Source organism: Papio anubis, chromosome 2 (assembly GCF_008728515.1).
Source record: "Papio anubis isolate 15944 chromosome 2, Panubis1.0, whole genome shotgun sequence".
NCBI classification, from domain to species: domain Eukaryota; kingdom Metazoa; phylum Chordata; class Mammalia; order Primates; family Cercopithecidae; genus Papio; species Papio anubis.
This window is the reverse complement of record NC_044977.1, coordinates 16,370,987-16,659,344: the sequence shown is the minus strand read 5'-3', so window position 1 is coordinate 16,659,344 and position 288,358 is coordinate 16,370,987.

Below are 288,358 nucleotides of genomic sequence, written 5' to 3'. Positions count from 1 at the left end.
AGGCTTTGCCATGCTCCTCCAAAAGGCTTTAGCATTTGGGTGACTGACAGACCTAGGTGGAGGAGGGCAGTCTAGCCTATTATACGGGACCAGTTGGCTCTGAGAGCCCCCTGTCTTCCAGACACTCCTGGGCCCCAGCCTTGCTGTACCCACTTGCAATGTCACCTCCAATGCCCAATCAGAGTAATTCTTAGGGGACCTCTTCATAGCTTCTTTGCTGGCCAACCATGCCTGACTGTTAGAGGTCCAGCAGACTGGCCCTACCAATGTGCGCCAGCCCACCTGCAGCCTCCTCCATCGCAGTATCCTACCTGTCTCCCTGCCGTTCTACCAGCATGCTGTTGCCCATGGCACCAGCCACGCTTTGCTGGAGCACACATGGGGGGTGGGCCGTGCTTCCCCTTCCCTGTCAGGTTGTGTGTGCGTGCACCCCCATGCAGCCCACCATTCCACCACTGCCAGCATGAGTGTACCCTGCCACCCTACCCTTGCTGACACATGTTTGCCATGTCATGCTGATACTGCTGGTATGAGTGTGAGCATGGTCAATGGCAATCCTGCCCCTGCCAGCATGCTGACCTTGCTGTGCCACTGCCATTGGTACAGCCATAAATAGGAACACTGCTTGCAGAAGCCCATTCAGAAATGCTGCAGCGTGCTCCTGTGGGTGTGTTACCCTGCCTAACATGCGTGCACTTTGTAGTGCTACGACTGCTGTTGACATGCACAAGTGAGCACTGATCCTGCTGCCACCACTCCAAATAAGTGCTTCAGTTGGCACCCCCCATCAGACAGTCATGGACAGTGGACTGGAAACACCTTGGCCCTCCAGTGCAGCAAGTTCCTGACCTCAAGGAATTAGGGAATAAAGCTTGGGGCCCAGTACCAGCCCCCCAGAGACAGAGCATGCAGCCCAAGAGGGCTTAGCTGAGCACTGGCTCCATAAAATCCTAAGAAAAATGAAGCCAGTCAATCAAAACAACAATCAAACCCCCAAGGGCATGAAAGAAAATAAAAGCAAAACAACTCACCCAAAGGACAGCAATTTCAAAGAAGAAAAGAACATCAGCCCACACAGATGAGAAAGAACCAGTGCAAGACCTCTGGCAACACAAAAAACCAGAGTGTCCTCTTACATCCAAACTACTGCACTACTTCCCCAGTAATGCTTCATAACCAGCCTAAAATGGCTGAAATGACAGTATAGTTCAGAATATGAGTAGGAACAAACATTGTCTAGACTCAGGAAAGAGTCAAAACGTAATCAAAAGATCTAAAGAATACAATAAAATGATACAGGAGCTAAAAGACAAAATGGTCATTTTAAGAAAGAATCAAACTGATCTGATAAAGCTGACAAATTCACTAGAAGAATTTCATAATACAATTTTAAGTATTAACAGCAGAATAGCAAAGCTGAGGAAGGAATCTCAGTTTGAAAACCAATTCTCTGAGTTAGCTCAGTCAGGCAAATATAGAGAACAAAACAAACAAAATCTGAGAAATATAGAATTATGGAATGAAATATGACTCATTGGCATCCCTGAAAGAGAGGGAAAACAAGCAAGCAACTTGGAAAACATTTGAGGATATTGTCCATGAAAATTTCTCAAGTGTCACTAGAAAGGCCGATATTCAAACTCAGAAAATGTGATGAACCCCTCCAAGATTCTATACCAACGACTATCCCCAACACAGTCATTGAATTCTCCAAGTGTGAAAGGAGATAAAAATATTAAAGGCAGTTAGAGAGAGAGAAGGTGTTGGTTACCAACAAAAGGAACCCCATCAGGCTAATGATGAATCTTTGGCAGAAACAATATAAGCCAGAAGAGATTGGAGGGCCTATATTCAGCATTCTTAAAGAAAAGAAATTCCAAATAAAACTTCATATTCAGCCAAACTAAGCTTACAAGAAAAGGAGAGTAAAATCCCTTTTAGACACACAAATGCTAACGGAATTTGTTACCACCAGACCTGCCTTACAAGAAGTCTTTAAGGAAGTGCTAAATATGGAAATGAAAGACTGATACTGGCCACCACAAAAACACACTTAAATATATAGATCACTTACACTATAAAGCAAGTGATACACCATCAAGTCTGCATAATAACTAGCTAAAAACACAATGACAGACTCAAATCTGTACATAATATAAAGCAAAAAGATAAATAATCCCAATTAAGTGATTCCAATTAAAAGACACAGAGTGGAAGTTGGATAAAGGAGCCAGATCCAGTGCTATGCTGTCTTCAATAGACCCATCTCACATGCAGTGTCATCCATAGACTCAAAGTAAAGGGATGGAGAAATATCTACCATTTAAATACTTAAATGTAAAACCTAAAACCATTTTAAAAATCCTGGAAGAAAATCTAGGAAATTCCATTCTGAACATAGGCCCTGGCAAAGATTTTGTGACAATGATGCCAAAAGTAATATCAACAAAATAAAAAATTGACAAATGAGATCTAATTAAACTAAAGAGCTGCTGCACAGCAAAAGAAACTATTAACAGACTAAACAAACAATCTACAGAATGGGAGAAAATATTTGCAATTTAAACATCCAACAAAGATCTAACTTCCAGAATCTATACAGACCTTAAACAAATGAACAAGGAAAAAACAAACAAGCTCATTACAAAACGGGAAAGGACATGAACAGACACTTTTCAAAAGAAAACATGCATATGGCCAACAAACATATTTTAAAAAGCTCAACATCAGCAAACATTAGAGAAATACAAATCAGAATGACAATGAGATACATCTCACACCAGTCAGAGTGTCTATAATTAATAGTCAAAAAATGACAGAGGCTGGTTAGATTGTGGAGAAAAAGACATACCTATATGCTGCAAGTAGGAATATACATTAGTTCAGCTTCTGTGGAAAGCAGTGTGGCAATTTCTCAAAGAACTTAAAACTACCATTCAACCCAGAAATCCTAGTATTGGGTATATACCCAAAGGAATATAAATTGGTCTGTCATAAAGACACATACACAAGTATGTTCATCACAGTACTATTTACAACAGCAAAGATGTGGAATCACCTTAAATGCCCATCAATAATACACTGGATAAATAAATGCAGTACATATACACCATGGGATATTACACAGCCATGAAAAATAATAAGATCATGTCATTTTCTATAACATGGGTGGAGCTCGAGTCCATTAAATAAGTGAAGTAATGCAGGAACAGAAAACCAAATACCAGATGCCCTCACTTGTAAGTGGGAGCTAAACACTGGATACACATGGACACAAAGAAGGGAACAACAGACATCAGGGTCTAGTGGACAGTGGAGGGTAGGAGAAGTGTGTGGCTACTATGCTTATCACCTGGAGGACAAAATAATCTGTACACCAGACCCCTGTGACATACAATTTACCTACGTAAGAAACCTGCACTTGTACCCCTGAGCCTAAAATTAAAAAATTTTCAAAAATACCTTTTACATCTCAGAAACTGGCTTGTCAATATAAACTTAAATCACAATGAAATGGAGCATTCATTAACCCAGAAATGTTCTTCTTATAAAAAAAATTCCAGACCATTTTAAAGTCAAGTAATAAATGTAATAAATATTTTATGGGGCACAAAAACGAATGTTTTCCAAAATGTGGATTATAAAAGTGAAGAAAAATATGGATTCTGATTAGACCAGTGAGTCTTCACAAGCCTTGTGACGTTTTAAGATTTTCACCAGTTTTTTAGTGAGGAGGAAATGAAAAAAAAAATTAAAACCTTGCCAATATCTTTAGATATTAGGGTAGGGAATCAAGGGAATATTTCTATGAATATAGTTTATCAAAGTGTAAAAAAATTAGTCAATGAATAACTAGTCTAATATTTGTATCCAAATGAGACACAGAGAAAGTTTAAAAATATATAAAGTCTTTTTAGTCAGTCCTGATCTGTGTTTGCTTCAATGATCCAACAAATATTGGACTAAAATATTTGTATTATACAGCAGAAACCATGAATGAGATCTCTTATTCTACCCACTAAAATAAATTTAGTATAATTCCCACAAAACATTTGAGAAAATAACTCCTTTCTTATGGAAATTCTAAGTGGAGTTACCAGTGAAATGCTTATTTACTTAGTAAAAACGTTCAGAATACTTTATATAGATGCCAACCTATGTATTCATGAACACACGGGATGACTCTTATTTTACCATTAGTGAATCATTCAGTATCACATTTCAGACCCACAGTTTCTTGAGGAACAGTTTCTTCCATCTTTAGAATATTTCTAACATGTGATATTTGAAACTTGGTGATTCACATTGCACAGGGCTGAGCTGACTCATAACCGTGGATGCTTTCAGTTGTATCAATGTGAAGTTGCACCATAGAACTCAGGAGTATGTACTCTAAAAACTTCACTTATACGTCAGGCGAGGTGGCTCGCACCTGTAATCCCAGCACTTTGGGAGGCCCAGGTGGTTGGATCACGAGGTCAGGAGATCCAGACTATGCTGGTTAACACAGTGGAACCCGGTCTCGACTAAAAATACAAAAAATTAGCCGGGCGTGGTGGTGGCGGCGCTTGTAGTCCCAGCTACTCCGGAGGCTGAGGCAGGAGAATGACGTCAACCCGGGAGGCGGAGCTTGCAGTGAGTGGAGATTGCGCCACTGCACTCCAGTCTGGGCAACTGAGTGAGACTCCATCTCAAAAAAAACCAAACCAAACCAAACCAAACCAAACAAAGCACTTCACTTATGGTAACAATAGCCATATACTTTCTGTATAGAACTTCCAAATAAATAAAGTCTATAAATATTTTTAGATTGAATGACAAGCAAATTGTGAATACTTCTAAATTACATATAATAATTGTATTTCATTTCAAAAAATAAATAATAAATGACTTGTTTTACATTTTTATAAAATGTTATATTTTACATGGAAGGAGAAATACCTGACGTCTAATAACCTAATATAAAAGTTGAAGTGTGGGAGGTTTACAAATATTATATATTACATGAAATATGCTGTAATGAAAACATGAATGTATTGCCTTATGGAGAGAAAAAATAAGCTAGGAATAGTAAAAAAAGCCCACTATTTGGCCTGTTTATAAATAGGAGTTCACTACATGGCCAAACTGGCATTTCAGTTGAGCGGGGTAAAGTATGTTTAACAATAAATGGGGCCATAATTACTGACGAGTTACAGGGAAAGAAATCACTTCTACAATAAACTATGAATAAAATTAAAATTTTACAAAAACACTTTCAATTTTTGAATTTAATTTAATGATTTTGTATAAAATAAACGTCTTGACATTATAGCAGTGATAATTTAATTCATATTATTTAGAAAGAAAAATTTGATGAAAATTAAAATTATTTGTAAATATATACTATGAAGTTATTCAGAAAATATGTAAAATACTTTCAGAAAATATAAAAAATAAAGGGATAATACCTATGCTCTACAACAAATCCACAAAAATTAATTAGAAAAAGACAATAAGTAGTAGAAACATGGGAAAATATATCAATAAGCATTTCAGTAAAATCAACAATATTCAAGGAATTGCACATTAAAGAAAAAAATGAAATGTTATTTTTCACTTAATAGATTATCAAAAATTATAAATAAATTAAGAAATTTGGTGCAAAAATTAAACAAAATTAAATGACAATGTTGAATAGAATAACAAAAATTAATAGATTTTTACATTATTAGCACAATATATATTAACTTACAAATCCTTACATTTTTGATCCAAAAAGCACACTTATGAGCTCTTTCATATATTCATAAACAATAAAACTTAATAATGTATACAAAAAAATGAGTCTTGCAGTTTTATTGATCAAGGCAAAATCTGGAACACAGTGAATGTTTACCCATTGACGGATGCTTGAATAAATTCTGATTCTTTCACTTAGTAAAATATTATACAGCCACTAATGACTGGATAGTGCCAAAATGCAAAAATGACCTTATTTTTGTAAAGTAAAAAGTGACAAAAATGCATAGCGGCATATCCATATTACTACAATATTATAAGTAGAGTTGCTTCAGATTTAAATATTTAAACACACAACCATGCACATGCTCATGCTCACAGACATTAAAAATATATAGACCGGGTACAGTGTAATCCCAGCACTTGGGAGGCCAAGGAGGGTGGATCACCTGAGGTCAGGAGTTTGAGACCAGCCTGGCCAACATGGTGAAACCCCATCTCTACTGAAAATACAAAAAATTAGCCCAGTGTGGTGGCCAGCGCCTGTAATCCCAGCTACTTGGGAGGCTGAACCAGGAAAATTACTTGAACCTGGGCGGCGGGGGTTGCAGTGAGCTGAGATCATACCAGTGCACTCCAGCCTGGACAACAAGAGTGAAACTCTGTCACACACACACATACACACAATTTATATATTATATATATAATATATAAATGCATATATATAATATATATACGTATATATGTAATACATAAATATATATGAATTTTTTGTCACTGAAATGTTAGTTGTAGATTTCTTAGTACAGTAGTATTACAGACTTGTTAACTTTCTTTCTTAAACTTTTCGTATTCCATGAGCTAACTTAATATAAACAGGTGTAGGTTATTGTGGGATCTGGCCAGCAGCCCACAATGCAACGAGGCTCTTTCTTTTTTCCCAGGTGGATTGGCAGGTCGAGAAATAATAGACACACACAAGATAGTGAAAGCTGGGTCCAGGGGGTCACCGCCTTCTGGTCCCACGGAGCCACCAATGCACTGGATATGCCAGCATTTATTATTAAGTTTAGTGAGGGTGGGGGTAGGTTAGTGAGGGATTCAGGGTCATTTGATTATGAGGTGAGATGGTCACATGGGGATGAAGTGATTCTTTAACATAACATCTGTAGGCAGAAGCACAGTATATAGAGAAAAGAATTTACAGTATAGTGTGTGCATCAGTAATTTCTAACAGACCCTTAAAACAGGAACACAGTCTTTCCATAACCTGTGATTAGCAAGATACTAATCAGCAGGAACAGTTGCAGCAAAAGCTGGTTACAAACAATCCATACAAACAGGACGTGAAGCTAGACAACTGGTTAGACCAGAAATTCTCTGAAGGGAGTATGCCTTAACCCTAACGAGGCCTAGAAGAGCCATGGCAAGATGAGGATATTTACAGCCCTATCTTATCCATATGGGCAGGCGCCCCTCATGCGTCTGTTTATAGGCTCTCCACAGGGTTGCATTCCATTCCCAGAGCTATGAACATCTGCTTTTCTGGGATAGGAATCTTGGTGATGTGAAACCTCCCTGACTGCACGTCCATTCATAGGCTCTCTGCAGGGGGAAGCACATCACGTGCTATTGGCTCATTCTGGCGGTCCAACCCGGCATTGTCTTTACACAATCCTGCATGCAATTTTGTATTTGCAATAATCAGGAGCATTTCATCTTTTATTCCATAGCAATAGTTTCAGGAGGTGTCCCTACAGTAGGTAAAAAAAATTAGGAAAAAAAAAAAAAAAGGTTATTCATTCCAAAGGTAAAGAAAATGTAACAAGTAAATTTGATCACTGTGGAGCTGAGGTGACTATGTGAACTTTCCTTGGTCACACAGACAAATGAGCCATTGAAGAGGAATAAGAGAAATCCCTACAAAAAGAATGAGTAAAATTAAAGGGGACACATAAAAATTAATTCTTAATGCTGAGGGAATCATTTTATATTGTTACTTATAAGAGCTGCCTCTAGTGTTAAAGATTAAATTTTAAATTATACAGTTTAATTTAAAAGGAAGGAGGAGAATTTTAGCTAAAATAAAGTAGCCCTATATAAAAACTTAGCTAAGTTATTTTTTATAATTTCTTCCTCACCTGTGTTCTAACAGTTAGGCTATGATATATCAGTCAAGCCAGGCCATCAATCAACTGGTAAGCTCTAGTCATACCCAAGATTATTGCAAACATAACTTAACAGTAGATGTCATTTATTATATAAAGGAACATTTTTCTTTCCAGTTTAAACAGAGAATAAAGTTCTCATCACACACTGAGTCTATCTAAGGCAACATATAAAATAAAACAAACAGGAAAAGTTGACATAAAAAAGTTCAAATAGATGTGAATAAGAATCAAGAGTTACTCTGAAGGATTTATGCTCCAAATTTCAGCTTTTTCCATTTTTATTAGGGAACAGTAAAAATTATCCTATAAAAAAATGGCTTATATTTTTCTAAGATATTTATAATATCTGTAAGGAATAAATTTTATTATTATTTTTGTACTACAATAAATGGAAGATAATGTTATTGGAAGGAACATTTGAACATTATCATTTTTTCATTTATTAGTAATAATTTTATCAATATGCATGACCTTTTCACAACTGGAGGCTAATAAAAGATAATGCCCCCTAGCAAAAACATATTTGAAATCATCTTATTTGCAAACATACTGAAATAAGATATATAAAAATACTTTTTGTTTACTTCTAATTTACATTATACATCTAAAAGAAAATCTCACATCTAGCGGGGAGAAGCATGGCTAACAGGTTTAAAATTTCTCAACTATTTATCTCAAAAACTTACATGAGTCAATTAGCTCCTTTGGCACTGTTTCATCTTTAAAAAATTCGATGCATCATCACTAGCCATTAGAGAAATGCAAATCAAAACCACAGTGAGATACCATCTCACGCCAGTCAGGATGGCAATTATTAAAAAGTCAGGAAACAATAGATGCTGGTGAGACTGTGGAGGAAGGGGAATACTTTAATATTGTTAATGGGAGTGTAAATTAGGGATACTAAACGCTAGCAGTCCCATTTTCCTTATATGTGAGGTTATTATAAAAGAATAGAAGGGATAATATATGTATTTCTTAGAATAGGATCCAATAAATGAGACTTTCTTCCTCCTTCCATTTAATTAATTTTATAATAGTCAGTTTTTAAATCATCTTAAACTGGGGAAATATAATATCTATGAAATTAAAATATATTTATTAATCATTCTTTTCATTCTATTTGATTAGAAGAAATATTCTTGTTACCTATATATTATCGCTTATGTTTTTCTTTACATCTCACAATTATTTCCCACAGCTATTTTGAATATATTTTCAAAGAAGCAGTTGGAAATTGTTGCTGTTTAAATGTGTCCCACAAAGTTTATGTGTTAGAAACTTAATCCCCACTGCAACAGTGTTGAGAGGTGAGATTTGAGAGGTGACTGGGTCATGAGAGCTCTGCCCTCATGAATGGATTACTGCTGACATGGTGGAAGTGGGTGAGTTATCCTGAGTGGGTTCCTCATGAAAGCCCTGCTCCCTCTCTGTGTCACACATTCTCTCTTGCCCTTTCACCTTCCCTCATGGGATGATGCAGGGAGAAACCTCTTGCCAGATATAGGCTCCTAGATCTTGGACTTCCCAGCATCCAGAACTGTGAGAAATAAATCTCTGTTTTTAAATAACTTCACCTGTCCTAGGCATTCTATTATGAAAGCATAAAATGGTCTAAGATAGAAACATAGTCCCCTTTCATTTAATTTTTTTTTCTCTTCATAGTAATAGGACATTTCTAAATATCATATGATGCCAAATTTATCTTTATTCTCAGCAACCTATGAATTTTGGAAGAAAGAAGCTTGTCTTTTGTTCAGTAAACAGAGTTAAAACTTGTGATGGCCGGGCGCGGTGGCTCACGCCTGTAATCCTAGCACTTTGGGAAGACGAGGCGGGCGGATCACAAGGTCAAGAGATCGAGACCATTCTGGCCAATATGGTGAAACCCCGTCTCTATGAAAAGTACAAAAATTAGCTGGGCGTGGTGGAGGGCGCCTGTAGTCCCAGCTACTCAGGAGGTTGAGGCAGGACAGTCGCTTGAACTCAGGAGGCGGAGGTCGCAGTGAGCTGAGATTGTGCCACTGCACTCCAGCCTAGGGACAGAGCGAGGCTCTGTCTCGAAAAAAAAAAAAGAAAGAAAGAAAAAGAAAAAAAAAAACTTGTGGTGACTCTGATACACTGTTGTATAGAATCCAGCTAAAAATTGAAGTAGCCTTTTAATTGGTCTCTGAACCCTCTCAAAATATGAGTCAGAGGGATCAGTAGTAAAAAAGTAGTGAAATTTTTTATTTTGTTGAAGATATGATATAACAATTTCTGATGCATTTGACAAGAATATATATCTATATAGTTTGTTAATTTTTATTACGCACATATATAATCAATATGCATTTTGGTGTACTTTTTTTAGTATTTGCATTTTTTCAGTCTCAGAATTCTGAGGGGAAATCATATAATGCTTCTTTCCAACACTTAAAAAATCTGTTAATCCTTAAATATTGCCTGAAGAACCTTGAAAGATTCATAAACTTTCAAAGTACTTTGCTGGATAGGAAATTAACAAATGTTTAATTCAATTTACTCATAAAAATCACCAAACTAACTGGAACAAACTGATTTAAAATTATTGAATATTTCATTATTTGGATATGTATCATATAATTTTTTTGTTGCTTTGCACATGAGTATTCTTAGCAGAGAAAAAAAGAACTCAAATACTTTTAGTGTCTTTTAGGTCAAAATATACATATTGTATTTTATGATTACATACTTTTATTATTACAAAGCTTATGCATCTATCACCTTATGAATTTTAATAACTTCATTAAAAGGGTTTAGTTGGAAAAATAATCTTGATATTCAAATTTGAATTGAAAAGTAGTCTGAAATATCAGTTAATACTAGCTACAATGTGTTTAGTTAAGGGTTAATAGAAAGGTATAATGTCTTATCTAACCCGATAATTTCTTTTGCTTGGGCAGTTACTTTAAAATATTTGCTTACAAATATATAATTTTAAATGCAATAAATATGTTAATTGACTGAATATCATAAATTTTGAATTTTAATTAGGAGCAAATCATGGCCCACTTTGCTTAATTAAAGAAAAACAACTGGTGGTCCTATAATAAATGCATATTTATTGAGCATTTACTATAAATAAAACAAGATGCTAAATAGAAATGAGACCAATGTTCAAACTACATTCTCTGACTTTTGTAGGCAATAGGAGTTCTAAAAGTGCAAGACCATAAAAGACCAAGTATATAATAACATTCAGCAAAAATCACTTAAAATTTACAACTTTGAACTTTGAGGATCAATATATTTTTACAAACAGACCTGGGACATTTATATGAGCAAAGTTTTAATCATTTTAAATCAATCTTTTAGAAGAAAAATATTTGTGTAAATTTATTGTTATAAAGTTTCTTTAAGAAGAATTTTTAATAATTGAATTTGAATTTGACAGCTACAGGTAATTTAAAGTTTGTAATTAAAATGAAATTGAGGTTTAGAAGTAAGTATTTCCAAATGTCAAGTTCTGGAATCAATCCAAGGGGGCATATAAATCTGATGAGGTACTTCATTGTAAAATGGTGATCTAGACTTTACATACAGATTTTCTATGAAATAATGACTTCCTAAATCACTTTTTAATTGGTATTATACATAGTTTTGTAACTGATTTGTGCAAAGTTGCATATGTTTTCATTTTCTTCTTATTATTTCAGTATTTACCTCTAGCCCAACAGAAGTTTGGCTTTTTGATTTTTGTTTCAAAACCTTGGAAAGGGAGGTTAGTCAACAAATACTTATTGAATTGAATTGAATTGACTTCTTTTTCTTGAACATACAGAAATAGTTTTGAATAACCATGAAAAAAGAAATAATAGACAAAATGTACAAAATATTTATCAAATAGAGTCACTGTGCTAAACACATAATAAATATTATCTTATTTAATTTCAACAATAATTTTTTTGAGGTATTATACATCAAGTTAAGATATGTTAGCCCAAATTCACAGAAAACTTAAAGTAACAGTAGCTTAATGCAGACAGGTGCTTATTTCTCTCAAAAATAATTCAAGAATTTATGTGATCATTCCGTTCCATAAAATCCTCACAGGTTGAGGCGCTTTCAAATTGTCTGCTTCACAGTGAGGAACTGAGTTCCTGATGAGTAGTGTGGTTGCAGTTGAGAAGGAAGGGTGTGAAGAAAAGGATGAGGAAGAAAAAAACAGTAGCTTTCCAGACACAGACTCGTGACAGCTTGCATTTGTCAGCATTAGTCATAACTAAGGGAAGGGAAAATAGAAAATATTGTCTTCATTTTGAAAGATTTTACATCCAGAAAATCCTTTCTGAGAAAGGAGTATCTGGATATTGATGGAAAACTAGCATGTCTATAAATATATTTCAAGAGAATGTAGTCAAGAGTTGAAAAATTGTGATTTCTCAAAGTTTAAACAATTAATAAATGGTGGGGCACATACTGACACAGTTTGTCTGCAGACAGTTTTTCATTACTTTTTTTAAATTTAGAATTTCTGATAACTTCACATTGGATTTTACACAATATGTCTATATGTTTTCCGGGATCATACTAAGAAAAATACATTAATTGTCAAAAAATAAGTGAGGCCCGGTGTGGTGGCTCCTGCCTGTAGTCCCAGAACTTTGGGAGACCAAGGCGGGAGAACTGCTTGAGCTCAGGAGTTTGAGACCAGCCTGGACAACATGGAAAAACCCTGTCTCTACAAAAAATATAAAAATTAGCCAGGTATGGTGGTGCACACTTTTAATCCCAGCTATTGGGGGGCTAGGCCAGGAGGATCCCTTGAACCTGGAAGGTGGAGGCTGCAGTGAAGCAACGTGGCGCCACTGCACTCCAGCCTGAGTGACAGAGCGAGGCCCTGTCTCAAAGCACAATTAATTAATTAATTAATTAATTAAGGAAATACAGAAAAACCTCCTAAAATATAAGAAATACCTTAATCTTGCCAGTCAGAAATGACAGTTGCTATTGACTTTTGGTGCATTAACTTAATCCATTTATTTGTTTCTTTGTGTACTCTGTCTATCAGGAGTACAGAGGAATTAAAATTCTTACACAATCAAGTCACACTTTTAAATTGTATATTCATTAGTTAATGAATTTATAGCACATATTATTATGTGTGCAGACCTCTCAACATGCTCTATTTATTGTATTTCTTAAATAGATAATAAATGTGAAATATAAAATTAGAGAATACTAACTATAGATGAAGTGGAGAGAACAAGTAGTTGGACTGGTGGTGTTGAGTTATAAAGACTAAATTTATTCTGAAAATCCAAGCATTTAATTACTTTATAGTTAGTAAAAATGATTTGACTTATGTATTTCAATTCAGAATATTTTGCTAAATCTCAAGCAAATCTGAGTCCATGTGTTACTCACCAGTCTGAAGAAATGTATTTTGCAGCTTCTTGACGGTAACTGCTTACATAAATTCAAGGTGATAGTGACAAGATCAGCTTGTTCCAATAGCACCTCTGTGAAAGAAGTCTGTGAATAGTAGATAAGAAAATAGATTTATTATATAAAAGTTCTTCAAGCATAAGATTTCAATAAATTGCTTTAATTCATTATCGTGAAAATGACATGATATTTATTGTTTCCACCTTAAAATTGGATAATTGAATTACAGTCCTTAGGAACTGAGAATATGTATGCAATGTTACCAATACTTAGGCTCTCCAGAATTTCTCTTTTTCCTGAGCACATGGAATATTGAAATTCTAAGCTTTCTTGCAGCATGATTTGAATGTGTGACTATTTCAAGCCAGTAGACTGTGGAAAAAATTAGTAGGTGTCATTTGTAGGAGCAATTATAGAATACCAGGTGAGGCTTAACCATATTCTCTTCCTGAGCTGCAGCAAATGGCAATAATATTGTTGAGCCCCAGCAAATCTAAATTTATGAGTAACTACTTGGAGCATTGTTCCTTACCATTGCCCAACTCTTTTGCATTAAACATTTAGTGTAGATGAGGAAAACAAACAAACAAACAAACAAAAAAAAACCTTTCCTGATTTAAGACGTTGAAGTTTTGGATTACTACACATTTCTGGCAACAAAACTAGCATATTATAATAAACATAACTTGGAATAACTAGAGCTCTATATTTTCTTTTTTCTTTTCATTTAATTTCTGAAATCACAGAAAAAATGTTCACCATATAATATTAATGTAAATATTATATCCAATTTATTTCAGTGTGAAGCAGAAAAATTCCTTGAAAATGTAATTAAATTTTGAATTACAAATAACTGTGTGTTGCTTATATATTTTCTTTTACATGTAGCTGCAAATTTATTTGATGTATTATTTTGGCATAATGTTTATCATAGAACCAGGGAGACAGAGAAAAAACGTTCACTTATTGACTTACCATAATAGGTTATAAATTCAGTCATAGGATCTTCAACATTCACATCTAAAATAAAAACTCTTTTAGCAATAACAATGTCATCCCATTTCTCATTCAATGAAAAATCCTGTTTCTTGCTAACCAATTTGCATAGACATTTACAAAAGCAGAAACGAAACAAAAACCCAAATTTCTCACATTATGCTATCGACTAAATATTTGTTTCCACCTCAAATTTATTTTTGAAATATAAAGCTCAATGTGATGGTATTTGGAGGTAAAGCTTCTGGGAAGTGGTCAAGTCTTGACAGGGGAGACTTCTTGAAGGGGATTAGATTCCCTTACAAGGAACTGAAGGGACTGAAGTTCTCCCTTCTGCTATATGAGGACACAGGGAGAAAATAACAGTCTATGAGCCAGGAAGCAGGCCCTCACTAGACATGGAATTGGTTGGTACCTCAATCTCGGACTTCTCAACCTCCAGAAATGCAAGACATTGTTTTTAAATCACCAGGTCTATGGTATTCTATTATAGCAACCTGAGTAGACTAAGACATGTTGCATAGATTATAAGGAAAACTATTACCAATTTTTCAATTCAGAACCAAACATTTGATTTTCCAGTACTGAATTTAAACATATTTTATGAAACCATATTTTTGTATGAGTTGGTGCTTTGAAGATTACATGCATAATTTAAAGGGAATAGCAGAGAGGAACTCTCTTATTATTTCAAGCAGTACAGTAATCATTCCTAAGATGTTTAAGATATTTTTGTCAAGAAGCCTAATATTTTGTTTCAGGTAAGCTGGTTTGATTTACTTTGTGGACGTGAGGGAAGGGGAAGTATATTGTCCCATTCAATTTGATTTTCATTTCATAGACTACAAGTGTAACTAAAGAGTGGCAATTTTAAAACTAAAGCTGTGGTACTCTCCAGTATAAAACCCTTCATCCTTTCTCAAATACAATTCTTACAGAGAAATAAGCCCTAATGTCCTTAGACATGCACTAAACAAAATAAATTTTGTGCTTCTCTATGCATCTAGAATGATACAACTTATGTACTATCCTTTAAAAATTGAGAAAATAGTCAAATCATTTTCTTACTCAGTGGAAGTGAGAAAGTCTGCAAGAATCAGTCCGTGTTATCCATAGGATAAGTACAAGCTTCTTAAAGTGGCATATAAAAGCCTCACTGACCTGGCCTTGGACACCTTGCTTGCCTAGATTTGTCAGCAGCCCTTGACTCTAGCCTACAGTTTTCTAGCTTACAGCTTTCTCCACATGCACTGATGTGTCACTTTTACTACATGCAACGTTTTTGTCAGCTCCATTTAACAGCTTAATACATATTCATTTCTTCCAAGAAAATTTCATTGATCTCTTTCCCCAACAGGAGGCTAGCTTATAGCCTGTCTGTCATTTCTGAGTTAAGTCTCTTGCGGCAAATGCAAGCCTACACAATTATTTTAATTATTATTGTTTTGTGTCTTTCAAGTATGGGGGCATTTATTTAAACCAAAGTCTTTGTACCTGTGTTCCTTTCCCATTTATCTACCACAGGAGAGCATCTTAATAATTGGGAAGCTACATCATGCCAGAGATCAGTATCATGCCAGCAGTTGTCACCATCCTATTTATACCAACAGTAAGATCCTGTTGACATCTGACACAGGTTTTAAAGCTCATTCTGAAGGAGTGTTCTCTCATGCCACTTCTGGTAACTCTCTTAACTTGCAATTCATTCACTCCTCCAGCCTGCCAGACTTCCCAAGGGGAGAGAATGGTGTGACAAAAACTGATATGCAGCTTGTTCATTTGAGAGGCAATCCCAGGAAGCGTGAGTGAGTGGGGAAAGTGAGGCACTGAAGTAAGGAAAAGGGTGCACCAATGAGCATTTCACCACTGTGGGAAACAGGGACTCGATCATATGGGAACACTCTGAGAAACTGCATGGAACACACATCACAATTATCCCACCAGAAAACAGAAAGCTAGGGACATTTTCTATAAATACCAGCCCCTAGTAGTTGAGGGCTTCTTCTCATGTGGGTACGTTAATTTCCTTAGTTTCCACCTTGAGTCTATAGTGGTAGGTGGAACAAACTTGCAAAGTGATGAAAAACGTGCAGGCAAGGGGTTTCCAGTGAAGATAACAGCCTACTGGTTACTTTGGATCATAAATGCAGGTGAATTCAGGTGGGCTGAGCTGATACAGATCATGACATTAACAGTGTCTGCTATACTGCCCCAAGATACTTTGTATAATGTCACATATTTATGACTATTGATATATTTTCCATGCTAGACTGGAAAATTTGAGAGAAAATTACATATGATCGTCCTTGGCATATGGTGTTCAATATGATAACTGTCCACAAGTCCTAATGATTAAATTTCCTAATTGTTCTATAATACTACATATTTCATTATTCTTTTCTACCTGAATACTATAATACCTTCAAACCTGATTTCCTATCACCTGTCTTGTTTTCCTCAATCCAACTTCTTCATTGTTGTAATGGTGTTCATTTTTAAAAGCTCAAATATATCAGGATTCTATTGCTTAAAGTCCTTAAAATGACATGCAAGCTCCTCATATTCTATATTAATAGCTACTGTTTATTAAGTCTATAAATGTAAGACCAATTCAAAGAACATAGTATAATCTTATAAAATTACCAATTATAAAAAAATAATTACAAGATTATATGAAAATATCTGTCTTTGGGAGAAGGACAAATTTTAAGGAGTATTGCTCTTTGAAATGTTTGTATGTTAACATAGACCACAGCAGCCTTTAGCAAAACTTGACTTTCTGTAGCATAAGTAACATATTTCTCTGGATCTAGTCCCTGCCTATTACTTTAGGACCTTACCAATGTAACACTTTACAACATTTCCTCCAATACTTCTGAGTATTCATTATGAGTAACCCATGTTAATCTATGAAACTGATCTGCCAACCCCCATGAAACATAACAGCCCCTGTAGATGCCACTGATCAAGGTGTCCACCAAATATGAAAACAAGTGGAGAAATACTGTATTTCTTGTTTTGTCTTATTTTATTGAAAAATTAGTATTTTTATATGGATAATTTTTTCAGCATTTTCATCTGAAAATATAATGTGTTAAGCTTTTATTGAAAGGCCTCTCTCTCTAGAAAACACGTCAGTCCTTGAGAAGTTGAACAGGAAACAGATGTGAGAGGCCGACCTCTGCTCCACTCAGAAACTCCTTCGTTTTAATGCTGAGGGTGTTGTAACTCCTTCATGCCTTTCCAATGTTTATCAAGAGGCTTTTGGCTGGTGGGTCCACCAGTTTGTAAAACACGGTCGTATCTACATCTCAGGGGACAATGTGGCTGAATTTCAATTGTATTCTCAACTGGAAATTATGTTCTTTATAGTTTATATTGCACTATAAAATTATTTATCAAAAGTGCAGTATCTTATATAATCTCAAAAATTTCATGTTACTCTCCAATCCCTATTTGAATGTAAATAAAATATACACTAAATTGTGATAGTTAAAAATGAAAAGAGATTTTACAAGAATAAGCTGATTTAGTTCTCAAACATTTAAAAGTCTGTTCTGAACGGATACTTTTCTTATAATACATAACTTGGTATGTGAAATATACATTACTCTATGCCAGAAAGGTCATGGTTTTTTTTAGGTAGGAGAAACTAGAGGCACATGACTGACTGTAGATCAATTCAGAAGCATGTGTTCATTTTCAGAGGATATATAGTCATGGTTGAACAATGGTTTAATCTCTTCAATGGAAGCTGCCCACAGAAATCTACAAAGCCATATTTGCCACATTTCTGCCAGGAGTGGCATAGAATTTAGAGAGCTGGGATTGTATCTTTTAGAAGTCAAGCTCTCTAGCTCAGTTAATAGATTTTTACATTTGAAATTGCCTTATCCTATTGTGGAACAAAAGAGACATCCTTCAAAGGGAAAACCTATAATGGTTCCTTTTCAGAGAGGTCATGAAGAGGATTTTTGTTTTAGAATATATAACCCTTAATATCCCTTGCTGCCCTAAGTTTCTCTGAATTAATGTTATTTTCTGTCCGTTACTTATGTCTCTGACATGATTTATTTTCAATTTATGTGCATATTTGCTATATAACTTGCTCTGGGTTACCTTCAATAAAGGAAATGTGGTAGGCAAATGATGAAAGTAACATTACAGTAAGATTTTTAACACTGAACACTGAACCCACCAAGAGAAGAGAATATTACTGTAGCCAGCCAGAAGATGTAACCATGTAACAGAAAATTTATAAGGTGAGTCATTCATAACCAGGTAGCTAAAGCATTACTAGACTGGATTTTGGCATTTGAGTACAAAGATAGTATAATTTAGCTTGTATGCATGCTTTTATGGGATTTTATGATTTATCCCAGCAACATGAATATGAGGCACTGGAAAGCTGGTAATCTCAGGGAGATGCTGCTAGTCAGATAGAGTAAAAGAACTTCAGAAATCATCTGCATTCTGTATTACATCTGTGAAATCCACATTTCCACTAAAGTTAGTCAGGACATTTCACTAATAATAGAAAATGTCCTCAGAGCTGGAGCACAAGGATATATTGGATATTGAGTAATGAGTCTTGGTTCAGGCACTTTTAAAAATGCATTACTTTACACTACTGATGTTACTTTGTCATCTGCAAAGTGGGATTATGAATACTAGCTTACTAAAGTCATTATGAGGAATTAACTAATTAAATGTAAAAATGGCTGGTATATTTGAGGAAACTCAGTGTTAGGTGACTCTCAAACTGTTACTTAATCATGAAAAAAGTATATTATTGCTTTATAAATAAGGAATTTTGAATCATTCTTGACATGCATGCTTTAAAATAAGCAATAGGGCATTTTTACTCCTTAAAAGGAAATATTTTTTATTTACATGAAGGTTACTCAGCAACACCTTTATTGCATCTTGTAATCCTGCAATATCATTAGCATTACTACATCTTCACCTCAATCTTTACTATAATACTCTCCTGGGGCTTGCATGCCATCTGATGCAATTTCATTATTTCTTCAAAGTACATCCCACATTTACCGATCTCTTAATACATCTATAAACCTGGTTACAGTGTATCCTTACCCATTGTCTATGTGCAGCTAAAAAATAAGAAAATGAAGAGATGGGCTTTGATTCAAGGAATAGAATGAGTCTGAATTATTATAGTTTTAGAGTGGGGTAAGGGGGAGAATTAGAACATGTGTTATGCATACATTACATGATTTAAAGTAAGCAAAATAACCAAAAGCAGCATTCTTATGTTTGATAGTACTTATTGGACATATCAAAATGTCCTAATAATTATAAATATATATGTAGCAGTTGAGTTGAAAGCTATTGACACAGAGGCTAGTAGGCATAGGCTAGTTGGAATTAATAAGTTATTATTGCCACTACTGAAATGAGTGAATATTAATTATTATTGGGTTTCTTGACCTATGGTAACTTTCCCCAAGTAAATTTATGCATACTGATTTTATATTCAGGCAAACACCACCATTCCTTTAAAATGGTAATTCCATGTTGAAGAGGGAATATTTTGCAAACAAATGATAATTCTCCATGTATACAGAATGCACACACATGGATGTTCCTAAAATATGAATGGTGCCTGGTTCATGAATAAATTTCAAAATTAGAATATTTACCTTTGGTAGGTTATCTGGTTGTTTATTTCACACTGATTAATAAGTTAGTGAGACAAAAGCAGGCGTCTCAAGACTTTTCAGTTCAAAATCAAAGAGACAGGAAGTTAAATCTAGACTGGATCTTATTAGTTGTACCCTTTGAGCAATTTACTTGTTCTCTGAGTCTCAATGTCTTTCATCTCAAAATATATAGAAATATGGACTTTCCTAACAAACAAGTTTTCTAAATACTAATTTAGAGGATAACTAAAAGGGCCTGAGAAATAATAGGTAAGTACTAGTCATAGATTTCCTCAATAGACAGAAACCAGTTCATTTATTAATGATAATATTTTTATAACTGTATTAAGAATGATCACTTTGTTTTAAAAACTGATCTGTAACTTTATAATACTGACACAACAGTATTAGCTAAATTATTAGATAACTTTATTATATGCAGTAATTTTGCATACATTATTTCATTTGATATGTAAACAAAGGTTATGAGATTAATTAGTAATGTAAAAATAATTACATAATTTCACAAGTCAAAAAAACTGACACTCATAATAACTTGACTAGAATGACAAACATATTGAGTGACAGAGTTAGGACAAAAACCTGGGTATTATTTCCCCATTTTATTGATTCCATCAAAATATGCCATCAGTTGGAATAATATTTGAGTTTTGGGAAAATAATTCTTAGCAATGTTTCTCTCACTACATAAAGACAGTAAAACAGCAAAATGTCTAAGCATTGTCAAGAAGTTTCCACTAGTGATCAATTACAAAGAATCGATGACAGTATAACTAAAGATAATCCTTCTCTTACTACTATTTTATATTAGTGAAGAAATATGTTCATGTATTTTTCCAGTTTCATACTCAGAAATTAATTTGTTATATAGACAACTTAAGAATTTTGGGCTATTTTCTAATACATGACAGTATTTATGCATAAATTGGTATTTACTTTACAAGTCAACTTTTTATATTCATTGAGTGAGTTGATAATTGTGAATTAGAGCTCACAATCTGAAATAGGTGAAGTAATTTGAAATGAATTGTCTAATTTGAAGGACAGAGAAATCAACATGAAGGTGGACTTTGTATGTTTGTATGATAGAAGAATGAACATATATATATATATATATAACAAACCAGACCCTGTTTCCCTTGTACTCTGTTGTATTTCTGTACTCTACGTTCTGTAATAAAGTGAAAGAAACAGTAGGTGCTCCACATACTTTGAAATAAAAGTCAATTTTAAAGACAAAAACCTGATTATTAAAATTTTTCTGAACTTCCTTATCCTCGGGAGAGGTTATTATAAAATCTAAATGACATACTATTTTATACCTTGTAAGTCTTCATACACATGATATTTTACATTTTTAAAGACTTATTATTGGAAATCCAAATTAAATATCTATTAAAAGTTCAATCATTATACAACCTGACAGTGACCAAGGGAATTCTCAGTAGCTTAAAAAGCATGAGGAATATCAGCATAATAATATATGTGAAGCAAGAGCTCATAGGTGGACAAAAATAAGAGAAAGTTAATGTTATCCATGTATGTTAGTATATACACATATGCGATACATATATTCATATTTATGCATTGTAATTTGTGCCAGATAATTACTTTGATTCTGCTTCATTTGAGGTTACCTTAATAACTAAAATAAATTAAAAGTTATTAAAACAGATTTACCTGGATGAATCTCAAAGTATATTCATTGCTTTAGGTCAATTTTAGAGTTTCTAAAATATACCGGTGCTAGTCAGGGGAGCACCTTAGCATAAACAAACCAATATGAGTGGGAATTCTTCCCCAGCACAAGGCATCGTTCCACAGACAGGAAAAATGAATATTTGAGTACTTATCATGTGCCTGGCACTGTGCTAAATGATTTGATTCCTGTGTTTGGTTTTTTTTCCATTTACCTCTCACCTAGCTCCTAAAGTGTAAATATAGTGCCTTTTTTTTTTTTTTTTTTTTTTTTGCCCGTTACATATAGCTTGCAAATAGTTTGACTTAAAATTGCTCAGCTTTCTTTGTTTGCCTTATCTCTGCCTGCCGTCTATACTTTCCTTTATAGAGTGAGGACTGTGGGGAGCAATGTAGTACTGCTTGATGACTGAATAAACTGGCTTATGCCAGTGTTTGAATTCAGTAAGTTTGGGTGGAAGCCCCCTTGTGGACCAGGAATGGAATTTAAAAACCCATTGAAACAAAAGACTAGGAAACACCTTCAAGTCTGGGATACCGCAATTAGTATGCAAGCCCCACAAGAAAAATAAAACAAAATCAGGGAAATAAAAACAATAAAAGAAAGACTGGTTGACGATAGGTGAAACTGGGTTGGATTAGAAGTAGAACAAAAACAAATTAAAATAGATGAGAATAGTGCGTAGAACTTGGAAAAGGTATCTGAAGTATCTTACTTCGGGAAGTAGCTATTTCAACTATCCTTGAAGAATAGTTGTGGATGACATTAGACCAAAATTAAAAATTCATGGTTTTACCTCTACAATAACCATTAAAACAATGGCTTATGCCTTCGTTCTCAGCAAACTAACACAGGAACAGAAAACAACAACCGCCTGCTCTCACTCATAAGTGGGAGTTGAACAATGAGAACACATGGACGCAGGGAGGGGAGCATCACACACACCGCAGCCTGTTGGCGGGTGGCGGGTGGCGGGGGCAAGGGGAGGGAACGCGTTAACAAACACCTAATGCATGCGGTCTTAAAACCTGTAAGACTGGTCGATAGGTGCAGCAAACCACCATGGTACATGTATACCTATGTAACAAACCTGCATTTTCTGCGTACCCCAGAACTTGAAGTAAAATAAAAACAAAAATAAGAAAATGGCTTATGAGGCCGGGCGCGGTGGCTCAAGCCTGTAATCCCAGCACTTTGGGAGGCCGAGACGGGCGGATCACGAGGTCAGGAGATCGAGACCATCCTGGCTAACATGGTGAAACCCCGTCTCTACTAAAAAATACAAAAAACTAGCCGGGCGAGGCGGCGGGCGCCTGTAGTCCCAGCTACTCGGGAGGCTGAGGCAGGAGAATGCCGTGAACCCGGGAGGCGGAGCTTGCAATGAGCTGAGATCCGGCCACTGCACTCCAGCCTGGGCGACAGAGCGAGACTCCGTCTCAAAAAAAAAAAAAAAAAAAAAAAAAAAAAAGAAAATGGCTTATGAATTTATAAGTTCCGTGCCGTTTATTCTCTGTCATATTCATGATAGATCCATTTTCTATCTTTCTTTGTCTTGTTTTTTCACTCAAAAGAGCTGACCTTACATGGACATTCTTGCCCTCTACGTTCTTGTTGGTTTTGTTAAATGGAGGAAACTAACAACAGATCTGAGGTGAAGAGAATATAATATGAGTATGTACCCCTGTTCCCATTGTTCCCGCCAGTTGTTACATCCTGCTAAGGCTACACGTTGGACAGCCCTATTTAGTGACTGCAGGATCCAGCAGCTCTAATTCCTCTCTTGCTACATGCAATCCATTGTTCTTCTCTGGTTCCCTGAAACTGGTAAACAATAAAATAAATCCCTTAATTACAGTATTTTCAAAATTAGAAACCTGATTTTCTTCTAAGATACTGATTGATAAAAATTTCTAACTGGATATAGAAATAGAGTAGTGAAAATAATTAAAATAAAACAAGATAAGAAAGAGTAAAGATAACAAAAAACCTGGTCAAACAGCGAACAAATACAAATATACAAGTAATTAGACAATGTTTATAGACTAAATCATACAGTTAAAAAAAAAAACTAAGATTAACAGACAGAAAAAAAAAACTAACAAGTGAGCAATCTTAAAAAACAAGATTCATACACATTACTGAATGCAGGTTGCTGGAAAGATGCTCAATTAAATATTTGAACATATAAATTAACTGATATAGTAATTAGGAATAGTTACTGCAAATACATCTAGAATCATTATTATAGAAAAAGAAGAAAATCTGGTTTGGAGAAGGCAAAAGTTATTTCCAAATTAAAAATATTCTTTTTCTGAGTAGATTGTAGGATGTTTATTATGTAAGAATCAGGCTATTTCTCTTTGAATAATTTACACTCTCTATACATATTTTTTATCATCTTTAAAATAAAGAAGTTGAAGTAAGATTATCATTATCATCTCTAATATTCCATGGCAGTTTATAGCAGCAAATTCACCATAGATATTGACTTTTATGAAGAACTTCTAAGTCACAGCCCATAAGCAAGAAAGTGCTGAAAAAGGAGCAGTGATCCTGTGCCTCAGCTCTCTATCTAGAATGTAACTGGAGTGTTGTACCCAAATTTATGGTCACAATAGTTCTGCATTACTTCTACTTGTCTGCTAATAAAATAAGACTGTAACTCTTAAATACTTGAATAAGGTTCTTCAACTTCAAATTATTAGAATTTTGTGGTCTTGTTAAGATATGGTAATAGCAAAGGCAAAGCTGGTGGAGAAAGATAAAGTAGATAGGAGGTATTCAATCCTTTTTGGAGTTTACAGAAATCTTTATTGCACTAAGTAAGCCTCATAAACATACACTGTCACTCTCACAAACACACTGCATTCCATTATTACCAGTAGTAATATCACCAGGATGTCATTTGAAAAGTAGATGTCCAGGTTCTTTCTTCCACTTTCTTAAGGGGCATGTCTGAGCATTAGGAATTGCCAAAAATGCTTCTGAACCTTTACTATACCTTTGAATCATCTAAATTCTTGGGACCTGAAATTAAATAAGGATATACTAGGTGTAAGATGTGTTTAATCCATACTTTTATGAAGAATTGCCAGTGATAAAATTACATGAGGTATATTATTTCAAATAGCTTTTCATTAGTTGCATTAATTGACAGCTCGTAGGTAACATACTTAGAGGAGTACCTCACTGTAGAAAGGGCCTAAGTGATATTTGTCATTGAATTGATGAATCACTTAGATCTATTCTCTTTTGGAATGTGCAAGACAATGTTATTTTGAGTTTTTAATGTGAAATTAATTCTCTCTAAACACACACAAACACACACACACACACTTTATATGCTTCGTATGTGTAAGTATAAAGGAACATTAAATTTTGTTTCATCAAAATTTAATGTTGTCATGGAAACTAAATGCAAGTAAAGTAAACTAAAAGGTTACGTACCAGTCTTACTTAATGATTAAGACTACTAAAACTTTACTAATTTTAAGAGATTCCAAATAAAATTTGATTCATTAATAGAGGGCCAATTAAATTGTTTCTATAGTGATGGAGGTGTATTTATTGCTCACTCTACATTGTAGTGCAATATCTGTACTTAATATATACTCAGTGGGTTATATATTTCTTGCTGGCAAAAATAAATATGAATAGCTACATTAGATATAATCCCTTTCCTCAGAAAATTTTAAATGTTACATAAATTGATATATTGATTTTATTATACTGCTTACGGATCGTTGGACTCTCAACCTCGTGATGAAAAATGTGACACAGCCTCTCTTTTGTTAAGACAATGGATATCCTTATTTTGCTAGGTGAAAATGTTTTAATAATGTTTTCCCTTTCCTCTTGGCCTTAGATTTCTAAGCTGTTTAAGATCAAAAAATATCACAGGGATCAACTGGTTATTTACCAAAATGTATAATATGTTATCTCTTGAAAATAACACCAAAGACATTAGTGTAATCTCAGTTAAGAACCTGCAAATCATATTTAATATGTAATTAAAAATCTAAATCTTGAAAAAAGAAAGCACCTCTAAAAATTAATAATAAGTTACCAGTATGTTCACCACCATACCTTTAAATATTTCTGCCATTAAGAAACAGATTTTAATTTTGACTATACAGATTTCTCATTTATTACTCTACTACAATATTTATGATATAGAATTTAATAAATCTTGTAATTTCCTTCATCCTAGTTTGATAAGTGCATGATTAAATCTCAAATCCTCTTAATAGTTATTTATATTATTTGGGACATCTTTCTATAGGAAACTTAGGCAGACTGTCAGAGAGAAGTGACCAAGGATGTCATTCACAATGACCATGATTGCCTCTCACTAACAATTTAATATGGCTACTTCAAATTTCCTCTCACTAACAATTTAATATGGCTGCTTCAAATTTTTCACTATAGAAGAGATAAGGTCAATTACATAAATGAATAAATCAGAAATCAGATTGAATTTACCATCCAAAATTTCCTTCACCTTTCAAACAGAAATTTAAGTCAAATTGACATAATGTTATTGGGTTCTCAATACAATCTAAATAATAAATAAAACACATATAGTATTCCACAATTAATGAGATTTACTTTTTAAAACATATTAAACATTCACTTCATTCCAAACACCACACCACTCTACATGAGTTTATATATTTCAAAACTAAATCATTATTTCAAAACTAAACCAAAAGTTTTTCTATACTTTTAAAAATTGCATTTGATGCCTTCCATTATAATTCTTAAGTGTCTGTGTCATGGTAGAGCTCACTTGACCACAGGTACAGATGACTAGAGAGTGGTTTAAAAAGTTACATGTTTTCACCAAGGACTTTCAGTACTAAATGCTGGAGTTGGATCTATCAGACATTGCTAGGAAATGTAGCAACAAAATAACCTAAAATTTTTGGTGACTTAGACATCAAATTGCTATTTCTCTGTCTGCTGTGACTTTGCTTTAGGTTGCATCCAGGTTTAGGTCTGCACAGTATGTCTTCACATTTTGTTACCCCAATGTACAGAACTTTGTAGGACATATCCTTCTCATAGGCACAGGGCATAGGAAAAGAAAAGGCCATGAAAACTTGCAGTGCATCTAAAATGTGTGTTTGGATGTGGTGTATATTCCTTTCATTCACATTCTGTTGGCCAAAGCAAGATAATCATTTAAAATGAAAGAGAATTAATAATTGAAGGTATGGGGCAGAATTGCATAATCTGCCTGTAGAGAAGGAGTGAATAATTAAGGACAGTAATACAATCTACCATTCAAAATTTCATAAATACATTTTCTGGCCATACACCTTTTTTTTGCATATAATCGCTGCTCTGTCCAATATGATGTATATGATATGAGGTATGTCTAATCTGCTCTATACTCTGTGAGGTATATAAAATGATAGGGTTTGGAAATCCTTCGGGAGGTTTAGTTCTGCTTTACAAATAAGTATTCATAAAGGAATTTTCCTATAAAAATTAAAACATAGGACCCAAGCAAGTCATAAAATAAAGTGTATATTTCCTAGGAATTCAGAGAAAGAAAAAAGTATTTTTTTCCTGCAGGTTGGAGAAGATGCTACATTGAGAAAGTAGAAATTGAATCTTTAAGAAATGGTAAATTTTTATTGGAAGAGAAGAAATAAGATATTTAGGTGCAAAAAGAGCATAGACATACCTGAAATGAACTTGATAGATATGGATAGCACTATGGAGATTTATTCAACCCACAGAGAAGGTTTGTGTTGTGTAATTAGAAAATGTAATCATATAGGTAAGACAGAATCAGTTATTGCAGAACTTCAAAGAGAAGGAAATGATATGAATTGATTCATAGGCAATAGCAATCTTCCCTCCCAAAAGCATAACCAAAATAATGACATTATTGATAATAACACATCATTAGATTTACCCTTTAATGATTGTTATTTTTTCATCACAGTTTTAGGGAAATTTGTCTCCAAATTTATGTAAAATATTTTTAAAACACTAAAAATTAAAACAAAAAATTTTTTTTTAAATTTATTTATTATTATTATACTTTAAGTTGTAGGGTACATGTGCATAGCATGCAGGTTTGTTACATATGTATACTTGTGCCATGTTGGTCTGCTGCACCCATCAACTCGTCATTTACATCAGGTATAACTCCCAATGCAATCCCTTCCCCCTCCCCCCTCCCCATGATAGGCCCCGGTGTGTGATGTTCCCCTTCCTGAGTCCAAGTGATCTCATTGTTCAGTTCCCATCTATGAGTGAGAACATGCGGTGTTTGGTTTTCTGTTCTTGTGATAGTTTGCTAAGAATGATGGTTTCCAGCTGCATCCATGTCCCTACAAAGGACGCAAACTCATCCTTTTTTATGGCTGCATAGTATTCCATGGTGTATATGTGCCACATTTTCTTAATCCAATCTGTCACTGATGGACATTTGGGTTGATTCCAAGTCTTTGCTATTGTGAATAGTGCCGCAATAAACATACATGTGCATGTGTCTTTATAGCAGCATAATTTATAATCCTTTGGGTATATCCCCAGTAATGGGATGGCTGGGTCATATGGTACATCTAGTTCTAGATCCTTGAGGAATCGCCATACTGTTTTCCATAATGGTTGAACTAGTTTACAATCCCACCAACAGTGTAAAATTGTTCCTATTTCTCCACATCCTCTCCAGCACCTGTTGTTTCCTGACTTTTTAATGATCGCCATTCTAACTGGTGTGAGATGGTATCTCATTGTGGTTTTGATTTGCATTTCTCTGATGGCCAGTGATGATGAGCATCTTTTCATGTGTGTGTTGGCTGTATGAATGTCTTCTTTTGAGAAATGTCTGTTCATATCCTTTGCCCACTTTTTGATGGAGTTGTTTGTTTTTTTCTTGTAAATTTGTTTGAGTTCTTTGTAGGTTCTGGATATTAGCCCTTTGTCAGATGAGTAGATTGCAAAAATTTTCTCCCATTCTGTAGGTTGCCTGTTCACTCTGATGGTAGTTTCTTTTGCTGTGCAGAAGCTCTTTAGTTTAATGAGATCCCATTTGTCAATTTTGGCTTTTGCTGCCATTGCTTTTGGTGTTTTAGACATGAAGTCTTTGCCCATGCCTATGTCCTGAATGGTACTACCTAGGTTTTCCTCTAGGATTTTTATGGTATTAGGTCTAACGTTTAAGTCTCTAATCCATCTTGAATTAATTTTCGTATAAGGAGGAAGGAAAGGATCCAGTTTCAGCTTTCTATTATGGCTAGCCAATTTTCCCAGCACCATTTATTAAATAGGGAATCCTTTCCCCATTTCTTGTTTTTCTCAGGTTTGTCAAAGATCAGATGGCTGTAGATGTGTGGTATTATTTCTGAGGACTCTGTTCTGTTCCATTGGTCTATATCTCTGTTTTGGTACCAGTACCATGCTGTTTTGGTTACTGTAGCCTTGTAGTATAGTTTGAAGTCAGGTAGCGTGATGCCTGCAGCTTTGTTCTTTTGACTTAGGATTGTCTTGGAGATGCGGGCTCTTTTTTGGTTCCATATGAACTTTAAAGCAGTTTTTTCCAATTCTGTGAAGAAAGTCATTTGGTAGCTTGATGGGGATGGCATTGAATCTATAAATAACCTTGGGCAGTATGGCCATTTTCACGATATTGATTCTTCCTATCCATGAGCATGGTATGTTCTTCCATTTGTTTGTGTCTTCTTTTATTTCACTGAGCAGTGGTTTGTAGTTCTCCTTGAAGAGGGCCTTTACATCCCTTGTAAGTTGGATTCCTAGGTATTTTATTCTCTTTGAAGCAATTTCATTAGGTGTATCACTAGACTGTTTATTTAAAGCCTCTCTACTTTTTTTTTTTTTTTTTTTTTTGAGACAAAGTCTCACTCTGTCACCCAGCTGGAGTGCAGTGCTGCTATCATGGGTCACTGTAGCTTCAACCTCCTCGGCTCAAGTGATACTCTCAGCTCAGTGTCCTAATTAGCAGGGTCTGTAGCCATATACCATCATGCCAGGCTATTTTATTTTTACTTTTTTAGAGATGGAGTCTTGCTATGTTTCTCAGACTAGTCTAGAACTCCTAACCTCAAGCAATCCTCCTGCATCAGCCTCCCCAAATGTTGTGATTACAGGCATGAAGCACCACATCCAGACTTCGCTTTTTTCACACAGGCATTTATTGCAAACATCTTCTGTCTTAGTAGTGCTTTTGTCTATGTCATCGGGTTTTTTTGTTTGTTTGTTTTTGTTTTTTTTTAGATGGAGCTTTGATCTTGTTGCCCAGGCTAGAGTGCAATGGTGTGATGTTGGCTCACTGCAACCTCTGCCTCCCAATCTCAAGTGATTCTCCTGCCTCAGCCTCCCGAGTATCTGGGATTACAGGCATGCACCACCATGCCCCGATAATTTTTTGTATTTTTAATAGCGATGGGGTTTCTTCATGTTGATCAAGCTGGTCTCAAACTCCTGACCTCAAGTGATCTGGCCTCCTCAGCCTCCCAAAGTGCTGGGGTTACAGGTGTGAGCCACCAGACGCAGCCATATCTCATAGATTTTGGTATGCTGTTTTTCATTTTCCTTTATTTCAAAGTTTTTTTAAATTTCCTTCTTAATTTCCTCATTGACTCATTGGTCATTCAGGAGTATGTTCTTTAATTTCCACGTTTGTGCAATTTTCAGTGTCTTGTTTTTGATTTCTAATTTTATTCAATCATGGTCAGAGAAGATAGTTGCTATGATTTCTGGTATTTTGGATTTGTTGAGACTTGCTTTGTTGTGTAAGATACGGTCTATTCTGTAGGATATTCCATGTGCTAACAAAAAGAATATACATTCTGCCGCAATTGAGTGAAATGTTCTGTAAATGTCTAGTGTGTAGTTCAACTCTGATATTTCTTTGTTGATTTTCAGTCTGGATGATCTGTGCATTACTGAGTGTAGAGTGTTTAAATCCTCTACTATTTCTGTCTTGCAGTCTGTCTCTCCCTTTAGATCTATTAATACTTGTTTTATATACTTGGGAGCTACAGTGTTGGGTGCATAGATATTTATAATTGTTTTTTCTCCTCTGCTTATTTTCAAATAGCCAATCATCAAGTACACTGATTATTTCTTCTACTTGATTCATTCTGCTGTTAGAGCTTCTAGTGTATTCTTCAGTTCACCAAATGTCTTTCTCAGTTTCAAGATTTCTGTTTTTTTATTATTATTATTTCAATGTCTTTGCCAAATTTCTGAGTTGCTTTTGTGTGTTATGGAGATCACTGAGTTCCTTAAAACTGTTATTATGAATTATTGATCAGAAAGATTATGTATTGCCATCTTGTTAAGGTCAGTCATTGGTTCCTTGTTTTGTCCATTTTGGAGGTCATGGTTTTCTGTTTGCTGTTGTTTCTAGTGGATGTACATCATAGTCTTTGCATTGACAGATTAGTTATTTATTTAAGTCCTCTCTGTCTGCTTTGTTTTAGTTTGTATTGGATATATTTGCTTAGAGATGTTTTGAAATTTACCAGTTGATTTTATTTCTCAACCCTGTAGAACATTTTAGTTTCACCTTAATATTTGTCCTTTGGTACTTTAAGGGTTGTGTTTCATTTTCATCTATTTTTAATTTCTGATAAAAATTTTAGTGTCTTTTCAATTGTTGGTTTTCTGTATGTAATATATCTCTTTATTCTGGCTGCTGTTGGATTTTTTTTTTTCATCACTGGTGTTCAGAAATTTGATTATGGTGTGCTCTAGTGTATTTTCTCTTTTTTCATCAGTTATTCTGGGACTTTTGCCAATAAGTCTTTACTTTTCTAATCAAATAATTGTATACCTTTGTCAAAAATAAAATGATTGTAAACCTGAGTTCAATTCTGGGTTCTTTTTTGGTTGATCCTATGCCAGTAACTGTTTTGGTTATGATAGCTTTGTATTATGCCTTGATGTCAGGTATTGTAAGACCTAAAAATATGTTCTTTTTCAAAATCCCATTACTAGTCTATTCTGTTTGTAGTCTACATACATTTTAGAACACAATTTTAAATTTCCAACAAAAAGTCCTGCAGGGATTATATTTTAGATTGCTTTTAATATACAGACATATTTGCAAAGATTGACAGTTTAATGATATTGAATGTATGAATAGGCATATTTCTCCATATTTTAGGACTTATTTAATTTCCCCTGGTAATACTTTTTAAATTTAGTATAGAGACATTGCATATCTTTAAGAAAATTTGTTCCTGATTATTTTGGTTTTGATGCTATTGTGAATAGATTGTTAAATCTATTCACAATTCAGTTTTCTATTGCTAGTACATAGAAATGCAATAGATGTATGTATTTTAACTTGGTATACTTTTTTTCTAAATTATGTATAGTTTTATATATTTGCATGATCATAATACATATAAATGTTCATCAAAATTATGTAGAGGAATATTCATAGATGCAGAATTCTGTAATAGACAAAATTAAAATCATCCAAATATTTATCTACCATAAAATAGATACATAAATTCTGCAGATTAGTACAATGTGATACAGCAACAAATATGAATGAACTACTACACACAACAACCTGGATAAGCTTCCTCTTAGATCATTTATGCTGATTTCTTAAGTTTTTATTTACTGTGTATTTTTTTTGCATATGTAAACAAAAGTGTACTTACTAAATCAGTAATAAACTTTTGGGTAATCTTTATTTTTGAAATAAATCACACTTTCTGATAAAATATTTAACAATAGGAAAAATGTATAATAAAGGATTGAGTTGGACACATAAAGAATTGTGGATTAAATAAATATTGACTCAGGGTTTTCCATTCCCTTTTATATCATTTCTCTGCCAGTTAATTCAGAGCTTACTGTTTGTGTGGAATATCTATGTATCTGCCTAAGGTGACTATGTATATGAATTTCTAAAAAATCAAGGGAATGTATTAAAATATAGTACCATTTAAATATAGATTTAGAAGTCTTTTTTTTTTTTGAGACAGGGTCTCACTCTGTCCCCACGCAGGAGTGCAGTGGCATGTACATGGCTCACTGCAGCCTCAACCTCCCAGACTCAAGTGATCCTCCTGTCTTATCCCCTCAGATGGCTGGAACTACAGGTGCACACCACCATGCCCGATAATTTTCCTATTTTTTGTAGAGATGAGGTTGCACTGTGTTGCACAGGCTTATCTGGAACTTCTGAACTCAAGCGATCTGTCCACTTTGGCCTCCCAAAGTGTAGGGATCACAGGAGTGAGCTATGTGATTGGCCCAAAAGTAATTCTTTATTTAACTAGAAAAAGATAAATTGAAAATACTTCAATTGCAATAAATACATATTCAGACACATAAAATAGGGAATAGTCAAATATTACAGAAAAGTATGAAGTGTTTTATTATTTCTTTACATTGCCTATAAATTAATCAGAAGGCAGTTCACAATTAAATTTGTTTCTCAATATAATTTTTACTTATATTATTTTTATTCTCAAAAACATTCCATATAATATTGAAAAAAATTATTTCTGTTTCAAAATAGACCTAATTATTAGCCTCCCCAGAACACCTACATATAGTTCTTCATATCTCATTTTTAAGTTTTACTTTTTTTTTTTTTTTGCTTTTTTTACTCTTCTTTCTTTTGACACACGTTCTCTCAGGTACTTGGCTCTGAGTGTAGCATGCAGGGGTGAAACAGTATTCAATAACCTCAAAACCGTGAAGAACCCTTCAAGTTCATGATGTTATCTAAGACTTAGCTTAGAGAGCTACTGTCAGTGTCCAAATAAGAAAGCAACTCTCTACTAAAAATATTGTTTATAATTAAGAATCAGAGACATCATGAGATGGTTAAGACGTGGCACATGCTCAGAATATAAGGCAATATTTTTTCTCCAGCAGAGGGTAATAAACAGACTACATGGGAGTGATAGCATCACGAATGGTCCCTGATCGTATGGCATCTGCCAAGCAGTTTCTAAAGCAAATTTGGGAACCTTATATAAGCTGTGGACATTAAACCATTGGCCGTCCTTATGGTGTGACATTAGGATACCTGACTCATACATATGAACATTGTATTTATTCTTACCATATTAAAGTCAGCTTTCTTGAACACATACCTTCTAATAGAAGAGAGTTATTCAGTCCAGAAAGCTATTACATATGTAGAAAGCTTCTACACATATGTAGAAGGCAAAACAGGCCACAGAGATGTCATATTAAAGTTAAGGAGGATCAAAGCAAAGAAATAAAGAAAGTATTAGAGGGTTGCGTGGATTCAAATTGTAGATAAGAAAATACAGGGTGACATTCTCAAAAATAAAAACTTGAGCATTCCAGGGATTTAAATTCAGTGGCACTTTGCAGAATGGTAAATTATGCATTATAGAAGAAAGTCATACTGACAAACTCTCATATATACAGTTTTAAAATATGCCACTCTTATTCCAGAGGCCTTATGAGCCACTCCTCGGCATCACTCCTAATTGCTCATGGTACATACTAGCCATACCTGAAGTATGCCCTTTCATACCAGGTCCGGCTCTTCCCTACTCAAGAGGGGAGGGAAGCTGGAACCAAACCCTGCGCAGGCAAGCATTCCATAGGACATCTGCCTCATTTAACAGTTTAAAATAATCTACAAAATGGGAGGATCCTTTTTTTTTTTCTAAATAGGAGGATTTGGCCATTTGACCCCAAAAGTTTCAGGAGAATCTCAAGAGACATTACCCAGATATCCCTATTGCGAGGTTCCCATTCCTTCCTTTTCAAGGTTCTGATATTGGACACTTGCTAAAAATGAGATTTTATTATTTTCTAAATTTCTGCCACACTTAGGATTGGGTCCTGAGCCTGGTCCACACATTGGCGGCACTTAGGCTATAGTATATGAAGATTGCTTCCTTTACAGGTCGTCTGCTGTCTTTTAATTGGCATTTAATTACTTAAAATAGTAATATTTTCTTTTCGAAGCATCAATAGTATGCAACAATAGGCACCTGATTTACAGTCCTTATAATTATTATTTGCCAGTTACCGCTCTAATGTCAGAGATAAGCCAATCTGTCTCCTACTCTCCAAGTTCACCACCTGTAAAAATCTTAGTAATTACATTCCACAGATGTTAAGAAGCATGGATAGCCCACTATTTAGATATGGGATTCTCATTTCTCATTCACTGGTAAGTGATCAAATGCAAATATCCTTAGAATCTGCTTCTTAAGGCTGTTTCTGGGACCATCTGCCTTAGATTAGGTTTCCTAGAAGCAGAGACTGAGACAAGAATTTGGGCACACAAGATCTATTGAGGATTTGCTGTGAGGAGAAAGTTTCCATTAAAAAACCAATGAAACAATAAACTGACCAACCATACAAACAAAAGAAAAATCCAGTGGAGGAGCAACACAAAGACGTGGTGTCAACTGGAGTCTAAATTGCATGAATTGCAACACAAAGTTGATCCTATCTTGAGGCAAAGGGACCAGAATTTTCTGTTCCCTTCTTAGTCAGTCATCAGCTGTAGGCTACCCCTGGGTAGAGAAAACCTCTCTGAGGAGGCCACTTCTGTTTCCCCAAAGGCAATTCTCCAAAGAAGGAGGAATCTCTCAGCCATTAGCAGTCAACATTCATTACGGCTGGGGATTGGGTGTACTGACCCAGAAAAGGGGATTTGCAACCCTGCTTTTTTTACAAATGACAAAGTGAACAATAAAATTTTGAAATTAACATGTAATTTCATAACTTTCAACTTACCAAGGTAGTTGATATTTCATTTTATCAAAGAAAGATAAAAATATCTATACAGAATATGTTCTATTTTCTCTTAATAACTGACTAGTGAAGTAGAGATGTTTTAAAATGGTATTACATAATAATCTTTTATTTTTATAATCCAAGATCATTTATTACATCCTTTGTAATTAGTAATAAGATAATGTTTACTTAATACTATTAAGTGGTTAAATCATTGGTGATACCGCCACTTGAAATCTTCTATCTTGGGTACAAAACCAAATATTCTACAGAATAAAAAAAATTAATATGAATGCAAGGAAAGAATATTTTTATTATAGTGTCCTATTTATATTCTTTGTTAACAATATTATTTGAACATGGTATTCCCTTATGTCTGAGTTTTATGCTAATATAAGCTATCTATAATATACTATAGATATATATAATTGTGGTTCAATATGCATTCTTAAGAAAATCTTCTGGAATAGCTAATGAAGAAGTGGTTCAGGGGTTGAGCTTTTATATACTCATCAATCAGGCTCAGCTGTCTATAAACAGGAGGCCCTACTAACAGCTTCTGTCAGTATCCTGATGGATTTTGCTGGATTTCATTTGTAACGAGAAGACAGACGAAATGCTCTATTGTTGGTGAAGGTCCTTTTTCTCCACTAGATTAATCAAGTAGGCTACTTACCAAAATCACACTACTCATTATTTCATCTGCACACTGCTCATTTGTGTTTTCGGAAGAGGATGAGAAATTTCTAACAATAAAAGGAAGCCCAGGAGACGGTGATACAAATTTATATTTTATAGCACTGTATAGTCTTGCAACCATTGACACATTTTCCCCTCTCATTTAATCTTTGCAACTACACTATGAAGTTGGCAAGGCATACCATGTATGGATTTCTTTTTTGTTTCCGTGTTCCATGTTTTTATGGAAAACAGACATTCAAACATATCTAAGGTAAGGTAGAAAGGAAGTGCTTCATCCAAAACCAGACTCTAGCCCGTTTCCAGATAGTCCTAAGGTCTTCTAACATTTATAATATTACAGTGATTTTTTTTTAACGGATAACAAAGTATTTTAAAAATATATCTGTAAAAAATTCCTTACATTAGTTTCTCTTTATGAATGAAATATGCCAGTCACATAATGCTAGAAGTTTAATAACACAAAGCTAAGAGGGCCCCACTTGATACTTCCCTGTATTTGAATAATGACAGTTTTACTAATTACTGCCTTTTCAGTTGTTAGCAGCAGGACTTAGATATGGCTGAGGATTTTAGCAATGGAGTAATACTTAGTAAAGTGGTCTGAATTCAGGAAGCAAGCGAAAGAGTATGGCAGCACAATTCAAAATACCTTCCCGGCAAGAAACAGTTTAACTCGTTCACTCTGTACAATTGACTGTGGGGTGCTGTTATGTCAGCTGCTTAACTCAAAGATCACCCAGTGCTTCTCCCGCCCCTCTAAGGAGGAGGCAGCAGGTGCAAAGATCAAGTTCCTTTCCTGATGTGGAAACATGGCATTCAGCAGAGTAGGCAGGGGCTCAAATCAAACAATGGTTGTCAAGAGCATCACCCTACAGAAAATCTGCCAGCTTCCTGTACTCCTCAGACCTCTTCACCTCCAGCTTACACCATCTTCCTGTTCAATTTGATCTTTAGGCATAATCCCAACAGTAGGGAATAAACAGCAAAGATTCGAGACAGTAAAGAGAATGAGACAGCTAGATATTTTTACCGCCCATTTAGCCAGGCCCTAGCAGTGTTATATTTGGGAAGTGCACCACAAGGCAAAAAGGGGAAATCTGAAGGGTTAATCTTCAGCTTCGTTATGTGGCAGCTGGTTTAAATCTGAGGCATTGTGCTCATGCCAGTCTCAGGCCTAGGTAATTTATAATAACCTAAAGTTCCAATATAAAAAGCACATAGCTGCAGGGAGACTTGTCAGCTTCCCTTGCACAGCCTGTCATTTCCTTGGAAACATAATAATTAAGATGTCTGGTATAACTGCTTCTGCCAGAAATATTTTTAGATTTCAGCCCATTTCAAGAAATTCTAAATTCAAGGAGAGAATTATTAAATACTGCATGACAAACTATGGCAAGTACTCTTACAGGTTTGTTCTGTCAAAAGGAACAGATACTTCATCTAAATCTCTTGACAGTAAGTAGAGAAATACCTAGACTTGAATTAAAAATACAAGGATTGGCATCGGTTTGATTAGAGCAAAAGCAGATGAGATGAGAAAGAAATATGCACACTTAATCGAAAGCATTTTTCCGTATAAAATACTGACACAATTTTCAAGGTAGAGTGACATCATCCCACATCCTCATATTAATGCAGTTGCCTTTTTTGATTATCCATATTATTTATAAACAAACTACTTCTCTTAGCATGGGGGCACTACAGAGGATCTTATTCAACATCCATTTGCTCGCCGCTATCAGAGGAGGAAACCCATCACCCTAGTATGGTAAATTAATTTCCTGGAGGTATGATAAAAGCATGTCTGCTGTGTTAAAATCATTTACCTCGCAATACCTTTAACTTAAAAAAATACAATTTGAGAGTTAAAAGAAGTATTTATGTCCATAGGTTAAAATAGTTCAAAAGTGGAGCTGTTAAGTACTCCTTAATAATGAATGTCATTGTACTTTAACCTTTTCTTGGCTTTCTGAATAAAAACTCATTATGGCCTAAGGTGACACCATCAATGCAATTAAAATCAAAGAGTCAATATGTATACTATGATAACAAGGACAATGTTACATTTTTCTGATGAATTTTAGGTGAAAGCATAATTAAAGGGGCACTCAGACTCAACATTTGCTTCCAATCTAGTATGTTCCAGATAACATGCTGGGTTACCACTCCCCACATATATTCTCTCATTTACTCTTCACAAATATGCACAGAAGGATGCATTCTGTTCCCATTTTAAAAGGAAGAAATTAAATCTCAGCATCACATAGTTATTAAATGGCAGAATCTGTGAATGTTCTCAACCACACTTAATGATTGTTTTCTTTTTGAATTACCTTTTTTTGTTATTATTATTTTGAGATGGAGTTTCGCTCTTGTTGCCCAGGCTGGAGTGCACTGGCGCAATCTCAGCTCACCGCAACCTCTGCCTCCCGGGTTCAAGCGATCCTCCTGCCTCAGAACCCCGAGTAGCTGGGATTGCAAGCATGCACCACCACATCCAGCTAATTTCGTATTTTTAGTAGAGATGGGGTTTCTCCATATTTGTCAGGCTGGTCTCAAACTCCCAACCTCAGGTGATCTGCCCACCTTGGCTTCCCAAAGTGCTGTGATTACAGGCCTGAGACACTGCACCTGCCCGAATTACCTTTCTTTTTTTTTAGAAAGAAAAGTTTTGTTTGTTTTCATGGAGGACACATTTGTTTTCACAGTATGCTGAATTCTTTGTTTTGTCAACAATAAATATTAAAAGTTAAAACTCTATAAACATTTACCTTAACTCATTGCACAAAGTGGTACTCTGTGAATGTGAAGTATTCTTTTTGAGGGACTACTTAAGTTATAATAATACTAGGTAAAATAGATCTTTATTCCACATATAACCTGGAGATTTATATAAACTTTGCTAACACCAAGGAAGTATAAATTTAATAATATCACTCTCATTACCTTATCTTGCTCTGTATTTCTACACTGCTTTCCTTATCTCTCTATGTCTAGCTGTATCTCTATCTCTATTTGTGTGTGTGTGTGTATATATATATATATATATATATATATATATATACACACATACACACACACATCTATTTATCCATCCTTCTACTTATTATCCATGCACTTATTTTGCTATTCTTACCCCTCCTCTAATGAAAACATGAGCACCTTGAATTCACCTGTTTGATTCACTGCTATTTCCCTTTGCCTAATTCATAGTAAGCTCAATAAATATTGATTGGATGAAGAGCTGATGCACTTATTTTCTGTCTTACGGGAATGTCTGATGTACAGGTATAGTGGGTTGAGTGTTCTCCCCAAAGCTATATCCACCTGGAAATTCAGAGTGGAATCTTATTTGGAAATACAGACTTTGCAGATGTAATTAGTTAAGGATCTGGAGATGAAATCATCCTGGATTTCAGGTGGGCATGGAATCCAACAACTGTTGTCTTTGTAAGAGTGAAAAAACAGATACAAGAAGAAGAAGGCATGTGAAGATGGAAGCAGAGACTGGAGCTATGCTGCCACAAACCAAGGAATGCCTGGGCCAACAGTAGCTGGAAGAGGCAAGGAAGAATTCTTTCTTGGAACCCTCAGAGGGAGCACTGACCTGTAGACACCTTGATTTCAGACTTCTGGCCTCCAGGGAGAATATATTTCTGTTGTCATAAGTCAACTATTTTGTGGTACTTTGTTATGGCCAGTCCTAGGAAACTAATACAACATGGAAGTTCTTTTTGTATTTCAACACTATGGACAACTTTGGCTAAAAGAATAATTTGCAAAAGTCCACGATTCCCAGAGAACTAAGCAAGGAGTGTGGGATACAGAGGTGAGTAAGATTAAGTGATACTCAAGGAATGTACAGTTTCCTATGAGAAATAGAAGAAGCACATAGGCAATTGCAAATCACAGTGACAAGAAAAGTTTGCTAAATGAGAGAGGGACAATGAAGCTAAGAGATGAGAGAAAATATTTTTTCAGTTTTGAGAGTCTGAGAAAAACGTTGACTGTATTTAAATATGTATTTTGGGTTCTCTGATCCTGAATAAGTACAGCTACCATGAACACATACACATGGATGTTGGTGTGTATAGTGTGTATGTGTGGGTGTGGGGGTGTATGTCACAAAATTATTTGCATTTGTCAGTTGTCATTGTATGTGTATTTGTGTGTGCGTATACATGCACATACACATGCATACACATATGGTCATGTATGTATAATACATAGATGAATATGAAGATAGAATATTAGAATGCCTGGCCTATAGGATATAGGTTTAAAGTAAGTAGTTGTTTCTTTGTCCTGGTTCACCTCTTCGTTGTTGTTGTTGTTTTTTTTTTTTGAGACAGATTTTCTTTCTGTGCCCCAGGCTGGAGTATAGTGGCACCATCTCAGCTCACTGCAACCTCCGCCTCCCAGATTCAAGCTATTCTCCTGCCTCAGCCTCCCGAGTAGCTGGGACTACAGGCATGCACCACCACATCCAGCTAACTTTTTGCATTTTTAGTAGACACGGCGGCTCACCGTGTTAGCCAGGCTGGTCTCGAACTCCTGTCCTCAAGTTAAATGCCTGCCTCGGCCTCCCAAAGTGCTGGGATTACAGGTGTGAGCCACCACGGCAGGCCCCTGGCTTACATTTAATTGTTCTAATTTTGAATTAAACTGATATTTATTTGAATTATTTACTTCCAGGTCTCAGACTGGATTAAGCGCTTTCTGGTATGTGTATTTCAAAAAGTGTTTTATTCCTCTGTCTCTAACTTACAATGATCAGTCCTAAAATTATGGTACCAGTACACACCATTCTCTGTTCTTCTATTCACTGTTTTTCTTTTCTAAGTTCTGCTGAATAAATCTGTGCAGGACCCCAAACACTTGTCAAATTGTACCATTCTGCAGTTGACAGCAGGTTCTTCTGCCTTGATTGGAACTAAAGGTTGCTTTCTCAACTTTTATGCCCACCCCTCTCCCCGAAAGAGGTTATCATATACTGGCTTTATTGCTGCTTTGCGGACTCCTCTATTTTCTGAAGTACCTGTCCTTTCTGCTGTTTTACCTCTTCTACCAATTGCAAAACACTTTCTGTCTTTGGACCTTTATTTGGGATCCTATGGCCTATGTGACTTCTTTTGCCAAATGTATACTGCCTCTGTTCCCAGTGGCACACCACATTGCATGTTAAATAGAATCCTTCAGGGATTATTCTCAAGGAAATCTTTTCATTGTTTCATCAAAGATTATTTTAAAAGCACATTTAACGAGAGGTACTAAATGAGGATGAAGAGATAAAATAATTAATCAGAGTGAGAACGCTTGCCCTTGCATTCTTGACTATGTATTTCTGATGAAGATCCTTGGTTCTTCAGGTCTAACTTACAACATTTTTTTCCATCTAGACAAGGAGTAGGCACCTCTTAAAACATACATCAGAAACCAGGCTCGGTAGCTCACGCCTGTAATCCCAGCACTTTGGGAGGCCGAGGAGGGCAGATCACGAGGTCAAGTGATTGAGACCATGCTGGCCAACGTGGTGAAACTATCTCTACTAAAAACACAAAAATTAGCCGGGCATGGTGGCACGCACCTGTAGTCCCAGCTACTCAGGAGGCTGAGGCAGGAGAATCGCTTGAACCCGGGAGGCAGAGATTGCAGTGAGCTGAGATTACACCACTGCATTCCAGACTGGCCACAGAGCGAGACTCTGTATCAAAAACAAAACAAAACAAACAAACAAACCAAAACCCCACAAACAAAAGCGTGTATCAGATTAACAGTATAACCATGTGGGATGATAGTCTATAGTATTTCCAAACAGGTAAAAAATAATCTTATTTTAAAAATCTACTGCTTACACTAGCACTCAATGTTGATATTTTCTGGTATTTTTTTCCTACAGCAAACTAAAGGCTACCACAATATTAATTCTTTACATTCAAATTTGTTTTTGAAGCTGGTGGTGCTGGGAAGAACATACCTTTTAATAGAAGCTATCGAGTCAATGAGGCCATGAAATAAAATATTTGATATATGTTTGTATATTTTTGTTTTGTTTATAACTTTAAATCAGAACTATAATATATGCTCTGGATTAATTATAACTTGGTAGATTATTTCTATGGGGGATCATGCCTAGCTTTCAAAGAGTCACTTCTAATTCCTTGAGAGCCATTGGTCCGGTACAATATCCACACTTTTCTACATCCATCTGCATTGTTGCCAGTCTCACATCACAATTCCCATTTGGATCACATTTTACTTCCCCCCTACAGGCTTAAATCATGCCCATTTTTTAAGAATTGACTTAACTTTCATTCCCTTTTCAACAGTTTTTAAATTGTAAAGTATGGATAAATTCTATATAGTTTTAAAAACTAAAGTAATTGACAAAACCATGATTCTTGATACTTTTTTTTTTTCTTTATATCCATATCTTTATTTAAACAAGTTTCTATAATAGCTAGGAGAATACAGCATTAATGACACACATTTACTAAGCACAACATTGGACAACTACAAATTTAGAGCATAAATGTAATTCTGATATTGTTTTGGTTTTTATCTTAGCACTAGGTGGTATCTAGTGAAAACCCATGTTTCAAAGGCTTTTTTGATATGAGATGAATTATTAACTTATTTTTTAAAATTGCACGTGAGATATGCTAGAACGGGTTCTAGAGTCTAGAGTTAGTTGATAATGCCTTTCATGTCTCAGTATTTCTGCTTCCTTTTTAATGGGTAAATGTTTCACCTAAGAACTCTCAAAAAATTGTATCAAAATTTTCTATGCAGATCAAAGTAGAATTCCTTTTCCAGACCCAACAAGGAAAATATTTGAAAACCGCAATGTTCAATTTCATTTTAGTTAAAAGGCATGTCAATTTCGTAGTAAATTAATGAACTTAATAATTAAAATACAATATGTTAAATGGCATGAACTCATTTCTGTGCAACACTGTTAGAGCAATTTAAATTTCCCAAAGACACAAAAAAGTCAATTTTACTGCAGGATCCCACAAAAATACATAACTAGGAACCATAAATTACAACATATATATCCACATTTAAAGAAAAAATTCACCATTTGTTGGGAAAAATAATGGCTCAAATGATTTAGGGAGCCTGAAATGTGGGCTAAAATTTTGTAACACAGTAACAATAAGATTTGAAACTGCTGACGCTGAAAAATGCATAAAAATATACTGACCTGCCAAGCACTGAATTATATATACCAGTTTCAACTAAAAAACAACATTTTTTCTTTCAAATATTTCAAGCATTACAATACTGAGGAAATGTTAGTCATATGAATCCAATAACATCCATTAAGTTAAGCTAATGAACATTTTAGATAGACCAAATTACAAATAAAAAAAGTATAAAAAGCATTTTGGAAGATATTTTACATAGTATTTTTCAGTTCCTGATCTACTGAGAAATCTACTGTAATTCAGGTTGGTTTATTTAATTTAGGGTGATACAACAGAACAGAACTTATAGAACGCTTTCCTGTTTTTACTCAACCTTTTATAGTACAGGGTTCTTAAAAAATTTTGAAAAGAATGTCCACAAAAAGTTTGAGTTATACCCTTTACCTTTAGTAACAAAAGGTTAGTAGAAAGCAAGACATTTAAGTATTACCAAGAATCTAACTTATCTCCATAATTTCTTTCACATATTCATTTGCTTACTTGTGACACAGGGTCCCACTGACTCAGAAGCATTCTCTCAGCTGGCCTCTCACTGGCTCTGAGACTGTCGCTGCCCCACCTGCCACCATCCTGAGAAGTCCTCACACAGTGCGCTCGCTCTCTCTCTCTCTCTCACACACACACACACACATCACTAATTCATAGAGTTCCTTAGCAGGCATAGTCAAGGATCCTCCGGGTAATGTCAGCTGCTTATGATAAAACAGAGCCAAAACTAGTGCATCCTGTTGAAAGTAATGCAGAAACAGTACCTGGGTCCAGATATGCTTTCCTGCAGCGCTTTTCTCTGTTACCTCGTTTCATCCTCACAGCAGCATGGACAGTGGATGGGGTTGCTTCTACAATCATTTGCCGATAATAGCTTGGGAATAGAGATAGGGGCAGTGACTTGCCTGATGTCGCACAGCCCTCTGGCTGTCCCGCTTTCCCATACGGAGCAGTGGTGGTGTGGGCACCTGTGAGGCAGGAGACTTTAAAAAGTCGTGAGGTCACGTGCTGCCCCTCCTGGTACATGTGGAATGCCCCTGGCCAGCAAGGGGTGGTTTTTTGTCCGAGGTGGCAGCTGGCATGTGGGAACGGACCAAGTGCCGAGTACCAAGTTACTTGTTTTAAGGGGACCAAGTGCTCAGCGCCCGGCGGTTTTCTTTTTTGTCGTAGTTACTTGCTATAACTAGGCTTGACTTTTGTCGTGAATCAGTGCTCTCTGGGAGGGTGCAATATTCTGTTTGGGCATTAATTGGTGGCAGACTATCTCAACCAAAAAGACAGGAAGCAGCAAAAGTCTCTCTGAAATTAAGAGGAAAGTTACTCTCCACACACCCATCAGAGTCCCTGTTGGAGCCACCAGGTGAGCTGTGCAGCCTGGACAGGCCTGCAGCTATAGGCCACCTTCCCAATTTAGGTCCTCAGCACAGGGGAGCCCAAGCCACCGAGTACCTTCTGAGAGCTGTCACTGGGCAGGCCATATACATGTCAGTGTGTGTGTGGGCGCTGCAGTGTGTGCATGCCACAGGTGTTGACGGGTGCTAGGAGGGGTGCTGTGTGCATGCACGTTGAAGAGGCTCTGTATTGCTGTCGCCTCTGCTCATGGATGAGTGCATTGTAATTTGTTCTCAGGCTGTGCTGTGAGGGCCGCCTTAACCCTTGCTCCCTTCCCTTCTAGAGCTGCCTTAAGTTCTCCAGAACTTTTCTTCTGTAAAGGATATCTTGCCTGGAAGGGATATCTTGCCCTGTTTCTCAAGGTTTTGTGAGAGTTTGGATTGGGTGTGGCCCTGCATGACCCTTCTTCTCCTGTACTTCCTCTTTCCTTTCCAAATGGGAACTGGAACTGTGGGGCAGCGACAGTCTCAGAGCCAGTGAGATACTTTTATGATAATAATGAAGGTATTTTAATGAACGAGTTATATAGTTTAAATCTCCCTGTTGTAATGATAACTATTTACTAAGATAGAACTAAACAAATCTTCAATAAATAGTACTATGATATATACTATCCATGTAAAGATGTAGCAATAGAGTCATATATAGAATAGTAGAGTGTATAATTAAGATGATCATTGCTGAAAAGAGTTATTTTAAATTTTCATTTCATGTGTTTTGTAATGTGTAGCCAATTTGCAATCAAATGTGTTATTAGAGGGGAAAATATCACCAGTTCTTTTTGTAATCTGGAAGCACTGACGCTCCTCTCTGTTCATTCTTTTGCAGATCATCAAAGTTAGATGTCTTTTTCCTTTTTGCTCTCATGACGCTTTGCTTACTCATTTTAGCTTAGACTATACACTGGACTGCAAGTGTTAGTTTACATCTCTGCCATTCCCCAGGCTATGCACATTATAAAGGCAAAATCTGCTGTACTTACCTTTTAGTCCTTAGCAACCTGAACAGAGTGCAACTAGACAACCCTTGCATTTTATAAACAAGGATGTTTGAGTTTGAAGAGGTAAAGTGATTTGCCTCAGAAAATAAAGCTGCCACTTGACCATAAGCTAGGTCTTTCTTCTTTTCTAAAGTGTACATTGATAACAAAGACATTGACAGAAAACCATGAATGATTTTGCATTTATTAAATTCTACTTTTTGTCTAAACATAGCCAACATCACGCAATAATGTTTAAAACAATTTGCATCTGCCACTGTAACACCCATGTTGCACATTTTCCCCAGTAAATCACTTTTGCGACAACAACTATTCTCTGATTGACTTTATCTTGCCATCATGTGAGAAGGGCTACTGATTAATTTTAATTATAAAATGTATTAAATTTAACTATGAAGCTAAATTTCCCTCCTTAAATTCCAGGTATAAAAAAAGGAGTGAATGTTGAACAAAGCTGTATTCTAGTTCTGAATGGGTGGACTATCATTTGATAGTTTTCCTTGCTATGTCTATGAGAGGTAATTGAATTCTGTTACCTATCTGAGATGTTTAAATGTGACTGGTACATGATTATTTAATGCAGAAGTTTTAGTTTAGATCTCTCAGAATTTAGTTTGTCTTACAACCCAACTATTGCCCATTCAGAACACTAAAGATGGCATTATGTGCCATGAAGGGGAAGTCATTTTATTTCCCATTTTGACAGTGTTATACGTACAGCCTCATTCTTTTCGCCTCTTACATCCTCTGGAAGTGGAAGCTGAACCATATGCCGTAGGGGCGTCTCTTGCACTGCTCTTTCCCTTCCACTTTCACAATCAGAGTAGATACGTTGATTCACTCCCTTCAGATAGACATCAGACATCATCATTAAAAACTCATTCCTGAAATAGCTTTCAAAACTTCATTTGTTTTTCATGATTTTCCCATGGAGCTTTTCAACAAAAAGGGAAAATTCCCATTTTAAAAGATTAGAATAATTGTCACAAGCTTCAACTCTGTGACAACGTTCAATAAAGGCCACGATTACACTATTACAATAAGGTTTCTGAGAAGCATAAAGGGAAAATATAATTGGCAGTAAAATCTCTGGTCATAAATATATTCATAAAACCCTATTCTTTAATTCTTTCAATTGAGAACCTAGCATATTTCTGTTTCAACTGTGCCAATAACAGAAGAAATCTGAATTAGTTTAGATCTGTCTTTGCATTAGCAGCACCTAATTGGCAAGAAGAGCTTTGTAGCTTTCCCAAAAACTATCAAATGACAATAACAAAAATAAAATAAATATATATTTCAGAAAATCCAAAGCTATAATTATGTCTAGCAGGAAAGTTACAATAAAATTGCAATAGAACCAAATCTCCCATCTAATAATTATATTCATTAGACAGTGTCATATTTTGACAGTGGCTTACAAATGCTGCAAAATAAAATATGAATATACTTTAATAATTAATATTCTAAAGAATAACAAAATAAGCTCTGAAATAAGTTAATTAATATAATTTCATTAGAAGGAAAACAAATATAAATGAATTCTTCCTCACTTACCTTATATGCCTATGAAATTGTTGAGTTGGGTTTATGGAATGCTAAACAGTTGTGTCAATATGACTCTAGCTACAAAGTTTAAAGGCCCTTGATATAGTTAAAATGCATATTGTGAGATCAGCTCTGCCTCCTCGAACTCAAGCATAGTCTTTTGGAAAAGTGAAGTCTTGAAATAAGTACTTATTGCACTAACATAGAGTATGTTCTTCACTATATTGTCTACAGTTGAGTTGATTAGTACTTTAAAATTCTATTTCTTTATCAATTATAATTAGCTGTCTATCTTTACTATAGATTTCAGACAAATTGTTATCTTGATGTGTATTCTTGTATAAACAATAAATAGAATTGAGTGTTAATTACAATTATGCCTTTTTTTACTTGCTTTACTTTGAATTACCAACATTAAGTCTGGGTATGAGTTTTCTCTTTGACATCCATATTTCTCACACGATGCTATTATCTGAGCTATAAGATGTGAACAATTCATTTTAGAGAAAAACACATTTAAGAAAGCAAATTAGATGGTGAACTGGCAAGTGTTTCTTCAGTCCTTTTGTCATCGGGGAATAGAGTAACCATCAAGAGTCTGAAACACTTTTCTTGAAGCATCAAATTTAGTATTGATCATAACATAGGCATTCTTCTAAAACTGATTGCACTTATTTATAGAAATAATTTTCTAATGTAAACATTTTCTTGATGCTCAAGGGTTATAATTATAGATGCTATTGTATTCTTTTATATAAAATAACTTTAAAACTGCTAAAGTCCATAAAATTATTTACTCCTATATTTAAAGGCCCTAAATTTTTATAACTTGCAAATTCTATGTCAGTTTTTTAGAATTCATAGCATCTTTGTAAATGACAGAATGCCAAACTGTCTTCCTTCTTATAGCTATGATTAGTATTCACTAGTTGTTAACACAACACAAGCTTTGCTTCATACAAATATGCGTTTGCGTGCAGAGTGTACCATAGAACTTGGCGAGATTAGTAACTAATAAAATCTCAATTTCATCATCTGTAAAATGGCAACAATATAATGTAACCTAAAGTGTTGTGCTGAAATTTAATTAAAATAGAACATGAAGAGTTCATAGAGTAATGATCAATAAATGCCATCTATTGCCAGTATTGTTTATTAATTACATATTAATTACTAGTCCATATGATTTTAAAAACAGTGCTTTTTAGATTTGGCATTTTAGCTGAGATATGAGTTGAGCCAGGCACACAAAAGCTGGACAAAATTTTTGAGCGAAGTTGCAACTTAAATAAAGAAAACTTCTAAGTCACAGAGATGAAGCCAATATTGCTTTAGTAAAACTGAAATAAAAGTTGGAGATGTAATGTAAGGGCCAATTCATAAAGGCCCTATAGAACATGAGAGGAAACCTGATTCTTCCTTGTGTAGCCAGAAGGCATTGCATGAATTTAAATCCTGGAATAGTCATGATTTGATTTAGGTTTTTAAAAATATTACTCTTATTGCTTTTTGTATAGGGAACTCCACATGAATAAGAGTCAAAATACAAAGGCAACAAGATGTGTAGTATAGGTAAAAAATAGTGATGATGCAGATTAGGATAAGTTTTCATGGAGATTAAGAGAAATATGATAGAAATGAATTATGAAGATAAGTTCAACAGTTCTGATAGATAAGATGTGTGAGTGGGATCATTTTTGGTCCTCAAAGTTATTTTTGTTAAGTAGTTTTAGGTAAGAAACTTATAATTTCTAGATTGTAAAGGTATAGTTTTGCACAAGCTTGCTTGTTTCACTAATACAAGTTATGTGGACATTTTCTGAGATTTCCATCTGTGATACAAACTTTTGGCTGAGGACTAAATTTTGGAAGATTGAGATTACCCAAAGTTTATATTACTGTTATATGAGTGTTGATATAAAATATTTATTGCTTGTTTAACTTACATTATTATGTACCTATGTCTAATCATATTGGTATACATGAAAACATGATGTAAGGTTGTAAAAGATTTCTTGATCCTTCTACAAATCCCAATATTAAGGTGGGTAGGCTGTGTGGCATTTAGTAGTTCTTCAGTTAGATTTTTAAAAAGAACACAGTGAAAACTAAAATGACTTAATATTTTTGATGTCAATAAATAAGTCTTATTAAGTATTAGATAAAAATGTGCATGTGGTTCATTTAACACACACATGCACACACACGCACGCACACATACATGCACGCACACACACGCACACAAACACACATGCAAACACATGCGCTCACACGCACACACACACGCGGACCTGTGCTTTATTTCCTCTAATTTCTTCATTTCACCCTAATATCATACCATAAAGATGACTCTATATCTTTCCTTAAAATGAATCTTTTTTTGTATTTAACTTTGTCCTGGGGTTCCATTTTAAAAATTCTGCAACACTTTATGCTGTATGGATAAACTATATTTTTCTGCCTTATGTTTTGGGTATTTAATTTGTTTCCAACATTTTATTAGCTAAAACTACAGTGTTATTGTCATTCTTACCAATAAATATTTGTATTAGTCTGTGACATTTTGAAGTAGATTAAAATTTTATAATTTCAGACATGAAGATGGAATATTAATTACATAGCCTACAGAAGAATAGGTAAGTAGAAAAATAGATAGATGGAAAAATGGGGAAATGGATCGATAAATAGGCAAACACCTTGTTTTTATTAATATCACATTTGACTTTTATTTATAATTAATCATATATTTAATTGATATTTTATGCTTCTCCATATGTTCTTTAAACAAATTTTATCTGAAGAAGTAAATTTTCTTCAATTGTATATTGTCCATTATTTCGCAGCATCTCCATTCCAAGCTATTTAGTTAATATTAACAAAATTATAGAAAATTATAAAATACACTTCTGTTAGATTCATTATATTTTTCCTTATGTCAAAGAAAATAAGCAGTTATAGTTGATTACTTCCAAGAATATATTTAATTAGGCTTACATTTTATTGCTTTGATTTAGTAAAATTTGATTTCTGATTCTCTATGGAAAGCATAGGTCTGTTCATATTTTCATGGCTGGGTGCTTACCATATGACAGTGTTCTTGTATGTAAGTATATATATTTACATAGCACTACTTTATAAAATTCCTATTAGTTTGTTATGGATTGAATTGTACTCCTCTTTCAGTTTCACAGGTTGAGGTCCTAATTCCCAGTACCTCAGAGTGTGACCTTATTTTAACATAGGGTCATTGCAGTTGTAATTATTCAAGGTGAGGTCATACTGGAATACAGGGAGCCCTATATTTGATCAGTGTCCTTATATAAAAGGGGAAATTTGGAGACAGACATGCGCACAGAAAGAACACCACATGAAGCCTGGAACTATGTTGACACAAGATGAAGATCTAGAAGACAGACCAGGAACACATTCTTCTCCAGTGCCTTCAGAGAAAGCATGGCCTTCTTGACACCTTGATTTTGACCTTCCAGTCTCCAGAACTATGCCAATAAATTTATCACAACAATAAATTAATGTTGTTCTAAGCCATCCACTTTGCTATGACAGCCCTAGCAAACTAATACAGAGCTATATATTATGATCATCTTGAAGAAGTGGTGGCAAACGGGTTACATAATCTAAGGTCACATAGTAGTAAATATTAAAGCTGAGGTTAAACCTAACAATCTGACTTCAGAGACTCAACTCTTAACAATGATGTGAAACTGCCTCATTAAGGTGGCTCTCAACTGTAATGAATTAACTTCTGCTTCTCTGTTTATTATCTAGTGCACATAAAACAGATTCTTATAACAATTAAAATATTTATGAAAATATTTGTAAATTTGAATTTGTAAACTTTGTATACAAAGTGATAAATTTAGCTTCAAACAAACTAGGAAATATTTATTATTTCAAATTAATAATCTTTGTAGTTATGACTTTAACATAAGTTATGGAAGTTATGGAAGAGTATATGATAAGTAAATTTTGTTTAGAAAATTATTCAGGTTACACTATTTACTCATTAACTGAAAGTCAGATACTTTTAATAACTTGAGTAGTTGGTCACTTTTCAATTAATGTATTTTTAAAGATATTTAACAAACTCAAATTTAAAAGAAAGTTATTGTTTAGCTTTTTATCTCCTAATACAGTACAATTGCCAAACTGTTCTTTAATATAACATATAGAGATGTGATGTGTCAAGTAACTGTATTTGTAATTTACTTTTAGCCCTACACTTTGATGACTGTTAAAAGTTTAAGTACAGAACACATCTTTCCATCTGTAGTAGTTGTAAGAGTAAGGATCTAAACTAAATTTAAAAGTTTAAGGGGACAGGACAGTGGTCTTTTACAAAATTTGCTTGTTTTCTGAGCTGTTTTAATCTGTAATATCTTATACTGTAGTTCTGTGCTGATACGGTTTGGCTCTATGGCCCCACCCAAATCTCATCTTGAATCGTACTCCCACAATTCCCTCATGTTGTGAGAAGAACCTGGTGGGAGACAATTGAATAATGAGGGCAGTTTATCCCATACTGTTACGGGGTAGTGAATAAGTCTCATGGGATCTGATGGTTTTATAAGGAGAAACCTCTTTGGCTTGGCTCTCTTTGCCTGATGCCATCCACATAAGATGTGACTTGTTCCTTGCCTTCCACCATGATTGTGAGGCTTCCCCAGCCACATGGAACTATGAGTCCAATAAACCCTTTTTTCCTGTATAAATTACCCAGTCTCAGGTATGTCTTTATCAACAGCATGAAAACAGACTAATACAGTAAATTAGTGCCAGTAGAGTGGGGTACTGATGAAAAGATACCTGAAAATGTGGAAGCAACTTTGGAACTGGGTAACAGGCAGAGGTTGGAACAGTTTGGAGAGCTCAGAAGAAGACAGAAAAATATAGGAAAATTGGGAACTCCCTAAAGACTTGTTGAATGACTTTGCCCAAAATGCTGATAATGATAAGGACAATGAAATTCAGACTGAGGTGGTCTCAGATGGATAATGGGGCTTGTTGGGAAGTGGAGCAAAGGTGACTCTTGTTATGTTTTAGCAGGGAGACTAGAGGCATTTTGCCTGTGGCCTAGAGATTTGTGGAACTTTGGACTTGAGAGAGATGATTTGGGGTATCTGGTAGAAGAAATTTCTAAGCTGCAATGCATTCAAGAGATGACTTGGGTGCTGTTAAAAGCATTCAGTTTTATAAGGGAAGCAGAGCATAAAAGTTCAGTAAATTTGCAACATCATCAATGTGAAGAAAATTCCATTTTCTGAGCAAGCCAGCTGGAAAAATTTGCGTAAGTAATGAGGAGTTGAATGTTAATCCCTAAGACAATGGGGAAAACGTCTCCAGGGCATGTCAGAGATCTTTACAGCAACTCCTCCCATCACAGGCCCAGAGGGCTAGGAAAAAAAAGGTTTTCTCGGCCAGGCTCAGGGTCCCCATGCTGTATGCAGCCTAGGGACTTGGTCATGTGCCTCCCAGCCACTCCAGCCATGGCTGAAAGGGGCCAATATACAGCTTGGGCCATGGTGCAGCTTGCACCTTCACAGGGTGCAAGCCACAAGCCTTGGCAGCTTGCATGTGGTGTTGAGCCTGCATGTCCATGAAAGTAAAGAATTGAGGTTTGGGAACCTCTGCCTAGATTTCAGAAATTGTATGGAAATGCCTAGATCCCCAAGCAGAAGTTTGCTGCAGGGGTGGGGCCCTCATAGAGAACCTCTGATAGGGCAGTACAGAAGGGAAATGTGGGGTTGAGCTCCACCCCCCATAGAGTCCCTACCAGGACACTGCCTAGTGGAACTGTGATAGGAGAGCCCCTAATATCCTCCAGACCCCAGAATGGTGAATCCTCCAACAGCTTGCACCTTTTGCCTGGAAAAGCCAAAGACACTCAATACCAGCCCATGAAAGCTGCAAGGAGGGAGGCTATACCCTGCAAAGCCACAGCAATAGAGCTGCCCAAGGCCATGGAGACCCACCTCTTGCATCAGTGTGACCTGATTTGAGACATGGAGTCAAAGGAGATCATTCTGGAACTTTAAGATTTGACTGCCCTGCTTGATTTTTGATTTGCTTGGGGCCTGTAGCTTCTTTATTTTGGCCAATGTCTCCCATTTAGAATGACTATTTTTACCCAATGCCTGTACCCCTATTGTATCTAGCAAGTAACTAACTTGTTTTTGGTTTTACAGGCTCACCAGTGGAAAGGACTTGCCTTGTTTCAGTTGAGACTTTAGACTGTGGACTTTTGAGTTAAGGTTTAAGTTACTTAAGACTTTGGAGGACTGTTGGGAAGACATGGTTGGTTTTGAAATGTTAGGACATAAGATTTGGGAGGGGCTGGGGCAAAATCATATGTTTTGGCACTGTGTCCCCACCCAAATCTCATCATGAATTGGACTCCCATAATTCCCACATGTTGTGGGAGAGACGCAGTGGGAGATAATTGAATCATGGGGGTGGTTTCTCCCATACTGTTCTTGTGGTAGAGAATAAGTCTCATGAGATCTGATGGTTTTATAAGGAGAAACTCCTTTCGCTTGGCTCTCTTTGCCTGCTGTCATCCACATAAAATGTGACTTGCTCCTCCTTGCCTTCCACCATGATTGTGAGGCTTCCCCAGACACGGGGAACTGTAAGTCTGATAAATCCTTTTCCTGTATAAATTACCCAGTCTTGGCTATGTCTTTATTAGGAGCATGAACATGGAATAATACAGTGCTATAAATTTTAAAGATTATATTACATTAAATGTTGAGTCCATCTTATAATTACTCAACTTTAAAAGTACTTTTTATTTATTAAGTTCAAGAATGATTTTCATTAACATCCGGTTAAAGAAAATACGTTTTTGTTTTAGTGCAACAACAAGCATTCATAAAGAAAATAATTCCTAAGGTTAAAAAAGTTATCTAATCCCATTATCTCATACTATAGAGTAGGAATCAGTCTTGAAAAGATGAAATTTGCTGGCTGAATCCCCAGAATGAGTTAGCAACACAGCTTAGTATAATGGCACACTGGTTTTTTAACTCTCAGATTTATGCACTTTTCACTACTGCCTCTCTTGACTTCACTACGTTAGAAAATTGTATTTAAAAAATTGTCTTATTCTACACCTTGTCAACTTGTACCATGTACTAACTCCTTATCATCTGAAGAAGAGCTAGTGTTTGGCATTGCTATTTACAAAATTTACTCATTTCTTAAACACTGTTATTGCATCTGCCCCACAATTTTTTAGTTTTAAGTTTCCTAAGAATGTATTTTCCTTAAATGACTTATTTTCTAATAAGTATGAAAAATCACTTTTCTTCTATTACCATTTCTCTATCTGTTGCCCTTGAGATATGCTCCTTAATTAGTAAAATGGTTGCCACCCTAATTAACTGAATTCATATTTTGATCTGTTGCTCACTACCTTTTTCTTGAGTAAAACAAGCCCTCAGGATATGAAAGCCTCTCATAATAGTTCTTGAATGTGAAGGTTATAGTCCACAAAATCCCTGAACATTTTATTTGTCATTCAGCCTTTTCCTAACCTCTAGCTAAGAAAGTATGTACAACTTGCCACAAATGTGCGGTGCTTATCTCTCTTAACCTTTCTGACCCATGCTAACTCACCATTGCCCAAACTAGATTACAGTCACAGTGTGCACAGTTTCTATGTTGAAGTCAAAAACATATGTTGTAATTTGAACAACTCTGTACTGAATTCTAAAGGAATAAAGGACAGAGGAGAGGTATTGGGGCATTCCCCTTTTCCACATACTTTTTTTGTTTTTTTTCCATATAATTTAAGCACTATTGAAAAAGCATCTTCAGCTAGGATGAAAAATTTTTTTTCAGGTTAGCTGGATTTTGATGGTTGGCCATAAGTACAGTGAAGGGACTGCCTCAATTTTAATTATACTTTCCACTATCTGAATGTCTTGCTTATCATTTTGTTTGAGAAATGTAATCATGTGACTATAAAGCATATGTTACGTGAATATGGTTAGTGGCATTGAAAAAGCAAATTGAGTTTAAATTGATAATTATATTTTTCTATAAATACCTAGTTATCTCCTTAATTGCTACTCACATGCTTGGCTGAGTGGTTGCCTTATTATTATTTTTTTCTTTTTTTGGAACATAGCTGTAAACACCTAAGAGAAAGGAGACAGTATATCTAAGTAAATGTTCCTTAAACAGCATGGTTTTTCTGTAGAATAATACATTTTCCTAAGTAACAGCTGATGTCACAGAGACTACCTTAGCAACTGATAGAAATTGTATTATTTAATGTATTCATACATCAATGTACAATTTGGGGAAAATAATCATTGCAGGTCACATTACCCCTAAAACAGAATGCTCATCAGGGAAGGGCAGTAGTTTGACATCTTTGCGCACTGTGTTCTGATGAATAGTTAGCAACACAAGTAATTTCAGCAACCTCAGGGCATTTTTCCTCTTGGATTTCAGAAGACCAGTGTTTTCATTGAGGTACTGAACACTTTCTAAGCATTCAGAAAACTCTTAACATTTTATTATCTGATTTGCCCATTATGAAGCTATTCTTTCATTCTTTAATATAATTGATGATCACTCTCTTAAAAAATGAAGGAAAACTGTTTCTACCATTTAAGGCATTAGATAGTCATGTAATTAAAATAAGGCCCCCACTCCCACCCCAACCAGAGTTCACCTGAGTTTGTCAGTGAGTGCATCAGGATCTACCAAAAAAAATCTCTAAAATGTTTGCTTCTACATCCTCTCCTCAACTGTCTAGGATTCATAAGACTGAGGAGATGTAACACTGAGACTTTTAACATTTATCCTATTCACCTTATATACGTACATATTATCCAAGACATAGTCATGCAATATATTAAAAATAACTCAGAAAATACAGATATTAGAAAAATCTCCCTAAATCCAATCACAAAAATGAGGCACTCATATTTTTGTGTGAAGTTTTAGTTTTTTCCCCCCAGACTTTATATATTAAGTTGGTGCAAAAGTAATTGTGGTTTTGGCCATTCCTTTTAAATGGCCAAAATCGCAATTAGATTTGTACCAACCTAATAGATAAACTACTGGCATTACAACACACTCTGTTTTATAATCTTCATTTGCTATGAGATGTTTTTATTATTCTTTCTCTGTCAAGAAGCACATAACTACATTTTCATTTTCTAGGCTGCATGTATTTTAATAGTCTTCATATTCCATAATTTTGATATACAGAATTATCTGCTTAAATTGACCTTCTAAACTGTAGTTTCCCACTTTATGTAACTACTAAACTACAAAGCTATTTACAAGTGCCTTCTGATATTGTTTGGATATTTTTCCTCACCCAAATCTCATGTGGAATTATCATCGATGCTGAATATGGGTATGCCTGGGTTGGATACCTCATGGCTTTGTGATATCTTTGTGATAATGAGTTGCAAAAGATTCGGTCATTAAAAGTGTGTGACATCCCCCCAACCCCCACTATTGCTCTCTTGATCCTGCTTTTGCCATATAATGTGCCTGCTCCTGCTTCACCTTCTGTCATGAGTTAAAGCTTCCTGAGGCCTCCCCGAGAAGCAAATGCTGGCATTATACTTCCTGTATAGCCTGCAGAACTATGAGGCAATTAAACATCTTTTCTTATGAATCACCCAGTCTCAGGTATTTCTTTATAGCAATGCAAGAACAGCCTAACATAGCTTTTTACCTATGTATATTTGGACAGTGACAATGGAAGAAAGAATCAACATGTATCCATACAAAACTGCAGGTTACTTACAAAATCTGTCATATACTTCACAGATTATTAGTGTAGTACAAATTTGAAAAACACAATTCCTTGATTTAGATATTTATTTTCATGTTGTCTTAGACAAAAGTTATATTGACTGACACCTGTATACTATAAACAAAAAAGCATATGTAATTTGCCCATTTTTAAATTCTGCATTTCAATCTGTATTCATTCTGATTTCATACAGACATGTATAAAATATATGCAACATTCTACTTTCCTTAAATAGTTTACCAGATATTCAACATGATTTACATAACATTTCATTTTTAGCATATACCATATTATTTTTTATAATGGGATATTCTTCTAGATTTTCTTTTATTTTCATTAATTGTTGTCACATGTTGATATGATTGCCAATTTTTAAACATGTTTACTGGTTTATTATAAGGAATATTGCAAAGGATACAGATGAATAGATATACAGGTGGAGGTGTAAGAGAAGGGGCTTAGACCTTCCATGTTCTTCCTGGGCACACCACCCACCAGGAACCTCCATCCGTGTAGCTATCTGGAAACTCTCTGAATTCTGTCCTCTTGGGTTTTTTATTGAGGCTTCATTACATACATAATTGATTAAAGCATTGACCATTGGTAGTTAGCTTGACTTTCAGCCTCTCTCCCCTCCCTGAAGATTGGGGAGTGGGACTGAAAGTCTCCACCCTCTAATCCTGCCTTGGTCTTTCAGCTGACCAACCTGAAATATCAGTCCATGATATTATATGAAAGTGTCCCGTGGTGAGGCCACTCTAGTTTGCAGGTTTTCTCTCAATCTTGTCAGGTTTCGGAAGCAGGAGTGGTCTTGGTAAATATACAGTTTCATACTTTCAGGCATCTGGGATAATTAAGCTAAGAGATGTTATCATTTCTTGCTCTGAGACTCTTTTGCATTGTTGATGTAATACTGAATTTCTTTCAATTAATAATCCATTTATTCATTTCTTTATTCTCAGATACTATTTGTCTTTCCATTCATAAATATCCAAACTTTTTTCATTTTTGGAAGGGACATTAGAATCACCACTGTGTTGGTCTAGATTGCAGGCAGAAATACTAGTCTGGCAATTACCAGCTCCTCATTTCAATCCCATTCAGATAAGGTAAAGTTAACAGGTCCAGGAGTTGTGAGCTATTTTAACCACCAGGAAATACAGCTGCATTTACTCTTAAACTCAATTTTGCTAGATGGGATGACGGCACAACCCACTTCCATCATGCCCTTCAAAATTCCGACATAAGGTTTAAAAACGTAGTTACAGTTTTTTGTTTATAAATCATTCCTACTTTTTGCACTTACAGTTGTAACCTGTTCCTAGGACCACTATACCAGGTAGGGGGGGGAAAATACAAAAAGAATTCTGAAGGTGATCTGAGGAAGAAAGAAAAAGTTGTAAAGGTTATACCATTGTACTCTTCTCATGGCAAGAATTGCATAGTCATACCAGCATCTGCCCCACCCCTCTGCCTCAGATCAACCAGAAAACCAGAAAAATCTAGCAGTGATACGCTGGTGCCACTCATGCTGACTGTGAGACACACTCATGATGGCATGTAAGCTAGCCCTTCCTGCTTTTATGTCCCCATGTTTTAGGCAAGCAATGTTTTAATTGCCCGTTCTACTTCTCTATCAAACTCTCACTCTGAGGATGATACCCTTCCTCCCATTGCTGGGGAATATGGGCTGTACAGCGTGTTCTTTGGTCTGAAGAAGCAACAGTCAGTTGTTGAAATCCGTACAATAGTTTCTGTTCTGTTCTGTTTTTTTTTTTTTTTTTCCTGGCACTCTGAGCATTTGCATCTTCCACTGGGTAAGCAAAGGCCCAATCCATAACCAGTGTCTGTTCCTGTCAAGACGCAATTGTAGCCCTCCAGGGCTACCAGCATCAGTCTCCCTTTCCAACTGTATTCAGGGCCTTCCCACCAATGAATCTGCTTCATAGCAATTGGCAGTCTCTGTCTCTCTTGTTGACAAACAGAACAGTCCATACTGGCATTGTGTGCCTAAGAGGGCGCGAAAGAAACATGTCTAGATGGAGCCCATCTCTACATTGCTGCAGTACTCCCATATCCTCATTTCATGGACCCATGTGGCCACTTCGAGGGATGGAGCCCATCTCTACATTGCTGCAGTACTCCCATATCCTCATTTCATGGACCCATGTGGCCACTTCGAGGGATGGAGCCCATCTCTACATTGCTGCAGTACTCTTATATCCTCATTCTCATTGGACCCATGTGGCCACTTCTCTCAGGGATGGAGCCCATCTCTACATTGCTGCAGTACTCCCATATCCTCATTTCATGCAATCACTCTGGTATGGAACCTTATCTCTACATTGCTGCAGTACTCCCATATCCTCATTTCATGGACCCATGTGGCTACTCTCTGAGGGATGAACCCATCTCTACATTGTTGCAGTACTCCTATATCCTCATTTCATGGACTCCATGTGGCTACTTCGAGTGATGGAGCCCCATCTCTACATTGCTGCAGTAATTCCCATATCCTCATTTCATGGACCCATGTGGCCACTTCGAGGGATGGAGCCCATCTCTACATTGCTGCAGTACTCCCATATCCTCATTTCATGGACCCATGTGGCCACTTCGAGGGAACAGAGGACATCTGTTTGTTGATTCCAGTCACTTTCTGAATCTGGAAGGGAGTTCTTCTGTTGGGCACTGATTTGTTATACTTTGGAGCACTCTTCAAATTTTCATAGGACCATGCTCCATAGGAAGCATCATTTTAACAGGCCAGATTTCCATTGTCCTTTTGCCTGAGTCTATGGCCGTGCCATTGCTCACTGCCCATGAGTCAGGAAAAACCCAAACACAGGGACTTTCCACTGTTGTTCAGTTCTTTCATTCCTGTAAGAAAAACTGCATGCAATTCAGCCCAGTGAGTTGATCTGTTTTTACATTCTTTGATCAAAAAAACTTGGAGTCACCTAGGTGTTAGCAAACACTTGGTGTACCACTGACCTAATGATTTAGATATGTAGTCCATGTTATCTATAGAATGATTCTTTCACCAAATATTTATTGAGTACTTTTCTAGTTTGTGAACCTACATCAGTGAACAAAAACAGTGAGTCCAATTCATTACTGTCTTTTAAAGAGCATGAAGAATATGCTCTTTTGGAAGCCATGGTGCTTTAATATATATAAATAGTCATGGTACATAAACATATTGAGTAGAAGCTGATCAGAAATATTATAGATGTGATTTCCAATAAATTGATTTGTCTGACTACTTCAATTTTAAGTGCAGCTTTAAAAAATGGATAGTTGGTTCATTATAGATGCATATTTTTAGATGAATAAATACCTCTGGGATCAAATGTGTTTAAATAGGGGTTTTACCTTTTGATTGCACTCTGGAAAGTATTCACTGAATTTAGAAATGTGCAGTAATCAACACAGAATTATGTTGTGGTGCTCCCTACCTTTAGAGAGTTAATATCAACAAAATTTTGTCAGCTAATATAAAAAAGGGACTATGTCTCAGATAGTGTAAAGAATCTGGTCATAGTAAAATTCCCAGAAAATAAAGCTTAATAGTGGATTCCATGGTCTTCTTCTGAGTTTCCAGTATATTCTCTCTCAAAGTCCCAATTAAATACCTGATTTATTGGGTATTTATCTATTTATTCGGTAAAATCAAATTCATTTATTTATTCAATAAAATAAAATACAGGAAAAAAGAGCAAAACTAAACAATTGTATAGTTAAATAATCGAAAACTAAGAGTTATGACCAACTTATTTCTAAAAAGTGAGATTTTCACCTAGGTTAAAAGAACTGGAGGCTTACCAGGAAACATCATTGGTGGTTTGTAGACGCACCACTGTATTCATCCGAAAAGCATGGTTTGCTTCTTAGGAACTAAGAAGATGTAAGCCTTCCCAGCAGATTACTGTCTGCTGGTTTTTGAGATGCTTTATTTTTACCGACCCTAAAAACTGGGCAACTAGAAATACATTTTACTCTTCATCTTTATCAATTTATATATTTCCAGAAACTTTCTGAGACTGCGTCTGTCACATTCAATTTATCAGAATGCTGGGCAGGAACCGGTGGCCACAGTTTTCATCTGCATGTTACAGCCCCACCACATAACATTTATGGGCAAGAGCAAAATCAGAAGGAGCCATAGGGGAATATATTTTCAAATTAAAGTATCTAAAAGGCGGTACATTGTAAAGTAAGAGGACCCAAGTCTAGGAACATTGCACCGTGTAAAGGTACCACAGACATCCGGCTTTATGTTAAGAGAGACATCCATCCACCTCAGACTGTAGATTAGAAAGCAGGATGCTCCAAACACCTATATGAGCAGTGGAAGCAGCAGAGAAATACTCCCATAGTTTCTTTCTTGGCAAACACTACATCTCTTTGGGCATCTATTTCATTAAAGGTAAATAAGCAGAAAAAAATATTTTAAATCTAAATTATGGAATATATTCTGAAAAATAAGACAAGAGAAATATTATCTTACAGACTAGTAGTAGGAAGAGCTACCTCAAATTGATCAACTTAAGGAAAAATATTTGGAAAGATTAGATTTATGCTCTTAATAATGTACAAGACAATATCACCTCTGTGAAATGAAAGTGAGAGACTATAAAGCCACATCTGAAAGAATGATTGCAAACCCAAGATTCATAACATCCTATTGAGATACAAGCACTCAAATGGAGGTAGGGAAACTAAAAGGTAATTGAAAATGTAATAGCAAAATTATGATCCATTCACTTTGCAGGCTGGACGAAAAGCACACTCAGGAAAATTACAATGAGTATTCTCAGGACATTTTTGAGAAGTTCTTTTAGAATCACAAGTGTAAGGCCAGTAATAGAAACTTTGTAAGAATAAGATGGTTGATATTAGGGATAAAGAAACAAAGATACAAACTTATATTATTAATTTGTTAACATATAAGAAAGGAAAAATAATCAAATTTATAATACAAAACAAAGAACTTCCAGATTGGAGAAATTACCCGGATTGGTATCCTCAAAGTGTTTACTAAATCTAGAAAAAATTCATACAAGAGAATCATGCATTATATTTTGAGTTACAGTGACAATGGAAAAAAGAATCAACATGTATCCATAAAAAACCGCAGGTTACTTACAAAAACAACCCCCCCCCTCCCAAATACATGCAAAATTGCTTTCCAATTTAATCTCAAAAAGACTAAATGTCAGGAAAGTGTCAATCAATATTTAGAGGTTTAAACAAATTTTATGTTTTTTTGTTGTTGTTGTTAACTATGTACAACATTGGGTGCACAAAATGAGCACAACTGCATACTCAGTCATCACAGAAGAAAAAGACCAAGTTTGCCAATATGAAATTGGAGCCAAGAACATTGTGTCCTGGCCTATGAAATTGACCTCTTCACTCACTGTGGCAAATACATTCCTGTTTTCTAGATGGATGCCTAAGAATTTGTAAGCCTATTAATATTAAAATTTCAGATTATTTTACTACCTGATTCTATTCTCCCCAAACAAATTCTTGTTTGCCAAATGTCTGCTAATGTAAGAAACCTAAAAAGAGAATTTTTTTTTTTAGCAGGAAAAATTGCACCCTGATATCCTTTGAAGTTATAACTTCACAGCTCTTGAATATGCCATATGACTAAACACCAATGTAGAATATTTTTGAGTGAATTAATCCCTAGAGAATGAAACATATTCTTTGTGTGTGTGAAAAGTCTGCCTCTAAAAGACTTGGGGCAAAACTTTGAACTGTTAAATACTTGCTAATGGATTTCAAGCTTCTGAGAATCTGGCTATCTGGGTTTTACCTTTCTTACTTAAAATTCTCCTTTAGGTATTAGGTTACAAGCATCAGTTTATTTAATTTCCTAGTAACTGCAGAAGAAAATTCTATTTTTTTCTTTATGTCTTGTGTGAGATAGTTGAGCCTCCGAAAAGATAAGAAAATGGACACTATTCATAGTTTATTGTCTTGAAAACCATTATAGTATGTTATATAGCATATTATATAGACATTTGTGCAATATACAGACAATAGAAATTAATTTTCATTAAAATGTCACCACCACCTTTAAAAATTCTGCTTTGGTAAGTTAAAATTCAATGTACTCATTTTAATTCCTGGCATTTTCTTACAAAGAAAATAACATGAACATGTTATAAATGTTTAAAAAATGTTATATCTTGAAGCAAATAATAAGGAGTTTCTTGAAATCTGATGTACAGCAAACTGTCCATCAATCCTACATCATTGCAGCAACACTTGTATTGCCCCAACTTCTCTCTGAGACATATATTCAATGGATAAAACTGGAAATAATACAAGTTAGAGCTTTCTTACTAGCATCATCAGTGAAGTATCTATCATGTGTTTAGAAGCATACGCTCAGATTTTTTAAACGAGAGAGTGTATTTCATTTTAGGCATACTAAAACAATGAAAATGATAAGATGAAAAGGCTTTTCTGAAAATGGTATTGAGAAAATGCTAATTCCTTGATTAGAGTAAAAATCTGGGAACGATATACTGTGGCTCTTGTATCTGCTTTCTGAGTAATAACACCTTTTTCAGAAATATAATCCATGTTTGCAGCTGAATGCCTTTTTTCTATTTTTCTTCTGTAGATACTTGATGCGTTTGTGCAAGCCTAACAAATCTAACTATAGCATTAGTGGAGGCTAGTTGTCTTTCGACGAGGTATGCATATTAAAATTCATTGAGTCACATGGTGAAGGATGTGGCTACTTGAATTGTTATATTTTATTCGAGTAGAGAAAAATGGAACTTAAATGAAATGCAAAGCAGGAATGAATGTTTTCTGAAATTGAAGCTTTGAATACACCCAGGAAGTGAAACTTGCCATCATATCACCTTATATGTCTGAAATAAAGGATGTGTTGAACTGGGACCACTGAAGTCAGGAAAAATTGTTCTGTCACATATGATAGTTTTCTGGTATAAGTCATATTTCTTTTAGGTGGGGAAAAGATAGAATTGCTTACTTGTGTTCGTATGTAAAGACTCCTCAGCAAAAACCATAATGGAAAATAAAATTATCCCTTTTCATCTGGAGACAAACTGCATGTATCAATTATTTATCACTGCATAACAAATTATCTCGAAATTAGTGATTTGAGATAACTGTAAATATTGGCTGGGCTGTTTTGAACTAAGTCTCATGAGACATTGCTAACAGACATCACAGGGCCACAGTCTTCTGAAGGGCTTACTGGAGCCAGAAGATCCACTTCAAAGTTAACTCATATGCCTGGCTGGTAGTTGGTATTGATTATTGGTGTGAAGTTCTAGTTTCTTTCCAAATGGGCATCTGTACAGAGATGCTTCAATGTCCATATGGCATGTTGGATGGTTTCTCCCAGAGGAGTAATATGAGAGAAAAGGGAAGAAGGTTCAATGTCTTTTTTGGCATAACCTCTGAAGTCACACATGATCATGTCCACAACATCTCACTGGTCCACAAATCAACTTTATTCATTGTAGAAGGAAAGTACACACACATGCAAATACAAGTAGATGACTGATTAGCTCAGTCCACCTTTTGACCTTCAATGATTCATGTCTTCAAACCTACTCCTTTATAAAAAATCCACATCTTCTCTCCAAATTCTCATTCATTTCCAATGTCAGCTCAAATACAGGATATTTTCTACAAAATCAGGTTCAGATGGGGTAAGCCATCTCGAGTGTGGCGCTTAGAATGCAAGCCTTCTCAATATAAGGACCTGTAAACAAAAGACACAAGCTCTTGCTTTCTGTCATCCCCACAGGCCCAGCAAACAATCATGGAACAGGCATAGAATAACTGGCACAGACCTTCATTTTCATAATAGGGAAAAATGGCAGAGACACAGTAGTCACTATTCCATAACATTTCTGAAATCTAGAGCGGCACATGTTGCAAGTTCCTTGATTAGGGCTCAAAGTCTGAGAATAATGTACTGTGGCTCTTGGATCTGTCCTCTGAGTAATTTCTCCTTTTTAATGATATGTTTCCCATATTTGCAGCTCGGTAGTGGCTTTCTCAACCTGCTTACTGCCTATGGAATTGTTAGTGTACATCAGATCTTTTTCATCTTGTGCTGTCATTGTCCCTTTTAGTTCAAGTTGGCAGTATAGTACAGTTCTCTTAAAACACTTCTCAGGGCTCCTAGGACTGTTATGGGGTGGGCTTCACTAGATGAAAGACACACCTGCAAATGCCTTGAGCTAAATCCTTCCCTATGTGTGTTTCTTGGGCTTAGGCTGCTTACACTGCTTCGTATTCTTAGAAGTTATTGGCATATCAGATCTCTGAGGCACTGCCCTAGATATTCATGAGATTTTAATAAATGATTTTATGGTCACACCCTGATTTTACTACTAGACTTGTGGTAGGCAGAATATTAACCTACAAAGATATCCTTGTCCTAATCCCTGAAACCTGTGAATATGCTACCATATATAGTAAAAGGAAGTTTTGCAAATATAAGTAACTGAAAGGTCCTATAAAGGGGAAATTATCCTGGATTACCTGGGTCGGCCAAATGTAAATACAAGGATCTTTACAAGAAAGCCAGTAGAGTCAGAGACAGGGAAGGGGATGTAATGACAGCATCAGAGGTCAGAGTATTGCGGCCATGACCCACGGAAGGCGGACAACCTCCAGATGCAGAAAAAGGCAAGAAACAGATTTTCCATTACGGCCTCCAGAAATACATGGCTGTATTGACACCTTGGTTTCACCCCTTTAAGTCCCATTTTGGACTTCTGACATCCAGAATTTTAAGGTAATAAATTTGCGTAGCTTAACACCTACATGTTCATAGTAATTTGTTACAGCAGCAATAGGAAACTAATAAAACTCCATTTTCCCTAATATACCTGCAATTTATCTTTGACCAAAAGATATTACTTAATATTAAACATATTTTACCACCTGAAGAGCCTGAGAATTTTCAAACCCTGGAGGTCATTACTTTTTTATATTCAGTTATTCCTTTTTAAAAATCAGTCTCTTGATTTTACTGTAAGCATCAAGAAGAAACCACATGGCACCTTTTACACCATGCCTGGAAATATCCTTATCTAGACTACACAGCATATTTTTTTTTCTCCTTTCCAAATTGTAACAGACACACTTTCTGCTACTACACAAGTTCTGCTTTCTCATTTCCAATGACTACAAAATCACCATTACCATGTCCACAATATCCTGTTGGTCTCACAGAGTAGCCCTATGCAGTGTGAGAGAGGATTCTACACTGATGTGAATATTAATAGGTGAAGGTTACTGATGGTTATTTTGGAAATAACCTGTGGCTTTGAGACCACCAGTTAGATTAAAAGTGGTGTTTCAAAAACTTGAGAAAACATAGTCAGAATGATACTTTCTGAACAATATTCTATGCTAATTGTTACCATAAGAGGTAATATCTTAGTCCCTTTGGGATGCTGTAACAGAATACCATAGATTGTATGGCTTATAAACAATGGAAATTTATTTCTTACAGTTCTGGAGGCTGAAAAGTTTAAGATCAAGAGGCCAGAAGATTCGGTATCTGGCGAGGGCTAACTTCCTGATTCATATAGACAGCCATCTTCTCAATGAGTCATCACATAACAGAACGGCCAATGGAGCTCTCTAATGTCCTTTACGTGGGCACAATCCCATTCACAAGGACTTCACCTTTGTGACCTAATCACATCTCAAAGGCCCCACTTTCAAATACCATTACATTGGATATTAAGTTTCAACATATAAATTTTGGGGAGACTTAAACATTCAGTCTATAGCAGATGGTGTGCGTGTGTGTGTGTGTGTGTGTGTGTGTGAGATATATGTACATACACACACATTATCTGCTATAGACTGAATTTTTCATATATATATACGGTCTGGACTTATATATATATATAAGTCCATATATACTTATATATAAATATATTATATATTATAAAATATATAAATATTTTATTTTAATTATTTATATATTTACTATTTATATTTATTATATAAAATATATTTTAATATTTTATAAAATATAATAAAATATATCATGGTATATTTTAATAAACTATAAAGTATGTGAATATTTTTATAATGTATTTTATTAACAATAAAGATATTTGACATATTTTATAAAGCATGTACTTAACCAAGAACCACTCTCTTTCAATTATCACTGAAGTCTTGAGAATGTATCATTCAGAGGCCATATATAACATGTTCTATTATTTTATGTCAGGTCACATCTAGAGATTTGAGGCAAACACCTAGAGATTTTGCCATTCATTATGAGTAGATCACCGAGACTTACGTAAATGCTTTTTCTGACTGAGGACAGGGTAAATTTTATAAGAAATAGTTTCAAAAGGAATGAGAGTAAGTATGCGCTATAGCTTTATATTTTGTAGAACCACTGAAATAATAAAGAATTCAAGTTAATTATTTGGACAATTCAGTTTCAAAACCCAACTATTAGGATTTGAAAATAAGAATTCTATTGATAACTATAGATCTAATTCATATAATGGCCATGTTGATGTTGTTACAGTTTATCAAATATTTTATTTGATAATTTTTATTTTATAATAATTTTATTTATTTTATTTACATATATTCTTTTTTGCTATCAGAATTTTATTTAGTTATTTAAATCACATTTGCTTTCTTTAATACTATATTAAATTACATCTAAAATGCATTTTAAAGGTAGAGCTAAATCATATTTTGATTTACATAGTAATCACATATTTATAGTTCTCAGCACAACATAATGTTGCTAATCTATAAAGCATCTACATGTAATTTTAATTTTTTCAATTATTTGCATGTGTCTTGGTGCAAGTGTATTTTGTTTAACAGTTTGAAAAAATCTTGGAATTACATTCTTGGTAAATACATGTCATTAAATAAAAGTTTCCATGTAAAATACAATTTTTATTAAAATGATATATTTGATTTAGTATAAATGAAGCTTTCTTTAAAAATGTGTGTACCTACTCTTATTATCTCTCTAAGAAAATTTCTACTTGTCTTTTCTCTTGCTATGTTTCTCATATAATTCATCTCAGCACTGATAAAGAGTGGAACCTATAAATCGAATTTTCCCCTCAAATCGCTCTTTTGGACAGACACAGAAAGGAGCATGATGATGTTTTGTTGATAATTCATACGTATATATGTACTCAGCAAACATCTACCTGATCTAATTTCTGTATTTCCAAAAACCCAACCTGTTACATCCAGTCTCTCCCGCAAGACTAACATTCCTTCCCAATTTTCTGCTCTAATAATCACTGTTTAAATCCAATTGTTTTGTGTCTGGATATGTGACGTGAGACATAAATACAACATTTAGTTGGTTAACATTTTCAGCCACCAGCAGCAACGCGTGTACATTCCTGAATTAGTTGGTCATGAGGAGTCAAGGTCTGAATAAATTTAACACAAGCCAGGTAGAATTATCTGGACTGTATCAGTTATGAAACATTGACAGAGACTTGCTGATTTACATGGACGCTAGAGCACAGAGAACATACACTTCAAGGGGTCAAGACGAGGACACTGAGAATTCCAAGTTGGATCTAGGGATGCTGGAAGGGAGGTGAGAGAGCACTGAAAACAAACCTGGCCTATTTCAAAATTTTGCCTACAGCTGTAACACATCTCTATGAATATCTCCATCACTGATTTGGGCCTGTCACACCTGTCATTTTGACACGACATCATTGGAATCTACATCTTTGTTACAGTGTGAAACTTGTTTGCTACAAACTGTCCATTCCGATGCTTTAAAAAAAAAATCCTTGTATTTTCTTCCTCATCTCTGATTTTGGTCTCTAATCTCTCCTCTGTATCTCCTCCACTTCACTGCATTAACATTTAACTTTATAATTGACTTCTTTTCTTTTTCCAACTTAGCAACTCTCATTTCTCCCTTGTGATTCCTCACTTACAATTAAATACCTCTTGGCAGCTGTAATTTCTCCAACTTAAAAAAAGAAAAAAAATAATAAAGGTAAATGCAAATCTTTAAGAAAAATACAAATACCAATAATTAACTGGAAGTACCACTTGATTGTTGATGCCATGTATAAAATAATTTAATGTATGACTGAAATAACTAGACAGATTTAAATCATTTGTGTGTGAATATGTTTAAGTATTTTCTAGCGAACTCAAATATGCTAATTCAAATATAAAAATTGGATCAGATTAAACCAACCATATGATGATAACCCAAATCTAAGTATCACTGTATTACATCATATTGTTCTAGTTCTGATCATTTTAGAATTCAGAAAAGTAAAATGAACCAAACTCATTGGTTCCTCAAAACTCTATTTTCTCTGTTCTGTTTTTTTTAATTTAAAGAAATGTCAAGTAAAACTTTTTTTTCTTTTTTTAACAGTAAGAGTTAATGTTAGGCAGAACTCATAATGTATGGAAAGAACATTTCATAAGTGTCACTGAAAAATTGCTCATAACAAAAATCTATGCATCATCCGTGAATTTTTTCCCCCTCATCTCCACATTCAAAACACAAGCAAGTCTTTTGGCATTACTTCTAAAATATACTTTAAACCTATCAATTTATATCCATTTTTAGTGCCACCATTGTAGTCCAAATGATCATCATTTCTTTTCTAAAGTACAGTAGTAGTCATCCCACTTTTTCTTTGCTGTTCTCACGCCTGCTGTTACCTCCAACTGCCTAATCTATCCAGGCAGTCTTAACATTTTTCTTGCATTCTGGTTCAAACCATGGGCTGTTTCCCAGAGTAATTGCTTTTAAAATAAAATATTTGGATTTACAGGAAAAAAGGACTATATTCAAAGATGTCCTAATTTATTATTATACAATGATTTATATTTTAGTAAATCAAGTTATGTCACTATTCTGTTCAGTGGAACCTTATTAAACTAAAAGAAAAACTAAACTATTTATCATTATCAACTAGATTTAACTACCTGCCTCTCCAATATCTATCATTCTGTCCCTTGCTTACCAGTCTCTGGCTAAATATATTTCCTTTCCTTCAATATCCAAACCCTTTCCTTCCTCATGGTTATTAAATTCGATGTTCCTTATTTTTGTTTCACATGTCACCTCACCTTAAATCTTCTGACAATACGATTTATTATTGTACATTCAATTTCTGCAAAATAAAAGTGCATAAAGTGCTGGTTCTAATCCTCTTCTTGATTAAATTAGAAATGACAAATATAAAACGGTCATTGCATTCAAAGGCTATTTGTTGAAAGCTTTGTTCCAAAAAACCTTTCAATTTTTTTAAAAAATGATATTTGCATTGTGTGAACATTTTGACTTTTTCCAATACAATATATAATACACTGAATTTGGACATTATGAATATACAATATGTTTTCTTGATAAGTGTTACTGACAGATTTAAATAAGAGAAGATAGAGTTTTAAAATTAATCATTTGAAATTGTTTTGTCTGTTTTCTCATAAGATATTAAAAAACACACTAACAGACATCTTTCTGCTCTATATACATAGCAATATATATATTTTCTCTCTATATGCTATATATATAAGAATCACAAAACTCAAATATTAAAATATATTACTTTTACTTTTTGACCTAATGAAGTCTATACAAAAATAAAGTTATCCTTTAGCATATGCTGTGATTTAAATTAGTAATTCATGAATATATCACTGCTTAATCTGCTAAGCTCAGCAGTACACAGTAATTATCAGTGACAGAAAGAGGACTTAAGACCACTAACTGCTGCAAATTATTGAAGGGTAGTCCAAGAAAAATTAAGCTGGGTGTGAGTTATTTATGAAGAGTAACTGAAACAAAGTGTCATAGCATTCATTAAATTAATGAGAGAAAGCCCCTAAAATCACATTTTAAGGGCTTTTCCTTGGAATTAGAATTAAAAAAAAAAATGCCTTTTGTTTTCATGTGGTTAATTGTAACTTAGTCTGGCATTTAAAACAGTTGGCATAATATAATTAGGTAAAGAAAGGGGGTATGAGATTTTTGTTAGATATATGTTTTTTAAAAGTACAAATATCATTATAACATAGTTTAAATTTCAGATGAAATTTGAGATATTTTTATCCAAAATAGTAAATTTGTGTCAATGCTGGATAAATCTCTTTGTGGTTTTTCTGCATTTGATCTTGGAGACTAAGTACAAATTAAAGAACAAATGTTATCAAATTTACTTGCAAATAATGATATAAGTAAGAAGATCACACATGAGACACAATATATAAGTTAAAAAGTATATCCACAGATACTTGCTAATTTATCCCTTTCCAAAGAGTATATTTATGATAGTAAAACTAATAGATGTGTCTTTGTCACATATTTTTATACATACCTGAGGGGAAAAGAACATTTTTTTTTCTTGTAACTTCAAACTGCACGACTCTATTTTGGAAGAAAAATAAATAAATGCCTGCATTCCTCAGTTATTTTGTTATTTCGCCAACATAGTATAAGGAAAATCAATAAGTAATAACATAAACAACAACATGATTAGCAGAGACATTGGGAAAAGAAAACTTTCTAAATGAGATACATAATTAAGATCAGGTAAGAATGATACTAATATATGTAGCTCAACCTATTGTTGTCTTCATCAGTTCACCAGTAGTCATTTAGAAAGATATGTAGGGGCTGGGTATGGTGGCTCACACCTCTAATCCCAGTATGTTGAGGCAAGGAGTTTGAGACCAGCCTGGGCAACAGAATGACACCCAGTCTCTATAAAAGTATAAAAAAATAAAATTACGCCAGGCACGGTGTCTCACGCCTGTAATCCCAGCACTTTGGGAGGCCGAGACGGGCGGATCAGGAGGTCAGGAGATCGAGACCATCCTGGCTAACACGGTGAAACCCCGTCTCTACTAAAAATACAAAAAAAAAAAAAAAACCTGGGCATGGTGGTGAGTGCCTGTAGTCCCTAGCTACTTGGGAGGCTTGGGTAACAGGATTGCTTGAACCAAGGAATTTGAGGCTATAGTGTGCCAGGATTGTGCCACGGCATTCCAATCTAGGCAACAGAGTGAAACATCATCAAGAAGAAGGAAGGAAAGAAGGAAGGAAGAAGGAAACATACTTGCAATTCCTCAGTAAACACTGTAGGGGAATATTTAATAAATAATAAACTCTATTGTACATATGTTCTAAATTGAGGATGAAGTAGGGTGAAAGCTAGTTTTAATCTTAAAACATCACAATCATAACATGGTTGTTTCTTGTGTTAAGAAAACAGAGTTGATGATTGTAACTCAAAGATTTTTGAGACCAGTGACACACATCAGGTCTATACCTGTGCACTACTAAGCAGATTTTGAAATTCCTCCCCCAACAATAAAATTCCTCCTTCAAACAATGTTTCACATGAGGACATTGTTGGAAATATCTCTCTATATGCTCTGTTATCAGCATTTTATTCTGTTATTACATCCCTAAGATTCTAAAATATTTTGTCTCACACAATTTGTTATCCTTGAGAAAGGAAGAGGAAAAACATAACAGCACTTCTTAATTGATTAACAACATCAATTGTGAAAATATCACTATCATTTTATTTGAGCAAAAGCCCCTCTAAGATTAACTTGACCACTTTATAATTTCTATTTCTTTCTGTTTTTCTTCTGATATTTGAATATACTGTGAGAGCATAGACATATTTTTTTTTTGTTTTTTCCTCAAGAAAATAAGCATAAAACTGTTTTGTTTTTTTTTTTAACTATAATTGTTATTTGTTTCCCCTGAAAAATGCACCAGGTACACTCCTGACAATATCGCTCCTGTGTGAGGGAGTAGTAAGCCGTGATCTCGCTAAATTTTCAGTACTATGTTCTTTTATTATGACAGTGAAACCTTTGTCCCAGAACGTGTCAATCAGGAGATACTGATACAAATAATTCTTGCAGGGGGACACAGAGAACAGACAGGAGTACAGCTGGGCACCAGCCTGACTGGGCTTAGCAGGGAGCCAGGAAAAGCTCTCCAACATGGAAAGGGGTGAGTGAGTGAGAGCCCTCTAGGGGATTCTTACTCTCCCCAGGGACCTATGCAAGACTGGCAATGGGAGAATCCCCCTTCCCCCTGCACCTCCTCACCTAGCCTCAAGGCTGAGGCCAAGAGCCATGTGGACATTTTGCAGGGGCAAATTTTAAGTCCAACGGTATCTCTAAAAGCCTCTGGCCCTAAAGCAAGCCATCATTGGTGCCATAGCCCCAGTAGAGGCCATGGCCACAGTGCCTGAAAGCAGCAAGATTGTTCTACCCCCTACTCACCAGACAAAACTCAGGGCCAGTTTCCAGCCCAGTGATTTCACTTTTGTGTGAACTCAGCCAGTGACTGCAGCCTCCTAGTGTCCCAGGAAGCACCTAGATGTTAGGTCAGGCAACCCCACCAACCCCTGCCACTAGTAGCCAGGCAGGCAACACCTGCTAAAGCCTCTGCCAAGGGGTCCTACTTCAGTGTGAATGCAGTAGGTGGGAAAAGCCTCCTGTTGCACCAGGAATCAGATAGATGACAGGGTGGGTGACTTGACCCACCCCTGCCTCTTTAGACAGGTGAACCATGCCTAGTGGAACTTCCAGTCCAATGGGTCCTATTTCTATCTGAATATGCTGAGGGCTGCAGCCTCCTATTTCCCTAGAAACACCCAGATGGCAGGGTGGAAAGCTCCAACCACCCCACCTCTTTTAGCTAGACGGGCCACACCCACTAGAGCTTCTAGTCCAGTGAACCTGTTTCTACCTGAGCTCTGCATGCAGGCACAACCTTGTGTTCCTTTGGAAAGAATTTGAACAACAGAATAGGGCAGACATGGCAGATATGGCTGTCTTCCGACTGTGACCCCTGCCTGAAGGAGCCCTGTGAACCAGAACACCCAACAAAAGAAGGCACTGGTACAAAAGCAGACTTCTAGACCAATGGAACAGAATAGAGAGCTTGGAAGTAATGCCACACACCTACAATCATCTGCTATTTGACAAAGTAGACAAAAACAAGCAATAGAGAAAGGACTCCCAATTCCATAATTGGCGCTGAGATAACTGGCTAGGCATATGCAAAAGATTAAAGCTGGACCCCTTCTTCATGCCATATACAAAGATCAACTCAAGATGGATTAAGACTTAAATGTAAATCCTAAAATTATAAAACAACTGGAAGATAACAACATGTATCATTCTGAACAAAGGCTCCAGCAAAAATCTCATGATGATGACGCTGAAAGCAATTGAAACAGAAAGAAACATTGACAAATGGAACCTAATTAAACTAAAGAGCTCTGCACAGTGAAAGCAACTATCAACAGAGTAAATACACGACCTGCAGCATAGGAGATAATATTTGCAAACCATATATCCAACAAAGGTCTAATATTCAGAATCTATTAGGAACTTAAATTAATAGATAAAAACAAGCCCATTACACAGTGACAAAGGACATGAACAGACACTTTTCTTTTATTTTCTTTTTTTTAAGACAGGGTCTCGCTCTGTAGCCCAGGCTATAGTGCAGTGGCACTGTTTCAGCTTACCGTAACTTCCACCTCCCAGGATCAAGCGATTCTCCTGCCTCACCCTCAGCCTCCTGAGTGACTGGGATTACCAGCACATGCCACCATGTCCAACTAATTTTTTTGTATTTTTAGTAGAGATGGTGTTCACTTTGTTAGCCAGGATGGTCTTGATCTCCTTACCTCGTGATCCGCCCGCCTCAGCCTCCCAAAATGCTGGGATTACAGGCGTGAGCCACCACACCCAGCTGATACTTTTCAAAGAAAGACATACATGTGGTCAACAAGGAAAACATGCTCAACATCACTAATCATTAGAGAAATGCAAATCCAAACTTGAATTTCTCAAGTAAGATACCATCTCATGCCACTAAGAATGCAAATCAAAACTTGCATTTCTCCATGAGATACCTTCTCATTCCACTAAGAATGGCTATTATTAAAAAGTTGAAATATAACAGATGCTGGTGAGGTTGCAGAGTAAAAAAGATGTCTTACACACTGCTGGTGGAAATTAGTTCAGCCATTTTGAAAAGTTGTGTGGCAATTTCTCAAATAAGTTAAAACAGAACTACCATTTGACTGGGCATTCCCATTATTGAGTATACAACCAAAGGAATCTAAATTGTTCCACCATAAGGACTCATGCATGTGTATGTTTATCACAGCACTATTCACAATAGCAAAGATACGGAATAAACCTAACTGCCCATCAATGGTAGACTGAATAAAGAAAATGTGGTACATATATGCCATGGAATACTACACAGCTATAAAAAGAATGAGATCTTGTCCTTTGCAACAACATGGATGAAGCAGGAGGATATTTTCCTAAGTGAACTAACATAGAAACAGAAAACCAAATACCATGTGTTTTCACTTGTAAGTGGGAGCTAACTATTGAGTATGTATGGACACCAAAAAGGGAACAACAAACACCAGGCCCTGCTTGAGGGTGGAGGTTGGGAGGAAAGAGAGGATCAAAAAACTACCAGGTGGTATGCATATTTTCTGGGTTACAAAATAATTTGATCCCACACCCCAATAGTCAATTTAGCTATATAACAAACATGGCCATGTATGCTTGAACCCCAAAGAAAAGTTAAGAACAGCATCAAACAAAACAAATGCCCCAAGAACTAGTGGCTATCACTCACTTGTGCTTCATGATCTAGTTTTTTTCTTGCCGTGTTATATCTGTCATTATTTCTCTTGCCTGTCTGAAGCCACTGGGGCATAATATTTATTTTCTGCTGTTTATATTGAGTTAACAATGACAGCAGGACCACAAATATCCACTTAAGTATCAATGCAGCTGTTTTGATGTTGAGAATGCTGAAACAGAATAGTAAATTGTCTTTCACAGGTGGCAAATACGTCAACACCAATAGTGTTGATACATCAACACTCAATGTGCCAAATATTTGTTTTCCCTCCCATTTTATTTTATTGGATATTTAATTTTATTCATATATATTTTTACATTGTGCCCATCAGAACTTACCTGGAGGACAACCTTGAGAACAGTAAACGCATTCCACCATTTAAAATCATCCTTCTCTCCAACGCTGACACAATGAACATGAATCAAATTTGTAAGATTCTACCTATTTTTTCCTTCTGGCTAGTTACTTCTCAGGAGGCTCCTTACATCTTCTTGTCTGAGCAAGCTTGATTTTTAGGATGAGCACAATGCTGTTTTCAACTTGTATTTCTGCTGTTCTGAGCTATACCAGTCAATTCCCTTGACCATGACATGAAAAGGGATGTAAAAAACAGTTTGAAACAAGAAACCATAGGGCATATCCTGTTGAATATTGCAGTATTGACACAAAAATAGTGTCACTACTCTGTTTTCCTTTTATAACCAGAATCACTATTCCGAGATTACTCTGCTTTAAACTTACACTACTATTTATTTTCTACAAAGTAATATTGACTTATTTTTGCACTTTTGCTCCACTGAAAGAGAAGAGGAGAGGAAGGAAAAATGTCATCGCAGTTACAATGTTTCATAAATGAGTCTATTAGCACATGTGTGTGTATATATATGTATGTGTGTGTGTATTTAAAGCCATACCAGGTATTCTTGAATGGAAAATCAGGAAATGGAATAGGCAAGTAGATAATATCATAGTAAAAATATTCTCCTTTCATTTTGCGATATTATCTTAACAATGTTAAGCAAGTTATGTTCATCACTATTCTCTTGCTGAATGTATTTGCCCCAGAAAATAAATGAATATTATCATTGCAACAGCAAATTTAAAATACGAAAAACAAAGTGAATGTGCTGCTGTCATTTACACTTGTACATTTATTCTATGTTGTTGGCCTGGATTTGCTCTGTAAATTATCAACTATGTTCAGTTCCTCTCATGCTAAGCATTGGTTTTTGGCTTTTTCAATGTAAACTAAAGTTTTTTCCATTACTTTTGGTTCTGCAGAGAAATTACAAAGTCCAAATAAACTAAGTTCTACAATCCTATGTTTGTTCTTTCCTTAAGAAATAACATTTATCTCAGACTGATAGATTTTCATTTTTTTAATAACTGCATAACAATTGATTCTCCATCCCATTTTAATAGCATTAAATTATTTACTTTGGACTCACCATGATTAAATTTCATGGTAATTTTTTACCATATCCACTTTCTTTTCGATACTCAAATTTGCATTATTTCTGACTAATAGGCAAACCCCTAATTGTTTATAAAGTACAATATAACATATTGCCTATTTGCAATAATAATTTTCATATTTAAAAATTTTAAAAATATTTATGTTCAATAATACCCTAGCTTAACGGTCATCTTCCTGTTTAGGACTCTAATGACCATGTGGGGAGCTAGAAAAGACCAAGGACATAGCTTAGACTTCCACACTTGCCAGGCTGTAATAAGGAAGCCCAATCCCCCTACTGTAGAGGTTTTGCTTGAAGGTGGAGTAGAGAGATGGGACTTTCATCCCCACTAAGCTGTAATAAGCCCCCAAGGTACTAGCAACAACCATGTGGGGAGCCTGGATTTCTACCTACATCTGGTAACAATGAGGTATAGTTCCCTCTCCCTCTGTGGTCATATCTGAGAGTCTATTGGAGGTCTCCTCACCACTACTCAGTAGTAAGGAGGCTACTTCTCTCTCCCACCCGTGGAGGCCATGGAAAAATTCTAATTTCTTCCACAATAGAAGAAATATCTTTTCTATGCTAATTATCAGATATCAAACAGGCATGACATTTTTAACACTTATTTTCAACATCTGTGAGTAAAACTCAGTAGTTATATTTTAAATAAATGTTTAAAAATCAACAACAAAAAATTAACCCCACAGGAATAATAAATTCATTCAGAAATACAGAAGTACTTGGGCCATTGTAATAGGGAATTGACAGAAGGAAAAAAAGAAAGAAAGGATGGGAGGAAAGAAGAAAAGAGAAGGAGAGGAATAAAAGGGAAGGGAAAGAAAGAAAAGAAGAAAGGAAGGAAGGAAAAGACAGATTTGCAGAACAATTTAGATATGCTTATTCAAATTGTGAGAAAAAGACTAAATGATGAAAATGATGAGACAGGACAAAATGATAATAAGTACTTGTGAAAGCGAGAGTCAAAATTAATTTTGCTTTCTATTGACATAATGAACTAATAGCAATAAATGCAGATATTGTAGAAATTATTAACCATATTGCAAAAGAAAAGTTACTAAAATAAACCTAATCTAAATATAACCTAAATACAAAGTAGGCAGATATCTTAATAAGTAAAAAAAAAAAAAAAGCTCTTCTATCTATAAGAACATTGTCATACATAAAAATGTTTGCTCTATATTTATCCTCATAAAACGTAAAATAGGTGACTTGTATGTATTATTATTTCATTTTATTTTCATGGAGCAGAGAGAGATGATTTAGGGTGTCTGGTGGAGGAATTTCCAAGCAGCAAAGCATTCAAAAGATGAAAGATTGCAAAAGTTTGAAAAATTTGCAGCCTGACCATGTGATAGAAAAGAAAAATGCATTTTCTGGGGAAAAATTCTAGCCTGCTGCAGAGATTTGCATAAGTAAGCGAGGAGCTGAATGTTAATCACAAAGACAATGAAGAAATGTCTCCAGGGCATGTAGAAATCTTTGCGGCAGACTCTCATTCCCAGATGCCTAGGAGGAACAATTAGTTTCCTGGGCCAGGCCATGAGCCCCTACTGCTCTAGACAGCCTTAGGACTTGGTGTCCTGCAACTAGCAGGGGTTTTAAGGGCCAAGGTACAGCTCAGGTTGTGGCATCAGAGGGTGCAAGCCCCAAGTCTTGGTGGATTACATGTGGTGTTGGGCCTGCAGTTACACAGAAGACAGGTATTTAGGTTTGGAAACCTCTACCTGACTTCAGAGAATGGATGGAAGTACCTAGATGTTCAGGCAGAAGTCTGCTTCAGGGGTGGGGCCCACATGAAGAACCTCTGCTAGGGTAGCTCAAAGGGGAAATATGAGGTTAGAACTCTCACACAAAGTCTCCACTGGGGCCCTGCATAGTGGGACTGTGAGAAGAGGGCCATCGTCCTCCAGACCCCAGAATGGTAGATCTACTGACAGCTTGTACCATGCACCTGGAAAAGCTGCAAACCCTCAATGCCAGCTGTGAAAGGAGCTGGGATGGGGGCTGTATTCTGCAAAGCCACAGAGGCAGAGGTGCCCAAGGCTGTGGGAACCCACCTCTTACATCAGCATCATCTGGATGTGAGATACGGAGTAAAAGGAGATCATTCTGGAGCATTAATATTTAATGACTGCCCTGCTGGGTTTTGGTCTTGCACAGTACTGGTAGCCCCTTTGTTTTGGGCAATCTCTTCCCCCATTTGGCATGAGAGCATTTATGCAATGCCTGTACCCTCACTGTATCTTGAAAGTAACAAACCTGTTTTTGATTTTACAGGCTCATAGTTGGAAGGGACTTGCCTTGTCTCAGATGAAACTTTGGACTGTAGACTTTTGAGTTAATTCTGAAATAAGTTAAGACTTTGCGGGAGTGTTGGAAATATATGATTGGCTTTGAAATGTGAAAAGACATGAGATTTGAGAGGGACCAGGGCAAAATTATATGGTTATGCTCTGTGTCCCCACCTAAATCTTATCTTGAATTGTAATCTGCAGGTGTTGAGAGAGTAGATCTGATGGGAGGTGATTAGGACATGGAGCTGGTTTCCCCCATGTTGTTCTCATGACAGTGAGTGAGTACTCATGAGATCTGATGGGTTTATGAGTGTTTGACATTTCCTCCTTTGCAAGCTGTCTGTCCTGCTGCCTTGTAAAGAAAGTGCCTGCCTTCCCTTCCACCATGATTGTGAGCATCCTAAGGCCTTCCCAGCCATGCAGAACTGTGAGTATATTAAATCTCTTTCCTTTATAAATTACCCAGCCTATTTTATTTATTTATGACAGTGTGAAGACAGTCTAATACAGTGACTTTTTGTATGTAAAAATGTGTTTATATTGCCACCATACACATTAGTCATCATTTGGTTGGGTAGAAATCATATATTGAATACTTCAGTTATTGTGAACTTTTTATCAAGAGTCAATTATTTAGAAAATCACATGAGATAGTAATTCACTTAGTTTGGGTCTGTGTTTTTAATAGATGTTGTTTTTTTAAAAAGTTTTAGATTCATGGCAAAATTCATGGAAAATACAGAGAGTTGTTGTACCTCCTGACCCTACAGGTGCATGTGTGGACACAATTTTCCATCTCACTTGAGTAAAAATATCATGAAGCACAATTACTGAAATGTATGATAAGTATGTTTAGTTTTGTAAGAAACTGCCAAACTGTCTCCCAAGGCGGCTATTCCAATTTGTATTTCCCACCAGCAAAGAACGATAGTTGCTCCACACTCTGGCTGGCATTTGATGTTGTGAATGTTTTGAATTTTAGCCATTCAAATAGGGGTTGTCTTGTTTTCCCATTGAGAGTCTCTTTTATAAAGCAGAAGTTCATAATCTTATTGAAACCCAACATATTAAGCATTTATTTCATAGATTGTGCCTTTTGTGTTTTATCTAACATATCATCAACAAACCCAAGATTAACTCCAGTTTTGTTTTAAATAATTGAAAAGCAAATTGATAATATTGTGTATCAACAGTGAATCTTCTAATTGGCTTTCAATAACCAGTCAAAAGTAGACTCATAGTATGGATATTTTCCACAAAGTGAGTTGTTAGATAATGATTTTTGTACTAGATGTAAACCTAAAACAAAGTTTGGTTAAATGCAACTTAATCATTTGGATACTGGGAGAAAAGTGGTAACCAGATAGGTAAGTGGTTACCAGTTATATTTTAACACTGTGTATTTGAATGTACACCCCTCACTTCTACTCTTTTTTCCTCCCTTACACATAGTTTCTTCCGTATTTTGAACTGAACTTCTTTCCTTGGTTAATCTACATCTTGATTTTCTTTGGGAGAAAAAAATGTAATTGTTGTCTTTTTCTTTGAACTGTTTTGAACTTCTTGAGGACATATAGGCTGCAGTACCACACTTACAGTCACATTTTTGTCATTTTAAAATAGCTTTCATGTATGTGGTAATTTTCTCATCTCCTAGTTGTAATTTCTTTGGGTAGTAAGAGGCTCTCATTTACTAGTTTTCACCTTTCAATGCAGCCATAACTGAGTTAAGATATGAGTTCTGAGGATGGTACAGTTAGCAGATATTGGGTACTATGCAGGAGGGAAATTATGGAGAAAGTATATATCTTTTCAAGATCCCTCCCTCCAAATAGGTTAAAGAGATAAAGGTTGAGCAAAACTGTGAATGAAACAAAACAATATAATGGGAAGAATTGTTTTGTTTTGTTTTATTTTTTTATTTTTTTTTAATTTTTTTATTTATTTTTATTTATTATTATTATACTTTAAGTTGTAGGGTACATGTATAGCGTGCAGGTTTTTGTTACATATGTATACTTGTGCCATGTTGGTGTGTGCACCCATCAACTCGTCATTTACATCAGGTATAACTCCCAATGCAATCCCTCCCCCTCCCCTCCCTCTCCCCATGATAGGCCCCAGTGTGTGATGTTCCTTCCAGTCAAGTGATCTCATTGTTCAGTTCCACCCATGGTGAGAACATCACGGTGTTTGGTTTTCAGTTCTTGTGATAGTTTGCTAGAATGATGGTTCCAGCTGCATCCATGTCCTACAAAGGACACAAACTCATCCTTTTTATGGCTGCATAGTATTCCATGGTGTATATGTGCCACATTTTCTTAATCCAGTCTGTCACTGATGGACATTTGGAGTTGATTCCAAGTCTTTGCTATTGTGAATAGTGCTGCAGTAAGCTTATGCATGTGCATGTGTGCTGTAGCATAATTTAATCCTTTGGGTATATCCAGTAATGGGATGGCTGGGTCATATGGGTACATCTAGTTCGTCGACGAGGAATCACCATGGTACCGCAATGGGTTGAACTAGTTTACAATCCACCAACAAGAGTGTAAAGCGTTCCTATTTCTCCATACTCCCTCTCAGCACCATATTTGTTTCCTGACTTTTTGTGGCTGCCATTCTAACTGGTGTGAGATGGTATCTCATTATTAGTTTTGATTTGCATTTCTCTGATGGCCAGTGATGAGCATTTTTTCATGTGTCTGTTGGCTGTATGAATGTCTTCTTTTGAAATGTCTGTTCATATCCTTTGCCCACTTTTTTGATGGGGTTGTTTGTTTTTTTTTTTCTTATGGGAATTTGTTTGAGTTCTTTGTAGGTTCTGGATATTAGCCCTTTGTCAGATGGAGTAGTTGCAAAATTTTCTCTCCCATTCTGTAGGTTGCCTGTTCACTCTGATGGTAGTTTCTTTTGCTGTGCAGAAGCTCTTTAGTTTAATGAGATCCCATTTGTCAATTTTGGCTTTTTGCCATTGCTTTTTGGTGTTTAGACATGAAGTCACTGCCCATGCCTATGTCTAGATGGTACTACCTAGGTTTCCTCTAGGATTTTTATGGTATTAGGTCTAACATTTAAGTCTCTAATCCATCTTGAATTATTTCCATTATAAGGAGGAAGGAAAGGATCCAGTTTCAGCTTTCTACTTATGGCTGTAATTTCCCAGCACCATTTGTAAATAGGAATCTTTCCCCGTCTTGTTTTCTCTCCAGGTTTGTCAAAGATCAGATGGCTGTAGATGTGTGGTATTATTTCTGAGGACTCTGTTCTGTTCCATTGGTCTATATCTCTGTTTGGTACCAGTACCATGCTGTTTTGCACAGTTGCACTGTAGCCTTGTAGTATAGTTTGAGTCAGGTAGCGTGATGCCTCCAGCTTTGTTCTTTTGACTTAGGATTGTCTTGGAGATCTGCCGGGCTCTTTTTGGTTCCATATGAACTTTAAAGCACGTTTTCCAATTCTGTGAAAGTCATTGGTAGCTTGATAGGGGATGGCATTGAATCTATAAATTACCTTGGGCAGTGGCCATTTTCACGATATTGATTCTTCCTATCCATGAGCATGAGTATGTTCTTCCATTTGTTTGTGTCCTCTTTATTTCACTGAGCAGTGGTTTGTAGTTCTCATGAAGAGGTCCTTTACATCCCTTGTAAGTTGGATTCCTAGGTATTTTATTCTCTTTGAAGCAATTGTGATGGAAGTTCATTCCTGATTTGGCTCTCTGTTTGTCTGTTACTGGTGTATAAGAATGCTTGTGATTTTTGCACATTAATTTTGTATCCTGAGACTTTGCTGAGATTTGCTTATCAACTTAAGGAGATTTAGGCTGAAGAGACAATGGGGTTTCTAAATATACAATCATGTCATCTGCAAACAGGGACAATTTGACTTCTTCTTTTCTAACTGAATACCATGATGATTTCTTTCTCTTGCCTGATTGCCCTAGCCAGAGCGAACACTATGTTGAATAGAATTGGTGAGAGGGCATCCCTGTCTTATGCCAGTTTTCAAGGGAATTTTTCCAGTTTTGCCCATTCCAGTATGATATTGGCTGTGGGTTTGTCATAAATGGCTCTTATTATTTTGAGATACGTTCCATCAATACCAAATTTATTGGCGTTTTTGGCATGAAGAGGCTGTTGAATTTTGTCAAAGCCTTTTCTGCATCTATTGAGATAATCATGTGGTTCTTTTCTTTGGTTCTGTTTATATGCTGGATTATGTTGATTGATTTTAGAATGTTGAACCAGCCTTGCATCAGGGATGAAGCCCACTTGATCATGGTGGATAAGCTTTTGATGTGTTGTAGATCCGGTTTGCCAGTATTTTTATTGAGGATTTTACTTTCGATGTTCATCAGGGATATTAGTCTAAAATTCTCTTTTTTGTTGTGTCTCTGCCAGGCTTTTGGTATCAGGATGATGTTGGCCTCATAAAATGAGTTAGGGTACTCACTTTTTCTATTGATTGGAATAGTTTCAGAAGGAATGGTACCAACTCCTCCCTTGTACCTCTAGAAATTCAGCTGTGAATCCATCTGGTCCTGGACTTTTTTGGTTGGTAGGCTATTAATTGTGCCTCAATTTCAGAGCCTACTATTGGTCTATTCAGGGGATTCAACTTCTTCCTGGTTTAGTCTTGGAAATTAGCAAGTGTCAGGAAATTATCCATTTCTTCTAGATTTTTCAGTTTATTTAGTAGAGGTGTTTATAATTTTTCTGATGGTAGTTTGTATTTCTGTGGGGTTGGTGGTGATATCCCTTTATCATTTTTAATTGCATGGATTTGATTCTTCTCTCTTCTTTATTAGTCTTGCTAGTGGTCTGTCAATTTTGTTGATCTTTTCAAAAACCAACTCCTGGATTCATTGATTTTTTTGGAGGTTTTGTGTCTCTCTCCTTGATTCTGCTCTGATCTTAGTTATTTCTTGCCTTCTGCTGGCTTCCAGATAATGTTTTGCTCTTGCTTCTCTAGTTCTTTTAATTGCGATGTTAGAGTGTCAATTTTAGATCTTTCCTGCTTTCTCTTGTGGGCGTTAGTGCTGCCGAATTTCCTGTAGACACTGCTTTAAATGTGTCCCAGGGTGGTATGTTGTATCTTTGTTCTCATTGGTTTCAAAGAACATCTTTATTTCTGCCTTCATTTCGTTATGTACCCAGTAGTCATTCAGGAGCAGGTTGTTCAGTTCCATGTAGTAAATGGTTTTTGATTAGAGTTTCTTGATCCTGAGTTCTAGTTTGATTGCACTGTGTGGTCTGAGACAGTTTATTTATAATTTCTGTTCTTTTGCATTTTGCTGAGGAGTGCTTTACTTCCAATTCATTGAATTCAATTTTGCTGGAGTAATGCGATGTAGTGCTGAGAAGAATGTATTCTGTTGATTTGGGGTGGAGAGTTCTATAGATGTCTATTAGGTCTGCTTGCTGCAGAGATTAGTTCAATTCCTGGATATCCTTGTTAACTTTCTGTCTTGTTGATCTGTCTAATGTTGACAGTGGAGTGTTGAAGTCTCCCATTATTGTTAGCCAGGTCTAGAATCTCTTTGTAAGTCTCTAAGGACTTGCTTTATGAATCTAGGTGCTCTAGTATTTGGGTGCATATATATTTAGGATAGTTAAGCTTCTTTCCTGTTGAATTGATCCCTTTACCATTATGTAATGGCAGCCTGCTTTGTCTCTTTTGATCTTTGATGGTTTTAAAGTCTGTTTTATCAGAGACTATTGTTACCGCGCCCACTTTTTGATGCTCCATTTGCTTGGTAAATCTTCCTCCATCCTTTATTTTTGAGCCTATGTATGTCTCTATGCGTCTTGAGATGGGTCTCCTGAATACAGCAGACTGATGGTCTTGACTCTTTATCAGTTTGCCAGTCTGTGTCTTTGTTGGAGCATTTAGTCCATTTTACATTTAAGGTTAAGATTGTTATGTGTAAAGACTTGATCCTGCTGTGAGTAATAACTGGTTATTTTGCTTTCGTTAATTGATGCAATTTCTTCCCTAGCCTCGATGGTCTTTACATTTTGGCATGTTTTGCAATGGCTGGTGCGGTTGTTCCTTTTCCATGTTGAGTGCTTCCTTCAGGGTCTACATGAAAGGCAGGCCTAGTGGTGACAAAATCTCTAAGCATTTGCTTATCTGTAAAAGGATTTTATTTCTCCTTCATATGAAACTTAGTTTGGCTGGATGTAAATTTGAGTTTGAAAATTCTTTTTCTTTAAGAATGTTGAATATTGGCCCCCACTCTCTTCTGGCTTGTAGAGTTTCAGAGATCTGCTGTGAGTCTGATGGGCTTCCTTTGTAGGTAACCCAACTCTCTCAGCTGCTTGATTTTTCCTTCATTTCAACTTTGGTGAATCTGGCAATTATGTGTCTTGGGTTGCTCTTCTCAGAGGTATCTTTGTGGCACGTTCTCTGTATTTCCTGGTTGAATGTTGGCCTGCCCTACTAGGTTGGGAAGTTCTCCTGGATGATATCCTGAAGGTGTTTTCAACTTGGTTCCATTTCCCCTCACTTTCAGGCACCCCAATCCAGGCTGTGGGTGGTGCTTTTCACATAATCCCATACTTCTTGCAGGCTTTGTTCATTTCTTTTTCTTCTTTTTCTTTTGGTTTCCTCTTCACCGCTTCATTTCATTCATTTGATCCTCAATCGCTGATATACTTTCTTCCAGTTGATGTCGGTTACTGAAGCTTGTGCATTTGTCCGCATTATTTCTCGTGTGTGGTTTTCATCTCTTTCATTTCGTTTGGGACCTTCTCTGCATTAATTACTCTAGCCATCAGATTCTTCCACTTTTTTCAGATTTTTAGTTTCTTTCTTCCAGATTACGTGAATTCCTCCTTTGGCTCTGAAATTTGAGGACTGAAGCCTTCTTCTCATCTAAATGAGTCATTTTCTCCGTCCAGCTTTGATCCGTTGCTGGCGATAGGCTGCGCTCCTTTGCGGGGAGATACTCTTATTTTGAATTTCCAGCTTTTCTGCCCTGCTTTTCCCCATCTTTGTGGTTTATCTGCCTCTGGTCTTTGATGATGGTGATGTGCGATGGGGGTTTTGGTGTAAGAGTGTCCTTCCTGTTTATAAGTTTCCTTCTAGCAGTCAGGACCCCTCAGCTGTGATCTGCTGGAGATTGCTTGAGTCCTCAGACCCTGTTTGCCTGGAGTGTCAGCAGCAGAGGCTGCAGAAGATAGATGTGTGTGCTGGTGTGACTGTACCTGTCTGATTCTTGGCACTGGAAGCTTCCTCTCAGAAGTGTACTCCACCCTGTGGTGGGGTGTCAGACTGCCCCTAGTGGGGGATGTCTCCCAGTTAGGCTACTCAGCGGTCAGGGACCCCACTTGAGCAGGGAGTCTGTCCCTTCTCAGATCTCAACCTCCGTGTTGAGAGTCCACTGCTCTCTCTTCAAAGCTGTCAGACAAGAGTCGTTTCTAGTCTGCAGAGGCCTATATGCGTTTATTATTTACTGTGCCCCTGTCACCAGAGGTGGAATCTACAGAGACAGGCAGGTTTCCTTGAGCTGCTGTGAGGCTCCACCCAGTTTGAGCTTCCCAGCAGCTTTGTTTCTATAGCCTCAGCAATGGCAGGCACCTCCCCAGCCTGGCTGCTGCCTGGTAGATCTGAACTGCTGTGCTAGCAATGAGGAGGCTCATTAGGCATTAGGACCCTCGGCCAGGTGTGGGATATGATCTCCTGGTGCCTGTTTGCTTAAAAGCGCGGTATTGGGTGGGAGTTGCAATTTTTCCAGGTGTTGTGTGTCTCAGTTCCCCTGGCTAGGAAAAGGATTCCCCTTCCCCTTGCGCTGGGTGAGGCAATGCCTGCGCCCTGCTTCGGCTCTCGCTGGGTCGGGGCTGCAGCAGCTGACCAGCACCGGATCGTCCGGCACTCCCCAGTGAGATGAACCCAGTACCTCAGTTGAAAATGCAGAAATCACGGTCTTCTGTGTCCTTTCGCTGGGAGTTGGAGACTGGAGCTGTTCCTATTCGGCCATCTTGCTCCCAATTGGAAGAATTGTTTTGAAGGCAATGATCACTAAAAATTAGTATTTGGAGTACAGGATTACGGAACAAAATTGTTCCCTGCTAAAACTTAATTGTAAGAAATAACATGAGTTCAGAGAGGCATCCATCCACAACGGCAAGTACTTAAATAAACCTCAGGAAACGTGCTTGGGAAAATGGTCCTTGATAAGAAATGAAAAGCCTAATTAAAAATATCTCATTCTTGGTTGAGAAATGGAAATATTTAATTAATATTAATATATTTAATTAATAATCAAATTTACTAATATCAAGTAATTATAGTCAATAGTCAGAAAAATAGATATTCCAATCACTTGTTAGTCTCTCATAAAGTATCTTATAAAAACAATTGAAAGGAGTGTCTAAGATGATCTAATTTACCTAAAAGCGTTGAAACTTACTTCCTTTACAATCCCCATAAATAAAATATTATGTCTAATAACACTCAATTGTACTTAAAAGGCATCACCTTTATTTTAAAAAACTAGAGAAGGAGAGCCATCACTGAATGCAGTCAGCTCAATTACGACTCCTGCCATCTTGCAAGGAGATCAGAAAATGAGGAAAAAATAAAGAACACTCATTTATGTATTTTCAATAAGTTAAGGCATTTACCATTTGTAGGAAAAAATGCCATCATAGATGTAGAGTATGTTTTTTAATGTCACTAAAGTTAAGCTTGACTGTGTGACTTACTTTGGCCTATGGAATGTTGGCAGATGAGATATAAAGCAGTATTTTGAAATATTCATGTGGCAAGGACCTTTCCCTCCTGCGCTTCTGTAGTCATCAAAAAGCAGAGACTCCTGGAGGAGAACTATCTCAGGTGAACCACAGTAAGAAGCGGTGCCATACGAATCAACCTGCACATTTGTGAGTGGCAAATGTTTTCTTTGCAATATTTTGAAGTGTTTATATACAAAAAAATTTAATGCAATGAGAAACAAATAAATAAGGGCATGGTGGCTGGAATTCATGATAAAAGCGGAAAATAATTTGAGGATAAAAATATCAAAATTACGACCAAATGAACAATGTTGAAGGCCATTCTTAATATATATATGTAGGTCTGTGTGTGTGTGTGCGTGTGTGTGTGTGTGTTTGTGTGTGTGTGTGTATGAATCCTGCCCCTTAACCTACCACAGTCCAAAACTCTGCATATAACATTTAACTTTCCAAAAACTTAATTATTAATAGCCTACTATTGACTGAAAGCATTATCAAAAACATAAAGTCAATTAACACATATTTTGTATGTTATGTGTATTATATAGTGTAATATTATAATGAGGTAAGCTAGAGAAAATAAAATATTCAGCCAATCATAAGGAAGATAAAGTATATTTACTATTCAGTAAGTGGAAGTGAATCATCATAAAGGTCTTCATCCTTGTGATCTTCACATTGAGTAGGCTGAGGAAGAGGAGAAAAGGTTGATCTTGCATCAGGGATGGCAGAGGAAGAAGAACATTTGCGCACACGGTATATATTCACGCTATATATAGTCATGAGCTACATAACGACTTTTTGGTCAGTGATGGACTATGTATATGAACGTAGTCCCATAAGTTTATAATGGAGCTGAAGAATTCCTATTGTCTAATGACATCATAACCATTGAAACATTGTAACCATTGTAACATTGTAACATCAATATTACTTTTTAAAACAATAAATTTAGTGTAGCCTAACTATACAATGTTTATAATGTCTACAGTAGTGCTAATGTTCTAGGCCAGGGGTGTCCTGGGAGAAAAGCAGGCAACTAGATAGGTAACTGGTTACCAGTTTTATTTTAACACTGTGTGTGTGAATGTACACCTCTCCCTCCTGCTTTTCCCCCTTCCACTACACACAGTTTCTTTAGAACCGAACTCATTCCCTGGGTCAATCTACATCTTGAGCTACTTTTGGAGAAAAAAAAGGAGATAATTGTTGACTTTTTCTCTGAATTCTTTTGAACTTCTTGAGGACATATAGGCTACAGTATGACACTTGCAGTCACATTTCTATTATTGTAAAATCACTTTCATGTATGTGACAATTTTCTCATTTCCTAGTTACAAATTTCTTTGGACAGTATGAGAAGTCTCTTTTTTACTAATTTTCACATTTCAATGCAACCATAACTGGCTTCCCTGGGCCACATTGAAAGAAGAAGGATTGTCTTGGGCTACACATAAACTCTACTGACAATAGCTGATGAGCTAAAAAAAAAATCGCAAAAGAGTCTCATTATGTTTTAACAAAGTTTACGAATTTGTTTTGGACCACATTCAAAGGCGTCCTGGTCCTCATGTAGCCCTCGGGCCACAGGTTAGACGAACTTGTTCTAGGCCTTCACATTCACTCACTACTGATTGACTCATCAAGAGCAACTTCCAGTCCTGTAAGCTTCATTCTTGGTAAGTTCTCATGGAAAAGATGTAACAATTGTTATCTTTACACAGTATTTTTGATTCTAACTTTTCTATATTTGGATATATTTAGATACAAAATATCATTTAGTTACAGTAGTCAGCACAGTAACATAATGTAAACGTTTGTCACCTAGGAGTAATAGGCTATATCATATAGCCTAGTTGTATAGTAAACTATACCATCTAGGGTTGTGTAAGTACACTATATAATGTTCACAGAATTCAAAGAAGTGCTTAACGATGCATTCCTCAGAACATATCCTGTCACTAAGCGACACATGATTCTATATATATTATATACTCTGATTTATTATTTAATATAATATTATTAAATATATAGACATATATATACACGTAAACTTCTTGGATATATTTATATCATATCATATATGTGTATATTTTTATTTATTAATAGGATAAGTAGATATTGTAAAATAATTGGGAGCTATTGAAGTCTTTAACCCAGAGAGTGACAATTTTAGATTTGTGCAACTTATATCTGTAAGTTGGAAATAAGAAAAGATTTTCCAGTATTACAGAAATCAACACTTTATCAATGAAGTTGTAAGTTATTTTGAAACTGCTTCAATATACCACAATCATAGGACTGGAGAATATTGAAAGACAGTTTCTTCTTAGTATTAAAATTAATCCATTCAAATGTCATTATTTTGCAAATTGCGTATTTTTTTAAGCCTATCAATTGAAAAAGGAGAAAATTATTTCTTTTCAAATATTAATAGATTTGGTCTGGGATTTCACTCTGGTTTCTAGTATAAGAATTTCACATTTGAGGGGTTTTTCAGCCTTTTATATAAGGAGAAGGCATTTAGAGCTAGAAGTATTATGCTTCCTCTTTGGACCTAGATATCTGTAATGAACAATTTATTCTGTAAAACATAAAGCCTGGCAGATGATATTGTGATCCATAGAGTTAATGTTGTGTGATAATAGTGAATCAGTAGGTTTACTATAGAATCTTATTTACAAGGAGCTTTCCTATTAGAGCTCCAGGTGATTCCTCTGATAACTGTCAGGATTCTAGATGTTTATTGTTTTCGGATAAATCCCAGTCTTCTACTTCCCGTCCTACTCAGGCAGTTTTGCAAACAAGGTTGAACTTCAATCTTGAGTGACTTCTTCTTGATACAAGTTAAATTCTAGTAAAGCTAAGGTTTCAGTCATCGAAAATTGGAAGCTATCTAGCAAAGCCAGACTCTATCACATTTCTTCATTAAGTTTTCTAACTTGCACTCTACCTGTCATTAACATGTAGCAGTTTTTGTTTGTTTTTTCTTTCCATAAAGCATATTATTAGCATTTTTCTATTTTAACAATATCTGAGTCATTTTAAAATGGGTTATTTATATATTCTAGCTTTTACCATATTTCAATTGTATTTATGGATGCTTTATTGAAATAAAACAATAGATTATAGAACACCACAAAATTTTATGAGCCTTTGTATGATGTGTGAACTTATAAATTTATTCAATGAATGTATGCTATCTTTCTCAACATTTCTACATTAATAAAATAATTGTCTTGATAAGAAAATGATAAACTGAGGAATACACCATTTGGAAAAAAAGGGAGGACATTGTTCAATAAGGTTTTCTAAGTCTTAAAATGAAATACACACAGTGTTCCTTTGGAAGCAAGAAACAATGAAGCAAAAGGACAATGAATACACATATAATATATATGTATTCACTGTCCATATATATCATACATATATATATATGTTTATGTATAGCGAGAGAGAGAGAGGGAGAGACAGAGAGAGAGAGACTCCCTCTGTCACCCAGGCTGGAGTGCAATGGTGCAATCTTGGCTCACTGCAACCTCCACCTCCCAGGTTCAAGTAATTCTCACACCTCGGCCTCCCCGACACTTTCACGTGTCAACTTGGCTGGATCAGAGGTGCTCATATATTTGGTCAAACATTATTCTGTGTGTTTCTGTTGGGGTGTTTTTGGAGATTAATATTTGAATTGGTAGACTAAGTAAAGCAGATTTCCCTCTCTAATGTGGGTGGATATCATCCAATCCTTTGAAGGCCTGAGTAGAACAATAAGGCTGACCCTCTTCTGAGTAAGATTTCTCCTGCCTGGCAGCCTTCAAATTTGGGTATCAGCTTTTCCTGCCTTCAGACTTGAACTAAAACATTAGCTCTTCCTGGGCTTCCAGTTTTCCAGCCTTTGGACTAGAACTATACCATTGCCCTCTTGATATCCAACTTGCCTTGTCATCCTGCAGAGCTTGGGACGTGTCTGTTTCCATAATCATATGAGCCAATGTTTATTTTACACACACAAACACACACACACACACACACACACAATCTTCATCCCTACACTGAGTAACATGTTCGGTAAAGACTGGTGCTTCTTCATGGTTCCAGTTTTCAATATTTAGAACCTCCATCTAAATATTGGTTAACTGCCAGCCAGTTTCCCACTTCAGTTGTGTGGTCCCTGCTGCTGATCTCTGTTGACCCTACTTGATCCCTTAAGTATACCCTGGCTTCTCCCTCCCACTTGTCCTCCAATCATCCACCAGGACTTTCCACTGTCTTAATAGAGCTGAAATTAGTTTGCTAAGGAGTCAGGAGAATTATTTCCTAGCTCCATAAAACACAGACAGAAAAGGGAGGAGAATGTATCTCAAAGGAAAGGCAGATGAACTGTATACCATTAAGATGTAAGACATAATACTCCTACAGAAGATTTACATTTGTATTGAAATTCATGAACTTGAAGAAGAAACATTGATAGCATTTGGAAGTCTTTTTACAGTACTTTATATTTCAATAGTTGTATGTATAAATTCCATGGATAATACAAACCTTGTAATTTTATATTATTTTATAATATAAACCTCATACTACTGTATTATATTATAAAGAGTTGGAGGAAATCATTACAGAATAAAAGCATTTGCAGAGATGTACGATGAGTTTGGCTAGATGGAAGGGCAGGTAGCTGTTGTGTAGTGATTAAGTGAACAGGAGCATTAGATGAAGCATGCAACTGCATGTAGGAAGTACATTATCCACAGTAAGAATCCTGAATTTTATCCTATATGCAAGGGAAAATTATTAAAGTGTTTTAGGCAGAGAAGTGATATAATCACACTTTTACTTTAAAGAGGAGTGTGGTCACTAAGTGGCAAATGTGCTGGAAAAGTGCAGAAGGGTCATCAGAAATCAGTCAGGAAATTAGTCATTCCAGGAAAGGATAATGGTATCTTGGACTTCAAAACTGAAAGTGAGAAGGAAAGAAAATAAGAGATTGAGAAAATGTTTTGGAGAAACACTAGGAAGGCTGAATAATAGTTCTCCCCCAAAATACGGTCGCATCCTCTTTCTCAGGACCTGTGAATATGGTACGTTAGTGAAAGAAACTCTGTAGATGTGATTAAATGTAGGATCTTGAGAGACGGAAAGTATCTTGCATTATCCGATTGGGCCCCATATAATCATCCGGGTCCTTATAAGGAAAAGAAGGAAGCAGGAAGAGACGAGGAAGAGATGTGATGAAGGAAGCAGTCGAGAGAGGGAACAGGGTCGGGGTCGGGGAGACACACACACACACACACAGAGAGAGCGAGAGAGAGAAGGCTACACTGCAGGTCTTGAAGAAGCAGAAAAGGATCACAAACCAAAGAACGTAGGCAGCCTATAGAAGCTGAAAAGGGCAAGAAAACAAGTTCTATCTTAATGTCTTCAGAAGGAATTTAACCCTATCATCACCTTGATTTTTAGACTTTTGGCATCCAGAACTGTAAGAGAATAAATGTGTGTTAAGTCATTAAGTTTTAGTAATTTGTTAACATAGCAATAGGAAACGAATATAGACACTCAAAGGAAGTTGCTGTTGGTTCAAATGTAGAGAATGAAGGAGAGAAGTGTCAAGAAAAAGTCTTAGTGGCTAATAAATAGAGATAGTATCTGTTTGAGGTATGGGAGACTATGAGAAGCATATTTTAACATGTGGACATGTCACCTGAGGTATAAATGATATGACCAATTTTGAAATCAAGCACACTGCTGTCTTTGTGGGTGTGGAACACAAAAGCAAAGATAATTCTGAGCATATTAATGTTGGGATTATTATTCCATACATGGAATTTAAATTATGTCAATAAATGAGATTTACTTTTTTAAAATTTTTTTTACATTTTTTTGAGATGGAGTCTCGCTTTGTCTCCCAGTTTGGCTCACTGCAAGCTCTGCCTCCCAGGTTCAAGGGATTATCCTGCCTCATCCTCCAGGTAGCTGGGATTACAGGTGCCCACCTCCATATCTGGCTAATTTTTGTATTTTTAGTAGAGATGGGATTTTATCACGTTCACCAGGCTGGTCTTGAATTCCTGACTTCAACTGATCTTCCCACCTTGGTCTTGCAAAGTGCTGGGATTACAGGCATGATCCACCATACCCAGCCAATAAGTGAGATTTCTTATGAAAGAAGTGATATGTAAGAAGAGGGTCAGGATTGAACTCCAAGGCACTTTAGTCTTTACAAATTAGGTAGAGAAGACAGGGGTCACATGATATTAAAAATTAATCTGAAACGAAGGAAAAACAATATACATTTTGTTTTAAAGGAAACCAACATAAGAGAGTTTAAGGCAAGCTTGTACAACATACCTTATTTTGTAGTTTGTTCTATTTTGTATGAAAGATGAAGAGGCTTTATTGGCCAAAACAGAAACAGAAACTAGGAACCCATGACTGTAATTTCTCTCTTGGATATCGCTGGTTTATGAGGTAAAATCTTGAATTATGAATAGAATAGTAAAATATAGAGAAAATAAATATCTAATTTTATAAAAAGGTTAACTATGAATGGAAAAGCATTACTTTATCTCCGTGGTTTATCTTACACGAGGAGGATAAGACAAATGGAAGTCAAAGTGTAATCCAGAGAAAAGTAAGATGGCCAGAATTGTCCTGTTCCACTTACCTTCCCTTTCTGTTGTGAAAACAGGATCCCAGGTACTAAGGCACCACTTTTAATTTTCCACTTTTATGTGCTTTGAGGGCTTGAGCACTTGGAAAAAGGTATCTTAGAAGAGTAATTCTCAATTATATACTAATTATGCTAAATAACAAAGCAAGCTCCCATGTGAATATAACTATGCTGATTCTGAAAGTTAAGAAGTGGAATGAGTGTAATGGCTAATTTTATCTGCCAACTTGACTGGGCCCTGGTGCCCAAATATTTGGCCAAACATTGTTCTGGATGTTTCTGAAAGGTGCTTCACATTTTCAATTAATTCCTACCTGTCATCTATCTATCTATCTATCTATCTATCTATCTATCTATCTATCTATCATCTATCATGTATCTATCATGTATCTATCATCTATCTATCTATCTATCTATCTATCTATCTATCTATCATCTATCATGTATCTATCATCTATCTATCATGTATCTATCATCTATCTATCTATCTATCTATCTATCTATCTATCATGTATCTATCATCTATCTATCTATCATCTACCAAGAGACATTCACATCTTATTGTTTTTGTTTCTCTGGAGAACATCATTACATTAACAGTACAGGTGAAAAATAGACATATTGGAATATTGATGGAGGTGGAAGCTTTTGCATGTGTAATTTTCAAAAATTGTCGAATTGTTGTCTTCAAGATTCAAATTTCTCTCCATGATGGCATTACCTTTCTGCTGGTACAATTGTCTTGAATTTCCAGTGTAAGAAAATGAATTGATTGTTGACAATCTATGAAGACAGTCATTTCCCATCCTAATGGAAATGGAGAAAGAGTGACAGGTTTTATCACTAGAGGTTTTCAAATATAAAGCAGAAGTGTTACAGAAAGAATGCACGCACTTAATTCGTGGTCGAAACACTTAGGATATTACAAGTTTGTGACTTGCAGTAGGAAACAATACAAAATCCTAGATATATCTATGTAGTGCAACACTACATCAAATGTTTCAGTTATTTTTCTGTTAAAATTCTAGCCTATTTTTCTACCCCATATCTAGTTCCCTTTTTGAGCTTTGATTTTTGACTTTCTTTTTATTCTGCTTTCAACTATTTTTTTTTTGTCTGCACCTGTGGTAATTACATCTTCCTTTAATTTCTATATGTTTCTATTTCTACATTTGCAGCATAGATGTTGCATTTACACACTTGCACATGCAACACACACACACACACACACACAGAGCCCTCAAATCTCTGGAGTAGGCAAAACACAACACTCTGTTAAGGAACCAATGTTCTTCCCCAGCAGCTCAGTTTTTGAATTTAATATTTAACCTAAAATGACTTAATTTTTTTTATCTCTTATTTCGAGATAAAATAATGAAGAAGGCATAGTTCAGATTCAAAATCCAGCTTGGCTCTATTTATCATTCCTTAATTTCAATCTCCAGTTAAGTTACATCCCTCAGTGTCATAGTATGATAGCAGGTATAAATGCATTTATTGGTTACTTGAGTTAAACTTAGCTCTTTCATAGCACAAATTTCTTGAACTTCTACCAGACATGATTATGTCGTTTGGTTTGTTTTTTAAAAAAATCTTTTAAAATCAAAAGATATGTCATTCTTTTCTACAGACATTATAAATATTTTCACAAATTTGAGTTACATTGAAGGAACCTCCATATCTTTTTGTTGAAATAATTGGCTAATGAGAATAAAGAAGTTAGGCTGGGCACAGTGGCTCACACTTGTAATCCCAGCACTTTGCAGGGTTGAGGCAGGTGGATTGTTTGAGGCCAGGAGTTCGAGACCAGTCTGGGCATCATAGTCAGATCTTGTCTCTACAAATAAAGAAGAAAAAAAATTAGCTGGGTTTGCTGGTGTGCACTTGTAGTCCCAGTTACTTGGGGGGCTGAGGTGAGAGGATCACTTGAGCCCAGGAGTTCAAGGCTGCAGTAAGCTGTGATCATCATGCCACTGCACTCCAGCCTGCACAACAGAGGAAGACTTTTCTTGTTTTTTAAAAAATGTCATGATTCAGAAAGTTAACTGCTTGTGGTAAAAATAAGATATACCTTGGAATTATTGGAATTTTTGCCAGTATATTAGTACATGAAGCTTAAGTACTTCTGGTCCCACTAGGTTGTTGACTTTCTACATCTGTTTATTCTTGAGTAAATATTTTTCTTCTAACAGAGTCAGGATAATAAATAGAATTATACTTGATTGTATAACTGGGGTTGCTTTTTTATAGATTGTTATTTTTAATTTTTGTTAGATTTCACAACCTCATTCAAGATTAGAAATTAAGTCATTTTTCTGTAATTTACACTTTAATCAAATACATTTGATGTCTTAATCTGCTATTTGTGAAAAATAATGTACTCTGTATGTATTGCACGTATTCCTTACCACCGTCATTTGTGACAATTACTGATAACTCTAAATAATTCTCAGTATCCCTAAAGAAAAGATCCTTATTCAGTGACCTAGATTTTTTCCAATAATATTTTTAAGCTACCTGACTGTGACTTTTTAGTGTGCATTTGTTTGATTCTGTTTTTCTCTTTTACCTGCTTCTGTCAGATCTCTCAGGAGCTATTCAGCTTTTGAATTTAAGAGAAGTTGACATATGAATGGATCCTTCTGTATGCCAATATAATGAATTCTTGCAGTTGGAAATGTACTCAAATTGATGACTTGCATAGTAGAGCAATGTACCTGTCTTATTTCAATGCCTACAAATATGTATTATTGCATATTTTCTCCAAAATTTATAAATTGATTTCTGGAACTTCATTTCCACCATAAAGTGAACAATTATTTATAAAACAAAACAAAGTTATTCAATATACATCTTCAGTAAATGAAGCTAACGAACTCTAATAACTATGTATGACACAGAAAGAGAAGAAAAAAGAGTCCTATAGATGTATCATATAATGTTTTAATTAATTAATGAAAAGGTGGTACTAATTAAGTACAAAATGATACCTTAGGGTGTTAAAAATAATAAGTAGGCTCTTATTCAATTATAAATATGTCATACCCACAAAGGCAGAATTAAAATTTGAATTATGTATGCATTTGTTATTTACCAATTTAATATGTAAAACTAAAATTCACATTAAAGATCATGAAAGAAAAAAATTCTCAAGTTATTCAAATCTGAAGACTGAAGTATATTCTACTATGTTTTCTGTTGATAATATATGCAATTTTAAATATTATAAGCATAATTCAATGTTCTGTTGTTCATATTAGCTCTACTGTAAGTGTGGCTATCTTAATTTATTTACATAAAATGACATCTAAACAAATAAAATGGTTTTTAAATAAAATGGTTCTTTATTTGAATTTCTAATACTTGATTTCCCATCTAACTGATCTCAGTGTGTTTTTGGTATCTTGCCCTGAATTTTATTGGAAGTCACTGTTTAAAAGGTGAGTTATAATATGTACTTTTCTCACTTCATAGGTTTTAGATGAGACCCAAATTATATACTATATATGAATATTAAATAAATACAAGTTATATAAAAATATAATGTGATTTAAGTAAACCCGGCTGAAAATTCACAAAAGAATTGCTTTTATTGTTAGCATTACCCCTTGTGGTTTTGCTTATGTTTACTGCTTAATTATTTTATTCAGATGGCGTTTTTAAATTTTACATATAGCCTAAGCTAGAACAAATTCTAACCTTTTCTTGCTTCCTAAATGCTCTTTGTACTGTACTAAAATATAGTCATAACAAAACTTCCATGTTTGAGCTTCAAAGTTAACATTCAGATATAATGAAATACACAGTAGAGCATAAGTATCTTAATTGAGTAAGTTTGTTCCAAACTCATTTACCTAGAAAGCTTTTGTATAGTGAATATATTGACATCTCCTGGAATTACAGAGTACTCATCTTGACATTATAAAATATAAAGCTGTAAAGACTACTTCTGATTAACAATAGCCTACATTTTCTTCTCACTTTATAAATGAAATTTTTTTTTGTTGTTTTAGGAAGTCACATTAGAGAAAGTGTGCATTATACTAATCAAATACTTGATAAAAGTCAATACAAATTCATATCTTTAAAAGCTTAATCTAGTTTTTGGCAAGATTAAAGTTGAAAACAATGTATATACAGATTTAACTCTAGCTTTAGTTTTTCATTAGTTTAATGAAAACTAATTTTCATTTTGTTAATCATTAGTAGTTCCATGTTATTAGAGAGGACATTTTAGCTCATGTTAGAATGCTGTTATGGATGGAATTGTGCCCTCCCAAAACCCATATGTTGAAGTCCTAACCCCAGTACTTCACAATGTCGACTACACACAGTCCATTGCTTATAATGGTTTAACTTACAATTTTTCAGTTTTGCAAGGGCACTAAATAAATGTGCATTTGATAAAAACTGTACTTCAATTACCCATGTAACCACTCTGCTTTATACTTTCAGTATAATATTCAATAAATTACATGAGGCATTTAATACTTTAATATAAAATAGGCTTAGTTATAGATGATTTTGCCCAACTGTAGGCTAATGTAAGTGTTCTGAGTACATATAAGGTAGGTTAAGTTATGATGTTCACTACATAGGGATATTAAATACTTCTTTTTAATTACAGGGTTTCAACTTACAATGGGTTTAGCAGGATGTAACCCTATTGTAGGTTGAGTAGCATCTCAACCTTACTCTTGAGGTAAGTCCTTTGAAGAAGTAACTAAGTCAAAATGAGGTCATTAGGGTGAACTGTCACCAGTGTCCTTATAAGGACAGGAGATTAGAACATAGAGAGAAACATGAGAAGCCTGCATGCACACAGGGATGACCATGTGATGTGGCAGCAAGAGGGTTGCTGTTTGCAAGCCAAAGAGAAGCATCAGAGGAAATCAACCTTGATACTGGACCTTTAGCCTACAAAACTATAAGAAAATAAATTTCTGTTGTTTAGGCCATGCAGTCCATGGTCTTTGGTATGTTAGTTTGTTATCCTAGCAAACTAAAACATATACAATTATTTAAAGTATCTTGGAAAGAAAGGAAATAGAGAAGAAAGAACAGAAAGAAGGAACCAACCTTCTCAGTAGAAGCAACCATTAGCCTCTTTTGTTTCTTTAGTTTCATTATAAAAAGGACATCTTTCCTGTAATCCTAGCACTTTGGGAGCCCAAGTCGGGTGGATCACAAGGTCAGGGGTTCAATACCAGCCTGGCCAAGATAGTGAAACCCCGTCTCTACTAAAAATACAAAAATTATCTGGATGTGGTGTAGGCGCTGGTAATCCCAGCTACTCGGGAGGCTGAGTCAGGAGAATTGCTTGAACCCAGGCGGCAGAGGTTGCAGTGAGTCAAAATCGTGCCACTGCACCCCACCCTGGGTGACAGAGTGAGACTCTGTCTCGAAAAATAAATAAATACATAAAAATAAATAAATATATATATATATATATAATAGATAAATAAATCTTTTAAAGAGAGGTTTAATAAAAAGTTATTTGACGTTTCTTTGGGATAGAAGTAATGATAATAAAATTACAACATGTAGCTTAGGCGTTCTTCTAACTAACAGTGTATTTGGGGAAAAAGTATTACTATGACTTAGAAAACTAGGTCAATATCATCTGTTGATTTTAGGCCTTATGAAAAGTTAAAAACATTCCTGTGAAAGCAATGACCTAAACCAAATATTTATCCATAATTATCTTTGGAACAGTCTGCTAATTTGTTTCTTACTTTTAATATTATGACTGCTATGTTCTAACTGGAACAGAGATAATGCACAGAGATAGTAGGTCTATGACTAGAATCAGAGCATGGAAGATGAGAAGGAGCTTCCTCAGAGCCTAAACACATTCTCTGCAAGTGAAAGGCAATGGGCTGATACAAGAAGTAGTCAGAGAAAAAAAGCTAGGCAAATCTGTAAGAAAGTCGGGCCCTCACTGTGTAAGGCAGGTTATGGAGGGATCAGTGAAGTAAGTTAATGATCTTCGGAAGAATAGAATGGCTATTGGTAAGAGAAGAGAACAAAAACTCTGGAGTAACCACGAAATCTGGTATCCACATTGCAAAGCAGAGGGTTCTACTATCCTTAGGAGAGTTGATGTCTTGGATGCAGATTATATAGTAAATGCTAGAATCTTCACTGTGCTTAGATCTCATGCCCTTATGACAGATAAGCCCTGATGCTGCCTTCAGAATATTGGAAGTTAGTGGTGAGCTGCATTAAACTGAGGCAATTACAAAGCCTAGATTAACTCAAGTAAACATTCGATTGACTGTCATTCTTACTAGCTAGATGAAAGGCAAAAGGGGCAAGACTTTTCCTTGAGAAAATAATTTTTACTTCAGTCCCTAAATATTTTCAGCAAAATTTCTAGAATATAATCAAAAATCAAGAAACAAAGTAAAAAAATTTGATCCAAAGAAAGAAAAACGTTAACAGAGGCTAGATATGAACTAGATGTTGGAGATAGCAATGGCAAAAATAGATGTTAAAAAATTTTTAAAAGAACCTCCAATATGCTAAATATGTATTATAGATAACTTATAGCCAAAACTATAAAACTTATAGAAGAGAACCTGGGTAAAAAAACTTTTGTCATCTAATGTTAGGCAATTATTTCTTAGGGAGGATGCAAAATTAAGAACTGTATAAGAAAAATAATGAAAATTTTATATTCTTTGAAGGTTACTTAAGAAAATGAGAAGCCTCTTATTGTCTCATCAATAAGGACAAATATATATTTGATACCCGACTTGTGTGTGTGTGTGTGTATATATATATGTATATGTGTGTATATAGTGTATGTGTATATATATACACACACACACACACATATATATATACAGTCAAAACTCAATAATATAACAACAGACAACCTAACAAACATTGAGCAAAATATTTTAACAGACATTTTGAAGACATGTGGATGGCAAATAAACACATAAAAAGATGCTCGACATGATCAGTCATTAGGGAAACATAAATGTAGGTACTAGAAATCTCATGCATAGCTGCTGAGAATATAAAATATTCTAAGCACTCTGGAAAATGGTTGCTACTTTCTTAAAACCACACAAATACCACATGATCCAGCTATTTTACTCTTATTCACCCAAGAGAAAGGAAATCATATGTTTAAAACACAGGCTTATAAATCTAAAGTTACATATAGTATGACTCCATGTATACAATACTCTGGAAGAGTCCATGCTACAGAAATCCAATTCAGATTATTGTCATTGACTAGGGGTGAGGGAAAGTAATTGACTGCAAAGAGAAATGATAAAATCTTTAGGGAGTGAAGAATATGTATACTAATTGTTGTGGTGATTATAAAATTGCATATATTTCTCGAGACTCATAGAGCTGCAATCGTAAAAATGATGAGCTGTATGTATGTAAAACCACAGTGTATCTGACATAGAGTGGTGGTTAGCAGACACTGGGAAGGGTAGTGGGGAGGAGAGGAAAAAAGTGGGAATGGTTAAGGGGTATAAGAATATACTTAGAAAGAACAAATATGACTTAGTATTTCAATGGCAAAACAGGGTGGTTATAGTCAAACATATAAATATAGTCCATTGTACATTTAAAAATAACTAAAGGATGGGAATCGGAATGTTCCTAATACAAAGAAATTATAAATTATGAGATGATAATTACCCCTGATGATAGATACCCTGATGAGACTATTTCACATTCGTATGCTGTATCAAAATATCACATGTACCCTATAAACATATATAACTACCAAGTATCCATAAAAATTTTTAAAAAAAAACTGTAAGCAGAAGAAAATGAAATGGGTAAATAATGAAATTAAGACACAAATCAAGAAGCTCTTTGAAACTAATGAGAACCCCAGAGTTAAGAGGGAAATTTACAGTACAAAATGCCCACATCAAAAAGTTAGAAAGACCTAAATTTAACAACCTAACATCACAACTAAGAGAACTAGAGAACCAAGAGCAAACCAATCCCAAAGCTAGCAGACGACAAGATATAACCAAAATCAGAGCTGAACTGAAGGTGATTGAAAAACAAACAAACAAACAAACACAAAATTAAACAGATCAACACATTCAGGAGTTTTTTTAAAAATAATAAAATGGATAGACTGCTAGCTATACTAATAAAGAAAAAGGAAAGAAGATTCAAATAAACACAATCAGAAACAACAAGGTGATATTACCACTGACCCTAAAAAATAAAAATAACCACCAGAAAATATTGTGAACACTCCCATGCACATGAACTAGAAAATATCGTAAAAATCAATAAATTCCTGGACACATACACCCTCCCAAGTCTGAACCAGGAAATAATTGGATTCCTGAACAGAAAAATAATGAGCTCTGAAATTAAATCAATAATAAATTACCCTATGAACCAGAAAAAGCCTAGGACAGACAGATTCACAGATGAAACTTACCATATGTACAAAGAAGATTGGGTACCATTCTTGCTGAAACTATTCCAAAAAATTGAGGATGAGGGACTCCTCCCTAAGTCATTCTATGAGTCCAGCATCATCCTGGTACAAGAACCTGGCAGAGACAACAACAAAAAAAGGTATCTTTGGGTCAATATCCTTGATGAAAATTAATGCAAAAATCCCCAAAACAGTACTGGCAAATCGAATTCAGCAGCATATCAGAAAGCTAAACCACCACAATCAAGTAGGTTTCATCCCTGAAATGCAAAGTTGGTTCAACACACACAAATTAATAAGTGTGATTCATCACATAAACAGAACAAAAGACCAAAACCACATCCAAATGATAATTTCATTAGATGTAGAGAAGGTTTTCAATAAAATTCAACACCCTTTCATGTTAAAAACACGTAGTAAAGTAGTTATCAAAGGAACGTATCTCAAAACATGAGTCACCTATGGCACACCCACAGACAACATCTATAGAATGACCAAAAGCTGGAAGCATTTCCCTTTAAAAACCAGCTCAAGAAAATCCTCTCTCACCATTTCTATTCATCATAGTATTGGAAGTCCTGGCCAGGGCAATCAGGCAAGAGAAAGAAATAAAATGCATCCAAATAAAAAGAGAGGAATTCAAACTATGCCTGTTGACAGAAGACAGGATCTTATATCTAGAAAACTCCATGATTTCTACCCAAAAGCAGTTAAGCTGATAAACAACTTCAGCGAAGTCTCAGGATACAAAATTTATGTACAAATGCTACCAGCATTCCTATACACCAAGAGTCAGGCTTAGAGCCAAGTCAGAAATGCAATCCCATTCACAATTGCCACAAAAAGAATAAAATACTTAGGAATACCGCTAACCAGAGAGGGAGAAGTTCTCTACAAGGAAAACTACAAAACATTTGTCAAAGAAATCAGAGATGATATAAACAAATGGAAAAACATTCCATGCCCATGGATAGGAAGAAGCAATATCGTTAAAACATCTATACTGGTAAACACAGTATAGATTCAATTTAAAGCAGTACGGATTCAATTAGATTTCTGTTAAACTGCTATTGAGATTCTTCACAGAACTAGAAAAAAAAAAGGTATTTAAAAATTGATATAGAGCCAAAAAGGGTTTGTATAGCCAAGGCAATCTATAATCAAAAAGACTCAACCTGGAGGCATCATGCTACCCAACTTTAAACTATACTACAGGGCTACAGTAGCCAAAACTGAGTGGTACTGGTACAAAAACAGACACCTAGATCAATGGAACAGAATAGAACACACAGAAATAAAGATACACACCTATAATCATCTGATCTTTGACTAAACCTGACAAAAACAAGCAATTGGGAAAGATCTTCTATTCAATAAATAGTGTTCGGAAAACTGGCTAGCCATATGCAGAAGATTGAAACTAGTCTTCTTTCTTACACCACATGCTAAAATAACTCAAAATGGATTAAAGACTTATGTGCAAAATATAAAACTATGAAAACCCTGGAAGACAACCTACACAATACCATTCTGGAAATAGACAAGGGCAAATATTTCATAACGATGACACCAAAAGCAATTGCAACAAAAGCAAACACTGACAAAAGGGATTTAATTCAACTAAAGAGCTGCTTCACAGCAAAGGAAACTAGCAATACAGTGAACAGACAACATGCAGAATGAGAGAAAATATTTGCAAACTATGCGTCTGACAAAGGTCTAGTATCAAACATCTATAAGGAAGTTGAACAAATTTACAAAAAAAAAATTAAAAAGAGGGCCAAGGACATGAACAGACAGTGATTATTAGAAGTAATAGGAGTCAAAACCGCAATGAGATAACATCTAACACCCGTCAGAATGGTTATTAATAAAAAGTCAAAAAACAAAGATGCTGGCAAGATTGTGGGGCAAAAGGAATTCTTATACAATGTTGGTGGGAGTGTAAATTAGTTCAACTATTGTGGTGATTCCACAAAGACCTAAAAACAGAAATATCATTCAACCCAGCAATTCCATTACCGAATATTTACCTAAAGAAATATAAATTGTTCTACTGTAAAGACACATGCACATGTATGTTCATTGCAGCACTATTCACAATAGTTAAAACACGGAATGAACCTAAATGCCCATCAATGATAGACTGGATAAAGAAAATGTGATACACGTACACCATGGAATGCTATGCAGTCATAAAACAGAACCATATAATGTTCTTTGCAGGAATACGAATGGACTTGGAGGCCATTATGCTTAGGAAACTAATGCAGGAACAGAAAACCAAATACCACATGTTCTCACTGAAGGTTGGGAGTTAAATGATGAGAATACCTGGACACATAGAGGGGAACGACACACACTGAGGCATATCAGAAAGTGGAGGTGAGGAGGAGGGAGAGGATCAAGAAAAATAACTAACAGGCACTAGGCTTAATGCCTGTCTGATGAAATAATCTGTACAACATAGCCCCATGACACAAGTTTACCTATATAACAAACCTGACAATGCACTCCTGAGCTTAAAGTAAAAGTTAAATAAATTAAAAAAAAAAAAGACTGGTAAAGGAAAGAAAGTTTACAGAGTATATTCTATGATCACAACAGAATTAAATTGTATAAACCTAGATTTAAATAGTCAATTGAAATTTTAAAAAGTCACCAAAGAAAACAAAAAGCAAATGAAAACCCTTACAAATTATAGGTCTGAAACAATTTCATACCCATAATGAAAAAAAATGACTCACAAGTACTTTCTCGTGCCACTTACCAAAAAATTAATTTGAGTTGGATTGTAAGCCTAAGACCAAAGCTAAAATTAAGAAACTGTTAGATTACAACAGATGAAACATTTTTCTAATTGGGAGAAGGGCAAAGATTTCTTATAAAGGATTTCCCAGGTTCGTTGGCAATATAGTCTCAATTTTTCTTTTCCTGAAAATGTCTATTTCATTTTTATTTTGAAGGATGTTTTCGTTGAATATGAAATTATAGGTTTATTCTTTTCTTTGTAGTTCTTTAAAGATGATGTTTTATTGTCTTGATGTTACTTTGACTTCTGTAAGTGATAATCCATTATTCGTATCAAAGTTTACTATATGTAATGTGTCTGTCCACTTTGGATACTTTCAGGACGCTCCCTTTATGACTAGTTTTCAGTACTTTTCCCGTCTTCCGCCTAACATAAAATATTGTTTGTGGGAGATACCAGTTATTCAGTTATGAAAAGAAGTCAACTTATTGTATATGTAATATGTTTCTTAGCTCTATCCACAGAAAGGGCCTAAAAATGGTACCAGTGAAATTATGTCAACTTAATGAACAAATCTTAGTTATTAAATACCAGGGCCCCGAAATGATATCTGTGGCCCTTTGGAGAAAAATACCACACTTAGACTGGGACAGAGAAAGAACAAGGTGAGCTGGGCATACCTTTTCATGATAAAAACATGTCATTATCACAACAGACGCAGAAAAAGGATTTGAAAACACTTAGTATCCCTTCGTGATAAGAACTCTTAACACAATTACATAGAAGAAACATATCTCAAAATAATAAAGGCCATATAGAACAAACCTATAGTCAATATCATATTGAAAGAGGAAAAGTTAAAAGCAATTCCACTAAAAACTGGAACAAGGTAAGATTGCCCACTTTCACCACTTCTATTCAACATAGTTTTTGAAGTCTTTGCTAGACCAATCAGGCAAGAGAAATAACTAAAAGGCAATCAAATTGGAAAATAAGTCAAATTATCTGTGTTTACTTTTATCATTTTACACCTAGAAAAATCTAAGGATTGTTCCAAAACCCTCTTAGATTTGATCAGCTAATTCAGTAAAGTTTTAATATACAAAAATTAACATACAAAAAATAGTAGCCTTTTTACACACCAATAACAATCAAATGGAGAACCAAATCAAAAAGGTACTCTCGTTTACAGTAGCTACAAAATAAAATATCTAAGAATATATTTAAGAAAGGAAGTGAAAGACCTCTACAAGGAAAACTATGAAACACTGAAGAAAGAAATTGTAGATGACACAAACAAATGGAAAAACATCCCTTGTTCATGGATCGAAATAATTATTACTGTTAAGGTGACTGTACTACCCAAAGTCATCCACAGATTCAGTGCAATCCTTATCAAAATACCCATCTCACTTTTCACAGAATTAGAAAAATCAATCCTAAATTTTTATGGAATAAAAATGAGACTGAATAGCCAAAGTAATTCTAAGGAAAAATAACAAAGCTGTAAGCCTCACATTACTTGAGACTTTAGTTAGCAACCTGGCATGGTGGATCACGCCTTTAATCCCAGGACTTTGGGAGGTAAAGGCAGGTGAATCACTTCAGCTCAGTAGTTCAAGACCAGCCTGGGCAACATGACAAAACCCTGTCTCTACGAAAAAATAAAAATAAAAATAACCAGGGGCGATGACTCGTGCCTGTAGTCCCAGCTACACTGGAGGCTGAGGTGAGAGTATTGCTTAAGCCTGGGAGGTGGAGGTTGCAGTGAGCTAAGATCATGCCACTGCACTCCAGTCTGGGCAACAGAGCGAGAACCTAATTAAAAAATAAAAATAAAAATAAAAAAAAAAAGACTATAGTAACCAAAACAGCATTTTTCTATGGTGCTGATAGAAAAATCAGTGGAACAGAATTTAGAAAACAGAAATAAAGTCACGTATCTACAGCCAATTGCTCTTTGACAAAGTAGACAAAAACATACACTGGATGCTTTTCTCACACCATTGCTGGGAATGTAAATTGTTACAACACCTATGGAAAACAGAATGGAGATTTCTCAAAGAACTACAGATAGACCTACCAGTCAGGCCAGGCCTGGTGGCTCACACCTGGCATCTCAGAACTTTGGGAGGACAGGGTGGGTGGAACACTTGATGTCAACAGTTAGAAACCAGCCTTGCCAACAGGGTAAAACCCCAGCTTTACTAAAAACACACAAAAATTAGCTGGGTGTGGTGCCATGCACCTGTAGTCCCAGCTGCTCAGGAGGCCCAGAAAGGAGAATCATTTTGTGTCTGGAATTGGTGGGTTCCTGGTCTCGCTGACTTCAAGAATGAAGCTGCAGACCCTCACGGTGAGTGTTACAGCTCTTAAAGGCAGCATGGACCCAAAGAGTGAGCAGCAGCAACATTTACTGTAAAGGGCTAAAGTACTAACGTCCCACAATGGGGAAGGGGACCTGAGGGGGTTGCCACAGGCTAGCTCTGGCAGCCTGCTTTTATTCCCTTATCTAGCCCCACCCACATCCTGCTGATTGGTCCATTTTACAGAGAGCTGATTGGTCCGTTTTGACAGAGTGCTGATTGGTGCATTTACAATCCCTGAGCTAGACACAGAGTGCTGATTGGTGCATTTAGAATCCTCTAGCTAGAAATAAAAGTTCTCCAAGTCCCCACTAGGTTAGCTAGATACAGAGTACCAGTTGGTGTATTTACAAACCTTGAGCTAAACACAGAGTACTAATTGGCGTGTTTACAAACCCAGAGCTAGACACAGAGTGCTGATTGGTGCGTTTACAATCCCCTAGCTAGACATAAAGGTTCTGCTAGTCCCTACTAGACACAAGAGCTCAGCTGGCTTCACCTACAGTATCCTGCACCTGGGCTGCAGGCCAAGCTGCCCACCAGCCCCGTGCAGTGTGCCGGAGCTCCTCGGCCTGGGGCAGCTGATGGGACGGAGTGCCACAGAGCAGGGGTTGGTGCTCCTTGGGGAGGCTCCAGCCTTGCCAGAGCCCACCACGGGGTGGCGGGTGGTTCGGGCATGGCAGGCTTTGAATTTGAGAGCGTTGGGCAGTGCTGGGGGACCGGGGACAACTTCCGCAGCTGCTGGCCCAGGTGCTAAGCACCTCATTGCCTTGGGCTGGCGGTGCCAGTGGGCCTTTCCAAGTGCGGGATCTGCCAAGCCCAGGCCCACAGCCCACACCCCTTAGAACTGGCGCTGGACTGTGACGACCGTGCGCAGCCCTGGTTCCCGCCCGCGCCTCTTGCTCCACACCTCCCGGCAAGCAGAGGGAGCCGGCTTTGGCCTCGGCCAGCCCACAGAGGAGGTCCCACAGTGCAGTGGCGGACTGAAGGGCTCCTCAAGCGCTGCCAAAGTGGACGCTGAGGCCGAGGAGGCCCCGTTAGTGAGGGCTGCTAGCACATTGTCACCTCTCAATTTGAACCCAGGAGGCAGAGGTTGCAGTGAGACGAGATCATGACACTTCACTCCAGCCCACGCAACTGAGCAAGACCCTGTCTCAAAAAAAAAAATAAATAAATAAAATAAATAAAAAACTGCAAGTCAATCCATTAATCCCACTACTATGAACCTAAAGATATCATTATATCAAAATGATACCCACACTTGTATGATTACCACAGCACTATTCACAATAGTAAGAATATAGAATCAACCTAAGTGTCCATTGATGGATTGTTGGATAAAGAAATGTTATATATAAAATAGAATACTATTCAGACATAAAAAGGAATTAAATCTTTTGTTTATTTATTTATTTATTTTTGCAGCAACATGGATGGAACGGGAGGCCATTATCCTAAGTGGAGCAACTCAGAAGCAGAAAGTCCATTACTACATATTCTGTTTTATAAGTGGGAGTTGAAAATGTGTACACATGGACATAGAGTGTGGAATAACAGACACTGGAGACTGGAAAGGGTGGGAAGCTGGTTGGAGGGTGAGGGATGAGAAATCAATGAGTGCAATGTACATTGTTTGGGTAATGTTTACACTTAAAGGTCAGTCAGACTTTATACCTACACAATGTATTCATGTAACAAAGCTGCATTTGTACCCCTTAAATGTATACAAATAATAATTCTTTAAAAAGAAACACCCGGCCGGGCGTGGTGGCTCATGCCTGTAATACCAGCACTTTGGGAGGCTGAAGGGGGTGCATCACGAGGTCAAGAGATTGAGATCATACTCTCCAACATGGTGAAACCCCGTCTCCACTAAAAGACAAAAAGCTAGCTGGGCATGGTCACACGCTCCTGAAGTCCCAGTTACTTGGGATGCCGAGACAGGGGAATCACTTGAACCTGGAGACGGAGTTTGCTGTGAGTCAAGATCGCGCCACTGCACTCCAGCCTGGTGCAGAGCAAAACTCTGTCAAACAAACAAACAAAAAGAAACACCCAATGTCCAATGGCTGGCTGTTTGAAGCTTATAGCAGTTAGCTTAAATAGGCTTCCACTGCCCATATTTAGGACATGGTCACCACAAAAGATATATATAGCATCTATGGTGATACCTACCCAGAAAGAGCAAAAGGTAGGAAGAAAGAGGGGGAGGGAGAGAAGGAGAGAGTGAACATTTTTTTAAACTATGGCAAGAACATGGCAAGTGATTATCTGAACTCGTTTTTAGAAAACTGGTAAAGAAATAAATAAGCATTTATTTACCTCGCCTTTTTACGAGAAATTTTTACCACATTCTCAGTTGACAAAGAATATGTCTTTTAAACAGAAGAATTATTCTAGTTAATACATATAGGAGACATAATAAAATAAAAAATTCCTTTTCTGCAATACTTCAAGATTTTATTTGATTCCAACAACATATATTAATTGATGTTAAAATTATCAGGTAAAAGGTTGTTAGAAAAAAGACTTCACTCTCATTTCCAAAGTATTTTCCTTTAAAATCTCAAAAAGTAAACTGTATCTTTATAACTGAGAAACCTGGTTTTCATTATGTTAAATATGTGATCAAACTTGAACTTTTTGTTTTAAACTTGTATTTTAGGTTCAGTGATATATGTGCAAGTTTGTTATATAGGTAAATTGCATGACATGGGAGTTTGGTGTGCAGATTATTTCTCCATCCATGTAATAAGCATGATACCCAATAGGTCATTTTTTTATTCTTGCCCTCCTGCCTCCCTCTACTCTCAAGTACGCCCCGGTGTCTGTTCATGTCCATATGTATTCAATGTTTAGCTTCCACTTATAAGTGAGAACATGTGGCATTTGATTTTCTGTTTCTGTGTTAGTTTCCTAAGGACAATGGCCTCCAGCTCTACCCACGTTTCTGTAAAGGACATGATCTTGTTCTCTTTTATGAATTGATAGTATTCCATGATGTCTATGTACCACATTTTCTTTATCTAGTCTACCACTGATGCAAATTTAGGTTGATTCCATGTATTTGATATTGTACATAGTGCTGTGATGAACGTACATGTGTATGTGTCTTTATGGTAGAATGATTTACATTATTTTGAATATATCACCAATAATATGATTGCTGGGTCACATGGTAATTCTGCTTTGAGTTCTCTGAGAAATCACCACATGGCTTTCCATAATGGCTGAACGAATTTTCATTCCCATCAGATGTGTGTAAGTGTTCCCTGTTTTCTGCAACCTCGACAGCATCTATTATTTTTCAACTTTTTAGTAATAGCCATTGTGACTGGTGTCAAATGGTATCTCATTGTGGTTCTGACTTACATTTCTCTAATGATTAGTGATGTTGAGCATTTTTTCATATGCTAGTTGGCTGCATGTATGTCTTCTTTTGAAGTGTCTGTTCATGTCCTGTCCCACTTTTTAATGGGCTTGTTTGTTTTTTGCTTGTTGATTTCAGTTCCTTATTGATTCTAGATATTATACCTTTGTCAGACGTGTAGTTTACAAATGTATTCTCCTATCCTGTAGGTTTTCTATTTACTCTCTTGATAGTTTCTTTTGCTATGCAGAAGCTCATCAGTTCAATTAGGTCTCATTTGTCATTTTTGATTTTGTTGCAATTGATTTTGGTCTCATGAATTTTTGGCAACTTCTGTGACCAAAATGGTATTTCCTAAGTGATCTGTCAAGATTTTTGTAGTTTTAGGTTTTACACTTAAGTATTTAATTCATTTTGAGTTGATTTTTGTATAGGTGTAAGGAAGGGGTCCAGCTTCTATCTTCTGCATATGGCTAGCCAGTTGTCCCCACACCATTTATTCAATAGGGAGTCCTTTCCCCACTGCTTGTTTTTATCTACTTTGTCAAAGAGAAGATGGTTGTAGGTGTGTGGCATTATTTCTGAACTCTCTATTCTGTTCCATTGTCTATATGTCTGTTTTTGTTCCAGTACCATTCTGTTTTGGTTACTGTAGCCTTGTAGTATAGTTTGAAGTTGGGTAATGTAATGCCTCCAGCTTTATTCTTTTTGCTTAGGATAGTCTTGGCTATTCAAGCTATTTTTTGGTTCCAGATGGATTTTAAAATAGTTTTTTACTAATTCTGTGAAGGATATCATTGTTAGTTTAATAGGAATAGCATTGAATCTGTAAATTGCTTTGGACAGTAGGACCATTTTAACAATGTTGATTCTTCCTGTCCATGATCATGGGCATTTATCAGAGAAACCTTAAACTGTAGCTACCTGAAGTAATGCAACATGATATATATGGCATCATCTATAAAATATTATTGTCAAAAATACTTAAACAGCATCTCGACATGACTATAGAAATATCTTCCAATTTGCTTCAAATGACAACGATGGTGGAACAAGTTAAACAACACCATGATGAAGCAATCAAACACTTGAGAATGAGGCATTTCATAAGACAATTTACATACCTTGTAAAATACATTATCATCATAGTAGGGAAAAATATTGAGCGAAATATTTAGGTTTAGAAATGTTTTAAATATATGCATTATGTAGAAAACCAATACAATATGTAAACATTGTTTAAATCTTGGCCCTCAAGGTAAATTTATAAGACCGTTTTGGGGAATAATGGATTAAATGTGAATATGTTATAAATACTAACATGGTACAATATTTATGGCCAACGTTGTATGGTATCTGAAGTTTACTTTCAAATGGTTCAACCTACCTATCTACAAATATAAAACTGACACTCATTATATGTATGTATGTATGTATATCCATGTCATTTGACCTTTGTATAAATGCTTTAACTGTTTTATGTATTTGAACTTTTCTCACAATAAAAGTTGAGGAACAAGGGAGAGTGACAAATTCTTCTCCTTGTGGAACTATATTTATTTCAATAATTAGTTTGAGATAAACAAAAATAACTACAAAATAGTTAATAATGCAACATAACCTAGTGGAAATTACATCTAATCTTTTATTGATGGAATACCAATATCCTAATGTTCAAAATCGTGTAGTCTTTTGACTTCTTGTCTCCATGGTGTATTACTAATATATTAAAATTCATATAAAATTTGCACCAGTATTCTCATTAAGATAATTCTTGTTTTCTATTGAAATAAATATTTCAAAACATATTTCAGTTGTGTACATATCTATATTATTTGTAAAACACATGTACTTTTGAGAATTATGAAAAACATATAAAAACACACTTTATGTTGTAAGTTGTGTCAAGAACTATATTTAGGCTGAAAGGACATGGTAAACTCAAATACTGATTTCAAAGATTTTTCATATTCCTAGTGGAAAAATTAGAAATAAACATGATGAAACAAAACAAAAAGCAATAAAGGTACATTTATAAGATAATATATGGATATTAAATAAAATGAGTGTGATGGATGAAACAGAAAGAATGGCAAAAATAAATAAAAGACCTCATGTAAATACACCACGTATTTTATTATTTGAGAAATCATCAGTTAAGGTTTTCATAACATTCACAATACCAAAAAATGAGACAGAATGATTTAAAAATTGTTTAGGTAAAGGAGTTTCCCTTAATCTAAATTCATTTTACATTCCCATCTCTTTCTGTAGTCATAGCTGGTGTATAATGTTTTGAAAAGAAAGCAAGACTTTAAAGATCACAAACAACCAATTTCACACTACAAGCAGTCGTAAATAGAGCTAAATTCCCTTTAGTGATACACTATTTATCTTTGTGCTTCATTGAGTTCAAAGAAAAGTATTATTCAGAGAGTAAGCAATTAGCTTCTCATTCTTTTTTCTTTTTGTTCCAGAAAGGACGTTATCAAAAAAGCATGGGATTAGGAAGCTACAGAGCTATCAGAGGTATTCTTAGTGTATGAAATTTCAATTTAGCAAAACATGTAAAACCCTAAAGGCAGTTAAGACCCAATACAGGGAAACCATTTTGTTTTCACAGTATATTTATTTTAGATCATCACTGACACTACCGATTTTCTGCTGAATAGAAATGAGTAGGTATTAAGTTCAGGAATTATTCTGCGCTGTGTATTTATCACCAAATCAATGCGATGATGTACCTAGAAAATTCCCTAAAAAAGCATATCTACCTACTTGTAGAAAGGAAGGCTCACAATGTAGACATTTTACAAATCTGACATCAAGATTTTATTTCAAAATAGGCTGAAATGGTAATACATATGTTTATTAAATATGTACTTCATATCATTATATTAGAAATTGATCTATTACCAAATACCTACACATTAGAAGAACTATATTTTTCCCTATGCTTAGTGAAATATATTTTACTATTCACAGTTTTATATATATATGAATATATAAAATATATTTATAATATTATAAAGCCAATAAAAGTTATTGAGTACTTCTTATATGTTAAGACAATATTATAGGTGTTTTATATGTATTAGATATTACAATAAATGTTGACAAAATTGAGAAGCAATTCGCAAGTGCAAAAAAGCGGCCCCAAAAGCAAAAATCTAGCTCCAGTGGTTACTCATTATGCTGTTTTGGCTCAATGGCTATTTGACAAAAACATATCAGATTTTACCCAAAAAAAGTTCTTAATTTTTTAATGTTCAGTTTTATACAACCACAAACACTGTAGCGTTCATGATAATTCAGATTTAGACTCACATGTTTATATATCTATGTGATGAGCTGAGTATTTGGTTTAATATCATTCTCTTAGAAGTGCATATTCAGAAACACATCATTGACGAGAAACCGTAAGGACAATGTCAAATATTCAGCAAAACAATGAATCAATCTGCATCTTTCCTGGAAAAATGTCTTACAATTATAATCTTGATGACTCAGAGGAACATAAAAAATCAGCCTGTAAAGTAGTAAAGGAAGAATAAGATTGAAATAAAAACTTCAGTTTTTAAAAAAGCAAATTTACTTTCTTCTATTTTTTTCATTTCACAATTTTTGCTTCAAGTAGTACATTGGTTTTATATACATGGTAAATCTTATCACATGGTGGTAGTTTTCTTGACTGTTATGTTAAGAAGGATTCTGAGACTGTATCTGGGTTAGTCAGATAATATTACCTCGATGAATTTAGGATGTTTTCATTTCTGTCACTACCGCTAACTATGGCTTAAAAACTGAATACATCCACTCTTCTTTAATTCCATATAAATAAGCTACAGACATCCCCAAAATAGCAATTACTATTTAATATCTTTTAGTTGTAAAAAATAAAGAAAATGTCCTGTGTTAAAATTTTTATATTAGCATATTAAATTATAAATGGTACATCAATTATTCTATTTTAACGTCTCTATCAGAAATACACTTTAAACTGGATACAGGAATATTTTATTTCATTGTACTTTGCTTATTGTGCCTCACAGATATTGCGTTTTTCTTACAAATTAAAGATTTGTGACGACCCTCTGTTGAGGAAGGCTGACAATTTTTTTTTTTTTTTGGACGGAGTCTCGCTCTGTTACCCAGGCTGGAGTGCAGTGGCCAGATCTCGGCTCACTGCAAGCTCCGCCTCCCGGGTTTAGGCCATTCTCCTGCCTCAGCCTCCGGAATAGCTGGGAATACAGGTGCCTGCCACCTCCCCCGGCTAGTTTTTTGTATTTTTTTAGTAGAGACGGGGTTTCACCAGTTTAGCCAGAGTGGTCTCGATCTCCTGACCTCATGATCCTCCCGTCTCGGCCTCCCAAAGTGCTGGGATTACAGGCTTGAGCCACCGTGCCTGGCCCACAAGGCATTATTTTTAACAGCATGTGTTCATTTCATGTCTCTGTGTAGCATTTTGGTAATTCTCTCAATATTTCAAACTTTTTAGTTACTATTATATCTATTATGGTGATCAGTGATCCATGACCTATGATGCTACTATTCTACTTGCTTGGGAGCACAATAAATTGCACCCATATAAAATGGCAAGCGATGAATAAATGTTGTGCGCCTCCCAACTGCTCTGCCAATCAGCCATTCCCCTCTCCTTCTCTCTTTCCTTGAGTCTCCCTATTCCCTGAAGCACAACTATTGAAATTAGGCCAATTAATAATCTTACAATAGCCCCTATGTGTTCAAGTGTAATGAAGATTTGCACATCTCTCACTTTAAATCAAAAGCTAGATATGATTAAGCTTAGAGAGGAAGTCATGTTGAAAGCTGAGATAAGCTGAAAGCAAAGCTTCTTGCACCGAAGTTGTAAATGCAAAGGAAGAGTTCCTGAAAGAAATTAAAAGTGTTTCTCCAGTGAACACAAAAATCATGAGAAAGCACTTCATAGACTACAGTATAATGTAAACATAACTTTTATATGCTCTGGGGAACCAAAATTCATGTGACTCACTTTACTGTGATTACCTTTATTTTGGGGGTCTGGAATTGATCCTGCAATAACTCTGAGGTATATCTCTACTTCCTATCACCTGAAGTGGTAATAACTTTAATGGTGTATTAATTTCCTATGACTGCTATAATAAATGATAACACATTTGGTGGTTTAAGACCGGCAATTTATTATATCACCGTTCTGGAAGCCTGAAGTATGAAATCAGTATCACTAGGCTGGAAACAAGGTGTCAGCAGGGCCTCCCTTTGCAGACCTTAAAAGAAAATTTGTTCCTGACCTCTTGCAACTTCTAGTGGCTGCCATCATTCCTTGACTTCTGTGGCAGCATCATGGCCACAACACTGACTGTGTGCCATGATTGTGTGAAGTGCCTTAAGTATAATATCTCATTTAACTTCATACCATCTGAATGAGATTGCATTTTTCTATGGATCATTACTTTAGAGCAACAATAAGAACCTCTTACAAATTCAGAAATAAGTGCAAGTGCGATCAATGTGTCCACTGAGGACACAATACAGCCAAATTTGGAAATGTTTTTAAAAATAGTGGGATTTAATTAAAAACAACAAGCAAAACGCAACAGAAGCACATCAGAAAATAAGAAGAGATATCTTTAGGGCTCGGCACGGTGGCTCATGCAGTAATCAAAGCACTTTCGGAGGCTGAGGCTGGTGGATCACTTCAGGCCAGGAGTTCAAGACTAGCCTGGCCAACATGGCGAAACCCTGTCTCTATTAAAAATCCAAAAATTAGCTGGCATGGTGGCACATGTCTGTATTCCCAGCTACCTGGGAGGCTGAGGCATGAGAATTACTTGAATCCGGGAGGCATGAGAATTACTTGAATCCGGGAGGCAGAAGTTGCAGTGAGCTGAGATCGTGCCACTGCACTCCAGCCTGGCAGCAACAGAATAAGACTCTATATCAAAACAACAACAACAACAACAACAAAAGCAACAGCAACTACAAAAAGCTACCTTTAGAAATGTGGTGCTGAATGATTCCTGGGTAAATAATGAAATTAAGGCAGAAATCAAGAAGTTCTTTGAAACCAATGAAGGCAAAAGAGACAATGTACAATAATCTCTGGTACACAGTTAAAGCAGTGTTAAGAGGGAAATGTATAGCACTAAATACCTACATTAGAAAGCCAGAAAGATCTCAAATTGACACCCTAACATCACAATTAAACAAGCTAGAGAAGCAAGAGCAAACAAATCCAAAAGCTAGCAGAAGACAAGAAATAACTATGATCAGAGCAGAACTGGAGGAGATACAGACACGTGAAACCCATCAAAAAAATCAATGAATCTAGGAGCTGTTTTTTTTTTTAATTAGCAAAATAGATAGACTGCTAACTAGACCAAGAAAGAAGAAAAGAGAGAAGAATCAAATGTTGCAATAAAAAATAATAAAGTGGATATCACCATTGACCCACAGAAATACACACTACAATCAGATACTACTATAAACACCTCTACACAAATCAACTAGAACATCTAGAGGAAATGGATAAATTCTTGGACACATACACCCTCCCAAGACTAAACCAGGAAGAAGTTGAATCCCTGAATAGATCAATAGCAAATTCTGAAATTGAGGCAGCAATTAATAGCCTACCAACAAACAAAAGCCCAGGACCAGATGGATTCACAGCAGAATTCTACCAGAGATACAAAGATGAGCTTGTACAATTTCTTCTGAAACTATCCTATACAATTGAAAAGAAGGGACTCCTCCCTAACTCATTTTTATGAGACCAGCATCATCCTGATACCAAAACCTGGCAGAGACACAACAAAGAAAGAAAACTTCAGGCCAATATCCTTGATGAACATCATTGCGAAAATCCTCAATAACATCCTGGCAAACTGAATACAACAGCACGTCCTAAAACTTATCCACTATGATCAAGTTGGCTTTATTCCTGGGATGCAAGGCTTGTTCAACACATGCCAATTGATAAACATAATTCATCATATCAAACTAACCAATGGCAATAACCACATGATTATCTTAATAGATGCAGAAAAGGCCTTTGATAAAATTCAACATCACTTCATGTTAAAAACTCCTGGTAAACTGGGTATTGATGGAACATATCTCAAAATAAGAGCTATTTATGACAAATCCCCGGACAACATTATACTGAAGGGGTAAAGATGGAAGCATTCCCTTTGAAAATCGGCACAAGACAAGTATGCCCTCTCTCACTACTCCTATTCAACATAGTATTGGAAGTTCTGGCCAGGGCAATCAGGCAAGAGAAAAAAATAACAGTTATTCAATTAAAAAGAGAGCAAAACTGTCTCTTTTTGCAGATAACATAATTCTATATTTAGAAAACCCCATCATCTCAGCCCCAAAACTCCTTAAGCTGATAAACAACTTCAGCAAAGTCTCCGGATACAAAATTAATGTGGAAAAATCACAATCATCCCTATAAATCAACAATAGACAAGAAGAGAGTCAAATCATGAATGAACACCCATTCACAATTGCTACAAAAAGCAGAAAATACCTAGGAATACACCAAACAAGAAATGTGGAGGACCTCTTCAAGGAGAACTACAAACCACTGCTCAAGGAAATAAGGGAGAACACAAACAAATGGAAAAATATTCCATCCTCGTGGATAGAAAAAAATCAATGTCATGAAAATGGTCATACTGCCCAAAGTAATGGATACATTCAATGCTATTCCCATCAAACTAACATTGATATTCTTCACAGAATTAGAAAAACTACTTTAAATTTCATGTGGAACCAAAACAGACCCTGTATAGACAAGACAATCTGAGGCAAAAAGAACAAAGCTGGAGGCATCACGCTACCTGAGTTCAAACTATACTACCAGGCTACAGTTACCAAAACAGCATGTTATTGGTACCAAAACAGTGATATAGACCAATAGAACAGAACAGGGACCTCAGAAATAACACCACACATCTACAACCATCTGATCTTCAACAAACCTGACAAAAACAAGCGATGGGGAAAGAATTCCCTATTTAATTAAAGATGCTGGGAAAACTGGCTAGCCATATGCAGAAAACTGAAACTGGACCCCTTCCTTATACCTTAAACAAAAGATAACTCAAGACGGATTAAACACTTAAATGTGAAACCCCAAACCATAAAAACCCTAGAAGAAAACCTAGGCAATACCATTCAGGACACAGGCATAAGCAAAGACTTCATGACAAAAACCCAAAAAGCAATGGCAACAAAAGCCAAAATTGACAAATGGAATCTAATTAAACTAAAGAGCTTCTGCACAGCAAAAAAACTGTCATCAGAATCAACAGGCAACCTACAGAATGGGAGAAAATTTTTGCAATCTACCCATCTGACAAAGTCTATTGTCCAGAATCTACAAGGAACTTAAGCAAATTTACAAGAAAAAAACACCCATGGAAAAAGTGGTCAAAGGGTGTGAACAGACACTTCTTAAAAGAAAACATACATGTGGCCAAGAAACATATGAAAAAAACCTGAACATCACGATGATTAGAGAAACGCAAATCAAAACCACAATGAGATACCATCTCATGCCAGTCAGAATGGCAATTAAAATATCAAGAAACAATAGATACTGGAGAGGCTGTGGAGAAATAGGAATGATTTTATGCTGTTGGTGGAAATGTAAATTAGTTCAACCATTGTGGAAGACAGTGTGGTGATTACTCAAGGATCTAGAACCAGAAATACCATTTGACTCAGCTATCTCATTACTGGGTATATACCCCCAAGGAATATAAATCATTCTGCTGTGAAGACCCATGCACACATATGTTTATTGCAGCACTATTCACAATAGCAAAAACATGGACTCAACCCAAATGCCTATAAATGATAGACTGGATAAAGAAAATGTGGTATATATACAGCATGGAATATTACGTAGACATAAAAATTAATGAGATTATGTCCTTTGCAGGGACACAGATGAAGCTGGAAGCCATCCTCCTCAGCAAACTAACACAGGAATAGAAAACCAAACACTACATCTTCTCACTCATAAGTAGGAGTTGAACAATGAGAACACATGGACATAGGGAGGGGAACAACACACACCAGAGCTAGCTGGGGTTGGGGGGTGAGGGGAGGGAGAGCATTAAGACAAATAGCTAATGTATGTGGAGCTTAAAACCTAGATAACAAGTTGATAGGTTCAGCAAATCACCATTGCACATGTATATCTATGTAACAAACCTACACATTCTGCACTTGTATCCCAGAACTTAAAGTAAAATGCAAAATAATTTAAAAAAATAAGCAATACCATTTAATAAAAATATTGATTTTTGAAGCAAACACTAAAATATTGATGGTGCAGAGGAAAATAGCACTATATATCATTAATAAGGCATAACAAGTTATAGCACTACTCATATTTGGTAGTCAAATATGTGGTTATTACTATAATTTACAAAACAATGAAAACTTTCTTCTTAACATGGGTTCCTTAAACACTGGCATACTTTACATATTTTTTACTGCTTACAATCAACTAAAGCAAGAATGATGGACAGAAGGAAGTACAATAAGCTAGGAGGTAGACAAAGTAGAAGGTGATATATTACGAAGCTTGTCCCAGCCTCATGAGAAACTTACTTGGTTTCTTAGCCACATTAGTAATCCCTGGAGACTCTAGAATCATTCATCTGGCCCAAAAAAATGAGAAAATAATTTTCTGGCTTCTTCCAGTCTCCTTTTTCTCAATGTTAAATGTTCACCCAATGCATTTAAGTTCACCATACATCTAGACTACCAAGCAGCCCTTCCTAGCAGAGAGAGTTCCTCAGATTCAGGATTATGTTATTCAGGACTTCCGTAAAGATATAGTCTCTGTGAATTGGGTTGGGTCAGACCTGGGTGCTAGAGTATTTGTAACCTGATTTAATTATAAAAGTGAAAGTTATACTGAAGCTGGATTCTTGTCATTGAAAGAGTAGGACAGGTATGTTGTAGTGGCATCAGGAAAAGAGGCAATGGCAATGGTGACCAAGATTTCAACTGTACAGCTGATCATCAGGACATACAGCATGTGGCCAAGTCCCAGGGGCAAGTAAAGCTGATCAAATTAGGGAGGTGCAAAGATTGATCCTGTTATAGACTACCCCTATACCACTCACATCTCTTAGTACCTTCTTATGATACCTGAATCCTCTATGAGAACAGCCATCATCATTTTCTTCTCAAGAGTGCAGGTATAATCCCAAAACTTAATGGAGTGACCCGTCGGAACTCTTGAAAGACATTAGAGAAGATAACCAAACCAAACTACCTTATCTACCAGACACTACAACTGGTCCTATAGCCTTGACTAATATTCATACTTTTCTTTCTTTCCCACCCATTTTAGACTTTTTCTACCTTCAGCCAGTGAGTCAAATAGTTTACTTCATTTGCTTGATGTAGTATCTCAGGATAGTCATCCATTAATTGCTTCAGAATCTTTCTCAACCTAACATTCCATGGAACCACAAGCAAATAATTACCATCAGCACATGAGATGAAATAATTTCTTCTAATATTAAGTAGATAACAAAGATGACAAAAAATCTGAGTGTATGAATCAATATGAAAGATTGTTGAACATATAAGGCAAGATGATATCTGGAATTAATGTAATTAACAACCTTGTTAAAACGATGACTGCTAACTTGGGTTAAAAATTTTATCTATATGCACTTTACAAGAGAATACATCATAAAAGGAAAGGTCAAATAGAATAACATGGACAAAGATTTATCAGGTAAATGCATCAACATGAATAAATAATGTTATGATAAGGTCAGAATACAGGGCAATAATCATTAAACACAAATATGTGATCAATTTATTTTGAGACAAAGGTCAATTATGTAAATATTATTTTTTTTTCCTTAAGCACTCTCTAACAGAGTAAAATACAGAAATCAAGACAAAGTAAAAACTAAATAGACAATGCTGGAAATTTTAACATTATATGAAATCAGTTTGACAAATTAAAGACAGCAAATACCTTCATATGTAGAAACGTTGAGTGTTATTATATAGTTGAATTTAAAGATGTTTATAGAAAGTATTAATGCCAAAAAATACCCTATCTCAAGCAACAAAGTTTATAAACTTGATTATATATCATCTTAAAAAATTGTGTAAGATGAAATAAATGCCTGTGAAAAAAGATTACTGTCCAAAATGAATTTAAAAAGAAAATAATGAAAGAATAATGATGCATTGTATTTCATGTTATATTATTTTTATATCATGTAAAGCTCCTGAATATAGTTTATGAATGTAGAATTTCTCTGATGTTAGAAAACATCAGATGTAAAAAATAGTTCAATATTGCTTATTATGGAAAGACCCTAACTAAAATAAAAAGCTGTAGTTGGGGTACATTAAAAATAATTTCCCACTATAGTTAAATCAAACTTATTTCTGGAATTCAAAGCAAGTATAAGATTATAAAACATATTAATATAATATTCTACATTTTAAATACAATTAGAAAATCTGATAACCTTTCAATAGATGTCAAAACTGAACTTGCTATAATCTATTGCTATTTATAATAAGGCATTAAGAAAAATTGAAATGAAAACACTACGAAATAACAGCCAACATAATGTTTTCTAATACTTAAATGAACTTATGGAACATTTTTGATACAGAAATGTAGAAAAAAACACATAGTAAACATTTGTATAATAAAAACTCAGCTTAATATATTAATATTAGCACTTCAAATAATATATCTCATACATATTTATGCATGGGAAGTATATCCTGATATTCAGTGTCATTTGTTTCACTTCAGCATAGTCTTGAAGAACAGTTATTTTAAATTTATAAAATTACATCTACTAATCTTTTCCTTGAGTGTTTCAATTTTTATATATTGTTTAATAATAAAGTCAATGCAGCTTTTTAAAACATTTTATTACTGAAAATTTTAAACATATACAAAAATAAGTAGAATTTTATAATGAACCCCCAATATACACATTACCAAGTTTCAATAATTATCAATTTGTGACCAAACTTGTTTATACTGTCACTAGCTCCCCCATATCAGTATATTTTTAAATTCTTCTTTTATTTTAGATATGGGGGTAAAGAACTCGCTATACAATCAATGATGCTGAGATAATTGGGTAGCCATATGCAGAACTCAGTTTTTCTTTAAATATTGCAGAATTTTGCTTTTCACATTTAGTTTGTAATATATTTGGCAACTATTTCAGACCATGGATAACAGGAGTCCAATTTCATTTTTTCAGATGAATACTCAATTGATGCAAACCATCTACAAATCTACAAGGAAACATTAAATATCAATGAACTGTATGTGCCCACATATAGCTCTGTAACCTCACCTCTGCCCCTTTGGTCTTTCCATGGTTTTCACTGTTTCTTAATACTGGAGGTAATTTAGTATATGTTTCAATAATTTTGGTATCTAGTAATGCAAGCCCAGAACAGTTGTTACATTTCTTCAAAATTATACTATTTTTCTTAGTTTTAACATTTTCCCATATTAAGTATAGAATCAGTTTTGTCTCATTTTATGTACAAAACAAACAATGCTGGACCTGCACTGAATTCTTAGACTGATGTGAGGATAATTGTAATCTTTAAAACTGTGAGCTTCATTTCCAGGTTCAGGGTACATCCTTTCCTTATTCAGGTCTCTGTTAATACTGCTCAATATATTGTTATATTCTTAATCATAAAGTATATTCCACATTTTACCAGAGTGACTTTTAATGATATTAGAAATTATCTTTCTAAAAGTACATACTAAGCCAACATAATAATATGGGTTTTTACATAAATGTCAAATTTCGCTTTTGATGTGCTACAGTTTTGCAAAATGTTATCATGGGTAATAGAGTAAATCTGTCTGTATTACTTACTAAAACTGTAAGTGAATCTATAATTATTGGTTTTGGCGAAGACTCCAAGACCAATAACCCAAAAGCAAATGCAACAAAAACAAGATAAATAGATGGGACTTAAATTAACTAAAAACTTTCTGCACAGTAAAAGAAATAATCAGCAGAGTAAACAGACAACCCATAGAGCAGGAGAAAATCTTTGCAAACTACGCATCCAACAAAGGACTAATATCTGGAATCTATGAGGAACTCAAACAAGAAAAATAAATAATTTCATCAAAAACTGGGCTAAGGACATGAGTAGACAGCTCTCAGATGAAGATATACAGATGGCCAACAAACATATGAAAAAGTGCTCAACATCACTAATGATCAGGAAAATGCAAATCAACACCACAATGCAATACAACCTTACTCCTGTAAGAGTGACCATAATCAAAAAAATTAAAAAATAATAGATGTTGGTGTGGATGTGGTAAAAAGGGAATACCTTCACATTGCAAGTGGGAATGTAAACTAGTATAACCACTATTGAAACAATGTGAAGATTCCTTAAAGAACTGAAAGTAGATCTACCATTTGATCCAGCAGTCCTACTCCTGGATATGTAAAGGAGTCGTTACATGAAAATGATACCTACACATACATATTTATAGCGGCATAATTCGCAATTGCAAAAATATGGAACCAGCCTAAGTGCCCATCAGCAACAAGTGGATAAAGAAAATGTGAGATATAACACACACACACACACACACACATACACACACACCATGGAATACTACTCAGCCATAAAAAGAAACAAAATAATGGCATTTGCAACAACCTGGATGGAATTACTTCTAAGATACTCTCACTCATTAGTGGGAGCTAAGCTGTGAGGACACAAAGGAATAAGAATGATTCAATGGACTTTGGATACTTGGAGAAAAGGGTGGGAGGAGGTTGAGGGATACAAGATTACACAGTGGGTACAGTGTACACTGCTAGGGTGTTAAGTGCACCAAAATCTCAGAAGTTACCATTAAAGAACTTATCCATGTGACAAAAGAGCACCTGTTCCCCCAAAACTTGTTGAAATAAAAAATAAAAATTAAAAAATAAAGCTTAAAAAATAGAATGAGTCACATTTTTTTACTCGCTCCCGAAGTATATATTCTAACTGTTGTTAGTGCATAGAAATATGATGACTTTCATATTGATGATGTATCCATCATGGCTACTGAGTTACCATTTATGATTAACTTCTTTGTAAATTTATGAGACATGTATGTAAGGAACCTTGTTATCTGAAAATTAAGACGTTTGCATTTCTTTATCTTCTTTATTCCATTGTTTATTTTTCTCATCTCACCACACTGCTGAGCCATCTAATTAAAAGTTAAATGAAAGTAATGTGCATTTTTGATCAGCTTCTTATTTTACATACAATACATTTTAATCACTTGTAAGTTTAACATAAGTTTTGTTGAATACCTGTCATTCAGATTAAGGAAGTATATTTTGTTTCTGCTTTTAGCCATAAGGCACTAGGCGCACCCCACTGCCTTAAATAAGGTAAAAACAGAGAAATACATAAAGCAGTATTTTTATGCATAAGACAATATATAGCACAAAACAGTGATGTGCAAAATACAGGAAAAAATAAGATGAGTTTCTTTCTAATTTGCTCCTAGGCCACAGGACAGGGAGAGGGAAGTGAGTCTGGCAGTCTTGGTGAACTGAAGAGACGTACATCAGAGTTCGGAAAAAAACAGGAAAGCTAAAATTTGTGAAGCAAAATATTGAAGATGATGCAACTGCATATTGACTAGAATTCTAGAAAACCGTAGAAGAAGAAAGCAAAAATTGGCTCATATGTGCAACTAAACCCATGGAAAGAGTCACCAGTAAAGAGGCGGACCAACCAAATTGAAGCATTAGGGGGAATACAAATTTCCATTCTTAGGAATGAAAGAGGAGACACCATTCCAAATTCTGTATGTGTTAAAATGATAATAAGAAAATGCGGTTAGCTGATTCTTAAAATAAATTCAACAATTTGGATTAAAGGAAAAAATTCCTTAAAATACAGACTACTAAGCTTACTTGAGAAAAACATGATAATCTCTACACCTCTCTATCTATTAAAGAAGTTAAATTTATGTTTAAAATACGTCTCACACACATAAAATTTCAGACCCTGATGACTGTCTACTCACTCTTTACTGTGCAAAACCATTTTAGTTTACTATATTCCCATTTGTCTATTTTTTGTTGTTGCTTATTCCTTTGTAGACTTACCTGTAAAATATTTTCCTAGACCAATGTCCTGAAGCATATATCCTATGTTTCTTCAGGTAGTTTTATAGTTTTTGTCTTACATTTAAGGCCATAGCCCATTTTGAGTTGATGTTCATGAGATCAAAGTGATTAGTTTCATTCTTCCACATGTGGGTATCAAGTTTCCAAGCACCAATTACTGAAGAAGGTCTCCTTCTGCAATGAACATTCTTGGCACCTTTGTTGAAAGTTAGTTGACTGTAAATACTTGGATCTCTATTCTGTTCTATTTGTATATGTGTCTGTTTATATACCAATACAATGCTGTTTAGATTACTGTCACTTTGTAGTATATTTTAACAGCCAAGCAGTGTGATGTCACCAACTTTGATACTTTTGCTTATGATTGATTAGGCTATTTGAAATGTTTTGAGCTTCCATACATATTTCAGAAATTTTTTTTCTATTCCTGTGAAAAACGTTATTGGTATTTGGTTAGGGATTGTTTTGATCTGTACAATGTTTTGGGTAGTATGATATTTTAAGCATATTAACTCTTTCAACCCATAAGCATGAAATGTCTTTCCATTTTTTGTGTTTTTATTTTCTTTCATCAAAATTTTGTGGTTTTCATTGTAGAGAAAATAATTTCCTTTACAATAGACACCAAAAAATAAAATAACTAGATATAAATTTAACCAAAATTTCACCCTCTTGGTTAAATTTATGTCTAGTTATTTTATTTTTTGGTATCTGTTGCAAGGAGATTACTTTCTTGATTTTTTCAGCTAGTCTATTATTTGTGTGTAGAAATGCTACTGATTTTTGTCTGATGGCTTTGTATCCTGCAGCTGCACTGAATTCATTTATCAGCACTAATTATTTTTTGGTGGAGCCTCTAAATATTTGTTTATACATGATCATGTCATATATTATGAGTACAATTTTACTTCCTCTTTTCCAATTTGGCTGCCATTTATTTCTTTCTCTTGTAGAATTAATTTTGCTAAGACTTCCAGTGTTATGTTGAATGAGAGTGGTGAAAGTGGGCATCTTTGCCTTCTTCCTGTTTACAGAAGAAATGTTTTCAGTTTTTCTTCATTGAATATGATGTTAACTGTGACGTTTATTGTGCTGAAGTGTGTTCCTCTGTAGCTAATTTGTTGGGACTTCCTATCACAAAGCAGTGTTAGATTTTAACAAATGTTTTTTCTGTGTTTTTTCAGATGATCATACAAGTTTTTGTTCTTCATTCTGTTGATGTGATGTATCATATTTATTGATATGCATATGTTGAACCATCCTTGCATCACTGGGATTAATTTCACTTCATTATACTATATTATCATTTTGTTGTGCTGTTGAATTCAGTTTGTTAGTATTTTATTGAGAATTTTTGAATTTATGTCCATCAGGAATATTAGCCTGTAACTTTCCTTTTTTGTTGTGACTGTCTGACTTTGATGTCCAGGTAAAACTGACCTCATAGAATAAGTTAGGAAGAATTTCCTCCTCTTCAAGTTTTTTGAACATTTTGAGACATTTCTATTAGATCTTCTTTAAATGTTTGGTAGGATAGAGCAGTAAAGTTACCTGGTCCTCGCCTTTTCTTTATTGGGAGATTTGTATTACAGATTCAACATTGTTATTGGTTATTGGTATGTCTGTGTTTTCTATTTCTTCTTGTCTCAATCTTAGTAAGTTATTTTTTACTAAGAATTTATCTATTTACTCTGTGTTTTCCAATTTTTCGATACGTAGTTTTTAATAATATCCTCTAGTAATTTTTGTACTTTTGTGGGGTTAGTAGTAACACCTTTCTTTTCATTTCTGATTTTTTTTTAATTTTGGTTTTCTCTGTCTCTCTCTCTCTCTTTTTTTTTTTCTGCATAGTCTCTCTCACAGCTTGCTGATTTTCTTTATCTTTTCAAGCAACTAACTTTTGAATTCATTGGTTTTTTTTCTATTGTGTTTTTACATCTATTACATTCAGTTCTGTTCTGATTTTTCTTATTTCTCTACTACTAATTTTGGGGTTGGCTTTTCTTACCTCATTAGTTTCTTGAGGTGCATCATTAGGTTGTTTATTTGAATCTTTCTATTTTTTTTAATGTAGGGTTTCTTTTTTGCCAAAACTTCCCTCTTAGCACTGCTTTTGCTGTGTTTCAGAGGTTTTGAGAGCTGTGTTTCCTTTGTTCTTTTCTTCCTCTCGTATTGTTTATCTTCGTAGTATGGTGGTTTTCTGTAGAAATAACATTTGGTTCCTTTCTCTAGAGGAGTGTACACTCTAGTACTGTATCTGCTTTCCCAGGGAGATTTATACTCTTCTAGTTTCTCATGATGGTAGGTATTATCCTTTTGTTTTAGGATAAAGATGTAGAACTCCCTGAGTCAGTTCTTGGAGGGATGGTGTAATGGCAATGAATTCCCTCAGTTTTTTTTTTTTCTTTTCTTTTTCCCCTCAGGGAAAGACTTTATCTCATGTTCATTTCTGAAGGATAGCTTTGCTGGGTAAAGTATTTTTGGCTGACTTCTCTTTTCTCTTTCAGTACTTTGAAAATATTATCCCATTCTCTCCTGCCCTGTAAGGTTTCTGCTGAGAGATCTGCTGTTAGTTTGATGAGTATTACTTATATGTGTGATTTGATGCTTTTCTTATGCTGTTTTTAGAATTATCTTTTTGTCTTTGATGTTTAAAAATTTAACTATAATGTTCCAGGAAAAGTCCTTGTTGGGCTGAATCTATTTGGAAACGTTTTAGCTTCCTATATCTGGATATGTTTTTCAAGACTTGGACATTTTTCAATTATTATTTCATTATAAGTTTTCTATCACTTTTCCCACCTCTTCTCCCTATGGAACTTCCAAAATTAAATATGTGTTCTCTTAATGGTGTTCCAATATCATGTGGCCTTTTAAAATCATTTATTATTTTTTCTTCTTTTTTTGTCTGAATGAGTGACTTAAAAGTTTGTCTTCATTTCATAAATTGGTTTTCTATTATTTGTATTGTCTGTGTGTGGTCTCTTTTTATTTGGCTACAATTAACATTGGTTGTGTATGCAAGTTCCTCAGTAGCTTAGGCTATGGTTGTTTGTGAAGGTCATGGTGTACCTTTTCTGAGAAAAGGGACACTTGGGTGGAATAATCCTCAGGCCTCTACAGGGTGTGTGCAGACACTAGCAGTGGTAAAAGCGAGGCACACGGAGGCCAATTATGGGGCTCCTATTTGTTGTGCTGCTGGATGTGGAGGGTTTGCCAGGCAGCAATGGCAGCTGGTGTCAGGTGGTGTGGTCCTCAGGCCCCTGGGTGGTATGAGTGGGCACTGGCAATAGTGATCGTAGTCCCAAGTTGGGTGATTTATTGGGCTCCTGGGTGGCATGCACAGGCACCTGCAGTCCTTGAGCCCCCAAATGTCATGTGTGAGCCAGTTCAGGGCCCTCAGATGGTATGCATGGGCAGCAGTGTTGGCAGCAGTGGGGCCCAGGGCTTGGCAATTTTTCAGTCCTTTGGTGGTGTGTGCAGGCTCAAGTGATGGCTATAGCATGTACACATGTGCGTCTTGGTGGCAGACCCCAGGCAAACTGTTTCTTGGACCCCCATGAGACCAGTCCTTAGGTCCTCAGACAGTGCACATGAACCTGCATGGGTCAGTTTGCTGGCCTAGAGGTGGTACCTGTGGATGCATGTTGGATCCACCACTAGACAAGTGGTATGACCATAAAGAGCAGCAGAACCAGATGGCTCTCAGACTTTGCAGAGTATATCCTTTGACTTCCTATGTCCTAAGGGCAGCCTCCCTGATGTGCTGGGCCACCTGTCCCTTGAGATCTAGGCCATTCTGGAAGCCTCATTGCCATGGATATGATTAAACCCTTGTGTCCAGCTGATGTCATGATGCTGCAGCCTTCTGAATGGATGTAGGGGGATATGGGTGGAGCCTTAGGGATGTGCAGATGCAGGGGCTGTTAGGCCCCAAGTCAGGGCAGAATGCAGTATGATGGTAGCTTCACTCTCAAAATGACACTGTACTGCAGCAGCTGGGGGACTTGGGTGTGTCTGAGGGGTTTCAGTGGAGCTATTTCCTTAGAAGATTTCAGTCTCATGGACTCTAGACAATTCCTTATACTGGGCTCAGGGCCTGTGAATGATGATAAACTCTGCTATAATGTGGATTGCAGGCCTCTGTGGTGGAAGTGTAGAATACTGGAGCTTTCTGTTTACTTTTTTCCCAAAATGGGGCGTCTTTCTTGACTCCAAACCAATCCTGGCTGACTGGTGTGCTTCCCTCTCTGTGTTATCATCTGGAGTTTCTACATTTTAAAGGACTTTTGTCACTTCTTTTCTGAATTCCTATGTTCCCTCTTAGATACTCTATTCAACATGTAGTTATTTACTTGCTGTTTGGGTCCTTCTGTTTGGAGAAGGCAAGTGCTGGATGACTCTGGTCAGCCATCTGGGTGACACCTCCAGAGGTACAGATTTACATTGACTCACGTACAGTGATTATGAGCTTGGCTGAATGGTCAGGAATGTGGAAGGAATTTTATTAGAAAACTGAGGAAAGAGATATGTGGATATGTGGATAAAACTCTTCTAATGAGGACAAAGTATACAGATAATTGTGTCTTACGTTTGTATTCATTAAAAATAAATCTTAGCAATGAAGATCTTAATAATCAAGTGTTTAGGACAATCTGTGCTGTAGATATTAGAAGATTTCTTTTCCCAGCCAACCATGTTTATGCTCCATAAGTTTAGAAATAAAAGTTGTCCACTCAACAGGGTTATAGTACACATTGGGTTCAACAGCATGGACCTGCAATCACTAAGGCCTCTATGGTTAGATCCACTGCTGATTGTCAAACCTGTTAGTAGGAAAGACCAACAGTGACCTCTCAGTATGGCACATTCCTGGTACAAACTATGGCAAATTAATTACACAGAAACATTTAGAAAGTCATGGAATTGACCATTACATGACATAGATTTGTCTTTCTTACACACAATGCTTCTTTCCAAAGCACCACCTGTAAACCACTAAAATGTCTTTCTTACAATCATGATGTTTCACACACTATTGCTTGTGACCACAGAACATATTTTATAGCAAACAAATTGTGGCTATGGGGTTCTACTTATTGGTTTCATTGGCCTTTTTATGTTCTCTGTTACTGTAAAGTAGTTGGCCTAATAGAATTGGAGGGTGGCTATGTTTTAAAAATAATCTCTTTAATGGGAACATGTTAAATTGAAAGGTTTCCAAGATAGTACAGAGAACTCTCATATATCTCTCACTAAGTTTCAGTTTCAATTAACATAGCATTTAGTTAATGTTGTCTTGTTACTATGGCACATTTTTCAAAACTAAGGAACAAATATTAGTATTACTATTAATTAATTCTAGGCCTTATTGAGATTGTATCAGTTTTTCTCCTAATGCCCTTTCTCTTCCAGTATCCGGTACAAGACACCATTCTGCAATTAGCTGTCATGTCTCCTTAGCCTCTTTCGTTCTGTGACAATTTCTGAGTTTTTCTTAAGTTTCATGTCTTTGACACTCATAGGAGTAGTGGTCAGTTATGTTGCAGGATTTCTCTCAATTTGGGTTTGTCTGATGTTTTTGTCATGCCTATGCTGGAGTTATGGGTTTTTATAAAGAATGATGCAGAAATGATATGCCCTTGTCATTACGTCCTATTAGAGGGCACATTATATTAGAATAACATCACTGGTGATGTTAACCTTAATCATTTCTTTAAGGTGGCATTTGCCACATTTCCCCACTGTAAAGTTACTATTTTACCCTTTCTGTATTGCACTTTATGTCCAGTCCACCACAAACAAAGTGAGCGAGTTTAAAGCTCAGTTTCTAGAGGAAATAATATTCTTCTTTAAAAAAGAGTAGTTTCCTCTTTCTAATTTATTTCTTCATTCATTCAATCATTTATAACAGTAAGAAAACATACATATTTATTTGTATACTTTGGGTAATAATCCCGTAATTTATTTTTCATTGTGTTGTTCAAATATTATGGTTCTGGACATTGACAGCTCTTTCCTGGTGGCTCCTGGGTCCCTTTAACATGCCATAGTCCCTTTGAATATTTAGTAATTCCTTTCTTTCTTGTTCTCCAAGCTAATCTTGCATTTTTGTGGATCCAGACTATGAGCAAGTTTTAAAAGCTCAGTTTTCTTGAGAGGTTGGTTTAATAAACACCACCAAAGATATCTAAAGGAATTGAACATATTATTTTGGGAAGACAGTTACTTTGTTTTGGTTATGTAACAAATCGTTTGTAACATGTTATTAAGAAGTGTGATTTGATTGTTGTCTTTGTTTGGAAGTTAAGAATGTTTTAAAAAGTATATAGATGGCATGTTGAAAGAGTGTGAACTGTGGTGGGCTTGGAATGCATCAATGTTGTGTCATGATAATGTATATACGTTGGTTTCTGTACACTGTTCCTGGACTCCCATAGCCTTTGTTAGAGTTTTGTTATAATGTCAGTGTGCTTTAGGCCTCAGGATCAGACCTCAGGAAACAGAAGTTCTCTCTCTGAAATTCTCCTGTCCTTTTATTTGGCCAAGACAGGACTTTAATCTTTTAGTGGGTTAAAAGATCATTATTCCAGAGTAGTCCTGCCTCATACATATAGTATGAAATCTAACTAACAGCCATGTGCCCTTTTGATGCAATCACACATCTACATGTGGACACCTCTAAATGTGATTGGACAAAAAGGCTACATGGTTGTCAGTCACACCTATGTATTAAGCCTCCATAAAACCCCCAAAGGACAGGGTTTGAAGAACTTCTGGAGAGCTGAACAAGTGGAGGTTCCTGGAGGATGACTCGCCAAGGATGGGTTAGGGAAGCTAGGTGCCCCTTCCCTCATACCTTGTCCTGTGCATCTTTTCACCTGTATCTTCTGTAGTATCTTTTAAAATAAACTGGTAAACAAAAGTAAGGGTTTTCCTGGGTTCTTTGAACTGCTTCAGAAAATTAATGAAAGCCAAAGAGGGAGTCATGGAAACCTTGACTTGAAGACGGTTGATCAGAAGTTCTGGAGTCTAGGACTTGTAATGGATGTCTAGTGGGGGGCATACATCGGGACTGAACTCTCAATCTGGGGGATCTGATCCTATCTCTAGGTAGTCTTGGAATTGAATTGTAGAACACCCCGTTAATGTCCGCTGCAGAATTTATTGTTTGCTTGGTGGTGAAGAGAACCCCACCCACCTAGGTTTTATAACAGCAGTCTTCTCCTCTGTTGATGATTGCTATGGTCTGAAAGCAGACCAAAAACCAAAAGATTAAAAAAACAAAAACAAACAAACAAACAAAAAAAACAGTCAACTTAGTTAAATTAGTAATGAAATGTTCTAGGCATAAGCTTTGCAGCATAGCTCCAAGACAGTATTAGCCACAGAAGAAACTTTGTGCATAATTTGAAATGTGCACGTAAAGGCCAGCCATATTTTTATATACTGGGAATGTTGGAACAGGGTGCTGTGATGCTTCTGCTGCTTGTGCACATTGTCACTGATCTGCTGGCTTATGGGTTGTTATGAAACAGCAACTCACCTTAGTGCTCCTCCAGTTCCGACTGGTTATACTCCTTCAGCTTTTCTGAGTCCTTGGCCACAGCATGCAACACTGGGGCATCAGTAACTAGGCTCTCAGTTTCTCCATGTTTTGTTGGATCCCTTCCTTGAGTTTCTTTGGATCCTGGTTCAAGTCTGTGCTTATCTCTGTGAGAAAAGCTTCTCCTGAAGTTCATCTACAACATGGGGATGAAGGCATGCAGGCAATGAGAGACTGACCCAATTTTTGCCTCCTCCTTGAAGGTTCCATTTCTCTTTGCCCCCTTTGTCTCACTTTACATTCACCGTTTCTTCATAACCATTGGCTTTGCCAACCTCAGTTCCAGCAGCTGAAGAAGAAGCAATGATTGCATATAATCTGCACAACTAACCTCAACATTTTTGTAAGGTAACATCTCCATAGTTAATTTATTTTGTATTATTTCTCTTTATTCTATTTCAGTAACCAAATTCTCACTGGTAAACTATGAATTTGGAATATGAAGTTACCTAGTCACACATGTATTTCTAGTGGTGGTATGAGGTTTCTCCTGTCCTCCCACCCACTGCTTCATGGGATATCTGACCAGAATAGTAAGTTGGAAAAACAGGATTTAAATCTATGCTATTCTGATTTATATGCACTTACACTTTTATTTTTATTTTACTTTTTAAAAACTTTTATTTTAGATTCAGGGGTACCATACAGATTTGTTTTATAGGTAAACTGGGTCACAGGGGTTTGTTGTACACATTATTTAATTACCAGATATGAAGCCTAGTACTCAATAGTTATTTTCTCTGTTCCTCTCCCTGCTCCTGCCTCCCACCCTCTGGTAGACCTCAGTGTCTGTTGTTCCTCTCTTTGTGTTCATGCTCATTATTTAGATCCCGCTTATAAGTAAGAAATGTGATATTTGGTTTTCTGTTCCTGCATTAATTTGCTCAGGATATGGCCTCTAGCTCCATCCATGTTCCTGCAAAGGACATGATCTCATTCTTTTTATGGCTACACAGTATTCCATGGTGTATATGTACAACATTTTATTTGTCCAGTCTACCATTGATAGGCATTTAGGTTGATTCCATGTCATTGCTATTCTGAACAGTACTGCAATGAACATACACATATGTGTGTGTCTTTATGATAGAATAATTTATATTCCTTTGGGTATATATCCAGTAATGAGTTTGCTGTCGATTCTTAGTTCTGTTTTTGGCTGTTTGACCAATTGCCTTACTGCTTTCCACAATGGTTGAACTAATCTGCACTCCCACCAAAGATATATGACCATTCCCTTTTCTCCACAATCTTGCCAGCATCTGTTATTTTTTGACTTTGATAAGAGCCATTTTCACTGGTGTGGGAAGGTATCTTACAGTTTTCATTTGCATTTCTCTAATGATCAGTGATATTGAGCATTTTTTTCATAGGCTTGGTTGACTGCATTTGTGTCTTCTTTGGAAAATGTCTGTTCATGTCCCTTGCTCACTTTTTAATGGTTTTTTCTTTTTCTTGTAAATTTATTTAACTCCCATGCAGATGTTGGATATTAGACCTTTGTCAGATGCGTAGTTTGCAAATATTTCTCTCATTCTGTAGGTTTTCTGTTTATTCTGTTGATAGTAGCTTTAGATGTGCAGAAGCTTTTTAGTTTAATTAGGTCTCATCTGTCAATCTCTGTTTTTATTGCAATTGCTTTTAGCATCATCATCCTAATATTTTTGCTGGAGCTTTTGTCAAGAATGGTATTTCCTAGGTTATCTTCCAGTGCTTTTATAATTTTAGGATTTACATTTAAGTTTTTAATCCATCTTAAGTTGGTTTTTCATATGGTGTAAGGAAGGGATCCAGTTTCAATCTTCTGCATATGGCTAGCCAGTTCTCCCAGCACCATTTATTGAATAGGGAATTCTTGCCTTGTTGCTTGTTTTTATCAGGTTTGTTGAAGATCAAGTAGTCTAGATTTCGAGGGAAACTACCTCAAAATAGTAAGAACTATCTATGACAAATCCAGCATCATACTAAATGGACAAAAGCTGGAAGCATTCCCCATGAACATGGGTACAAGACAAGGATGACCTCCCACCTCATTCCTATTCAACATAGTATTGGAAGTTCTATACACAGCAATTAGGAAAGAGAAATAAATAAATGGCATCTAAGTAAGGTAAGAGGAAGTCAAAGTAGCCCTGTTTGCAGACAACAGAATTCTATATCTAGGAAAACTCTGTAGTCTTGGTCCAAAAGCTTCTTCAGCTGATAAACAACTTCATCAAATTTGAGAATACAAAATCCACATACAAAAATCACTAGCATTACTATGCACCAACAATAGCCAAGCCAAGAGCCAAATCTGGAATGTAATTCCATTCACAAATGCCACAAAAAGAATAAAATACCAAGAAATACAGCTAACCAGGGAGGTGAAAGTTCTCTACAATGAGAATTACAAAACACTGCTCAACGAAATCAGAGGTGACACAAACAAATGGAAAAACATTCCATGCTCATGGATAGGAATAATCAATACTGTTGAAATGGCCATACTGCCCAAAGAAATTTATAGATTTAATGCTATTCCTATCAAATTACCAATAATGTTATTTACATAGCTAGAAAAATCTATTTTAAAATTCGTATGGAACAAAAAAAGACCAAGAATAGTGAAGACAATCCTAAGCAAAAAGAATAAAGCTGGAGGCATCATGCTACCTGACTTCGAGAGGGCTACAGTAAGCAAAACAGGATGGTACTGGTACAAAAACACACATATAGACCAATGGAATGTAATAGAGAGGCCAGAAGTTAGGCCACACACCTACAACCGTCTGATCTATGATAAAGCTGTCAAAAACAAGCAATGGTGAAAGAACTCCCTATTGAATGAATGTGCTGGGATAACTGGCTCACCATGTGCAGAAGATTGAAACTGGACCCCTTCCTTACACCATACACAAAAATCAACTTAAGATAGATTAAAGACTTAAATGTAAATCCTAAAATTACAAAAACACTGGAATGTAACCTAGAAAATACCATTCTGAACAAAAGCTCTGGCAAAAATCTTAGGTGTTCATTATAATCTTTGATGATTATTTTTATTTCTGTGCAATCAGAAATACCCCCTTTGTCATTTCTGATTTTGTTTATTTGGGTTTTTTCCTCTTTTCTTTTTTATTAGTCTAACTAGCAGTCTATTTTATTAATTAAAAAAAAAAAAACAACGGTTCCTGACTTCATTGATCTTTTGAATGGTTTTTCATGTCTCAGTCTCCTTCAGTTCAGCTCTGATATTTATTATATCTTTTCTTCTGTTAGCTTTGGAGTTGGCTTGGTTTTACTTCTCCTGTTCTTTTAGTTGTGATATTGGACTGTTAATTTGCGTTCTAACATTTTGACATGGGTGTTTAGTACTAGACATTTCCCTCTTAACACTCCTTAGCTGTGTCCCACAGAATTTGGTATGTTGTATCTTTGTTCTCACTAGTTTCAAATAACTTCTTGATTTCTGCCTTAATTCCATTCTTTGCCCAGAAGTCATTCAGGGGAAGGTCATTTAATTTCGATGTAGATGTATGGTTTTGAGGGATTTTCTTAATATTGAATTCCGTTTTTATTGTGCTGTGGTCCAAGAGTGTGGGTGGTATAATTTCATGTTTTAAAATTTCCTGAGGATTGTTTTATGTCTAAACGTGTGGTTGATTGTAGAATATGTGCCCTGTGCAGATGAGAAGAATGTATATTCTGTTGCTTTTGGGTGGAATAATCTGTAGATGTCTATCAGATCCATTTGATCCAGTGTTGAGATTAGGTCTTGAATATCTTTGTTAGTATTCTGCCTTGATGATTGTCTAATGCTGTCAGTGGGGTGTTGAAGTCTCCCACTATTATTTTGTGGGAGTCTAAGTCTATTTGAAGGTCTTTAAGAACTTGCTTTGTAAAATCTGGATGCCACTATATTGAGTGAATATATGTTAATAATCATTAGGTCCTCTTGTTGAATTGAACTCTTTACCATTATATAATGTCTTTCTTTGTCTTTTTTATCTTTTTTGGTTTAAAGTCTGTTTTGTGTGAAATTAGAATTGAAACCCTTGCTTTTTTCTATTTTCCATTTGATTGGTAGATTTTTATTCATCCATTTATTTTGAGCCTCTTCATGTCATTGAACATGAGATGGGTCTCTTGAAGATGGAATACCATTGGGTCTTGGTTCTTTATCCAGTTTGGCATTCTGTGCCTTTTAGTTGGGCCATTTAGCCCATTTACATTCAAGATTAGTATTGATATGTGTGGATTTGATCCTGTCATTATGTTGTTAGCCGTTTATTATGCCAACTTTTTGTGTGGTTGCTTTATAGTGTCATTGGTCTGTGTACTTCAGTGTGTTTTTAAGTCTTTCCTTTCCAGGTTTAGTGTTTCTTTTGGGAGCTCTTGTAAGGCAGGTCTGCTGGTAATGAAATCCCTCAGCATTTGCTTGTCTAAAAGGGATCTTATTTCTCCTTCACTTATGAAGCTTAGTTTGGCTAGACAGGAAATTCTTGGTTGGAATTTCTTTCCTTTGAGAATGTTGAATATACACCACCAATCTCTTCTGGCTTAGGGTTTCTGCTGAGAGGTTCACTGTTAGTTTGATGGTCTTCCTTTTGTAGATTACTTGTCCTTTCTCTTTAGCTGCTCTTTACAATTTTTCTTTCATTTTGACATTGTAGGATCTGATTATTAGTACATGTCCTTGACATAATTTGCTTGTGAAGTACTTTGTGGGAGGTTCTCTGCATTTCCTATCCTCCTCATATCTTTCAGGAATGCCAGTGAGTCATAGATTCAGTCTCTTTACATAATCCCATATTTATCAGAGGTTTTTTTCATTCCCTTTCATTCTTTTTTAAATTTCTCTGTCTTATTTAAGAAAGTCTGTCTTCAAGTTCTGACATTTGCTCCTTAGCTTGGTCTTTTCTGCCATTAGTAGTTGTGATTGCATTATGAAATTCTTGAATAGTGTTTTTCAGCTCTAGCAGGTTGGTGACACTCTTTTCTATACTTGCTATTTTGTCTGTCAACCCCTGTATTGTTTCATTGTGATTTTTAGCTTCCTTAGATTGGATTTTAATATCTTTCTGAACCTCAATGATTTTTGCTCCTATTCATATTCTGAATTACATTTCTGTCATTTCAGCCATCCTAACCTGATTAACAACTCCTGCTGGAGAACTAGGGCAAACATTTGAAGGAAAGAAGACACTTTGGCTTTTTATATTCTCAGAGTTCCTGCACTGGTTCTTTCTCATCTTTGTTGGCTGATGTCCCTTCAATCTTTGAAGCTGCTGTCCTCTGGATTTTCTTTTTCTTTTATCCTATTTGATAATCTTGGGGGTTTGATTGTGCTATAAGCTGTGTTCACTCAACTGGTGTCATTTCTGGAAGATTTTGGGGGCCCAAGTCTCCGCTCAGTACTCCTGACTACCTGCTCTAACTCTGGGGGACTGGTATTCAGCCCTAGCTTTGATCTCTGGCTCCTTGAATTTAGAAACCTGCTGCACTGGAGGGTCTAAGGTGCTCCTAGACCTCTGGTCACAACATCCCGATGTGTGGTGCCAGCCAAAGCACTTGCTGCACTGGTGGCAGGATCATTTTCATTTGCATGTGACAGCAAAGGCAGCAGTGGCAGCACAGCACAGTGCAGGTTCCATTGTTGCTGCAGGGTACTAGAGGGTGCCAGGCTGTTGGCCTCTGTGTGGGTGTTAGCAGCAGGGGTGATGGCAGTAACGCTTGGCAGTATGGGAACCTCTACAAGTGACAGTGCATACATTTGCACTGGTGGTGGTGTTAGCACAGGGGTGGGAGCTGGTGGGGCACAGGATTCTATGCACCCTTTGTGCATGTTCATGCCGGCAGCAGTGCCCACCCAGGGCTGGGGGAGAGTCCATTGTCTTCTATGCCTTAGTTTTATGCAGGCAGCTCCAGTGCAAGGATGGGGTGCTGGTGGGTGTGGGACTGGTGGGCTGCATGACCATCAATGCTCCAACAACAATAGTGGTGTGGTAAGGGGTTGGGGTGTACTCACATTGTCAGCAGTGGTAAGGTGGGGTGCACATACACACACACATTCATGGGAAAGGAAGGCTACATCTTCCTGAGCACAAACCAGTGAAGCAAAGTTGGGGGTGGCTGAGTGCCTGTAGGCAAGTCAGTGTTGGGGAGGCTACATTGAGGAAAAGGCACAGGAGAGCTGGTGCACGCAGGGACTACTCTGGTGAAGTACTCTGCCCATTAAGCACTGCCTTCCAGCATGGGAGCTATGATGTAGGCCCCTAGGATGTACCTGGGGGCTTCACTGCAAGATAACATGGCCAGGCTGAGATCCCAAGGGAGACCAGTAGATTGAAGGGTGCTTGTATCAGATTGCCGCTGTCTGATGGGCAATACTGTCCTGAATAATTCAGGTCTGAGAGTTCCCCTAGGGATAAAGTCTCCTAAGGGAGTTAATCAAGCCTAGAAGAATGGGCATCCCTGGCTGTGCTCCACCACAGACACTCCCACACCAAATTCTCTGGGTTGTGACCTGGCTGAAGTTCTGCCCTTACCACTTCCCTAAGTAGCTTTCCCTGCCAACTCAAGTGTCCGTAGTGGTTGAAGGGTCTCCTCCTTTTGGGATTCCAGAGGCCTGTGGTGAGAATAAATTGCTCCTTGTCTGTTCAACTCATGCGCTCTGTAAGAGTCCCTGGAAGCCAGGAACAAGTCTTAGTGCATGGTAACCCCATGTAGGGTTCCCAGCTTCTTCCCCCGTCAGCCTAGTCTCTGTTTCTTCCCTCCACCCAGTCTCAATGGCTCGCCTCTGAAGACATGCTAGCATTGTGTTAGAATGAACACATATCCTTCCTATTGGTAAAGAAGGTAACTATTGAATAAATTAACAAAACCTTTTTCATTTATCAATTTAGTTATTGTTGTAAGTTAGTACACATAATTTTTTTTTTCTTTTTCTTTTTTTTTTTTGAGACAGTGTTTTGCTCTGCCACCTAGGCTGGAGTGCAGTGGCACAATATTGGCTCACTGCAACCTCCACCTCCTGGGTTCAAGCAATTCTCCTGTCTTAGCCTCCTGAGTAGCTGAGACTACAGGTGCCAGCTACCACGTCTGGCTAAGTTTTGTATTTTTAGTAGAGACGGGGTTTCACTATTTTGGCCAGGCTGGTCCCAAACTCCTGACCTTGTGATCTGCCTGCCTTGGCCTCCCAAAGTGCTGGGATTACAGGCATGAGCCACCGTACGAATCAGTATTTATAATTTTGAAAAATAAATTTACAACATCAACTTTAACGTTAACATTAAACAAACACAAGTTATATTTTTAGTAATGACTATGTTGTATGAAGGAAGAAAATTGGGTAGAGAGAAATGCTAAGATTTTGAACAGTTGTTGGAAGACATAAAATTAATCAATAGACATCTATTGGTGAGGATACCATGTGAAAAATTAACTCCATCATGCGTATCGTAAGTTATAACCCATTTAGAAAAAGCATTTATGGCTTTCCTTATGGTTTAAACTGTAATATTTCTGAGAGACTCATGAATGTCTGCACAAGTGAGTGTGTGTCTGTATGTGTGTGTATGTGTGTGTAAAGTTACTTGACTGAACAATAAAAAATATAGCTACAAATCAGCCTGCTGGAATGAGCCCAAAGGAAATAAATCTTGGAATTCCTGTTACCATGGATCCACTCTGACTCATAGGGCACAGTTGGAACTCTTCTGCAGAACACGCGGTGCCATAGTTTCCTTCCCTCTTCCTCACTCTCCCAAAGGTTTTCGGAGATATTTGTTCTAAAGATGGCAAACATTTTTGTGGAATATTTGGAATCCACCTGGAAGATTTGGATCACATTTTTTGGGAATAATTACTCTCTACCTTTCCAGATGATAGATTTCAGATCAAGACCAATGCTTATGAATATGGAATGTAATACTTAGGTTAAAGAAAAACATACCTTTGCAGACAATTGCAGAGTCTGGGACCAGGTTGGAAGGTTAAAATCCACAAAGTGACCCAGTATAATAATTTTTGTAAGATTTTTACTCTTTGAGGGTGTTTACCTTAAACTATAATGGTAGGGTGGACTCCTCACATATTTTCCCCAATGACACCTTACATTTATTACATATTGTTTATTCTCTTTCTCCTTCGAACTAAGTGTTACATGTAAAATTTGAATACTTGAATGAGCTTATATGCTCAAAGTAAGAAACATAGTCATAAAAGGACATGTAGCATGCTCTGTCTTTTCTTCTTCAACTTACTCTTGTGTAAGCAGTGACATTGAGCCTAATGGGACTTTAGTCTCTGTGTCAGTGCCATGATAAACAATAGAGTTACCAATTACCTCTCGTAGAGAGCAGAAGGTTTTGGAAAGACCTTTCCAGTAGACAGCACCCACATCCCTTTGAGACTTACTCTCTTTTTAAAATTATTAAGTTGAAGTGGAATATGGTAATCATTTAGGTTGCATGTAAGATGTAAAAAAATAACAAAACCAAATTCAGCCAGAATTATCTATAGGAAAATTCTTAATCAGAGAATAGGACAATTACTCACTGTAAATGTACATATTTAAACTAAAAATACAATGCAAGTTATGGTCTAAATTATATAGTGGATTCTCATACAGTTTGTTCAGAATGATGAAAGCAAAAAAAAGACAGGATTGTCATTTACAAAATACAGATAGGAATGATTATTTCCTATCAACTGCCCACAAGTGTGTGAATCAATTAGAGATTGATTTCAGTTGGGAGGGGGAAGAGCCTGTAAAGTTTTTAGCTCCTTTGAGATGTTCTGGATGACCTTTAAGTCACTTTCTTACTTTTTATTGTATTGTCATTAACTTACCTTGGCAATTAGATACATTCTATAAACGCTTTGCTTAGAAAAATATCTGCTTTTGAAACGATAAATTTTAGATTGAATTGTGGAGACATAAAAAGTGTTTCTTTCTAAACACTGTAAATTATATTGGTATAACATGTTTTCCCCCCAGAATAACAAACTCACTAGAAAGAAATGTCTAAAATATGAACTATATTTTATAAAAAAGAATTAAATAAATAAAATTTATGTTAAGTCCCAGGGATGTTTTGCACAATGTTTATGTCAAAATTGTTCAGCTTTCCAATTAAGGCAGCTGTGATGTATAATTTTTACTAAAACTGTACAAATGGGAAAATAAGCTATGCTGCATTTAACTAATATACACAGCTTTTACTTTACATGTATTTTTAAAATGGTTAGAAACTAAAAGCATATTAACTTAGAATGTTTTGAGTACATAAAAAATGTTAATTCTAGAATATCTCCAACAGTAAATGAAAACAAGAAATTTAAAAGTCTTTTTTAAAATTTTGCGTTTAAATAATCATTTACTCTCAAATTTTATGTTCAGGAGCATAGCGTATAACCTTAAGGCAATTAATATTTTGCCTTTGGGGACTGTATTAGTCTGTTCTCACACTGCTATAAAAACCTACCTGAGACTGGGTAGTTTATAAAGGAAAAAGGTTTAATTCACTCACAATTCCACAGGCTCTACAGGAGGCATGACTGGGAAAGCTGGAGGAAACTTATAATCATGGCAGAGGATCAAAGGCGAAGCAAGCGTGTCTTCACATGTAATAGGAGAGAGAGTGAAAGCGGAAGTGCTACACACTTTTAAACAACCAAATCTCATGAGAAATTCACTCACTGTCATGGGAACAGCAAGGGGGAAATCTGCCTACCCCCTCCCCCACCGTGAACTAATCACCTCCCACCGGATCCCTCCCCCAACCCTACGGATTACAATTCACTATGAGATTTGGGTGGGGATAGAGAGCCAAACCAAACCATATCAGGGACTTTTTATTATTCAAATTAGCAGTTAAAAAACAATTGATATACATACTAATTATTCACTTTATGAAGACAGAAAATGTTTTTTATACTTCTTTCTAAAAAGGAATATTTAGATACCTTATATATGCATATCATTGCAGTTCAAAATATATCAGCTTATTGATGAGATCAGTTAATTCAATTTTACCTTGAAAAGAATAGGTGTGACATTTAGAGAGACTTTTTGACATTTGTTTTATATCAACTTCTAACAGTCAAAAAATAGTCTATTTCTGAAACTCAAGTTTGAACTGAAAAGGCAGATTTCATTTCAGCCTCTTATGATAGCATATTATAATCTGTGTATTGTATTTACAACAAAACAAAATGCTGTTGAAAAACATTTATTTTTCTCTTCATCTCACTGTCAAGTCTTCAAATCTTGATTATAGTTTAAAGAGTTAAAGATTCTTTTTGTTTGTTCATTTGTTTTCAACTTACTCTTTAAATCTGAGGTGGTCTATGAGTAAATTTCAGTGTAAGGCTAACCTAGTAATATAACTTAAAAGGCCATTTCATAAAGAAGAACATCAAAAAACGTTTTGAGATTTACCTATTGTTAAAATACCTTCCTTGCAGGATTATTGTGATAACTAATTAAAATATCTTAAATAAGAAATATGATACAATGTATGTTTTGTGATAAATTTTGACACTCACACATACACACACTTGTGTTGAATATCTATACACGAAGAAACAGGTACAACTCAAGCTGAAGCAGTCTTTAGCAATTTATCTTTACCTTTTATTTTGAATTTTCTACCGGAAAAGGCAAAAACGAAAATTAAAGGTTATGTAACTTCAATTGCATCCAAAGGAAAAAAGAAGCTGAGAAGTTGCAACACGTGATTAAGATTAGCAGATTTTATTCAGGTCAAGAATTCTGAATTAATTAGCAGTGGAAGTCCTTCTTATATAAGGTGAATTGAAAGACAATGCAAAGTATACAATTGATTTCTAAAAATTATCAACAAAACCCAAAAGCCCCTTATTTTATACTTTTTTCCTACATAGATCCTTTGTGAAAAATATTCCAGTATATTGAAGAAGAAAATGAGAACATGAGTATAAGTGTTAGATTCAATTAGCCCTATTATTGCCTGTTGCCAACTAACAATGATCCATTTGACTAATATTTCTATTATTCTGTAGTTGTTTTGATTTTTTTTCTCTAGTTTTAACTACAAAAGAGAGAAAATTAAACTGGTACTTTCATTCCACTTTTTGGTAAAATTTTATCTTAATGTAAATTTTATGATTAATATTTTTATTTATCAATGTAGCATACCTTTCTAATGAATTCATGACAAAAACATCATTAATATTTATAGATTAGTATATTACATAGTATATGTTAATATATACATTTGAAAATAATATGTGAAAATATAATTAAAAGTTATATATTTCCATATTATATAAATATTTGTCTATCTATATATCATATATGTTATTTAAATATAACTATATTATGATCATATATTGATTATATACAACCTATTGTATTAAGCAAATTTGTTAAATAAATTATATATTTTACATCATTGATATTAATATATTAACTGACAAAACTTCAATATATTACTTTAGTGATAGGCAACTATTACACATGAATGTTTTCTTTGGAAATGCATCTATTATGAGATTATACTATAAATATTAATAAATAATAAATATTATAAATAAAATATTTATAATGCCATTTAAAAATTTATGCTTTTGCATTTCACAATTAATTTGTGCATCCATGATAAATTTTCACTTAATGGTGCAATAAGATCAATTTAATTAAAATTCTATTTCTATAGTTCAATTTTATAGTATAAGCAGCTAGAAAATATTGTTCAAATAAATAAGTATATAGAAATAAAAGGAATTTCATTATGGCAATATCAAAAACTCTTTAAATTTCTTCCAAGATTTCAGCCAAAATCACATATTAGTTTATCAATGAATATCATTTTTTATATTTTTAATTGAGATTCAATTTACAGGTTGTAAACTGTCACCGGTTTTGTGTTCAATTTTGTAAGTTCTCCAAAACATATACGGTCATGTAATCATGACCAGATCTAGGACAGCTCAATTGTCTCTGCCCTTCAATCTTTCTGTGGATGTTCGTTGGAAAAACTGCTGTTTAGTCACAGCCTCAGGGAAATAGCCATCTATTTTCTTAAAGGTTTTCTTTTTCCTCAATGTCATGGAAATGCATCATACTGTGTACAACTATGTTTAGTCTTTCTGCCATTTCGCATAATATATTTGTGGTTCAATTATGTTGTATGTATCGGTAGTGTGTGATTTTTAATGTTGAGTAATTCCATTTTATGATGTACCTTAATGGCTTATTCATTAAGCGGTTGTAGGACATTTGGAGTGATTCCAGTTTTTGGTAATTGCTATTAAAGCTGCTGTAAACATTCTTATATAGGTTTTGAAACGGTCATAAATTTTCATATCACTTGGCTAATATTTAGAAGGAGAACTGTTGCCACACATGTTAAGTGGGTGTTTAACTGTATAATCAACTGTCAAATTGTTTCCCAAAATGATTGTATTATTTTGGATTTCCACTGTCAAGCTATAAGAATTCTAGTTGCTCTGCATCCATAACAGAATTTGACAAAATTATTGAAATTAATTGACTACATTTATGGATCAATTTCCAGACCTTTTATTTTGTTCTGTTGATATCTGTTTATTCTTTTGCCAATACAAACTATATCTAGTCTACTATAAAGTTAGAGCAACTCTAGAAATTGTGCAGTGTAAGGCTGACAACTTAGTTCTTTCTCAATTTATTTTGGATATTCTACTTTCTTTCAAAGGTATTTGTTGATTTCTATAAAAACAATTTCAGCCTTCATTTTTATTGAGATTGCAATGTATTCATAATGCAGACTGGGAAGATTGATACAATTGTGGTTTCCAATATGTAAAATAGTACGTATCTCTATTGCTCTTTTGATTTCTTTCATCAATGTTTTGTGATTTCCAGCATACAGATCTTTTTACATATCTTGATAGACATAACTATTTCATATATTTGGTGATATGTAAGTGGTAGTTAAAATTTTTAATTTTCAATTAATTTGTTAGTGTTTAAAAGTATCATTGATTTTTGCATATTGATTTTGCATGCTGTCATGTTGTGAAGCCCTTACAGTTACTTATTAATTCAAATAGCTTTTCTTTTGTAACTCCTGGGAATTTTTTACACAAAAAATGTTAGCTGCGAAGAGACAATTTTAATTTTTCCCTTCCAGTACATATACCTTTTATCTATATTTTTTTGTCTATGCACTAGCTATGACCTCCAGTATGATATTGAATAGAAGTATTTACTTACTAGTGAGAGTATATATTCTTACCTTTTTCCAAACTTTGGGAAAAATCAGTCTTAGTGATGTTAACTGTAGTTTGTTTATTGCTTTTGATGCTGTTGACCAGATTGAAGATATTCCTCTCTATTCTTAGCTTGCTTTGACTTTTTATTATAAATGAATGTTGAGTCTTCTTAGAGGACATTGCTGCATCTATTATATGTGTTTTCATCTTTTGTCTGTTAATGGTGAATTCTGTTGTTTGATTTTCAAATATTGAACCAGCTTTGCCTTTCTGGAATAAGCCAAGATTGGTTACAATGTATTGTATTATCCTTTCTACATGTAACTGAATTTTGTATTTTATGTATTGCTATATTTTATTTAAAAATTTTGTATATATGGCCATGAGGGACATCAATCTGTAATTTTTTATTGGATTTTGTCTAAATTTTGAATGAAGGAAGGAATAGTCTTCTAAAATAATTTAGAAAAGATTTTATCCTTTTTCATTTTCTGGAAGAGTTTATATAGGATTGATACTTTTCCTTCTTTAAATTTGTGATAGAATTCACCAGGAAGGGCATATAGCCTGGGGTTTCCTTAGTTTAAATATTTTTGAGCAAAGATTTAATATCATTATCATGTAGATAGTTAAAATCATGTAGAACTATTCAGATTACTTCTTGAATGAGAATTGCTAGTTTTGAACTTCTAAGGAATTATATCATCTCCTTGAAATTTTCTAGTCAATAGGCATTAATTTATTTATATTTTCTTATTGTCTCTTTTTTTTTTTTTTTGAGATGGGGGTCTCACTCTGTTGCCCAGGCTGGGATGTAGTGGTGCTATCATGGCTCACTGCAGCCTCGACCTCCCTTGGCTCAAGTGTTCCTCTCACTTCAGCTTCCTGAGCAGCTGGTTCTACAAGCATGCACCACCACCCCCGGCTAAATTCAGGGGGGATATTTTTTGAGGATATGATATTTCACCATGTTGTTCAGGCTGTTCTTAAACTCCTGAGCTCAAGCAATCTACCCACTTTTGGCCTCCTAAAGTGTTGTTAGGATTACAGGCGTGAGCCACCACACCTGGCCTTATTATTCTTTTAATATTGGTAAGATGTGTGGTAATTTCTCTTCTTTTCTTCCTAGTATTTGTGGTTTTTATGTTTGATTTTTTGTGGTGACTCTGGTGAGAATTTTTTCAATTTCAGTGATATTTTCAAAGAACCAGTTTTTGCTTTCTTTGATTTTTCTTCTCCTTTTAGACTTTTTTTTTAAATTTCACAGATAAATTATTCTTTGATATTTCTTTTCTTGCCCTTTTTAGGGTTTTAGTTGCTCTTCTTTTCTTCTAGATTGTTTAACAAACTTAGATCATCTATATGAGGACTGTCTTCTAAATAAGCATTCAGCTATCATTTCATTGCACCCCATCAATTTTAATATATTTTGCTTTCATTTTTATTCAATTAAAATATAATATGCCTCTCATATATTCTTTGATTATTTAATTACACATATATTGTTTAATTTAAATATATAAATATCTTTTAAATATCATTCTATTAATAATTTCTAGTTTAAGCATGTTATAGTTAGAGGTTTAACGGCAAAGAGATCCAGTCATTCTCAGGTTCTTTGTATCTTCCCTTCTGAGTTAGTGACAGGTTGACCTATGCAACTAGGAATATTCATCTCTGAATCTAGACTTTACATTATCACAAGCAGACAAGGCCATATAGTACAAGGAACCCATACAATGCACCCCATCTTCCTTTCAACTTATGCCAGAAGCCTTTCCTCAATGTTCTTCTTAGCAATTCTTTAATGACCTATAATGCAGGTCTGATCTTTCAGAGGAAACATCAGAGAATGACAACTGATCAACACTGCTCTGAGTAGCAAGCATGTAGAAAAAGCAATAAGAAAAAAAAAAAAGTCAACTATTAAGGGACTTTTTAAGTGGAGAATACCACAATCTGAGATTTTCTGTGTGGGTTTAGGTTTTCGTATGACTAACCTCAGTGCATTACTAGCTTCAAATCCTCTGGCTTTACCTGGTCAGGGGCTGGGTGCTCAAGAGTTCTACATAAAGATCCCATTTCACCCTTAGCTTTAAGTTGTTCCTATGAGCCTGATTTTTCAGAAAGACTTGCTCTTCTTCTCTTGTCTAACTCAGTGGTAGGCTGCTGTGGTATGTTTCCTAGAACTTGCTAGCTTTTTTGAAATAGGGTGGGGATAGCAGAGTGTTTTTTGTTGTTTCACTCAGCCTAAATTTAATCAGGCCTTGTATCTACCTATATTCAGGGCCTATGTCTCTGAATCTTGACAATGGGACTTTCTAATTGATCCTGCTCCTATACAGTGATTGGGTACCTCCAATGATTTGGCCCCAAAAGTGTTTCCTGTCTCTTTCCTAGGAATAGAAGTGTTTCATTATATTTCCCCTCCTCTTTGTTCCAACAGATTTTCTCCACCTGCCATTAGGGTGACAGAGTTTGCTTCCTGGTAGTTTAAGTCTTCTGTAGTGAAGACTATGGGTGGAGCTTGTTTGTTCTTTCTCCCAGGGCCTGATGCTTTCCTCTCCTAGGTCTGCAGCAAGAGGGATTTTCTGCCCCTCTGTCAGCCAATGTTTCTTGTGAGCCAATCGTGAGGTTTTTGGAGAACAGTCTTCGAGTGAGTATAAATTCCATTTTGTCTGTGGCTCAGTTTTCTATACTCTCGTCCTAGCCCGAAGCCAGCATTTAGTAATTTTGTTAACAATTTAACTGTATTGTTCTTACCACATTTTACGTGCACTTGGCATTCTTTTCTCCAATGCACTGCCTTAGATGTGTAAGTGCTTGTATACAATCTCTCCTTAACAGGATTTGTATTTCAGTTTCAGGATACATTATTTACTGTGACTTTAACTCTTTAATGAGTTACAGAAAACTTATGATTTTGTTGAAAACTCAGCTCTGTGTGTGTGTGTGTGTGTGTGTGTGTGTGTGTGTGGTTGGAGAAATCCTCTTGCCACCTCTCAAATATTACTTTTAATAATCTATCAACTGACAATTATTCAACTCTTCCTCTACAAACTTTTGAAAACAATGTCAGCCATCTGAATTGGTGAAAATTATTTGTTAAATAAGATATTGAATGTGCATATTATTACTTTTAATATATAACAAATATTTTGAAATATTCTTTTTGTGAACCATTTTATGATTTGTGGAAAGTGACAAATTCTACCTTTAGTTTCCAAATATGGCAAACAACTATTATAAAAGGGAAAGAGAATAGGGGAATGAGTAAGTAATAGGGATTTTTTATTTTTGTTTTTGTTTTGTTTTGTTTTGTTTTGACAAGGTCTTACTCTGTTCCCCAGGTTGGAGTGCTATGGTGCAATCTTCAACCTCCCTGGACTCAGGTGATCCTCCCACCTCATCTTCCCAAAATAGTGAGACTACAGGCATGCTCCACAATACCCAGATAATTTTTCTTTTTTGGAAGAGACGGGGTTTCACCATGTTGCCCAGGCTGGTCTTAAACTCCTGGGCTCAGGTCATCTGCCTGCCTCTGCCTCCCAAAGTGCTGAAATTACAGGCATGAGCCACTGCGGCTGGCCAAGTATAGGTGTTTTAAGAAATATCAGTCTTAGGGAATGTTACATTTGAAAGTTGCACACAAGGAAATTGAAATATTTAAAATTAAATATTGCACCATGCAAGACACATTTTTTTAGAAATCTTTCTGTACTTCTAGAGATTAAATAACCTATTTTGAAGACTCACAAGTTAATTAATACCAAGGTTAAGCTGAACGCATGGCACATCAACAATTTTTAATAAATATTTACTATTTTTATTATTAATAAAAACCAATACAATGGCAGATTAGAATGTCAAGGGTGCAGAATTTTAAAACAGTCACTGAAATAACAGAATTATGCAGCATAGCATATTGATGATATGGATTGATTCAGTTATGCAGCTTAACACAACTACAGCATTAATTGTTTGAAATACTGTTTTTTTAATGTCTTTCCTAAATATGTATAATAGGCTTGTGAGAGATAAATAATACTTGATATTACCTGTAGGCATTTAAGCCAAAGAGATTTAATGTTTTCCATTGAAGTAATGTTTATATGCTATGAGTGTCAGGCAAGTAGAATAATTAAATAATGCTTCCTTATGAAAATCAAGGACTCTAAATTATACATATTCTAAAAACTGTTTTATTTACTCATAAGTAGTGGAAACACAGATATCTTCAAAGTGTTAAAATATTATAAGGTTATTTTTTATTCATGCATGTTTTCAAACAATTGCTTAACTGAATTCTTGAGATAAAACTCACAAATGATGAAAAAGTCGACCTTGAAGTAGATGGTGTTACGAACAACCATGAAACAATTTTCTACCTTTATAGGATTCTTATAATTGAATCAAATCTGTGAAGTTCTCAGTCCCAGAGTATGTTCATGATTAAATAAACTGCAAAATCTACACCCAAATTAAATGATAACATATGAATGATAGAATTTTAAAATACTATCTATCTAAATATTCATGTATCTTTCAAAGACAATGCTATTAGTGTGGCATAATATATTTATGATCTAGCTCACTTGTTTAATGAGATAATTTCTGAAACAGTTGATTAGGGATGCCCCAGTGGCATTTAAAAGGCTGCTTGTCTCTCCCAAACATTTAATTACAATGACCCAGTGTCAGTTCCATAAATACCTACCAGAACCCCAACTGTATGATGTTCTAAACTATCGATTGGTATACATCCTCCTTCTCATATTATAATCAAAGTTTATGGCAACCCAGTTCATCTTCCTTGGTAATTTCTCTTCTTCACCATTGCAGTATAGTTATCCAAAGTGCATTAACTTCTATTAATTTTTACCACCTAGATTAATTTCAAATGTATTTGTTATTTTTTATTAAACCAGCTCTGAATTAAATTAGACCTGTAATCATCTTAATTGGAATACTGAAACAAACATGTTAGCTCCATGGTCTTCCTACACCAGAATTCAGACAGCCCAACAAAGGTGATTACATTATTGTGCATTTAAGTTGGGTGACAGGAATGTTACTGTATTAGTTAGTTCTCACACTGCTATAAAAATACTACCCTGAGACTTGGTAACTTATAAATAAAAGAGTTTTCATTGACTCACAGTTTTGCCTGGCTGGGGAGGCCTCAGGAAATTTACAATCATAGCAGAAGGGAGAGGGGAAGCAAAGCACATCTCACATGGTGGCAGATGAGGGAGATAGAGAGCACATGAAGAAGTGCTGCACTTTAAAACCAGCAGCTCTCATGAGAACTCACTATCACAAGAACAGCATGGGGAAAACCACCCCCATGATCCAATCACTTCCCACTGGGTCCCTCCCTCAACCCATGATTGCAATTTGAGATGAGATTTGGGTGGGGACACAGGTTCTTGGGCTCTCAATGCAATAGAAATCGACTCAAGACCAAAAGAGTTTTCTCAAAGCTTTACTGGAGCTTATGTCCAGACATAAGGAAGGCAGTACATGAGACAATTCTCTGACTGGCCACCCAAAGAGAACAGAGTAATTTTAAAGAGGCTAAAGCAGGCAGGTAATAACGTTTAAGCATGTAGTGGCAGGGAACTTCTGGCAAATGTACAGTCTGGTACCATACTTCTTCATGCATAGCATATCTCATTAGTATGTTATGTCTGCACCCCGGGGCAGGGGGGTTAGTATTATAATGAACAACAGGGAAATACTAGTCATTCTTCTGGTCTTGTGTGCACATGGCAGATAGAGTTATCCCCCTTGGGTAAAATTTGTGGTAGGGCTCTGCCTTTTAACTCCCTTGAGTAAGATTTATGGTAGAAGCTGCTAATTTTAGTCTCTTCAAGGTCCTACAATCAATGGGTAAGGAGCCTTAAGATTTATGATGCAGGGTCTGGATGGTCTGGTTGGTGTCCCTGACGCTTATGCTCCATCTGACCACCAGCTTGCACTAGAAGTCTTCAGTAAGGCAAAGGGTTGGGGAATGAGTCCCATCCCTCATCTGTCTCATTTCCCCCTGAGAGATTTTATGCCTTTTATTCTTAAGGAAAAGAATCAGAGGTTTCATTTTCTGGAGTTGCTTCTTGGTGAGCCAAACTATCGACCTTGACTAACTTTGAAAGTTCTGCGAATGTCTTACTGACTGATCTATTGATTTATAGTGACTAGACTCCCCTTGGGATGGTATGAGTTGAAATTCTTTGGCCTTCATCAGTTACATGTGGAACTATTGAAGCTTGGAAGATATAAACTTTGCCAAAAGGTAAAAAGACAGGGGCCAAAAAAAGTAATAATAAAATGATTATCATTGGTCTCAGAAAAGGCAGGAACCACTAATGCTTGGTAGATTTTTTAATAGAGTCCCAGATGGTTTTAGCAGAGGGGCTATTAAAATTATATAGCTGTATTAGTCCATTTTCATGCTGCAGGTAAAGACATACCCAAGAATGGGTAATTTAGGGACAAAAAGAGGTTTAATGGACTCACAGTTCCACATGGCTGGGGAGACCTCACAACCATGGTGGAAGGTGAAAGGCATGTCTCAGGAGGACATGGTGCCAGACAGGACAGAATGAGAACCAAGTGAAAGGGGTTTCTCCTTATAAAACCATCAGATCTCATAAAATGTATTCACTACCAAGAGAACAGTAGGGAGAAAACTGACCCCATGATTCAATTACTTCCCACAACACGTGGGAATTATGGGAGCTGAAATTCATGATGAGATTTGGATGGGGACACAGCCAAATAATATTATTCCATCCCTGGCCCCTCCCAAATCTCATGTCCTCACATTTCAAAACCAATCATGCCTTCCCAACAGTCCTCCAAAGTCTTAACTCATTTCAGCATTAACTCAGAAGTCCACAGTCCAAAGTCTCATCTGAGACAAGACAAGTTCCTTCTACCTATGAACTCGTAAAATCAAAAACAAGTTAGTTACTTCCTAGACACAATGGAGGTACAAGTATTTGGTAAATACAGCCATCTCGAATGGGAGTAATTTGCCAAAACAAAGGGGCTACAGGCCCCATGCAAATCCAAAATCCAGCAGACAGTCAAATCTTAAAGCTCCAAAAGAATCTCCTTTGACTCTATGTCTCACATCCAGGTCGTGCTGATGCAACAGGTGAGTTCCTGTGGTCTTAGGCAGCTCCGCCTCTGTAGCTTGCAGGGTACAGACCTCATGTTAGCTGTTTTTTTGCACTGACATTGAGTGTCTGTGCCTTTTCCAGGTGCACAGTGCAAGCTGTAGGTGGATCTACCATTCTGGGGTCTGAAGGATGGTGGCCCTCTTCTGACAGTTCCACTAGGCAGTGCCCCAGTTGGGACTCTGTGTGAGGCTCCAACCTCACATTTCCCTTCGGCACTGGGCTGTCAGAGATTCTCCATGAGGGCCCTGTCCCTGCATCAAACGTCTTCCTGGACATCCAGGTATTTCCACACATCCTCTGGAATCTAGGTGGAGGATCCCAAACCTCAGTTCTTGACTTCTATGCACTCGCAGGCTCAACACCATGTGGAAGCTTTCAAGGCTTGGGGCTTGCACCCTCTGGAGCCACAGACCATGGCTAGAGTGACTGGGATGCAGGGCGCCAAATCCCTAGGCTGCACACAGCAGCGAGGCCCTGGCCCTGGCCCACAAAACCATTTTTTTCTCCTTGGTCTCCTAGCCTGTGATGGGAAGAGCTGCCACAAAGGTCTCTGACATGCCTTGGGGACATTTGTTCCCATTGTCTTGGTGATTAACTTTTGGCTCCTCTTTACTTTGCACATTTCTGTTACCAGCTTCAGTTTCTCCCCAGAAAATCGGTTTTTCTTTTCAATGGCATCATCGGGCTGCAAATTTTCCAAACCTTTATGCTGTTTGCCTTTTAAAACTGAATGCTTTTAACAACACCAAAGACACCTCTTGAATGTTTTGCTGCTTAGAAATTTAGAAATTTAGAAATGTCTTCTGCCAGATAACCAGATAAATCATCTCCCAAGTCGAAGTTCTATAAATTTCTAGAGCAGGAGCAAAATACCACCAGTCACTTTGCTAGAACATAACAAGAGTCAACTTTATTCTAGTTCCCCACAAGTTCCTCATCTCCATCTGAGACCACCTTGGACTTGTTTTCATTATCCATACTGTTATCAGTATTTTGATCAAGGCATTCAACAAGTCTCTAGGAAATTCCAAACTTTCCCTCATTTTTCTGTCTTCTTATGAGCCCTCCAAACTGCTCCAACCTCTGACTTTTACCCAGTTCCAAAGCCACTTTCACATTTTCAGGTATCTTAACAGCAGTGCTCTACTCTATTGGTACCAATTTACTGTATTAGTTCATTTTCACGCTGCTGATAAAGGTATACACAAGACTGGGTACTTTATAAACAAAAAGAGGTTTAATGGACTCACAGTTCCACGTGGCTGGGGAGGCCTCACGATCGTGGTGGAAGGTAAAGGCATGTCTTCCATGGTGCCAGACCAGAGAGAATGAGAACCAAGTGAAAGGGGTTTCCCCTTGTAAAACCTTCAGATCTCCTGAGACTTATTCACTATCTAGAGAACAGTAGCGAAGAAACTGTCCCCATGATTCAATTGTCTCCCACTGTGTCCCTCCCACAACATGTGGGAATTATGGAAGCTACAATTCAAGATGAGATTTGGGTGGAGGCACAGCCAAACCATAACAATAGCCATGTAGCCTGTTGGAGGATGCGTCCCGTCCTTTGTTCTATTTCCCCAGTAACATCAATGTAGAAATAATAGGATGTATTTATATTAGCATATAATGCTCTTTGTTTAGTCAGTAAGTAGTCCAAGGTTAATTGATGGTCTAAGATCATTGAAGCCAGGGAAATCTACCGACTTTTGTATGAGTTTAAAATTCTGTCCCATTGCAGCTGCCACTGTGGACATAATGACTGTAACATTTTGTGTGACAGTATTGTTGTAAACTATTTCCCTGGCTAGTCCTATCAAGGAATCAATTAAGGTTACTATTTTGTCAATTAGAATACCTATTGCTTGCTTTGACTTTCTTTTTGGCCGATAAATGCTATCAGGGTTATTGGAGAATACTTTGATTTTTTTTGGTGGGGTGGTGCGTTATATATCACAACCCAATCACTGCCAGTATTGTTGGGATCAAGGCATTAAACTGCTATCTTTTTCCCTTCTAACAGTCAAGAGAAGGAAGGGGATTATAGCCTTGCTGAGCAGCATGGTCTATTTCCCTATACCCAACAAGGAGAAAGGAGATTTTTGTTCAGGGGAGTGGGCTAAGCAAAGTCACAAAATATCAGCAAGACAATCAATATCATGGGGAAAATCATCAGACTTAGAGACACCTACCACATTTATCTGTAAACTGGCCTTCTTGAACAGATACTTGAGGTCCTATGTGGGTTCATCTGTATTATAAGAAATAAGCTTCAGCCTTTAGTGCTATTTTGGCCTGCAGAAAACCTTGAAAATGTAAGTTAGGAGACTGGTAGCCCAGAAATAATTTGAGATGTAGTCTAAATTATAAAAAAAAAAAATCAAAAGCTCAAAAACAATGGAAAAGACTGAAATCTAATAACAGTTGTATTATAGTGTTTTTTTTTTCTCTTTCTCTCTCCAGTTTCCAACTTTTAGACAAAACTAAAGACAAACAATGATAGGACCAATTTGTTTGCAAAATAAGTTTTAATATTATTTTACTTGCCTTGCTTAGTTGCATAAAGTGTACCAAGAAAAATTATTTGACATATAGATTTATAGTCTTTCTGTTTTTTTTTTTTTTTTCAACTTCGCTTTGCTGAAACTGTTTCATAAGGAGTCTCAGATTAGACGTTTTCAAGCCTTGAGCCAAGCCATAGATTTATCTGTGCCTGCAAGTACCTGCATGAATTCGGTGAATGCCTGTCCTGTTGAGGTCCCAATATAACTTGGGGTTCTAGACCTGTCAGAAAGTGCCATTCTTTACTTACCACAAGTGAGAAATTCTGTACAAGGACTATATACACAAGGTGTGAGGCCAGTTTCTCCAAAGGGTTTTTATCAGCAATGTAAGTCAACTTCTATTTATAAAGCATGTCATTGCAGTTAAAGCTTTGGTTAAAAAAAAAAAAATTCTCTAAATGTGTCTTGTTAGAAAAGAAAAGAGATTCTCATTTCACTTATGCAAAAAACTGTATTGACATAAGAATACACAAAAATAGTTTTTATATTCTGGAGAAATTCAGTAGAGATAAAGAAGTATGTTCTAAATTTTGCTTCTAGGAGTATATTTTTCTCTATTGTTGAAAGCTGTAAAAACTCCAAAGAAATGTTTTGGCTCTGAAAAACAAAACAAAACAAAACGAAAAAGCAATGGCCAATAGAGAAAACAAAGTCATAAGAAGATTTTTTAAAATCTTCTATTAGTTTGGTTTATGCAGGTAACTCTTGTTTTACTCCATATTTAAGAACATATTAGTGCTCCAAGAGAGACTTTGAAGTTTTTTCGCTCTATCCTAATGGCCCAGTCTCTAGTTATTAGAAATTTGCATTCAAGAGCAACTGTCAGAGACCTACAGCTGATTTTAAAACCACTTTTTGAGAAAGATCAGAAAGTAAACAACAATTGCAGATGACAAAAATCTCAGAACAACCATGGTTAATGACACAACTGAAAATAAAATTTGGTTATGTTATGGTGTACAACAATTTAACATAAACATAATTATTACTGAAAATACTATAATTGAGACATACCCAAAATAACAGAGTCCTGTGGAATTCTGGAACATATATTAATAATGCATTTATTCAAACATTCCTCCAACAAAGCCAAACACTGTTTTACATTTGACAATGCTTCTTGTATAATTTTAATATGTCATATAAGCCAAATGTCTCTTTTTTGACTTGATTTTAGAAATTTTGTCAAATATCAAAGGTTTAAAACACTCAATATCACAAAATAAGATCTCAGGTTATTTATTTAGCCAAAGTGCTAACTCAAAAATTTCAAAAAAGTGAAATCCTTTAGTTATTTATACAAGGTTGACTCGGCTTTCCAAATAACAAGACCTAATAAAGACAGAACAAAATAACCTGAAAAATCACCTTCAAATTTTGGCTAGCTTTCTTCCACACTTAACATTCCTTATAAGATTATTCTTTTATGAATCTTTTATAACCTGATAGAACTTTAGTTCTGTAGTATTCTTCTTTGAATTTAGGATGATCCTTATAAGTCTCTAAATTCAAGAAAATTATTTTTCCTATAACAAAAGCTGTATTTCCATACCTTCTTATGACTTTTTATTAAAAACACATTTTACTTTACAAACTTTGCATGTAAAACTGTTTTTCCAGTAGTCTCACTTAGAAATGTTACAATGTTAACTCTTAAATTTTTACTTTTAGTGAAAAGCTTGGTTAGTAAAAATTTTAACCATGTATCGGATTGCAGAGCCCAGAACAAGGACAGAGCTGCAGACAGTATCAGAGTCTTCCCAGCCTAGCCAGGGTACATGGCTAACTTCACATGTCTCCAGGCCTTACCTAGATTCCAATGGCTGTAAAACTGACAAGGGAAAGAATGATCAAATATGTCATAGAATCAGTTTATGACCTTAAAGCATCTTGTGAACAAAGTCTCTGACCTGCTTAATTTAGACCAAGATTAAATACTGAAGATGTTTTTAATTTTTTTCTCAAAGATCTTTAAAACTGTCTGTATTTATCAACAACAGTTGAAGTCATATGAAACAAAAGAGCAATGGATTTAAGCTGTGAGAACTCACTCATTTACTTATAAGCCAATTTGGTATTCTGCTAGACAAAACATGTATCGTAATACATGAACATAAACACATGTAAACATGTAGACACACTCATAAACAAAGATTCAACGGCTTGTACCTTGGAATTCTAGCCATCTTATAAAATATGGCAATATGAACTCACCATTGTATAATAGATAGTTGGATTCAAATTATTTTTCTAACAAAATTGTAACCTGTTCATATGGCTAAACGTTGCCTGTCCTGATAGATAATCTAAGGAAAGCTGTGTACCACAATTTGGAGAAAGTAGTCTGTATGGTAGTTTGGTTTTAAAATTCTCTTTTACCCCTTTTTTCTTTAGTTTTAAACAAGTTTTAAATGTTTACATTTCAGTTAAACCATAAATATTGAGTCTTATTTCAGCACCAGCAGCTTAACAACAGCAGATTCAAAGCAGGCAGAAAAGAAATAGGGGGAGATAGAGAATGTTAGAAGACTTAACTCTGTAGTTGTAGATTATTAGGATTCTGAACTTTTTTTAAATTGTGCAGAAAACCAATAATTACTGTCACACTCAGGTGTGCCTGGTGCCTTCCTGAAGGCCAGGAGTGTGGCAAAGAGAAGCAAAGTATTAATGAGGAGTTTTACACAAAGATACAAAATCAAAATCTGGGTATATAAGGAGAGGGAAAAAAAGGGGGAGAGAGAGAAAGATGTATTTCTTGGGACTCAAACCCAAACCAACTAATGTGAAGGATGAAGTGAAAACCATCTCACTGGCAACCGGATTGATTATACCCAGATCAACTGTTTCAATCTGTCCTTTATAAATACATAGTCAAGTGTCCCAGACTGGTAAACCTGAGCTGACTGTTTCAACTTGTCTCATATGGATGTCCATTTCAACTTGTCTCATATGGATGTCCGTCTCATATGGATGATCCAACTTTCCATGTTAAGAAGTGAAGAAGAGAGGAGGGGCACTCTGAGTGGCAGAAAAGATAGGAAAGGGAAAAGAGAGTAAAGAGAGAGAGGAAGGGAAGGGAAAAGGGCATTGTTTAGTGGAGGTGGCAAGGAGCTCTGGAGGTTGAAGAAAGACTCACCAGTGTGGTGACACTGAATCAAAGGTTCAGGCGGCAGCTCACTAGCTGTGTAGTGATCTTGTCCAGCAGTCCTTTTAGTCCGCAAATCTCTCCCATCATGAGAGAAAGAGCGCTCCATGTCCCATGATCTCATATGAGCCCCAATTAATATACTATCAAACACAGATTCTTGTGCTGTCAATGCAATAGAAATTGACACAAGGCCAAAGGAGTTTTTCCAGCAATTCTTTATTTGACCTTATGCCCGGGGATAAGAGAGAGAAAATTCTCTGCTGCCTCTCTGAAGAGTCAGGAGAGTAATTTTAAATGAGCTAAAGAGGGAAGGAAATGACATGTAAGCATTTAGAAGTGGAGAACTTCTGGTGTCTGTGCAGTCTGATAACATGCTTCTTCTGTATTGCATGTCTCATTAGCATGTTAAATCTCTACCCAGGCTGTGATTTTTGATATTATAATGAGGCAAAGGGCAAAGACTGGTCATTATTTTGATCTTCTGAGCCTGTAGGCAATAGGGTTATCTTCAGCAGGTAAAATTTACAATGGGTCTCCACATTTCAATTCCCTTTAGTAAGATTTATGGCAGAAGTTGCTAATTTTAGCCTCCTTATGGTGTCACAATTAGTGAGTTAGGTACCTTGAATAAGGTTTATGGTGAAAGGTCACTATGGTCCGGTGGGGTCCCTGCTGGCCATGCCCCCTCCTCCCCACCAAATTAGCCTGCAGTAGAGGTCCTTGGTGGGGTATAGAGAGGGGCCGAGTCCCATCTTTACTCTGTCTCGGAAACAGAAAGAAAATACCACTGTAAGAGTAGTCTTTTAAGCCATTCTGACTTACACAGGCAAATTTAATTCCTACATTTTCTATTCTCCATTACATAATATTTGGTATTCATTTCTATTTTAACAGTTTGTAGTTTTATATTTAGACTCTGAAGTCTTGAGAAATCAATTTTCTTGTTTTCATTTTCATTTCGGAACTAAGTAGCTAATACAAACTAAACATTCCATAATTTTAGTTGAATTAATGAAATAATGAAATCATATAATTTTAGACTTAGAAAGAACCAAACATGTTTGACACTAATGTGAGTCTCATATTCTTTTTCTGAGATGGAGTCTCTCTGTCATCCAGGCTGGAGTGCAGTGGCATGATCTTAGCTCACTGCAACATCCACCTCCCAGGTTCAAGTGATTCTCCTGCCTCAACCTCCCAAGTAGCTGGAATTACAAGTGCCCACCACCACACCTGGCTAATTTTTATTATTTTTAGTAGAGACAGGGTTTCACCATGTTTACCAGGCTGGTCTGGAACTCCTGACCTCAAGACCTCCCAAAGTGCTGGGATTACAGTTGTGAGCCACCACACCCGGCCTCATATTCTTTGAGTTCAATCTTACTATTGTTAGGGGTGGCAAATATCTGAGCCTCACAGCACCACATATGTTACGAGTGGCAGGTATCTGAGTTACCAGTGACCAGTTGTATGGGTCTGCAGCAAACTCAATTGTTACCTCCTCAGAAGAAAGAATTCGACTGAGAGGCATAAGACAGAAAAATAGACCAAGGCAAGTTTCAGAGCTGGAGTGAAAGTTTATTTAAAAAGTTTTTATAACAGGAAAAAAAAACAGGCAAGTACACTTGGAAGAAACCCAAGTGGGCACGTGAAGGTCAAGTGTGATGTTTAACCTTGATCCTAGGGCTCTACAGGCTGATCCCTTTCCCATGATTCTTCCCTTAGGATGGGCTCCCCACATGGGCAGTGCCTTCCTTAACCTTGGGACGTGAGCATGTGCAGTGTGTTTAGGAAGTTTTACAAGTGTCCATCCGAGGCTTTCTTCCCTTTTTCACTGGTGTGTCCCCAGAAGGTCATACTCCACCATTTTGTCTCTTAATGTGTATGCCCAAGACGTTACTTCTCCTTGTCACCTGCATTCAATCAATGCTTTTGTGCAACAAGTGAGGACCATCAGAAAATGGCCTTTCCCTGGTGCCAGCTGCCAATTTATCACTTTTAGAGAGGCAATGCAATAATTGGCAAACCGTCACCCTACATTTCCAGCTGGTGAGCTGCCCTGCTCATGCCTAACTACCTATAACAATATAACACTTAATTTTTCATAACTACGTGGTATTGGTGTAATGTGTAATGATAGACAACCAGATTTTTAAAGACAATTGGAGTAAAAAATTAAACATACAGAACTGAGTTTTGATAAAATACCCAGGACAAAGGCTAGTCTTTTCAACAAGATGTTGCAAGAACAATAGCTACCAATATGGAAAAAAAATTAAATGTTGACCTTTACTTCACTATAAACACATCACTATTAACATAAAGGCAAAAATGTAAAAACTTCTAGAAAATATCACATTTCTACAAGAAGCAGGACACATCATGACCCATTTACAAGGAATTGAGGGTAAGTGAGCAAAGGGAAATACGCAGACTGCTGGGGGTGACAGAAATGTCTGTGTGGAACTATATGAGATATAAAATATATTTGTTCTTTGTCCTAGGTTTCTGTCACAAACTCCTAAAACCCCCTAGTGATAGGAATGTCTTTTGTTATTCACAAGTCCCTTTATAACACCCGAGCTTATGCTAATGAGATGACCTGGGGCACGGCCTCTAGATAGCCTCAGGTTGTGGCCATTCACCAGAAAGAAAAAATTATTAGACAATTGGAGGGTTGGAACTTTTAACTCCACCTGCCATCATATAGGAAAGGGTAGGGGTGAAAATTAAGCTATTTGAAAACCCTTGAACAATAAGATTTGATGAATTCTCAGGTTGTTAAACACTGTAGGTTGCTGGAGGGGTGGTGCCAACAAGAAGGACATGGAAGCTCTGGGATTGTCCCCCCCTTGCCCACCATACTTTGCCATATTCATCTCTTTATCTGGTTCTTCGTCTATATCCTTTATACAGTCCCTTAAGTTAATCCAGTAAATGTATGTGGAGTGTTCCCCTGAATTTTGGGAACAGCTTTAGCAAAGTATTGAATCCCGGGAGGGAATTCGTGGGAGTTCAAATGTATAGTTGGACTGTCAGAAGCACAGGTCACAACCTGGCACTTGAAATTGGCATCTGAAATTGGTGGGGGAAGCTATGGGACTGAGCTTTTAACCTGTGGGATCTGATAACATTTTCATGTAGACAGTATCAGAAATGAATTGAATTATAGGACACTCAATTGTTGTCTGTTAGAGAATTATTTGGTTTGTGAAGAAAAGTCCCCACACATCTGATCATAGAATTGTTCTTTGGTAAGCATGAGAGTACAGAAAAAAAAAACAACAATGTTTTCTTCCCTTTACAGTCTGTCCTTTCAATACTGGTGGTTTCATGGAGTCATACATTTATGAAAACTTACTCAAGTACACACGTAAAATGGATGCATTTCATGATATTTCAATGAAGCTTCAATAAAGTTGATTTATTTATATCCATTGAACATGTATAGCTTTTTTACACAGCAAATACATTTGTAAGACGAACATTTTATAATGAGATAACCCCCCCACAACTACACACACTTAAATACACACATCTGAATAACAAAAAATTTAAAAAGTAGGGTCATACAACTGATAATATCAACTGTAGGGTAAGATTCATAATAAATAGACCTCTCATACTTTACTGATTGAAGTCTGAAATTTTAAAAAAAAGGTTTGGCAGGTTATTAAAAATTAAATATGTATTTACTATCTGGACTCAGCAATTCAAAAATTTAATCTTCTTATAAGTATATAGCTAATATACACTCACAGATATACAAACACATACATCACACTCGATCTTCATTATTTGTGAATTTTCTATTTGCAAATTTATCTACTCACTAACATGTATTTGTAACCCTAAAATCAATGCTTGTAGTACTTTCATGGCCATTCATGGACATGTACAGAGCAGTGAAATTTTGAGCAGCTTAACATGCATTTTTCCAGTTGAGGATGAATAAGACAGTGATTTGCCTTCTGATTTCAGCTCTCATACTGTAAACAAGTGTATGTTTCAGGGTTCATTTAGTGCCACATTTTTTTGTATTGTTAGTCTTTTTGTTGATGATTTCACTTTTTAAAATGGTTCTCAAATGTAGTGCTGAATTACTGTCTAGTGTTTCTAAATGCAAGAATGCACTGATGTGCCTGATGGAGAAAATTCATGTATGTATTAGGTTAGCTTCATTCGGGCTTAACTTATTGCACTGTTCGTTGTGAGTCCAATGTTACTGAATCAACAATACATATTAAATAAGGTGTCCCTAAACAATAACATACATAAAACAAGATAATATACTGATTATTAATGAAAATGTGACCAAAGCCTCCTGGGGACCTAACTATGTATTTCTCCAAGAGTAATGTTTAGTATTCACTAATTCAGGGCTCATGGTGACTTTATAGAACATAACTACCATAAATAAAAAGACTGTGTGTATATATATGTATGACCATAGATATAAAAATCTCTCTCTTTCTGTATATATGTATATCTTTCACAGAAATATTTGAACACAGATATTTATGGCACCTTTATTCATAATGGTTACTGTAAACAATCTGCATTTCACTAAAGATGTGAATGGAAGACAAAGTGTATTATACCTATACAATGCAACACACTATTGATGCACACAACAACTGGCTGAAACTCTAAAAGATTATGCTTCATGAAAAAAATATTCATAAAAGAATATATTCTGTTTTACTCACTTATAAATACCATAGAATACACAAACCTAACCATATTGATAGAAAGTAAATTAATAACAGCCTGAGTGAAGCGTGGGAGAGGATTGATAGGACTGATTGGCAGAGGTCACTGGGGACTTTATGGGATGGTGGAAATATTCTATATCATGACTATTGTAGTGATTTCAAAAGGTAAACTTTCATCAAAATTACTTTACCTCTGTAGTCCAAATGAGTATGTTTATTGTATATAAATTATAACTCAATAGTTGATTTAAAATTTTTAAGTATATTATGAAAACACATGGGAAGAAATATGATGATAAGAGGAGAAATCTCTAATAATATAAATGAAAGTAAATATGAAATTAAAGAAGAGCAGCAAGTGTAAAGATACAGAGGATGAAATTTTATAAAAATCCATTCTACATGTTTCTGAATAAATACAACTCCAGTAACAGAGGAGACTTTCTGGGGGGAGTTGGATCACGAACGATACTCAAAGATTTTTCAGCATATTGAATTGGAAGTTTTAGGGAGCATACAGCACATGCACATGTATGCATGCACAGGCATACAGACACACACACACAGACACACACACACATACACACACACCCCTTTGTATACCCTAGTACTTAACAGAGGGCTTAATGTGTCGTCCGTACTTTGTGTCTATTGACAAAAATTTTCTTGAACAAACTTCAGCCACTGCCAGCAAGAATTTGTGAAAAGGGTTTCATTCTATAATAAACAGAAAAACTTCTATTCAGCTGAGTGTCTTAAAGCATTTTCTGCACAGGTTTGGAGTCCACTTCTTTTGCTATAGTCCTGATATTCTTGAGATGCTTTAAGGATTAAAAGTCACAGACATTATAGACCAAATTGATGGTTCAAGTTCCCTTGGAAACATTTTAGCCTTTGATCTATTAGCATACAGTTTCCACATGAAAGTAATTGCAAAGGCCTTTGTTAAGTACAGTTCATAAATCAGTAATCTGTCAGTTATTTCCTAATTCTACTATTAGGTTTAGCACTCTCTCCCCCAAATTAACTGTGGCTACCTTTAAGTCCTTTGATACAAGAAACTTGATTTCCATAGAAACACTTTAGGTCTGATCTTTAATGCTTTGTCTGGCCAAAATGTCTTAATGAGAGGTGTTTGAGGTGTTTGAGAAAGGTTTGAAGCCTTATCTCCTGCAAAGGCTATTTTTCAGAGCCACATTAAATTGCTCTACCTTTATCTCTTTTGAAGGGCTTTGCTAAAACCTGTATTCGACGTGCAACCAAATCAATATTCACAGTTTTCCCAACCAGTTCAACTATTGTTACATGTCTGTTGAGTCTGTTGACATGAAGTCAACTATCACAGGTTACAGTTTGAAAATGTTTTGTAATAGCATATTCAAGGTTACCAAAGGTTAGAGTTCGGTGCCGAAAGCAGAAACTATTCTTGATATTAGTGACAGAAAGTGACTTAATACAAAGGTTAGGTGCTTGCAAAATGTTGGAACTTCTAGAGGTCACACAATAAGAAGGGGAAGGTGGAGAGTGAGTGAGTTTATGTAGACAGTGTCCCATTTTATATGTTCACAGTTATGCCCATTTACCTTCCCTCAAATTGTCCTCTCTTTCTATATATTGGTCAAAAAACATAACTAGTTTAAAAAATTGATATTCTGATATAAATTTATATGATACTGTTTGATCTCCTATTAACCTATACCTAACAAATATTACTCTTTCATTTTTAAAGAGAAACATACTATATATGTAATGCTAATATTTAACTCATTGGAGAATTTTATTTTAGTACTGAACACATTTGTAAGATTGAAGTAGAAAAACAATCAAGTCTAAATAATGTAACAATGCATTTTGCCTTTATATCAATCTCCTAATTCTCTTTTTGTTATTTCTGAAAAATGAATTGGAAATATTGTTGCAAATAATGTTTTCCAGTTAATGTAACAAGTAGTAATATTTATATATTTGAGTCATTTTCATATTAATAGGCTCTAATATGAAGGTACATAATTGTGAATGAGAATAGATTAATTATGCCTGCTTATTTTAGTGTTTTATTCATGGAGAATATTTAGATTTGACACCTTAAACTTATTCATATTTTAATACATGGTCTCACAAACTAGAACCCACAGACCAAATCCAACAACCCACTTCAGTTTTATAAGTCATGTTTAATTGGAATACAATCATCCTGCTTTCATGCTACAATGGCAAAGCTGAGTAGGTGCGACACAGACAATCTGACCCACAAAACCTAGAAATATTTACTAGCTGGCCTTTTATAGAAAAAGGGTGCCAATCATTGCTTTAAAATCTTGCTCTGGAACATAAGCCAAAAACTGTCTAAATGAGTCTTTGAGGAAATGGGTAGAGTTTTGTTGTTTATTTGCATTGCAGAATAATTATAAAAAGAGGTTATTTCTTCTTGGTAACGTCCTAAAATTCATTTTCAATGGGGATTTTCAGGGAAGGCAGAAATACATTAAAACTAGTTAAGTTGGGTTTGTTTCACAATAGTTTATTATAGCCCAACACTGTCCCCGAATACAATGCAAGTGAACTTAAAGACGACAATAAATCCTGTGCCCCAATACCTATATTACAGTGGGCAAATAAATTTCTACAGAATGACAGACACACACGCACACCTTCACATACATCCTCCTGCACATGTTTTCTCTATCAATCATGAACCACAAGCAAGTGCTTCTTACTCAGTTATTCATTACATCCCACTAAAGCACAGCATCCCAAAATAAATGAGACAGCTGAATCAAACTTGATACAAAACCAGTGATCAACACCGATGAAGCATTTAATGTTCAAGACAGAAAAAAAAATGGTAATAGTATATAATTTCTTTGTGAGACTCAGAGCTCCCCATATGAGTTTAACTCCAGTCTTTTGAGTTTAGTGTAAATGTGGGTATCTAAAATGTTGTGAATTTAAGTGGTTTCAAGTTCTGTAATGAAAAGTTTGAACATCCTTCTCAGAGAAGACATTTCCTGGCAGAGCTTCAAAAAAAGAATATGTGATCGCTGGGAGATTAGAAATTCTGATTGCATTAGGTCTCCATCATTCTGTGGTATAGGCTTGTTGTCAGTGGTGTGTCAAAAAGAGTGACAGTTCTGTATCGACATCTTTCGTGAATGCCTAAGATGGACAAGGCTCTACAGTTTTAGCACAGTAATATGCTATTTATTTTTGGCATCAGATTAAATAGCAATGTTGAAACTATTGTAGTTTTTTTTTTTTTTTTTTACCTATTTTGTAATCTATAATAATTAAATGCATGGTGTTTTTATTCATTATCATGTAAGTACTTGTTGACTACTTTCAATTTTATTGAAGTTGGCAAGGATAAAGAGGACATAAAATTTTTTTCTTCCATCTTAGAAAAGAGGCATATGGTTACTCCTGGTATTGAAAGAGGAAAACATTTTCAATTTATCAATTAGAAAGTTAAGCAATATAGACAAAGCAATGGTAGTCTATGTCTTTCTTTAACTTCAAGGAACCTACGAATGAAACCATATATTCCATGAGTTTTCACAATGGATGGAAATATTTCTGTATGTAAACAAGTATGGTTTCTTTTTCATAAGCATATTACACAATAATCCAAATCATTTTATTTCTACCCATGGCAGAAAGATAAAGAGGAAGGTGTCAATTAAGAAGAGAAATTAAGATTACTATTTGAAATTTATTGTCTTTATAATTTCTAATTAGCTTCTTCTCCTTCTCCTTCTTCTTCTTGAGACAGAGTCTCACTCTGTCACCCAGGCTGGAGTGCAGTGGTGTGATCTCAGCTCACTGCAACCTCTGCCTCCTGGGTTCAAGCCATTCTTGAGCCTTAGCCTCCTGAGTAGCTGGGATTACAGGCACATACCACCATGCCCAGTTCACTTTGTGTGTGTGTGTGTGTGTGTATTTTTAATATAGACAGGCTATTACCATGTTGGCCAGGCTGGTCTTGAGCTCCTGACCTCAAATGATCTGCCCACCTCAGCCTGCCAAAGTGCTGGGATGACAAGCGTGAGATGCCGCGCCCAGCCTTACTTTATTCTTCTAACCCTGATATACATTTGACTAATAAGAGTTACAATTACGAAAAAGATAAAGGGACAGTAAAGGTAAAGAGGTTGTATTTGTTTAGTTTTTGATAAAGAATTGACAGACATTGAAGAAGGACACTACACAACAGAATCATCTCATGCAGGGATAAAAGCAAGTATTGCTATTAATAATGAAAGATCAGCCGAGTTCATCCAAAAGAGAAGTATTTTGATAAATCATTAAGTTATGAGTGAGGGAAACATAAATTCACATTTTAGTTATACTTGTATAATAAACATACCCCGTGAAGGTGAAATACTAAAAAAGAAAGAGATATTCTTCAATTATTAAAAAAGTGAATTATGAACTTGAGTTGCTGGTTCAAATATTTCCCATGTTTTATGATTCAATATATATATATTACTAAAGTATTTTTGAGGAATATTGTGCTGATCCACATTCCAATCATCACTGATAGTAATCATTTCCAAAACATGGCATATGTGCCCTCATTTAATCTTTTCTTGTTTTAAATACTAATTTATTAAAATTATCTTTCATTATCTCTATCCATTGCAATTTATTCCTTTTAAAACCACTGATTCAATATCATTTTTCTATTGGGATATTGACATTTGACCACTGATTTACAGTAAACTTGTATTTGTTAGTTTTTAAATGTATATTTGTTTTTATTCATATTTGGTTACATTATAAAGTAATGCCAATATAATTTTTAAAACAAATTCAGTGGTACAGAATACAATAGAAAGTATTAATACCTCCATTTATCTGTATTAGTTAGCATTGATTTTGGCCTACTATGCCAGAAATAACCTCTAATAACAATGATTCCCAAGAGAGATAATTTAATTTCTCTGCCATATAAAAAGCACTGATGTAGATAGGAAAGCATGGTGGTTTTACATTTGTAAGTGATGTGGGCTAAATCGAGCTATGTACTCTCCCATTTAAGGAATGTGAACCATGCCTTCTTTTTTTTTCTTCTTCAACTTTTATTTTAAGTTCAGGGATATATGTTGCAAGATAATGGCTTTCAATTCCAACCATGTTCCTGCAAAGGATATGATGTCATTCCTTTTTATGGCTACATAGTATTCCCTGGTTTATGTCTACCATATTTTTTTATCCAGTCTATCATTGATGGCCATTTAGGTTGATTCTATGTCTTTGCTATTTTGAATAGTGCTGAAATGAACATACATGTGCATGTATCTTTATAACAGAATGATTTATATTACTTTAGATATATACCCAGTAATGGGATTGCTGGGTTAAATGGTATTTCTGCCTCTAAGTCTTTAAGGAATTGCCACACTGTCTTCCACAATGGTTGAACAAATTTACACTCCTACCAACAATGTAAAAGCATTTTCCTTTTTCTTCACAACTTTGCCAGCATCTGTTGTTTTTTGACTTTTTAATAATAGCCATTCTGACTGGTGTGAGATAGTATCTCATTATGGTTTTGATTCACATTTCTCTAATAATCAGGGATGTTGAGCTTTTTTTCATATGTTTGTTGGTCACATGTATGTCTTCTTTGGAGAAGGGTCTGTTCCTGTCCTTTGCCCACTTTTTAATGGGATTGTTTGTTTTTTTCTTGTAAATTTGTTTCAGTTCCTTGTAGACTCTGATATTAGACCTTTTTCAGATGGATGGATTGCAAAAATTTTCTCATGCCTTCTTTTTTTTATGATGTCTTTTGGGGGATTTAGCGATCATGTCTGAACTTCTGGGACCATTTAGGAAGCTGGTAAGTATAGTTAGCCCCTTCTCTGTTAGAACACTGTCCAGAAGTTTCAGAGATACTTTTGTGTACATCTCACTGAGGATACCTAGCTGTAAAAGAGGTAAGAACCTTTTTTTTTTCTATTTTGGGTAATTGGTGGACATATGCCCAGAAAAGTGTCAGGAGAATTTTCTAAGGAGAAAGGAGTGGAGGCTTGTTGGAATATGAATGTATCAATTTCTGCTACAGGATCTAACAGTGTAGATTATTCCACATAATTGTGAAATATGGATGGGATGTGTTTGGGTATATAGCGTGAATTAGGACACAAAATTATTCTATATCTTCACTTTTGCCCTAGAAATGTCATGGTCAATCTTTTTAATTTTTTAAATCATGTAATCACTGTAAGAAAGATGTTAGTAAACACTTTTGACTGGTTGATTTAATGCCCATCAACAGTCCCTTTCTACTTAAGCACTTTTCCGCTAGGAGTGACTTTTGGGGAAAAAAAAAGAAAAAAACCAGAAGTGCCCTGGGCGGTTTAGTTTATGTTTTCCTGATACAGCAGATCGACTTGGTTCTCATGGCGCTTTCAGATTTCGCTTACTTCTTCTTTCTTTTTCTGTCTGGCTGGAACTCGACCATTGCACCATCAGGCACAGTCTCCATCCTGCAGTCATGAAGTTATGAACATAAGAAAGACCAATACACTGATGATGATAATTTAGCAATTTAAGCCAGTCTGGGAGCTTTCTTTGAATTTCTTATTTTTGAGAAATAGAATCCTTGATCTTTAAACCACTGCAAATTAATTTGTCTGTTACTTTTAATGAAGCACATTACAAATATATGCTAGTGACACCCTTAAAAATATGGAGATATATAAATAACTATAATTTAAGGACCATATCTTGTTAAATTAAAATTATCTGCATACTTTTTAAATAGCCCAAAATAAATAGGCTAAGAAAAAATAAAGGAGCATATAGAAGCAAGATTACATCAAAAGGTGTATAGAAAAACAAGAACACACATCATAAAGGTTATAAACTTTTAGAATATTTTGAAATAAGTACAAAGTATTTAAAATAGTTCTAAAAAAACTGAAAGCCAGTTACTAGAATTATAAATAGCATTTTTTTTCTCAAAAGTAAAAACATAGAGAGATGTAAAAATAAGTACCAAATAAATATATTCACACCCACCCAAACAAAACAAACTAGGATGACTCTATTAATCTCAAGTAAATTAGAATGAAAAGCCTATTTGAGATAGAAGCTTCAGCTAATGTTGATAAAAGTTCAATTTAATGGTTTCATGCCGTTCACAAATCTAAATAACATAGCATAAAGTTTCCAAGAAAAACAGACGTAAATACTAGAAGTAGGTCAAAATCTTAGGATCAAATACAGAAACCAAAGCAATACTCTAACAATGGAAAGATCTAAATAACAGTAAGTGCTGATAAAGATACATTAAATTGAATATTAAATTATTATTTTTAATAAACATATCAAGCATTTTGCCATTAAATAAGGGACACATTTTATTTTTAAATGTTCATAGAAAATTTACAAAAATGATACACACCAGACTACAAAAGTAAAATTGCCTTCAAAGCTGATGAACACAGATTTTAGTATTAGTATTTCAAACTGAAATTCACTTGGGATTTTAAAACATTCTTTCTTGCTTAAATGATTAAATATAAGTACAATAGTAGCTTATATTGAAATCAGGATAGGACAAGACTATGTGACAAAATGTCAGATGGAGATGTGTTTGTTCTAATAAAAAATTCGAATTTCAATGACTTATTTAAAACAAAGGAATATTAAAAATGATTTGAGTGCAAAATCCTAAAACAAGATAAAAATATCCAAGATATGAATGAAAAGAAATAAACATAAATTATTTAATTAGGCACTACTAAAACAGTACAATTGATAAATAAATAAGGGCTAGTTTTTAACGTGTGAAAAACAGCACACAAATGTGGATTAGGCTGTTCTTGCTTCATTGCTATGAAGCAGTAACGGAGACTGGGTAATTCGTAAGAAAAGAGATTTAATTGCCTCATGGTTCTGCAGGCTGTACAGGAAGCATCGTGGCATCTGCTTCTGAGAAGGACTCTGGAAGCTTCCAATTACGGCTGAAAGCCAAGTGGCAGCTTGCATGTCTTATGGTGAAAGCAGAAGCAAGAGAGGGAGAGGGGAGGGGCTACACACATTCATTTTTTTATTTTTCTTTTTTTCTCTTTTTTAATAATTATATTTTGAGTTCTAGGGTACATGTGCACAACGTGCAGGGTTGTTACATATGTATACATGTGCCATGTTGGTGTGCTGCACCCACTAACTCGTCATTTACATTAGGTATATCTCCCAGTGCTATCCCTCCCCGCTCCCCCATCCCACAACAGGCCCCAGTGTGTGATGTTCCCTTCTTGTGTCCAAGTGTTCACATTGTTCAATTCCCACCTATAAGTGAGAACATGCGATGTTTGGTTTTCTGTCTTTGCGATAGTTTGCTGAGAATGATGGTTTCCAGCTGCATCCATGTCCCTACAAAGGACACTAACTCATCCTTGTTTACAGCTGCATAGTATTCCATGGTGTATATGTGCCACATTTTCTTAATCTAGTCTATCATTGATGGACATTTGGGTTGGTTCCAAGTCTTTGCTATTGTGAGTAGTGCCACAATAAACATACATGTGCATGTGTCTTTATAGCAGCATGATTTATAATCCTTTGGGTATATACCCAGTAATGGGATGGCTGGGTCAAACGATATTTCTAGTTCTAGATCCTTGAGGAATCACCACACTGTCTTCCACAATGGTAGAACTAGTTACAGTGCCACCAACAGTGTAAAAGTGTTCCTATTTCTCCACATCCTCTCCAGAACCTGTTGTTTCCTGACTTTTTGATGATCACCATTCTAACTGGTGTGAGATGGTATCTCATTGTGGTTTTGATTTGCATTTCTCTGATGGCCAGTGATGATGAGCATTTTTTCATGTGTTTGTTGGCTGCATAAATGTCTTCTTTTGAGGAGTGTCTGCTCATATCCTTCGCCACTTTTTGATGGGGTTGTTTGATTTTTTCTTGTAAATTTGTTTAAGTTCTTTGTAGATTCTGGATATTAGCCCTTTGTCAGACAGGTAGATTGCAAAAATTTTCTCCCATTCTGTAGGTTGCCTGTTCACTCTGATGGTAGTTTCTTTTGCTGTGCAGAAGCTCTTTAGTTTAATTAGATACCATTTCTCGATTTTGGCTTTTGTTGCCATTGCTTTTGGTGTTTTAGACATGAAGTCCTTGCCCATGCTCCACTTTTAAACAATCAGATCTCACAAGAACTCACTCACTATCCTGAGGACAGTACCAAGAGGGATGATGCTAAATCATTCATGAGAAATCCACTGCTGTGATCCAATCACTTCTCACCAGACCGCACCTCCAACATCGGGGATTACATTTCAATATGAGATTTGGACAGGACAGCATAAAACCAAATTATATCAAAATGCTAGTAAGTTGAATAAAGAAAAAACTGAAGGAACAAAAACATTTAATTTTGACATGAATATTGTTATGACATAGAAACTTAAAGAAAATAAAAATTTATTACACTTAAGGAGAAAATGAAACACATTATATTTAAGGAAAGTAAGTTAACAAAATCAAAAATTAAATAATTAAATAGTGAGAAAAGAACATACAATTTGAAAATAAATTAGACTTAATAATGAGAAAAAACATGCAATTTGAAAATAAATTACACTTAATAATTAGAAAAGAACATGTATTTTGAAAATAAATTACTGTGTCTCCACAAAAGATGCTAGCTAAGATAGTGTATTAGTCAGAGTTCTCCAGAGAAACAGAACCAATAGGATACACACACAAACTCACCCACACACACTCACCCACACACACAAGCACACACATGCACACACACACAGTTGACCCTTGAGGAACATGGGTTTGAAATGTACAGTTCCACCTTATATGTGGATTGAAAATTCAAGATTCTTGGGATGCAAAAAAAAATTATGTGTATACGGAGGGCTGATATGTTGTGTAAGCCCATTCTGCAGGACTGACTTTAGGGCTTGAGTATGTATAAATTTTGGTATGCACAGCATCCTGAAACCAATTCCCTCTCTGTATACTGTGAGATGACATATGTACACATAAGTACCATATTTATGTATATGTATATATGCACATATATATGTAATATCTTTATTAGATTTATTATAAGAATTTGGACTCAAGTAATTATTATGAAGTCTAGCAAATCCAAAGTCTGCAGAATAGGCTAGAATGCTGGAGACCCAGGAGAGGTAATGTTCCAGTTTCAGTCCAAAGGATGTCTGCTGAAAAATTAGAAAGAGCTTTTTTATTGAAAGGTTGGTTTTTTGAAAAGTTCAACAAAATTGACAAACCTTTAGCCAGACTAACTAAAAAAGAGAGAGACAGAAAATACAAGTAAATGAAATCATAAATGAAAAAGGAGACATTATAACTGTTACCGCAAAAATTGAAAAGATCTTTAGAGCCTATTATGAACAACTATATACCAATAAATTAGAGAAACTAGAAGAAATGAATGAATTTCTAGACACATACAACCTACCAAGATTGAACCAAGAAGAAATCCAAAAGTGAACAGACCAATAAAAAGTAACTAGTTTGAAGCCATAATAAAAGGTCTCCCAGTAAAGAAAAGCCCAGGACCTGATGGTTTTATAGCTGAATGTTACCGGACATTAAAGAAGAAGAAATACCAGTTATATACAAACTATTCTAAAGCAGAGGAAGATGAAACAGTACAAAACTCATTCTAAGAGGCCAGTATTACCCTGATACCAAAACCAGACAAAGACATATGAAAAGAAAAGAAAAAAAAAAAAAAAACAGCAGCAACAACAACAACAACAACAACAACAAACTCTAGGCCAATATCTCTGGTGAATATTGACAACAAATCCTCAAGAAAATATTAGCAAACCAAATTCAACAATACATTAGTAAGATCATTCATCATGACCAAGTGGAATTTATCCCTAGAATGCAAGGATGGTTGAACACATATAAATCAATAATGTGATACAACATACCAGCAGAATGAAGGATAAAAACCATATGATCATTTCAATTGATGCTGAAAAAGCAAGTTGATAAAATTCAACATCTCTTCATGATAAAAACCCTAAAACAAACTGGGGATAGAACAAACATGCCTCAACATAATAAAAACCATGTTATACAACAGACCCACATTTAGTAACAGACTAAACGGGGAAGAACTGAAAGTTTTTCCTCTAAGATTTGGAACATGACTAGGATGCCCACTGTCACCACTGTTATTCAAGGTAGTACTCAAAGTCTTGGCTAGAGCAACAGACAAGAGAGAGATATAAAGGCATCCATTCTGGAAAGGAGGAAGCCAAATTATTCTCGTTTGCAGATGACATGATCTTATATTTGGAAAAACCTAAAGAATCAACAAGAAAACTATCAGGAATTATCAACAAATGTATTAAAATTGCAGGATGCAAAATCAACATGCAAAAACCAGTAGTTTTTCTGTATGCCAACAGTGAACAATTTGAAAATAATAAAATAAAATACTCCCATTTTAAATAGCCACACAAAAATTAACCACCTAGCATTTAACCAAGAAAGTGAATGATCTCTATAAGGACAAATGTAAAACACTGATGAAAGAAACTGAAGAAGACACTAAAAAAAATTTTAAAATTATATTCATGGATTGGAAGAATCAATATTGTAATGTTCTTACTACCCAAAGCAATCTACAGTTTCAATGCAATCTCTATCAAAATACCAATGACATTGGTCAAAATAGAAAAAGAAAACAATTCTAAAAGTTATATGGAACCATAAAAGACACAGAATAGCCAAAGCCATCCAAAGCAAAAATAACAAAACTGAAGGAATCACATCACCTGACTTCAAGTTATGCTACAAGGGTATAGTAACTAAAACGGTATGCTACTGGCATAAAACAGACACATAAACCAATGGAACAGAGTGGAGAACCTAGAAACAAATCCATACACCTACAGTGAATTCATTTTTGACAAAGGTGGCAAGAACATATACTAGGGTAAACAATCTCTTCAATAAATGGTGCTGAGAAAACTAGATATCCACATGCAGAATAAAATGAACCCCCTATCTCTCACTGTATACAAAAGTCAAATCAAAGTGGATTAAAGACTTAAATCTTAAGTCCTCACACTACGAAACTACTAAAAGTAAACATTGGGGAAAATCTCCAGTACATTGGACTGGGCAAAAAATTTCTTGAGAAATACCCCGCAAACCCAGGCAATCAAAGCAAACATGCACAAATGAGATCGCAGCAAGTTAAAATGCTTTTGCACCACCAAGTGTACAATCAACGAAGGGATAATACAACCCACAAAATGGGAGAAAATATTTGCAAACTACCATCTGACAAGTGATTAATAACCAGAATATATAAGGAACTCAAACAACTCTATAGGAAAAAAAATCTAATAAACTGATCAAAAACTGGGCAAAAGATTTAAATAGACATTTCTCAAAAAAAGACACGCAAATGGAAGACAGGCATATGAGAAGATGTTCTACATCATTGATCATCAGATAAATGCAAATCAAAACTACCATGAGATATGATCTCTCTGCAGTTAAAATGGCTTATATCCAAATTACAGGGAATAAAAAATGCTGACCAGGAGGTGGAGAAAAATGAACTGTACACTCTTGGTGGGAATGTAAATTAGTACAACCACTGTGGAGAACAGTTTGAACGTTCCTCAAAAAACTAAAAATAGAGCTACCGTATGATCCAGTAATCCCACTGTTGGGTATATACCCCAGAGAAAGGAAATCAGTATATCAAAGAGATGATATCTGCGCTCCTATGTTTGTTGCAGTACTCTTTACAATAGCTAAGATGTAGAAACAACCTCAGTGTCCATCAACTGGACACTGGATGACTGGACAGGCTACATCATACATATACACAATGGAATACTATTAAGCCATAAAAAGAATGAGATTCAGTTAATTGCAACAATATGGGTGGAACTGGAGATCATTATGTTAAGTGAAATAAGCCAGACACAGAAAGACAAACATATTACGTTATCATTTATTTGTGGGATCTGAAAATCAAAACAATTGAACTCATCAACATGGAGAGTAAAAGATGGTTACCAGAGGCTGGGAAGGGCAGTGGGCATCTAGGGGAAGAGGGGATGGTTAGTGGACACAACAAAATAGAAAGAATGAATGAGACCTACTATTTGATAGCACAACAAGGGGACTATAGTCAATAATAACTTAATTGTACATTTTATAATAACTTACAGAGTGTAACTAAATTGTTTGTAACCCAAAGGATAAATGCTTGAGGGGATGAACACCCCATCTCCATGATGTGCTTATTTCACATTGCATACATGTATCAAAACATCTCTGGTGTTTTATAAGTATATACACCAACTATGTACTCACAAAAATTAAATAAAATTAATAACATTAATAATAAAGGAAACCGTGCCTTAAAAAATAATGATAAAATCTCTGAGAATGTAATGTGCCAGTGTTTTGACTAACATGACCGAAATTTGATTTCGATATTTACTATAAATAATATACATGAAGATAATTGAATGCATTTGATTATAACCACATTTTCTTTGCAAGTAATATTGTGAAAATGAATTATTTTATATTTCATGAATTTATAAATAGCAGACAGAAAAAAATGAAGACATATTGCTTTTCATGTTTGTAAAGAACCCAGAATGACTTGGAAAGTGCAGCATCCAGTGAAATTCACCCCAAACAACGTGGACTATAATTTTTGGTTTTAAAATGACATCCACCCTCTTACAAGAATAACTTTTAAGTCCGATATCTTCCTTGGATGTTTTCCTTGCATTATAATTTGGATTTCTTTATTTTTAAAAATCTAAAATGGTTTTTCAACCGATCCACACCCAATCCAACTATTTCATAATTAGAAGAGGTAGGATAGACAAAGTGAAATACTTCTAAACTGAAATATCAGACATATTTAATCCTATCCTTATCTCCTCCTAGATGCCCCCAAAGAGATTGTTAATAAAATTGTTTATATATGTAAATGTTATGATATATAAAGGATGCCTATCTTTGTGATAAAATGAATTTATTGAGAATATAGATCCACAAACTTATGATAATGCCACATATTTAAGATCAGTTAAATGATAGCAAAGCAAGTATTAGTAATATTCAGGTGATTGCAGTAATGGCTGAAGGAATTAGAAGACATCCACATATAATAAAATATTAAAGTGGTAGAGCTAAACAGTTACAGAGGTAATACAGCACTAAATAACAAATATTGGCATTGCTTGACGCTTACTAAAACATAGATTATATTGATATTGAAAATGCTGAGCCTTCATACCATTTTGCAACTATTTGCATAAAAAATTGTTTTCATTTTTTTATTTCTAAAGAGATAGATACATATGATAGTGCAGACATCAAGAGGGTAATCACACTAGACAAAAATACTATCTAGAATCTTCATATTAGAAGTCTATATGCATAACACTAGCTACCCATCAGTTATCCATGGAAACAAGCAATTTATAAGGTTTCAGTGCAGAAAATAAATAGTTCAAGAACTAATTGACATAATTTTACTTGCTTAGAGTAAAATGTTAATCAAAGACTGTTGTGAAATATGCTATTTAAAAGGCAAACACTGGATGAATGACAGCAAACTATTTAAAATAACTAGATATAGATAGTATCACTTTGGCTAGATCATTTTTAAAGCCAATATGAATTTAAATTTATAGAATTTTCCAGCTTTATCATACAAAATCAAGAACATCTATTTATGAAATGATTAATTTTAGGAAGTACACATTTGAAACCTCCTACTTAGGGCAACAGATAGCAAGAAAGATCTCATTTTATAATCTACTTATATAAATGTATGCTTTGAAATAAAGAACAGACTTATTTTTATTATCTTGAAAATCACAGCAATATAAGATTAGAGGGACACCTTAAGTATACATTGAATGGTAAAATTTTACAGGAAGAAAAGTATTAGGGCATAATATTATACCACTTTGAACAAGAATCAGATACATTTAATTTGCATAAATATTAGCATAATATTATTTAAATATAGTAGTCACCCCTTATCTATGCTTTTCATTTCTGTGGTTTCAGTTACCTGCCTTCAACTTTGTTCCTAAAATATTGCAGTATTTTGAGAGAGAGAGAAAGAAACTACATTAACGTAACTTTCATTACACTATATTTTATAATTGTTTTATTTATTATTAGTTATTATTAATCCCTTAGTGTGCCTAGTTTTAAATTAAACAGTATATGTTGGATTTGGTATTAGCCATTGTATCAGGCACCCTCTGAGGATCTTAGGAAAAATCTCCCACAGTTAAGGGGAAACTGCTCTATATTCTTGTCTAATACTGATCTTTATAAATTTTGAGACCTTTTCATAATTTCTATTTTAGTTTAAAGTTCATTTGGAAATTATACATAGACAGCAAATGCTAGTATCTGGGATTGAATTTTTGAAAATTAAATTAATATATTTATGGCTTTGTCATCACTAACTTTTAGTTTTTCAATAAGACCCACATCTAATGCAAAGCCTGGTGGCTCAAGTAAGAGAGAGGCTTCATAGTTTATAAAGAAGGCATTTTTTTTTCAGTCGATGATGCCTTCATCACAGACTTTACTCCATTAAGCCTTTTCTTCACACAAGTTAGGGACTGATGAGGTGAGTTGGGGACAAGAGATATGGATCAATTTATGGAAGAATTGTTGTCAGACAAATGAACTCAGATCCTGGCAGGCAATGGAGAAGTTTGAATGTCCCACTCCCTGTTTGGATACTGAAGGAAAAACAGTGCCAAAGGTGACTCTGTGTGAGGTGCATGCATTGTCAAAGGGAGCACTGCTGAGAGAAAGAGAAGGACTGAGTCTGCACTTCAAAGTGTCCTCATTCTCATGTAATGTAGAAAGAATTCAGGAGTTTCTAGAGACTCTATGAGGGATGTAAGTGGACAACTAGTGCTATGGTTTGAATGTTTTTGTCCACTTCAAAATTCATCATTGGAAGCAATCACCAATGCAACAGTGTTGGGAGGTTGGGCCTAATGGAAAGGGTTTCGGTCATGAGGGTTCCACCTTTATGAATGGATTAAAACTGATGTATGCCCAGTGTTCCATTCTTGGAATATTAAGCATGTGGGAGTTATTTATATCCTACTTCTCAAGGTCCTCACCAAGATCTGATTGTGAAAATCAAAAAAATTGCAACCTCGGGCATAAATGGGTTTAATGCCACTATTAAAAGGGCTTATGGGAGTGGTTCTTTCTTTCTGTTCTTCTGCCGTGTAGGGAATTTTGTTCCTATTTTGTTCTTCTGCCCTCTGCATGTGAGGATGTGAAAGAAGGCCCTCATCAGATGCTCAGTACTTTGATCTTGAACTTCCTAGCCTCCAGAACTGTTAGGAAACAAATTTATGCTGTTTATGAATTACCCAGCCTCAGGTATTCAGTTGTAGCTACTCAAAACAGACTATGACATCTAGGAAGCCTGCTGTGGGGACTTCTGTGGCAAGTGGCAAAGTGGTGCTACCACAAATATGAAGGGGTAGGAAGAAGCCAGGAGGAGAATATAGATGAAGTTCAAGAACAGTTTGCAGCACCAAGAATGATTGATCCAATTCAAACACAAAAAGCATCTAAAAACTAGCCAGAGAGAAAACAACAAAACAATACACACACACACACATACACACCCACAGTTAAAACACATCTCTCACTTTGGGAGTTTAAAAGGCCCAGGAAAAACTAGCAAGAATTCACAAGAGTTAAAACTCACATGTTGCTAACAGTCATAAATCACCAAATCATCATTTACCAGTCCTTCTAGCTCATATGCCCAGAGACTATTTATAACCACAGCATCAGAAGGAGGAGGCGTTATGAGACCAAGAATTTGCCTAAATTTAACTAACTTGGAAGAGATTGTTTTAAAGGGAAGAGATGGAATTACTCTAAAAGGTCAAGTATAGAAGAAACAGAAAAGTTAGTATAATTTATCTATGGAGAGTAAAAAGGTTATATTTTCTTTGGAAATTTGAGCAAGTTATGTCAAAATTGGGACCTCATTTCAATACCCTAGTGCACAGTGATTGCAGTCACTTTGATATGTGATATAGAGAATGTTAGCAGAAAACAGTAGGGATTAGACAATGGAGTAAATGCTTAGAACTGTGTATGTGTCTGTATGTGTGTGTGTGTGGTATGTGTGTGTGTGTGTGTGTGGTGTGTGTGTAGAAAATCAGTAATTTCTGGAAATTTATGAAGCTATGTTTTTTACTTATCTATAGATTTCACTAGAACAGGTAAGAAGTGTGAATATACTTCTCTTTTTGTACCCTCCTTCATGCCACAAACTAGTACCACAAAGTAAATTCCTTTATAATAAGCTAAAAGGTCTGTTACTGACTTGAGTATCACCCTTTTCAGAAAGTCACTGATGACAGTATTCAGCTATTGGCCCATTTAACAGTAATGTTAATAAACTCATAGTGGCCCCACTGCAACTGACACAGTTGAAAAGCTATACATTTATAGCTACTGGTGAATGGGGACTCTATAAGCAGAAAACATTATGAACTTCTTGACGGTAAAATTAAATGCAGGAAAAATATACTTTAGCATAGTATAAAATTTAAGAAAAACTTTAAAAAAAACAAAAAAATCAAAGAATAATTTTAGTTACTAGGAAATAAGTGTTAGAATCTCTCGTTTATATTTGGTAAGCAGGTTGCTTTTATTGCCATAAAGATATTGGCATATGTGTATTATATTTATTTCTCTTTCCATACATGCATAGATCTACACCTATATTTATAGATACAGATAAATCTCTGTGAATGAGATGGAGAGAAAGTGAGAGAGAAGTGAGGCTTTTCCCCCCTTTACCTAACGTCTTATGTTTTGTCTGTATTCAGAAGCATGTTATTGTCAGAAATTTGCTTGTTGAATGCTCTTGCAATTAAAATATCTACAAATGTTCAAAATATATCTTGAGCCTTTTAAGATCAATACAGAACTTAGACTCTGTGTTTATCTTTGCTAAAACTGATGTTGAAACTATATGCAAATACAGAGAGGTAATGCTATCTTAAACTGAGTTTTTACATGTAATTTTGACTGTACTGCAAAAGGGAGAAAAAGAACTCTCAAAAGCCCTTGCTGCTCACAAGGTTTCATTTATTTAAAGATTAATAATACGATTGCATTACAAAAATCAACCAGATGAATTTAAGTTTATTAAGGGTACAATAGGGAGAAATAAACCTAGGAAAAACTTCGGTAAGAATTTACATTCCGAAGGATCATTAGGTAGCTTATTATTAGGGTTAGTAGGCAATTGATGGAATGTTCAATAAAACCTGAAACAGTCTAATGGCCTTAGGGGATTGATTTAGAGAATAAAACTCTTCTCACATCTCTGTTTCCCTATCTAATTTACATACCAAATGAATGCTTTTTTAAGATTAAATGATTTAAATCCCTAGTTTTTGTATTTGATTCTAAGGAAGTACCCAGAGGTTAAAAATAACATAAACGTAACATATTCTGTCCTTCAGAAACTGAGTCTCATAGTGACAATTAAATCTGAAAATATTATTTTTTATCATCAGCCTCCTAGGACGCATTTGCTGTGTTGTTAGAAGGGAAGGAAATTGATTTCATTGCTATTTAAGTTTGTAATTTCAGTTATTATTTGTTAAACAAAAAAAAGTATAAGTAGTTCTGGATCAGGACACTTTTCTATTCCTTTAAGTATTTATAAAAATTTCCATCACTTTTTAAGCATTACAGTGTAAAACTATATTCAAAGTATAATATTTCCCAAGGAGTTCTCAGAAGAAAAATGTTTGTAAATGTGTAACAAATGGCTCCAAATTGTTTGAGAGTATTCGGAGCGAAAAAGTCATATATTATTTGAAGACATTTTTTCAGGGGTTTAAAAACTGTGATTTTTAAAATAATCATATCAAGTTCTTACATAATGCATTTTTACAATTTTCTCAAGTTTTAAAAAGCCAGTATTCATCAGTTCAATTTAGTCACCAATGGGTAGCTTATTTAAATAAATGCATTTTGAGTTCTGTGCTTAATATTATGTACATTGCATATTTTGATTTGTATTATTTTATTAGGCATCATGTCTAATATTCCAAAAATGTATAATTTTCTCAAAACACATATATCTGAAATATAAAAGGAGATATGAAATAGTACTATAAATGCCAAATGTACAAATAATGCTTTATATAACTGTTTTGGTTAAAACATAAATAATTCATTTTAGAATTAGAATATCATTGTTTTGTAATACATAATGATAACATTAACATAGACAATGATTATGAATAGTTACTAATGTAATTCTTTAAAAAAGAGACAACTGAAGTCATGTTGTTTCCAATGAAAAGCAAAAAAAGCACCAACGTAAATAGCATCAAATTTCTAGATCGGCATTTTTCAATAGAAATATAATCCCCAATACATTCTAATTTTAAATTATTAGTAGCAACATATAAAAAATAAAATGAAACCAATGAATTGGATTTTAATAATGTATTTAACGCAGTAAGTCCCAAACATTATAATTTTTAAAGATAAAAACATTGTAAAATTATTTAAAAAATATTTTAACCTTGTTTTTCTATAGAAATTATTTTAATATCAATGTGCATAATAATTTATATTTATAGCCCAATTTTATTTGAATATACTTAATTTGAATTTAGATTCCATGATATTGGCAGTTTAAAAAGTAAATTCACATAACTAAGTGGTTCTAAATGTTTTACTTTTTTCTAAGAAGTATTAATAATTAAGAACCAAGAGATTGTATTCCTTAATATGTACATCTAGCAGCTTCCTTGCATTAGCTAGAATACAGGTTAGGTTGCTGTAATAAATAATCCCAAAATACTGTGGATTAAGTAGGATAGAATAGTATGTTTTTATGTCTGCTATGCAATTTCTCAAGTTAATTAAATGAGGATTTGTATAGTTATATAGTCAACCAAGTGCCAAGCATTAAACACTTTAATGGAAGGGACATGGGTGCTTGGCTTTGTTCACATTGACAAAGATGTCTCACAAAGATATGTGTCTTCAAATCTGTAAGAAGAGGGAAACTTTTCCTTGAAATAGAGTGTTACTATAGTAAAGGGAGAGATGATGCTAGCTTTGAGCTACCATCTAATACTATCTATCTATCTAATAATAGAGTGGTGAGATGTATTAAATGTTAGCCATATTTTGAAGAAGCTGCCAATAGGATTTTTTTGAGTTTGTACATAGTTTAGGAGAGTGTGGTTTGAACATTTTTAATTTCATTGAAGAATATTCTTTTATTCTGCACTTATAAAGACATTCTCATGTTTTATTTTTCAAGTTTTATCATTATTTTCTCAATTAAAATTCACTGGAATTTAATTTTTACATGGTTTAAATTAGGGATCCACTTTTAATTTTTTTATAATGGAATTAATTACCTGTTCTCTCAGATACATTTGCCAAAAAGAAAATACTTTGCCCAATGCTAAAAGAAAAAATATTTTACCCAATACTAAGTATATCAAAATCAAGTTTCCATACATGTATGTATGTATTTTAAAATTACTATTCTCTATTGGTCAATTTTTAAAAACATATGCCAATATCTATTGAATTAAGTTAGTTAGCTTTATACTATTTTCATATATAATAAAACAAGCTTACTACTACTACTTTGTCTTCATCCATTTTGGGAGCAAGCAAAATACCCAGACTTGTGGCTTATAAACATGAGAAGTTTATTTCTTACAGTTCTGTAGGCTTGAAAGTCCCAGATCAAGGAGCAGGCACAGTGAGTTTCTGAGGAGGGCCCACCTCCTGGTTCATAGTTTTCTCAATGTGTCCTTACATGGCAGAAGTGGCAAGTCAGTTCTCTAAGGTCTCTTTTAAAAGAACACTAATCTCATTCATTAGGGATGTCTTCATGACCTAATCCTCTTCCAAAAAAACCTTACCTCCAAATATTATCAGCTTGGAAATTTGGTTGCAACATGTAATTTTGAGGGAACATAAACATTACCTGTCTGTAGCATACTTCTGCTATTTTTTCCCTTTCTTCTTTCTCCTTTTCCCCCCTTTCTCTTCCTTTTCTCCCTATTCTCCCTTTCTTCATTCCTTCCAGCTTTTCTTCCTTCCCCACCTTCTTCCCTCCTTCCTCTTCATCATTCCTCTCTTCAACTCTCTTCTCCCTCACCCTTCATCTCCATCTGTTCCATCTTCTTCAATTCTACCTTCTCCTCCTTCATCTTCTTTTACTCCTGCTATTTCACCTTCTCCTTTTTCTCCTTTATCCCCCTCTTTCTTCTCCTTTTTCATTCCTCCTTGTTCTCTCTCTTAGGAAATGTAAATGTTTCTAAAGATTAATCAAAAGAGAATTGACGTGTTGATGATATGAGGTGTCCAATTCATGAATATTTTGTATGTCTCAAGTCGCCATTCTGATTTCTTTCTCGTCCAATGAAAACTGTGACATTGTCCTTTTATTTTAAAGCATGATGTTTTATATTTAAAAAATTTTGCACATTATTGTGTTTTTGTCAGAGAATATCATTTATATGATTGCAATGATAATAGTAATGCTTGTGATTGAATCTATGACTCAGTATATAGTCAATGTCCACAAATATGTTATGTGTTCTTGAGAAAAGTTATATTTTAAAGTTCTAAGCTAGTAAATTATGTTAGCTTATTTTCAGATAATACTTACCCAGAATATATTTTTCTGTAATTTAAAACTACCGTCACATTTTAAATATGTCTCTTACAAATTGCATAGAGGTGCATGAAAAACTAGACCCAGTGTCACAAGATTTTAACACTCTGGAACATTGAGCCAAATATTATTAATATTATGTAAAATTTATAATAATTTTGGAAATCTGTGTATTTATGTTACCACTCCATTTAAAAATTTTTTGTTTGTCCCAACTCTGTTAGGTTTTTTTTCTTCTTTCCATTCTTGTATTCTTTTGGTTTTATTTTATTTCTTATGTTTTTCCATGAACACTTGACGGTCATACATACTTCTATCTTTTTAGTTATTAGCCTTAGCCTTATACATAATTAATTTATCAATATCCAGGGAACTACTTTCATTATGTTCCATAATAAGACAGGACACTTGAAGACTGATCATCATATTCTTGATGTTTTAATACAGTACAAATATGTTACTTTGCTCACGTTTTGTATACCTCAAGGCAATGGTAGTATTGTCTTACATGTTGAATTTTGTTTAGATCTAATAACATCAGGCTCATTCATCCCTATTGCATCTCAGATCTGGAATCTCTTCAATAAATGGTGTTGGGAAAACTGGATATCCAAATACAGAATAATACAATTAAACTCTTATCTTACATCATGCACAAAAACCAACTCAAAATGTATGAAGAACTTAAACATAAGACCCTGATCTATAAAAGGGCTAGTAGAAGACATAGGGTAAATGCTCCATGACACTGGACTGAGCAATTATTTTTTTGGATTTGAAGCTAAAAGTGCAGGAAACAAAAGCAACATTAGACAAATGAAATTACATCAAGCTAGAAAGCTTCCACACAGCAAAGGAAACAATTAACAGAGTAAAGAGACAACCTACAGAATGTCACAAAACCAGTTTGGGCAATAAAATAAGCAAAATGGATGGTAGTGGGAATGATGTATGGATTAGGAAATATGATAATGCAGGAAAGAAGGAAGATATGTGAGTGCAAGGCTCTTGAGGAAATTAGAAGGAATAGTACTTAGTGTAAAAATGTTGTAATTGATTGTGCATGGAAGTGTGAATAATTCATCTAAGGAACAAGAAGGTTGGGCGTTCATAATTTGGTATTCTATTACTTTGCTTATCCCATCCGTTAGTACCCTGTTATTCCTATTCCAACGACATTCACTGTCCTCCTAGAACATGCAAAGCAGGCTCATCCAGAAAGACCTTGCCCAGCACCAATGAATGTTCAAAACAACTTAATTAGCTGTCTTCTTTTCCCCCACTAAAACTTCAGTCTTTCTCTTTCATTTGGACATACCTAGGGGCTAACCTGACTGGTGTGTCCTGATTTGCAGTTCTAACAGAGTTTTAAATAAACTCTTTGCCTAAAGATTCATCTCTGTATGTTTTTATCTCATGTTAACAAAATGAAGCATTCCAAGACTACCCTATTGGAAATTATACCTTCTATGTAAATGGTTTGCTTCTTTTATTTTTCAATGGCATTCATAGCAACTATTTATTTATTCTTTTAGATTGACAAATTACAGTTGTATGTATTCATGGGGCACAAAGTGATGTTGTGATTTTGAATACAATGTGAAAAAATTAAATCAAACTAATAAATCCATCACAACAAATATTTGAAATTTTTGTGATGGAACATTTGAGTTTACTTTCTTGGTGACAGTGAAATGTACGGTGCTCAGTTATTAACTATATTTACAACACAGTACAATAGATCTCAAAAATAGAAAAATCAAGCATTTAAATTTTGGTTTATTTTTTTCTGTATCCTCCTGCTAGAATATAATCTCCACAATTTCAGATTCTCATATGTTTTGGACTCTGCTATATTATTCTATATCCAAAACAGTTCCTGATACATACCAGGTTCCAATGCCTATTTGTTCCATTGAATGAGTAAATGCATAAATGAATATATGAATGAATAAATTCAGGGTATGGTTACAAAGGCAATTACATTGGTGGACCTGGTAGAAGATGAATGTGGAAATAATCTCCAGGTGCCTTCTTTTACTTTCTCTCCATAAAAAAGAAAGCAAGATCATTGACTGAAATGGAGGATGAGGAAAAGAGAAGGTGCTAGAAATTTAATAAGTATGAAACAGCCCTAAGAAGAGTTGAAGAATAAACAGGAAATACAGTTGAATTGCTAGAGAGTTCTAAGCTCATTTGATATTAGTGCATGTGAATTTTTATTAACTCATCTTCATGAAGTCTTCACCTTAATTTTAATAACTACTTCGTTAATATATGAATTGCACTTCTAAAATGGCCCAAATAATAAGTGTTTGGCTTGATCTTACTGCTAAATCAAGAAATAGAAAAAGATCTATCACTCCTGAATTTTTTTATGTGTCCTTGCAATCGGTGGTCTCTGATCTGAGGGTAAATACTCTTCTTAATTCTACTGGCATAAATTAATTTTTATTAACTTTAAACTTTATATAAATGAAATCTTCAGGGTACACACTTTAATTATGGCTTCTTGCATTCAACATTTTGATAGTAAGTTCCATTAATGCTTTTGCCATGTTGACCAAATCAAAATTTTCTGGTATGTGCTCCTTGTATAAAACCTCTCTTCCTCCTATTATTGCTCTTTGAGAATGTACCACTCATTTTCTCAAAAGCAAGTCCTATCCCTCCAATACTGTCATGCCTATGCTGGGCAACCAGCAGATTTTACTATGTCTTCCAGGCATTGGCTACATCATAACATCTGCTATAGCATAATAACTTCTTTGCAGCTGCTCTGGTAAGTATTTGTACCAGTACATCAGAATGGATGTGGAATAGTTCATGAATAAGTGAGCAAAATATCTATCTTCTTTATTCCATGTCATATTATGTCAATTCAATACGTAGTCAGCATGCTTTTGTTCCCATATTTTACTCTTAAGATTGTGAAAATGGCTACTGAAACTCTACTGAAATCAATTTCTCCTTGGGACATAGGCACTAGCTGTGGGGCTCAGCTAAGTAAACTTCTGCTCTCTTGTCCATTTCCTCTAATGTTCTAAAACACACACACACAGATCTCTTATATCTTCTGTCAAAAACAAGATGTGATGGTTAATACTGAGCGTCAACTTGATTGGATTGAAGAATGCAAAGTATTGTTCCTGGGTGTGTCTGTGAGTGTGTTGCCAAAGGAAATTAGCATTTAAGTCAGTGGACTGGGAAAGGCAAACCCACCCTCAATCTGAGTGGGCACAATCTAATCAGCTGCTAGCTCAGCCAGAATAAAAGCAGGCAGAAGAAGGAGAAAACACTAGACTGGCTTAGCCTCTGAGCCTACATCTTTCTCCCATGCTGGCTGCTTCCTGCCCTCGAACATCAGACTCCAAGTTCTTCAGCTTTGGGACTCAGACTGGCTTCCTTGCTCAGCTTTCAGACGACCTTACCTTGTGACCATGTGAGTTAATACTCCTTAATAAACTCCCCTTTATATATACATTTATCGTATTAATTCTGTCCCTCTAGAGAACCCTGACAAATACCAAGGCTTCATTCAAATAAAATAAAATCTTGAGAATCCATGTTTCAGTAATCCAGCCACAGATTGAGAGTTTATGACTCGAACTACTTGGCTCTCAGTACAGATTCAGTAGACACATTATACCTGGAAGAGAACATTTTATTCTTTGTAAGAATACCCTAACAGAATTTTTATTTATTATGATGATATTGAATTTTATTAAAACTATATTGTTCAAAGAACCCCTTGCAGAACAATTAATATCATGAATTACTCTGAGATATTAATGCAAGAAATAAACCAATATTTCCTACTGCAAAACTGGAATGCCCTCTCATGAAAGAATGAGAATTTTGGCAGGGTGTAATGGCACACGTCTGTAATCCCAGCACTTTGGGAGGCCGAGGCAGGTGGATCACGAGGTCAAGAGATCGAGACCATCTTGGCCAACATGGTAAAATCCTGTCTCTACCAAAAATACAAAAATTAGCTGGGCATAGTGGCAGGTGCCTATAATCCCAGCTACTTGGGAGGCTGAGGCAGGAGAATTGCTTGAATCTGGGAGGCGGATGTTGCAGTGAGCTGAGATTGCACCACTGCTCTCCTGCCTGGGTGACCGAGTGAGACTCTGTCTCAAAAGAAAAAAAAAAAAAGAAAGAAAGAAAAGAAAATGAGCATTTTGTAATGTAATATATTTTCCTCTTACTTGATGTTGAAGAAATGTTCGAACAAAGCTTTGTGCTAAATTGATCCTAGGTTTTCTGGTTCGATGTTCTTCAACATATCCATCTCTTCCATTTGTTTTAGCACACACTTTAGTTTACTAAACCTATAGTGCCTGATTTTTCTTTTTTATAAGTTAACTCATATTTTATTTAGAAGTATTCAAAACATAAATTCTCTATTTAAAATAAAGTTGAGCCTATTTTGAAGTACCAATGCCTCCCCTGTGTCAGTGTCTACCCATATCATTTTTACTTCTTCCCATTTTATCTGTTTGTCTTTTTTCTTCACACTGTAAGTGACCTCTCTTCCACTTTTTTAAAACAATTTTTTAAATTACTTTAATTATCAAGAATAGTTCCTTAAAATATAAATACTAATTTTTCTTTTTCATCACATCCTCTCTGTTTAATATTGTTTCAACATTATTAGACAACTGAAACCACTTTAAGGATCTCAATCATCACATTTTAAGTATCCATATACAATGACATTTTCTCCATCCTTCTCCACCTTAACTTTTTAAAGTATTTAACTTTGTAGAGTAAATTTCTTAACTTGCTTTTTTCCCTTTTTCTCTGTTTTTCATTTTTCATTTCTCAGTGTTTAATATACGTTTGAACAGTTATTAGATGGTATATGATCAAGGAAGTTAGAGGAGACCAACATTTTAACATAAATCTTTATTCATTTCCATTTAGCCCGTATTTTCATTTTCTTTTTCTTTTCTTTTCTTCTTCTATTTTTTTTTTTCTTTTTAGGTATTTCTGATTCTGTTAATACGTTACTGTTTTTCTAATTACTGAACCTTGAGGTCCTCATATATGGCTCTTTCATTTACTTCCAGTCATCAAATCTTGTTCATTCTGATGCAGACAAACCTCAACCCTGCTTTTCATTCTCTTTTCTTCCTGAAGCAAGTCCTTGTTGCCTCTAACTTATTATTTTAATACTCAAGCAATTCTTGATTTCTAGTTATCAGTCCCTTTTAATTATTTTGATCCAAAATTTTCCTATCAATTCACTGAACTTTTTTCTAATATCGAGTCAAATTCGCCTAACCTAAAATATTCTATGATAACTAGTCATCTAACAAAAAATCAAAACTCCTACAATTGATACTAAACATCTTTATAATTTGCTGTTATAAAATCTAAAGAAGATATTATCTTGTTCATTCTTACTCAACCCATGTCCCCTACAGCTGAAACTATTATAGTTAATATTTATTGGCTATTCGTGGTGTACTGGTTGTGTTTATAAGCACTTAGCATGATAAATTTGCAATCATATCTAGGATTGATGATTAAGTTTTGGCTTAGAATGTTTAAGTTACCTGCCTAAAGTTATACAATTAGTCAATGGTAAAATTTGAATTTGATTCCTAGCTTCTGTCTTCAAATTTGTGCCTTTAATCACTGATACAACTTAATAATTACCATTAGGTAAATGAAAACTGTGTTGAAACAGGAAAAAGCTACTTCATTAAAAAAAGTATAATATGTATTTTTCTATATTCCCTGTAGTATTGTGTTTAATTAGTATACAATTTTAACTATTGCATTACATGATAAAGTCCCTATGTATAGTCTAGGTTGGGTTTTTTTTTTTTTTTTAATTGACGATGTTAAGTTTCAAACATATGCCTTTACGAAGATTGTATTGATATTTTGGTACACCTTGCTAATTCAGTAAAATAACTCAAATAAATTGATGTTGTTTTAATATATACACATACACACTACTATTAGACTGATTGAAGTTTTAACTTTCAGATAATTATAATATGTGGATTAAATATCTTGTCATTCTGCCATCACATTTAATTATGTTACTATAAAGAATTTGATTTTTGTAGAGTTATGCTATTCCTTAATATCTTACTATTTATCAAGGTTCTCCATTTACTATTCCTTCATATCCCATAGAATGGAGGTGGAACAGATGTTGCCAATTCATGGCATATGGACTTACCCTTTTTATTATAATATATTTCCATTGCAGTGTAATGGAAGTTTTTACAATAAAGACTTTCTCTTCATAACTCAAATAACTGGAACATGAAGAGACCTACTGTGTCCAGAATTTATTCCTTCCAGTGGGTTCTTGGTCTTGCTGGCTTCAAGAATAAAGTTGAAGACCCTCACGGTGAGTGTTACAGCTCATAAAGATGGTGTGTCCAGACTTTGTTCCTTCAGATGTTCAGATATGTCTGGAGTTTCTTCCTTCTGGTGGGTTTGTGGTCTTGCTGACTTCAGGACTGAAGCCATAGACTCTTTCAGTGAGTGTTACAGCTCTTAAAGGTGGTGCAGACCCAGAGTGAGTAGCAGCAAGATTTACTGTGAAGAGTGAAAGAACAAAGCTTCCACAGCATGGAAGTGGACCCGAGCAGTTGCCACTGCTGGCTGGGGTGGCCAGCTTTTATTCCTTTATTTGGCCTCACCCATGTCCTGCTGATTGGTCCATTTTACAGAGTGCTGATTGGTCCATTTTACAGAGTGCTGATTGGTGCATTTATAATCCTTTGGCTAGACACAGAGTGCTGATTGGTGTGATTTTACAGAGTGCTGATTGGTACATTTACAATCCTTTATCTAGACACAGGGTGTGATTGGTGCATTTACAATCCTTTAGCTAGACACCAAAGTTATCCAAGTCCCCACCTGACCCAGAAGTCCAGCTGACTTCACCTCTCAATCATCCCTCTAAACAGGACACTCCAACGCTGTTGGGAATCGGGCAATGACTGCTCTAATTACTTCCTGCTGGATAGGAGCAAAGAAGGGGCCCTGCAGTTGTAGTGTCCTCCAGAGGGGAACTCTTTAGGCCAGTGAGAGGGCCAGTGGGTCGGTCCAGGGGTCCTCGGTAGAAGCTGTTAGTTGAGCTCATTTGGGGTTCCATTTGTGAGATCATCTGTAGCTTGATGGCCTCAATCCTAGAGGAAACAAATTTGACAAGAGGTTAAAAATACAAGGCCTGAAGATGATTAATAGCAAGATGGCTGCCACGGGACCTAGAAAGGGGAGAAGCCATGTTATCCAACTCCAGAGGTTGGTATAAGGGTTTGAAAGGCGTTGTCCAATTTCAGAAGCCTTTTCCTGTAAATGCCGGGTGGCATCTTGTACTATTCCTGACTGGTTAGTGTAAAAACAACACTCTTCCCCTAAGAAGGTGCAGAGTCCTCTTTTTCTCAGCAGTGAGGAGGTCTAGGCCTCAGTGGTTTTGGAGAGTCACTGCTGCCAAAGAGTCTATTTGGGATTATAGAGTAAGGATAGATTTCATTATTTCGTGCAAACTGTCTGAGAAATCCTTTGAGAGTGTACAGTACTAGGATAATACATATTACACTGTTAACTTTTAGCAAACTTTACTTTTGTTGAAAACCTTGTAAGTTTGGAATTTCAATTATTCTTTGCTATTAATAAGACCCCGTTCAGTCCATATTAACTTAGAATTGGTATAGATGGCTCCTTCTTGATTCTGTCAGTACTTTAAGGTTTAGCTGAGTGCAAACAACTCGCACTTTTGAGCAGACCAATTATTAGGCAATTTTCCTAACTGCTTCTGCAAAAGTTTCCTTATCACTTATTGAATACCCATTGTATCTTTTCCCCTTAATCTCCTGGGAGGAACCATCTATCCTCCTGTCCTGAAGGGAGTTCCTCCTAGGTCTGGGTGGACCTTTGTATGGTAATTAATTAAGATTTAGATCCCCTTTTAGGATATCTGCTGGGTTAAGGACTTTTGATGGGAAGGCTACTGGTTGTCAGTGGCCTCAGTGCTTTCTGGCTATGCCCTTGTTTACACTGACAACAAGGTGGTATTGGAGTGTTATAGGGTCACAGAGAAGACCTTCAATTATCAATTATAGGTTTTACATTTACCCTGGCTTTTAAAGGAATAGAGTACACTGTTTTTTCTTTACTACTTCCAGCTCTCTTTTTTTCTCTTCTTTTTGATGTCTTGTCTCTTTCTCTCTTTCTGACTTCCTCTTTCTCTCTTTCCTTTCTGCTGGTCTTTCCCTGCCTCTGCCTGTCGCTTATGCTGCTGTTCTCCCAGTTACAACTGAGGAGGTGGGAGAAATACCTGGTTACAGGTTGTCCCAGGATTCCTTGGATGGTAACGGACCTTGAGGACAGCTATCCAGGACAGGAGATTAACACTGAAAAAGCCACTCCAGTGTCCAGGGGGAGGTCAATTTCCTGGCCCTCAGTGGTTAAATGTACCCGGGGCTCAGTGAGGGTGATGACATGAGCTGGTGCTTGCCCCAGGCACCCTCAGTCCTGTTGTTGGATCATCTGGTTAGGGGCTTATGGCCCAGAGAACCTTTGTCCTCTGGCGTAGTGCATCTTCCAGTGATTACCATGGCATAGTAGACATGGGCAAGGGGGCAGCTTGTTTATCATTGGACAATCTTTTTTTAAGTGTCCTTGGAAACCACATTGATAACAAGCCCTATTGGGTGATTGGCCTGCTCTATTTTCTGCCCTCTCTGAACTACCAAGGTTTGTCTGAGGGCCAGGACTAAGGCTGTGGCCTTTCTCTGATCTCACTTTTCTTTTTGGGCCTGTTCCTTTTGGTCCCTATTATAGAACACCAAGGTTGCCAGGTTTAATAATTCCTCCAGAATTTGTTGAGGGCCCAGGGCTCACTTTTGGAGCTTTCTCCTGATATATGTGACTGATTGGGTAATAAGCTTATCTTTCAGGATCAATTGACCCTTGAGTGAGTTGGGTGACAGGGGAGTATATTTTCTTAAGGCCTCCCATAGCCCTTGAGGAAGGCAGAAGGATTTTCTCCCTTTCCCTGAGTTATAGTGGACATCATTGAATAATTCATGGGCTTTTTCCTAATTCTCCTTAGTCCTTCTAGAACACAGGTCAACAGATGTTTATGACTCCAGTCTCCATGATCTGAGTCAGGATCCCAGTAGGGATCCATACTGGGGATAGCTTGCTGACTGGTAGGGAATTTGTCCCTTTTATTTACCTGTCATTCTATCATTTACTTGACTAAGATACCAAGTGTCTCCAAACTCTTGGGCTGCAATTAAAGCTGCATTCTTTTCATTAAAGCCCAGGGTTTGATCTAACAATAGCATGACATCTCTCCAAGTGAGATCAAAGGTTTGCCCTAGACACTGTAGGATATCTATATACCTATCAGGATCATCTGAAAACTTCCCCAGGTCTGCCTTGATCTGCTTTAAATCAGAGAGGGAGAAGGGGATATATACCCATGTTGGGCCAAATTCCCCTACCCATACAGCTTGAAGGGGATGTAACTGATAACCTGGAGGTTTTTGTGGTCTTTTGGAGATTTCTTTGCTTATTTCCTTCTGGGGGGGGGGGGAGATTAGAGGAGACTTATCATTAGTAGGAAGGGAAGATAGAGGGAGGCTAGGATGTGGGGGCAAGCTGAGAGGTCCTCCTGTGGGATGTAATTTGCAAGCTTTGCCTAGTTGTGGATTCTCCTTCAATGAAAAGAAAGCTTGGACATAAGGTATTTCACTCCATTTGCCTTCCCTCTTATAGAAAAGGTCAAACTGTAGGATCTTATTGTAACTTATACTTCCCTCAGGTGACCATTTTTCCCCATCAGAGAGAGAATATTGGGGCCAGGCCATAGTGCAGAAAAACTGAGCCACCTCTTTTTTAGAGTTTGCATGTCAAATTGGTCCCAAAATCTTAGGATGCATTTCAAGGGTGAGCCTGTTGAGGCCTGAGTGTTTCCCATCTGAAAGAAAAACCCGCCCATGGTTGTGGTTTGTTTTGTTTCTCCCCCTGCCCAAGAACCTGAAACAGTCCCTGGACCCTGCTGATGGGAATAGTTGCACTCAATGACACTGCAATGGTACCTGGACCCTGCTGATCAGAATGGTTGTGCTCACCAATGCAGCAGCAGAAACACCTCTTGCCCAGGAACCTGCAGTGGTCCCTGGACCCTGCTGATCGGAATAGTTGCACTCACTGATGCAGCAGTAGAAACACTAGTTTTCCTCCTAGACCACAAGAAGGACTGAGGAAGGTTGGATTTAGTGGCCCTTACTAATGCATTCTCACAAACCTGTTAGAGTCCTAAGCATTCTCCTGTTAGTATTGGGACCTTACCACTGTCCTATAAAAGATGTTATGCCCCAAAAATGAAGTGGAGGGCCATACCCTGAGGGAGGGAAGGGATCTCTAGAGTTGGAAGAGTGATGCCTTTTGTCCTCACTTATATGAATAGGAATGATACCATTTCTGAAGCTCCCTATATCCTAGCTTCAGCAATAGCTTTTGTTAGGCCTGCTTGTCTGAGGAGGGATCCTCAAATTCCAGATAGTACCCCCTGTGACGGAGCTTTGGGCAAAAATTATGTCTTTCTGATTGGTGAGCCTGGGTGCCTAAAGAAGGGAATAGAGTCCTGGAGTTTATACTAGAAAACATTCTTATAGGATAAACTAAAGCACCAGAGACAGGCAGTGGTTTTAGAAGTGGGACTAGCCTCGGAGAAGAGAGGCAAGAGGAAGTTTGTTTGAAAGGCATTAGGACCCAGGAGGCAAGGGTCAGGATAGATAGGATAGATGGGTGAGTCTCGCTTGGGTGACATGACTTTGAGACTTCTGCTCAAGGCTGCAGGGTCAACCAACTTGTGGTTGTGACCCCAGAGCTGAATGGTTTTCCTCTCTATCAACCCTCGGCTCAGCCCCAAAGTATAGGAAAAGTGGAAGCTGGTTCCAGGCAAACCAATGCTCCCAACTCCGAAGAGTTGGGGTTTGAGAGCCTTTTCCCAGAAACCTGACACCTGTATCTTTAGTCTGGAGGCCACACTAGTTGCTTTTAACTGGTTGACAGGTGACCAGTATTTAGCCCCCAAATTCTAACGAAAAATAGGACAGAATAGCAAGCAAAAGGTGTCTGATGGTACTCACTGCTTGGTGATAGACAAAAATCCCTTTGTGGTTGCCAAAATGTGTCCAGAATTTTTTCCTTCCAGTGGGTTCTTGGTCTCGCTGACTTCAAGAATGAAGTCGCGGACACTCGCGCTGAGTGTTATAGCTCTTAAAGTTGGCGTGTCCAGAGTTTGTTCTTTCGAATGTTCAGATGTGTCCAGAGTTTCTTCCTTCTGGTGGGTTCGTGGTCTCACTGACTTCACGAATGAAGCTGCAGACCCTTGCGGTGAGTGTTATAGCTCTTAAAGGCAGTGCTGACCCAAAGAGTCAGCAGCAACAAGGTTTATTGTGAAGAGTGAAAGAACAAAGCTTCCACAGTGTAGAAGGGGATGCAACCGGGTTCCTGCTGCTGGATGGGGTGGCCAGCTTTTATTCCCTTATTTGGCCCCGCCCATGTCCTACTGATTGGTCCATTTTACAGAGCACTGATTGGTCCATTTTACCGAGTGCTGATTGGTCCATTTTACAGAGTGCTGATTGGTGCATTTACAATCCTTTAGCTAGACACAGAGTAGTGATTGATGCATTTACAATCCTTTAGCTAGACGTGAAAGTTCTCCAAGTCCCCACCAGACCCAGAAGCCCAGCTGGCTTCACCTCTGACTACTAATAGAAATGCATAATTTGTCAGATGCATTTTTAAAAAATATTCTAGCATTTATAAAAGCTTAAAAATATACAGTAGCTACTGCTACATTTTTCTTGACTCTTCAGGGAAAAAGTTAATTACACATTTACATGGCAAAGCCATATGTTTGATAGCTGACTTTTGGCATCAAAAGAAATCCCTTTGATATCAATAATTGCTTTGTGGATGCTGGAGAAAAATCTACTCAGAAGGCTGACAAAGGAAATCAATAATAAGCTCTTCATGATGAAAGAATTTTTCTCCAATTTTACTTTGTCAAAAGCATCTTTAGCAAAGGAATTGTTGCAAAGCTTCTCTTTTTGCTAGGTGATCAATAATTTTTTTATAAAAACGCTGCTTATTTCAGGTTTTCTTTAAATATGAAATCCAAATCAAATATACTCTAATTTTGATTCACTTGTGCTTAAAAATTACTAGTGATCAGGATTTTCATGATATAACTTTTCATGGTTACGTGCAGAAATGGACACAACCAAAAAATGTTAACGAAAAGTCTACTACTGACATTTTTTCAAATTAATATTATTTAACACCAGAACCAGGTCTTCATGAGAGCAAGCATATTGGTTTATTTATGGCTATAATCTAAGACCTAACATACACATGGCATATTTCAAGAATGTAAACACTTGCAGAATCATTTAGAAGGGTAGAAAGAATACTGTTAACAAAAGTTAGCTTTTGATTGGAATATGATAAGCATTTTGTATCTCTCTAATACAGAAGTCACTTTGCCATTCATCAAATCAAAATAAAAAGCCCTCTTAATGTATATTTTGATCAGTATGAAATTTATAATTTATTATTAAAATATTTAAAAATCATTCAGACATTCAAACATCAGTATTTAAATATTCAAATTTGTTTGAGGGATTTTGAATAATTGATTAATTTTTAAATATTTTGTTTACCTATTCAAGTATTTAGTCAGATTAACTTTGATCATCTGTGAGGTAGTTAAACTGAAATAATGTAATACTCATCTGAGAGTTAGTTGTCAGTGGATGAGGAAAAAAGTAAATGTAGAATATTTGTGGGTAAAAATAAGATGCCAATGGAAACACACAGCGTCGTTTTTTATGAGCAGGCAAAGTCATAGAAAAAGAAAATTAAACTAAAACTGCTTTAACAAGAGCAACAAAAAGAGCTTATCTTTACCTTATTTTAAACAGTGGACCGTAATCAAGAACTGACAAGGCAAGTGCCATTACTGAGGAGACACCACATTCCTGGAAAGGGAAGGCACAGCAGTTCAAAACAGGAGCATATAGGAAAACAGTCACCAGTGTAAGGGTGCTGCATTGATACTCAAGTAAATTCTTGATTTCTAGTTATCAACGCCTTTTAATTATTTTGATCCAAAGTTTTCCTATCAATTCAAAGGTGAGACATTTTGTTTTTTGTTTTGTTTTGTTTTGTTTTGTTTTTTTTCCTTTGAGGCAGAATCTCACTCTGTCGCCCAGGCTAGCGTGCAGTGGCGCGATCTTGGCTCACGGCAACCTCCGCCTCCTGGATTCAAGCAATTCTCCTGCCTCATCCTCCTGAGTAGCTGGGATTACAGCCACCTGCCACCATGCTCAGCTAATTTTATTTATTTATTTATTTATTTATTTATTTTTTATTTTATTTTTAGTAGAGACGGGGTTTCAGCGTGTTGGTCAGGGTGGTCTCAATCTTCTGACCTCGTGATCCAAATGCCTTGGCCTCCCAAAGTGCTGGGATTGCAGGCGTGAGCCAAAGCACTCGGCCGGGAAAGACGTTTTTCTTGGAAAGCTGGGATGCTGTGGTCTGCGAAGAAAACAAAGATAACACCTAATGTCTTCTACATTGTCCAGAAAAAATGAAGGATGTAACAACTGTAGCTGAGATGAGTGCCTTCTAAAAATAGAGAATCATTAAGGAATTATAAACATGCTATGTTTATACACTGTTTTCTGTTATGCCTCTTTATTTTAATACAATCTGCTGACAATTACTTTTGTTCTTGTAGCTATTCCAAGAATAAATGTCAAAATGACACTATATTTTCAAAGTAATTACTTGGATAAAAGTGTAAAAATAAAACTATATAGATATTATACTAAGTAATTATCATTTTATAATTTAAATAATAATATGTTATGTGATATTATCTAAATAATATTACCTAAAGAATTGTAGCATACTAAATATTTATATGTTGTCTCTCTCTCTCTATATATATATACACACACACATATACATAAACGTAGTTTATGTGTAAACTAAATAGATATGTGCTTTGTTTATAATAAAAATTTTTCAAGTTTCTGGGCTTGAAAAAACAAAAACTGTGTATATTATAGACATAGTTTATATCTTTAGTTGAATTCATGCTTCTTCATAAGTATTTTAAATTTGTGAAAGAATGTAAAAAACTTAGTGAGAGGGATATAGTTTGGTATAAATATCAAAATTTGCTCATCTCAATCCATCCAACATTCTGTATTGAATTTGCCCATTGTTTAAAAATATAGACCTCTAGTTAAGCTTGTCTTTCTTTCCATCTTGTCTTCAAATCTCCAGTGGAGGCAGCACTGAAGAGGAGATATCAACACAATTTTGGAAGATGGAAAAACATGAGAGAAATGGATGATGTAGCAGTGTAGAATAATTTGTAATTTTAATACTTCAAGAGACATTCAGAAGAGAAGGGAGCCGATTCTCCCTTAAGAAGCCCGGAATATTTTAGTAATCAGAGGCTAGACTCTGAGGTTTCTCTGTAATATAAGCCAGAGAAATGTGCAAGATTCAAACCTAGGTTAAAATTAAGGGCATCAGATTGCCTTGTATTATCTGGTTTGTAGCACAGGTATTTAAATTTTGGCTTATCCATTTTCCTACTGCCAGGATACAGAAGCCATGTACTTTAGATATTCTTCATTGTGTAGACATAACATTGGCTGATTAAATGAAACATTTAAAATGGCATAGTTGAAACAGGTTCATTTCTTGTTCCTCGTGAGACTGTACTAATAAAAAATGTATGAATAAAGGAAATATTGTGCTGTGAACTGAATATCTGTGTCCTCCTAAATTAATATATTGAAGTCTTGATCTCTACTGTGATAGTATTTGAAGGTAGAGCCTTTGGGAGGTAATTAGGTGATGAGGGTGGAACCCTTGTGAATGGCATTAGCGCCCTTACAAGAAGAGACACGCAAAAGATGCTTTCTCTCTCTTCACCATGTGAAGACCCAGAGAGAAGGTGGCCACCTACAAGCCGCAAGGAGAGGCATTGGAACTCTGACCTTAGAGGTACAGCCTCCAGATGAATGAGAAATAAATGTTTGTTGTTTAAGCCAGTGAGTCTATGGCATTTGTTATAGTAGCCTGAGCTCACTAAAAGAGGTTCCAACATAAGAACAAGCAACATAAGAGTAAGAATAAGGCCGGGTGCAGTGGCTCAAGCCTGTAATCCCAGCACTTTGGGAGGCCAAGGTGGGCAGATCACCTGAGGTCGGGAGTTTGAGACCAGCCTGACCAACATGGAGTAACCTTGTCTTTACTAAAAATACAAAATTAGCCGGGCATGGTGGTGCATGCCTGTAATCCCAGCTACTCGGGAGGCTGAGGCAGGAGAATCACTTGAATCCGGGGGACAAAGGTTGCGGCGAGCAGAGACCACGCCATTGCACTCCAGCCTGGGTAATGAGCACATAACTCTTATAAAAAAAAAAAAAAAGCATTCCGTTTATTTTTGTTATTTTTAAAACATTATTTCAAAAGTTTTGTAATTATACAATGTTGGAAGCTTTTCAATGCCTTTATGGTTGCAAACCAACTTTCAAAAAACCAACTTAGATCTGATGAATGTTCATTTTAACACTGTTCTTGAAATCACCTCAGGAAAATGTTATAAAATCAATTAAACAAAAAATAAAAATCCACTAGGCTTACAGCAGCAATCATTAAGCCAGCTTGCCTTTTTGGTCCTCTTCCCTGTTGCTTGTTGTTATTTACTATTCCGGGATCATGTGTGGCCCTTGTCACAAAACTCTTGGTTTTTTGTTTGTTTGTTTGTTTTGGTTCTATAAGTAAAATCTAAGACATTGTGGGACAATAAACCCTCTATTTGAGCTTCTTCTGTAGGTTCTGGATACTGACAGACACCAGCTGGTCTAATGGGCCCAGTAAAAAGCTGACTCAGAGAGAAGCAATGACCACATTCTGAAAATTTCATCCCCCTACCTGACCAATTTATGACCCCAAATTTTCCAGCCCTTCACCCTTAAAAACCCTTCCCCAGAACCCCTCAATGAAATGGATTTGAGACTTGAGAATTCCTCCCCTTTCCTCGCTGGGCACCTTGTAATTAACAACCCCTTTCTCTGCTGCAATCCCGCTCACAGTTTATTGGTCTGTTGCTATGCACTTGGCATACGAAACTGGCAGTCCTGTAGTAACACCCTCTACTCTCCATAGACAGAAACACTGGAAAAATTCTAGGGATATTTTGTCACTACTTACAATTTTGTCCATCTTCCACAGAATATTTGTATTCAAAGGCTCCCAGACAAGCTGAACACTAACTGGAGAATATTCAATGGACATTAGGCATTCCATTTTGTTATATTCTGATAAAAAAAAAATACCTGGAATCTAAACAGTTTTATTATTTGTCATAGAAAATTAAAACAAATGGTTCTCATTGTAAAGAGAAATTAAGTAGTATAAAAGGAGAAAATAAACCTTAAAAGTTGTATTTAAAGAATATTTTATTAGAGCACATCCCCAGTGCTGAAGGTTGAAGGCACAATAATGTCTTACTTAGTTTTTGGTGTGTTCTAAGACAGCACTAAAACAGCTTCTTAACCTATATTCAGAGTCATTTCCATATATAAGCATAAAGCATTGTGTCTGCTTTAACAATACAAAGAAATATATAAAACTGCCAGCATAATCAAGTCCCCAGCAGGAAAACAATAAAAGAAGTACTTAAGTACACATAAAAAAATGAGAAACAAGGAATCTATTATTAAAAATAATTGCTTGAGAGAAATCATAATTTTCTGGTAAAGATCTCACTATACCAGCATGGTTCTGTTATCTAATTAACATTCTAAATATATAGGTAGAATATATCAAATTGGTTATTATCAGTGTTATTAACAGACTTTATCAATTTAATGTTTATTAAGCACTATCCTTTGAAGCATTTCTATTTGTCAAGGAATTTCAACATTTCTGTGTATTGCTTTGCTGTATTTTTAAAAACACCTAAATGTTTTTAATGCAAATTATTTTTTCATAAAAGGTGATATGTAATCTTGAAATTGTTTTATCTTTGAGACAGTATTTTGTCTCCCCTTTGGGATTTCAAAATAGGAAGACAGAAAGGAGAGTTGCAGGCAGAAATTAAAGTAAGGAAGAAGTACAAAAAAATAAAAATAAAGAATAAAAAGCCCTGAACTGTCAACATTTACTATCGCTTGCATCTATGAATATAAACAACATGACTAAATTGAGTTAATTTCTACATAATTCCTGTAATTCCTGTTTATTCCCATGTCTTGGGAATTGCAACCAAAACCTTTGTAATAGGGTCACATTATCTTATTTGGTTTTTTAATTATTTGAGCTAATACAAACTTTCTCCTTTTTTATTCCTTTAGTTAACTTTGTTCTGAATACATAAATTATGATATTTTTTTTAATATTGTACACAAACTCCAAAACTTGCTTGTGTGTAGAGGAATGCAATAATATCCCTTAACAATAATTTATTTTTTTTTGGTTAGTACTTTCCAATTTCAATATAGTCATGTCAATAATCCCAGATTAAAACTTTATGCATATGATCACCTCTGCTTTGTTCACCAATGCAAAATATTAAAAATGTGAAGTTTTTTACTCCATGCCTAATATTTTCTAATTTAATTCAACATTTAATAGGATTTTTAATCTAGTCTTATCACAAAATTTTTTGTGACAATGGTCAAGTAATTAAATGTATTCTTCTATTCCTTTTGCTTATTGCCATAACTAGCAACACAGGTATTATTTTTCAGACAACACCAGTAACCAAAACTGACATTTTAATATTCTTTAATTTTTACACTTAATATTTGGTGAGCAAATTTTTTTCTATTGAATCAAGTCTTCTTCAGTACACTGTATTGTTTTCCTTTTTTGTTTGTTTGTTTTTGTTTTTGAGACAGAGTCTTGCTCTGTCTCCCAGGCTAGAGTGCAGTAGCACAATCTTGGCTCTCTGCAACCTCTGCCTCCTGGGATCAAGAGATTCCCTTGCCTCAGCCTCTCCAGTAGCTGGGATTACAGGCATGTGCTATCATGCCAGGCCTATTTTTTGTGTTTTTAGTGGAGACGGGGTTTCACCATGTTGGCCAGTCTGGTCTCGAACCCCTGACCTTAGGCGATCTGTCTGCCTCGGCATCCCAAATTGCTGGTACTACAGGAATGAGCCACCACACCTGGGTTGTTTTACTTTTTGAAAATGTTAGTTGATATGTATTAAAGCATTTATATTTTAGTAATTCTGTAAGAGTGAGGGATATAATTTCTGAAAATGAGTTCACTGGTCTTTGAAAACTACCAATTTTTTGTTTCCATGACTGCTAAGATGACCAGTTCTAATGTAAGGCCTGAATATGTGGGTAATTTTTTTCTATGAAGCAATTTTGATGCTAATAGAGGAAAAAGAGACTTACTAAGTGGTTTTAACATAACTCACATTGTTAAAGAACGCTAAGTATTTTCAGTTTTAAGTTATCAGGTGGTGTTGACAAATTTTATTCATACGTTTTCTTAAAATTGACGTAAAAAGTTGTCACACTGGAGAATTCTACCACTGAACCACCAAAGCAACAGTCATAGTTGCCACATTTGAATGTTATATAGTGTATAGTGTGTAGTTATTCTAAGCAGAGATTGAACAAGCATTGGTAAAATTAAGTATATAAATGATAATATAATCGACTAAAAAATTACCTAGTTAGATATAAAGAAAAGGAAAATAATAGCTTACAAAACCTATTTAGCCTTTTGTTTGAATTTGGTGAAAATGTTGAAAGCATAATAATGTCTTTCCTTACCTAGCTTTTGGAGTGTTCTAAGAATACAGGAAAGAGTATCTATGAAGAGACATTGACCTACATAAGACCAAAAAAAAAAAGGGGGGGGGGGCAATTTGCATTTGTTTTAGGTGGTTCTCCCAAAGTAGAACTTGAGTTGGGTAATTGGATGCTAGTGATTTATTGTATGAATGCTCCCTAGAGAACAGGTAAAAGAGTGAGAGAAGCAGGATACAGAAGGCACAGCAGCCATGCGAAAATGTATTTTGAGGTAGCTGATTTCATGGGGAAATTTGGAATGCAATTTGAACTGTTGATTTGGTTCACAATTGTGACAGGGAAATGGGCCATATATATCTCCACTCTAGTGAGTTAGTGCCTGCAAAGTTTTGCTACTAGTGTGGTAGGGTGCAACGTAAGTGCCAGGACCACAGGGCTAGGCAGCTTTGATCATTAGAGGATATCTCCCTGTATTAGTCTGTTTTTATACTGCTGATAAAGACATACCTGAGACTGGGAAGGAAAATAGATTTAATCAGACTTACAGTTCCACATGGCTGGGGAGGCATCAGAATCATGGCAGGAGGTGAAATGCACTTCTTACATGGTGGTGGCAAGAGAAAATGAGGAAGAAGCAAAAGCAGAAACCCCTGATAGAGTCCATGAGATCTCATAACACTGACTCACAATCATAAGAGTAGCATGAGAAAGACTGGCCCCCATGATTCAGTTACTTCCCCCTGGGTCTCTCCCACAATACATGGGAATTCTGGGAGAAAAATTCAAGTTGACATTTGGGTAGGGACACAGTCAAACCACATCATTCCACCTGGCCCCTCCAAATCTCGTGTCCTCACATTTTACAACCAATCATGCCTGTCCAACAGTCTCCCGAAGTCTTAATTCATTTCAGCATTGACCTCCAAGTCCACAGTCCAAACTCTCATCTGAGACTAGGAAAATGCTTCCATGTATGAGCCTGTAAAATCAAAAGCAAGTGGCCGGGCGCGGTGGCTCACGCCTGTAATCCCAGCACTTTGGGAGGCCGAGGAGGGCGGATCACGAGGTCAGGAGATCGAGACCATCCTGGCTAACACGGTGAAACCCCATCTCTGCTAAAAATACAAAAAATTAGCCGGGCGTGGTGGTGGGCGCCTGTAGTCCCAGCTATTCGGGAGGCTGAGACAGGAGAATGGCGTGAACCCGGGAGGCAGAGCTTGCAGTGAGCCGAGATGGTGCCACTGCACTCCAGCCTGGGCGATGAGCAAGACTCCATCTCAAAAAAAAAAAAAAAAAAAAAAAAAAAATCAAAAGCAAGTTAGTTACTTCCTATATACAATGGGGGTACAGGCATTGGGTAAATACAGCCATTCCAAGTGGGAGAAATTGGCCAAAACAAAGGGGATACAGGCCCCATTCAAGTTCAAAATCCAGTGGGGCAGTCAAATCGTAAAGCTCCAAAATGATCTCCTTTGACTGCATGTCTCAAATCCTGGTCATTCTGATGCAAGAGGTGGGTTCCTGTGGTCTTGGGCAACTCCACCGCTGTGGCTTTGCAGGGTACAGCCTCCTTCTGGCTGCTTTCACAGACTAGCATTGAGTGTCTGTGGCTTTTCCAGGTGCACAGTGCAAGCTGCAGTTGGATCTACCATTCTGGGGTCTGGAGGATGGTGGACTTCTCACAGCTCCACTAGGTGGTGCCCCAGTAGGGACTCTGCGTAGGGGCTTCAACCCCACATTTCCCTTCTGCACTGCCCTAGCAGAGGTTCTCCATGTGAGCTCTACTCCTGCAGCAAACTTCTGTTTGGGCATTCAGGCATGTCTATACATCTTGTGAAATCTAGGTGAAGATTCCCAAACCCAATTCTTGACTCTGTGCACCTACAGGCTTAACACCATATGGAAGCTGCCAAGGGTGAGGCCTGCACCCTTGTAAGTCATGGCTCAAGCTCTATGTTGGCTCCTTTCAGCCATGGCTGAAGCAGCTGGGATGCAGGGCACCAAGTCCCTAGACTGCACACAGCACAGGGACCCTGGACCCTGCCAACAAAACCATTTATTCCTCTTAGACCTCCAGGTCTGTGATGGGAGAGGCTGCCTCAAAGGTCTCTAACATGCCGTGGAGACGTTTTCCCATTGTCTAAGGATTAACATTTGGCTCCTTGTTACTTATGTATCTGCAGCTGGCTTGAATGTCCCCCCAGAAAATAGGTTTTCCTTTTCTACGTATAGTCAGGCTGCAGATTTTCCAAACTTCTATGCTCTGCTTCTCTCTAAAACTGAATGCCCTTAACAGCACCCAAGTGACATCTTGAACGCTTTGCTGCTTAGAAACTTCTCCTGCCAGATACCCTAAATCATCTCCCTGAAGTTCAAAGTTCCACAAATCTCTAAAGCAGGGCAAAAATGCCACTAGTCTCTTTGCTAAAATGTAACAAGAGTCACCTTTTCTCCAGTTCCCAACAAGTTCCTTGTCTCCATCTGAGACCACCTCAGCCTGGATTTTATTGTCCATATCATTATCATCATTTTGAGCAAAACCATTCAACAAGTCTCTAGGAAGTTCCAAACTTTCCCACATTTTCGTGTCTTCTTCTGAGCCCTCCAAACGGTTCCTCTGCTTGTCACCCAGTTCCAAAGCTGCTTCCACATTTTCAGGTACCTTTTTAGCAATGCCCCACTCTACTCGTACCAATTTACTGTATTAGTCCATTTTTACACTGCTGATAAAGACAGACCTGAGATTGAGAAAAAAAAGATTTAATTGGACTAATAATTCCACATGACTGGGAAGGCCTCAGAATCACAGCAGGAGGCAAAAGGCACTTACATGGTGGTGGCAAAAGAAAATGAGGAGGAAGCAAAAGCAGAATCCCCTGATAAACCTGTCAGATCTCATGAGACTTATTCACTATCATGAGAATAGCACAGGAAAGACCAGCCCCCATGATTCAACTACCTCCCCCTGAGCTCCTCCCACAACATGTGGGAATTCTGGGAGATACAATTTATGTTGAGATTTGGATGGGGACACAGCCAAACCATATCACCCCCTAAAGGTTTACACAATGGGGACATTAAGTATCTAACTGCACCAACAACCACAAGGGGATGGGACACCAACCTACACTGTGATCTGGGGTGGGGTGCTGTATTAGTTTCCTTTTGGTTTTGTAACAAAGTACTAAAATTTCATTGACTTAAAATGACATACATTAATTATTTTACTATTCTGTAGGAAAGAAGTCCAAATGTGGGTTTCAGCGAGCTATATTTCAGGCATTGGGAGTCCTTGTGTTTTCCAGTTTTTAGAAACTGACTGCATTCCATGACTCACAGCTGCCTCCTCCATCTTCACCACTAACAGAGTAGTATATTGCAATCGTTTTTCAGTAACTATATTGAGTCCACTTGGGTAATTCAATACGATCCTTCATCTCAAAATACTTAAACAAATAACGCATCCCTTTTGTCACGTAAAATAACATAGCCACAGATACCAGGGATTAGGACATGAACCTCTTTGGGAGTCATTATTCTGGCTAGCACAGGCACCAAGAGACTCTAGCTATCACAGTTTGTCAAGAACAAGTATAGTAGTCATACTGAGATTTACTCTTCAGAGAGTTGAAAAAAATTCAAAAATTAAACAGATTAATGTGTACAATAGAAAAGGCAGGATAAACCCTCTTGTAGGATTGTTTCTTTCTTGACAGCATGACAGTGTCATGAAGCTAAGCAGCTTGCATTGTCTGGAACTGGGTAGTATTGATTCATGCATTCTATATTTAGTGAAGAGCCAGTATTGATTTGCTTATTTTGTTTCTGAGAATAGGAGTTAGCAGATAATAAAAAATATATTGAGCTATATTTGTTTCATTTCCAGATATGTTGGCAGATGACTAAAGAGAGGCAAATTGGAAGGGAAAAGCAATCCTTTTATTGATGTTTTGGAAGTGTATATGTACATATAATTTTCTTTCTGAATTATCTTAATTCTAGGTTGCATACATCAGTTCCCAGCAAATAAAACTTCAGGAAAGTTTGAAAACACAGACAGAATAGTAAAACATCTATATTTAAATTGCAAAGTGGCTTAAATAATTGCAGAAGCAGGAGTAACAAAGCAATTCAAGGAATTTAGGAATTGTCATTCTGAAAAATCAAAATGATAGTGTTGACATCAGACATGGCTGGCTATTGGTGCTAAAATTACACTACCAGATTTCAGAATTGTTCTCTCCTTTCCCTCATTCAGTATCTGGATTGAATTTCCATTCAGATTCTCTTCTAACAGTTACTAATTTAATTGAAACAGTAGAGGGTCCATCCTGTCTTCCAATCATTCCAACTTAATGCCAAAATGATCCAACTACCCAAATATTTTAAAGTAAAATATTGAGAAATGGTCACTGTGGTGGTCTAAATAATGGATGTCCATATTCTAGTTCCTGAAATTTGTGACTCTTACTTTGTATGGAAAAGTCTTTGCAAGTGTGATTAAGTTAAGGACCTTGGGATGGAAAGATTATTGTAGTTTATTATATAGGCTCCAAATGCAAACATAAACATTCTTATAAGAGGGAGGGTTGAGAGAACTGTAATACAGAAGAAGAGAAAGTAATGAGGTCTTGAAAACAGAGGTTAGAGTGATGATTTCAGAAGCCACCAAATACAGACAGCTAAAAAAAACCGTAAGAGGAAAAGAACAAATGCTCCCCTTAAAGTCTTAGGAGAAAGCATAGCCCAGCAGAAACCTTGATTTCAGCTGATTTTGGACTTCTGGCTTCTAGAACTGTGAGATAATACATTTCTGTTATTCTAAGTGACCAAGTTTGTTTTAGTTTTTTTGCAGCAGTTAAGAGAAACTAATATAGTCACACTAGCTAGGCTGTGAACATATCTGTGAACTATTAAATGTGACTCAAAAGTAACTTGCATTAATTGGTCCAGCATGGATTATGTATGCACAGCTTGAGCAGAGTTACAGGGTGGACTTAAGTTCCATGGACTGAATATGAGGGCAGGATGACTTCCAAAAGAAATAGGGAGCTGGTTTCAGAAGTTGGGTGAGTGGAAACTGAGAATTTATAAACAGCACAATTCATAAACAGAATATACTACCATATTCACCTGTGATCCAGTTATTTGCATGGCTGTCTAGGGGATTCTGAGTTGTGCTGGTATGGGAACGAGGCTCTTAGGGAACATAAAACTTAGAAGTGAGTGGAGGAAAATCAACACGCATCTTTTCTTGCCCTCTCCCTTTCTCCCACTCCTCTTCCCTGTACCCTCCCTTTCTTTTCTTCGTCCTTCTTTCTTACTAAGAGATATGCTGGTTTACATAGGGAAGATTTAAGATTAATCTGAAGCAGAAAAAATAGGCATAAAGAAGAAGTAAATTAATGCATTCAAAACCAACACTTCATCTTGATGTTTTGATTCTTATTTTTATGAAAAATACTTTTAACCCTTTAATTACTCCCAATTACTTTCCAAACTATAGTAATGCAATTCTTCTGGATTATCCTCTGGGAAGTAAAAATCTGTCTGAAATGGACATTCTTTTCATTTAACTGGACCTAGTTTTTTTTGTTTGTTTGTTTTAAAAATAAGGAACACGTTAAATTTATGCACTCTATATTTTAAAGTGAGTTATCTTCCTTTTTTTTTTTTTTTTTTTTGCTTTCTATCTCTGAATAAACTCTTACCAACTTAGGTCACTTCTTCAACCATAGTGATGTATTTATTTTTCATTACCCTTAAACCAGTGATGATCAGGATTCCATCCCTTCATTTATTATTGCTCTGATTTTCTTACTAATCTTTCTGACTTCACATGTATTCTTCCATACCCAACCAGGGAGATATTAATAAATTAATTTTAAATTACATCCTGAATAAAAATTTTCTTGCAGAAATAAAATAGCTCTCCATGAACTATAAGATTAAATTTAGGATGCATAGCTGCGCATTCAAGGCACACCAGAATCTAATCTAATCAACCTAATCTGTGAAATAGCTATTAAAATCCTTCTCATACTTTGAATTGCTATTGCACTGAAACGTTTCACGTTTTTTATGCCTGCCTTTCATGGATCCTACATTGTATATTTTATGTGTGCTTAACTTACCTTTTAAAGCAGTGTTTCCCAGAGTGTGGACTGAAGTTCATCTGCAGCAGAATGTTCTGCAATGCTCTTAGAAAATTCAGATTTCTGCTTTATAACCCGGAACTACTTATATGAAATCCTGATTCATGTCAAGCTTCCCTATTGATTCTTTTATGTATTCAAGTTCAGGTTCTCTGTTTCTGAAGTTGACTTACAGTCCATTTTCTTCTCAAAACCTTTTTCAGTCATCAAAACACAATATGATATGTATTTTTTCACTTTTAGTTCTGTATTTGAAATTTAAAAGAATAGTCTTATGTACTATGTATATTTTAATGAGTGGATAGTTTTTACGTTTCAACATTTAAGGACTGAGTAGTTAATTGCTCATTTAAGATCCTGACTTAATGAAAGAAATGTCCTTGAGTATAAGTCAGATTTTCTAAAATGACAGAAATACATTTATAAAAATATTCTATTATATATTCTAGAATGCGTATTAAAAAATCATAATTCCAACTCAAATTCAATCGTAGAAAATACAGAACAGTTTGACTATTTTCTTGAGCACAGTATACTCTACATCTACATCTGATATACGACTTACAAATTAACTGAAAAGTGGGTACTATTAAAAATTTCCATTCTATCAATTAAGGTTTTTAAGAAGCCTTTAGTTATAAATTACTTATAATTTCCGATGCGAGTCATGAAGTTACCTAGTGGTTCTCTTTGGATTTATTTATGCCTAGATACACCTCATGTGTTTTATTGCTATGAGACATTGTCTTGCCTGAGTCATTCTGTGCTGAGCCAGTTTAACAGGGTGGCTAGCAAGGGAGATGCCCATGGCATTAATTTAAGAGGGACACTAAATTTAAAAGGGACACTAATATATGATTATAAACACATTGGATTTATGATGCCAGTTAACTGTGGTTTTCGCATAGAAACTTCTATACAAATTGTTGAATGTACATTGTTCATATTCCTGCAGATTCAGACAGCACATCAAAAAGAAAGATGATTTCACAGGTGGTAGAAACTCTCAGGTTATTATTATTATTATTTTTTGACAGAATGACTGTGAAAACACAGGTAGTGCTAATGAAGATGAGAATAGTTGCTAATAAGTAGTTATCCGAAGTTAAAATTTAATTTAAAACCCAATAATATATAAATATATAGTGTTAGTTAATTAAATTTACTTAGCTATTTTGATGATTTATTTTATTAAAGCTTTGACAAATTTTAAATATGTTAAAGTATGTTTTCCACATACCTACCTGCTGAAAACAAATGATATATTAAATATTATGATAAATATTTATTTAAAATGTAAATATGTATTTTGTATTTAGCAAAATACATATTTCCTTCTGCTGTCAGTAGGTATTATATAACTTGAATAGGGAGCCACACAATCAGTCTCTCAAGCCCTAAATATATGTTTATAGTCTTTGGAACTATTATTATATTTGAATGTGACATTCGTTGTTACATGAAATTGCTTTCAGAAATTGCTTTCAGGGATGTTTTTAACCTTGCGCCTGTATTTCTTTTGAGTCCTAAATCCTCCCTCACTGTCAAGATATTAGTTATTTTGTGCATCTTCACTGTGACTCTAGCATCCAGATGAAATACATCATTTAAAATTAAATACCATATACCCAGGCTCTTGAAAGTGTTTGTTTATGATCTGATGTGCCCTGGGAATCCAGATAACAAGTTACATGAGTAATCACATAAAAATTATAGACGTATTCAGCTAAAGGAAACATTGAGGGGGATTCTCTTTACAAGTCGCACAATTTCAAATACTTAGCTATTAGGTATCTATTTTATGTCTTCAGAAGATTCCTTGCATTGAACTTACTTGTAACTTCTTTGTCATTTTAAAGATAGTTGTGTATGCATGTGGTTTAATTTGGCATTGGACAAATTTTTCATAACCGTATTATACTGACTAGCAATATATACGTTTAATATTAATGCTGAATACATTGTTGGATGAATGAATGAACAAATTATCCTACTATTTATTTTTATAGATACTCAACATTGTCTATAAGTAAGAAGACACGGATATTAACATTTAATAGATGACCCAAAACACAAGAAAGGTGAATGGATTTTAAAGGACACATAACCAATAACTGACATACACTTTCAAGTACTCTGTACAGCAGTTTCTAAATCTACAAAGAGACTATGGGTAGCCTTAATAAATACTTTTTTTAGGAAGAAAATATATGGGGGATAATAATAGAAAGTGTAGGCAATTTTTATAAGACATTTAACTTTAAAATACCTGTCACAAAGAGTGCAACCTTCATAATTCATGATATACAGATACAGTATGAAACCTGTTTATAAGGTACTAAAACGAAAGATAATAGGTCAACCTAATGCGTAGACATGTATTTTTCCTATTTAATAATGATTTCTGTTACAATTTATTTTCAAAGTACTTTGGAAAAGATTATAATATTTTACTGTATTTTCAATGCATGAGAAGAAAAAAAAATCCTTCCCTGAAGTGTGTATGTCAGCTTATAAATCACTCTCTTTGGAATAGCATTTAAATTCTGGAAAGTACCATACACATAAACATAACTGTGAATATAGGAGTACAATAAAAATAAATAATAAACATTTTAGCTATAAACCCTTTTTATTCAAAGATATGCATGATGATGTTACGATTCTTGCGAATCAACGTGTTTATACATAACTGAAATAACATAATTCAAATAGCTAAGAATTACTGTCATTATAGTAGAATGCATTTTTTTCTATCTACGATTTAAATCACACACATTAGAAAATAAAATCTACATTGAACAATGATGTTATTTAATGAAATTGCCTTTTGTGAGGACTTGGTGATATATTTCTCTTCATTTAATGAAGATGTACACTTAGTTGTAAAAGTCACGGGGCTAAATTAGCCTTTTGCTCTTTACCCTACCTTTTCCTTCTTGTCTAAAACGGAATGTGATGACTGGAATTATAGCAGTTATTTTGATCTTACGAGAAAAAAAATCAAGAGAACTTCAAAGATCTTAATCCTAATATTTTTCAACATCCAAATTACTATCATCACTATCCCTAACTACCTGCTTCAGATTAATTAATTATCTAAACCATTTTGTGTTTAGTCCAGTATAGTTGTGACTGCATTATTTGCGATTAGATGTACTACCTAATTAATTAATTTACCTCAGTGGAAAAAAAAGGTTTAACATATTTATCATTTTCAATTACCAAAAACATTATTTTGTAAAAGTCTTCGTCCCTCTTAACATAGTACAATCCTTCTGGTAAAGATGGGGATTTCAGAAACAGTATAAAAACTGCTTTGTCTTTTCAGGAAAAGTAAATAAGGCCTCTATTTTTTTATAAAATTACATCAAAATAATATTATGAGAATAACTTAGAGTAAATAAAATGAACTATCATTCACATTGATGGTTTAAGATTCATAAAAGTTCTGGGAGCCAGCATCTAAGCCACTACTATAAACAGATAACAAAAACTACAATTAATTTCCAAAGGGAAGTAAAGAGAGTTCCACTGGGATTTCATACACTGCAATGAGAACACAGAATTAATGAATGCATCTTTCTTCAAGTTTCACCGCTGGTAAGAATAATAGCCAATGGTACATTGCCTTCCCATTAGAGTTAGTAACCTCCAGAGAGGCTATGAAGGCAAAGAGCATTCCACAAAGTTGCTATTTGATAAGGGTCATTGGTGAGTATATCGAGTTTCTTCTCTGCGATTTCAGAGGGAGAATTTATAAAATGTTATGGCTGCTTATTTGCCACTGAAAGAGGCTGAACTGGAGATTTCATTTATGAAAATGTTAGACGCTCATGTTGCTGCATGGCAGCTGATACAATATGTTTTAAAATTTAAGGAAGAAAAAGGCCAAGATGCAAACCTAGATCTGCCCAGGGGAAGACTACCTATTGTGTAGGTTCATTACCTGAGTGAATAACAGGAAACTGCTCAGCTTCTGTGTTAAGGTTGATAAGCCAGCATATTTATTTTAAAAGTTCACATGCAGAAGATACACTACAGCTGCTTCCAATATTACAAAATATACTCTTGGAGTGATAAGCTCTGAAGAATGTTTGTACTGTCTACATACTTCAGACAGATTTTTCGATGCAGAATTGAATGTTACACACACACACACACACACACACACAATCAACGTCATCATTATCATCATCATCGTCATCATCATCCTTCAATCTCAAAAGACTTCTTGTGAAGTCCAATGCAGTAACAGGAAAAAATATGACCTAGTTTAAGATTGCTAATAGCACTTTGGAAGGGCATCAACAGTGACTGCAATAAAAAATATATACTAGGATTCATCTGATGCTGAGAGTTTGGCATCATTTCATGCTGCTTTAAATCTACAAGTGGCAAGATATCATAGATTGTTTCTGCTATTAATACACTTTTGATATAGATAGTTTAGGAGGAAACTTTTAACCAAAGAACCCAGTATTTATTTAGAGTATTGTTACTATTATGCAGCAAATGAACCAAGTTTTTCTGATTTATTTTATAAATACTAGGTTGGTGCAAAAGTAATTGCTGTTTTTGACATAACTTTTAACGCACCAACCTAAAATATATCAATTATTGGTTATTCCCAACTTCTTCCTTTAAGCTAGGAAATTTTAGTGTAATAACAATTTATCTGATTTAATGTAACCATGTAAAATAAATCAGATGAATATAAAATGAAATACTTTTTGTCTTTATTCTTCAATAAATTTGATGCTTTGTTATTTAATTATTTGTTTCTCACTCAGAAAATAGTAATTGAATTTATATTTGGTTTGGGAAACTGTGAAAAGATGCAAGACACGCCGTTGTAAACCCTTGTGAATATAGATAAAGGAAAGTGAAAATTGATCTCTTCTTCTGAACCATTTAAAATATTTGATCAGCCTTTCTTTTAATCAAATTTAAATCACTAGACTAAAGAATGTGACTGGAATAGGACAGGTTTGTTAAATGAAGGGTGAGGAGCATCTAGAATATTCATACATGTATATTGGTTTTGACAAATCAGTTGAAATAGTTTACAAACCATAGTGTGTAAGTTAATTTCTACCTTTTTGATGGGGAGGGAGTCCATGGTCTCTAATAATACCCTAATACATCCTGTTCTTCATCCAACTCTATTGAAAAGGCACTGGTATAAAAAAACAATCTATTGTGGAAATTTATCTGTATGTTACCCTTTTGTTGCAACGGAACCGCCAGTAATGTTATTCAATGGGAATAAGCTAGCTGTGTGAGGAGACCCCTTGGAAAAATCCGTGGAGAATGACATTTAAATAATGTAAGCAAAACTCCCTTACTTTGGGGCTCCAAGAGCTTCATGGACGGCGTCTGAAGGAAGCAAGCATGTAAAGTACCCATTACCCAAAGAGACTGACACCTGTGATTATTAAACCTATATATTTAATCCTTATACATTTTTAGTTTCATTTGAATACATACGACTGGAAGGCCTGTGGTGGCCATCGAGGAATGGAATAAAGGAAGATTATTAAATATGTTGGCAACCACAAGACTTTAGAGCTCAAATAAACTGTGACTATGTTTATGGACAAACCAAGTCTGGGTGTGAGGAGAGTGGTTCGGGTGATTTGTGGTAGTTTGATTGTAAATATCTGATACTTTGTTGTGGGAATTAACAGAGAATACTTGATGGGTTTGACCATTAGTTCTTAGCCTCAGCCTTAACTATATTTGATTTGTAGAAACTATAAAATTATTTGATAAAAAGTTGTAAAATTATTCCAAGCATTAATGTAAATCTAATGTAATTAGATTGAATCACATTAATATCATGTAATCCCAATCTAATGTAATTGGTATACATTAGATGCTAGTTTAAATATCAAAAAATCGAGTAAAATCTTCTCCAAGAACTGTTATTTTAAATTTATTTCTGTTACTAAATGCTACTGATACCAGCTTGACAGCATGTATTACGTAATGCAGACACGGAAACAGGATGGATTTAGAAAATAAAAATTACCCTGAACTTGAGACTTGACGTCTGTCGCTTCATCCTTATAATGGGATGCAGGTTGTAGATTGCATTTTTAATTAATCAGCACATATTTAGCTGTTTCTAAGCCCGAGGTAGAGTTTTGATTTTATAATGCTTTTAATTCATAAAAATAAGTTTAAACTCTAAAGCATTTTATATTTATGTTGCTGTGGTGAGGGTAGCAGTGGGTAGTCATGTTCGTAATATGACTTGTTGAAAAAACACCATTGCTGTATTCCCATTGATTCCCAAAATTTTGGCAGGAGCGTTACATCTTTTAGGTCATCATTATATAGTCTATTGAAGCAGTACTTATTAAATAGTCAGTAAAATACTGCCTATTTGAAAGTTAACTATCTTTGGAAACTGTATCAGCTGTTATAGGTCACCAGAATAGTGTTAAGTAAGTTACTGCTTCAGTGCACTAAATAGCACTTTCTTGTCTGAAAGAGTAGAGGCAGCCTCTAAAGGCCCCTGACTTATGATTAGGGATGAGAATACACACAGAGCAAAATCACTTCAACTAGGAAACACACACCTCAGAACTACAACTTGATGGACAGGGCTTTTGAGCCTTTAGGCCTTAAGTAAATAGATAAGTAGCTTTCTTATTTACATGGAAACTTCATAACATGACCATTTGAGACACAAACTGTTCTTTTTTATGGTTTTCATCTTGTAACAGTTAAAAATACCAATTGTTTTCAGTAGCTTTAGCATTAATAGCCTTCACAGCATGTCACCGTTTGTTTTAATAATAGAAAATAATTACTAAATTACTGATACTATACGGTGAGCTTTGAATTAACTAAAATTAAGGTTTAAAATGGAGCTTTTAGTGGTATTTCATTTTTATGAGTTTGCCTCTTTCCAACCGGGTTGTATTAAATTAATTCTTCTCTGTAGCTATATAATATTTCCAAATAGTGATCTTAAAAACAACACATATAGTAGGAAGGAATGTGTCTCTTAGAAACACTCATTTAGTGAACTTTTTTTGCAAGCTTGTCCAACCTGCGGCCCACGGGCTGCATGCATCTCAGGATGGCGTTGAATGTGGCTCAACACAAATTCATAAACTTTCTTAAAACATTAAGAGAATTTTTTGTGATATTTTTAGCCCATAAGCTATTGATATTGTTAGTGTGTTTTATGTGTGGCCCAAGACAGTTCTTCTTTCAATGTGGCCCAGGGAAGCCTAAAGATTGGACACCCCGTTTTAGAGTTAAACTATAAATGAGGATATGTTTCTTCAGCATTGGTGCAATTGTGCAATGGGTAAATAAGATGAAGCTGCCTAAAAATATGGATGGGGAAAGAAGAATTGCCACGTACCATTGAGGGCCATAACTCCCTAGTCATGTAATTCAAAGGAGGCTATTTGACTAGCTAGGCATAATTCAAAACTAGTGGTTTCCTTGATCTAAGTTTGCTAATTCAAAATAGAACACACATACAATAATAATGATGACAACACAGTTAGCATTTAATTAAAAGTTTCTACCTGCTAGAATTTTTCAATTGTTTTATGAGCATTACTGTTTCCAATATTTCTTTTGATGTAGTCATTATTATAAACCCCATTATATGAATGAGGACCACAAAACACAGAGAAAGAAAGTCATTTCTCAAGATCACATTGTTGGTAAGTGGTAGAGTCCAGAACCATGCTCTTTCACCAATAGGATATTTTGCCTTGCTTGTTTTTTTGCTTAGACTGTTTATGCATAAAGTATAAAAATATATCCATAAACAGATATGCATCTGCAAAGGCAGAGCATGACATACAAAAAATTCTCAAAATCATGTTAATAGGGCATCATTATCCTTTGCACAGATGCGAACAGAGTTGAGAACCAGAAAGACTGAAGAACAAGAGGTTTTTTAAATTTTGTAATAAAGCAGAAGTTTAATTACTTTCCCGTAGGTGTCCAGAAGCCAGCAGCCCACTGGGCTGCTGTCATAGCTACAAGACGGCATTTCATGGCTTATTACAACTGATGAAAGAAGGCAGACAATGCTTTTCTCCAAATAACTCAGGTTATTCTCTTTTTTTTTTTTTTTTTTTTGAGACCGAGTTTCACTGCTTTTGCCCAGGCTGGAGTGCAATGGCGGGATCTCGGCTCCCCACAACCTCTGCCTCCCAGGTTCAAGCGATTCCCCTGCCTCAGCCTCCCGAGTAGCTGGGATTACAGGTATGCACCACCATACCCGGCTAATTTTGCATTTTCAATAGAGACAGAGTTTCTCCATGTTGGTCAGGCTGGCCACGAACTCCCGACCTCAGGTGATCCGCCTGCCTCGGCCTAACAAAGTGCTGGGATTACAGGCCTGAGTCACTGTGCCTGGCCATATTCCCTATTTTTTAAAGATTTTTCAACCCAAATCAGATGTTAAACATGGGTAGCACTGACAAAGAACGTGTGCTTTTTGGCCCACAAGGATATATCCTGGTGACACGGTGGGCTGCCACTTATATCTCCTTGACCTGAACTTGGTCATTGCCGCATTGAAATGCAGGTGATTAAAATAAATAGAAGCTAAAAAATCAGGGCTGTTATTAAACTAGTAGGGGAAATGAATATTTGGAGGTAGTTACCAACCTCTGTCACAGCATAATGAGGACAGAAAAACCAGACACAGCAAGTTCATTCTCCAATGTGGCTGCCACCCTTCACAATGTCTATTTGGCACTCAAAATGTGGCTGCTCCACTCATTTAATAATTTCATAATGTATACATGTATCAAAACTTCACATTGTACTCCATAAATACATACAACAACTACTTATTAATTTAAAAAATTAATAGATGTGGCTGGTTCAAATTGAGATGTGCTATAAGTATAAAATACGTACAGCATTTCAAAGACAATGTGAAAAAAGAATATAAAATATCTTAGTCTTTACATTGATTAAATATTGAAATGATACTATTTGGGCTATATTGGGATAAATAAAATATGTCACTGAAATTAATTTCACCTATTTCCTTTAACCTTTTTAATGTGGCTACTATAAATATTAACATTATACATGTGCCTTGCCTTATACTCTTTTTTTTATTTTACATTGGCAAATTATACTTGTATATATTTATAGAGTATGAATTGACATGATGATTTCTAATACAATGTGCAATGACAAAATCAAGCTAATTAACCCATCCATCACCTCAAATATTTGAGTTTTTTTGTGATTAAAAACTTTTGAGATTTACTCTTTTAGCAATATTTAGAGGTATGGTAATCAGTTCTTAGCTATATTCACCATATGGTGCAATAGATCACACACACCCACAAAATCAAACTTATTCCTCCTGTCTAACTGAGGCTTTGTACCCTTTGATTACTATCTGCCATTTTCCCCATGCCCCAGCCTCTGGTAACCACCATTCTACTCTCTGCTTCTATAAGATTAATTGGTTTTAGATTTCAAATTTGAGTGGAAATATGCAGTATTTGCCTTTCGTTGTTTAACTTACCTCACATAGTGTAATGTTCTCCAATTCTATGTTATCACAGTTGACATATTTTTTTCTTTTCTTTTTTAAAGAAAAGTGCATATATATATATATACCACATTTTCTCTTCATCCATTCATCTATTGATGGTCACGTTGGTAGATTCTATGACTTGGCTACTGTGAATAGTGTTGCAGTGGATATAGGTGTACACACATCTCTTTGATATAATGATTTCAAATTTGGAGGGTAAATACCCAGAAGCGGCATTTCTGGATCGTATGTTAATTTTATTTTTAGTTTTTTGAGAAACCTCCGTATAGTTTTCTATAATGGCTGTACTAATTTACATTCCCACAAAAAGAGTTAAAGTGTTTCCTCTTCTCCACATCCTTGCCAACACTTGTCTTTGGTTTTTTTGATAATAGCCATCTATCACGTGTGAGGTGATATCACACTGTGGTTTTAAACTACATCATTATAATGATTAGCAATTTTTTCATGTACCATCTGTTAGCAACTTATATCTTCTTTTGAAAAATGTCTCTCCACTCCTTTGCTTATTTCTTAACTGGATTATTTGGTTCATTTTTATAGAGTTGTTTGAGTTCCTTATATATTTTGAATATAGATCCCTCATCAGATGTAGAACATACAAACATTTTTTTTTAATCTGTGGGGGTTGTTTCTTCATTCTGTTAATTGTTACCTTTATTGTGGAGAAGCTTTTTATTTTGATATAATTCAATTTGTCTATATTTGCTTTTGCTGCCTTCACTTTTGGGGTCAAACATAAAAACATCATTGCCCAAGATCAATGTCATGTAGTTTTTCTCCTATATTTTCTTTAAGTAGTTTTACAGTTTCAGGTTTTATGTTTATGTCTTTAATCCATGTGAGTTTATTTTCTTATGTGATGTGAGATGATGATCCCATTTCATTCTTTTACATGTGGATGTCCAGTTTTCCCAACACCATTTATTGAAGAGATTGTCCTTTGTCCATTGCATACTCTTGGCACCACTGTTGAAAATCCATTGACCTTAGATGCATGAGTTCATTTCTGTGATCTCAACGCTGTTCCATTTGTTTAATGTGTTTATTTGAACCCAGTATCATGCTATTTTAATTATTTTAGCTTTGTAGTATAGTTTGAAATCAGGTAGTGTGATGCCTCCACCTTTATTCTTTTTGTGGAAGTGCAGATTTTAGTCTTTCTATATGTGTCATTGAGGACGAGAATTGAAAAGCACCTCAGAATAAGTACTGAGCAAGTCAATTCATGGTATCTGTGAAAAGTTGCAATTACTAAAAAAAAAAACAGCTAAAAATGCCATGTCTTATATACCATAGTAATATAAAATATATTTCATAATGTAGTTGTACAACTTCAAAAGAGCTTTTTATACAATACCACCAAGAGTATATATAAAATGCCCATTGTGTTTGTTTAGTACTGAGTTTATCTAATGCATAATGCATTTCAACTTATTTAATACCCCAATCTTAACTGTCTCTAAAATTCAATACATATTTGACTCTATAAAAGAGTAGGTGGCAGGAGCTATCTAAAAATTAAATGTGGCAAATGAACAGTTTGAATAGAGGATAGTTAAAGGAACAGTAACTCTTATAATACGTCTGATAATCAATCAAGATCAGTGTAACAATATATGAAGTATATACACTTCTACACTGAGGACATAAGGAGGAATAATCCAAATCAAATTCCATTTTTAGCAAAATAAAGAATTAGTGTTGTAGCCTGCTTTGGCTTCAAAGATCCCAATGGGATGAGAAATAATGGTCATTCTCAGCAAGGATCCAAACTTCATTTTAATAAAATGCAATACATTTATCATTATGAAAAATCTTCTGGCTACTTTCAAATTCTAAAACATTATGAAGTTATATTAAATGCAATAAATTCCTGAATATGAAATGTTGCTTTCTAATAAATTATTTTAGCTTTATTTAATTTGCTATTATAGTATTAATTAGTATCAGAGTTATAAAATTGCAGCATTAGCCATGGGTTTTTTGCCATTTCAAGTGCTGTTTTCTAAAGTAAATCTAGCTAAAAATAATTATTTTTACAGTGTGGGAGCTATGATTCTATCTTATGAATTAGGATTGGGAGATGATATTTCAAGAACTGTTTGTGCCACAATACTAGTAATAACCCACTTATGGAAACTCATAGAATTACAAGTACAAAAATGAATAAATATTCCTTGTATACACAAAGAAGTGACTTTGCTTCATCTTTCCTATTAAAATTATTTTTAATCTTAGGAACTTCACATATTGACATTCTTGCTGGGGCTCCAAATAGGCTATAACTAGTTCTCCTGGTCCTGGAGAATAATTTTCGTTCCCATAATAGAGACTAATTCTTCAAATCACTTATTCCCTACCACTTCTTGTGGCTCAAGCATTTGTCTTTTCTGTTCAAAACTTGGTTAATCATACAAGTACTCAGTTCCTGTAATGCATGTGTGTTTCTTCAACATCTTACTGCTTTTACTGTTTCTACTTACCTTTTCCGAGTTACCAAATGTTTTTCTTTTCTTCATTTCAAAGGCATGAAAAATTCACATCAAGGAAAGAGCAGTCTCTTCCATCAGTAATGCTGGGGACCCTGGATAACTACATGTAAAAGAACGAAACTAGACTCTTATTTCTTACCTTACACAAAAATTAGTTCTAAACAAATTAAAAACTTTAATATGACACCGGAAACTATGAAATTACTAGAATAAAATACAGGGAAAATGCTTCATGAAACTGGACAAGGCAAGGATGTTTTGAATAAGAGCTCAAAAGCACAGGGATCAAAAGCAAAAACAGACAAAAGGGAATTACATCAAACTAAAGATTTCTGCACAACAAAGGAAACAAGCAATAAGATAAAGAGACAACCTAAAAATGGGAAAATATATGCAAAAAAAATCCACCTGACAAAGAGTTAATATCCAGGATGTATAAGAACCTGAAACAACTCAGCAAAAAAACAAACATTCTGATTAAAGAATAGACAAAATACCTGACTAGACTTTTCTCCAGATTAGACATACAAATGGCCAAGTGGTAAATGGGCAAATGCTCAGCATCACCAGTCATCAGAGAAATACAAATCAAAACTACAATGAGATATTACTTCACCCCAGCTAGAATGGCTAGAATTGAAAAGGAAAAAAAAAAAAAAAAAAACAAAACACAGGATAACACAAAAGAAACAAACAAAAATGCTGGCAAGGATGTACAGAAAAGGAAACTTTTACATAGCATTGTTGATGGAAATGTAAATTAGTATAGTCACGATGGAGAACAGTATGGAGGTTCTTCAAAGAACTAAAAATAGAATTACCATATAATCTAGCAACACCACCGTTGTGTATATAGCTGAAAGAAAGAAAATTGGTATACTGAAGAGATAGTTATACTTCAGTGCGTATTTAGAACTATTCACAAGAGCAAAAATACAGAATGTTAACTCCCCCAATTTGATGATTCTACTCTGTATACATGCATTAAAACTTCACATTGTACTCCACAAGTACAATTATGTACAATTATATGTTAATTATAAATTTTAAAAATAATTTTTAAAAATTTAATTTATAATAGATAATTCTTATAAATTAGAATTGTTAATATACTATACATGTTATATACAGAAAAGAGAAAAGTTAATTTTAAATAAAATTAAAGTACTGTGAATATCACTAAGCTCTAATGGTATTTTTGTTGTTGTGGATTTCGTTGAGAGTTTCAAATAAAACTTTATTTCTCACTAGTTAGAAATTATTGTGCACAATATCATAAACAACATACCACATCAACATATTCTATTTTCTGCTTTTATTGCTAGGATACAGTAATATTTCTATAATTTTAATTGTGAAATCAGTTGCTTTTTAAGTCAACAGAAAGAAAACATGCATAAAGAAATAATAAATGTAATTCTGTAACACATTCAGCATTTAGAATGTTGTCTATACTATTTCCTTTAGTTTCAAACCACTTGTATAAAATCTACTTTAAAAATAAAGTTCTCTGAAGTATTGCATTCATGTCTGGTTTTTGTAGACATTGTGAGCATTAACAAAAAGTTATCTGCTTGACAGAACATGTATAAAATACAGAGATCCACTTCTTAGACTGAAGTCATCATTGGTTTTGGATGTAGATTTTTGTCTATGGGGTTTCTAAAGATAAAAATGTATTTTTACCCAGTTATAATTTTAGTGTATCTAATGCTTTAATTGAATCATGTCATAATAGCTATAAGCTAATAGAACAACCAAAATTTCAAAATGCTCATGACAGCATGAAACTTAAGATACTCTCCCACTGATATATAATGGAAGTACTCGTTTATCATTTAAAATATGCAAATTGATTGTATAATTTTATGGTTATTAAAGGAAAATTGAATAAAACCGGTCTCCTTTATTAGGAGATGTCAGAAACAAACAGCTGTGAACTGCATCAACTTTGATATCACAGGCAAAAACAATGTAGCTGCTTTCCTGAAGTTTACTAATGCTTGTTTTGTTAATAGTATATATTAACTATATATATAATAAACATATATATAATAATATATATATCTATTTCTGAAAATTAAGTGAAGAAACATGAGAACAATATTATGCTTTTATTTGGTTCATTTCAATAATGGGAAATACTTCAATATATGTGGCAGATATTTTAATTTAACTAAATTGTATATACTACCCATGTAAAGAGAAAGATTCCTTGCAAAAGTACTTTTTGGTTAAAGGATAAATCAACTGTCTTTGTTTTATCAGACAGTAGAAAAATGCCTTTCTTATAATAAACAGCTCTGATGTGCAACAGGTCACTTCGTTCCAGTCCCTAACACAGAATAATTCAAAACTTAACATTTCCACTAATTGAATTTTGACATATCATCAGCCATTTTAGTGAGGAAAAAGCTTTTACGGAATGTATTACTATAAAATTTTATAACTCTTAATTACAGAACACCATGCATCTCAAGCAATATTATAATAGTTCTTTTCGGCTTCCAGAACAATTCTGACTTTGCAATTGTATTGAAGAGAAAAATAAAATTGATGTGCTTTTTTGCAAATTAAACTTCGTCTCCCCAACATACATATTGAAGTCCTAACCTCCGGTGTTTGTAATGGTGACCTTATTTGGAAAGTAGGGTCTTTGAAGATGTAAGCAAGTGAAGGTAAGGTCATACATGATTAGGGGGAGCCCTAATCCAATATCACTTGCTTATAAGAAGAATTATATGTGGTGAAGAAGGCAGAGATTGGAGTGATGAGTCTACAAGCAAAGGACAGACATGTTATTGCTGGAAAACACCAGAGGACAAGAAAAGTCACTCGGTGCTCCTCAGTGAGCAGGTCTACACAAACCTCTCCTCAAAGGCTAATGGAGCTGAGAGGCTGAAGAAAGAGGCTGCCAAATCCAGTTTCTCGGAAAGAAACATTAATAGGGACTTACCAACAGAAGCTGTCTCTGGTGGCCATGAGATGGTGGATCCTCACACCAGCCCTCCAGTAAGTTTTCCTTATATAGCAAGTTTTTGATAAAACCTGTGCAACTGGTCACACATCACACTTTTTTTTTTTTTTTAATTTAACAAAACTTGTAACCACTGGGCAGGGTAGATAAACCTCTTTATGAGGGGTTATCTGTGTTTCTCTATGAGAAGATATTTATGCTACAGGCATTGTCTCTTGACCTTGCTGCGGGACTGCCTTGGTACACAGGAGTCAAACATCCCTCTTTATGAATGTATCCTTCGAGATGATGTTACTCTTGCCATGCAACAGGATGTTTTCCTATAGTGGGAACCATTCTTGACATCTTATGATTTCTTATAGTTTGCAATTATGACAGCCCTAGTCACTGGATCATATTTAAGGTACTTTCCCTTTCCGTGTAGCATATTGAAAACTTCTTAATGTTTGTATTTCCTTTCATTATGTTCCTGGAATCCTAATGCTCAGCAGTGAGAGTCGAGACTCTCTTGGAAAAATATGTTTCTTGAGTTTCTACTGTCTCTCTAGAATTGCTTGGTCCTGGAACACCTTGCCTATAGGGAAAAATTAGCCTTAGTGCCTGCAGTCCCTCTCACTGGACAATCAATCTGAGCAGATTGCTGAAATGAAGCTGTTGAGGATGTTTGTGGAGCCTGGACCCCTGTAAACCTGGAGAGGAATAATACGTATGCTGTATGATCATTAGAACACTGTCTGCAACATTTGATTGTTCAGGTCTTGGGTAACATATCTTTTTCTATGTTGCATTTTCTTCTGCAGTAGTGAGATATGCCTCAAATATGTCATTTCCATCTGCTATTTTCCTAATTCTTTGAGGAAGATGTAGCTGAGTTTTGAATAGTTTATTCTACTCCTTAAGTTGGTTTACTTCCTTCTCTAAGTTTTGTGAGTGATAGGGACAGCAGGTACAAACCATGACTGTCCTTGGCTATCCAGAAATTTAGTCACACTGCACATAAGGCCAGCATTATTTGTGGGAATGGAAATCCTTTCATCATTTTCATATCTCTCTAGCTGAATTATACTGTTTTTCTAATTTATTTTTCCAATTTTTATAGTTGGAATCCTTTATATGTGAGAATACACACACACACACACACACACACACAGAGTCAGTATTTTAATAGCCACTAAACTCAGTCATTAAAAAATTATTACCCCTCTTCACCTTCCTCATTGAGGATAATCTCAACCAGAATGCATTTTCCCAATGGCCCCATGTCTATTCTAAGGCTCGTATAACAGTCATTTGCCTGTTTGTTCGCAGATTCTGCACACATCCCAACCTGCCTCACTTCTTCTTCTTTTCTCTCTTTGTTAAGTGGGATGACTTCCTCATTCTACAGGTACCAGATAATCTTGTGTGCTGGCTTCTGCTTGTGTACAGCCAAGGGAGATCACCAAAGACAATTTGGCAGGAAACAGGAAAAGAGTCCGAAGGATTTTCCTTCCTCTCACTGAGGTCTGAAATAATGCTATGTAGCCCTCTTTGACGCTCCAAATTTCTGTACTTTATTCATGGCCCTTAGCTTCAGATACAGCCAGATGACCCCTTCTTCACAGCACTACCTCCTGTCTCATTACCCTGCAGAGCAGCAGTTGGTACCGGAGCTATTAATTGGGCTCTGCTCATCCAACCCTAAAATGCATAACGGCTTCCTAATGTATTTGCCTCATCTTTTAAAAATTTTCCTGCCACCAAACTTGAAATTAGTTTCTTATTTTAAATTTCCTTCGCCTGTTCAATGTGCTGTTTCTCTGAATATATTCTAATAAACCAGGATTCAATCTAGTATTCAACTAACTGGCCCTTTTTAATAATTCTCATTCTGGTATGCAGAAGTCTAAAGTGACTCTCAGGATTCCTGTCCCCAAGTGTACATGCCCGGTATAATCACCTCTCTTTACATATGGATGAGGTTTGTGTGTATAATGGAATATCACATCTATAATCAGCTTATGTTAAGTGGCAAAAGGCATTTTGCAGATGTAATTAAGCTCCCCAGTCAGTTGACTGAGTTTAAGAAAGATGCAAGTAGCACGTAGCGAACCGCTTGTGGAGAATGACGGAATCTAACATCAGATAGTCTTAGTATAACCACAGGCATTGCATTGTGCCAATGCCTGACTGATATTAGAAAAAGACTCACAAGAACTCCAGTCCGCATGACACATTGATTGCAGCCTCAGGAGACCTAAACAAATGACTCAACTACCGTGAACTTTGATCCAGACTGACTGAAACTGTGGTGTAATATATGGGTGTTATTTTTGGCCATTAAGATTGTAGTAGTATGTGATACATCAATCGGAAATTAATTTACTCATCTTTATTTTTATCTGTTCTCACAGCCTTACATATGTTAATCTAGTATGCTACTTCACCTCAAGTATCTACCTCATTTATAACTACACCTAGCAATTATGTATTTTACATCGATTTTTCAAAGTTTTCCCCTTACAAGTCTTTGCAAATTTGGTAAAGACATCCTGGAGGTGTATGGCATTTTCCCTCATTGCTTTATTCTGGATTCTACCTAAAATGTATCATTTGCTAATTCATTGTGTCCTGTGGAGGAGTCATTCTAATCTGCTCTCAAAATCTGGATTCTCATCCTATCTTTGATTCTACTGAATCCAGTCACCATTTCTGGCATATTGAAAATATGTTTCTCTTTTTGAATGCTGTTTTTAAGATCAAGCACTTGGTAGCACTCCCTTTTATCTTTTATTAATATGTATCCTGATTTAGACATCTTTTTCATTATAATCACTGTCAGGTTTATTGATTAAAATGTTTCATTTTATTGTGTTCTATTTTCGTTATTCTATTTTTTTCTTTTCTGATAGTAAGACTAAACAAATCATTTCAGTTCTCACTTGATTTAAATACCTTGATAATCTTGATTCTCAGAATCAGGCCCTTCCAGGCACAAATTAGCTTTCTTGCTTGCTTTCTTGGTTTTCCCTTCTTAGCATTGTTTACAATAATTTCACTGAATTATTTCATAACTTAAACCAAACAACAGAATATTACCTTTATTATAAGAACATCTACCCCTATGTGTTTCTTTATTATAAAATCTATCATTTTACCATTTCTATCTCTGAAATCTAAAGCCATGTTCAAAACTCCTGAATGTATCAAACCCAGAGCCACCTTGTGATGACAAAGTGGCTCTCAAGAGGCTATGTCCAAACCATAAAATTACAAAAAAGAAGTGCCTACTTTTGTCCTTCAGTGCAATTAATAGAATTTGAAGTAGTAAATTGAAAATAATGAGTTTAGGATACATAGCATTTAGCTAACTCTGCAATTTGAAATCTTGGCAGAGCTGAAAACACACACCTGTTTTGTTTCTTTCATCAGTCAAAAGTCCTTTCAAGACTTTTGTCAAGACCCAAGATTAATGATATTTTCCTTAACCTCAACCTGCAAATGACAGTCCAGGTGGTGAATCTGTTCTCCAGGTCAAGACACAAAACCCACACATTAAGATCTCACTTGTTTCCCAAGTATCAGGTACCCTATCTTTTAAAGCCCTTAACTACTGTCATGCATGGCTTAATGACAGGGGGCAAGTTCTGAAAAATGGGTCCTTAGGTGATTTTGTCATTGCGCAAATGTGATGTGGTGTACTTACACAAATATAGATGGTATAGTCTGCTACACATTTAAGCTATATGGCATAGCCTATTGCTCCTAGGTTACAAACCTGTCCAGTGTGTTAGTGTACTGAATACTGTGGGTAATTATAACAAAAAGGTAAGTACCTGTATTAGTCCATTTGCATGCTGCTCTAAAGACATGCCTGAGACTGGGTAATTTACAAAGAAGAGAAGTTTAATTCACTCAGAGTTCCACATGGTTGGGGAAGCCTCAGGAAAATTACAATCATGTGAAAAAGGAAGAGGCCCATCTTACATGGCAGCAGGCAAGAGTGATCAAAGGAGCAGAGGGGGAAGAGTCACTTATAAAAGCATTAGATCTTGTGGGAACTCACTATCATGAGAAGAGCAAGGGGGAAACACACCCATTTATCCAATCACCTCCCATCAGGTCCCACCCTGGACACCTCGGGATTATGGCAACTACAGTTTGGATGAGATTTGGGTGGGGATACAGAGCCAAACCATATCAGTACCTATGTATCTAAACATATCTAAACATTTCAAAAGTGCAGTTAATGTACAGTATAAAGCATCATTCACCTTTATAAGACACCTACCATAAATGGAGTTCACAGGACTGGAAGTTGCACTGGGTGAATCAGTGAGTGGTGAGTGAATGTAAAGGCCTAGAACACTCCTGTACATTACTGCAGGCTTTATAAACATTGCACACTTAGGCCACACTAAATTTATAAAGAATGTTTTTCTTTCTTTAATGGTAAATTAGTGTTAGTTTACTGTAACTTTTTAACTTTACAAAACCTAATTTTTAAAAAAACCTTTAGACTCTTGTAATAACACAACTTAAAACAGAAACACATTGTACATCTATATCAAAACATTTCTTTACTTATCTCCTGATTCTCTAAGTGTTTTTTCTATTTTTATAATTTTTTTTTTTTACTTTTTATTAATATATATTTTTGTTAAAATCTAAGACACAAGCACACACATTAGCCTAGGTCTACCCAGGTTTAGAATCGTTAATATAACTTTTCTCCACCTCCACATCTTGTCCCACTAGAATGTCTTCAGGGCCAATAACAGACATGGAACTATAATGTCTTATGATTAAAAAAAAAAAAAACAAGCCTCCTTCCGGAATACCTCCTAAAGGACCTGCATGAGGCTGTTTTATAATTAACTTATTTTTTAAAAGTAGAAAGAGTACATTCTAAAATAACAAAAAAAGTATAGTAAATACATAAGCCAGTAACAGTGCCATTTATTATCAAGTATTATATGCTATACATAATTATATGTGCTGGACTTTTATATGACTGGCAGTTTAGTAAGTTTGTTTACACTAGCATCACCACAAGCAAGTAAATAATGTGTCGTGCTACAACATTACAAGGCCTATGACATCACTAAGTAATAGGAATTTTTCAGCTCCATTACAATCGTATGAGACTACTGTTCTATATGCAGTCTATCATTGGCCAAAATGTCATCACGTGGCACATGACTGTACTCAAAAACCATTCAACATCTGTAACTACTACCTGTTACTAACTACTAACAGTTAACTGTTAAACAGAAGTGCTGAGACTGGGTATCCTTGTCTTGTTCCCGATCTTAGGGAAAGAGCCTTCATGTTTTCAATGTAGAGTGTGGTGTTAACTGTGGACTTATCATAGGTGGCCTATACTGTTTTGAGGAACACTCCTTTTATACTTAATTTGTTGAAGATTTTAATCATAAAAGTATATTTAATTGAAAAATGCTTTAATGGCAAAGCAAGTTAATCGATTTGCATATGTTGCATTAACCTTGCATTCCAAGATAAATCTGACTTGTGCATGGTGAATGAGCCTATTAATGTACTGTTGAATGCAATTTGCTAGTATTTTCTTGAGGATTTTTCATCTGTGTTTATTAGTAATATTGGCTTTTATTTTCCTATTCTTCCAGTGTCTTTGTCTGGTTTCAGTATCGGGGTGATGCTGACCTCATCAAATGCATTTAAAAATATTCCCTCTTCTTCAGTTTGTTTGGAAGAGTTTGAGAAGGAGTGGCATGAGTTTTTTTAAAACGTTGGATAGAATTCAGCCATGAAGCTTCTGGTCCTGGGCTTTTCTTTGATGAAAGATTTTTTGTTACTGATTTAATCTCTTGTTATTTGTTTGTTCAGATTTCCAATTTCTTTGAGTTTCAGTCTAGGTAGGCTATATGTTGATAGAAATTTATCCATTATTTTTAGGTTGCCCAATTTCCTGTTATGTAATTGGTTGTGGTAGTTTCTTATGATCCTTTGTATTTCTGTAGCGGCAGTGAAAGGAATAAGGCACATATCTCATATATCTCCCAACTCCCTGAGCCCAGCACGAGCCCAGCACAGACACATTCCTCACATATCTCCCAACTCCCTGAGCCCAGCACAAACACAACCCACCATATATCTCTCAACTTCCTGAGCCCAGCACAAACACATTCCTCCATATTTCTTTCAAACTTCAGAAAAACACCACCTGGGAAATCTCTGATAAGGACACAGCGGGAACCAATAAAAAATGCTAAATGTATAATATTAACCAATTGTAATGCTGTAACCGAGAGAATTACCTTGTTCCCCTGTAACTTTACATATCCTGTTTACATCGGGCTATAAAAGCAAGCACTCGCATTGTTCGGGGCCCTCTTGTACGCTGTGGTATGGAGGGACCAAGTTCGAACTTGTAGTAAAAGATCCTTGCCGCTTGGCTTTGACTCTGGACTCTGGTGGTCTTCTTTGGGGAACAAACGGTCTGGGTATAACAGCAGTATCTTCTCTTTCTTTTTTGATTTTATTTATTTGTGTCTTCATTTTTCTTAAGTAGCCTAGCCAAGGGTTTGTCAATTCTGTTTAGCTTTTCAAAATCCAACTCATTTTCATTTATCTTTTCTATTTTTTTCCTAGTCTCTATTTCATTTATTTCTGCGCTGATTTTTATTTCCTTCTGTCTGTTAACTTTGAGCTTAATTAGTTCTTTTTCTCTAGTTTCTTGAGATATAATGTTAGATCGTTTACAGTCTTTCTTCTTTTTGATGTAGGTGTTCATTGCTCTAAACTTTCCTTTAAGAAATAATTTTGCTGAATCTTACAAATTTTTGTATATTGTGTTTCCATTTTTGTTTCTCTAAAATATTGTTAAATTTCTTATTTGATCCAATAGTTGTTCAGAAAGAAATTGTTTAATTTCCACATGTGTTAATTTTCCATGGTTTCTTCTGTTATTAATTTCTAATTTCATACAATTGTGGTTTAAAAAGGTACTTGATGTAATTTCAGTCTTCTTAAATTTGTTAAGTCTTGTTTTGGGTCTAACATGATCTATCCCAGAGAAGGTTTTGTGTGTACTAGAGAAGAATACGTATCCTGTTGCTATGGGGTGGAATGTTCTATATATGACTGCTAGGTCTATTTGGTCTAAAGTGTAGATCAAGTCCAAGTCTTCTGTCCTGATTTTCTGTCTAGATGATCTGGGCAATGTTAAAAATGGGATAATAAAATTTCCTATTATGATTTTCTTGCAGTCTATATCTCCTTTTGAATCTCCTAATGTTACTTGTAATATTTATGTGCTGAGATGTTGAGTATATGCATATTTTAAATGGTTATATTTTCATGATGAAATGAACCCTTTTACTACATAATAACCTTCATTGTCTCTTTTTTAAGTTTTTGACCTAAAGGAGATTTTTCCAAAATGAGTATAGCCCCAAGATTGCTCAGATTACAGGCGTAAACCACTGCAGTTGGTCCTGGAATTTTTACTGTAATAATTTTAGACCATGGTTGATGACAGGTAACTCAGCCCGCAGAGAGAGAAACCACTGATTGGCATGGGGAGGCAGGGGACTTATGTACTATTTTTTGGTTGCCAGTTTTTCTCTTTCAGGATTTTGAATGTATCATTCGACCCTTTTCTGGCCTGCAGGAGTTTTGCTGAGAAATTTACTGATAGTCTTATGGGTTTTTAAAATATGTGACAATTTGCTTTTTCATTGTTGCTTTTAATATTTCCATCTTTAAATTTTGACAGATTTAGTAAAGTGTGTCTTGGTGTGGGTCTCTTTGGATTTATTTTATTTGGTGTCCTTTGGGCTTTCTGATTCTGACTTGCTATTTTCTTCCCGAGTCTTGGATAATTGTCTGCTATTATTTCTTAGAATATGTGTTCAATCTTTTTCTCTCCTTCTGGCATGTGAATAATGCATAAAGTTTTCCATTTAATGTCGTCTATAAGTCTCTTGAGCTATCTTCCCTTCCTTTTTTAAAATTTTTTCCTCCTCAAATTGTTTTCTAACGTCTTCAAGTTCCCTAATTTTTTTTCCTACTTGATCTAGTCTGCTCTCAAACCACTCTATTCAATTTTTAGTTCAGTTATAGTATTCTTCAGATCTGTGATTTCTGTTTGATACTTTAAAATACTTTGTACCTCTTTGTTAACATTCTCAGTTTGTTTTTGCATTGTTCTTTTGACCTTGGCCAACAACTTTGTAAACATCATCTTGAATTCCCTGTTGGGTAAAATCACATCTTTATTTTACTCAGTTCAATTACTGGAGAAAGATATTTTTTCTTTTATTTAGAATATGTTTCCCAATTTCTTCATTTTTCTTGACTTTGTTGGTATGCGTTAGTTAAGACCTCTACCTCTCCCAGTCTTGTCAGATCGGCCTCATGAAGTAGAAGGATTTCATTAATCTGTCCAGCTAGAGATTTATGGAGTCTCTCAACTCTTCATTTGTTCAGACTACTGTCTTTGCTTAAGGTGATCTCCTAGAGCTTAGGATGTACCATGTTTGTAAGGATACTGAAGCAAGTAAGGTACAAGCCAGACTCTCCAGATAAATCTGAAAATGTTGGGATGTTAGATGTATATTCTAGTTCCTTCTATCTTGATGAAGATAGCTCTTTTCATCAAGATGGAAAAAAAATATTAGTGAACTCAAAGACATTAGAAAAAAGTCCAATTTGAGAAGGAAGATTAGTGAAGCTGACTGAAGATGCTTATTTCCCATTCTTCCTGCACTAAGCTGGGGAGAGGATCTTTGAAAAATGCCTGATACTCACTTTCAGCATGCTCTGATCATGTGGGGATAGCTGCTGGAAGAGGGCTCATTGTATATCCAAATCTTTGTTCTTTTGTGGCCTAGGGCCACTCAGAAATGCAAACTTATATTGACCCCAGAGCTAAGTCATTAAGGAGATAATACCTTGGGTGGGAACTACAGACATTGCAGTATTGGATGCATGGGTCACACTCCTTCTAGGAAGAATGGGTAGGTCTGGTTTTATCACTTGCGTAAGCCAGGGAGAATGTTTGTGCAGTGCCAAGCTCTGGCTGTGGGTGCTGAAGGACTATTGTTTGTTTACCCTGTTAGCTCCCCGAAGCAAGTTTCTTAGAAGCCAAGATAACAAGTAGCCACTGGAAGCGTGTGCTGTAATCCCCTTCCCAAGAGGAAATCAGAGCTGCATATTTCCATCCCTTTTCTGCACTACCGCAAGGAGTTGTAGTCATCGGAAGTGTTCACATACCCATTTAAAACCATCTGTTTCGTCATCTTGTGATACTTACATATGTCTAGGCCCTTCTGTCCAGAGGTAAGAGGCTTAGGATGGAGTTCTTTGATAGGTAGCTATAAAAGTTGGTGCATAAACTCCTTTTGGGGATAAACTGGGTGTTGCATTTTTAAACCCCGTTTCTGCACTGCTAGTAGGTTATGAAGCCCCTGAAAGAACTTAGGCACCTATAGAAAATGATTGCTTTTTTCCTATGATCTATAGACACTCATGTGGTCTAATTCCCTCCGCTGATGAATTAAGTGACAAACAGTGGGGGATCTTAGATTTAGGACACTGTATGTGAACTCTGATTCCTCCTCTCAACAGGGAGAAGCTAGATGTTGGGAATTATTTTCCCTATTTTATGGTGCAGTGCCTAGGGCAAGCTCTGTGCTTGAGTGGAGTGTGCCTTAACTCTTCTTCCCTGTCATATGTGGATATTTTCCCAGTTGTCCATTGGTTAAAATCTTTCAGCTAGACTCTGACTCTCTCTCAGAGGAGACTGATCCATGAATGCATATTTATCTGGTGCTTGAGTGGATGGAGAGTCAGGGGCTTCCTATTTCCCTATGTTGCTGACATCACCTCTGAAAATATAATGTTTTAAGGCTTTTCCATTATAGGTAAAGAAGTGAAATATTATTTGAAAGTAAATTTTGTTAAAGATGTCAATTTCAAATTCTAGATCTAGCTCTCACTCTAAATGAAGAAAGGTGAAGAGCTAATAAACTACTAGTGGAGATAAAATGAGCATCATTTAAAGACAGGAATATTAATGTATATACACAAAAAGAAAATTTTTAAAAAAATACATGGAACAATGAAAATCAAATAGGAAGATATGATATTGAAACCAAATAAAAATTTTAATTGCATTAAATTAAAAATAAATAAATAAATAAATAAAAATATTAAATATATAAATAAAAATAAAATATGAATAAATATATCAATTAAAGTCAAAACTTATCAAGTTGGACAAAAAGGCAAGATTCAACTATGTGATCATCAAAAGAAGTCCATTTTATATTTTAGAAGCTAGGTAAGTTAAAGAGTAAAATAAATACACCATTTCAACAAGTACCAAATGAAAAGAAGAGTGGCTATATCAATATCAGACAAAGTAGATTTTACAATGGCAACTATTACTAGAGATATAGATAGTTAATTGATAGTGACAAAACCTGACCAAAATTTTACTAACACAACAATATAATAAATAATAATATTTTTACAGACCCATTTGACCCAGTAATCCAACTGTTGGTTATATACCCCCAAAAAATAACTTGTTCTACTATAAAGAACTCTTACAGTTCATCACAGCACTATTCACAATAGCAATGACATGGAATCAACCTAGATGCCCGCCAATGGTAGACAGAATAAAGAAAATGTGGTACATATACACCACGGAATACTATGCAGCCATAAAATAATAAGATCATGTCCTTTGCAACAACATGGATGGAGCTGGAGATCATTACCCTAAACAAACTAATGCCAGAACAGAAAACAAATACATGTTTTCACTTATAAATGGGAGCTAAACATTGAGGACACATGGACACAAAGAAGGGAACAATGGACACGGAAGCTTACTTGAGAATGGAGGGTGAGCAGAGGGTGAAGGTAAAAAAACTGTCTATTGGGTACTATGCTTATTATAATACCTGGGTGCTAATCTGTACACCAAACCCTGGTGGCATGTAATTTGCCTATAAAACAAACCTGCACATATATCCCTGAAACCAAAATTAAAACAATTACCTTATTTATAAAAATAGGTGGTGGGCCATATTTGGCTTAGGGGCCATAGCTTGCTGTTTCCTGTCATAGACCAATCATCAGGCCTATAGATTAGGTCAGTTAGGTGCCTAGTAATCATAACCAGTGACAGGTGAAAGGTAGAGACATCTGAGAAATAATAATGCCTTGGAACAACCCATCAGTGACAATTATCAGCAGGGACATTGCAGTTAGAAGAAGGTGTTAATAAGCCACTCAGTAGATAGTCATATCAAGGGAAAAAAATGTATCTTTAAACAGAAAAACACGAAGTATTTGTATTTGTATACTGGAATTATGTTTTCAGAGTGACCATTATATTTTTCTACAATTATACAATATTTTGTATTGTATACAAATACAAATACAAAACACAAATATTTACATAAACATAGTATTATTTAGAATGTCATCATTTGAAATTGGAAATATGAAAACTAAACTCCTCCGTATAAACAGTAGAAGTTAATGCAAATGGCAGATGCATCTATTTCATATGGCAATGTAATCAGTAAAACAATGTATGGTGGATGCCAGTTTGAATGCCTCATATTTCAACCTTATTTTTCATTTCAGGAATATACCAGTGTTTCAACTTTAGTGAAAGGAAGCAATGCTTCTCTCTAAATGACTAAATGTTGTTTGACAGTATTATATAACTCTGTAGATTTCATAATACTCTTATTATATTGAAAAGGTATATTATGCTCTTTTCCTAACTCAGTTAAAGATTAAATTTCAATATGATCTTTATACATTTATTTTCATAACACTTAGCAATAGATTATATGATATATAGTCTATAAATATGGCCTTTCATAAAATCTCTCAAAACTGAACATAAAATAAAATCTTCAAGATATATTTAAAAAAACTCAAAATAGTGAATATTCTTACTAGGATACAGCATTGAGAAAAAAAATGTAAAAGGAAGAATATGAATATGATAAAATAAAGTAGAAATTAAGAAAAATTAAAACAGGAGATAAATGAGAAGAGATTCAAAACAACATGTTTTCTTTCTTTCTTTTTTTTAGATGGAATCTGATATTTATTGTGAAAGTTTCACCTATAAAATTATGTTCTATAAATACAATCTAGAGATGACTTTGGCTAAATTGTCACCATCTTTATGTTGTTCAAAATGTTGTTTTGCATAATTTATTTCTTTGAATTTTTTAAAGAAAACTTGTTATATTACAAGTAGATATTATACACATTGAATTTTAAAAATCACCTGGATATTGAAAGGAAGCTCTAAGAGAAGCAATAAATCTATCATTTCCATCGTAATAAAGCTTGTAAATCTAAGATGTTATATTCTAAAATTGTCTCCTAAATATAAATATCTTCTGGAAATTAACAATTTAAACTGTTATTTGCCAATAAAATCTTAGTAGTATAACTAATTTATTGGAATTCGAACATTTATTATTTAGTTTAATTTTTATTTATTTATCTATTTACTTCTGAGACATTGTCTCACTGTCGCCCAGGGTGGAATGCCCTAGTGCAATCCCTGTTCAGGGCAGCTTCGACCTCCTGAGTTCAAATAATCCTCCCACATCAGCCTCCCAAGTAGCTGGGACTTTAGCCACCTGGCTAATTTTTTTGTAGAGACGGGTTTTGTCACATTGCCCAGAATGGTCTCGAGCTTCTGGGCTCAAGTAATCTGCCTCCCTGAGCCTCCCAAAATGCTGGTATTGCAGGCGCGAGCCACCCCGCCTGGCCTGAACATAGTTTACCAAGTAAGAAAGCTCATAAAGTTCATGGCCAAAGACTATAAAGAACGTCTGGAAAGATCTGATGACAGGGCATTGGGACAAAGAGAGGAAGAGTGGTAGGAGCATCAGCATCACGTTTCTGGTAGTGGTAAATGAGCAGAAGTGCTGTGATTAGAAGGTATCAGTGGAAGGAACATATGAAGGTATCATTAAAGTTGATACATATTTTTAGTAGAGATGGGGTTTCGCCATGTTGGTCAGGCTGATCTCAACTCCTGACCTCAAGTGATCTGCCTGCCTCAGCCTCCCAAAGTGCTGGAATTACAGACGTGAGTCACTGCGCATGGTGGCGGGCATCTGTAATCCCAGCTACTCAGGAGGTTGAGGCAGGAGAATCAGTTGAACCTGTGAGGCAGGGGTTACAATGAGCCAAGATCAGCCCACTGCACTCCAGCCTAGGTGACACGTTAGACTCTGTCTCAAAAAAAAAAAAAAAAAAAAAAGTTGATATGTACATAAAACTAAAGAGTAAGGTGAAGTACGTCTTCTAACTTACCTAGTGTTAAATAACTGTTTATAATTTTTTTAAAAAATAGATTTAATCATTGAACATTTGTATTTTGGGGTATGTTTCAGTTCCTCCACTAAGGTAAGGTAAAAGATCACACTTTTCGTATTTCTAAATATAGTCAAATATACTTCAGATAGTTTTGGTGTAGACATCCCAAACGTGATCAACTTACGTGCACACTAACCCTTAGGGATTTCCTAAGATGAGGATCCACTGGAAAAAAATAATGGTAGGTCTCTGGTGTATTCTTAGTGACTGGTTCAGCTGAGGTGGACAAATCAACTGTTAGCATTGTTAGCATTTAACTCCTACACAACATGCTTGTTCATTGAGACATTTATTGCGTCTCTCAAATTTAGGCCTTAATTGTCAGTTGTCAGGTGGCTTCACAGCCACTGAACCTCTGGGATGCTTCTAAGAGTGGACCTAGATTTCTGTTCCTCACCAAGCCATCCCTCTCTGTTCTCCAAGTATCTTGAAAATCTTATTTCCCTCCAAGCATCAGGTCATTCTCACTTTTCCTTGTTACGCAGAAGCTCCCAGTATTTCTGCTTTTTTTTTTTTTTAATCTCAGTTGGTGTATGACCATCTTGAAATCGAACAAGCATATTTAGATACAAATCAAGATTTCTTGACTAAAATGAATGCATTTTAGTTTTTCATGTAGCATTTTCCAGTTGCAAATTATATTTGTCCATGCCATGGTCTGCTCCCTCCTAGGCGTTCTCATTCTTTGTTGAGGGTAAAATAGCTAGAAAACATTTTGATCTCTCTCCCATTCTCCAGCTTGTCAGTCTTGCTTAACCCACTAACCTTCCAATACCCATCAGACTCATATCCGCGTTTATTTTCTCTTTATAATGGGACCACCTCAGATCGCTTTTCTGACTTGCAATTTAAATATATACCTTTGTAAACAAAGCCATCAGCCATTTCTTCTATATGATTAGCTCATTGTACTACATATATAAAATTATACAAATAATGTCATAATTTCTTAACAGAATGTGTATAACAATAATGTTATAATTTCTCAACATAGAGTATGTTTTTGATTATAGTGAGTATAGAGTAAAGGCTGTTTAGTAGTAAATGTCAACGGTTAAAGGCATTCCTCACATAAATTTCAATAACCATTGCAATTCAGTAGTGCATCACCTTAATGTGAGTTTTTCAGAAAATGAATGTTTTAAGGAAATTATTTATATTTTTTTATCTAGTACAGGAAAATTAATATTTTAATACAGACCGAGAACTATAATATAAACTAGAAAGCTATAAATGTGGACAGAACCAGATAATATATGTAACTATATTTAATATTATAAAAAATTTATAGCAAATAATTTTGAGGTTAAGAAATGCGTACAAAACAACTATTAAAACAAAATCAACAGTGTAAAAGTGTTCCTATTTCTCCACATCCTCTCCAGCACCTGTTGTTTCCTGACTTTTTAATGATCACCATTCTAACTGGTGTGAGATGGTATCTCATTGTGGTTTTGATTTGCATTTCTCTGATGGTCAGTGATGATGAGCATTTTTTCATGTGTCTGTTGGCTGTATGAATGTCTTCTTTTGAGAAATGTCTGTTCATATCCTTTGCCCACTTTTTGATGGGGTTGTTTGTTTTTTTCTTGTAAATTTGTTTGAGTTCTTTGTAGGTTCTGGATATTAGCCCTTTGTCAGATGAGTAGATTGCAAAAATTTTCTCCCATTCTGTAGGTTGCCTGTTCACTCTGATGGTAGTTTCTTTTGCTGTGCAGAAGCTTTTTAGTTTAATGAGATCCCATTTGTCAATTTTGGCTTTTGCTGCCATTGCTTTTGTGTTTAAATAGGAACACTTTTACACTGTTGGTGGGATTGTAAACTAGTTCAACCATTATGGAAAACATTATGGCGATTCCTCAAGGATCTAGAACTAGATGTACCATATGACCCAGCCATCCCATTACTGGGGATATACCCAAAGGATTATAAATCATGCTGCTATAAAGACACATGCACATGTATGTTCATTGCGGCACTATTCACAATAGCAAAGACTTGGAATCAACCCAAATGTCCATCAGTGACAGACTGGATTAAGAAAATGTGGCACATATACACCATGGAATACTATGCAGCCATAAAAAAGGATGAGTTTGTGTCCTTTGTAGGGACATGGATGCAGCTGGAATCCATCATTCTTAGCAAACTATCACAAGAACAGAAAACCAAACACCGCATGTTCTCACTCATAGGTGGGAACTGAACAATGAGATCACTTGGACTCAGGAAGGGGGACATCACACACCGGGGCCTATTATGGGGAGGGGGGAGGGGGGAGGGATTGCATTGGGAGTTATACCTGATGTAAATGACGAGTAGTTGGGTGCTGACGAGTTGATGGGTGCAGCACAGCAACATGGCACAAGTATACGTATGTAACAAACCTGCACGTTATGCACATGTACCCTAGAACTTAAAGTATAATAATAATAATAAAAAAAAGCAAATGAAAAAACATGGCACATGTGTATAAAATCAAACAAAAATTCACTGTATACAATGTTAATAATGATATATTGATGATTTCAAAGAAATACAAAAGATAAAAGACAAAAATAATAATATACCAATTGACATGGGTCATGATAAACAAGTTTTTTAATTCTTGTATCATTTGTAAGGGTGATGAAATTTATTAACTTCAGATTTTGAGGAATTAAATAAATCAGCAATGGCAACAGTAAAAAACAAACAAACAAACAAACAAACAAAAAAAACAAAATCAAAGGCTGTTGAAACCAATACTGAGTGATTCTTATGTTGAGAGATGTCAAGTCTTCCCAGTTACATAATCTTCAAAATAGAAACAAAAGTATAAAAGTAAAGCAATTCAATTTTTCTCATGTTTATAATTTTGCAAACTATAAAATGTGATAATATAAATACATTCAAATTTTTACTAATAATATAACTACTAGCAATCTTGTTAAAATGTGTTTTATTTTTGCAAATTATTTCTTACATTATTCAAAATCTTAATTCTACTGCCTGTGTTAGTTCTATAATTAGAAAATGCTTTAGATTATATTCTTATATACTACCTACAGAATTCTGAAGTTATAATATTTTCCCAAACTATAAAAAATGTGGAGAAAAACCTGACAACTCGTGAAAATATGTTGTCACTTCTCAGAGATACCTTATAAAATTACAATACCTTCTAAGATACAAATATAAAAGTTAGAAATTAGCTAAATGTATCTTTGAGAATGGTGTGACTCTTCCTCATCTTAAAATTTACTGATCTCACTGGGATAAAATTAAGTAGAATTTTAATTAATATAACATTCCACAGCAAGCCAGAAAAACACTAGAAATTTCAATAGAGTTATAAATGCTGCTATCTCAGGAAACTTTTATTATAAATCAGTATAACGTAAACAGATTATTCATATTACGTAACATTAGGTAGTTTCAACAAAATCTCAAGTACTGGGAATATTTCTTATTTGAAATTATTTCTATAGAATAAACTACCTAACAGTAATTTATGAAATAGAATGCTTATGATTCTCGAAACCATTCAGATACTCTTGGGTTACATAAATAAAGTGTTTAATTAGTTGGTTAGCAAACGTTTATAGTGCTATATGTTTTCATTTTGTTCACCAGAAAAATAGCAGCATTATATTTAACAAAAATAACTACTATTTACAGTGTACTGGGAATTTTAATGTTTGTGATTTATGTACTGTTACTACAGAATAATAATAGTGTGAAAACTTTTAATGTGAGTTTAATGACTTAGCCTATAATTTATTGTTATTATTATTATTATTATTATTTGAGACAAGGTCTAACTCCGTTGTCCAGGCTGAATGCAGTGGCACGATCATAGCTCACTGCAGCCTCGCCCTCCTGGACTCAAGCAATCCTCCCATCTCAGCCTCCCAAGTAGCTGGGACTACAGGCATGTGTCACAATGCCTGGATACTTTTTTATATTTTTGTAGAGATGAGGTCTTGTTGTGTTGCCCAGGATAGTCTCAAATCCCCGGACTCAAGTGATCCTTCTGCTTTGGTCTTCCAAAATGCTTGGATTACAGGTGTGAGTTACTGTGCCTGACCCAATTTTTAATTATATCATGATATTTTATCATATGTATTCTTAGACGAGGAATACAATTAAACTTATTTCCTTATGTATTTAACATCTTAAAATTACCTGGTAGACTCTGTAGTTACATGGATTCATACCAACAATTTGTAAGTTAGACTCTTTACACCTCAGTTTACTGTTCCGCAAAATGGAAATAAAAAAAGCCTGCAATCTCCTTCCGCTGGAGTGAGGGATAGATTGAGTTGACGCATGTAAATAACCTGGTGACTGATATCTGTCATTTGGTAACTGATCGCTCACTTCCAGATATAATTCTTAGGCATTTGTAAGCTTATCAACTGACATTCCTTGGCAGTTTTTCTCAAAGTCAGCCTGTGTCATTTGATATTCTGTGCAATTGTTGTTTCTTTATCATTTTTAAATTTTCTCCTTTATTGAGCAGCTGTTTCCTTTGAATGGAAGGCTTTTATATTCTACCTAGGTCATGCCCTACACACATTGATGTCCTTCTCATCTTTATATATACACTCTAAAATGAAGGTTCATCTTTTTCCAGAAGACAATTCTTGTTGCTCAAGTTGATTTTATATATATGTAATGTACATATACACATTACAATGTATTTATACATATATACAATGATGTATATATATATGTTTATATATATACACACACACATACACATTCACCTCTTAGCATATTTTATAAAAATTCGTTTTTATTTCATGTTTGGGGTCTTTACCTTGTAAAATTACTTATATCTATCCTATTGGGATCCAGACTTTTGAAGGTAATATACACATTTAATTCATGTTTGTATTATTCTGTTGCCATTTTTAAAACTGTTAATATATGTTCTACTCAAATGTTATGGATAGAATTAACCATGCAAGCCACAAAATCAACATAAATGATAAACAATAATTAGCATTAATCTACTAAGTGTAGTTTCTGGAAAGATGGCAGCTAGTATCCACCTCTATGGCTTCCATTCTCAATTTTCATCCAAATGTTACCTATATTTCCTGCGCTTGGTCATTCTGGAGGCAAATAGCCAAGTAATATGCAAAGCATGTGAAAATCAGGAGGTCTTAAGAGATTTACTTAGTCTGTTTATATTTTTGTTTTATTTTTATTTATCGATCGCTTAAATGTTAAAACAGACACTTAATGTTGGTACCAAAGCAGACATAAAGAACAATGGGACAGAACAGATACCTCAGAAATAACACCACACATCTGCAACCATCTGATCTTTGACAAACCTGACAAAAACAAGCAATGGGGAAAGGATCTCCTACTCCATAACCGGTGCTGGGAAAACGGACTAACCACATACAGAAAACTGAAACTGGACCCCTTCATTGCACCTTATACAAAAATTAACTCAAGGTGGATTTAAGACCTAAATGTAAAACACAAAACCATGAAAACCTTAGAAGAAAACCAAGGCAATACCATTCAGGATATAGGCATAGGCAAAGACTTCATTGATGAAAATGCTAAAAGCAATTGCAACAAAAGCCAAAATTGACAAATGGGATCTAATTAAACTAAAAAGCTTCTGCATAGGAAAAGAAACCAGCATCAGTTAACAGGCAACCTACAGAATGGGAGAAAAATTTTGCAATCTACCCATCTGACAAAGGTCTAATATCCAGAATTTACAAGGAACTTAAACAAATTCACAAGAAAATAAACAAACAATCCCATCAAAAACTAGGCAAAGGATATGAACAGGTACTTCTCATAAGAAGACATTTATGCAACCATGAAATATATTTTTAAAAGCTCAACATCACTGATCATTAGAGAAATGCAAATATTTCTGTACCATGCTTTGGAAATTCTGCACAATGCTTTCTTTTCCTTAATTGTAATTCAGGGTTTATATTTTTGGTAATTTTCGATAGGCTAGTTATTAAGATAATGACATAATACATAATGCACAGCCATAGCATATTGATATCAGCATAATATATTTAAGCAATATATAGCATATATGAATATTTAATGTAAACCTAAATCATATTTATATATCCATCAATATAGACATATAGGCCAGTGGGACAGAATAGAGAGCCCAGAAATAAATCCATATGTATACAATAAAGAAAAACTGACGAGGGTGCCAAGAACACACAAAGGGAAAAGGATAATTTCTTCAACAAATAGTGTCAGGAAAGCTGGATATTCACATACAAAATAATAAAATTATATCTTTACCGTATACCATAAGCAAAAATCAACTCAAAATAGATTAAAGGCTTAAACATAAAACCTGAAGTGGCAAAACTTTTATAGGAAAAAAAACATAGGGAAACAATCTTATTTTGGGTCTTAGCAAAGATTTTTTGGATATAACATCAAAAGTGTAGGCAACAAGAGCAAAAATAGATGTTGAACCACATCAAAATAAAAAGCCTGCACAGCAAGGGAAGCAATCAACAAAGTGAAAAAACTACCTGTGGAGTGGAATAAATTATTTGCACATATGTCTTCTAAAGGATTAATGTCCAAAATATATGAGGAACTCATACAACTTAATAGTAAAGTAATAATAATATACCAATTTTAAAATGTGTAAAGGATTCGAACAGACGTTCTCCAAAGAAAACACACAAATGGCCAACAGGTATATGAATAGATGAATAGGTGCTCAACATCATTCATTATCGGATAAATGCAAATAAAAACTATAATGAGTGGCTCGCACCTACTAAGATTGCTGTTATCAAGCACACACACACACAGTGAGAGAGAGAGAGAGAGAGAGAGAGAGAGAGAGAGAGACAAGAGAGAGAGACATAACAAATGTTAGCAAGGATGTGGAGAAATTGGAACCTTGTATGCTGCTGTTGGGAAATGCAAAATGGTGCAATAACCATAGAAAACAGCATGGAGATTCCTCAAAAAATTAGAAATAGAAATACCATATATATATTTAGTCCTTTCCACTTTTGAGGTTGTGAGTGAAAAAGAGGGTCGGCTGATCAGAGAAATTCTCCTCTAATCCACAGAATGAGAACTGGAAACTTATTAGATGGTTCTGCACATCTCCAAGCATTTAATGGATAGCCACCACACAGATGAACATTGACTAAATGAATGAACAAAGGAAAAAGTCAAACAAACAAAAGCAGAACAGGCAGTTCTTTATACTCCAACTACTGGAAGAAACAAAAACTAACGTGAATAAAATACATTGAGAACACATAAACTGATCATTACACATTTCATGCCTGTATCAAAACAAGCAGGCCTGTGCCTCATAAATATATACAACTATTTTATATCCATAACGATTTTAAAGAACATTAAAAAATAAACTGGCATGTATATAGACACACACACAAATCAAATATATGAACATAAAAGACATTCTGCAACAAGCAAAAAATAAATTTATAAGAAAACATTGTATTTATACCACAATAACTCAGTACATTATTTGAAGTATAACAGTATAATATATACATGTAATAACTTATGATATCAAGTAGAAAAAAATGTATCACAGGAAATAGTGAAACAAAAAAAAAGAGACAACTTTAATAACCAATTGTGTGTGTTTCTACATATTTTAAAACATTTATTTACATTTTATTTTTTAAAGCTTTGTTTTTGTCTTTCTCTTTCATTCATCATTACCTTGTACTATACCACATTGTCAATAGAATGTTTTCTTCAAGCTATTAAAGTATATAGTATAAATTTCTGTGCAGGATAGTCTTAATGTAATTATTTGAGTTTTGAATATCTTGTTAATAGCAGAAGTACTTATTTCAAATCAATATCCTTTTATATTCTTTGAGGATTGATTATTATCTGTCTTGCCTGAAATTTAAAGCAGTTTTCTCATTATTTTACTCTTTCATATAAAAAGATCAACTTTAAAGATGCTAAATAACATCTAACACATAAAAATCACAAAACCATATATTAGAATGAGTTTTTATTTTTCACAAGACTATGTTTATACTTTAATAATTCAACCATACTTTTTGGCTGTGAATACTGATTTACTCGAATTAAAAAAAATAAACCTATAATGTTGGAAATCTGAACTATGCTTCCCGTTTCCTAATTTTAATACTAGATTTTGATTTCTGGTAACTTTCCATGAGCCAGTTTGAAGATAATTACATACATAATCTTTGCACATTCATAGCACACGGATAGCAACGTGATAGATTTTTAAACAATATATGGCATATATAAATATTTAATGTTCTGCATAAATCATATTTACATATGCTTTAAAATATTTACTTTTACTAATCTAGAAAGAGGCATTATCACCAAGAATTAACTTTGATTTAGATAGCTCTAAATTATGCAAAAGCAAGCAACTCTTTTGGCACAATGAAAAGATGTAGGTTTACTTTTTAAAAAGTGCTACAACACATATTGATTGAAGACCCAATGGGTCAGCTTTTGACATAGCGATGGAATAAAATGTGAAACTACATTCCACCCATTCAGTTAGATGATAGGGAGGCTCGTTCTGTAAGTGATTTAACAAAGTGTTCTTACCCCTGTAACCAAAAATAACGTAAAAACTGGTGGAAGTCTTAAGGGTTCAAAGACCTTTTTGTAAGATCAATGTCAATTTTCAGGACATTTGATGCCACTCTGAGGTTTTATCACACCCAGCACACAGCCAATAAAGCATCCATTTAAAAAATTATTAACAGCATTTTACTTTATCATTGTCTCAGCCCATTGCTTCCAAATTCCAAATACAAATGGGTGTATCTTCACATAATTAATAGTCCATTAAAAAAAGTTTACTAAAGCATTACTTTACATGAATTCTGCTTTACCTATAGAAAATAGAAATGATTTAAAGCCTCTTTTAGAAGCACATTTTTTTTCTTATAAGCTGGTTAATAAGTCACCAAAATTAGATAAATTTAAGCCATGGGTATAGATCATCTCTGAAAATTTTAGAGTGTCTCAAATGTAGTAGAGTGAATATTTTAGACATTATGATTCTGAAATGCAAAGAAAGTAAAATTTTATATTATGAAAACATTTATTCCTGCTTCTCATGAACTGCTCCCATTCTATGTAGTATGTAGTAAGCACGTGGGAAAGTGTTTGTAAGAAGGCAGTGTAGCAACCTAAACTTGCTAATGCATGCTATTGAACTCTTTTCAAGTTTCAAGCAACTGCTTACAGCTGAACACTCATTCCACATGAAGTTCAACTTTGTCTCATTCTATTGTCTCCTTCCCTTTTAAGACTGGGTCCAGAGATCTAGAAAAGCTAGTTATATAATTTTGGAGATGGTATTGGATTTCAGCTTATCTTTGTTATGGAGTGGCTGGTATCAGTAGGAGTATTTAAAACCAAACAATATACAATAAAAAGAATATTCATTTAATATGATGCAAATAAGATCTTTTACAAACAGAATTGATGGAAGTTGATAACTCCTATGCTTTTGTAATGTCACAATATTATGCCAAGCTATTTATTTGAAGCACTATCTGAAGTCATGAAATCATTACATTGTGTTGATATTTAAAAAATTGACTTTTGAAACTTTATATCCAAGTAATTCATCAAATGAAAATAATATATTTTCTTATAATATTCAATAATAAACCAACCTTATTATGGTTTTATTCATCTGGATTAATTCTTAAAAATCACAAATAATGGTCCATGTTATTTTCTCTCTGAAGGTGGCAGTTTAAAAAAATGGTACAAAATTTTTTTACAGACTTCCCTTGAGAGGTAGAGTCTGTATCCTCTCCTCTTCATCTGGACAATATTACAGATGTTTTAGGTAATAAAATATGGCAGAATTTATGACAACTGCCACCCAAGTATAGGTCAGAAAAGACTATGCATCTTCTCCTGGATTCTCGTGGAATGATCACTCTCATAGAAGACTTCCTCCTGAAACCTGGTCATCATGATGTAAACAAGCCACTTAGAAGTCAACACACTCCAATTGCTGAGTTCTGTCAGCCCAGAGAGATATGAGAGCCAATCATCTACCTGGAAATTGAATTCCTCATCCTCTGTTTTTCCAGCCCCACTCAAACCTTTGGAGTCATCATCAGATATTTGAGTCAATCCCTGCATTTGAGTCTTTCCAGATGAGATCACAAACATTATGCAAAAAAGATAAGTCTTCTCTGCTGTATTATGTCTAAACTTTTGATCAACAAAATATTGAGATGAGTAAAACTGCTATTTTGTGCTACTAATTTTGAGTATTTTATTATGCAGCAATAGCAACCAGAAAAATGTAACTTTAATTTGAATTAAAATCTGTAAATGTTATAGGATGTGCAATTATTAAAGCAGCAGGTTTTCCTTTTCATTTAAAAAATGGTAAAAAGCAATAGTTTAAATTATTTAACCCACTGTTTGTAAAGTATAATTTTAACATTTAATAAAATAAATAATATGATATTTTATAAGAGGATTTCAAACGTCTGTGGAAAATGGAATTAAAAGATAATAAACTTTATTTCTCAACATATACTCCATCAAGTGCAAGACACTTTTATAAGCAATAATACCAGCCATTGATACCAACCATTTAGTCCATTATTGAAAAACAGAAGGTGCTAGGAATTTAATCATGTCTATACAGTCATTTTTACATTATAAACTGAAGAAAAATGGGTGCCCTTTAAAGATTGTTAAAAACTGTCTAAAAATATTTTTCTTTGGAGATGAGGTCTCACTCTGTCACCCAGGCTGGAGTGCCATGACATGATCATAGCTCACTTCAGCCTCAAACTCCCGGGCTGAAACAAGAGGACTATAGGCATGCACCACCAAGCCCTGCCACAAACATCTCTTTATATAGGTATAATATGAGCATCTTTTCAAACAAGTACAGATCTGCCTCATTCTATAATTACATACATTATATATACATGTATCACAATGTTACAATCTCTTCATTCACAACACATTGAATATACCTTATTAATAAGCTCTTCTATTACCATATTTAATTATCAGTTCATCGTTCATTGAATTAGAGCTTCCTACTTTTGTGCCTGATTTATAGATCCCAATCCCAGCATGTTTTTTATTTGTGTTACATGGTACAAATATATAAACAACTCTTATGTGATAGTTCTGACTTCAGGTTTTCTGTCCTATATTTACCATAATTCCTTCTGAAGCCACATGTTCTAATTTTGTAGTTACAGTCAAAATAAGTTTTAAATTTCAATTTGGCTTTTTTTCCTTACCATTTTGTATTACATATTTTTAAATAGCACTTTGGCCAAATGTTTTAACTTACTTTCTTCCAAGTTTATTTGCTTTTTGGAAAAGCATTTTATGGAATGCCGCTAGAGGTTTAATCTGCTGTCCCCTATTTTTGCCCCTACAATTGCACTTTGGCTGTGGGGTAGAGCATGGGATAGGCAAGCACCTATAACTGTGACTACTTCTGGAGTAAAGGAGGGGCTAAGGTGAATTTTCAGTACCAGTTGTCACCTTCCTTTCACTACCTACCGTAGCTTGCAAGAAAAAGTAGTTTCAGTTTAGCATCCTACCTCTGAAGCTCATTGGTTGACCGAGCAAAATGAAACTTGAGGTAGAAACATATGAAAGACTAAGAGAAAATATGAAAAGTTGTACTCAACTTCCAATAACCTTCTTCACGGAATGCCTGTGCCTTCAACAGAGGAATTTGATAGGATGATTATGGACTTGAGAAAAGCAAATTGAAAATGAGACAAAGATAGCTGGAAATGTCCTTACAAAGATGATTCAGATATCAAGTATATTAATGAAAAGAATGCTAGGCCAGGCGCGATGGCTCACGCCTGTAATCCCAGCACTTTGGGAGGCCAAGGCGAGTGGATCCCCTGAAGTCAGGAGTTCGAGACCAGCCTGGTCAACGTGATGAAACCCGGCCTCTACTTAAAATACAAAAATAATTAGCCAGGTGTTGTGGCAGTCATCTGTAATCCCAGCTACTCGGGAGGCTGAGGCAGGAGAATTGCTTGAACCCAGGAGGCAGAGGGTGCAGTTAGCTGAGATCACGCCATAGCACTCCAACCTAGGCAACAAGAGTGAAACTCCATTTAAAGAAAAAAAAAAAAGATTAATTCAACAGAAAGGCAAAAAGATTCTATGGGAAATACACAACTCAAAGAAAACCTGAAATGAGGACTACCTGTTCTTTAGGAACTGTTTTGACTGCCAAAATGTACCAGTAAACCAGGATTCTGTCTATACTTTTCCTTTTATAATTGGTAAAGAAATGTTCCGTGAATCTCTATGTATTTTCATGTTTACATATTTCTCATTATTCACTTGTTTTAGAAAAACTTGTATTCTATTTCTGTGTTTAAAGTGTATGTTTAATGTGTGAAGCCTGCTGGGCTTAAAATTCTTAGCTACAAACATGAGAGTCATTGCTGTCTTGAAATTTGTCAGTAACCTGACCTAGAGCTGAACTTGGGTGCTTCAGATTTTTTCTTATTAACGAACCTTCTTTGTCCTTTTAAGACTTTGTAACTTTTCTAGCTCCTATACCTCAAATCCACCAACCATGGTTTACTTTTTAGTGTAGAGACTTTTTTCCCTGCGTAATATGTTGAACAATATGGTAAGGATATTCTTACATATTTGTATTCTGTTGCTTTGTAGTTTCACATTTCATTCTAGTTTTACTGGATAGTAATCTTTCTTACAACAGCATAATAATTTCTCTGCTCCAACTTGTATCAAAACTATATTTATATGATGGATTTCTTATGTGCCAAGCACTTCATCATTTTTCCTCACAGAAGTTTGACTTAAAAATGCTTGTGACTAAATAGATAGTTTCTATTCATTGCTCTCAATTCACACTTTCACAGGCAAATAAATATTCAGTATTCCTGTTATAACAGAACACTGCTTTGTTAATAGAGTAGTTTATTTAAAAAAAAAGAACAAAGAAAAATAACAAAATTACATGCCCACTGCTGGGCATATATCTTACAATTTTACTTTCAGAAATTAATATATCGAAGTTAAAATTAGAACAATTATTTTTTTGGAAAAGTTTTTATTCTCTCTGTATGTGTCTGTGTGTATATATATGTGTGTATATGTCTATATATAAACATATGCACATATATGCATATGTTTAGATGCATATACATATATGCATATGTTTATACATACATACACACATACATGTACACACCAATAATTGTATGTACACACAACACACACAGATATATCAACACATATATTTATATGTATAAGTATTCTATATATTTAAATTAATATAAATGTTCATAAAATCTATATATATATAGGAATTTTGTATTAGTATAATTGCTGATTCCTAAAATGGAACTGAAATTATAAACTAATGGATGACTCCTGAGAAAGGTGTATAGCCTTGGTGTGTCACTAGCCCCAGATCAAGTAGATGCTGCAAAGTCACTAATCAAATGGGTACCCTAAACATGAAAATAGCAATGCCCCATCTAAGTGACGTTGGAATGCTAGAACAGTTGTGGAGAAATGATAAGACTTTGGAAAATGAGTGTACTGGAATAGATACATTATGTATGGTTGGAAGATCCACCGGATGATTATGTTCCAAGGAAAAGATCAGATGGCGTACCCTACACCTAGCCTATAATGCATGCAATTGTGCAAAGCACGCCAGTCTCCCTAAATAATTTAGTGATGATTTTCTTCTGAAGGCTGATTTTAGCAGTGGATTTTATAGACCTTGTCAGATAGAAATAAAGATTACAGTAACTCAAAACAATAGAGGCCAGATCACTTAACTGTCAGAAGCCAGATTATAATTATTGTTAAAAACATTGAGGTTGAAGTAGTGACCAAGAATACCTGGCTTACAAAGAGTGATGGAGATGATTAATAGAACACAGCAGCCCTAGTAGTAAATAAATGTGTAGATACACCACAGGAAAAAAACAAGAATATGCAACCAGAAGTCTGAGGGCAATCACCCCAATATAGGTTCATAATCCCTTGCTTAGTTTTCAGATCAGAGAATGTTTTCAGATCCAACATTCACTGACTGAAGAGGTGGCTGCAACTCCAGGATGAAAAGACTTTGCAATCCCAAGTCAATCATATGTGAGAATGAATCTGTCAGTAATTCCCCAAAGAACTCTGTAATAATTCACATGAGTAATTCTGCACCAGGGTAAGGAGAATACCTAAACATCGTTAGAACTGTTGTGTAGAAGTACCCAATTGTCACTGATATTTAGAAACCTAATGTGTCATCATGGCCCTCCTCTTATGTAGGAGCACATATAAACCAAGTAATAAATCAAATCTTTGTTAAGGTTTGATGTTAAGCTAAAAGCTAGTCCCTGAATCAAACTTGTGGTCATTTCCCTGATCCCCGAAGGTAGAACTGGAATAGACCTAGTTGGCAGTTTGCACAACCTTCATATTCTGTCCTGGATCTGGAAAGATAAGAGGCATCAATGTAGGAAAAGCAAACAGAAAACCTCTTTAACTAGACCTTTCTCCAGGTCTATTGTGTGTGTGTGTGTGTGTGTGTGTGTGGTGTGTGTGTGTGTGTGTATATATATATATATATAGTAATATCTACTTTGTATAAATCTGTATATAAAAAGTCATATCTCTTTCTAGGGTCATAGGAAGACTTGTGTCATCTTACAGACCTAAAGGAAGCAGAGGTAGTCCTCAGTCCCCTAGTGATATGGTTTGGCTGTGTCCCCACCCAAATCTCATCTTGAATTGTAACTCCCATAATTCCCACGTGTCGTAGTAGAAACTGGTGGGAAGTAACTGAAGCATGGGGGTGGTTCTTCCCCTTGCTGTTCTCATGATAGTGAGTAAGTCTCACGAGATGTGATGGTTTTAAAAACTAGAGTTTCCTTGCACAAGCTCTCTCTCTTCTCTTATCTGCTACTGTGTGAGATATTCGTTTCACCGTCCACCATGACTGTGAGGCCTCCCCAGTCACGTGGAACTGTGAGTCCATTAAATTTTTTTCTTTTGTAAATTACAGTCTCGGGTATGTCTTTATCAGCAGCATAAAAATGGACTAATACACCTATATTCCCCTATTTTATTTATTAGTTAAACTCCTTTAGAAATTGGATGAATCTTGGAAGATAACTGTGAACTACAAAAAAGTAACCAAATGAGGTATTTTTGCTAGATCATATTAAAATGACACCAGGGCATGGTATTTAAACATTAATTTAATGAATGCATAATTTTTTAGCTCAATGAAAAGTGATCAGCAACAGCGAATGAACAACTATATTCATTTAGTTTTATACTAACGTCAACTCTTCTTCCTTTTTTTTTTTTTTTTTGACATGGGGTCTCACTGTGTTGCCCAGACAGTGGCACGATCTCAGCTCACTACAACTTCTAACTCCCAGGCTCAAGTGATCCTCCTACTTCAGTCTCCTGAGTAGCTGGGACCACAGGCATGCACCACCATGCTCAACTAATTTTTTGTATTTTTGGTAGAGATGTGGCTTATGACTATGACATGACTAGCATTCTAAAAGATTTGGTAAGACATACGCATTTCAGAGGGTGGGACATTAACCCTGTGGAGATTCAGGGGCCTGACATATTTTAAAACTATTTAGGAATAGTTAATCCAGGGTGTTCTGGGTCACTCTCTCCAAAGTAGATGCAAAGTTATTGCACCTGTGCCTCCTACGAAAAGTAAGGCAACACAACTTTCCAGGCACTGAAGGGTACCCCGGTATCCATTCCTGAATTCACATCTATGGTTGATGGAAAATGCCATATGACCACCTGAGTAGGTACAAAAATGCTTAAGTTTAGCTTATAGATTGGTCAGCATTGTATGAATGCATATAAGACATGGACAGCACTTATATTATGGCCTAGTCAGGAATTAGCTTGAAAGTCAGTATGTGTAAAATAAATAAATAAATAAATTCTTGGGCAGTATACCTGGTTTTAAAATTTTGTGGAAAACAGTGAATCAAAGTTATAATATGTACAGTTTCAGGAAAATATATAAAGCTCCTGGACATCTAATCAAGGACTTGGAAGAAAAAAATATGGGGAAATGTGGGGCAAGGGGTTTTGAGGTAAAGACATGTGAATCAACATAGTCAAGTAAGCATGACATTTGAAGAGCTTCCTATCTCATGTTGGTGTCCCCCAGAGAGTTTTCACCATGGAAGAGATACTAAAAAATTAAATAAAACTACTGAGGTAGTTGATACCAGGTAGTCTCTATTAATGGCCACAACAATGCTGGTATAAAAGGATATAGCAGAAGTGGTTAAAGTGGAAGAGACAGAGACGCAATATGTCTCTGAACTCACAATTATTAAAGATAATCCAACTTGCCAGTAATAGACACTAACAATGACCACATCCTAAACAAATTTGCTTTCTTTCCAGAGAAAATCTACTGGATAGCTGGTGGTAAATTTATTACATTGGTTTTCTTCCATCCTGGTAGGGTTAAAACTTTATATATATATATATATAACTTTTTATATATATGCCTATATTTATATAACTTTATACATATAATTATATGTATATAACTTTATATATATAATTATATATATAACTGTATGTATATATTATATATTCTGAGTAGATTTCCTGTCTTCTCAGTAGGGCATTGGCTAGTAGCTATATCAGAGAGCTTATGGAGCATTTGATCTATTGATATGGGATCACAGCTTTATATCAGACCAGAGGGTACATATAAATCAAAGAATGTGGAAGAGGAAACCCACATCCACAAGATCTTATATTTCTGTCTCACATTGTACCACACAGAAGCCACAGGCCTGTTGAAGACACTTTTGAAACACAGCTCTAAGGAAATATTCTGTAAGATTAACATGTCTTATCCACTATGCATAATATGCATTGAACAAAAATATTCATTTTGCACTTTTTCTTCAGAGGAAGAGTACATGGGTCTGGGAAGCAGGACATGAAAACAAGAGTACCTGAGTTACCATCACTCCTAATGATCTACTAGGAGGTTTTGTTATTTCAGTTTCTACAACTGTGGGCTTGCAACATTAAGGGTTGTAATCTCAAGAGGGCACACTCTTGTCAGGAGAAATGAAAGAGTCTCACTGAATGGTTATCACTATCTGCTTGCTGGACACTTTGGACATTTTGTGTCCAGGGAATATCAAGCAGGAAGGAAAGTCATTATTTCTTGCAGGTGTAATTGTCAGTTGACACTCATCATTAGGTGGTATATTCTGCATGATAAATGTAGTAAAGAGTGCACATAATCAGCTTGAGTGATTTTCAATACTTCCTTTCCCCACCATTAATATAATTTAAAAAGTGCAGCAACCTAGCTTAAGAAGGTCATGGTGATCTGGGGATCAAATACCTGGGGGATACGTTTCCAGGTCACACCAGTTGATAAACTACCAAGACCAAAAGTGGTGGGAGCTGAGGGAAGTGAACTCTAGAATGGACAGTGGAGGATGACAACGATGCGTCTCAGTTAAGGTACCAAGACCAATTGCATTGCAAGGACTGAAGTTCATCCCTCTTTTAAGTTTTCTATCAACAAGAGATATTCAAGGAAACCCTGAAGAAGATGCTCCCCCAAAATATAAAATATATGGAGTAGATCCAAGTAGCACAAGTGCTGGAAAGAGGTCCATATTAAGATGTGCCAATCCAGGTCCAACTTCAAGAAAGGATGTGCTGCCTAACTCAGGAACGTGATCAGCAGACAAACTTCAGCTCTTAACTTCTTCAGAGTTTGTCCTGGCTGCAAAGACTGACCCTGCCTAAACTCACACTTTCTAAGGCAATCTTGCATCCAGTGACTAAGCAAGGCACGAATAGAAAGATTTGGCCCTTTTGGTCCCATCTGGTAAAACTAATGGACAACACTCTCTCTAGAATATCTCCCAAAGTTGGCCTAGGCTTTGTCCAATTGCATCACAACCTGACTCCTTCCTATTCTGAATTCTGCCTCTTCCCTCTTCTAATAAATATCTGGCACATCAATCTCCATCTCAGAACCAGCTTTTAGCTAACCCAACTGGACATTCCTTTTTATTACACTAGTAGTAGAATAGAAACTTGAAGATCCCACTTTCTATGGGGATAAACATCAGAAATAAGATGGTAGATCTTCCATCTTATTTCTGATATTGTAATTGGCTTCTAGATGGAACCATAGCTACCATTTGAATAAATCATCAACTTTCCTGTAAAATCTTGCCTTAATGAATAGTTATTTGTAAAGTGGCTCTGGCTATTACTCATTTGTTCTAACTAAATGATGTGGCGACAATCATGAATAACTAATAATAAAATGTAATTATAATTAGATTTCCAATTCTCTTTGTGCCTCTATAAAAATCTTTTATATTTCCCTCTCCCACCTTAATTCTCTCTCATACTAGAGCCGCTATTTTTCTGTCTTTGGCATATGCTTAACGATTATAGCTTCAGCATTTTTGAACTGAATAATGAAGCTTCATCAGACAACTGCTACTGGTAACATATGTTTCATCTCTATGAACAATGCTGCTCACTGACTATATATTCCAATTTTATATAATGTTGTAAATTAAATCAACTGCAAAGAATATTCTTTAAAATAGAATATCCCATTTTAAAAGGAGAGTTGTTATTTATATCTAGGATGTTGGTTAACTGGACGATTAATATATCTCTATTATTTTAATATCTATGTCATGGTTTTTGTTTGCCTTTAAGTTTCTGTTTCTTTAATCAATTCAACATTTATAATAGCTTCTGTAAATATATATATTTGTAGATATGAAGAATTAATAATTAAGTTGTTTACCTCCTTATATCATGAAGCAATTGAGTGATAAGTCCCCTCATTCTTAGTACTGTGCCTTTTCCAGTATATAAACTTTCTATCTAATATGTGTCATCTTTCATGAATTAATAGCTTGATTTTTAATTTTTATTGTATATATTGACTCATCATATATACAGACATACATCATCTCTCTCTATATATATATCTCAAATACGTATATATATACACACACACAAATGTGTGTTCCTTTCTCTTTGAAACAGAGTAAACATGTTTACCCAAACCAAATACAAAACAATATGTAACAAAAGCTTGGCCGGGCGTGGTGGCTCACGCCTGTAATCCCAGCACACTGGGAGGCCGAGGCGGGTGGATCACGAGGTCAGGACATCAAGACCATCATGCCTAACATAGTGAAACCCCGTCTCCACTAAAAATACAAAAAATTAGCCAGGCTTGGTGGTGGGTGCCTATAGTCCCAGCTACTTGGGTGCCTGAGGCAGGAGAATGGTGCGGGAGGCGGAGCTTGCAGAGAGCCGAGATGGCGCGCCACTGCACTCCAGCCTGAGTGACAGAGTAAGACTCTGTCTCAAACAACCAAAAAAAAAAAAAAAAAAAAAAAAGCTTATTTATCATTAGTAAGGCAACAATATGGCCAACTGGCTAAACATCTAGGTTTGTCTATAAAATATAATATCAATATCAAGCTTTTAGGGAAAATAAAATTGTGAGTGTGTGGCCAATCATGAGTTATAATATCTGTCACAGTAAAATACACAATGGAGGGCTGTGGTTACATACATATCTAAAATGTCTGTACAGCTATTCACAAATTCAAATGCACACAGCCCCCTTCCTACATACACACAGCATGTATATGTTCTCGAAAAAGCTTTCTCTCTGGTTTCTCTGCTATCTCCTCTACTATCTTACAAAAATGAGTCATACACAGAGCAGCTAGAGTGTTCTGAAAGGAATATAAATCAGATACATTATGACACTCTCTGGCTGAAAGCCCTTAGATGATTGACTCTCGCGCTTACAGTAAAATACAAACCCCTTTGACAGTGTACTAGTTTGCTTGGCTTGCTGTAGCAAAGTACCACAGACTTGGAAGCTTAAACAACAAAAATTTATTTTCTCACAGTTCAGGAAGCTAGAAGTCTGAGATCAAGTGTCAGCAGGACTGGTTTCTTCTGAGGTCTCTCTTCCTGGCCTACAGATGGCCACCTTCATGCTCACATGGTGTTCTTGTGTGTGTGTGTGTGTGTGTGTGTGTGTGTGTGTGTGTGTGTCTCCTTATTTCCTCTTCTCATAAGGACACTGGTCATATTGGATTAGGATCTGGTCTAATTACCTGATTTTAACTTAATTACCTCTTTATAAACCCTATCTCTAAATACAGTCATATTTGGAGGTGCTGGGGGTTAGGACATCCACATATGAATTTGGAGGAATGCAGATCAACCTAAACATCCAGGATGCTAAGGTCTATGTGACCTAGCTTCGATCTTACTTAACTGTTATTTTCCTGGACCATTTTCCCCACTAGCCACTCTGATCCATGCACAGGCAGCCTAAATATCTTTTCAGTTTCTCAAATAATCAAATCAATTTCTACCTTACCATCATTTCCTCTGCCATAAAACTCTTCATACTGATTTTAACTTAGCAAGACTTGCTCTTTCTTGGCGTTAACATTTCAATTTAAATGTTACCTCTTAAGGTATAGCTTTCATAATAACAACTGAAGTATAAATCACTATCTGTTAAACACTAATTTTCCCTGTGACACTTATTAATATCTGAAATTTTCCTTTTTAGTTATGTGTTCAATTTATTCTTTCCAATTGAATGTAAATAGACGGAGAGAGAGAGAGAGGGAGGGAGGAAGGGAGGGAGGGAGGGAGGGAGGGAGAGAGAGGAAGGGAAGGAAGGAGAGAAAGAGAGAGAGGCAACTTTTCTTATGTTCATGACTGAATTCTTAGTAAACAGAGAAATCTCTGGCACATAGGAGGTAGGTAGCAAGTACCTGCTCATTTTATGACTTAATAAATGAATATGTAAATAAATCTATTTAATTAAAATAGTTCACTTCAGTTAACACATATATTGAAAATTGTGTTTAATTTTTTTTTTTATTTATAGTTTTAGTTCTTTTTTTTTTAAATTTATTTATTATTATTATACTGTAAGTTGTAGGGTACATGTGCATATCGTGCAGGTTTGTTACATATGTATACTTGTGCCTTGTTGGTGTGCTGCACCCATCAACTCGTCATTTACATCAGGTATAACTCCCAATGCAATCCCTCCCCCCTCCCCCCTCCCCATGATAGGCCCCGGTGTGTGATGTTCCCCTTCCTGAGTCCAAGTGATCTCATTGTTCAGTTCCCACCTATGAGTGAGAACATGCGGTGTTTGGTTTTCTGTTCTTGTGATAGTTTGCTAAGAATGATGGATTCCAGCTGCATCCATGTCCCTACAAAGGACACAAACTCATCCTTTTTTATGGCTGCATAGTATTCCATGGTGTATATGTGCCACATTTTCTTAATCCAGTCTGTCACTGATGGACATTTGGGTTGATTCCAAGTCTTTGCTATTGTGAATAGTGCTGCAATAAACATACGTGTGCATGTGTCTTTATAGCAGCATAATTTATAATCCTTTGGGTATATCCCCAGTAATGGGATGGCTGGGTCATATGGTACATCTAGTTCTAGATCCTTGAGGAATCGCCATACTGTTTTCCATAATGGTTGAACTAGTTTACAATCCCACCAACAGTGTAAAAGTGTTCCTATTTCTCCACATCCTCTCCAGCACCTGTTGTTTCCTGACTTTTTAATGATCGCCATTCTAACTGGTGTGAGATGGTATCTCATTGTGGTTTTGATTTGCATTTCTCTGATGGCCAGTGATGATGAGCATTTTTTCATGTGTTTGTTGGCTGTATGAATGTCTTCTTTTGAGAAATGTCTGCCCAAGGTAATTTATAGATTCAATGCCATCCCCATCAAGCTACCAATGAGTTTCTTCACAGAATTGGAAAAAACTGCTTTAAAGTTCATATGGAACCAAAAAAGAGCCCACATTGCCAAGACAATACTAAGTCAAAAAACAAAGCTAGAGGCATCACTCTACTTGACTTCAAACTATACTACAAGGCTACAGTAACCAAAATAGCATGGTACTGGTACCAAAACAGAGATATAGACCAATGGAACAGAACAGAGTCCTCAGAAATAATACCACACATCTACAGCCATCTGATCTTTGACAAACCTGAGAAAAACAAGAAATGGGGAAAGGATTCCCTATTTAATAAATGGTGCTGGGAAAATTGGCTAGCCATAAGTAGAAAGCTGAAACTGGATCCTTTCCTTACTCCTTATACGAAAATTAATTCAAGATGGATTAGAGACTTAAATGTTAGACCTAATACCATAAAAATCCTAGAGGAAAACCTAGGTAGTACCATTCAGGACATAGGCATGGGCAAAGACTTCATGTCTAAAACACCAAAAGCAACGGCAGCAAAAGCCAAAATTGACAAATGGGATCTCATTAAACTAAAGAGCTTCTGCACAGCAAAAGAAACTACCATCAGAGTGAACAGGCAACCTATAGAATGGGAGAAAATTTTTGCAATCTACCCATCTGACAAAGGGCTAATATCCAGAACCTACAAAGAACTCAAACAAATTTACAAGAAAAAAACAAACAACCCCATCAAAAAGTGGGCAAAGGATATGTGTTTAATTTTTTTATTGAGAAATCATCAATTAAGAGAAAAAAGACATAACAACATTGAATAGTTAAAATTTTTATATTTAAAATTATTCACAAATCAGAATTACAGTATCTTGATGAATTAAGTTGGTCAGACATTATTTTCTCTATTTAAAAGCAAAGCTGAGATGTATAGATTTCAAGTTAAGTGCCCATGACCATAAATTAAGTTGGTAGAATAATAAGAACTTAAACTTTCCATGCTCTGCTTCAAAATTCAGTGCTTGTTGCACTGTCAGATAGCCTCCCTTATATATATGAAGAGATACTTTCTCAACAATATTGCTGCATCTTGATGATGGATATTAAATAAAACGATTTTGCTTTTTATTGCTTATTTCAGAGGAATAGTAGTATGAGATATAGACTTGGAAGAAAGGGGTAGTTTTTACATGATTGAGGTTGGTATGAAATTGTTGGCAGAAGGATGGTAACATTTCTTAATATTCATTTAATAAACCTGTGTAACTTATTTTCTATATTAGACTCCATGATTACATTTATAATGTACACAGCTCTAACCTACAAGTAGCTGAGATTGGAAGCCAAGCCAATGTCATATAATAAGCCAAGTCATAAGTTTGTCTTTAATTGAAGGACAATTGAAGGAGGATACTAGAGGAGATTGAAAGTGCACTAATATGAGATACTAAAAAGTCATTCTCTCCCAATGAAGCTGATGTCAAACAGAGTTTCTGACAACTCTTTTGATTCTTAGATATCTTCAATGTGTGTTCTTTGATTCCAGGATAGATAGGTGTTGGCCTGATCACGGTTAAATTTTGTAGGACCTGAGATGCTTGTTAGGATATTAATCTTGAATATTTACAAATTTGGTGTACTCTTCGGTTAATAAGAAGACGTAAATATTCCCAGAATGTTAAAAGTTATCTTTTATAGAGACATTGAGATACATTCTTGTCATTTTGTTTTTAGGTGTCCCTAAAAAAAAAAAAAAAAAAAATCCCCATTCTATGGAACTAAATCAATTTGGATATCTTTAGTCTTTCTCCATGTCTAGTAGCTTCTCCTTGAGTAGGAACATAAGCAAACTAGTTTTTGGTTTTGTATCTTAAGATATATGTACTTAAACTTTAATTCCAAAATCTATGTCTAGGTTATCCAGCATTTATGAAAATCCTGAAAGACAAGCTTACTAAAGCCACCATTTTCACATCATTTTGTTAAATCAAAAAGTTGGTGTATTAGTCCAAGTTTACACTGCTATAAAAAGATACCCCAGACTCGGTAATTTATAAAGGAAAGAAGATTAATCGACTCGGAGTTCCATATGGCTGGGGAGGCCTCAGGAAATTTAAAATCATGGTGGAAGTTGAAGGGGAAGCAAGCACATCTTACATAGTGGCAGGCAAGAGAGATCATGTAAAGGAGAAACTGTCAAGCAATATAAAATCATCGGATCTCGTGAGAACTCACTATCATGAGAACTCACTGTCATGAGAACAGCATGGGGGCAACCACTGCCATGATCCAATCACTGCCATGATCCAATCACCACCATGATCCAATCACCTCCCACCAGATCCCCTCTCAACATATGGGGATTATGGAGATTACAATTCAAGATGAGATTTGGATAGGGACACATAGACAAACCATATTAGCTGTTTTAGAAATAAATAAATTTTGTTGAATATGCATTTTTAGTTAAAAACATATACAAACCCAAACTTTAAAATTTGTATTAATACTCATATCTAAACACAAACTTATATATCGTTGCTTAGCTTTTGCATTCCATATTTACTTAGTCTAATGATTCATAAAGTATTTCTTCAGATATTGATTTATTATATAGATATTTAAATTTCAAAATAAACAAACTTAGATCTTTGCTTGAATCAGCATCCTCTACAGAATTACAATCTAATTATTAAAATATATTCAATAATTTTATTTTACTCCTGCAATTCTATTCATTAAAATTTCTCCTGTGATTTTATCACATTATCAAGCATAAAGTGCATTTCTACCCTAAGATTTGTTTGTGTATATTGATCTCCAATCATTGCCACTATGTATATTGTTTCCTTAAGATTTTTCTACAATAGTTGACAATGTTTATCAACCACAAAACTCTCAACATAACAGAAAAGCTGTCTCCAGCTAGGATTAGATGCAGCTATGGCAGAAAGACTATAAACTGTGCAAGCAATTGGATGATGTACAAACTGGGAAATCCAAATAACAAATTATTAAAATCTATCAGGAGGTATCCACCTCTAAAGTGTGCATATAAATATAACTATTCTGATTAAAATAAGTGACTGAAAATATTGCCCAGTAAACCAGATATGTCTTTTTAGAATAAAGAAGAATGGAAATGAAAATAAATTTTCAATGTTAACTCTATTTTTCACTGTAAATAGTACACAGGAAATGTGTAGGTATCCCTGACTAAAGTCTATAGCGGAAAGTATAGGTACATACAGCAAGATAACTGGCATGTCACATGGACAAGGATTAGTCACATTACCTCAGTAGATTTCCTGTGGACCATGGTTTGTGCTTCATCTTTATAAGCCCATAAATTCAATAAAAGGAACGCTAAGAGTATATGAATACAATAATAATAATAATAATAATGTGATAATCATTAAGTCTACTGGGGATCACTTCGTGATAAACATGCTCAATGAAAAAAATGGTGCATGTGGGCCAGGAGCGGTGGCTCGTGCCTGTAATCCCAGCACTTTGGGAGGCTGAGGCAGGCAGATCACGAGGTCAGGAGATCGAGACCATCCTGGCTAACACGGTGAAACCTCGTCTCTACTAAAAATACAAAAAACTTAGCCTGGCGTGGTGGTGGGCGCTTGTAGTCCCAGCTACTCGGGAGGCTGAGCCAGGAGTATGGCATGAACCCAGGAGCCGGAACTTGCTGTGAGCGCCACTGCACTCCAGCCTGGGCGACAGAGCCAGACTCCATCTCAAACAAAACAAAACAAAACAAAACAAAACAAAACAAAACAAAACAAAACAAAACAAAACGTGGTGCATGTGAAAACACAAGTGTTGGTGAGGATGTGGGGAAATTGGAACCCTATACACTGTTGGTGGGAACATAATATTGTGTAGCCACTAATGGGAAACAGTACAGGGGTTGTTCTAAAGCTGAGATATGTAACCTGTCATATGATCTAGCAATCCCACTTCTGGATATATACCCCAAATAATTTACATCAGGATCTTGAAGAGATATTAGTACTCCTATGTTCATTGCAACACTGTTCACAATAGCCAATATGTGGTTACAATTTAAATGTCCATGGGCAGATAAATTGATTAAAAACATATGGTGTCTACATACAATGGAATATTATTCCACTTTAAAAGAGAAGAAATCCTGCAACATGTGAAACAGGAATGAACCCTGAGGATGTTATGCAATGTTTGTTCAAGTCATCCACTCTATAGTATTTGTAATAGCAGCCTGAATTGACTGAAACATAGGCTGATAAAACTACTCAGCTGAAAACATGTATTACCTTTCTATGGAAAAAGCTTCAAGACTAGAGGGCAGATTCACAGGCCACAGATTATCCTTGAACTTTACAAACTAATGTTACCCGTCCAGCTGAATTTCAGAATTGTTGAGGACTTATGACTTTTTTTAAATCCTCCTCGTCTTTCTCCTTGTGAATGGAAATGTCTATAACTTGTGTCCCATGCCTGTACTATCAGTGTACTTTGGGAGCAGATAATTTGTTATCTAACTCCACAGGTCCGCAGATAAAGAGGAATTTTGCCTCGGAATTCATCATGCAGAGAGTTACATCCATATTTGACTTAGATAATTTTTAATGATGAGATTTAGAACTTTTGAAATGCGGAGATGAGATTTGGAATCTTGAGTTGATGCTTTAATGGGTTGATATTTTTGGAGATGTTGGGATGAAGTGAATGTATTTTCCATGTGGGATTGATGTGAATCTTTGAGCATGAGTGTATTGTGGTTGGCAGAAAAATACACTCCCTCCCTCAAGATGCCTATTTCCCAACCCCAAGAATCAGTGAATTTGTTACCTTATAAGGCAAAATAGATTTGCATACATAGTTAAGACTCTTTAATATGAGGAGATCATTTTGGATTATTCGGGTGCATCCAATGTAATTAAAAGCATCCTAATAACGGGGAATTGGAGTATCCGCATCAGAAGAGGTGACGATGGAAGTCAGGGTCAGACCGAAGAAGGCTTTGAAGCTGTTGTGCTGCTAGGTTTAAAGATGGAGGATAGGGTCCCATCCAAGGAATCCAGGCAGTCTCTAGGGGCTGGAAAAGTCAAGTTAACTTCTTCCCCTAGAGTCTCTAAAGGGAATGTAGTCCTTCCAAAAAATCTTGATATTGGTCAGTAAGACCCTTTCAGACTTCTGACCTCTGGACCATTAAAATAACATTTTCTTTTGTTCGTTTCAAGGAAAATTGTTTCCCAGAGTGCACTGAGAGAAAACTTGTTCTGTAAAAATTAGAAACCCTCAAAGAAAGGTGGGTTTTTAAAATTATTTTCTCATTTATTGATTTTTGGATTAAATAAATTGGAAAAATGCCTAAGTAGGCTAATTAACTACAAGTCTTGTCCTTAAATTTAACCACCACTCTTTTATGAGTCTCAGTGAAGGTTTTGATATCTTGCTTAAACTTATTTTATTAGACTACACTTTTTTTCTTTCTAATATTCTTGCAACTAATAATATAACAAGTACACATTTTACAATTCTTAAAATTTAGTTGTGGTGGAGTATCTTTCTAGAACATTTCACTACTGAGAACTAGTATCAGATAAAACAGATACTGATATTTTTTCTTACCAGTTTTCCACCAATCATTCTTTTAATAATGGATAATGCAATACATAGCTAATAGTACCTAGTGTCAAAAACTTTACAAATTATTTGCATTTTTTTATTCCACAGACCACCTGAAGTTATTATTCAATCAGAAATAAAAAGAGGTTTTTATTGCTTATTATAACTTCCCAATATATAATCTGTTTCTGTAGTACTATTTATCCTCTATTGTTTAAAGTAAATTAATCACCATATTATTATTCTAAATTAGATGAATTCTTATTTTTATAACCTATCACAAAAAATTATATTCTTTTTCAAGCTTCAGATTAAAATAAAATTTGATTTATACCTCCACATGCTCAATTAATAAAACTCAATTAGACTTAAATAAATTAATTGTATGTTTTTAATCTTATACATATTTATACAGAGTAGAGAAGCAATTTAGAACAAAAACTATTTTGCAAAAAAAAAAAGTTTATTTTAATTTAACTGATATAATCAAGTTCTTTTAATTCATCTAATTGTGCTATGTTGGTTTTCAAAATCAACTACATACCAAGTAGAGTGAAGTATTCATACAGTTTTAAACAATACTCTAGGAGGCAAATCATTTTTCATTCATTTTGTTTTCTTCTGTTTGAAAAGAAAAAGAAAATAAAACCTTCTGAAAGAAAAGGGTGCCATTAGTTTTTGAGTCTTCCTTACTATAAATAAGTATTATCACCAAAACACACTAAAATGCAAAAATGGTATTTATTTTTTGACGTGCTGGTTAATTTTGTTTCATCTTTAAAGGTATCAGAAAGGTAAATTGCCTCAATAGTCAGCATACATATACAAGTGATTGTTCTATTAAAATAAAATTAGGTCTTTCATTTTTAAATGCCTCTTCCATGTTTTATAGTTAATTTATTTATTCATTCAAATATGTTTCCAGTGCTACCTACATTTAAAGTATTTTACTTGGTTTTAAAGAAAGGAATTCAGTTAAAAACTATAATTTGTAAAGCAGATTTTTTTTCTATCCAAATTGATGTTTCAATAATCTGGCTTTCTATGAACAGGCAAAAGTTATCTCCAAATTTGTTGTCCTTGGTTCTCAGTGTCACCATTCACAATCCCCTGTTTTCTCCCCATCTATCATTGAGTGTAACATTTCAAGCTTGTATTGACATTTTAATTTTTACATATATACTTTGTCTAAGTAGCTATTTAATTATTTTATCATAAATCTTAGCTATTGTGAGTTTGTCTCTTGAATGATCTTATTTAAATAATACATAGTTGGTACAAATAGAGTATTCATTAAATTGCCAAGTGCAATGATCATTATTCATTTCTACTTTAGATTTACTTCCCTCTGACATTTTGTCAAGTAGTCATGTTTCCAAAACTGGGGCATGAGAACCTCCAGAGGTCATGTGTTGAGCCATAGGATCAATATGGTCCAATCTTACTTGTCCATCAAAGTTTGAGGAAAACCTCAACATATTAGTAAAATCTTTGCAATATTTCAACAAATCTGTGCATAATTTTGGATAGAAAGATTCTCATTACTTTTAATGATAAATGATGAACTCAATATTTTACTTGTGATTGTCTTCAGATTTCATCAATAAGCATTCTGTCTTCCTCCCAAAATAATCCTATATAATTAAGGACACTATACATTGTAAAACTCTTTCTCTATTTCTCATCCTCAATACCTTATGGATAACCTGGTTGAGTATTGTTAGAATTGAGTGGACTCTATTCCAATGAGGTGTAAGTTCCACATTGAAAAAAATCTGCAAGGATTATAAATTGATTGGGTCATTTTCTTGTTGATGTTGACAAGATATCACCGAATATGAAGATTGTTGACAATAACAGAAAAATGTATCATTAAGCATTTGATATTTGTGATGTTTGTAGAATTAGTCAGTGTAGCTAGTGATAGCTCCCACAACAGACAGCTCCAAAATTTTAAGGACTTAACAAGCATTTATTCTTCACCCACACACAATCTAAAGCAGATCAATCAGCTGTCTATAATCTTGTAGCTCCTATCTCTGGGAAATGAGAGTTCTAAAGTTACTCATATCTGAGAAAGAGAGAAAGGAGAAATTTTGGCCTAGAATAAACATGTATCATTTCGACTAGATAGATGAGTAATGCAGACTCAAGCTTAGTGAAGGGAAGCTAGGAAACATAAAGGCACACAAGTGGATGTTGGGTAAACACTCACTATTTGCCTCAGGCTTCATTCTTAGAGCAAGATCCGAATCGATGTAATACCAATGACCATATTTATTATGAGACAGTATGAGAATGCTTTCAAATCTATTGGGATATAATAGCTCAATTTATACAATTTATCAAATACGTTTAATATATGTTGTAATTTTAAGTACGCTAAAGTGACAGAAGTTAATTCAACCTCAAATTCTCTTATTTTTAGTATTTTATTATCATGGAACTCAGGCTGTTGGCTGCAGGCTTTGCTTTCACTTGTTGCCTGTTATACCTCTCCTAAGCACTGGGCAAACGTGATTCTCCTGTGCAATGCAGAGTGAGGTTAGGGCTGAAGTGGGTGTTGCCAGTTAGTGCTTTGAATTGTTTGTGCTGCAAATATAAAATGACTAACAGCACATTTCAGATATGTAAGAAGCATATTTATGAACTATATCTTACATTAATAATTTCTATAGCATATTGACAAAATCCCAAAGACTACATAGTAGCTGCCCCTCTCTTTTGTTTTCTTCCCTAATTTACCATGACTTAGGGTGGCTGTCTGCTTAGGGAAGGAAGGTTTGTTTGTTTGTTTCCCCCCCCTCCACAATATTTTGAAAAGAAAAACTAAGCAACTTTCTTTATTACCTATCTGTTTAATTCCTTTTCTGTCTCTCTCTAAGGTATGTATCAACAGTGCTTTTGAAGCTTCTTTTTTAAGATAAAAAATGAGTCTCCATGTTATTCTTCGAATTACAGGGACATTGCTCTTATAACACAGCATATCATGCAGTGGGTCATCTTGGATCAGAACCTTTGTGGGGAAAGGTAATTTGCTGCAAGGAAATAATATAATTTTTTTTCTAGTTGATATCAATTCAACTTTTCACAATATAAGATAAAATGTGATGTGAAGTTTCAAGAGTGCTATTTCTCACTTTAGAATCAGACATAAAAATAAGATCAGGAAAATATGATTTCAAGTTTCATGCTTCTAGCAAAATGACTGAGAATGAAAAAAAGTGTAATGAGCATAGGTATCAATCTTTTTTCAAAAATGTGAATGGCAATATGTTTGAATCTTTCCAAAGGCCGTGTTTATGGTATTGAAAAGACTTAGAGTTCCACAAAATACTTCTCATTCACTAATTATGCTCCTTTTATATACATAAGCCCCAATTATGCAGACAAAAATAACGTTTCATAGTTAATTTGTACAAAACCCACTGATTAATATAAAAAGTGTTCCTTTTTGCTTTATGAAAAAATTCTGGATTTGATTACATATAACTTAAGGAATTTGTATGCAATAAAGGCAACTGTAGAGACATGACATATTGAAAAAAAAAAAAACACTTGCAACATTTAAGACAGATAAGGGAATAATTGTTAGAAAACTAAAAAAAAAAAAAAAACCTTAAAGTAGGAAAAAGATAGAAAACCCAGGATAAATACAGTTATCGCATAGGAACAAACAATTCACTGAGAGGATATCTGAAGTACAAGTAACCACAGTCATGCACTGCTTCACAAAAGGAATAAGTTCTGAAAATGCGTCTTCAGGTGATTTTATTGTATGAACATCATGAAATGTACTTACACAAACCTAAATGGTACATACAGCCTACTATACCCCTAGGCTATGTGATCTAGCCTATTGCTCCTGGGCTGCAAACCTGTACAGCTTGTTACTATACTGAATACTGTAGGTAATTGTAACACAAAGGTAAGCACCTGTGTATCTAAATACATGTAAAGACTTAACAAATGTACAGCAAAAATATAACATAAAAGATAAAAAATGGTACTTCTGTATAGAGCACTGGCCATGAATGCAACCTGCAGGACAGGAAACTGCTCTGGGTGAGTCACTGAGTGCGTGGAGAGTGAATGTGAAGGCCTAGGACATTTCTGTACCTCATTGTAGACTTTATAAACACTGTACACTTAGGCTACACTAAATTTACAAAAATTACTTTTCTTTCTTCGATAATAAATTCACCTTATCTTATTGTAACTTTTTACTTTATTAACTTTTTAATTTTAAACTTTCGAATCTTTTTAATGACACTTAGCTTAAAACATAAACAGGTTTACAGCTGTACAGAAATAAGTTATTTTATTTCACTATTCTGTAAGCTTTTTTGATTTTTAGTATTTTGTTTTTACTTAAAAAGTTTTTTTAATGTGCATATTAAAGCACACACACACACATTAGTGTAGGCCTGCATAGGGTCAGGTTCATCAACATCACTGTCTTCTGTCTCCACATGTTTTCTCACTGGAAAGTCGTCAGGAGCAATGACACTCATGAAGCTGGCTTCTCCTGTGATAACAATGCCTTCTTGTGGAACACTTCCTGAAGGACCTGCCTGAGGCTTTTCCGGGGATGTCACCTTTTTTCAGAAATATGTCCATAATGGCTTTCTTGTTTTGTTTTGTTTTTTTTCAATCACAGGTTTGCTTGTAAGCTGATAATGCACCACGAACACTTCTCTCTATTAATGAAAACCTCCTGGTGTTGGGGCCCAGGTTTTCACACTTTTTAATGAGCTTGCTGAGGTCCATAATATCCTCTGCTAAATCCTTCACTGTGAATTTTCCTGGGGGTTCTTCTCCTGCAGTGTCCTTTTCTCTTGTCTCTTCTTCAGCTCTGCATTCCTAATCTAGTTTCATTAACTCCTCATTAGTCAATTCCTCAGGAATCACCTCTAGCAGCTCCTCAACATCATCCTTTTCCACACCTAGGTTAAAGTGGTTTGTCACTTCGACGATAGCCTTGCTGAATAATGTGTTGCACTACGATGTTACTGTGGCTACCATGTCACCAGGGTATAGGAAGTTTCCAGCTCGATGATAAACTTGTGGGACCACGGTTGTTTATGCAGCCAATCATCCAGAACATCGTCATGTGGTGCATAACTGTATATAGAGAGGCTCCAGTTCTCTAGAAGTAAAATATATTTAATTAAAACAACGAAGAAATATAATTTATGACAATTGGCATGCTAAAAATTGGATAATAAAATGTTTTTGTTAGTGGTTAGAAAATAGAAATGAATTCCTGGTGAAATGCACCAGTCCTGCTAGTCTGGAAAGAAACCGGATACTATTTATTAACATTATGCATAGCCTGGAATCCCATAACGAGGTTATATGCCAGTAAAATTACACAGGTGCTTTACAGGGAATGTATAATTTGCAGTAATGAGAAGATAGAGATAAGTTAGAAGATTGTAACTTAAGAATAGATAAGCAGGATATGGTAGATGGTAGAATACTGTGCCATGATATGGTAGAATACTATGTTATGTGGTTAGAAACCTTAAACGTAGGCAATTAAAACAACATAATTATGTAACTCTAAAGCATAGTATTGTGTACAAAATACGATGAGGATGTAGAATGACTTGATCTCCTATATGCTGATAAGTAAAATAATTCAGTCACTCTGGAAAAGAGTTTGGCAGTTTCTTATAAAATAAAAGGGAATTTTACTACAAGATAGTTGTGCTCCTACATATTTATTCTAGAGAAATTAACACATATATTTACAACAACATCAGTATACAAATGTTCACAGCAGTTTCAGTTCTAATAGCAAAGGAAGAAGCAATCTAAGTTACCTTCAAAAGATGAATAGGCAAACTGTGATGTATGCGTATAAGCGAATATGACTCAGCAATATAAAGGAACAAAATATTGATTTACATATTTTTGTGGATCTCCAGAGTATTATACTGGAGTATAAAAAAAGAAGCCAAACTGAAAGGTTAGATATGGTATGGTTTCTTTTATATAACTTTCTCCATGTGACAAAATTATAGTAATAGAGAACAGATTAGTGTTTGACAGAGATTAAAGTTTGGGAAGGATGTGACAATTCAGAAGAATCAAAAAGGAGCTTATTTGTGATGATGAAAAAGCTTTGTAATCTGACTCTGTTAGTGGTTACAAAAATCTGCATGTGTGATACAACTTTCTCTAATAGTACAGTACAGAAATAAACAGTGCAAGTAAAGCTGGTAAAATCTGAATAAGGTGTGTAGTATAGTTAATATTACAAAAAATGTCAAATACCTTATTTTGATGACATAATTTCTTTTATAAGACAATACCATTGGTGTAAACTAGAAATAGGGTACAAATAAATTGCCTGTACTATTTTGGCCAATTCTTTTGAGTCTAAAATGATTTTAAAATAATATTTTTGAATGTAAAAACAAAAAAAAAATTGGAAGTTGGTAGTACTAAATGAAATTTGCAAATTGATTCAGGAAAACTGACATATATACATATATATCAATTCTTTCGAAATAAGAACATAGTGTCCTAGTATTTCTCATCATTTACTCAAGTAATTTTGTCTTATCAGTCAAGTTTTAAAAAATTATAGATATATGTATATATATAATGTTTGTGTAGAGAGAGAAAAATAGAAAATATTTCTAATTTTATATATACATGTATGCATATATGTATATATTCTATTCAATCTCTTTCATTCTAACTCCACTATTTTATAATTATATATTTGGGTTATTAGTTGAATAATTTATTTTACCTTAAAATATAAAATTTATTATAATGATTATCAGAGTTTTTTGTTTCTTCTAATATTTGAAGTTAGCCACATAACTTAATGTATCAGTTTTATTAGTTTTGTGTTAATTCTGTTAGTTTCTCCTTATGGAAATCATAATTATTTCACAAATATATCAACAATTTTAATCCATACGATTTTCTCTCAGCTCATTAGCTGGTACTTTCAAAAAATGTAAAATGCAAGATAATAATGAAATAATACTAAAATACTTCAAAAAATGTAAAATGCAAGATAATAATGAAATAATACTAAAATACTTTATGTCAAATTCCTCATTTCAACATTAATTCTTAGGAAATTTATTTGAGTATATGTAGAAGTCCCTTACTAAAATTTTCCTTCAAGTTTAAATTCAAGATTACTTTTACTGAATGTCACTGATCTGATAAACAATGGTTATTGGAAATGAACCATGAATCAAAGATGTTACTTTAATATAAGTATTATTTTAATTGTGATAGAACCACAAAACATAACACTAAGTTTGTAAAATAATTGCCTCATACAATCATCCTTAGTATGAGGAAAATCAACCTGGCCATTGTACAGAAAATTGTAAAAAATATTGTAGTGAGTAAAGATCAGTACATCAGAACAGTAACATACAACATATACATGTAAAGGATGGGTGTGGTGGCTCACGCCTATAATCCCAACACTTTGGGAGACCGAGGTGGGTGGATCACTTGAAGTCAGCAGTTCGAGACCAATCTCGCCAACATGGTGAAACCCCATCTCTACTAAAAATACAAAAATTAACCAGGTGTGATGGTGCACACCTGTAGTCCCAGCTACTCGGGAGGCTGAGGCAGGAGAATCGCTTGAACCCAGGAAGCGGAGGCTGCAGTGAGCTGAGATTGCACCACAGCACTCCAGCCTGGGTGACAGAGTGAGACTCTGTCTCAAAATAAAAACAAAAACAAAACATATACATACATGTAAAAATACACAACTCTCCTTTTAAATTATTTTACAGTCAAACAGGATTCTTGGAGATTCAGTCACCTCCATTGGATTATCGGCAAAATATTTTGTTGATATCTATACACAGAACCATTTTACTTCTGTTGCAACATGGACCTCATTAACACTTATTCATTCTTAGTCATAATCTCCATTATGAAAATTTCTACACTAAGTATTTTTGTTCTATGCTTTGATAACTATTCTCATACTAATTATTCACTAAATAATTAATTAAATAATCCAGAAAAATATTCATGAAATACTTACTCTAGAAAAGTCATAGTACAGATTGGAAACTAAAGCAAAAGCAAAACAAAACAAACATAAAGTGATAATATTAAGTTGAAGAACTCTGATAAGTAGAGATATTAAAAATTAATAATTGCTGCAATAGACATTAACAGTATTGAAGAGGGATTTGTTACTTAGCCTAGGCGGTCAGCAACAAATGATGGTTAGAAATTGTGACCTGGAATGGGAACATACGTTTCCTTAAGTGGAAAGTAGACATCAGGGTGTTTGAAGTATAGTGAAAAAAAATGTGCAATGGTTTATATGCATGAGCACATATCATAAATTAAGTTATACGGTTAGTCATTAGAGTATACAGAATTAAGAAGGTTAGGTTACTGTTACAGAATGAAATGTACAGATCAGGTTTTACTTATCCAGGGATTAGTATACACAGGGTCTGTAAGTCAAGAATTTGAACATAAAATATTGAGGAGAAAATTATATCAGCTGTTAGCACCAATGTAAGAGTCTGGCAACAAATGGAGAAAGTGTAAAATATAGGGTTCAAATTTTGAGTGGTTCAGATTATGAAAAGAATCCTTAATCTCTGAAAAAACTGATGGAAATGCTATCACAACACTGAGAAGAATAACTGAAAGAGACAGTGATTTACACCCTTTAGTGTATGTTTTTGGTCAATATTCAGAAATTAAAAAGTTGAAAAATCTGAAGAAGTAGAATTCGAACTAGAAGGCAAAACCTATAGTCAGAATCTGGAAACACTGGAAAAAGTTAGTATCAATCCAACAGGCAATATAATTGCTACAAAGAGTAATATAATGAAAGGAGAGACTTTTTAGTGGCAAGCATGTACATTAAAACTGAGTGTATTGGCCTTGCTTGGATAAGATGATATGGGACCGGGGGAAAAAACATAAATAACTACTTCAAAATTGTTCATTTGTCAAAGATTTTAGAATCGTCCAGATTCTTGACAGATGTCCAATCTGTCAAGAATTTAGAATCTGGGAGCACTAATCTCTCTGTTGTGAAATCAGCCAAGGGACAAGAATTCAGAATGCATCATCAATATTCCACGGAACCAGAAAACAATGACTGTAATTTATACTTTTCCTCCTATTTTATCTTATCAAGTAATGATGAGTTTTCTTGTAATTTCAGGTATTTTAAAGAATCACTGTAGTATTTCTATAATGCCCTTATAGATATATGAAAAGTACTTAAGAACATGGACCAAAGTTGGAAGGCAAAGTGGAGAAAATAAAGATGATTGCTTTTCAATGTGGTATAATTGGTGTTAATTACCTTTCATAACAAAACTCCTGCTATTGTGACTATTATTTTGTTTGCCCCGTTGAAATTTGCAGACGAATAAAGTTATTCCACTAGCTTGATAGCAGGGGCCTGGTTATTATGGGAAACATCTAATTATACTCCAAACATAATGGGCCACAGGAAAAAAAATGTATTTTGTAAAATCATATAATTTTGTAATAATAAATATACCTTATTCAACAACAGTAATAAACTTTTCCTGTCTAAATTTTGCTCAATATTATAGTAGTAAAAGAAATGAGAAATCCACACAGAAACATGCAATAGACTTAAAAGAAACACTCAGCGGGGTAGATATATGTGATGTCTTAAGCTAGGGATAAGCTTGAAAAGAAAACATAATGAATCAGGGGCATATTGCTATAAGAACAATTTCTTAATGCAGTAGCTGCTGCTATCAGGACAAGGAGATGCATTCCAAAACTGTTAAACATATACAAAATTCAAAATTACATTAAATTTAGCAACATATAAATTTAAAAAGTTATATAATATTGTCAGCTAGCTGTGACTCCAGATGGTAGACCAGTGAGACGGACCATAACTTTTAAAGTGAATAGGCAGATGTAACCAGGTTTACTTGGAGTTCTTTACAATAAGCAAAACAAATACAACTCACTGAACAGTGGAATTAAAGAAAGGGGAAAGATCACAAATGTATAATTGCCTCATTTTTCAAAACGAAATAGGCTATGATAATTGGATACCAACTTCCTTTGAGTTAATGCAAAGGTCTTCTATTAAATATGAATTAGTAGAGTGATTTTGTTTTAGTGAAAGTATAGATAAGTTGAAAAAAGAAAGATTAACACAATGAGAGAAAACATATCCAATTTTTTTTTAATTACAGGTATGTAATGGTAAAAACCAAGGTACTCAATCGTTTTACTTTAGTGATTAGGCTCAATGTTTACTATACATATATTTTCTCTACTGGACATAAACAGAGTAATTCAGCATTAAAGGATAAATTTAATGAGTGAATGAAATTTATATGATGGATTGTCTAATTGAATGTACTACCAGCTGCCCATTTACTGTTCACTTGGCATATAAACATGGTTAAATAATAGTGTTATTTTTATTATATTTATGTTTGTCAATGTACTATGAGATTTACTCATAAAATGAGTAATAATTTTCTGTTTATAAAACTTTATATGATGCAGTAATATGGGCTATCTAATAAATATTATACCTTTGTTTTCCTTATTAAATATTTTTAACTAAATTTCAATATAATCTTTGAGTAAACTGGCATCTGTAAGTTCAACTATCATCTAGAAATTGTTTAATCAATGAAAAATATTGAAGATCATATCATATTTCTTTTGTTAATGTTATAATTTAGGAATCTAAAAATAGTATAAAGTACTGAAGTGGTTATTTATTTTCCGTTGAGAAACTGAAGTCACAAAGTTATTATTACATAGCTACATAACCATATATTGCTACATAATTAAGTGGATAGTGTTTTTATTTACAATTATTTTCTTTATACCATTAAGTTGTCACTTCAAGAAATTTAATAAAGAAACTCTTGCTGATGATATGCTCAAAAATTCATGTTCAGTATTGTTATTTATCATATTTATTATTAAAGCAAAATATTTTTAAAAGCCAATTTTTCAATAAACAGTTAAATAACAATTCGTGTTAAAAGTTAAGTACTACTGCATCTTTATTATAACATGCCATTTTCCAATACAGAAGTCAATCTAATCCACTAATTTTCTTTTGTCTGCAATTTCTACTACAATACCTGATTTTGTTTGCTGAAATTTTCTCTCACACATATGCACACCCTGTACATTTCCCATGATATAAAGCCACCAAGAATAAAATGTGAAATAATGCAGAAATTTTCCTCATTTTTCCCTTAATGAGTGAGCCATTGATTGGATTTTTAGGTTAATTCCATTTGGCTTCATTTTAGTGGGTCATTATTGCTAGTTCTGTCAATAGTTACAACATCATTACCCCCCTGTTCTAGTCAATGCTTCTACAGTTCTGGAAATGCTTATTACCATCCTGCTAGTACACGTATACAGATTTTTCAAACAGAAGATTGTCTCTGCTTCCCCCAATATCTGTCTAGTATTTTCTTTCATTAATTCCCTGGAGATATTAAATGTTGGGATCTCTGCTCATTTCTGGGATTTAAACATTTTAAATCTGATTCAATAGCAGAGTTTTATAAAATTGGGAAACTCAGGTTACTCTTTTATTAATCACTCAAGTTTTCTATTTAACAGTGTTCCAAAGTTTCATATATTACATGTCAGTAACCAGCACCATACTGCAGCAGGTTCACATTGAATCTCAAAAGAGTACATTGTTGTTTCAATAATACAATTTGAAACTCCCTGATAACCTCAAATCTCATGTAATAATAAGGTCTTCCTTGAATATACTATTCAATTACTGACTCAGGCCCAGTGGAAATAGTGGGTTTAAGTATTTGAAATTAGTGTGTGTACATCTGTGTGTATGTGTGTGTGTGTGTGTCTGTGAACACAAACACACATATCCAGCTAGCAATCAAGTAGTGGATATATATACATCATATACACAATTGCCAATTGTGATAATATAATAATATGAAAAAATAGTTTATTTGATAGGATCTGTGAAATGAGGAATTTAAAATATATTCTATTTAATAATTAATAAATGTGTTCAATTAATGGTAAACTGCAGTCATCTATAAAATTGCAACTGAATTGTATTACTTTAGATATGTGTCTCTTTATGTTCAGATTACCAAAAAGTCTACAGAGTGATAAGGGGACTCTCTTTCACAGCTAAAATGACCAGGCAGGTTTTTCTGGCCCTAGGCATTACCTGTTATCTTCACTCCTCACGGAGACCTGAATCCTCCGATAAGATTTAAAAAATCAAAGCTAATTATGTCTTTGAAAGAATATTAGCAAAACTCTGTCAGGAGACCTGAGAGCTTAGAGGTCTGGGTTTCTCTCCTACTCACAGCCCTTTTACATATGAGGATAGCTCCAAAGGTATCTCTAAAACGTAGTCCATTTGAAATGACTTACAGGAGGCCCTTTTTACCTTTAGACCTCCTGTTTGATAAAAAGGCACATAGACTGCTCACCCATATTATCAACTTAGCTAGGTTCAGAAGGTCTTTCAAGCATATAAAAACAAAATATCACCCCCTCCCACGAGGAAAAGAATTAATGTTCTCCACCCTCATCCATTCAACCAGGAGATTGATTTTACTAAAAACTTGGAACAAAAGGATCTTCCAAGAATCACTTACAACCAAAATAGAAATGCCTCTATGAGGTGTTGTTCAGTACTCCTACTGCTGTTAAACTTCAGGGAATTAACAGTTGGGTACACCTATCCAAGATTAAACCTATTTCTTAAGAGTCACAGGCACAAAAGGAAGACACTGCGACCTACATCCATGAACCTTTGGAAGACCTCCCTTTCCTATTGAAAAGAATCAACACAGCCAACACTCATAGTAACATGAGGCTTTGAATATGAATAGTAGCATTAATTACTCTCTTCTTCTTAATTGTAATATTTCTTTTCTGTTGCTTTGGCCAACTGCCTCCTCTTGGGAAACATCTTTTGTGCTTATTGGGGATAGATGCCACTCCAAAGCCTAACCGGACACCATGCTGCCACTGTTAATCCTGCTTGCTCTCCCAATTACCCTGATTTATTGTGAGTGGGAAAAACTCTATAGGAAACATTTCAAAAATTACAGTGGTAGGGAATCATCTTCGTAGTTGCTGGATTTGTCATCAACATCCCAGGATAAAAAGTTCTACCTTCTGCCCCTTCTGAAAAATCTTATGGTCATCTCCCCAGACCACCTAACTGAGCATAGCAATTCCAAAGCACCCAGACTCCTACCTGTTAGGTGAAATTCTCCGTGACTTAACCAATTCCACCTGAACCCAGCCCCACCACTACTACCTGGACTTGGGAATTGGGGTATCTATATCTCCACCGCACTAATGATTCTATCTTTTACACCCACCGTTTTGTTAATGACACAAAAATGAAAGTTTCCCTGTGATGCCTTAATCCAACTCTAGTTGCCAAGTTCCCAAGGGCACAGCATGGTAAATGGGATTCTACTTGTGAGAAGGAAAAGCATGTATTGTGCCTTATCCTGCACCAAAACATACAGTTGAAAAAAACAACTGCCTAATCTGGAAAGGTGGGAGTACCACTCACTTATGGAAAACAAAGATTATTCAACCAGTCATATTAAAACATGTGAAGAATATTCCTGTGGACCTAACTTGGCAGTGAAGAATAGACATCACACCCGAAGGATCTCTAATTGTACCCCACTCAGATCATTATTGTTTGTGGCCATGGAAGGAAAAAGTCACACCCTGTAAACACTCTTGACTTGCAAGGGAGCCACCTGCTCTTTAAGGAAGAGCCTTCTCTTATATACAAAACCTTGGAACAGAGGTACATGTACATTACCCATCCTTCCCCCTCTAGGGGTTATGGTCTATAACTCCATGAAACCTAGGAATACCAAAAATAAATGAGCAGTAGGATTAATTCTGGTGGGAATCAGGGTATCAATAGGACTAACAACACCTTGAGGTGACTTTGCCTACCATGATTCAACCCCAGAAATCTTGACTAAAACCCTAGAATCCTTAGTCACCAAACACAGGTCAGACACTGAAGGGAATTTAAGACTCTCTAGATTCTTTGGCAAATGTAATTCTCAATAACAGACTAACCTTGGGTTATTTACAAGCTGCACAAGGTACAGTCTGTGCAATTATTAATAAAACCTACTGCACACAAATTAACAACCCGACAGGTTGAGGTTAACATTCAAATGATCTATAAGCAAGCTACCTGGTTACATAGATAGAACCAGGGCGCAGACCCCAACTACATCTGGTCAACTATCAAAAGTACCCTCCTTTGGCTGGGTGCAGTGGCTCACATTTGTAATCCCAGTACTCTGGAAGGTCAAGGTGGGAGGATCACTTTAGCCCAGGAGTTTGAAACTAGTTTGGGCAACATAGCAAGATCCCATCTCTAAATAAAACATGTTGTCTTTAAAAAGTGCCCTCCGAAGCCACAGCTGGTTTTTACCTCTTCTAGAACCTTTGATAGCTATCTTGTTATTATTAGTTTTTGGTTTTCTCTTGTTTAAACTTTTAGTACAGTTTGTGTCTTCTAAATTACAACAATTCCAGGTAAAGACAATGCTGCCACAGGCTTTTAACTCATTCCATCAGCTGACCCTGAGAATAAAAGTATCTTGTCTTTGGGCCCCTTAGATTAGGTATATAGAGATTTTTACTCCTCCAGTGCTAGGAAGGATCTATGCCCATAAAATCAGCAGGAAGCAGTTACAGAAGATGAACCTCCACCCTTCTGCAGCTCCCTTAAGTTTATGGAGAAGTATCTAATCTCTGAGTGGGGAATGAGGTAAGAGGCAGGACTTAATTACAGACCAAATTAAAGACTAGCTATAAAAGAGAAGAGACACCAAAAACAGCTTTCCATAAGGCACACCCACCAGTGCCATGGCAGTTTACTATTGCTGTGGTAACTTCCAGAATTACTGCTCCTTTCCATGATAATGAACAGAAAGTTACCACTCCTTTTCTAGAAATTTCTGAATAACACACATCTTGATTTGCATGTAATTATAGGTGGGTATAAATATGACTGCAACACACTGAGCTGCTACTCCCAACACACTGTCTATGGAGTATTTCTGCTCTGTAGGAGCAGTCACAAAACTGGAACACTGTCACCATAATAAAGTTGTCTTCTTCTACTGCCAGCTCACTCTTGAATTCTTTCCTGGCAAAGGCAATAACCTTTGCAGGTTAAGAACTAATTTGGGGGCTTGCCTTCCGTGCATCAATACCCTTAGATGTTTATCAAGGGGAAACAAAAAGATGTGCCTGTAGAGCAACTTGTACGTGAATACCCATAATAGTTGAACCTGTAACAGCCCAAACTGAAAAAAGTCAAATGTCCAAGAGCAGATACTAAATAAACAAATCATGGTATGATGAATGGCATATACGTAAAATAAAAGCAAACAAAATACTATACATACTATATGATTCTATTTTTATGAGATTACAAAAAATGAAAAGAAATACATAATTACAGAAAACCATGCATTGGTTGTGGTGGCATGGGTTCAGTGGGTGTGAGTATGATTGACAGCCATGGGAGAAACACAAATGCGGATGAACGTGAATGAGGTGATGGTCATATGAGTGTACACATGTGTCATATCTCGTCAAACTGTATATTTCAAATAGGTGCTATATTAGTCCATTCTCACACTGCTATAAAGATACTAACTGAGACTGGGTAATTTACAAAAGAAAGGGGTTTAATTGACTCACAGTTCCACATGGCTGGAGGGGCCTCAGGAACCTTACCATCGTGGTGGAAGGTGAAGGGAGAAGCAAGGCTTGTCTTACATGGTGGCAGGAGAGAGAGAGAGAGAGAGAGAGAGCGCAAAGCAGGAACTGTCAAACACTTTTAAAACCATCAGCTCCTGTGAGAACTGTCTCACTATCATGAGGACAGTATGGGGGAAACTGCTCCTATGATCCAATCACCTTCCACCATGTCCCTCCCTTGATACTTGAAGATTACAATTTGAGATGAAATTTGGGTGGGGACACAGCCAAATCATATCAGGTACATTTTTTTTTTTATGAATAAGTTAGATGGCAATATATATGATGTATATAAAAGTACTGGAAGAAGAAATGGGTAGAAATAGAGGAATAGATGAACAATTATATTTGGATATTTTAGTATTCCTTCCTCAATAATTGACAGAAAAGTAGCCATAATATTAGTAAGAATTCACACACCAGTTAATCTCTACCAACAACATTGGCTGAATTGACATCTATACTGCAACAAGCAACTCTAATATAATCTTTTTAACTACATACAGAATATCATGATGATAAACATTATGCTGGATCACAAAACACAGATTAGTAATTTTGAAAAGATTGAAATATTAGAGAGGATAGTCTGTGCCCAGAAAATAATTAAGCTAGCAAGTAATAATTATAATAATTTTCTAAATAATTATTTAGAAAAAGTCATAGTATGCAAAGAACGTATGTGAAAATTATATAACACACTTAGTGAAAATGGGACAAAGGAAAACACACAAGTGAAATTTGGAAATATTTTGAACTGAGTGATAATGAATACAAAAAATACAACGAATCAAAATGTGTCCAATGAAGCTAAAATAATAGTTGAAGAAAAAATGACCTGCCTAAATTTTTAAGAGAAATCAATAATATATATTTCCATATTAGGAACCCAAAGAAAATATCAAATTACAAAAAACTAGTTGTAGAAAAGTAATGCCAAAGAGAAGATAAATCAATGAAATAGAAAATAAACAAGCCTAAGTGTATTTTTTTGAAAAAGTAATTAAAAAAATCAAGTAAGACTAATTAGTAATGAAAGTTTACAAACGCACAATAGCAATCTCAGAAAAGAAAGAAAAACAATATAGACCCTATGGATATTAAAAAGATAATAAGGACATTTAATGGATAACTATTTGCCAACAGACTTGACAACTTAGAAGAAAATGATAAATTCTTTGAAAAGCACAACTTACCAAAAAGGACACTATAAAACTGATGCAGGGAAGCAAGCACCAAAACTGGGGCTTAGCCCAGGAGGGTTATTGGCTTTGCCTGGGAAGAAATTCAAGAGTGAAAAGGTGGTACAATAAAACAGTTTTTTTGAGGAAGCAGTGTAACAGCTGTGTGACTGTTCTCACACAGGCAGTGGGTTGAGAGATGCAGCTCGGGGGCAGCGTTGCAGTCACATTTATACTCACCTTTAATTACATGCAAATCAAGATGTGGGTTATTCAGAAATTTCTACAAAAGTGGTGATAACTTTTCAGTTATTGTCATGGAAAAGTGCAGTAACTTCTGGATGTTGCCACAGCAATGATAAACTGTCATGGCGCGGGTGGGTGTGTCTTTTGGAGGGTTGTTTTTGGTGTCTCTTCCCTGTTTTAGCCAGTCTTTAATCTGGTCCACAGTTAACTTCCGCTTCCTACTTCCATATTATTATATAAATGTAGTGTATATTGATATTATAACATCAGCGGATTATTAAATTTTTAAAATATGTCAAACCTTTTTTCAAAATGGTTGTGCCATTTTCATTTCCATCAACAATGTGTGAGAGTTCCAGTTGCTTCACATATTGACAAACATTTGGCATTATCAGCCTTTTAAATTTTGGCCAGCCTAATAGGTATATGATGGCAACTCATGTGGATTTACTTTTTGTTTCTGTGATACCTACAGCTGAGAATTTTTATGCTTATTTTGTACATTTGAATATCTTTTGTTAATTGTTCAAGCATATTGCTTATCTAATTGGCTTGTTAAATTATCATCTGTGGGTAAGAGATATTTATACATTATTCACATTTATAGTACACCTTATAAATATGACATATTTCATTATAAGTATATAAATTCACAGTAACACAAATAAAATAATGTTGGCCAGGCGCGGTGACTCACACTTGTAATGCCAGCACTTTGGGAGGCCAAGGTAGGTGGGTCACCTGAGGACAGGAGTCTGAGACAAGCCTGACCAATATGATGAAATCCCATCTCTACTAAAAATACAAAAAAATTAGCCAGGCATGGTGGCTTGTACCTGTAGTCCCAACAACTCAGGAGGCTGAGACAGGAGAATTGCTTGAACCCAGGAGGCCGAGGTTGCAGTGACCCGAGTTCGCACCACTGCATTACAGCCTGGGAGACAGAGCGAGATTCTGTCTCAAATAATAATAATAATAATAATGATGATGCTATGAATTACTATTATACACTATATCATTGTATTAGTCTGTTCTTATGCTACTGATAAAGACATACCCAAGACTGGGTAATTTATAAAGGAAAGAGGTTTAATGGACTCACAGTTCCACAAGGCTGGGGAGGCCTCACAATCATGGTGGAAGGTGCATGAGGAACAGTCACATCTTACGTGGCAGCAGGCAAGGGAGCATGTGCAGAGAAATTTCCCTTTATAAAACCATCAGATCTTTTTTTTTTTTTTTTTTTTTTTTGAGACGGAGTCTCGCTCTGTCGCCCAGGCTGGAGTGCAGTGGCCAGATCTCAGCTCACTGCAAGCTCCGCCTCCCGGGTTCCCGCCATTCTCCTGCCTCAGCCTCCCGAGTAGCTGGGACCACAGGCGCCGCCACCTCGCCCGGCTAATTTTTTGTGTTTTTAGTAGAGACGGGGTTTCGCCGTGTTAGCCAGGATGGTCTCGATCTCCTGACCTTGTGATCCGCCCGCCTCGGCCTCCCAAAGTGCTGGGATTACAGGCTTGAGCCACCGCGCCCGGCCTAAAACCATCAGATCTTGTGAGACTTATTCACTATCATGGTAACAGCACAGGAAAGACCCATCCCCATGATTCAATTACATTCCAACGATCCCTCCCATGGCACGTGAGCATTATGAGAGCTACACTTTAAGATGAGATTTGGGTAGGAACACAGTTAAACTGTATTCATCCTTAATATTTATAGTCCTTTATTATATCAGCTTGATTTTCTTCCATGTTTTTGTCTCAAAAGTTGTATAGTTTCTCCCTAGTTTTGTGTATTCATTTGTGTAAATCACAACTATTTTTTTTTTTTAATTATACTTTAAGTTCTGGGATACATGTGCAGAATGTGTGGGTTTGTTACATAGGTATACACACTCCATGGTGGTTTGCTGCACCCATCAACCTGTCATCTACATTAGATATTTCTCCTAATGCTATCTCTCCCCTATCCTCCCACCCTGACAAGCCCTGTTGCGTGATGTTCCCCGCCCTGTGTCCATGCATTCTAATTGTTCAACTCCCACTTATGAGTGAGAACATGTGGTGTTTACTTTTCTGTTCCTGTGTTAGTTTCCTGAGAACTATAATTTCCAGCTTCATCCATGTCCCTGCAAAGGACATCCTTTTATATGGCTGCATAGTATTCCACAGTGTATATGTGCCACATTTTCTTTATCCAGTCTGTCATTGATGGACATTTGGGTTGGTTCCAAATCTTTGCTATTGTGAACAGTGCTGCAATAAACATACATGTGCATGTATCTTTATAATAGATTGATTTCTAATCCTTTGAGTATATAATCATAGTAATGGGATTGCTGAATCAAACGGTATTTCTGTATTTCTGTTTCTAGATCCTTGAAGAATCATCACCCTGTCTTCTACAATGATTGAACTAATTTATACTCCCACCAACAGTGTAAAAGCATTCCTGTTGCTATTTTTATAATCCTTTATTTATGATTTAGTTGTTTATCATTTCAATATCATAGTGGTTGCACTAGACATTAGACTATGTTTCCTTAAATTATTACACTGTAGTTTGTGTTAATATTATTCTACATAATATATTTTTAACTTCAGATGAAATATGAAAAATTTCCAATAGTATAGTTCCATTCTTCTATTTTTGTATTTTGTGTTATCATTATTATGAATTATATCTATACACATATAAATCATAGAATAATGTTACAATTTTTGTTTTAAAGTCATATGTTCTTTAAAAATATGAGAAGAAAAACAAGCAGTCATATTTATCCTCATATTTTTCATTTTTTGTTGTTCATTACTTCCTGAAGTCTTGAATTTGCAACTTTTGTCATTGCATTTCAGGTTAAGGATGATATGTTTTCCTAGTGCAGATCTAGTGATGATAAATTCTTTTAG